The sequence below is a fragment of the Lissotriton helveticus genome, chromosome 10 (genome assembly GCF_964261635.1).
Source record: "Lissotriton helveticus chromosome 10, aLisHel1.1, whole genome shotgun sequence".
Lineage (NCBI taxonomy): Eukaryota > Metazoa > Chordata > Amphibia > Caudata > Salamandridae > Lissotriton > Lissotriton helveticus.
Genome location: NC_136071.1, coordinates 69789553 through 70077910, shown reverse-complemented (window position 1 = coordinate 70077910; position 288358 = coordinate 69789553). Strand labels below are relative to the sequence as shown.

The following is a 288358-nucleotide window of genomic DNA, read 5'->3' as shown; positions in this document are numbered from 1 at the left end:
TCCCTCCAACTTCAGAGAAAGGCTTTGGCCTCCGGGTTTCTCTCGGCCCTCTGAAAGAACGGGCGCGGTGAAAAACATGGGTGTCTGATTTGACCAAAACCTGCATTTTGTGACGCACGTGAAGAAGCTGGCTGGTACCTGCTTCGGCATACTGAAGAGCTTGAGGAAGATTCTTCCCCTCCTGCCGAGTGCGTCCAGAGAAACCGTGGTCCGTGCGTTGATTCTCTCCCGCCTGGACTACGCCAATGCGCACCTGGTAAGCTGCTCGGGGCCCTTGTCAAAAAGCTACAGGCCGTGCAGGTCGAAACAGTACCTGGACGTCACCGCAAATGAGGTTACCACAGGGCCACCATTGCACGGATGATGGCTATTGTATTTCAAAGTCGTGTTCCTAGCCGTAGGTTTTGTATAGAGGCTAACCGCTAAATTACCTCCATCATTCCAGATCGTTAAGTCTAAAAAACTTATAGTGCATTGATTGCTTTCCATAGTGAATTGTAAATTAGTGTACTGCTTATTGAGCCAAGAATGGAAATCCTGTCGTTCGACTTGAGTGCCTTCCCATATTAAGCATACATCGTCAATGTACCTTAAATAATTCTTTATATGGGAACTGAAGGGATTGGTATTATAGATTACGCTCTCTTCAAATGAGGCTACATACAAATGTGCTATGTCCAGTGCAAAAATAGCACCCATAGCCACACCTTTTATTTGGCCAAAGAAATCTCCATTAAACATAAAATAATTCTGTTCAAGGGCAATTTTAGCACATTCTACAATAAATTCACTTGGGACCTGATGTGGACAGCCTAGCACTAATCACTTTGAGAGCTTCTCCCTGGCGTTTGCTTGTATACAAGCTCTCTATGTCCATTGTGACGAGAATATTAATTAATATGTCATATGATTGACCTTCAAGTTTAGTGATAACATCAGTACTGTCCTTAGTATAAGATCTTGTCCTCTGAACAAAATATTTTATAAAACAATCAACATATTCAGCCAGGGGTTGCAAAATCGACTGGCAACCAGCAACAATGGGTCTGCTAGGAGGGTGCAAGCTGTCCTTATGAATCTTAGGTAGCGTATAAAACACCCGTATCATGAAATCTTTTTTGTTCAAATAATCAAATTCTTTCATGCTTAACCAGGGACCTTCAAGGCTTTGAATCGTGAGATGTAAAATTTCTTTCCTAATCCTATTAGTTGGATCTCTAAGCAGTTTTACATAATGCACTTGATTGTTCAGTTGTCTTAGTATTTCATCATCGTAATCCGTCTTATCCTGTAAAATGATACTCCGCCCCCTTATCAGCCGGTTTCACAATTATATCATCCCTGCTGGCAAGGGTTTTTAAAGTGAGTTGTTGATCTTTAGAAAAATTGTATTTAGTGTATTTCCTTTGCTGGAACATCTGCTCTAGCTCGGTCAATATGACATTCTCAAAAGTAATTAGCTCTTTCGGTATAAGATTAGCTGCCGGAAAAAATTTGAACTTACATTTTAACTCACTGACTTTGTTTTGCGTAGGTGATGGATTTCTGCTGAAAAATAGTTTTAACCTTAAAGTTCTAAAGAATCGGTACAATTCAACATGTGTCAAAAAAGCATCATTCCTATGTGTCGGAACAAAAGATAGACCATTACTTAGGAGCTCAATTTCCTTAGAGCTCAATGCTGAGATGAAAGGTTAAAAATTGGGACAATTTCCATGGTTGGATTGGAGTTACTAATTCACATCTCAGTATTATTCTCTGCAGGTGGTTTTACCATTCATAGTAGCTGTTCCGGATTTGACGGAACCCGGGAGTGTACTGGTTCCTGAATCAGCCTCTCCTCGTGTTCCGAGTCAGACCTCTCTGTGGCAATTGGCCTCTCAATAAAAAAGATGGATTGTGTCCCCTCCCAAATCTATAATTTGGTGTGCCCCCTCGACTATTGTTCTCGTCTGAACTAGAGGATGCTGTGTCAGAAAAAGTGGTGTGTTTTGGAGTCCAATTAGATTGGTTCGGATTTTGTTGGAAAAAATCTTTTTTAAGGTAAGGATAGGTACGTTCTCTACTGTAGTTTTTAATATCTTTCTGGAGTTTCTCGTTTTTTTTTTAGAATATTATTCCTTTGAAAGTCAGATATTACTGTCTCAAATTTTTTTAGAAATTCACCAGCATCAGTAGTAGTTGGATCCTCAAGAATTTGTTTTTCTAATTCAGTAATCTCTTTTTTCAGTTTGTCAATGTGTCATAATGCCGTTTCAATGCTGAGAACCATCCAGCTCCGTGAATATTTATGTGAAACGAAGCTAAACCCTACTTTAAAGTCCTCATCATCGACAAAAATAATCGGAATATTGCGTACTTGTAACCCTACTGGGATAATATTATTGTTTATACAATCAGTCAAAAATTTGGCTTGTAACTCAGTTCTTACACGTTTTTTATGTAACCTCTCTAAATTATTCCGTATAACACTCTGTTGACTGTTATGATTACCGGTGCTCATTTGGGTTCCTAGAAGAGAGGGTCCACCAGCTATTTTGGCTATATATTCGTCGGTATACGTCAAGGTTTCTTGTTCAGACATTTAGAAAACAGTTTAACACCATCAGTCAAAAAAAAATAATGAACAAAACTATACATAGATACACAAATATTTACAATGTGAATGCTGACAGATACATACAAAACCGACCAACCCCTTCTTTTGCAAAAGGGCCCTTGCAGACAGAGTCTGCGATTATAATCTAACACAAAAATAGGGCAACCCAATAATCCCCTCAGGACTAGTTATAATCAATAACACAATATACAATATCCCAAGAGGAGTCATTTAATCATTATTGTCTACTTCAAAATGTAACATATGTGATCCCAATTCATCAAGCAAAGGGAAAATTTCAAAGGATAATGTTGTATACAAAATTGTTTTAATCCAATTTTAGAAAGATGTAATCAAAACATCTGTACGGCAACAAAAAATACTACTGAATTTGTCCACATGTTTTTCAGTAGTAACAATACATCTTTTGCTTTTTATACATATGGGTGAACAATCCATCATATCGTGAAATTAAACAGATATATTTGCATTGCTTTTGCTATGCCTCACAGTGTATAAATCTAAACAAAAAGATGCACTAGCGTCAACGTTTCGGTCTCTGTAACGGTCTACCAGATCCCCGATACCATCTTCAGGACAGAAGTGTTGCACATAGAATCTAATACAATGCAAACATAAAACATACAGCAACATGTATAAAAAGAGACAACCCTGACTTCAAACAATGTACATATATGTATTGTCTGCTCAACACTCAAAGACACCAGAAAAGCCCAACTAAGATGCTTAACCTACCCAGTGATCACTCTGTGCCAAACAAAACATAAAATATAAAGTGCCACCAACCACCAATCAGCATCCTTCATAACCACAGGTGACTTTAAAAAGACCACAATGGCATTGACAGTACCAACTTAGCCTAAAGTGCCACGTATTTACTGAGGCGCAACAAAACCACAAAACATACAATCGCCTATTGTGTTACTGCAAGAACAACTGAGATACTCCCAAACCATGAAGTAGCTGTGTAAACCAATCTTCTTACCTCAAAACCAGTTGCCAAGTCTGAAACAAGATTATAGGAATAAATGCAGATACACTGCTTCCATAGGAAGACACCCTCGATCAACTGCTTTAACCACAAGAGTACTTACACATAAGCCGTACGTTAGTATCGTCTTACGATGCCCTACAAACAAAATGATAATAGCCCATTAGTCCTTTCGTACCCTCATGGAACTGACAAGCTTCAAAACCTTCGTATAAGAATATAACAATATAAAAGCAAACGCCGCTACTCCCACTTACTTGTATAAGAACCAGTAAAGCTTGGATTATTACCTGACTTAGAAGACCGACTAACGCAGCCCCCGCAGAAGCAACCTTTAACCTCATTCACGATGACGTCCACGTGCCGTTTCGTGGTAGCATCTTAGGTAGGTGTGAACCGGCTTCAAGGCATCAGCTAAGTCCGTTATACCGGCCTTTCACAGATAGACCGTGCAAACTTTCCAAAAAGCACTAGAATTGATTAAACCGAGTGAAAAAACAATCGTCAAAAGAATTTCAAGAGGTCAGAAGAGCACTGAACAAAACCGCTCAGAACCAATCAATCTTAATTGCGGTCACCTATACATTGCAAAAACCGTACACAGACCATAGAAAGAGCCTGAATACTCTATAAAGTCCTCCAAGGAAAGAAAAGGAAAAAAAATGGAAAATACAAGGAAAACACAATTAGAGACCTTCAATGTCATAGTATCCTCCTCAACAATCATGGTGTCTAGACCTACCTTCCTCCAGACCAAGTGGCTTGGTCTGGAAGTCAGCACTGTGAACTTGCACAGCACCCATTAGGTGAGAATGATTTTGGAAAATAATCTTTAAAAACGAAAATTATTATTTACTTTAAGATCACATTGGAAATCTCAGAAAATATTTAGCAACACTGTCATTGGGCTCAAAATGACCATGATGGACACCATGAGGTGGGCGATAGTAACAATTGCTATTAGAACTGCTACAAAATGGCAAACAACAGCATAACAAGTGCTTTATTGAAATCATACTATCATTATGAATAGACAATAAATGACTACACAGACAGCATGTCTTTAAATTACGATAAGACAATTTGACGCCCCATATGATTTGTCTTACAAGGAATCAAATGTGTTTGTTTTATTCAGGCATGTAATACCACCTCATCTGAAGCTGTAATTGCAGGACACATGAGTGTAGGTTAATACTCAAAGAACCCCACAGGCGCGGTCAGACTGGGGTATATAATAGGCCTTAGGCACCAAAATAAAAGTGTCCCTCATTAATGAATCAGATAGGTAAAAAAGTAGGTAAAAAAGTGGTCCACATTTGTAAATCGGTGCAGTTTATACTTGCTTAAACACGCTGTGTAGGTGTCTTGCAGGTTATGTGAGACTGCATACATTTGTGATTGCTGCAGACAGTGTTTGTGGTAATATGTGGGAAATCTACAATCAAAACTGTGTCACCAGAACATAAAACAGGCCCACAAACATTGCCAATGCCAATAGGTCATGCCTTTGTGAGATCTATTGGCTTTGTCAATGTTTTTAAGTCTGGCATTAACCAAGACATTTTAGGTTTGCTAAAATATGTACGATATACTTTCATATAGGGGCTTTCAGCCACCTACCTTCATCCATTGGTCAGTTGTTGTGTCATTCATATTTTGCGTGCGCCCACTACAGCTTATAGCTTGGGGCAGTATGTCAGCCTACTTAAGCCACTGTTTAACTTCACTTTGAGTAACTGCATTTTGCTTTCTCATGTCCACACACAGGCTAGTTCCCTTCAATGCCAGTGTTTTTCTAGGTCGGGCCTCGGCGGCGCAACTGCGCTGTCTCTCGACCATCTGTATCTACTTCTGTGGACTTTCACCACACACATCACACGCCCATCACTTTCATTCATTCCTTTGTCTGCCTTTCGAATTTCATTTGGTTTCTTTGGTAAATGCTTTATATTTGTCCCGGCTTTTGACTATTTTGTTTCCCCCCTGGAGAGTGACCCTGTTACATGGATCAGTTCACTTCTGGCCATTTAGTTACTTTCAGCATGCTACTTTTTCTTTTCAATCGGCTCACGGTGTAATCCTCCCACCATCTCCCACCTGTCGCTGCATCACTGCATTTCCTGTTCGTGTTGGCGCCATGTAATTCCGTTAATCTCCCTATGCGATGTCCCCGCACCACCATCACTTTCCACCCGTCATTCTATTTGGTATTTATATATTTGCTCAGTGGTTCATGTTTTTTTAAATATTTAATTTAACTGTTTTATGTGCTACTCTCACTCCCTGCTCTGGTCCTGTTATGTATTGAAGTGTGCTGCTCATATTTTGAGAAGAGTGAACTAATTTAAATCATTTTCTGGGACGCCGTGCACACAAATTCTGGTTCTTCTGACGGTATAGGGGCTTATTTAAAAGCCATTTGCGGCTCTGGTGCTTCACTTTGAAAATGGTAAAAAGTGACGTACTGGTGAAGCAAGGAGCTTGTAAATAAGTCCCATAGTGTTTATATTGTGAGTTCTGTCTAAAGAGTGTAGTTGATCCCGGTGGACAAGGCTACGTAAAAACTTTCCCCTCAAATGTGCATGCTTATCTCTAACGGGACCAGCGTTCTTCTAGGTTCAACAGAGGGTGCTTTAATCACAGCTCTTCCCACATTCCCTGATAGCTCAAATGAGATCATTGTGTGGATCTCAGGTTTCGAGTAATGTAAAGGGTGCCCTTGCTACCACCCAAACCTCCAGCCTCTTGCATGTGCAGCTGCTTCATTCTTATTGCTGTTAATCAACCCCTGCACATCCCTTTAGCTCAGTTAAAGAAGGTTCTGTAGTACAAATAAATTAAACAATCATCTCTGTATAATGTAACTGATGCTCATGTAAAGTGCTCCTATACCTTTGGGTCAGGTTTGTGCTTTATAAAACTGCAAAAAGAATGCTTTTGAAGCCCCTACCGCTGAGCTGGGATATCTAACCCACACCCGAACTTTCTATTTTGAAGTGGCCATGTCTTGGTTTGGCTGTGGCTATTTTTCTGTTTGCATGTTCTCGGAGTAGTGCTCACCAGGATCCTTGCCCTGTTGCAGGGATTCTGTGGATCACAGAACTATGCTTGGGATCATAGAACCTTAATAGGCAGGGTCTGAGTCATCCTACCACCTGAGTACTTATGAGCCCGGGACTGACCAGCTATAGTGTGTCACTTGCCCTCCTACTTACAGAGGAACAAGTGATTAGACACCCTAGAACACAACTCCCGACCCTCTCTAGGATAGCTGTTGCCGGACACACCCTTTCGCTCTCAAACTTGTACTAGTCCACAATAACATCTGACAGAGACACGAGAAAAAAGTTTAAAATGTTTATTTTAACTATCATGCTCTAGTATACAGGTTATGTGCCTCAATAAGGAAGAAGATGCCTAACACAAATATTGTCAGCATAGTAAGTAATCCATAAATCATGAAAGGAACTTTTATTATATGAGACTGGGAAGCCTAACCCACCTCCCCTTCTACAGAAGCAAAGTGATGATATATCAGAAGATCTCTGGGTGTTGGCAGCAGACCCCATACCTTAGCATGCACAGATGAAACGTATACATCTCAGGTGCTGTTACCATCTCTTTCCTGGAAAGATCCCTCTGCAAGTGTGTGTTACCTACTCTGTGCATAGCCATATGACAAAGTATTTGTTCCCAAACAACAGCTGCATTGGTGTGTTTTGTCTAGGTGCTAATGCCTGATCAGAACAAAATAACAAAGGGCATTGTTGTTTGACCTTGTCTACAGTGTGCAGACTAACTCCCAGAAAAGAACAGAATGCGAAAACAACAACAGGTTATGTGTGAAAGTACAATGTGGCACAAAGCAAAATAGATCTATAGAGCAGCGTGCACAAAGCAGATGATAATCTGCAATGTGCTCATGCTAACATAGGGAATACGACAATGGGCCTGCACAGGACATATGACACCCTCCTTTAGGCCAGGACGGTAGCACCACAATGAGAACACAAATCAGGTGAAAAGCAGAACAAATCGCTCAGATTAGTATGCAATCTGTGTCTCTTATAGGGACCATGGCCAAATTGGAAGAAAACATTTGTAGTGAGCAAAGCATCCAATTATAGCGTATCGCCGTGGCCCAGGATGTAGGATGTTAAAAAAAGTGACAAGGATTCCAATAAGAAATCAAAGGAACAAACGTGCTCCTGTGTTTACTTTGATGGAACTGAGATACAGAAGCCGCTGTGCAGTTGCACAGGGATCACCTTCAGCTACTGGCCACAACTCTGAGTTGTATACAAGCTGCATACCCAAGGAGCAGTCCTGGTTATGGGCCACTAAGGGACCCATGCATAAGTTGAAATCCAGGGCAGTGTGAGATGGGGTAGCCAGGCAGACGTCCAGGGCCCATTGAAAAGGACACAGATACAATGGAACACGAGGTGAAGTAATCATGGCATTCAAAGCATCTAAGGGCACTGTTCCAAAAAGTTATTGCATTTGCTCACAGTACAGTTGCAGCGATCCCTGTCCAGGAAGGACCAGAAATGGGATAGCCATTGCATGATAGCAGAAATAACAAGATGATACCACAAATAAATTCCTTGAAGTAGCCGCCTCCTTCGGCTGCACTCGCCTCCTGTCTCAGGCATTTGAACCACTTGTTTTTAAAGTCTCTGCTTGTCTGGTTTACTTTTGGCCAATCACTCTCCAAGACAGCATTTTGTCAGTCCACCCCCCCCCCGCTGCTCCCTCCCTCCTCCCTTGGTAGGTAAAATACATTGCCATTTACAATGCAATAGCTCTGTTAAAAAAAAAATGTGAGACCTATTGCAGTTCCAGTGCTTTTTTTAAATCCAAGTGTGATGGACACAATAATTTTAATAGGATCAGAACAAATCAATTACTTAGTGGTGCGCAAATGACAGAAAAATTGCTGAAACCCACATATTCCACACATTTTCATTTGTGCTCTATATAGTTCTTGCAGTAAAATGTCTGTACCAATAAGTGTCTGTTTCAGTGGAGAATATGCCGTCTATAAAAGGGATTATTTACAACAAGGGGTGGTGATGGACAGAGTCTCTGAATTAAGCAGAGTACTCTCACCCAGTCAAGAGATCAGGGCTAGATCCAACACCGTTTTTTAGCTCATTGCACCATCCCAGTTTCAGAACCTGGCTGTATGCAAATTAGTCTGTCTCTGGCCCAGTGCATCATGGGAACAGGGCAGACCAGACTACAAAAGCCAATTCTTACACTGGGATGGAAACAAGCTTCCGGGGACCGGTTTCTGGCATTACAGCCGTCTTCGGCCCGGCTTGCTTGAATCCTGATGGTGCAATGAGCAAGGGACTCACATCTGAGTATACCCTTCCACGCTTAGGGTGGACAAAATTATTTACAACAAGGGGTGGTGAGAGTATTCTGCTTAATTCAGAGACTCTGTCCCTCACCACCCTCACCACCCCTTGTTGTAAAGACTAACTTGCATACAGCCAGGTTCTGAAACTGGGATGGTGCAATGAGCTAAAAAACGGTGTTTGATCTAGCCCTGATCTCTTGACTGGGTGAGAGTATTCTGCTTAATTCAGAGACTCTGTCCCTCACCACCCCTTGTTGTAAATATTTTTGTCCACCCTAAGCGTGGAAGGGTATACTCAGACATGAGTCCCTTGCTCATTGCACCATCAGGATTCAAGCAAGCCGGGCCGAAGACGGCTGTAATGCCAGAAACCGGTCCCCGGAAGCTTGTTTCCTTCCCAGTGTAAGAATTGGCTTTTGTAGTCTGGTCTGCCCTGTTCCCATGATGCACTGGGCCAGGGACAGACTAATTTGCATACAGCCAGGTTCTGAAACTGGGATGGTGCAATGAGCTAAAAAACTGTGTTGGATCTAGCCCTGATCTCTTGACTGGGTGAGAGTATTCTGCTTAATTCAGAGACTCTGTCCCTCACCACCCCTTGTTGTCTATAAAAGGGAGGGATGTGGCGCAGCGGCCAGAGCGGCTGTCAAGCGCGGGGTTCACATTTCGATCCCTGGGATCGGTGGCTTGTGGCTCTGGGCAATAGCTCACCTCATCTCCCCGAGGGCCCCCAGCACCTTGAGACCCTTAAGGGTGATTAGTTTGCTCTGTAGAAATACCTGCTTGATTGATTGATAAATGACAGTGGGCTACTACATCATGCTGTGATAATATATTTGTGTCAGTGTAATCCTTACCACACCCCCGGCAGCATACCAAGTCCTTACTGCTCTCTAGCTGAATAGACGTGGCTCCGTTACTGCAATTGGACTTTGTGTCACGCTTGTATTTTTCACAATCCGTATGAGTTTAGTTATGTAACATTGATGGCAGCACTCCCACTCTGAACGTTGTTCCAGGACCACTGTTTGAAAGAAGTTGAGATGTATCTCTCCCCCTCCTCTCCTTTAACCCCTTGGCTGTGGCGGTAATTCCGCCGAAGCGCTAGGGGGGAGGGGGGCCACGCAGCGCCGCCATGCTCGTGATGGAACCACTCCGCCACGAGCCTCGGGTGGGCTGTGCTTGTGACGGAGTGGTTCTGTCACGGCCCCGCCCGCTCAATAGAACGCGCCGCGCAGGAGCGAAATCACTACAGCGCAGGCGAGGCGGCGGGGCCGTGACGGAATAACTCCGTGGTTCCGTCACCAGCATGGATGTGGTCAATGATGTGCATCAGATGGAGTGTTTTGTCCATGTGCTAAGATTAACCTACATGCTTCAAACCTCTTTCCTTTAAGCTGAATATATATTTCTGCTCTTTCTAAGCACTAAAAGTATCTTATGTATTTAATAATTTCAAAATGAGAATGGAGCCTGAGACAGAAAGCTTTTTTCACTACCAGGCTTTCAGGATTGCAGAAACTATACCACTCACTTTTTTAATCACACCAGAAATGGATATAGCTCACTGTAGAGAAAATGTTGGCGCTTCATTTGTACCTGTCAAGACTAATTTTTCATAGTTCATATTTATATTACTCTTCCCCCTTATGGAGTCAAAATACCAAACATGGCAATATTTTGCCTATCTGTCTTTTATTTATTCAACAGCATTGCTTTGTAGTACGAATCTGTAAACATGTGGCACAAATAGGGGGTACCGCACTGGCCAAAAGACATTTATTGTTATTTCCACTGTCCAGAAAGGAGGGGAGAGAGAGAGAGAAAAAGCAAAGCAGAAGGAGAGAGAAAAACATGTCCAAATGGAGGGGGTGATGGAGAGAAAGAGACAAATGGAAGAGGCGTTGCAGGTGAGAAGAGGAAGAGGAAAAATAGAATAGAAAGATGGATGAGAGAGGAGGAGAGAGAAAAATGTGTGACTGGAAGTGAGAGATTGGGGAAGGGCAGCAGGGGGAGATGAGAGAAGAAGGGATCGTAGTAAATAGGAAGGAGTCAGACAGGAGAGAGGTGAAAAGAAAGGGAGGGTGAGACAAAAGGAAGATGGAAGGGGTGTGAATGGAAGAAGGAAGAGGGAGACAAAAGGAGAAGGAAGACATGGCACGGGAAGGAGAGATGGAAAGGAGGAGGAAGGGAGTGAAAAGAGAAAAGATAGAAAATATAAATGCATAACCTTTTAGGGAGTTATTCTGGATGCGAGTCCAAGCGGCTGGGGGTTGAGGGGGGGGGGGGGAATTATCTTTTCTGGCTACTCCCTTGCAAAAACGTGATTGAAAGCGGAGCCTCTCGGATGTGTGCAGCCCTGTGGTATTCGCCTAGATGTCTCTTTTTGTTCTCACCCTTTTGCCTATTAAATATTTACTTTGACTTCTTGCCCAGCTCTCGCCCACGTCCTCTCTTCTTCTCTTTGTTGCTCACCTACTGTGTGACGAGTCCTTGTTTAATCAGGTGTGCATGGATGGCCCAGCCTCCGGTGAGGGCACAGGTACATCTGCCCGCCCAGCGGTGTTGACACGGGAGGGACAGAAGACGAAGGGACTCAGAAGCTGCTGCTGGTCGAGAGAAAGAGGAGTGTGCCAGGCAAACCTTACCAGAGCAGGTGGGTAATCTATCTATCTATCTATCTATCTATCTATCTATCTATCTATCTATCTATCTATCTATCTATCTATCTATCTATCTATCTATCTATCTATCTATTTATCTATCTATCTTTCCATCCATCCATCCATCCATCCATCCATCCCTCCCTCCCTCCCTCCCTCCGTCCGTCTGTCTGTCTATTTATCCATCAGTGTGCCTCTCTGTATGTATGTCTGTCTGTCTATCTATCTATCTATCTATCTATCTATCTATCTATCTATCTATCTATCTATCTATCTATCTATCTATCTATCTATCTATCTATCTATCTATCTATCTATCTATCTATCTATCTATCTATCTATCTATCTATCTATCTGCCTCTCTGTCTGTTTATGGATTCATTTTTATATTTTAATGTGGAAATGAGGACAACCAAACTCTTAAACAAAAGTCAAGGTGCGAGTAACAGAACAGTCCATTTAACCTGCAGTTGGGTGGAATGACAGAAGGTTTCATGAATCAACAGCACTGGTGCAGGGAGACAGGGATCAGCAATTTGAGCTTTGATTCCCTGATCCCAGATGCTGAGATCTGCGCACATATGAGGGTGAGGTCTAGCGGCTGAACATTTGTCTTTGGACTCTAGGCACCCGGCCTCCAGCACCAGGCTTTGGACTGGGCTAAACATCTTGCGATTGTAGGAGGATGATTCAGCATCGCTCTGCCTAGAATGTACAGTCGCTGCTTCCCAACTGAGTGTCCGCTAGATAAAATCAATACAATTTAAAATGCATTTTCTAATGTGTTGAGGCTTCTTTGCCAGTGTACTCTCCAGCCAGACCTCTAGTGCAGAAGGTTTTAGTGCATCTATACAGGAAGGTCCCAGAGACGTGTTAGGTACAGAGGGGAGAGATGTAACACACAGTCTGGTGATCACAAACCTAATTATGAAAGAAACACAAGCTTACTTGTGATGTACAGCGCCTTCAACGCATCGTCTGGGGTAGTAAGCGCTATATAAATACATACAATGTCAATTCTAGTCAATACAATATTTAACCGCAGAAGCACAGACCAGAGGGAGCTGCGCGGACTGTAACCTTATGCTAGACACACTCGAGTAGCACTAGTTATCCGTTCCAAGACATGGGTAGCAGCTCCTTCTCATTGGTTGCCACACAGCTAAGGGACATCCTGTAAGCTGCTAGAGACACCGAGGGTCACTGGAACTCAGCAGTGAACCTTCTCTGCTTTGCCCGACCCATCATGTCTCCTGGGAAGAATCAAGGTATTAGATGCGACCAGCAGACCAGACACTTTATATAGTATCGGATTTCATTAAAGGTATAGACTTTCTCTGAGTCTTGCAGGAAATTTGAAGTCGGTCACCAGATTTTACATTCCAAGAGACTGCAGTTTTTTCTCTGGCCGGGGATATTCTTGACACAGACTTCTCCAGGTAGGAACGTGTACTAACCATTGGTGTACGTGCACTATAACAAGAGGCAATAGCATAACATAGCTAAAGTAAAGTAAAATAAAGTAAAGTAAACTAACCTAAAAATACATTAAGCATTACTAAACTAATATGCATAAACAAAAGGAATCCTCCTTAGAATGACAGGGAAGTGTTCTCCTCAGTGGTATGGGAGCACTTAGTGTTTTGTAAAATACCCCTCACACACCAAAAGGCCCCTTGGTGTCATGCTTCATCATAGGGGTCTTCGCAACCCTCTAGCGGGTTGCGGCGTGCTGCGACCTACGACTACGCGGGAGCACTTTTAAGTTATGGATATATGTGGTGCGTGTGAGTGGGTAAGTGTTTATTTGAGTGGTGGGATTTAGTGAGAAAATAAAAAAGCACCTGGCTCGTGGGTATAGCAGAATTTTTTTTTATTCATGACCCCGGGCTAGTACTAGTAAAAGAAGTGAAGTGCGAGGCGTGTTTTGTCGTGATTATGGACAAAACCTCATGTGTGCATCGACATGTTTCGGAGGCAGGGCTCCTTCTTCAGGACGGGGGCACAACTTCCCCACCTTACTCACGTTTCACTAATAGTTAAAGATATGTTTAAGTCAATTTAACAAAAGTGAGAAAAAACTAAATATGTGTCTGTATATACAGGCTATTATGTACCTACAGCGGTAACTATTAGTGAAACGTGAGTAAGGTGGGGAAGTTGTACCGCCGTCCTGAAGAAGGAGCCCTGCCTCCGAAACATGTAGACGCACACATGAGGTTTTGTCCATAATCACGACAAAACACGCCTCGCACTTCACTTCTTTTACTAGTACCAGCCCGGGGTCATGAATAAAAAAAAATTCTGCTATACCCACGAGCCAGGTGCTTTTTAATTTTCTCACTAAATCCCACCACTCACATAAACGCTTACCCACTCACACGCACCACATATAGCAATAACTTAAAAGTGCTCCCGCGTAGTCGTAGGTCGCAGCACGCCGCAACCCGCTAGAGGGTTGCGAAGACCCCTATGATGAAGCATGACACCAAGGGGCCTTTTGGTGTGTGAGGGGTATTTTACAACACACTAAGTGCTCCCATACCACTGAGGAGAACACTTCCCTGTCATTCTAAGGAGGATTCCTTTTGTTTATGCATATTAGTTTGTGGAGTAAGAATCTTTCAATACTACTCTACCTCCCCTCTCCTGTTTATTTATGCATTACTAAACTAAACATTTCCAGCAACAATTGCCACACATTATTTTTGTTTACCTGCAGAATTTGGAAGAAACACTTAGAGGCTGACCCTCTTGAACTTCAACCACACATAAGTTGAAAACCTTGTCAAACCTAGATTCACCACTAAACATTGACAATTTAGGTTCTTATAGGTTGAACATGCTCAGGGTTATCAAAAATAAATAGAAGGACCATTGTAATGATTTTATACCCACCTTCAAGAAGCAACATAGGTTGAATTTGTGCGCTCACCAAAATCACAAGTTTCTTCAATGCAGCATCAGCATAGGCAGATCCTTGGTGGGAGGTCGCTTGTGGTGTTGACTTCCCAGAGAGAACAGGACTTGGAGAAGGCTTGTGACCAAGTCCCCATACAGGAATGGTCTTGCAAACCTCCAGAGCCACCCAAGTTGTTCAACGTGGTTCTGACTAGTAGAAGGTTGATAAGAGGTGGGTAGCTTTTCCACTAAGGAGGCTTCATTGCCACCCTTAGGGGCCCATTACGATGTCGGGCGGATTGCCTCCGCCAGGGTGGCGGTAGCCACCGCCGGCCTGGTGGAGGCAATCCGCCCGACATCCATTCCCGGATTCCCCCCCGCCATATTAGTATGGCGGGGGGACCGCGGCAGACGGAAAGACCGTCCACCGCTTTTCCGCCCCGGTCGCCTTGCGGCCGGGGCGGAGAATGTTTAACATGGTGGGGGTGTCCCCATGACACCGCCAGCCATATTAGTATGGGCTGTGAGTCATGCCTCATTGCTGCCACGGAAAGGCATGCGGTCTTCACTCTGGGGGCCCCCGGCGGGCCCCCAGAGTGAAGGAGGGGTGGGGGCCGCACCTGTGGTACCCCCCCACATTTGCATAAACAAAGAGGCAGGCACCGCGCGGTACCTGCCGCTTTGTTTATGCAAATGCTGAAATGCATTTCTAGCATTGTGTCGGGCGGTGCTGAGAGCATCGCCGCCACAATGCTAGAAATGCAGGAAGTGCCCGCCACTAAGGCGGGCACATCCTAATGCCCACCACGGGACCCCTGCCCTTATGGCGGGCGGTCCCAATCCCCGCTAGGATGACGGGCGGACAAAGTCCGCCTGTCATCCTAATGGACCCCTTAGTCTCCAAAGGCACCCAGAGTGGAAGCTTAAGGAGCAGGTGGTATGGGCAGATGCAGCAGTGCAGAAAAGATCTACTTATCCAAGAGGTAAGAGCCTCAGTAAGCTACTTGCCCAATTTAGTGAAAAGCAGTGAGGTGACTAATTATGGTGTCATTGTCATGATTTTAGTGCTTTGATAAGAGCACCTCATATTATTGCATGGATTGGGTTTTAGTAAAGCTACTATTATGCCTCCTCTCTGGATATACCAGGATATGAATATACCATTTGTGTCACTTTTTTCAATATTTGCATTCTCTGCTTATACAAGCACTGTTAATCTGTTGGTTTTGTCTAGACCAGCTTTCCCATCACTGAAGGGCTCAAATATGCCAGCATTTTCATTATGTAAACGCTCTGATGATATCAAATGTGGGAATGTACCAGTTCACTTGTTGATCCCTTGCTAACTTTCTTGCCTTAGTTTCAGAGGAAGCCCACTGGAAATGTCAATATCTGAATAATTGCATTTTGTAAGTTAGTTTGCACCTGAAAAATGTGTGTTTGCTCTTGTCAAGGAATGTATTGACTCCGATGAGTGAATATTCTTCAGGAATTGGGAGGTCGATGGCTAGGTTTTTATTTGAGTTTGTTCATACCCACAAATTTATACTTTTATGGCTTTTTATAGTGGGATTTAGTGAGAAAATAAAAAAGCACCTGGCTCGTGGGTATAGCAGAATTTTTTTTTATTCATGACCCCGGGCTGGTACTAGTAAAAGAAGTGAAGTGCGAGGCGTGTTTTGTCGTGATTATGGACAAAACCTCATGTGTGCATCGACATGTTTCGGAGGCAGGGCTCCTTCTTCAGGACGGGGGCACAACTTCCCCACCTTACTCACGTTTCACTAATAGTTAAAGATATGTTTAAGTCAATTTAACAAAAGTGAGAAAAAACTAAATATGTGTCTGTATATACAGGCTATTATGTACCTACAGCGGTAACTATTAGTGAAACGTGAGTAAGGTGGGGAAGTTGTACCGCCGTCCTGAAGAAGGAGCCCTGCCTCCGAAACATGTAGACGCACACATGAGGTTTTGTCCATAATCACGACAAAACACGCCTCGCACTTCACTTCTTTTACTAGTACCAGCCCGGGGTCATGAATAAAAAAAAATTCTGCTATACCCACGAGCCAGGTGCTTTTTAATTTTCTCACTAAATCCCACCACTCACATAAACGCTTACCCACTCACACGCACCACATATAGCAATAACTTAAAAGTGCTCCCGCGTAGTCGTAGGTCGCAGCACGCCGCAACCCGCTAGAGGGTTGCGAAGACCCCTATGATGAAGCATGACACCAAGGGGCCTTTTGGTGTGTGAGGGGTATTTTACAACACACTAAGTGCTCCCATACCACTGAGGAGAACACTTCCCTGTCATTCTAAGGAGGATTCCTTTTGTTTATGCATATTAGTTTGTGGAGTAAGAATCTTTCAATACTACTCTACCTCCCCTCTCCTGTTTATTTATGCATTACTAAACTAAACATTTCCAGCAACAATTGCCACACATTATTTTTGTTTACCTGCAGAATTTGGAAGAAACACTTAGAGGCTGACCCTCTTGAACTTCAACCACACATAAGTTGAAAACCTTGTCAAACCTAGATTCACCACTAAACATTGACAATTTAGGTTCTTATAGGTTGAACATGCTCAGGGTTATCAAAAATAAATAGAAGGACCATTGTAATGATTTTATACCCACCTTCAAGAAGCAACATAGGTTGAATTTGTGCGCTCACCAAAATCACAAGTTTCTTCAATGCAGCATCAGAGTCAGAGTCAGAGTCAAAATCACTTTATTCGATTAAATTAAAATCACACAAGTATGCTATACATTCATAGTTGATTATTGGAGTATAAAAAATTTATTTGTGTATATAACTTAAAAACAAAACACATTATATACAAAACCAAGTTTCATATTTACAAATTTCATATTTACAAGAGTTAAATAATTAAAATGTTAAAATATTTGTCCTCCTATTGCACTGTCTGTGGTTTACTACAGGATTTCATTACACTTATACGGTTTGTAATAGGGGTATATTCGATGATCTATTTACAATGATATTTACAAACCTATAATACAATCATTTACAGTGCTGCCCCAACAGGGCGTACAGTTTTTAACAAAGGCTAGGACAATTTACCAGTAGCTTCGCTCTATTTTGACGAGACCTGATGGACATAGTGAGAAAATTTGCTACCCCAAACATGATTAGGGGTGTTTCCATTAATTGTAAAAACAGAAAGGCAGGTTTCACTTGGGTAAACTTATGATCATTCAATATGGGCTTAATATATTTGTCTCTTGCAATACTATAAAAAGGACAAAGAAAAAGGAAATGAAGAGAGTCCTGGTCTGAAAAGTCGTCACACTTACAGGGGGCGTTCTCATGCGGTTTACACCATTTATTGTATTCACCCAACAGGAAGTGAGACTGATCAAAGCGGAATTTAGTGAGAAGCCACCGATGGAAGGGTTTATTTACTACCGCCAGATATGGTTCGATAGCTAAAGATGTTATTGTCAAAAAATGTGACCTCACGGTTGGCTTCATAATCTCGCGAGTTTCTCTATCAGCTTCTCTTTTCTTTATATATTCCAATTTTACCCAACTAATGTCTTCTTTTTGTAGGCCTTCAGGGTTGGTATATAAATCAGGGCGGCCCAGATATTGTGCTATTTTCTTAATATGTGAAAGCCACTCAATTTCAGCCACACGATCCCGCCTCATACAGTCTTTAATGATCGTGTGGTTCAATATTAAATTAGGGTTAAGCCAAGTTTTAATCCATGCCCCTAGAGGTGCAAGGGACAACATATCTTCAATGTAACCCATCCCTAGTTCCAAATGGACTGAGTGAGCAGGTGTGGATTTTGATAAGCCCAGAACAGTTCGCAGAAATATGTTCTCTGCCCTTTGGATTTGGGTTGTGTTCTTATATCCCCAAATAGAGGCTCCATATCTTGCTATTGCTATGGTTTTAGCTTTGTATATGGATAATATAGCCTCTGGTGGTTTGCCGCCAAGACGTTTGGCGAACCCCAATATAGCTGCAGATGATCTTTTTACTGCTGCGGTCTTGTTCTGGATTTGTGGTGCCCATGTCCCTTTTGCATCGAACACCACACCTAGATATGTAAAGGTTTTAACTTTACTAAGTGCGGCACCATTACAGGTCAGGGTTCTGATATTACGTTTGGAGTTGCCCACAGCCATGACATGCGACTTTCCTGCATTAATCACCAGGTCCAGGTCTTGCATAAATGCCCCAAAGGTGTTAAGTAGATGCTGAAGACCCCTCGGGGTCCTTGACATCAGCACCGTGTCGTCGGCATATAGAAGTACCGGCGTCACGGCTCCACCCATGCAGGGCACATCTGCAGAGGCAGTTTTTAGCGACTCACCAAGGGAGTTAATATACAGAGAGAAAAGCATAGGCGCCAAGATGCACCCTTGGCGCACTCCCCTTCCCGATTTAAAAAAAGAGGTGCAGTTCCCTTCTTGGGTCATACGGATGGTTGCCTTTAAGTCACTGTGGAGTCGCGCTAGAAAATCCACAAGTGCCCGATCCAGTCCCATTTCTAGGAGAATTGTCCACAGCTTTGATCTATTAACTAGATCAAAAGCTGTGGACAAGTCCATAAAGGCCAAGTACATCATTCCCCTTGAAGCTACGGTGTATTTGCTCAGTATAAGGTGCAAATTGAGGCATTGATCTTCTGTGCCTCTGGCAGATCTAAACCCATACTGTGCATCACACAAGATGTTTTTATCAGTAGTCCAAGCTGAGATTCTCTCTAGTATTATTTTACCCAGGATTTTAAATGAGGAATCTAGCAAGGATATAGGTCTGTAGCATCTAGGGTCCCCCCTTTGACCCTTCTTGAATATGGGGATGATGACAGCCTGTGACCAGGTAGTTGGAGGTCTTCTTTTATCTATACCAACTACATTAAAGACATTCGTAAGAACAACTGACCACATAGCTGAGTTTATTTTGTACATATCAGCGGGTACACCATCTGGCCCGGGGGCCTTTTGGGATGACATGCCCTCAATAGCACTCTGTACCTCTTTGATAGTAAAGCTTTGAAGGGGGGCTTGAGTGTCAATCGATGTTAGATTAGAAGGTCCAAAATCGATATTGCTGCCATAAATTTTTTGGAAATGGTCCAGCCAATCCTTCTCAGGGATATTTAGCTCCGATGGCGCATTTTCTTTCCCATTGAACAGGGGCGTGTTAACAATGGTCCAGAACTTTGCGCTGTCCCTCAGGGTAGCTTTTTCATATAGATTATCCCACGCCTGTTTCTTGATTTCCTTTTTCCTAGCTAGGATATCCTGATTGTATTGTTTTCTAAGCCTCGCCACCTCTGCTCTATCCCGGGGTACCCTTTTCAATGCTTTACGGAGTGCTCGATGTGATTTGGAGCATGCATTATTGAACCACCCCTCAGCCTTTCTCTCTCTATTAGTGGGTTTACACTTTAGGTCATCTGACACCTGACGACAGATGGTTTCAAAAGACCCAATGATATTCCCTTTGAATCTCGCCGGGTCTCTACAAACATTCATATCGCTGCCCACTTTCTCGTTAAGGGAGTATAGGAACTCTTCAGGTATAACTTTGCTCCATTTCACCCGTCTCCCTTGATCCTTTACTGCGATATCAACAGCGATAGCTACTTCTGGGTTTTTATTGAACATTGATAAAATATTATCCTCCATAATCAGCACAACCGGGTTATGATCACTATGTGCGGTATGTATAGCATTGTAAAAAGTAACACTCTGCAACATAACTGGTGAAATAAAAATATAATCAATGACACTGTTGCAATCCCTGGCTCTATAGGTTGAGACCCTTTCTTTACTGTCAAAAAACTCTGGTTCATAGAGTTCATTTTCAAGAAGCAAATCTTCTAGGCTCGACCCTTTGACAGAATGTTCAAAATGTGGGAGTTGGGACATATCTAGATTCACATTATCTAAGAAATGACAGTTTTGTTGACAGAGATGTACATTAAAATCACCTAACAAGATAAAATATAACGGCGCGGTTTGACTCTCTTTAAAATTACACAGAAAATTATTCAAAGAAATGAGGTTTTCGATATCACCAGTGCCTTGGATAGCGTTATAGAAATTAATGTAGATGCATTTGGAATGATTAGCAAGTGTAACTTCCAAGGCTAGAAAGTTTTGAGATCGAGTGTTTATTACTTTCACAGTTCCGTTCATTTTAACTGAGATTAAAAATTGTAAACCTCCTTTGTTTCGACCAGAATTTGATGGTTGTGCAGCAAGAAAGTAGGATATATAACCATCTATCCAAAAATCACAATCCATATCCCATGTCTCCTGCAACGCTATCACGTCATACTTTTTCAATATATTCAACCAGTTAATATCTTCCCTTTTAGAGCGGAGTCCTGCAATGTTCCAACTCATTATGTTAACTATAGAACCCCTTGCATTGCTATCCTTAGCTGTAGACAATGGGTCAGTAGCACAGTCAACGGGGGCTAGTCAGTCAATTTCCTCCAAATTTGATAATGCTGAAAACATATTTGATAGCTCCAAACCATTACTCAATTCACGGCCCTGGTTTGCATGGGATTTAGGTGACATACCAAATGTTTGTGTTGCCCAAGGGTTAATACGGTGAGTTTTGGTTAGAGGAGCAATAAGACTTGCCCTTTCAGGGAGCATTTTTGGGAGTACAGGTGGGGGGTAGAAAAAACCTAAGGGTACTGCTCTTATTCTACCCTCTCTAATCTCAGTTGCATCCCAAAATAGACGGGATGCCTCATGGGGTCGGTTAAAATTAACAATTAGGCAATCCCCAGAGAATTTCTTCTTAGTATATCCCACCCAATCCACACGTCTGCCTGTTTGGATGTATTCAGAAATATTGTTAGGGCCAGTACAGTTTGCATTGCACCATGTTTTTATATTGTCCAGTACTGAGTCGTTTGACTCAGTTTCCCCAAGTTTTAAGACTGGAATGTTCACCAAGATTGCGACAAAAGGTGTAGCTTCTGGTGGAAGGTGAACTGGTGGCCTCGGACGAGGTCTTCTAGACCCTGTTGTGATGAGTCCCTCTTGATTAGAGGGGAGGCCCAGTATCTGTGGTGGGCAGGGTTTGGGTGCAGTGTGCAACTTTGTGCTATCTTTACTGTCCATTTGCTCCATTCTATGAACAATTAACCCTTGTAATGGTGCAGGTGGAACCTGAGAGTTGACTGGTACGATATTTCCCTGTTCCATAGGGGATTGGGATTGCCTCTGTGGGTTAGTAAGGGAGTGTGGGATTATGTTGGGTGGTGGGCACCGATGATCTTTCTCGAAAGAGGTTACAAATTTATTAATCCTGTCACATTTATTTAAAATATCGGAAACACATTCCCTTAAGGTTTCAATAATATCTGTGGAGATTTGTATAAGTACCCCTTCAAGTTTGTCAACCAGGACCTTCTCCACCATCTCCTTGATTGATGATTCTAGGGCACTTAATGGGGTGTTTTGTTGCTTACATCGCTGTGCACCTTGTGTCCATTGTTTGTTAATAGGCTTGCTGCTTAGGAATTCAGGCTCAGGGTCCTGGGTGCAGTCAGGTGAAGGGTGTACAATTTGGCAATCGGTCACTTCATCCTCCGCACCTTCTTGTACCAGTATATTGTCTATGTTTGTGTCTGGTGACCTAGTAATGGGTGCTTTTTCAATCACAATTACCGGGTTCAGGGGAGTTGGGTGTCTAGACGAAATAGGCAAAATTTGACTACCCGATGGTATGGGATCCAAGCCAAGTTCGCGCTCTTTGTCTGCAATTTCCTGATTCAGCTTACCAACAGCTGTGGTCAGGAACGACATAATGTTAGATGATGCAGGGGTTTTTCGCGCCACTTTTGCCTTGATTGTACCCCCATTAACAGATGTTTGGAGTTTTCGCTTACCCATTATCCGGGATGCAGGTCACAGGGGGGATGCCCGTCCCGTCCCCTGTCGTCCCCGGACGGCCACAGACGGCCCGCCCTCTGCCCGGGCTCCGCCCGGCGCCGTCCGCGCGCGTCCGCGAGGCGGAGTAAGCCTCCCGCTCAAGTAGCGGCAAATCCGGAAGTCCCCCGCTAGGCTCCCTGGGAGCTGTAGTCTCTAGCCGCTGTCCGCCTGGTGGAGCAATGCGGCGCGGCGAGACTGCAGCGGTAGGGACCCAGGAGCCGGTGTCAGGTAGCGTGGAGCGTTGTGCGCGTTGTCCAGCGCCTCTGTAGACCAAGTGCCTCTCCCCCGCTCCGCCAAGTAAGCCTCCCGCTCAAGTAGCGGCAAATCCGGAAGTCCCCCGCTAGGCTCCCTGGGAGCTGTAGTCTCTAGCCGCTGTCCGCCTGGTGGAGCAATGCGGCGCGGCGAGACTGCAGCGGTAGGGACCCAGGAGCCGGTGTCAGGTAGCGTGGAGCGTTGTGCGCGTTGTCCAGCGCCTCTGTAGACCAAGTGCCTCTCCCCCGCTCCGCCAAGTAAGCCTCCCGCTCAAGTAGCGGCAAATCCGGAAGTCCCCCGCTAGGCTCCCTGGGAGCTGTAGTCTCTAGCCGCTGTCCGCCTGGTGGAGCAATGCGGCGCGGCGAGACTGCAGCGGTAGGGACCCAGGAGCCGGTGTCAGGTAGCGTGGAGCGTTGTGCGCGTTGTCCAGCGCCTCTGTAGACCAAGTGCCTCTCCCCCGCTCCGCCAAGTAAGCCTCCCGCTCAAGTAGCGGCAAATCCGGAAGTCCCCCGCTAGGCTCCCTGGGAGCTGTAGTCTCTAGCCGCTGTCCGCCTGGTGGAGCAATGCGGCGCGGCGAGACTGCAGCGGTAGGGACCCAGGAGCCGGTGTCAGGTAGCGTGGAGCGTTGTGCGCGTTGTCCAGCGCCTCTGTAGACCAAGTGCCTCTCCCCCGCTCCGCCAAGTAAGCCTCCCGCTCAAGTAGCGGCAAATCCGGAAGTCCCCCGCTAGGCTCCCTGGGAGCTGTAGTCTCTAGCCGCTGTCCGCCTGGTGGAGCAATGCGGCGCGGCGAGACTGCAGCGGTAGGGACCCAGGAGCCGGTGTCAGGTAGCGTGGAGCGTTGTGCGCGTTGTCCAGCGCCTCTGTAGACCAAGTGCCTCTCCCCCGCTCCGCCAAGTAAGCCTCCCGCTCAAGTAGCGGCAAATCCGGAAGTCCCCCGCTAGGCTCCCTGGGAGCTGTAGTCTCTAGCCGCTGTCCGCCTGGTGGAGCAATGCGGCGCGGCGAGACTGCAGCGGTAGGGACCCAGGAGCCGGTGTCAGGTAGCGTGGAGCGTTGTGCGCGTTGTCCAGCGCCTCTGTAGACCAAGTGCCTCTCCCCCCAGCATCAGCATAGGCAGATCCTTGGTGGGAGGTCGCTTGTGGTGTTGACTTCCCAGAGAGAACAGGACTTGGAGAAGGCTTGTGACCAAGTCCCCATACAGGAATGGTCTTGCAAACCTCCAGAGCCACCCAAGTTGTTCAACGTGGTTCTGACTAGTAGAAGGTTGATAAGAGGTGGGTAGCTTTTCCACTAAGGAGGCTTCATTGCCACCCTTAGGGGCCCATTACGATGTCGGGCGGATTGCCTCCGCCAGGGTGGCGGTAGCCACCGCCGGCCTGGTGGAGGCAATCCGCCCGACATCCATTCCCGGATTCCCCCCCGCCATATTAGTATGGCGGGGGGACCGCGGCAGACGGAAAGACCGTCCACCGCTTTTCCGCCCCGGTCGCCTTGCGGCCGGGGCGGAGAATGTTTAACATGGTGGGGGTGTCCCCATGACACCGCCAGCCATATTAGTATGGGCTGTGAGTCGTGCCTCATTGCTGCCACGGAAAGGCATGCGGTCTTCACTCTGGGGGCCCCCGGCGGGCCCCCAGAGTGAAGGAGGGGTGGGGGCCGCACCTGTGGTACCCCCCCACATTTGCATAAACAAAGAGGCAGGCACCGCGCGGTACCTGCCGCTTTGTTTATGCAAATGCTGAAATGCATTTCTAGCATTGTGTCGGGCGGTGCTGAGAGCATCGCCGCCACAATGCTAGAAATGCAGGAAGTGCCCGCCACTAAGGCGGGCACATCCTAATGCCCACCACGGGACCCCTGCCCTTATGGCGGGCGGTCCCAATCCCCGCTAGGATGACGGGCGGACAAAGTCCGCCCGTCATCCTAATGGACCCCTTAGTCTCCAAAGGCACCCAGAGTGGAAGCTTAAGGAGCAGGTGGTATGGGCAGATGCAGCAGTGCAGAAAAGATCTACTTATCCAAGAGGTAAGAGCCTCAGTAAGCTACTTGCCCAATTTAGTGAAAAGCAGTGAGGTGACTAATTATGGTGTCATTGTCATGATTTTAGTGCTTTGATAAGAGCACCTCATATTATTGCATGGATTGGGTTTTAGTAAAGCTACTATTATGCCTCCTCTCTGGATATACCAGGATATGAATATACCATTTGTGTCACTTTTTTCAATATTTGCATTCTCTGCTTATACAAGCACTGTTAATCTGTTGGTTTTGTCTAGACCAGCTTTCCCATCACTGAAGGGCTCAAATATGCCAGCATTTTCATTATGTAAACGCTCTGATGATATCAAATGTGGGAATGTACCAGTTCACTTGTTGATCCCTTGCTAACTTTCTTGCCTTAGTTTCAGAGGAAGCCCACTGGAAATGTCAATATCTGAATAATTGCATTTTGTAAGTTAGTTTGCACCTGAAAAATGTGTGTTTGCTCTTGTCAAGGAATGTATTGACTCCGATGAGTGAATATTCTTCAGGAATTGGGAGGTCGATGGCTAGGTTTTTATTTGAGTTTGTTCATACCCACAAATTTATACTTTTATGGCTTTTTATAACCCTCACTCCTGACCAGCAAATGTTAAACCTTTTCCATGGTGGGAGGAGAACACCCATGAAAAGGGTGAAGGTGCAGGGGCAGAGGTTTCTACACAGAAAATAAAGTTTCCCACAGAAACATTAAAGCTAACATCAGCAAGTGCCTTTGCTTGGTAGATTTTTGCATGACCAGATAGACACATGAATATTTGCTCATGCAAGAACTGAATACACCAACGTTTGCTAGATTACACCTGTAAAATGTGACTGCTGCTCGGTTTACGAGCTTACCTCGGGTAATCATTTTGAGCAGGGGCTACCTTATGGATGTGCAAGCTGTGCACCTGCACAGGGCCACCAAACCCCCGGGGCCACCACGCCAATATATATCCTTAATATAATAATCCTCTGAGGATGGATACATATTTGCGTGGCGGCACCTGGCAGGGATTTGGCGGCCTCCGGCTCTGTTCCGCTTCCAAACACCCTGACCCCCCCTCTTTACTGGCCTCCTCGCTCCGCCCCGCCTGGATCCCCTCTTCCGGGGCCCCCAACCTACGCTCCCTGCCCAGGGCCACTATGAGCCTAGAGCTGCCACTGTTTTGAGTACTTGAAAGTCAGAAATCTGCACCCATCTGAGTTCATAGACCTGCAGTGCCTCCTTTTTGCTCCTTGCTGCCCCAACCCACTGTAAAAGGTGATTGCGTTAAAACCACAGTGTTTGAAGGTTTAGGCTTCCCAGGTTGGCACTGGTGCACTGCTGTTTTTGCTGATGTTGAAGAGTCTCATTGTAGTTTCCAGGTGCCTTCAACATGACTACAGGGCTCCGTGGAACATGTAAAAGGGCAAAGGCCTCCTTTTAAGGCCTTCCAAGGAACCCATAACAAGCACAGCCCAAGAAAGCAAGACAAACAACTGAGCTGATCCCAGCCTAGAGACGCAATATTTACTACACTACTCCAAACCTTTCAGCCTCCAGATACTACAAGGAGACCTATTCAACAGCAGCAAATACAGCTACAGAACCAGCATCAAATACAGCTGAAGTCAACTGCAGAACTTTAATTGCCTTATATTTTAAAACAGCAATGCATCAGTTCAAATCTGCGAAACCTACATCTTCACACGATGATAGAGTTCGTGATCAATCAGCCAGATCAAGTAGACTTTGTTGCACCTGGCTCAAAATCAGTTTCATTTGCTCCTACCAGCAACTTACCAAATCAGGCCACCACAATCCAAGGAAAAGGCCCAACTCACCTTACAAGTTTAAGGTCCCTAACTTTGACCTGACAGGGTCAGCCAGCAATGCTCAGCCCACAGTAAGAAAAGCAACCAGCCAATGCAAGAAGACCACAACATCCAAGACTGCTAACCAAAAAAAAAAGAGAACAATAGAAGCTTGCTATGAACATGCACCCACGCCATCCATACCACCTACATCTCCAGAACAACAACACAAGCTGTCAGAACCCCCTTCAGACGAATCAGGGGCACATGGGAGCTACTGGTTCCAACCGTGGGATTTGAGACCTTTACTCCTTCGGTCTCGAGCGCCAGCTTACTATGGATCCTGAGCATGACTCTCAGTGGTAGAATGGGTCTGGCAGTCCAAGGCTTCTTGGGGGTGGGTATAGACTTAGAGGTAAACACAGGCTCGCAACTCACAATGCGTTCAATAGCAGAAATTATCCAGACAAATGCTCTCTTTTATGACCAAAGGAGTATTTATATTTGATCACAAAGTAAAATACAGAATACACAACTTATACATGCATCCCTCTAGTACTGGGCACTAGTGTTTAATGGCAGTTCACTGACTCCCACTTTCCTATCACTAGTGGCAGTTGTTATTCCCCATTTACTATAGGCAGCATTTAGGTTTGCCTCCTCTAGTAGTCTGAGTGTGCGGAGGCTCAATCCGACTGGAAAAGTCAAAGATGAGATAGCTCCGAAAGCTTAAAGCTCCATGTGGGAGACTAGAACCCTGGGACCCTTTGCTCAGTCCTACCCGCACCAGCAGGGATTGTCCGACCATAGTCTTGAAGAGACTCTCTTTTGCAGACGCAGCAGATACAGAGGTTGCCTCTGGTCAGTATGACACATGCAGCATTTCAGAGTCCCCGGCTGGGTGTCCTCGGTGCTCAGCCAACACAACAGTAAGTTTCTGGGTCATACTTAAAAACACCCAGAGAAGGAGTTAAGTGCTTTTACTCCCTCCGAGAGACAGTGACATGGCAATCGGGGTACTGACGCCCCTCCCCCATAGTATGGCAGTGTGGTTCTGTGGAGCACCACAGCCTGCATGCCAGGCTGAGTAAATTGCACAGACCGATCATACCTTGCTGCAGCCCTTTCCTGGCATGGTAGATATTGAGACACAAGGGCTGCAGCTGGCCGGTGCCACTGAGGAGTGTGGGAGGCCATTGTGCATGCTCTGACACTCTATTGACGGTACCCATCATGCTCCCAGGGTAGAAGTGGACCACGAGCAAAGAATGGACTGACGTATGGCCACAGCTGAGGAGTTTGCTATAATCATGGAGTAAGCGATGGAGTGGCTGTATTCTCTCCCCCAGCTTGACTGAAAGTAAGATCCCTGGTGAGGAGGCATCTAAGGGCACAACAATGGTTTCTGTTGGAACAGGGTGCAGTGAAATGGGTCTGGGGCATGAAACACACTAGTGGGTGCTTTACCTCTCGACTCCTATGCTGAGAGCTCTTAGAATTACCTAGCTCCAGTGTATGTTGTCAATGCCTTAACACACAGCCTGCCCACATGTTCAACCTGATATCATCCTGTCAACTATTTTTCATGGAGGCTCTGTTTGGGGGATTGACACAGTCTACTACCGAGCCCAATACGATGACTGGTACAATGTTGGTCACAATCCTGAAAGTATTACTGCCATGAGCTTGACAATCACCACATTTAACACAGCGATGATGGAGATGGCTGTGGACCGTATATCACTTTGGTCAGATTTTATGAACCAGTACCTTCAATTAGACATGATTGACCGGCACCTGGACCATTTGGACCACAAGATTAGCATGCAACGGGACTGGGGCACTGATATTCCCTGCCTGCAGAGGAAGGTCACAAACATGGAGGACAGGTCCAGATGGGACAATATTTGTCTATATGGGATACTTGAAGTTATGGAGGAGGATGACAATGCTTGGATTTCTGGGCCCCTTCCTACCAGCCCTGTTTCAAGTTATCTTCCCTGGTATATTGGAAATTTAGAGGGTGAATATGATGCATGCCAGACCCGCCAAATCATCCAATACTCCTAGATCCATAATAGCATGTCTTTTGTGCCACCAACATACCAGGCTTACACTTCAGACAGTGAAATGAATCAAGGACCCACATCAGAGAGATGGCTTAGTGATTCATGTGTGGCTGACTTCTCTCACAACATACTGATTAAACATAAAGCATGTGTGGCTCTTCATCCTCACCCACACAAAGACAGAATTGAGTTTGGGCTGCCATCCCACTACCCCACAGAACACAACCCCAGTCATGGGACCCAACATAGGCCCGGTACCAGAATAGTCCTAAATAAGGTGCTAGATGTGCTTTCCCAAGACCGAGAGAGGGATAAGTTGAGATCCCTTTTGAAGGAACTGTCGTCCAAAGCTGCAGATTCTTGAACCGTGGTTGCATGCCTAGTTTGACTTCTCTTCTTTTGATTATCTGCCAGGTTGTTTAGCCTGGGAAATTGGGTTAGGTTTTGAATGTCATTCTGACTGGTTTCTTCAGTATACCAGCACTTTAATGTTTTCTTCAGTTGGCATGCTGTTTCCTGATCGGGTTGGGGGATTTCTACTGAAAGTTCTGTGTTGCGGGGAGGACATGCCGTGTCTTTTGGATACTTGTGGAGTGACTGTAGCCTGTTCATGTGTGGGTCATGTGATGCTGGAGGAACTGGGATACCCCCATGGCATGGAAGTAACTACACATATATACTAACACCACTTCTCGTCCTGATTCATATAACTGTACTTCGTTCAACCCCGCTCTATTAGGTGCTTTGGGTAACTAGCTCAGTTAGGGATAGAACCCTGGGTTTCAGTAAGAGGGAGATCATTCTGACGGTTACAGCTTCCTTGGGCTTCTCCTCAGTCCATGAGCTTGGTGAGGCTATCCTGGCCACAGGGGTCTATGTCCCTTGATGTCCTCCTCGAGCTTTGCGGAAGTCAAGTCCACTGCACTACCAGTCACCCAGTACAGTGGTTTTCGAGGCTCACTTCTTTTGGCTGTAATTTACATTCTGGACAACCAAACTTTACTTCTTTGACTATCCTGGGTGCAGCAGACTTTGAACATTGAGTGATGGTCCTTAGTGCTGCATGGAGCGGAGGAGTGGCAATCCAAGGATCTGGGTCACCAACTCGCCCCAGCAGGCTTCTTCTGCTGTTGCGGCCCTGTGCTGCAAACAGGAGATCAGCTAACTGACCCTTGGAGTTTCTTCATGTGGCTGGACCCAGGAGTCATATTCTCCTTGAGTTTCCTTTCTTTTTCATTTTCCTTCTCCTTTCTTTGGCCAGCCACTGGTACAGCAGGTGCAGTCCACGTTGGTGCAGCCTCTTTTCGTTAGGTCCTTGGTGCATCAGGGAATTCCTTCTTCGGTCCTTTTCTCCAGTTCAACAACATCTAAGAAAATGCCCTCAGAGGAGGATGCAGTCACTAGCCAGTGGGCTTCTAGGTTTCCTCCCTCCTGATGACCACTTCCTATGAAGTGTGGCATCTACCTATCCCAGAAGTCTTTATTATGTGCACGTTGAACATGGCAGAACCCTTATCTCAGGTTGCAGAGCTCCCTAGCCTATCACAGAGTTGTGGATGCCAAGGGGGCTACATGCTCCTGAAAAAATGGGTTGACAACTGGATTCCCCTCTGTGACCCTAGTGCCTGTCTACCTAGAAAATACACCAGGCCCTCTCCCAAATGTTGGTAGTCATTTGGGCTTCAAAGGCGGCTTCACCTTTGAAGCTCACCCTTTGGGCAAACATCTGTGTGGCTTCCTGCCACAGAGAGATACCACATCTCCCCATGCAAGATTCTATTGTGTCCTGTCCTGGGGCTGTTTAGATATCTCCCCAGGAGGGCAGAAAGCTGTCTTGGGGACAGATCTAATGTGCAACCATGAACAGGAATAGGAGACTTTGGGGAACAAAGTGGCAACTTTGCAATAGTTGCACCCTGCAACAAGTACCTTTAATTTCGAGTTGAGCAACATGTCGGCCTTAATGTAATGAGTTGTTTGATAACTTACAATACCAACTTTAGTAGCCCCAGTCAGAAATTAGCAGGGCTGCTATGGCAGCCTGTAACTCTGCACTCTCCAATGGAGCTACTAGACTTTTCCACAGTAAAAATAACATTTTCTGTTTTTTACTGCTGAAACATGTAAAGAGTACATGTTCCACTTTCTAATATACTGCACCCCACCTTCAGGCTCGAAAAGCCTACCTTACAGCTGACTTCTATATATACTAAGAAGTGAAGATTGGACGTTGCCATTGCTTTAAATGGCAAAGTCGAGTTACCAGTTTAATACTGCCCTTCCAGTCTGCAGTGGCAGACTGGGAGCCATGTTTTGCCTTTGTTACACCCAGGGTGGCAGTGCTGCAATCTCTGGAGTGACCCTCTAACCTACAGGCCCTGGGTACCATATGTAGGGACTTACGTGTAAGTTAGCGCATGCTGATTGGGTGTAAGACAATCGAACAAACACATTTTAAGTTATGGGCACAAGCAGTGAGGTCTGGTTAACAGGAATCCGTGCACTCTCAGAGTCGAAAGACCTGTAGCACCTGTAGAAAACTTTGGGGTTGACCATAGAACAAGAGGCCTTTCCTTACACTGATGGTTTAATTGTAATGGATTTTTTTTAAAACAAACTAATTACACAGTTAAAAATGACTCCTACAGAAAGAAATGGCCAGATGAGTGAACCCTGTGCAGCCAAGAAGCAGACACTTACATCAAAGGAAAGAGACCCGTGAGGCAGGTATGTTCGAAAAAGAACATTGGAGCCCCACAGCTACCACAGCCTGGCAACATCCACATTGAGTGAGGCTTGAAGATATCATCACTCATACAGTACTAATCTCCTCCCCTGGGAGTGATGACAGCGCGAACCCAAAGATAGAGCTAAAGATTAAATAGATTAAAGTATTAGCTGCCAGTGTCCAATAAAAAAGAGCAAAGACTAAGCTTAAGAGTAAATAGGAGCTGTTGCGACACAAATGGTGACCTCAGATGTTACCAAGCACACACCATAAAACTCATGTTATAGCAGCACGAGACCAAGAAAGAACTGGGGACCAAATAGATTGTAGCTTATTTGCCAGCAGTGAACAGCCACCGATGGAGTACCTGGGGATCTCAGTTAGCACATCATATCAAACTCAGGGGCATATGTACAAGCCCCTATCACCACCAATAGGGCACTCTTTCACATTGTATTTAGCCTGAAAGGGGTGGGCAATGGGTGCTGTGGTGCGCATTCCACTGCAACTCCCATTGATTTGACGCTGCCTCATATTTACAAGGGCAGCGTAAATCGGGGGCAGCACCAAAATTAGGATCAGGGGAAACCTGGTCTTAAACAGGCAAAACTAGGAGAAATGCTTTTTTCCCCCTCGTATTCTGCTGTTACCATGTGTGTTGTGTTGTGCAGCACACATAGAAACAGCAAATTGACTATGATTGTGTATGTGCAGGAAGGTCCCCATTCATCCACATCAACAATAATTTTTTTAAAATACAGTTTTGCAACTTCTATGTGTGCTGCATTAAGCAGCACATATAGAAGTTACAAAACAGAATTTTAAGATAGTTTATGTGCCGGAAGGGGGACCTTTCTGCAGATAAACAATCTTCCCCTCAACACAGGCACCCTTGCACTAAGGTGCAAGGGTGACTGCCTTGGCGCTAGGCAGATGAAGTTATCACCAGCACAGGGGGAAAATGTTGAAAGTAAATATCTCACAGGAGTCCAGGTAGTTGTTCCAAGTGAGAATCTTTATTCAGGTTGAAGTACAAAGGTGGTAAGTAAGTAGGTCAGGGTAGTAAGTAGGCCAAGAAGATGATGGTATGAAGGCCCCACCAGGAGCTGTTTCCTTGAGCTCAGCCAGCTGACACACATGAGTCACATCAGATTCTATGACAACATTGAACAATCTAAGTGTCCCCAGACTGGACAAGGAAGGAAGACAGGGTGGAAAGGAGGAAGAGAAGGAAAGACCGTACAACAGAAACGCAGAGCTGCACCGTATTCTTTTGAATATGGTGCAGCCCTGCGTTTCTAAAGTGACGGAGTGTGTTCTAGGCCTTCTAGGCTTAATGACACACTGCAACACTTTCTTTGTAAATATGCCCCTCATTTTAAAGGATTTAGTCTAAGAGAACAAATACAGATCTGGAAAGTCAGAATCAAAGATCAGCTATTTCACTACATCAACATCTCTGCAATATATTGCATTGGTTCTGAAACGACACACAAGAAAACAGAAATGGGAATTTAAAGTCTAATGGCAAGTCAGAGCTTATTAACATGACATGTTTTCAGGCCATCAAGGGAATCACAGAATATACAATTTACCACAAGGAGAACAAAGAAAAATCTGGGAGCTAAGTTGCTGCAGGTCAGTTGACACATTTTAAGGCCTCACTCAAGCTGCAAAATGTGAAACATAAGACGCTCAAACAGCCAAACATGTGACAGAAGACACATTTTGCTATGAGAACAACCGAACTAAAAGTTGCATAGTCAGTGCTCTACCAAAGTTACACAAAGGGGTCTTGGGTTCCAACAAAGCACATTCCCGAAATATATTCATTATGGAAGAGCAGTCCATAATGGAAAGCAAAGACAGAGCTAGAGACCAAGAAGACGAGAAAGGCAGCCATGATAAATCAATATCCACCAAAAGTGCATCTGGGGATATGTAAGGATCCGACAGCAAGCATACTCATTGAAGAAGTTAATAATACTGTGAGCCAAAAGACAGCTCAAGACAAAATGTTGTCTTGATTCAGGCATAAATACCTAGCAATAACTACTCAACCAGGGAATCTCAGGGGATTGCGGAGAGCTGAGAATGTAGGAAGACAATCCTACTGTGGGAGCAAAGGCAGAGCAGAAATAGAGTCAGTAGTCAATATACCTCCACATAATAGTACCACATAAGGTAAAATAATATTGCATGGGGAGTAAATCGCATCAAAGTGATGGGGAGGAGGTGGATCCAAGAATGATCAGCCATGAAAGTTTGCAAACACACTCAAACATGTCATTCTGTGGACATTCACAAACCTCTCACGACCTTTTCAGTCCTAGATATGGTCAGAGATTTACGCCAGGCAACGGCTATTGTAAATCCCTTTTTCGAGTGGGAAGGGGAATGAAACACAGTGGGAAGGGGAATGGAACACATCCCAACTTTCGAGGTGTATAGAGGAAGAGATTTTACATAAGAAATAGCATTTTCACTGTCGAGAAAACAATTGTGGTGGGATTACTCTTGAAGCTCCACATGCACTTCAGGTATTTGAGTATAATCAAGGTCCTTTCTGGGACAATTGCAAAATACCTGTAAATTGTTTGCAATTACAACTGTGTACATATTTCCATTTGGGAAACCCTATTGTCAATGAAAGCTGAGTTTGCATCCTAACGTATTGCCTTACAGTACTCACCCTAACAGCAAAAGCTTTGCTTCTGATGTATAACTTGCAAAATGATGTATGTCTTGTAGTAACATCAGAGGAGTCTTAACTATTATGTGTCATTGTAAACTGGCAGTCCATGCATTTGTACAGCAGGTGTTTTGACTGACCCTACTTCTCTAGTAGACAAAATTGAAATAGCAACTTCTTGTCCTTGACCACAAACATATCCTGGGTGCTGGGCTGCAGGAATCTCATACCCCTCTGGAATGTGTGGGTAAAGTAACTCTTTACTCCTTAGCAAAGGTTCTCATGGAGTACCTGCTGAGTGAGTGAGTGAGTGCATGCACTGATTTGGGATGAACTAGTGGTTTGTAGATAGGTTACAGGTATTCACTAAAACTGAGAGTTTATTCTGCAAGGGCAGGCCCCAGGTGCCAATTTGCCTGATATCAATATGTGACTGGGCATGGAAGAGAAGCGGTAAGCCCTTCAGTTGTGACTCAAAAAGACTGTCCTCAAGCTCCTAGCCGTTAGTTGTACCCAGAGCCAAAATGTTACACAGACCAGGGTTTAGACAGCCCAGCAAGAGAAAGTACGCGGAGGAGGAGTTAATATTCTTTCGATAGCCTTCACTCCTTCTGCATGTTTTAGGCTGTGAGTGTTAAGGTGCCATGTGTCTGTGTCAAAGAATGGGTGGTCTGAGACCTTTAACATTGCTCAGAAGTTCTTCATGAACTGAAGTCTATCTAAGTGTTCCCTATGGGATTGCTGCCCTATGAAACCTTGATTAAGGAAGTGCTGGCACACTAAATATTTTAGAGAGGAGGAAATTTGGGTACCCCATTTCCATTAAGATATCAAATAATGTATTTACACACCCTAGTGGAAATAATGTTTCCGCCAGGTTCTTACAGTATCCATTAATGGGCAAAAACATGCAAAACAGTTTTGTTGCATTATTAACCCCTTTTACACAATGTTTGCCTACAAAATCGAATGCAAATATTGTTTATATTGGTTGAGCAAGAAACCTTTATAGTGTTAATCACACATTGCTGTAAAAACACGGTCTTACAGAATCATCAACTCGAGATACACAAATTTAAATTGAAAAATATATTTTGGAACTATGAACTGATCGCAACAATCCTTGCAATATTTCTAATAAATATTTCAAAACAATAATGATTTGCTTTCTTCATTCTTGGGAACAAAGCCCAATCAATGGCACATGATATCACCATTGATCTTCCTGTTAAAAAAATATAAGTCCCACTGTACTGTTTGTTGTCACCTAAGTCATAATAAAATACCAACATAGAGCATGGACTGCTACCTTTTTTTCATAACGAACAATACATTAATGCTACCCTATGGAGTGAGTTTGAGTACATTGTACACTCTAGAATCGGAAGACCCTTCCTTTACTCATTTTGTATTGTATTGGACTTATATTGGACTTACTACCACTGACGAGGCATTCAAGTGCTCTGTGGTGAGTAGCGTGCTACTCATAATCCAGAACTTGGGACAATGGGCCACATGTATGAAAGCGTTTTGCATTCACAAATGGTGCGATTCAGTAAAATCAGTTGTTTGCGAATGCAAAATAGCCTTTCATGATGTAAGGAAGGCTTTGTAGTCACAATTTTAGGTAATCGCAAACATTGAGTTTAACTAAAATTGCGACTACAAATAGGGAAGCACAAATTGTGATTCCCTTTGCACATGTATGATTCATTTCCCAACTGCAAACTGCATTTAGAAAAATGCAATTTCCATCGACTTCAAGTCGATGGTAACCATGAGCAAACTTTGTAAAATGAACAAAACTGCATTTTTCTAAGATCCATGTAGTGCCCTAATGCTCTGGGGCTTGTGTAGGCTTTACATGTGTACATTTTTTTTGGGGGGGGGGGGTGCTTCAGGTAGTGGCGGCTCCTCCACTAAGGTATAAGAGCGTCACCCCACTGTCTTCAAGCAGGAAAAGAAAGAAAAACATAAAATGGTAATAACGTAATGTTATTATCATTTAATTTTCATCTCCTCCTACTGCAGCTTGCGTGAGGGGTCAGGGCAGGGCTGTAGAGCAGGGGAGGAGGTTACAACCCACCTAAGTGCGCAATGACTGTTTAGTCAGCCGAAAACAGTCATACACACTTTTTCTGTTCTCAATGCAGGCTGCATTACAGCCTACATGGAAAACATGCCAACCACTACAGCTCCTGGCTGAGAGCAGTGTCATGGCGTTCAGACCAATTACAACGCTGCGTTGCAGTATTGTGATTGGTCAGGGGAGGGAGCCTGGCTGCCTGCTTCATGTTGCTGGAAGACGAGACCAGGAGCAGAGATGCATAAGACTCGGCGGGAAGGACGTGTTTTTTTTATTGTTGTGACCGCGCGCCCTCCAGTCTCCTGCCCTTCCACCCTCAAGCCATGCCAGCAGCCACTGGCTTCAGAGGGGCCTGAGTCCTCCAGGCACCCTTGGCTTTGTATTACCTAATTTGTGTATTGCCAATTAGGTCATCACAAATTAGCTAATGCATAATCATTCGCACCTATGGGTCTTTTGGCCCATAGATGCAAAAGGAGTTACATCAGCTAATACAGAATTGCTATTCACCGAATTGCTATTAGGTAATATTAAGGAATCGCGAAATCTTTGGCGATTCCTTAAATTCATAGCATTTTGCGATTACCAAAAAGTGATTTGGTGAAAATCACTGTTTGGTAATCGCAAAATGCTTATTTGATACATGTGGTCCAATGTATCTAACTGATTGATCCTGGTCATCTGTAAAATTATACTATACAATAAATGCAAACTTTCGGAAACATCAACAATACTTTAACTTTGTCAGAGTTCTGAATTTTTTGGCTGGGAGATCTGCTCTGTCTCCCACTTTAGGGTTAGGGTTTTCAAATGATAAGATTTCTTGTGACGTTAAGGTGCTGGTGACACTTGATCAAAGGTTTCACATCCAGAAAGGATAGATCTTGTTGATCAAGAAAGTCTGATGGGCTTCTGACCATAGTGGCAAATTGATCTGTGAACCCAGAAAGCACTCAGGAACCTCCCAAGAACTCCTTAAGAAAGTGCAGAACATTCAGACCGTCTCCAACAGACTCCTACTCAACATCCACTGCTGAAGCCGCATCACCGGCCACCTGAGAGACCCACAACGGCTCCCAGTCAACAAAAGAATCCCCTTCAAGCTCCTCACACATTCCTGCAAAGCTCTACACGGCGTGGGACCTGTGCACCTTAACCCCTGCCTCCCATTCTACCCACCCACCAGAGATCAAACGCTCTGCCCAACTGGCCCTGTCTACCATCCCACGTATCCCCAAGACCAGGGCCATAGGAAGATCCATCTCCAACCTCGTAGCAAAAACCTGGAACACCCTCCCTCTCCACCTCAGGCAATCACGGCCACTGCCTCAATTCAGGAAGGACCTTAAGACCTGGGTCTTAGACTGAACCCCGGCGCCTTTGGCATACCATCTGCTCCCCCTTAGCGCCTTGAGACCCTTATGGGTGAGTAGTCACACTTTACAACTAACCTGATTTATTGATTGATTGATTGACAGTCAATGAAAGCAGAACTCAGTCACTATTCAGCCTAATTGCACTTACAGCGATGCTTCTAGGGCACCCTCCTCCAGTCTATAGTGTGTGATAGTAAAAGTGTTGTGTTGCTCCGAGACAGTGGCTTTGGACTTCTTTGGATGGTTGGTGGCTTTTTTGCAGGAATGAGCAGTAGTAGCACACACAGGCAGACTTCAGTTTGTCATCAGGCTTAATCCCAGCCTAGTAGAAACATGCACCAGTCAGCACCATGTTGAGAGATGCTCAATGGCGGAGTGCATGCAGGTCAGGGTGACATGTGGCCATTTTCCTAACTCAATTGTCCCAGGGGGCACCAGTAGGGACTGAAGGTAACCAGATTTCAGTTTTGTTGGGGCTCCTTGAAGTAGGTGCACCTCAAAGTAAGTAGAAAAGCAAAAGATTTTGGAACACTCTGTTGCATATCTATGCTCTCCAGTAGGGCAAAGAACGAGCGCACGCTAGTACGGTCACTTTGTTTCAGAGTTTGCTTGCAAGGGGCCAATATTGCATTTTACCCGCTTCCTTGAACATAGACATCAATTCAAAATGGCAGCGGTATTGAAAGAGATACCGCACTCACTCAACCTTAGACCATTGGTGACGTCATAGGGGTGAGCACATGCTCCACCCTTAGTCCTTGTGCAACCTCTACTTGAGCGATGGGACTTGCAGAACAACTATGGAAGGTTCTCGCCACTTCTTCACCATCCATTAGACCAGGTAGCAAGCTAGGGCTGGGGGCAGTAAAGGGTTACCATGGTTACCCCTCACAACCTGTATGTTTCTGAAGTGGCTGTTTCCAAGAAGACTATTGAAAGGGCATTGTTTGGGGAAAGGTGGAACAGGTCAGGCAGCAGGTAATGTTTCGTTTTTACAGAGATCCGATTTGGCTAAATCCACACACAGGGCTCGAGGCAACCGAGAACATAGCAACACAAAACATACAGATTTAGAGAGATAAACATTGGCTGCTACCATCAACCAATAAGCTGCGAATCTCATGATGCAATCCCATTTGGTCTGACTCTGCCTTTCATCCTTCCCAAGGTAAAGCGACCACTTTGAAATTAGGGAATAGTTCCTTTAAAAAAAACAATAGCTCATTAGCACGTAGATGTTCTCAGGGTCTCCAAGAAAGTTGAGCCGTAGCTTAAGAGGATGTGGGGACATATCCCTATCCTGTAAGAGCAATGGATATTTAGCAGTTAGATTGTGACATTCAGGGTGCAGTTGTCTAGGGCGAAGCAAATATTTACTTTGAACACGCATCACTGTGGTGTTGCGCTCTAGTCTTTCAGAGCGCGGTCCCAGGCCATGGGAACGTTTGGGTGGCCATTTTGAGACGTCGCTCACAATCACAGTTATCGGCGTGTTCCCGGTGCTCAAAAGTAATAAACCCAGAGTTTATACCTAAGGCGGCGTATTGTCATCAATTATATAGCGCTACTCCTAAAAATTGGTGAGGAAGGTTGGTGAAGCGCCGCAGACATCAGTTTCACGGCGCACATCCAGAACCCACCAGACACCATCAAAATAACCCAAGCGCGGTAGAGGAGACGATCACACCACGCGGGGGAGTGCATTGCTGAGGTCTGAAGTATCGTGATTCAGCACTGAGCCACCCCTCCAGCAGAGAAAGTGTGCACAGCCTCTACAGGACCAGCAGGCTAATCCCAGGGCCAAGCTGCACGAGGGGCAGCAAGGAGGGCACCCTGTAGCCAGTGCACGAGGTATAGATCACCTACAAGCACCATGTAGGGACTGGAAACCCGTCAGCTGCGCACCAGCATGCTGTAAGGCAATCCAGATTGCGGGGAAGGAGCAGGAGACGCTACCTCCCACAAAACCGTGAGTGACCAGGATAGACGCAGTGGCGCCCATGCACAAAATTAACACAGCCCTGCATGCACCAATGTGATCCCACAAGCGCCAAGCACCACATCCCAAAGTAGCGGAGCGCTGGAGGTCCAAAGTCCTACCCGAGAAGGGGATAGCAACCCTTTACCCACGCAGGCAAGCGGGTCTGGGGAGAGGGAAGCCTCAGGAAGCCCGCCGGGAGTTGCAGCACAACCTTCCTCACAACTACGCAACGCAGGCAAGATGTGCGCACAGTCATCCTCCCTCACCAACATAGTCCCCTTTTTGCCCAAAATAGGTGATCCAGCAATGCCACGGAAAGACTGGAAGCACTATTTCCTGAATTACTTGTCCGCACTGGAAGAGGAAGGGGAAGGAGCCTTCTCCAACTCAAGGAGAAAGAAAATACTCCTGCACATCCTAGGCCCAGAAGGAATCAGAGTATATGACAATCTGGTAAAGAAGACCGGACTCCCAAATGACACGGACGAGTTCCAACACACTCTAGAGGATCTGTATTCCCATTATCGCCCAGTAGTATGCACCGCAATAGACAGATGCAATTTCTTCCAAAGGAAAGAAAGCAGCAGAGAATCGATAGACGAGTACGTAGCGGTGCTACAGAAGCTAGCGGTGACATGCAAGGTCGGCACACTGCACGATAAACTCATCAGAGATCAGATAATAATGCACACTGCAAACACAGCGATCCAAGAAAAATTATGGGTCAACGGAGATGCACCCCTCAAAGAAGTCGTGGCACTCGTGAAGAAGGCAGAACTGTCCAAGAGGTGCGCAGAAGCGGCAAGAAGAGAGAGCATCAACAGGACCCCGGTGTGCAAGGTATCAGATAAAAACAAATAAGAAGTGATGCAGCAAAAAACACCGTCTGGCACAAAGTATCAGAAGAAATATCCTCAGAGGTTCACAAAGCCCCAAAAACCGCAAGGAGAAGGCAGAAATACATGTTACAGATGTGGTAGCCAGACACATTCAAGCACCGACAAAGGATGTCCAGCCTTCAGAGCTAAGTGCTTCTACTGCGAAATAATGGGACACTACGAAAAGGTATGCCGGCGCAAACTCAGTAGATCAGAAGTGAAATACGTCACCCAGGAGTCGGACAGAGACGAAGAGGTCCCCGAAGGCGAGGAAGAAGATGAAGTCCTATGTGTAGATGACCTAGTTCTAGGAATGGACTGCACAAGATCCAGGAAGCGGGTATTACAGATGTCAATTGGAGAAGTACGAATGAACATAGTGGCAGATTCAGGCTCGCCATACACCATAATTCAACGAACAATATGGGAGCGAGACTTTGAACCCAGAGTGGGCTCAACCCTGGTTCCCACCGATATACACCCAGTCACGTTCACAGGTGAACATATACCCATGGTAGGTTATCGCCCACTAATGTTCGAGTTAAAGAGGCGAACAGCAGAAGGAAAATTGTACGTTGCAGAGAAAGTAACTTCAGTACTCGGGTGGATGGACCATGGAGCTCTCGGAATCTAACTGAACCCAGGGGTAGCGACCCCAGTGTTGATAACAGACACAGCCCTGACGTATGAAGAAAACATATGGAAGAAGGAATATCCTGAAGTCTTCAAAGGGACAATAGGTCGACTAGCTAAATTCACGCACACAATCTGTCTCAAGGCCGGAGCTAAACCAGTAAGCCACAAAGTTTGCAACATCCCCTTCAGGAGCAGAGATGCTGTGCAGGAAGTACTACAACGCCTGGAACAAAACGGTGCAATCGAAGCGATTGAAAGTGCAGAGTGGCTCGCACCCCTGGTTGTTGCACAGAAACCTAATGGAAAAGTACGCCTCTGCGTGGACTTGAGGGAACTCAACAAGAATATAGTGGTGGGCAAGTTCCCACTATCCCGGATAAACATGATGCTAGCAAAGATAAAAGGAGTCAAGTGGTTCTACACTGTGGACCTCACATCGGCATATCACCGAATCGCCCTGCGTCCTTCGTGCAATCACCTGACATCGTTCATCACACCGTTTGGATGCTACAAGTTCCTAAGGATGCCGTTCGGCCTGGCGTCCGCAGACGCAGTTTTCCAAAAGCTCATGCACCGGTTATTCCAGAAGGTAGAAGGAGTACAATACTTCCAGGATGACATCCTCATCATGGGAAGGTCAAAAGCAGATCACAATGCCAAACTGAATGCAGTCCTGACTGTACTGGCACAAAATGGACTCTCTGCAGAGTGGGAGAAATGCAAATGTGGGGTAGGATCAGTGACGTACCTGGGTCACGAGATTAGCGAAAGAGGGGTAGAGCCGAAAATAGCCAATGTAGCAGCCATCAAAGAAGCACTCACACCCAAACAGAAGGAAGATGTCCGTTCCTACCTAGGCATGGCGGAGTTTTACAGTAAATTCGTTCCTCACTTCGCATCCAAAACACACCACTTACGTCAACTACTGAAGGAGAAAACAACCTTCAAAGGGACAGAAGAAGAGCAAACAGAATTTGATCTGTTAAAACTGGACCTCTGTGCCACTGTTCCTCTCAACGGGTTCGATCAAGCAACCCTGTCCATACTAACCACGGACGCCAGCGACAAAGGACTTGGCGCTGTGCTTACGCAAAAGGCTCAGGCAGGAGAAGTCACCACGATCAGTTTAACCTCAAGGTGGCTAGCACTCAACGAGAAAAACTTCAGCGTAAACGATAAAGAAATGTTGGCAACAGTCTGGGCCATTGAGCGGTTCAGACAGTTCTTATGAGGCTCAAAACTCTTGCTCCGCACGGATCACAAACTGCTGGTGAAAGTTCTGACCTCTTGCAGACACGCACATGCTTACCCCGCATAGCGAAGATGACCCTGAGGCTGCTTGACTACGTATATGAGGTAGAATACCTTCCTGGTGCCACAACACGGTGGCTGATTTCTTAAGCAGGGCGGCAGCAAAAGAACCGGCATCGAGACAAGAGCCTTCGGAGTGGGAAGAGTATATGGTTGAACTCACACAAGACCACGAATGGGTGATAAGTGCACAAGAATGGGAAGAGGCGTACACAAGTGACGACACACTGAAGGCAGTAAAGAAGTGCATGATGCAGGGGTGGCCGGACAAGAAACATCTGGACAGCAATTTGAGGAAGTTCTGGGAAGTCCGGGAAGAATTATCCATAGGAGACAACCGTGTTCCTACTGAGAGAAGATAAAGTGGTCCCCCCCAGCATTTAATAAATCATCTTCTGACCATCCTACATGATGGACACTTAGAAATAATGAAAACCAAAGCAAGGACTAAACAAGCGTATTGGTGGCCGGCCATGGACAGTCAATTGGAAAGGCATGTCAGGATGTGTGAGCAATGCCACAAAGCAGATAAAGCACAAGTCCTGCTACGCCGGCCATTAGGAAAATTCACTTGTCCATCCAGTCCATGGGAAGTGCTGTCTGGGCCCCATTCTGGATACCAATGGTGTGCCCAAATACAAAATAGTACTAGTGGATAAGTACTCCAAATGGCTGGAAGTGAAAGTATGTGAAGCGCCCGACTCAGATGCGGTGCTATCTTTCCTCACCTCCACATTCTTAAGAGAAGGTATTCCGAAAATAATCACCTGCGACAATGGACCGCAGTTCACTTACACGAAATGGAACGCATTCATGGACCGAAATGGGATCAAAGTCAAACACACCCCAGTGTACCACCCGGCTGGAAATGGACTAGCAGAGAGGTTCAAACGGGTAATCATGGGTTCAGTACAGGCAGCAATAAGCGCAGGACAAGACTGGGAGAAAGAACTCAAAAGGATGATATGGGCCTATCGTATCACCCCAGCTGACACCAGGTACAGCCCATTCAAAATATTACGTGGGTGTGAACCTTTCACGAGAGACAATCTAGCAAGGAAACAACTCATCATCCAAAGCAAGTGGTCCCCTGCTGTGGTGCGTCGCAACATGGACAAGGCACAGGCCTTATACACACACTGAATATTACAACAAACGACACAATGTCAAGGAAGTAATACTAAAGAAGGGTGAGTGGGTAAGAGTGAAACAAGAAGTACTAAAGAAGAAAAGCGACAGCAAATTTAGCCCCCCATTACAAGTATTGGAGTTATACCCTCGTTCAGCCCTACCGAGTGATGGGAAAATATGGTCACAAGATAGGATGGCAAGATGCAACAGAATCATGAAGTGGGAAGATACGGAAGAAAGGAGACCGGTTGCACCGTAAGAAGGAAATCCACCAGAAACAATGCAGGCACAAGAGAGAGCGGCACAAAGCCCAACTACGCCCAGCCGAGAAAGTGAAGATCAATACACCTCGGGGGGAGTGACGGCAAGGGAGTAGTCGGACAATCAACACCCCTGAGCCCAAGTGCCTATGGAAGAGAGAAAGGGAGGCAGGCAAGCATGGCTGGTGAAAAAAGACTCCCAGTGTGGACGTTACCCTGACACACTCATGCACCAGACTGGGTAGACTGGTCAAGATGCCGAAGAGATTTGAGGACCATTTTGAGACGCCGCTCGCAATCACAGTTATCTGTCGTGTTCCCGGCGCTCGGGAGTAATAAACCCAGGGTTTATACCTAACTCGGCTTATTGTCATCAATTATATAGCGCTACTTCTACAATCACCTGCTGGCATTTTTCCAAGGTAAACTATGCCCAGTGTCAGCTGTGGTTACTGACAGCAGTAGGGCGTAACCGCTGCCCTGGATCTGTCTAGGGAAACAAGTATCTTACTTCCTGTAATTAGATTCTACTGTGGAGTTCTCCACCCAAGAAAGTAAAAACAACAAAAGAAGGCAAATGGTGCACTTTCCAAAAACCTTTTCACAAATTTTTGGTTAAAAACAAGCATATTAGTCTCGCCTTCGGAACCTCATATGTATTTAGCTATGCAGCACATTAGCCTGGGTGCTGAACCATCTACTGTTCTTTAACATGGAGGGAAAGTGTAGTAATTAGGTCCACGCTTGAAAGTAGTTTTCATATAGTTTTATTGGTCAGATAAGTTAAGTCAGGTACAAGCTCAATAGGAGACTTAAGGGACCTAGAGGAGACCCCACCAGGAGCATCTATCCAGGTGCTCAGCCCATCCAACTGTCACTATCTAGGCAGAGTACCAACATTCTGACTGCTGCATTTATGAACATTCTAAAGATGGTAGAAATGCATCACATTGGGAATAACAGGATATTACATATCCCCTTTTCTTATATAAAATTTAAAAGTTAGAAACATCATATTAGAAACAGAGAAATGAAAACAAGAAAAGTGAGGACAAGAAGGAAAGAACTAGCGAAAGAGGAACACCCGTCAGAAATAAAACATCAAGAAGAAAGCAACAAGAGAAATAAAGAAATACACAAGAAATAGGAATTAAATAAAGGAACTAAAGAGAGATTTAGAAATAGGAATGGAAGAATGGAACTAACCATACAAACTATCCTCTCTTTTTACACAGCAGAAAAGAAAAGAATAGAAGAAATATGAAAAATAACTCCAACGCACACCTATTGGCCAGAACAGGAATGAATGGAGAATGATAGAAAATTGAAATTACAGGACATAGAAAAGTAAAAAAATTATAGCAGAAAAGAAGATGAGGAACAAATAGGAAGAAACCTCATCAAAACACCATTGACCTTAAACAAAATACAAATCAGTAATGTAAAGGTAATAGTGTAAGAGAAATTTTTCAAAATACGTTAAAACGGAACATATTTAGCAATAAGTGCATGAGGGCACTTAAATAGAACTAAACTCAAGCTAAATATGATAATAACACCAAATCTCATTTGCACAGTGCATGAGAATATGAACAGAACTCACAAGCGTTGCAAGTATCAAGACACAAAACTGTGAAAACACACAGCAGAAATGAGTAGAATTTAAAACAAGAAAAGTAAAAAAAAATTTAAACTTTTCAATTAATTCTATCAAAATAAGCACCTACAAAATCTATATGAGGTCCATGTGTGGACTAATGTAGTGCTGTTAGAAACTGAAGGACTATAATCCTTAAGCAAAACACAGAGAAACAAAATGTTTGGAGTAATCTGTGTATTGACTTTAGATGTGCACAGTTATAAACTAAAGGGAGTATAACCCTATATAAACTACAGACAAACTAAAACCAGTGGTATCTGTGTATGGACTATTGATGTGCACAACAGAAAAAACTAAAGGGACTAAAACCCTACACAACACAGAAAGAGTCTGTATATCGAAAATTGTCAAGTAGCACTGAAAACTAAATGGGACTGAAACCCTAAGCAAATATAGCTAAAATTGTAAAGAAAACACACAGCTGTAATATTATAAGGTTGGAAACTGCTATAACAAAACAACTGCTTAGAAGAATAAAAGTCACATTGTGAAAAGCATAGACAATAAGGACTAGGCACATATAAAGAGGGACCAGTGAAAGAGTGTGCGCACCACCTAACACTGAAGATAAACTAGAGTAAGGAGACCAGCTCCCACACACCTCTAAATGTGTTCAAACAATTCTAAAATATGTCTTCTCACCTAAATACCACAAACATAGGTAGCTAATGGCAGTGTACTTTACAAAAGACATTTAACCAACCAGAATGTTAAAATATAAGAAATATTATGCTGTCAAAAGGCATGTTACTTTTGATAGGTACACATAATAAATGGCAAGGAATATTGATCTATCTAAAGAAAAGAGAATATGAACCTAGAAGATAATGAGCAACATTGTGCATACTAAAACTAAAACATGCCAGTATCATATTGTGTAACACAAATAAATAAATAAACAACATTAGCTCCGGTGAGCGATCTCTCACCCGGGTTTTGTGTACACTGTTCTCTGTCGACGTAGATTAGTTTCTGGAAGTTGTCGTGAATTTTGGTCAGTTGAGTATAAATTAATTGTTTCTATGAGTGAAGATTCTTTTATTCTATAGTTCTTCACATGTTTTAAACGAAACTTTATGGTTAGTGCTTATGAAGAAAATTCAGAGATTTAAATATACACTGGTGTGTATATCACCGAAGGAAAACAAACGCTCTAAGACTCATGTGTAGTCTGTAAATGTTACGAGTAGCTGTTGTTGCTATGACGACCCAAACTAACACAAGATGGCTGTCACGTCGTTTGTAGCGGCGTGAGAAGCGTGAAGGACGTCTTCAAGGGTCGGCGTCACAGGCGTCAGGACTCGAGAAGAATCTGGCTTCACTAATTCCCTGGAGCATTCTACAGACGTCATCAAATGGACGGTAGGAGGGAAGGAGGGAAGATTGCTTGTGACCAACCGTCGTTTAACGGACATCTAGGAAGGTGAGTAAATAAGTTCCAAGCGGTGTTGGAAATCGAGCCAGAATATCGCAGCGCTCCCTTGAATGTTCTAGTAGGTACCATAATGCTGAGAGCTGAGGTGCTTCAGACCGTAAATCTTGCCACATTAGTGCAGCGCTTCCTTTTCTCCCTTCTTCCTGTGCCATGGGCTACTCTCCCAAGGTGCAGTAGACTTTAGCACCCTTCACAATGGAAGAGCAGGAACTGCGTGTCTCTGAATGTACAACGGCAGTGTAATGAAAGTGTCGATTTCAAAATGTGCTCAACTGCACCACCTATACCAAACAGCAAAGAAATTGCACACCACTATAGCTTGCCGAGTACACCAAAACGAAACAGGAAAGTAGGCAGAGGCCGATGTAAAGTGTCGTTCAGTATACAAAACTCAGCTAGCAGACTGTTTGTAAGTAGAAAACTATGTCGAATATACAGTCAGTATACAAAATCCATAGGTGCACAGGAACACTTTAGAAAGGTGAAACACAAGCCCTCACGAGACGGTTGAATGATTAAGAGTTTAGGCTTGTAGAGAACAGTTACAGTCAGAAAATCGACTCACCAGACGCTTGTACAACTGGCAGGCTGCTGTGGGCGACCGATGGTAGGTCACTGGTGGGGTCTCTGTGCCAGTTGTGTGTCTTGAATGAAATTCAGATTAACTTGTTCCAGTAACTTGCTTGTAGTATTTGTAGAGGTGAATAAAGTAGGTTCTTTCAGGATCGTCGCCAAAATAATGTAGTAATTAGGTCCACGCTTGAAAGTAGTTTTCATGTAGTTTTATTGGGCAGATAAGTTAAGTCAGGTACAAGCTCAATAGGAGACTTAAGGGACCTAGAGGAGACTGTCACTATCTAGGTAGAGTACCAACATTCTGACTGCTGCATTTATGAACATTCTAAAGATGGTAGAAATGCATCACATTGGGAATAACAGGATATTACAGAAAGTAAGCACCAAACTGCGTGACATGCCAGGTATGGGAACACATGGAGAGAATTATTGCCTTTCAGCAGGAAATGCTATAGTCCAAAGCTCTGTTTTTAATATAAAAGCAGGGCCTTTGGATGTCATATCACTGAAAATATAAGATTAAAAAAAATTATTATTGTCTACAGGTGCTTGTGGAAGAAAATTTCTATGAACTGGAATCTATAGCATGCTAAAGTGATTCTGGTATTTTACTGACCTCTGCTGGACGTTTTCTATCAAGAAAGTTAAATAGAGGCAGCTGCCAGAAAACAAAAAAAAAGAAAGTCCCTTAGCAGAAAGCAATTCTGGTATTGTACTGCCCTCTGCTGGTCGTTTTCTATCAAGACAGTTAAATTGAGGCAGTTGAACAGTAAAAAAGTCCCTAAGCGGAAGCAGACTAGTCCTAGGGCTGATCTCCAGAGCCCACAAAGTACATACACATATAATTATATACTAGAGTATATATATTAAAGTATGTACTGAAGTATATAAAAGAGGTCTTGAATGCTCTACATAAAAAACAAGGATCTGAAAGGGTTCAATGATAGAATATTGACACCAAAATATCTCCATACACAAATATCGAGTTGTAAATATCAATGTAAAAAATATCGACATCCTATATTTATAATGGTAAGTATAAAAATATAGAGAAAACAAATATCGATGTAAAAAATATAGATGTACAAAATTTCGATTTTATATATATATATATATATATATATATATCAAATCCACAAAGTGCCTGCTGTGGAAGGACACGCCAAACAGGTAAGGTTTTGTGCTGAAAAATGCTTTACTGAAGGATGCTGAGCAAAAAGGAAAGCTGAGGCAAACACTCTGAATAGCAGTCTTGTTCCACGACGCGTTTCGTGCTGGCGCACTTAATCATGGTCTGAAGGCTGAGTGTTTGGAGAGACGGCATCACATGTTTTTGAAGCTCTTTACATAATTGAAGTCCCTCCCCAGTGGGCGTCGCCACAAACCGTGGCATTGTGGTCTTCGTAGTTCTTCGTTCTCCCATGTGGGTAGTGTGCCCTATCCCCAAGATTGTACACAGTTTTACCCGAGTGGGTCGTGCTGCATCACACTCCTCTCCGCACCAGCGTCTCACTCCTTCGGAAACAGCTACCCGTTCCCATCACCACAACGTCAGGTGACGCTGCGACTGGCCTGCCAAGACAGTGGGGTCCCTCCGCGGTCCAGGCTGAACCGCTAAAACATCAAATCCACAAAGTGCCTGCTGTGGAAGGACACGCCAAACAGGTAAGGTTTTGTGCTGAAAAATGCTTTACTGAAGGATGCTGAGCAAAAAGGAAAGCTGAGGCAAACACTCTGAATAGCAGTCTTGTTCCCCGACGCGTTTCGTGCTGGCGCACTTAATCATGGGCTGAAGGCTGAGTGTTTGGAGAGACGGCATCACATGTTTTTGAAGCTCTTTACATAATTGAAGTCCCGCCCCAGTGGGCGTCGCCACAAACCGTGGCATTGTGGTCTTCGTAGTTCTTCGTTCTCCCATGTGGGTAGTGTGCCCTATCCCCAAGATTGTACACAGTTTTACCCGAGTGGGTCGTGCTGCATCACACTCCTCTCCGCACCAGCGTCTCACTCCTTCGGAAACAGCTACCCGTTCCCATCACCACAACGTCAGGTGACGCTGCGGCTGGCCTGCCAAGACAGTGGGGTCCCTCCGCGGTCCAGGCTGAACCGCTAAAACATCAAATCCACAAAGTGCCTGCTGTGGAAGGACACGCCAAACAGGTAAGGTTTTGTGCTGAAAAATGCTTTACTGAAGGATGCTGAGCAAAAAGGAAAGCTGAGGCAAACACTCTGAATAGCAGTCTTGTTCCCCGACGCGTTTCGTGCTGGCGCACTTAATCATGGGCTGAAGGCTGAGTGTTTGGAGAGACGGCATCACATGTTTTTGAAGCTCTTTACATAATTGAATTCCCGCCCCAGTGGGCGTCGCCACAAACCGTGGCATTGTGGTCTTCGTAGTTCTTCGTTCTCCCATGTGGGTAGTGTGCCCTATCCCCAAGATTGTACACAGTTTTATACATATATATATTTATATATATAAAACGAAAACGCCATTCACCATATCTTTTCTCCTGAAGGAATAACGAGAGTAAGCCCAATTCTTCGTGCAATTTCTCCGGTGATTTATTTACTCAATTTACACCAGCCATCCGCCATAACGCGTTTCACCTCCCAAACGAGGCTTGATCACATGACGTGAATTGAAACAAAAAAGGGTCTTAAATATTCCCAAATGTGGGCGCGGCATATCGTACTTGTTTTTAAAGTGACCAATGCATATGTATCATGTTAAATCAAATCAGAATTGAGGGCCAGTGCCCAATAACTTAAAATATATATATATATATATATATATATATATATATATATATATATATATATATATATATATATATATATATATATATATATATATATATATATATATATCCTTTTACCACAAGGTCCTTCTGAAGTACTGGGACTCGTGAAAGTTGGCGCATATTCCGGCGGAGCAAGCCGGCAAAATTCAAAACAACAACAAAGTCCCACAATGTTCATGCGCTCTCAGAAAGAATAGGCAAAAACCACAGAGTTTGATTCCAGGTTTAGTCCACACAACGCGTTTCGGCAGAAAGCCTTGTTCACGTGTAGACGTGCACGACACATGTAAACATTGATAAAGTTTTCGATCTGTAGATACATAGGCATAGAAAACGGACCAATCGTACATCGATAATGGCGGCCATCTTGGAAGGTTAAACATGTCAATGAAAATAAAGTTAATACAATGGTTATGGCTAATAAAGGCTCCCTCGTCATTATAAGCCTGGTGCTTATCTGTCAATATTTCAGTTATATTGAAAACGGTCAAACGTAAATATTAATGGCATAGAAATTAGAAAATGTAATAGTAGTGGCAGCAGATAGGCGAAAAACAAGTGTAGGCACTTGGTCATTATAAGCATGGTGCTTTGCGTCAAAATTACACACATGTAAAATATATATATAACAAATTATATGTAGAAAATAGACATCCTGATCGGGCAGTCAGAATTGCCTAGCAGAATGCGGCAGTCTCATATTTTTTAAAATGCAGTAGCTGGGATCACCACTAACCGCGCCGTGCTATTCTGTACAAGTCTCTATTAAAAGGTGCTTCTAATAGAATACGTGGATTAATTGCAAGTGCAAAATCCCCATAACATACAAAACACAGTTCTGTAATGGACTATTCCGTGTGCCACTAGAGTCCACAGTAAAATGTCCAATACGGCGAGAGCCAATCCATCCCCGATGGCTAGTTGACAGAATGAAAACCTACCAGTAGATGTGTAACCACATGTGACAAAAGTGATATTGAACACGGAGTGCAAAGGTTAGGTACGCCCGTGAAGGTGAATGCTTGTGATAGGGCCCTTTCCTTTCCTCCTGTAAAAAACAGAAAACACAAAAACAATAGTTAAATGATAAAAATGTAAGATTAAAAAGTTGGTGTAACTAAGTGAACAGAATCTACTGCACGTCCCACTGGATAATTACTAGTTATGTGCATCTATGCAGTAAGAAACAGAAGACAAATCAGCAAGCAACTGGCTTAGGATCCCTCCCTCAGGTGGATTGCAAGCTCTTCGTCCATGTTCAATCCCACCGGGTGTTTGGTTTGAAACTCAATTATGTACCGGGATTCACGTTGTCTGAGAGTCAATACTCTGTCTCCCCCCCTCGGGTGTCTGGGAACATGTTCTAGGATGACATCGCTGAGATCAGCAGTATTCGAGAAATGGTTTTCCTCAAAGTGGCGTGCAACAGGATACTTGTGGTCATGTTTGGTAATGGCCCTTAGATGTTCCAGTATTCTTCTTTTGGCAGTACATGTAGTGCTGCCTATGTACCACAACTTGCACGTGCATTCTATGACATAGATGACAAAACTAGTGCCACAGGTAAGGAATTAAGTGAGTCTTTTGGTAGTTCCCATGTATTCAAGGACCCCTCTGTATTTGCTATATCTGCAAGCCTTGCAGTGGCCACAAGGATAAAATCCAATGAGGCCATGCTTGGTGTTCGTGGGGTACTCGGTAATGTCATTTCTGACCACCAAGTCTCGTCTGTTTCTATTCCATCAATATGTGATGTTGGGTCTGTCAGGTATCGTGGTACCTACTACACCATCAGTTTTCAAGATGTCCCAGTGTTTAATGAGTATGTGCTTCACCTTGTGTGACTCAGAGTTGTAAGTAAAGATCAAGCGTGTGGTTTCTTCACTATCTGTATGGTCCTCTTCAGACTTGTCCTGTAGGGTTTGTGTTCTTTCTACCCCCTCCGCCCGTTCTATAGCTTTTCTCATCACCCAATTATGATATCCTCTGCTGCGGAACCTCTCTATGATGTTCAAACTCTCTTCCGCATAAGCCATACTATTGTTACAGTTCCTTTTTGCCCTCAGCAGCTGGCCATGGGGGATACTCCATTTGAGTGCCTCTGGGTGACTGCTGAGGGCATGCAGGATGCTGTTGCCTGCTGTGGCTTTGCGATAGAGAGAGGTGCATATGGTGTTTTCTTTGATCTCAAGAGCAACATCCAGGTATTCGGTCTTACTCTCGCTAATGTTGCCTGACAAAAGAATGTTGTATTGATTGGTGTTGAGTTTGGTGATGAAACCTTCAGCATCATCCTTAGTTCCCTACCATATGATGAACAGATCATCTATGTAGCGATGCCACATGACGACCTTAAGGAAGTCCTCACCAGACTGGTATTGGCAAGGATTTCTTGCTCCCAGTAGCCCATAAATAAATTAGCAAAACTGGGAGCAAAGCAAGACCCCATTGCAGTACCATTGATCTGCCTATAGAGGGTGCCATTGAAAGAAAAAATGTTGTTTTTTAAACAAAATTCCATCATTTCGATGATCATTTTGGTATGTTCACGGTACCTCTGTAGTATACTCTCGAGAAAGTGCTTACAGGCATCTAGACCCTGTTGGTGATCTATTATAGATTGGGTTGGTGGTTGACAGGGTTGTGAACCCTGGTCAAGCTACAGCTACAATCCCTTGCAGGGTCAACCACAAAAAGTCATTAAATTGACCTGAGTTAACTCACGGGTAACTAGGCACAAAAGCAGCCACATTCTTTCATAAGTTGTCTGTCACGAAAAGTTAATACACATGCTCCTTGATGACAAGACTATTCCTGCGAAGAATGTTAATGTTGTTTGAAATGTCATGTCTTTTAAGAGGTACTGCTGATATCCTTTTAATATGGTTTTAACTTTGTTTATACTTTTACTAGGGAAACGCTGTGTTTGGTGCCTTCATGTATCGATTTCAAGTAATCGATCGTGAATAAAACTCATTCATTCATTCATCTTTCATCTCTATATTGCAAGAGGCTGTTTGATCACATGTGTGCGTATTTTGGCTATATTTATATTGGAATGTATAGTTTTGTAGAATAAGAAAATATAAGGGCAGGAGAAAGACCCAATCAGCTGGATCCAGCTTTTCTAATTCACAGTTTTGAGACCTATAACATCAGAGTTTTCTTTCATTGTGCCAGGTCAACAGACATCAAGAAGGTTCTGCCACTCTCCATTATCACCATGGATGCCAAGATCCGGTTGTGGCTTGTAATGGCTCTGATGTCAATTGAAGCTTATCCAAGCACAGACTGCTGCAGCTGTATGCCGAACCACCCTCAGAGGGCCTTCTGCGACTCAGGTCTTGGTAAGTATTGTTAAATCTGAATGTCTGATACTGGTTCAGTTTTCTCTGACTGTTCAAGGCTATTACCTGGACATCGGTTGAAAGGTTTTGCTCCAACTAGGTTATCTACACCTGGGGAATGCTATGGAAACAAACAACAGGCATATGTTATGGGGTCAAGCACAGGAAGGGGATCAGAAATTTTCTGCATCCCCAGAAACACTCTGTGCTGCTCTTGAAGATGTATTGTCTGGAGAGTGGCATCTTTAAAACGTGCCAGTCAGTCAGTCAAATACACTTTATTCGATTATATAAAATCATAAAAGGCATAAAAGATTTACATACATTCACAGAATTGAGCAATTCATATATTTACAAGCTCAGCGCAGGCCCCTTTAGAACAGATACACTACAATTAATCAAATTAAAATCAAAATAATTGTTAAAAATCTGTCAGGTTAAAACATTTGATGACAATTTTTTTGTTTTAATTCTAATTGCCACAACTAGAAAACTAGCCACATAAAAAATGTTGCGGGTGCTACTCAACATCTGAAGATGAGTGAGGGCAGGTCTGACTTGGATAAAGCCTGCCTCTCTCAGAATTGGTAACAGGTATTTTTTCCTTATTCCTGAATAAAACCCGCAGAACATAATAAAATGCATTGTATCCTTTTTTTTGTATGAATTTGTTTTATTAGTTTTCCAATATTCATTTTCGGTATACAATTATACATTATGTAATCTGCATAGCTCCATAACGACAATACAGTATAGTAATGATACATAATGGGTCATTGAACACATATCACGGTTCTTGCAGCAAAACTGATAGGATATATGAGAAGGGATGTGTAGTTCTGAGAATGTGATGTCGGACGGTGTTATTGGCAGTACAGCATGGTGTATGGGGATGAGATGTGGAGGGAGGCGGCATGTTTGTGCAGTTGCGCGCCTTCCCCAGGTCACTCCCGTAAGCCAACATATAGTGTATCCCCTATTGTATGGTCATATTTAGAATGTTGCGGATTAGTTGGGTATCAGTAACTAATATAATATTCACAACTGTGTAACTGGCATGTCACAGGTAACACTGCCTTGACATCCAAACGGAACCAGGAGGGGAAATTGAGGTCGGGACCAAATAAAAGGAAAGGACTCGCCAACATTGCGAGGTGTTGGAGGATGAAACTAAAGAGAAAGAAAATAACTTAAAATGGGGGGGGGCAAGGGTAAAGGGCTAATAGAACCAGAAGAATGTCAATGTGTATCAGTGGAGGTGTGCCTCCGAGTCCGGGTCAAGAGCGTGTGGCAGGTGGGGCCTTGTTGAGCGCGGGTCTTTCTCAGAGGAGGGGGGGAGAGCGGCTCAGTGATGTCCAACAGGTACCGGAATGCCGGTGTCAGAAGGGCGGGGGTCCTGAGCGTCTGTCTCGTTACAGCTCTGCAGCAGCACCTCTCAGTGTAAGCATCAGTTATTTCTTACACTTACCTAAAATGCATTGTATCCTGTTGCGAGAAATTGTCACAGTTACAGGGCGGGCAACCTTCTGGTTTGCCCCATGATTGATAGGTGCCCAGAGAGTAATGAATCAGGTTAAATCTAAATTTCATCAATAGGACTCTATGAAAAGGTTTAGTCACTATTTTTAGATATGGCTCGAGTGAGGGGGAAATTAGTAGCATATAATGTGATCTAACTGTAGGTTTTAATAATTCCTGCTCCTCACAAGCCAATCTTGTCCTTTCTGCAAAGTGCAACTTGATCCAATTAACATCCTCCTTCCTGATGCAAGATGGCATTAAATAAAGCTCCGGGCGTCCTAACTGTTTAAATGTTTTTCTCAAATCTTCCAACCAGGGAACCCTTTTAGCATAATCCAAAGCCACAACATCGCTCAAAATGGCATGGTTCAAAGTTATTTCTTGGTTGAGCCATGTCTGATATCTGCAAAGATCTTGTTCGCGCTATATAAAACTTTCAAAAAAAAAAAAAAAAATACCCAGAATATTAGGGGCAATTTTCAACTTATCTGTAACATATTCGAGGCCTACCACCGAATGAATCAAAAAAGTAGGGGTAGACTGGGGAACTGCCAGAAGGTATCTCAAAAACCTATTTTCCACTATTTGGGTCTTTTCATGAGATACGTAGCCCCATAGAGAAGAGGCATAAGTGGCAATTGGGATGCATTTTGTGTTGTATACTTTTAAAACGGCCTCCATGGGCCTGGCCCCCAAACGTTTAGAAAAGCCCATAATAGCTGCTGTAGATCTTGCCACAGATAAACTCTTGGCATTAACTTGAGGACCCCACGTACCTTTCTCATCAAAGAGAACCCCTAAATAAGAAAATAGGGGAACCCTGAATACCACCTCGCCCTTAAACATAAAAGTTTTAGCTTCATACTTGTTTCTATGATGACCAACCACCATTGAATGGGATTTTTTTGCGTTAATCTTCAAATCCAACCGGTCCATAAAAACCCCGAATAGGTCCAACAGTCTCTGTAGTCCCACCCCAGTACGGGCTAGGAAAACTGCGTCATCTGCGTATAGGAGAGCCGGTATTATTGCATCTCCCACACGCGGAGCGTCCACCCCTGGTGCATCTAAATGGTTTCCCAATCTGTTAATATAGATGGTAAAAAGGAGGGGGGCCAGGATGCAACCCTGTCTCACTCTCCGCTTGGATTTAAAGTAGCTCGTACATCTGCCCTCTTTGGTAAACCTAACTGTTGCAAACAACTCCTGGTGAAGGGACGCCATGAAGCTAACAAGTGAAGGGTCAATGCCGATCTCCCCAAAAATTGGCCACAATTTAGCCCTATTTACCATGTCAAAGGCCGAGGAGACGTCCTTAAAGGCCAGGAATAAAGACCCCCTCCTTGGCTACCGTATATTTGAGATTAAGAGATGCAGGTTCGAGCACTGGTCCAGGGTACCTCTCTTTTCTCTGAACCCATATTGTAAGTTAGACAAGACCCCACAGCTGTCTATGTTATCCCTTAGTTTAAACAATCAGACTCTGCCCAATATTTTAACAGCAGAGTCTAGCAGGGAGATGGGTCTATAGCAAGCGGGATCACCTCGCTGCCCCTTTTTAAAGATCGGTACAATGATTGAGGTGACCCAGGTGGCAGGGAAAAAATTACCATTAGCAGCATAAAAGACATTTGTTAAAACCTTAGCCCAAAGTTTGGGTGAATGTCTATAAAGGTCTGCTGGGACTCCATCTGGCCCCGGAGCCTTATTTTTTGATGTCTCTACAATTGCTCTCTCTACTTCATCATAATTAAAAAGTAAGGGCGCGGACTCGGGCACCAGCAGTGGGACACTTGGGGAGCCGGAATCTGAGTCGCCATAAACTTCTTTAAAATGACGAAGCCATTTGTCGTCAGGAATGACGCAGTGCATGATTGTGTTGTCAGAGTCAGAGAAGAAAGGCTGGTTTTCGTTGCCCCGAAGTGCCCACTATCGCGCAATACATCAATTGAGAGTAATTTTTCCCAAGCTGCCTTTTTTATGTCATTTTTTCATCTGGTGATCGTTTGTTTGTACGCCCTCCTTAGGTCAGCAACGAGTGCCTTGTCTCTCGGGGTATTCTTCAGTGCTTGTGCAAGGGCCCTATGGGCCCTCGACCAATTAAAGTCAAACCATCTAAGTTGGTTGTTACCCCCATGACATGGTTTGGTGGACAGGTCATTCGAGATATGTGCGCATATGGTCTTGAAGGCCCCCATAATTTCTTGATTGGTAGCATTGGAATCCTGGCAGATAGCCACATTACCCTCAATTTTAGGCAGCAATTCATCCCAAAAAGTTTTGGGAACTACCTTTGCCCACTTAAGCCTTCTCCCTTGGTCCTTAGGGAGTATAGCGGGCCCCACCTGGGAAGAGCTGTTCTTAATGCCCATGGGGTCTCCCCAGCACAACTCAAGCAACACTGGGTTGTGATCGCTATATATCGAAACAATTACTTTATAGGACACAACCCTATGTAAGATTCCCGGCGTCATAAAAATATAATCTATCACTGTGCCGGGGTCAGTACCCTTGTAGGTAACTACCCTTGCCTCCCCCTCGGTATGGCTTGGTTCAAATACATTAGAATTGGCCAGCAACTCTTCGAGAGCCTCTCCTGGCCTTGTGTGCTCAAAATGGGGAACCACTGGACCAATTGGACCCTCCTGCACTCCTGCGTAACATATGTCACCACAGGGATGAATGTTAAAATCGCCCATTAAAATAAGCTTGAATTTAGTGTTATGGGTTTTGACTGAAATTAAATAAAAAAAATTCCAGAGAGGCAATGTGTTGGGTATCAACATCCCTCTCCCAAGAGTTATAAAAGTTAATTAAGATAATTTTACGGGTAGAAGAGACTGCCCATTCTACTATCAAAAGATTTGGCGAACCTGCCTCTACCACGCTTAATGTCCCCATAAGTTTCAGAGAAAAAAGGGAGATGAGACCACCCTTTGCTCTTCCTGCAGTGCTTGGGATGGCCGGGGCGACAACACTAATAAAACCATCCAGCCAAAAGCTGGCGGAAGGGTCCCAAGATTCCTGTATAGCTATTATATCGTGACTAGCTATAAAGTATCTGCTCTCTTCTACATTCCAGCAAATGATTTTGTAGTCCACTGTCGCCTCAGGATTTGGGGCACTAAGCATGACGGGCAGAGTCGGAGCTATCTGTCAATCATTTTCATCTATGTCTGAAAAGGGGGCAAATCGATTGCTCAATACCAGCCCACTGCCCTCTAGAGAAGCATGGGTCGTCTGGAGGTGGGAGGCCACCGAGACACCCTGACCCCCATCAGAGGCTGAGGGCAACGTTTCACAGGTGGTCTTACACCTCCGAAATCTGTATTCCATGCTCTCTTTTTCATGGTAATATGACGTGCCCCATAGGGTATATCAGGGGATGGGTTAGAAAATCCCAAAGGGACCGGTCTCATTTGTCCTGTTTGTGAGATCTCAGAACCATCCTAGAACAGTCTATCTGCCAAATCTGGACTATTAAAATCAACTACAACACAGTCCCCCTCTGTTTTCTTTGAGCTTTTCCCAATCCAGCCATAAAGATCCTGTTTGAGATGTTCAACCCTCTGCTGCAGGTTTCAGCGCACCAAACTCTCGCTTTATTTATTAAACCAGTAACTGATTCTGACTCTCCCTCTTGGAGAGGATCAACTCCGATGAATGTAGCAACCAAGGGAGCAGCATCTGGGGGCAGATCCAGATTCGTTTGACAAATCCTTGCCTGTATACTGCTAACTGGACTTTGGGACGCTAAGAGGCTACCTGAGGGACCTAGCCTTGGGCGAGTGGTATTTACACTTGTGGTCCCTGTGTGGGAAACCCGGGCCCTGCCATTGTCAAGAACCACCTCATCTATAGGGGAAATAGGTGCTAAGTGTCTAGCATGCTCCTTATCTCTATTACATACGGGATCAATACCCGTCCTGGGAGGTTCCTGGGCTAAAATATGCTTGTTGACATATGTGTCAATTAAAGCGCATTTCTTTAGAAGTCCAGCAAGACAGGTATTTAAGGTTTCCACAATGTCTTTCGCTATACCCAAAAGCAGAGGCTCAATGCGGGCATTAAACAAGGCCTCTAGTTGCTCGCCAAGGTTATCATTAGTCACAATAACAGTGTTCGGTGTAGCCTCTAGTTTCTTCCTCCTTTTTGTATTATTCTTAGATTCTTGACCAATAATCCCAGTGCGCTGTACCGGTTGCAGGGATCGAGGTTTACCAGGCAAAGGGCAGACAGTGGGTGCAATGATGTTATTTGGGTTTATTACAACCACCTCCAGCTCTAAAGGTATACGGGGCGCTTGGTCAGTCTCAGTGACATGTGTACTATTTATAGAAGGCGAGGGGGCCAAACCAAGCTCCTGCTCCGCATTAGCAATTTCCTTTGTAAGCGCCCCCACTGCAGAAGATAGATAGGAGATGATGGACTCCGAGTGTCTAGGCACCTTGGCCTTCTTCCCTCCCTCGTCAGGATTAGTTACTTTCTTATGCTTACCCATTTAGAGAATGTCAGAGGGCTGGCCCAGCCCGGCCTCCTTCGTCCTCAGATGGCCACAGATGGCCCGCCCTTTGCCCGGGCTTAACCCGGCGCTGCCCGTGCGCGTCCTGCGACGCAGAGGGAGCGCCGTTGTTTTAAGCGCCTTCCGGGCGCGGATGTGGGCGTATTTGGGCGGGGCGATGTGCAGGGGCTTCTGGGGGCTGTAGTCCCCCCGCTCGGCGGCCGCTTGATGTTCCTTGGCGGCAGCGGGGGGGGACCGGCAGTCCGAGAAGGGCTCGAGCACTAAACAGCACTTGGAAAAAAAGAAGGCAGGTACTGTTTCCCCAGGTAGTGCCTGTGTCCCAGTTGCCGATGAATGCAAGAGGCTCCCGCTCCACCGAGGGAGCACCGTTGTTTTGAGCGCCTTCCGGGCGCGGATGTGGGCGTAGTTGAGCGGGGGGATGTGCAGGGGCTTCTGGGGGCTGTAGTCCCCCCGCTCGGCGGCCGCTTGATGTTCCTTGGTGGCAGCGGGGGGGGGGGACCGGCAGTCAGAGAAGGGCTCGAGCGCTAAACAGCGCGGGAAAAAAGAAGGCAGGTACTGTTTCCCCAGGTAGTGCCTGTGTCCCAGTTGCCGATGAATGCAAGAGGCTCCCGCTCCACAGCGGGAGCGCCGTTGTTTTGAGCGCCCTCCGGGCACGGATGTGGGCGTAGTTGGGCGGGGCGATGTGCAGGGGCTTCTGGGGGTTGTAGTCCCCCCCGCTCGGCGGCCGCTTGATGTTCCTTGGCGGCAGCGGGGTGGACCGGCAGTCAGAGAAGGGCTCGAGCGCTAAACAGCGCGGGAAAAAAAGAAGGCAGGTACTGTTTCCCCAGGTAGTGCCTGTGTCCCAGTTGCCGATGAATGCAAAACTTGCCACCTTAGGTTAATAGGTGTCTGTACCCATTATTGCAGAAAATATGTCATTTACTCTTCACAAAATCCTGGGTAGATTGGGATTTTCGAAATATACATCACACACTACAACTTGGTAATGATCCATGTGTACTGAAGGACATTAGGCTGGTGGGGAGATAGTATCCTGTGCCATTAGGGGCATTTATGAGTGGTCACATAATGCTGTAACAAAGAACACCAAAAGTACATCTAGATACTGGGCAGTTCAGAGTTTGTGATTAGTGTACACTGTCAGGAGATGGTAGGTGCATATGGTACAATGGGGACCCGATATACTTCTACCTTCGCCGCAGAACATTGCCGAAGGTGTCCAGGATACAAAAGAGTATTCTTTGGTATCTGTAACCGGGAAGTAAATTTGTAATAAGGTATACAGGTTTGTTTAATTTTCATCACTATCTCTGCAAGGAGAAAATTCTGTTCTCCATTTACTGGGGAGACACAAAGATGCATTTCCCATCATTCTCCACTCCAATATATGCCAGTTGATGGCGTCATTCTGTGATGCACAGATGAAGAGTCTAGTGAGACCAGTGCATCCTCACTGCAACAAGAGTTGCATCAGATGTTCAGCATGAACTCACAAACTGTTGTACTAAGATTTAACCCACAGTGCAAACACTTTCAGAGTAATAAAAAGTGTTGGTTATGTAGTTTTAAATATCAGATTGTCCACCAAAAAGTGTGTTTTACATTTTAAAAGTGGAATAGTTGAAGGTTTTCTCCTTTCTAGCTCTTTAGAGGAAAGGATGACTATCCTGGCAGCCTTTTTTGATTAGAAACTTGCAAACGGGGAGATATCTTCTGATTGTTGCAAGCAGACCAAAAGATATTTAAAAACTCCTTTGGCAAGATGTAAGTATATTTTTAGTAAGACAGAATAAAGATGTAGGAAGAATTTCATGCAGGCAAAGCGCTGGACTAGACCGAGAGCATGGCTAAACAAGACTGAGCAAAGTGTGAAAGCAGAATCTACCAGGGAAAGCCACAAAAGTAGGAAAAACACAAAAGACCACGAAGATCAGAATGCCCCAATACTTGGGGCATTCAGATCTTTGACACCAGTGTGAATGAAGTGTGTGTTGAATTTAAGTTACCATTAGTATAGTCTTTCCAAGGGTCTTTTTTCTTTTCCTGATTAATACATTCCAGTTGTGGGGTGCAAAGGTGGAAAAAGCCTGCTGCCCTGTGTTCCCTGTACCGTCTGCGCTTGGATGCCGGCTCAGACCTAGCCTTTGTGCTGTTCAGTTAGCCTGGAAGCACCCAGGCAGAGAAAAAGGAAAAAAGCAGACACTCTTTGAGGGGACAGCTATCAACCTTCCAAACCAAATGCTAATGCCCGCATGACGTTGTAATTTTATGGCAAGACCGGAGGCTCATATTATACTTCTCATGACAGGAGTCAAGAAGCAAAAGAAAACTACATTTCCCATAAGGCTTAAGGACTACAAGCCAATAGGAGAATAACAGTAGTTGATTAATAAAACCAATCAAAGACAATGATCCTCTATAACAGCAAGCCTGACTGCAATCGCCCTCTTTTCTGGCAATTCAGTCAAGATTTAATTCTTTCCTTAGCTCTAAATATTTTAAACTTAATACATGTAATATATTTTTTTTCTTACTGAATTTCACAACAAGTGAACTTTTGCTTATAAATATAATAGATTTTTACTCAATGTTATTGTGACACAGTTGTGTCATGTGACAATAGTTTTTTCCTTACAGTATACCGTTATTCATTCACTGACGCAGTGCTTAAGAGGCTCTTCCAGCCCAAGTCCTTTGATATCGAAGGGTTCTCTTTCTTTCTCAGAGGCTGACCGTCAAAGCATGTGACTTCACTTCAGGATATGACAGTAGTTTACACTTTCTCCGCTCCTAGCGGGCAGAGGTTCTCTTGTTAACCGGTTCCCTTCTTGATGACGCGGGCCCTTCTCTTGGGGGTCCATGGATGTTGCGGTTGACTCCTCTTCAGGGCACGGCCTATACCCAGTCTCCGCCTGCTTCTTCCTCCCCAATGTTGGTTAGCGTAATTATTTTAGAAGCAGCCTCATCACAGAGGGCACGCTTATCTCTGCTGACTGACCCTTTTAACAAATAACATTTAACCCTTTCAATACTAATTTAAGGAGTCTTCTACATATTATTTGTATATTCTTGGTTTTTTTCCTCCACATTTCTGAATTCTTATAAATATTTCACATTGCCAATTATTGATTTATTTCATGTTTATTTTTACATTAGAATATTTATCATGAATTAAGAATTTACCTCAGCTTTCCACGGTGATGATGAAGGTGAGGACTTTTGTAGTAATTTAAATTATTTTATTCAGTCATCAGTCGAACAAGCATTGTCCTCCTTTGTGAAAAAGATTACCAAAAACATAGAAAATACTATTAAAAGCTTAGTGATCAAAAATGTTTTGACCCATTCTGTGGGGGATGGCAAGGCACAGAACTTTTCTTTGAAAGTAAAAAAGAATAAATCTACTTCTAATAAGGATGATGTACTGAATAAACAATTATCTACTATTGATGAGAAATTAGTTGGGAGTGCTCTTAAGACATGCACGTGGACAGTGACCCTCCAGAGCCTCCTTTTGAAGGATGTGAATGCAGCATCAAACAAATAAAACTTTCCTCAAACAATAATACAAGATATTCTTGATTCAGATGATGACAATTATTTCCAGGACACTAATAAGGGCACTAACCAAGGTGATGACTGTGGTATCTATGTTACCTGTCTCTAGGTAACCAGATGCCACTGGGTTCTGGAATGTTACACTGGGAGTCAGTTGTATGCTGGCTGAGGTCTGAGGTGGTTGTACCTGCCTGTTCTTACAATAAATCTAATTACAACCTGATTTCCAGCATTCGTCTTATCTACAATTTGGCGACGTTTGGGATACAACTGCTCTACTGGATTTACCACCTTCCTCGTCCCAAGGCAGAGTTTAGAGGAATTTTTTTTTTATCTTCTCCACTTAATTGGCTGCATCCTGTGTACCTGCTTCAGAAACTACGTGAGTTTTTTTTCTTTCTTGGAATCGGACTACAACCTTAGTGGTCCTGGGAAGTCAAGTATTAAGGTACTTTATTTATTACTGACTGTTGACCTGGGGTGTCCGTTGGAAGCGTGTGATGACTGCGTGGAATTAATCTGTGCCCTCGTGAGTCCTTCGCGTGCAGTGGAACATTGCGTTCATTCCCGAGACTGCACTCCTGAGAGACCGCGTCACAGCGCAAATGTGCCACCCTCCTTCCGCTCCTACGTCAGCACGAAACACGCTCATACGCCAGCACGCGAAGCGTAACGTGCCACCATTTTGTCTGCCATTACCTTCTGGTCACAGATCTGCAGTGTTACACACACCTTGCCATTGCATATTAAGCGCTACAGATCTGCGGTGATACGCACACCTTGCCACCACGTATTACGCGCTATAGATCTGCGGTGATACGCACACCTTGCCACTGCATTTTACGTGCATCATCGCAACCAGATACTTTTTACTGAAGCAGTTCACAAGGGAGTGAGCAATCCTAACCTTGATATTTACTTTAAATATTATCCATCTACATCAGATTTCCGGCCTCGGATAGTGTGTATCTTTACTTGGTACATTTTCACCATTCAATTTTGTTGTTTTCTCATTGTTTTTTTTTTCCTTCTCTTCTTTGTGTTCTATTGTTACTGATCAGAAATGAGCACAGATAATTCTGGTATCACTGCTCCAATTCCATTTTTAGCACATCCAGGTGAGCCTATTCTAAAATGGCCGGAATGGAAAGACTATTTTTTTAATTATATTTCAGTCCTAGAAGAAGAGAGTGAAGACTCTTATTCTGCGGAAAGGAAAAAAAATTACTCTTACACAATCTGGGTCCTGAGGGTTTACGTGTTTACTATCAGATGGAGAAGAAAGTCAGAGCCAGCAGCAGCGATGTATTTCTTGAAGCATTGGAGGATCTTGATTTACATTATCACCCCACTGTTTGTGTGGGCATTGACAGGTTTACATTCTTCCAAAGAAAGCAAAATGCCAATGAAACTGTCGAGGACTATGTTGCTGCACTTAAAAAATTAGCGATTACTTGTAAATTTGGTAATTTGCCCGATGATTTTATCAGAGATCAGCTTGTTATGCATTCTGCTTATGATGGCACTCAAGAGAAACTTTGGGTAGTGGGTGAATTTCCATTAGCTGAAGTTACTGCCTTAATAAAAAAGGCGGAAATGTCAAAGAGGTGTGCTAAAGCAGCCTTAAAGAAAGAGGGTGAAGTTGTTGGCAAGGTATCTAGCAACCAGAGAGTAGAGAATAAGAAACCTAATTCGAAAGATTCCTTTAAACCTAGAAATATAACTCATGACAAAAATATAGGTGATAGAATACCTTCGTGCTTTAGATGTGGCAACAGGGTCATTATGCTAAAGACAAAAGTTGTCCAGCTTGGAAATCCAAATGCACGTTTTGTGGAGTTGCTGGTCACTTTGCAAAATTGTGCAGGAGGAGACTCAGTAAGACTGGACAGAAACAAGTCATGTGTGTTTGGGATAATGGGAATGATGACATGGATGATAACGTATCTTTGAATGAAGACGGTGTTTTGTGTGTTGATGGTGAAGAGATGTATGATAACATTGTTTTGGGTGTGGAGTCGCAATTTTCAAAGAAGCCTCATTGTAATAGAGCTGTCGATGGGGTATTTATGGAAATCATCGCAGACTCTGGTTCTCCGTATACAATAATTCAGAAAAATATATGGGAAGAAAGGTTTCAACGTGTTTCAAACAAAGAATTAGACCCTACTGACATCCATCCTGTCACATTTACTGGAGAAGAGATTCCCATGGTGGGCTTTACCATTGTCAATTTTGAATGCAAAGGGAGGTCAGCTTCAGGTAAACTGTACGTAGCTGAAAAGGTTCCCTCAGTTTTAGGCTGGAGTGATCAGTGTGCCTTAGGCATCATACTTGATCCGAATAGGAGGGATCAAGTCTTGTTACTTCAAGACCAGAAACAATCAGTTATTGATACACTAAAGAATACGTTTCCTTATGTGTTTTCTGGTAAGGTGGGGAGACTTAATGGTTTTGTGCACAAGATCATTATAAAGGATGGTGTAATACCCGTTTCACATAGAGCTATGAAAATCCCTTTAGCTGTAAGAGATGGAGACTTAGCCGAATTGGATGCCATGGAAGAGAAAGGTATAATTGAGCCCGTGGAATGCAGTGAATGGTTGGCTCCACTGGTCGTGGCCAGGAAATCCGATGGCCGGCTTTGTCTCTGCATCGATTTGAGGGACCTTAACAAAAGTATTGTAGTGGATAAGTTCCCACTCCCTAGGATTGAAGAACTGCTAGCTCAATCGCATGGAATTAAGTGGTTTTCCACTATCAACTTAACCTCGGCCTATCACCAGATTATATTACATGCTGGGAGTAAAAATGTAACTGCATTTATAACCCCCTTTGGGTGTTATATGTTTGTACGTATGCCCTTTGGGTTAGCGTAAGCCACGGCTGTCTTCCAAAGGTTGATGTACAAGATATTCAAGGGCATCAAAGGGGTGACGTACTTCCAGGATGATATTCTGGTGATGGGTCGAGACAGAGGTGAACACGACAAGAAACTGGACTTGGTTCTAGGGAAGCTTTCGGATTGTGGGCTAACAGCAGAGTTTAAAAAGTGTAGGTTTGCCATGAACTCTGTTACGTACCTTGGCCATGAGGTAGGAGGCATTGGGATTTTACCAAAGAATGATCTAATTAGAGCTATTAAGGAAGCACCTTCCCCAACTTGAAAAGAAGAACTAAGGTCCTTTTTAGGATTGATTGAGTTTTATTCCAAATTCATTAGGAATGTTTCTTCTAAAATTCACAACTTAAGGAATTTGTTGAAAATCAGACAAGAATTTATATGAACCCTAACCTTCAAAAAGAGTTTGTGTCTATTATAAATGAATTGTGTCATGTTGTTCCATTGAAAGGTTTTGATCCCGTGGCCCACTGCATTGTAACTACTGATGCCAGTGGGAAAGGATTGGGAGCTGTACTTGCTCAGGTTAATGACAAAGGCACTGAAGACATTGTGTCCTTCGCTTCTAGATCCCTTACTCCTTCAGAGTGTAAGTTTTCTGTTATTGAAAAAGAAATGCTGGCTACTGTATGGGCTACAGAGAAGTTCAAGCAATTCATTTGGGGCAGTCAGTTTCAGTTTCAGTTTCATCAACTTTTATTCGATTTGTCGAATTGCAAATCATAAAAAGTACATTTAATACAAAAAGAAAAAACAATAAGATCACAGAATGGTTAAATCACTATATAGTAAAACTTTTTTTTTTTTTAAAACAGTGGAAAAGTTTTTACAAGTTAGAAAAAACATTAATTTAGCTAAAGATGTTACGACGTGTTGATATTACTGCTTTGAGAAAAGTTGCTATAAGTTTGGCTTCGTAAGGGGATTTCGGGGATTGTAAATAGTAGAGTGCTGGATAAGAATGTCTGAGTCCACTGGATCGGAGAATAGGAGTGATCCATGTTTTCCTTGCAAGTTTGTAGTATTTGCAAAAAAGGACGACATGAATCGTTGATTGTAAAGCGACTCCATCACAGGGGCATCTCGTCAGTTTGCGGGACCAGTTCTTCATTTCTGGGACCGAAACCAGACGGTAAAAAAGATCGAAACGTAGTCTAGTAAGTAAAAACTTTTCATGATTCGATAAGAAATATGTCAAGTAGGGCTGGATAGTTTTTCCTGACTGCACTGAACAAATTTTTCCGTTTTGCGTTTTAATAATCTCTGTCTGATTTCGGAGTTCTCTCAAGTGGCCCATACACATTTGCTTTAGTTGTTTCTTTGAAATGTCTTCGACTGAGGGTGGTTCGTGAAAATAGTGCTCGCAGTCCAGGTCTTTAAAGAAATTATGTATGTAATTAAGCCACGGGGTTTTCCGCCAGTTTGTTAGACCGAGACAGTCAATAATGAGGGAGCGGGTTAGATGACTTTCGGTATTACACCATATTCGATGCCACAATAAAATGGTCTGGCATCGGATGGTGTCGGTGATGTATTCCATACCGAGCTCCCGGTGCGAGGCTAATATCGGGGAACTTTGGGGGAGGGCTAGGATGTATTTGATAAAGGCATTTTCGGTAACCTGGAGCTGATCAATACATCCGTATCCCCAGATTCCAGCTCCGTAGGTCAATTTACAATCAGTACAGATCATAAACCCCTTTTGAAAATTCTTACTTCTGAAGGTTTAAAAAATGCCATGTCTAGAATTGCAAGGATGACTTTGCGCATGTTAGATTATGTCTATAATGTAATTTATTTACCCGGCAAGGAGAATTTGGTGGCCAATTTTCTGAGTAGAGCACCCTTACCCATTTCAGATAAGGTTGAGAGTGAGTGGGATGATTTTAGTGTAGCATGCATTTCTTATTTTAATGGTGCGAATTGTGAAGACTCTGATGTGACTTTTATTCAAAACTTGGATACCAATGCCATTTCAAAGGAGGAATGGGTGGAAGCTTATAATAACGATTCCTTGCTTCAAATAGTCAATTTTTTTATACTTAATGGTTGGCCTTGTAAGAATGACGTTTTGGTGGCTTACAAAAGTTTTTGGGAAATCAGGGAAGAACTTTCTGTGAATGATGAGGTGATTATGAGAGGGGAGAGGTCTGTGGTTACGGAGTTGTTAAGGAAGAGAATTCTAGAGATATGTCACTGTGGGCATCTTGAAATTGTGAAATTGAAGAAGAGGGTCAAACTTTGGTATTGGTGGCCTAACATTGATAAAGATATAGAAGGGGTGGTTAAATCATGTGTAGTGTGCTCAAATTCTGACAAATCTCAAGTTTTACTTAGACCTTCTCTAGGAGAAAGGACTATCCCTCATGGTCCCTGGGAGCAGTTAAATCTTGATTTACTGATTTACTGGGTCCGGTGTCTGACTTAGATGGCAAGCTTTGGTTTCTTCTTGTCATTGTTGATAACTTCTCTAAATGGCCTGAAGTAATCTAAATAGACAACACGGAAAGTAACACCATTGTTGATTGTTTGGAGAATATATTTTTGAGGGAAGGTATTCCTAGAGTTATTCTAACTGACAATGGTACTCAATTTTGTGCAGTGAAGTTCAACAGTTTTTTAACCAGGAATGGTATTAAAGGAAGGAAGACCCCTATATATCATCCTGCTGGGAATAGTATAGTAAAACGTTTCAACAGGGTTGACATGGGCAGTATTCAAAGTGCCATTAGCATCAACAAAGACTACGGGAACTGGTTACAGCCCATTTAGAATACTGAGGGGCAGAGAACCCTTCACAAGGGACAATATCATTTGGAATCATAGGAAAATTTGTAGTGAATGGTCCTCTGCAGTAGTTAGAGCTAATCTTAAAAAACTTCAGGAAAATTATAAGACTTATTATGACCGTGCACATGGTTCTAAAGATGTTTCTTTGCAAAAAGGTGATGTAGTCAAAGTAAAATTTGCACAGAAAGCGAAAAAAGGTTGCAGCAAATTTTCAAAACCTCTTAAAGGTCTAGAAGTGTATACCAAATCTGCTAAGCTTAGTGATGAAAAGATTTGGCATTTTAGCAGAATGTCTAAGTGCAATGAGATCTTGAACTGGGGCAAACATGATGAGGTTTCAATTGGCTCTACAACCAATTGGGTATGGGATGAAGTTACGGATTCTAATACTGCAGAAGGTACCACATCTTTGAATGTTAGTAATGATTCAAATGTACAACAAATTTCTTCTTCAAGAAGGAGACAAGTAACACTTCCTAAGAAATTTAATGACTTTGTGATGTAATTTTAAATTTAATGTTCAAGGAGGAAGTGGTCTCATACAGATTGTAGTATTGCTGCCTTGTTTTCTTTATTTACTTTACTATGTATCTTACTACATATATGTTTATGACTTTGTTGAGATTGTTTTGATTTATTTGTTATTAAAGGAGGAGGATGTGGTATCTAGGTTACCTGCCTCTAGGTAACCAGATGCCACTGGGTTCTGGAATGTTACACTGAGAGTCAGTTGTATGCTGGCTGAGGTCTGATGTGGTTGTACCTGCCTGTTCTTACAATAAATCTACTTACAACCTGATTTCCAGCATTCGTCTTCTCTACAATGACTCAGATTTCTGTGTCAGATCTAAAAGGAAGAAACATAAATTGTCCTTTGTCTCCTCCATTAAAAATTTTTAATGTGAAGTTAGTGTTGGACTTGGAGTGGCATCCAATGTTTAAGCTCAAACTAATTCACCATATTCAATCTGCAGAATGGCTTCCTATGGAACATATGGGAGAATGTATTTAAAGTAGATCACTTTAAGGTCCTGACAAATAAACAAGAGCTAAACTGAAGTTGTGATGTCCTGAAGCTTCTTTGCATTCCAATATCACTACAACTCCTGCTGAAGATCGAAATATGTTAACTTTTTCCTCAAAATTCAAGTAAGATCAAACATCAGGGGTAGACGAAGCCTGGCCCAATTGTCACAACAAACTGCTGGATATAGTGGCTCCTTTAAGCTAGACTGCAGGATTCAGGCATAGATGTGTAAGAACTATCCATGTGGACCCAAAGGGCAATATTCCTCTTGAGAAATGATAATTCTGCCATAACTCATGAAAGAAGAAAGAGACTAAAACTAGTTCCTGAATTGCCCAGTTTAGCTCCAGTAGATGACGGAGTCAAGGCGGATGGACTGTTATGTGGAGATTCATTAATGAACTAAGCAAATACATCACTCTTTGTGCATCTTTGGGAAAAGCCCAGCAGTCTATTCACAGAGTGTCTGGACAACTGGTTTTTGCGAGGGTTGGCAGAGGAAGGAGCGGCTTTTCCAACCTTTTCAATAGAAACCAGAACTATAGAGCAAGTCCTGGTGGCTTAGTGGACCAATGCATTCAATGTAAGGGCCTGTGTTTGACCTCCTGGGCACAGGTTCAAATCCTGGTGGTTCCACTCAGCCTTTCATACTTCTGAGGTTGATAAACTGAGTACCATTGAGTTGGGTAATAATAAACATCTGTTATTCAGTGCCTATATACCCTTGGGTGAACGTGCGCTTTACAAATACACCTTTGCTGCCTGGAAGTGCTGTGCTTCATTTGTTCCCAAGGCCATTATCTGTGTTGCCCTCTTTTCCTTTTGTTGTATCTGTGCCTGTTAATTCTGTGTCAATCATTGCAGTTTATTTTGTGCCTTTTAGTTAACTTATCTCGGCTTGTTAGCATTGTGACCTGTGCTTTTGGTCAATTAGTCTCTGTGCCTGTATTTATTGTTATTTGTGAGCAGCTGCACTTCACCGCTTGCTTTCCAGCTGCTTTCGCCTCCCAAATCCCAGCGCCCCTCCCAGGACCTACATAATTGAGGCTGCATCACGACCCCATTGAGCAGGTCCCTGTGCCAGATTCCCCTCGCTGTCTCTAAACATTGTGCTTCAGTTTTTTCCACTGACCGTCTCTGTTTTGTTCTCTTTTCCTTTTGTTGTATCTGTGCCTGTTAATTCTGTGCAGATCATTGCTGTTTATTTTTTGCCTTTTGGTTAATTTATCTTGTGCTTTTTAGCAATGTGGCCTATCCTTTTGGTCAATTTGTCTCTATGCCTGTTTTTATTGTTATTTGTGAACAGCAGCGCCTCTCTCTTTCCTGCTCTCCTGCTTTCTCACCACTCCCTCCTCCCACCACCCCTCCCAGGATCTACTGAATGAAGGCTGCAGCGTGGCCACGCTTCTGGCATGCCAAAAGGAGGCCCTTCTGTGCCTATCTGCTCCTGGGCTGAGTCTAGCACAGGGAGCCCTGGATCTGCCATTAATCGCAGCTGCATTGGAGCAGAACTCAGAGCCCTGGACCCCAGACTTCACAACAACAACTGCTGCCACACTTCTCCACGTTCCATAGTAGGACCCTTCACATGCCGCCACTGTCTTTTCTCCTGCAAAACCAGAGCTGCTGCACACACTACCACCACCACCACACCAACCATAGCAGCACCTCAACAACTCCACTGCCTGCTGCTCAATGCCCGATCACTCTGAAATACGCCACAGAGATCTGGCACACCATCACCTCCCTCACCCCGATGTCATCTTCCTTACTGAGACCTGGCTCCACTTGGCATCAGCACATGACATCTTCACGGCCACACCCAATGGCTGCAAGATAGCACATCGGGACCACATCAACAAACAGGCAGGTGGTAACGCCATCATCCACAAAAAGAGCAACCATTGCACCACCGCCACAATGGACACCACCCGGATCATGGAACATCTCAACTTCCAACTCAAAGCAGATGGCAAAACTACTATCAGAGGCACCCTCGCCTACAAACCCTCAGGACATCGCCCCAGCATCTCTGATGCCATACCCGAATTCATTGCACCACAAGTCATCAACACCGAACACTACATCTTCATCAAGGAACTCAACTTCCACTGCAACAACCCATAAGCCAACACAGCCAACTTCCTCAAAAGCATGAACAACATTTGCCTCACCCAACTAGTCACCGACCCCACACACAACTCAACACACATGCTTTACCCTATTTTCACAGCTAACAACAGAGTCAAGTACAGCAAAAGAATCAAGCTTATCTGGTTAGACCAATCAATCATGCAGCGCACTATCAAAGTAGCCCCCAACACCACCACTACGCCTCCCAGAACTGTACCCAGCAGCTGGTACAAAGTATCCAAAAGCCAATGGACTGATGCCCTCAACTCCTCCCATTCTGACACCACTACCAAGCTGTCAGAACTTCCCCACCTGGATCACCAACTGCGCCAAAAGAGTCCCCCTTATCAAACCCACCAACCCTAGAAACCCGCCAAATATGCTAGTTGGCACGCCTCGGAACTGAGAACCATGAAACACAACTGCAAGCGACTAGAAAGGAGAAGAAGCTCCAACAAGAAGTCCACGGGCTCCACCTCCTTCAAGATACTTCTCAACCACTTCCACCAACTCCTGAAGAGACACAAAAGAGCACCCCAGTCGTCCTCATCGAAGCCAGCTCTAACCACAGCAAAGAACTTTTCAGCATTGTCAAGGAGTTCTCCAACCCCCCGCAACTAAAAAAACATCATCAGCCCTTCCTAAGATCTCTGCTACTCCCTGGCAGACGTCTTCAACTGCAAGATCGCCACTATCTATAAACACTTCGAACCCCAAACCACCACTGCTGACATCCTCAGCCTCCACGCCCCAACAAATGCAGACCCCGACAGGGTCACCACTTGGGACTAACTCACCACACAGAGCCCCACAGCCATCAGTGGCAGCTCGCAGAGGGAGTGCTGCGGGGCAGCGGGGCTGGGGAGGGGCAGGGTGGGGGGGGGTAGTGGAGTCGCACATACGATGGTCAAGAGTAAAATAAGTAAATAAATAAATAAAACTATTTACTTGCGCTTGCTGCATTGCTGAGGTGGAGATGCAGCGAACAGAAGGTAAATAGATGTATTAATTTATTTCCTTACTTTACTCCTGGCCATCATATGCCTGACTCCACTACCCCCCTACCCTGCCCCTCACCCGCCCCGCCCCCAGCACTCCCTCTGCGCGCAGCCACTGACAGCCATCATGCACTCTATCCACTCAGGAGCACCCACGGACCCCTGTCCCCACCACATGTTCAACCTGGGAAACAAGACTATCAGGAATGAGCTCACTGATGTCTTCAACACATTCATCACTTCGGCCACCTTCCCAGAAGAATGGAAACATGCTCAAGTCATACCTTCTGGCCCCATACCAATCTGGATCCTGCACAAACGACAGCACCAAAACTGCCCTGATCGCAGCCACAGACGACATCAGAACCAACCTAGACCGGGGAGAAATAGCCACCTTGATCCTCCTCAACCTCTCAGCAGCCTTTGACACTGTGTCCCACCACACCCTGACAACGAGGCTTCATCAAATCAGAATCCGAAGGGACGCCGTGAAATGGTTCGCATCCTGCCTCACTGGAAGAACCCAGAGAATTCACCTTCCAACTTTCACCTTCAAACTCAAGAACATCCTCTGCAGTGTGTTTCTCAGCTCAACTCTGTTCAACACCTACATGACCCCCATCGGCCATCATCATCAGAACCCATGGACTAAATATCATATCCAATATGAGAGAAAAACTTCCTAGGCAATTGATGGCAAATCAATACAAATGCAGATATATAATATAATGTAGGGAAAAGTAGACAAGACAATCGTAAACAAATTTGGTGTACTGAATCATAAAAACAAAACCACAAAATTAAAAACACCATCAATTATATATAACACATTTCACTGTCAATCAATAAAATATACAAATATGTATAGAGGTGGCAATATTTGTCAGTAATATCTATTCGACATGCGTTTCGGCGTAGTGAGAACGCCTTCTTCAGGAACAAGCCACTGATGTTTACTTTATATATGGATTTAAATCACTGTAGTCTGTTAGTCGCTTATATAAATTCGATGACCGACGTTAGGATAAGTCCATCTACTTCTTATGAAAGTTATGGATTTACTGATAATACGACACACTATAGCGAGTTATCTGTATAAAAACCAGGAAAGTTAAAAACTAGTAATGATCGGATCACCGCAATCTCTAGGTAAAGAGCCTCTTAAAATGAGTATGTTAGATGATGCTACATGTAGCTAGATGAACCTTAGACTGGATGGGGATTCCAGGTCTTCTCTTATGATTATAAAAGCACAATAGTGACGAGACAGACCAACTGATAGCAAAGCTCACAGGCAAGATGATATTCTGCTGTGGCGTTTCTTGAAAAACTTGGCGCCTCTGAGTAAATAATCTATACTACTGCGGGTTGGCCAAAAGATCGGGGCAAAATGGGCCTCCTTGATGTAATGTCCTTGGATCATATCCTACACAGATGACACCCAGCTTCTGCTCTCTCTAACTGAATATCCATCTACCACAAGAGCCAATTTTCACCAGCGCATGAACAGTGTTGCCAACTGGATGCAAAACAATTGCCTCAAACTCAACACATACACACCAGAAGTACTGATCTTTGGAAACAACACCTCTCAATAGAACGACTCCTGGTGGCTGGCTGAACTAGGACCTTCACCCACTCCTACAGACCACAGCCAGTATCTCTGCATCATTGGGGACAGCCAACTCAACATGAAACACCAGAACAACACAGTCTCCTCAGCCTGCTTCCTAACTCTTTACATGCTCTGAAACATCTTCAAATGGCTCCCAGTCTGCAACAGATGCACAGTCACTCAAGCCCTCATCACCAGCCACCTGGACTATGGCAAATCATTCTACACAGAAATTACCACACACCTCCTGAAGAGACTGCAGACCATACAGAACTCAGCAGCCAGAATCATCCTCGACCTCCCCAGATGGACCCACATCACCTCACACTTCACCAGATTCCAGACAAGGGATGTCAACTCAAGATGTTGACCCAAGCCCACAAAGCTCTTCACCATCAAGGACCAGCATGCATCAACCACCGCCTGAACTTCCACCAACCCTTCATATTCCTGCGCTCCCTCTCCTTCGCTCACAGCCTTACATCCACCAAAGCAACAGTGGAGGAAGCTCCATCTCTTACCTTGCCTCAAAGTCCTGGAGCAGTCTCCCCCTCCAACTGCAGACCTCCCCCTCCCTTCAGGAATGCAGAAAAGGACTTAACACCTGGCTGTTCAACTGATTCCACCCAAGCAATATGGCTCTCAGCCCGTGGATATCATTGCGGGTGAATAGTTGCATTTTAGAAATCCTGATTGATTGATTGATTGATAGAGGTGCCTAGTACTAATATTCACAAGATTTTCAATCTCATCTCTACCTTCAAAGGTGGAGAGGTCACCAAAATCGTAGAGCAATATTGCGCAGAGGTACAAATCCAACTGGTAGGTCCACATTCTTGCCTTCATATTGTAGGGGGATGTTTAAAGTATTTTCTCCAAAAATGGCAATCTATAACAGCAGATCGTTGGCTGTTGGCCTCTGTTCAGTGCTATTCTATAGAACTGTACGCAACTCCTTTCAGGATTGTCATCCTCTTCCTTTAAAGTTTTCACACACACAAGACTCTTTAGTGTCAGAGGTTCAGATTCTCCTCTGCAAACAAGCAATGTAAGAGACTTTCTTTAATCCTGCAGGTTTTCTATTTACTTTTTTCCTGGTAGAAAAATAAAAACAAACAAATGAGTTCAGTTATAGTGTTATGAACCCCAATGTACCCCAATATAGGCCTAGGTAGTTGTAGGACCTTTTACCTACATTTGCCCTACCATTGTTCTACATAACAGGTTTTGTGCTGACCTTTTACCTAGTTAAGTGCTGCATAAATGTCATACGGTTTTCTCTGGAAACTAGCCTATTTTATTATGCATGGGGATTCTCAGGGTCACAGCAGGATTACCATCTTCTGCAAAGTAACTCTGTGTAAGGGAAACCACTATTGTCATCCTTGTCCGGCATTCCCACAGTACCATGACACATCTAGGTAGAACCCCTGAGGGTAACCTTTGGGTATATAAGCACCACATCTCTGCTGGGCAGACCAGAGGAAAAAGACTTCCATGCTGACACGAGATGCAGAGGTCCCTGCATGCAGACACTCCAGCAAGCAGTGGTCTGACATCCCTCGCGGGGTGTCCAATTCGAGACCAATGTGGGGTACTTCATTCAGTCACATCAGGAAATGGAGTTGGCTCTTTCCTAGGGGGATTCTTGGCTATACACCTACATACATGCTAGGTACTCTTAGTTACATCATGTTAGGTTTTGCATGGTATGAGTACGCATTACTACTGTGATTAACCTATTTGCCTGCATATATTCGTTGTTTTAGCACTATGGTAGAACTCTACTTTTTGTTTACTCTGTTGGTGCTACTGATAGTATATATCTGTTTTTGTCTTATGGTTGTCGCAGCATACGTATTTTATACTAGAATGACGCTGGTTCAATAAATGCTTATTGAAAACGTCCCCTTAATTTATTCTGTATTTATCTCTCTGAGACAAAGTGAGCAAGAGTGACTGAGCCAAAAGTACTGTTCTGTTCCCTCGATCCCTGGGGGGGTCAGGGTTGTCATGTTCGATAGTTGCCAGAAACTATTCTCTCCTTGGTAAGGGGGTGGGGCTTATAGTGTCACTGTGAGTCTACAGACTAACATATCCTTTGGGGTTGTTTGGAATCAGTCTGGACGCCAATCCCTTGGTTTATGTTGGCTAAACGCACAGATCCTATATAAATTTATAGGAACTACATGACAATAGATATTAGAAACTTCAATCAATTAGTCAAATACCATGATTTTGAGATTAAATTCCTGGGAATTTTGCCTTATTTACAAACTCTCAGTAAGAGCAGAATATCTTCCTAGCACTCTCAACACAGTCCCAGATTGGTATCTTTGTTATCTTCAAGTAATTGGAGACTTCATCAATCCTTTTCAAGAAACTTCTGCAAATGGGGTCTCCTTGCAATGGACCGTTTTGCCTCTTGACTCAACTCTCATCTCCAGAACTTCTTTAGTAACAGATGCCTTCTCCTAGGATTGGTCTCAGGGAGTCAATTATGCCTTTCCTCCATTCTTTATTAACATGGGAGACAACAGAGGTCAACCCAAATTCTAATAGTTCCTCTTCGACAGTCACCAGTGTAGTAAATAGCTCTTTTCGAACAGCAAGTTGAGTTTCCAGTGATAATAGCATCTTTCCCTAGTCTTTTTATGAATTCCGAAGGCCATATACATACATTGATATTGGAGAACAATCCAATATTAATTACCTGGAAGATATCAGAGCAGCCCGGTCTACTCCAGGCTTTTCATCAGAAGCTGCAAATTATATCTCAAAATCCTGGGCTCCAGGAACCAACTAAGCATATAAATCAGCATGGACTGTTTGGTAACATGGTGTTTTGGAAAATCTATTGATCCCTTTACCAGCAATTATCACTTTGATAATATGTTTCCCTGCTTCTCAGCTAGCAAATTAAGACATACCATACAATTAATACTTATCTTTCTGTACTTTCTGCAACTCACCTTCCTATTACTCACTCCTGATTGCAGCCAAGATAGGTGTTATAGAGTTTCCATATCTTGGATTGGTTTTATTAATGCCCTAATGTTATTCTCCCATTGGTATCTTGTCATTAAGCCATATGGGAAATTTAGTTTTCTTGTGCTTATTGACTGCTCCTATTAATATAAAGCAAGGTAAGAGAAACATAATACTTGCCTCCATGTCATTATTAAAATTAAGAGTTTCATTCATTAATACTAAGAAAATCTACATGAACTTCACTAAAGAATAAACGCATTACTAAAGCGCTGCCTGTTGTATGACAACTTTCTGACTATCGCCTCTCATCCAAGCAAATGATGACCCCTGAAAAGTCTTGCTCACACCTTACATGCACAGTGCCTAGAGGACAATCCTGGCCAAGCCCCTCTGAATATGTGAACGCTGACATTACTTTGTTTACCTTCAAAGAGCAAAGTGGGACTTTGTCTTCTGAACTAATGCATTAGAATTCTTTACATATTGTGCTCAAATCTGAAATTGTGATATTTTTAAAAACTTATTTACTACAACTTTTAAAAACCGCAATGCTCTTCATGTTGCACAGTGTAAATTTCTCTTGTTGCAAAAGTATGTACATGTAAAATGTGTGGAATTTGCAGTGATCCTAAATTAAATGCATGAATTTTTGATATGTTGCTAATAAATTCTTGTGAATTATATGGGTGGAAAATATGTGGGGAAAGAATTTTGATACTGATTTCCACAGATACTGAACCTAATGATGAACTTTTTAAGCCGTTCATTGAAATGTAAGTAGGCACGTACTTATATTTTTAAGTTGGGGGTCACATTTGAAATGAAACCCTAATGATTTTTAAATAGGAATGTATTTAATAATTGAATATATTCTACTAGTCAAGCAATATTTTCTGTTAATGATTAGATATTCTTCAAGTTAATATGTAATTTTTTTAATTTTGTACTTTCAGTGAATGCATGTCCTATTGTTATAACACAACAGAGAAGTTGTGCACCTCCAGAACATAAAACACAATTAAAAACAGTAAACTTTTGGTTACACCAAGTTGAATTAACCAACTTCGCTTTCCTACAAGAAAAATACATTTACCACAGATACATTTCGCTCGTATTTTGTTTTCCTTTGCGGTGGGGGCTGAAACCAAAAGCTAACTTTTCTCTCTTTCCCTGGTCTTGTTAATTCCATATTGAATGGTGATTCCCTGTGATGTAGGCAGGGCTAGAAAGTATCTTTATTGTTTAAAAGGAGCTCTGACTTCCCCCGATGTGACACTACAGTTCCCACCCACAACCTGATTTTTTAGATCATCAGGCAGGATTCTTGAGTTTGTTTTCTGGCCATGCCCCATTTTGGGAGTTCTGTGATTTCCTCTAAGGGGCAGTTTTATTTTGTTTTCAAATGTCAAGGAGAAAAATATGCCACCCTCTACCATGCAAGCCAAGCTTCTAGTCATGCAAAGTTTTAGTCCAAATTGTAGAACTAGATTGTTGTTAGAAGAAGCAGAGGATATGCTTATGTTTTGCTAACTGTTTTTTTATATTCATGACGGCTGGGTATCTTCAGCCATTAACCAACTGTTTCTAGCTCCCACCAATACAATTCAGATGTGGTGGCTTACTCATCATGATCTTTCATAATGTAAACAAGCTTTACTCACTTTCCTGCATACAGTCTCAAAAGGAGCGTTCATAAACATAACATTGACAAACACAAGGGTAAATAATTTGAGGGAACATTGCTGTTACCTCTTTTTTTAAACTTTATAAAACTTTGCATTGAAGAGTAACCCTGTGTGCAGGTGACAGTTGATGACTTGTATTGAGCATGTGCCACACAATGTTTTAGCTCTGCAGAAAAAGTTTGCAACAGGGCAAAGATACTACATACTGCTAAGTATTGTAAGCAGCCTTGAGTTATTAAACAGAATCATCTCAACATGATGTTTTCTATGTAACATAGAAGACCGTGTGCATCAGGTATTAACCTATTTACATATGCTTCCTTTACTTTAGAGGATAGGCTATCTGTAAAGTTACCACACAGTGAGAAGGCTGCAGGTAGTATGATCTTAAGCACTTTCAAACCTTGTCTGTTTTGAAGTGTATAGTATCTTTTTTGTGAAGTGTCAAAATACCATGATGTGACACAACAAGAAAGCCAACTGGATCACCACGGATCTCCAAGAATCCAAGCACTCCTGCCGGTGGCTGGAGAAGATGTGGAGAAACAGCAAAGCCCCTGGAAGCATACTCTGCCTACAAAACAGCCATCACAGTACACCACCAACTCATCAAATCAGCAAAGAAAAATGTAACCCAAGACAGAATCCTGTCCAACACTCACAGCTCGAAGGAACTCTTTGCCATCATACAGAAATTTGCCAAACCCAACAGCAAAACATCTGACGTCCCTCCCTCCCTAGACCTCTGCAACAAACTCAGCTCCTTCTCCCATGTCAAGATCAAGAAGCTCTACTACAACTTCGACGACCAAGACCACTGCACCGCCCCAACCCCCACTTCCAACGACGCCACCCAACAGACCCTTCTTTTTTTTTTTTTTTTTTTTTTATCCTCATTTGCCTGACCCACTCTTATTTAGCCTCCAACTGCCAACCACTTAATCAAGGTGCAGGGTTTCCTCTGCACCTTATACTCCATTTGGTGGAACTCGGCAAGAGATGGCCTGAAGAGTATCGTGGGAAAAGACTCCAAACTTGACGTTTTATTCAATTGAACTAGCCATTTGGAGCCGACTGGGGGGGCCTAGTTCTTGGAGTTTCAAGGCATAATCATAGGACCGGGGAAAAAAAAAAAAAAAAAAAAACCCTGGTTATTGTCTCCAACGAACCAAAACGTCCCAAAAGATACGACTACGTTCACCACCTGATCTCCTCAAATCTGTTTTAGAGGTTGCGCAGAGAGACGACAGCCAGTTTGCGTGAGTTGGTGCTGAATTTTCAATCCAGACCTTGCATATCTCTCTTCTTGCAAGCAGTATGGCGAAGAACAGAAATGTCCTTGCGTGACCCTCTATATTGTTGTCCCATCCAAAAATAATCAAGGAAAGTGAGATGGAAATCGAAGTATTAAGAATGGAGTCCAGAGTTACTTTAACTTCATTCCAAAACTGTAATATGTTGGGGCATTCCTTGAACATATGGATATCTGAGGCTGCGATATGACCACATTTATTACATTTCTTCCCTGGGATGAATTTAGATAGTTTTAACGGTGTAAAATATGCACGGTGAATTGTGAAAAAAAATGATTACGCCTTAGCCATGCAGGTTTGACGCATTTATATAGGAGGGTGCAGGAATTCTGCCAGGTTTCGATGCTCTGGGCCCCCAGATCTGAGCCCCATAGTTGTTCCGGGAGGATGAAATCTCCGTCTGTCTCTTCTAGCAGGCACCAGTACCACTGCGAGACCTCTTTACCCCCTGCTGGCTGCGCTACCAATTTCTCTTCAGTGATGCTATGCTTCCCTAGTGATACCCCCAACAGACCCTTCTTGCCTGGACACCCCACACTACAGAAGACACTTTAAAGACAATAAAGAGCATCCACTCTGGAGAACCTTCTGACCCCTGACTGCAGAACATCTTCCACAGAGCCGCAACTGCCATCGCACCCGAGCAATGCCGAACTATCAACTGTTCACCCAAAACAGCCACATTCGCCGATAACTGGTAGCGCACCAAAGTCAACCCCTCCTAAAGAGGCCCTCCACAGACCATATGGACCCCAAGAACTTCAGGTCCATATCACTGCTTCCTTTTACTGCCAAAGACATTGAAAAGGCCATCAACACACAGCTAGCACACTTCATAGAAACCAACATCATCCTATACACCTCTCAATCTGAGTTCCACAGCAACCACAGCACTAAGACTGCCATTCTCGCCGTCACTGACATCATCTGCGCCCACCTCGACCAGGGCCATACGGCAGCCTTCATCCTCCTAGACCAATCAGCAGCCTTCCGCACTGTCCCCCGCACAAGCCACCACGCTCCATGACGCCTGCATCCAAGGAAAGGCCTTAGATTTTATACAATCTTTCCTCTCATCTAGAACACAGAGAATATGACTCCCACCCTTCCTCTCAGAACCAACAGAGATCAGATGTGGAGTATCCCAAGGATCCTACCTCAGCCCCACACTCTTCAAAGTCTACATGGCCCTCTCACAACCATTGGCAGAACTACGGGCTCAACATTGTCTCCAACGCCAAAGATACCCAGCTCATTCTTTCACTCATCAAGGTACTCAACATCACCAGGCACAACTTCCAGGAAGGGATAAATGCTGTCATGACCTGTATGAGGAACAGCTGTCTGAAGCTCAACTCTGTGAAAACAGAAGTGCTCATCCTCGGCTCCACCCCTCTGCATGGGATGACACCTGGGGCCCTCGGAAACCCAACCTGAGGGCATCATACTCGACCCATCGCTCACCATGACTTGCCAGATCAACGCAGTACCCTCCGCTTGCTTCAACACCCTCTGCAAGACGTTCAAGTGGATCCCCCTGACTCCAGGAAAACCGTCACTCAGGCACTCATCACCAGCAGACTGGACTACAGAAACACCCTCTATGCCTGAATCAACAAAAACTCCTTTGCAAACTCCAGACAGTCAAGAATGTTGCTGCCAGACCTATCCTCGATATCCCTCAACACAACCACATCACCCATTACGCTTAGAGACCTCGGGGTGATAATGCGCTATATAAATGGAAATAAATAAATAAATTACCTCTCGCCCTCCACTAGCTCCCTGTTGAAAGAAGAATAACCTTCAAGCTGCTCACACACGGTTACAAAGCCCTCCACAAAACTGGACCCAATACCTCAATGATCAAATCTCCTTCCACTCCCCCAAGAGAAACCTCCGCTCAGCCAACCTCACACTCGCCACCATTCCACGTTTTCACAGGACCAGAGCAGGTGGAAGACCCTTCTCCTACCTTGCAGCCAAGACCTGGAACAAACTCCTCCTTCACCTCTGATGAAGCCCGACACTGCACCAATTCAGGAAGGACCTCAAGACCTGGCTTTTCGAATGACCCCAACGGATCTGCTCACACCCTCCCCCAGGACCTTGAGACCCTCATGGGTCAATAGTGCATGTTACAAACCATGATTGATTGATTGAGTGTTGCATAGAGTCTACACTCTTCTAAGTAAATACTTTTTAATACTTCATAGTGTATTTCTCATGAGAGTTATACTGTCTGCCAACAGTGTGTTGCATAGTAAACTCTCTCCATAGAGTGAACACCATTTACAGTATCCACTTTTCTACTCATATCAACTTCATTTCTCAATGTAGGTTCAGTGGCTGTTAGTGGTATGATGTAGATAAAAGCTGTCTGTAGTAGGACATTAATATTGGAACAGGTGTTGAAACGTGGCTTCCTCTGGACAGTTGTATACATATTGACACCAAGTTTAATGAAGATTTCCCATATATCTGTGTTTTATTGTTAATGTGAACTCAACTTCCCATGAAGTGTATGGTATAGGGTCAATGTTGTGAATAACACATGCTTGCTACACCTAAGGGAGTTGTATTGTAATGGCATTAAGGATGCTTCATATTATTCTGTGCTATTTTGCTGTTTTTTGCATAGGTCTAATGCCATACAGAGCAATGTGTGCAAAAAAATTGGATGATGCATCAGTGATGTTATAGATGATGTCATTTAGGATGTCATCAGTGATGTTATAAATGATGTCATAGAAAATGTCATGAGTAATATAACATATGAGGTCATAAGCTGGTAATAGAGGGGGTGCAAGTTATAGTTATCTCTGCTAACTATAACTGCTGAAATTCTGTGTATTTTAGTTCAAAACTTTAATGTTTTCACTGACATATTCACATAATTATAATGTTACTTTAATCTTTGTTTTTTTCAGTGAATATATATATATATATATATATATAAATATATCTATATATCTGTATATATCTATATCTATATATATATATATATATATACACACTACGTAGAATGCTCCTATGCCTTTTGAGTCCAGCTTTTTTTGTGGGTTAGAGTCAGTTGATCACCGGCTACTTTATGGATAGCTGCACTGGGGAGCTTAGGGAATAAACTTTTACCTTCTACCTCAAGCTGTATTAGAGTTTTCCTCCTGTCAGCAGTGGAACGGAACATACCAAAGACACCATTTGCATGTCTCCTTACTTCTTATAGACTTACCTAGGCCCTCACTGTAGCACCACTTCTATTACTGCTCTTCTTATACAAATTGTACATACTGTGAACTTTAAACTTGTTGGTGAACACATTAAGGTTCTCTCTTTGACCTATTAAACACCAACCTCAGTTGTACTTTATTGTACATATGAAAAAAATGGTGCAATTGCCCAGAAGAAGTACCCTAAGAAGGATGAAATCCGTTGGCTGATTTGTTAAGTTCAATGTGACTGTAGTGCCAAAATAACAGTGGAAATATTAAACATTTGGCTCATTGGGAACCAAAAATAAATAATTTCACTTGACATCCTGAAGTCAAGAATCACTTTCTTCTTCTTGACCAAATTTACTTATGATAAATATTATAGGGAATATACCCCAATACCAAAAGTATGTCTGTAAACTCCATTCTAGTTTACAATAGGGGAACCTTGCAGTTGGATTCCTGGGAATTTCTCCACATTAACTATTGATGGTTAAAGCAAACAAATGAGGTGTGCAGTGATTTATGCCACAAATGCCTCTTTGTAAATTGATAATTTATGCCACAAATGCCTCTTTGTAAATTGATAATTACCTAATTTTGTGTACGGATCGTTCTAGAGTTTACCTAACATTTTTATATGTAAAACACACTAACACCCATTTTAGATCAGAATCAGAATCATGCTATATAAAATATTTCATAGACCCTTTGTTGAGATCTGTGTGTTTACTGGAAAACAAAGATTTTAATAGTGACAGGTATAGCCTTTCATCCTTTCAAGAGTAATAACATGAAAACTATTGAGTTGCTTAATAATTAACAACCTAGTTATTACCCCTCATTTTAGTAATCAGGGTTCGTCATTGGCTTTCTGAGCAAAAGCTCTCATGCTGTAAAGCTACCTCATTTTTTTTAATAAGTATTTTTATTAACATTTTTTTAATACATTACAAATACATTGATTAATAGCAGCACACAGTGGCACCTTCAGCGAGACTTCGGCATCATATAAGAATAACAGTGGCGGATAATCTAGTAACTGTTCTAGAGTCTTATACATTTGTTGGGAGCATCTTTTAGTTGCATAACCCACAAATCCATCGCAGGAGATCACTGTGAATCAGAGAGCAATGACCCATAATGTGTCAACCATGGCTTCCATATTTTCCAGAACTTTTTGGGGCACCCCATGCTTTACATGTCGTGTTTTCCCCCAATATATACATATCCATACTTTTTTCTCACTCTGTCAGGGACGGGACCACCACAGCCCCCCATAGCTTGGCCAAGTCACATTTCGCAACCACCAATCCTCAATGAAGTAAAGTTAACTTTGGTTTAGGGAGATTAATGTCAGTGGATATCCCCAGCAATACGAACTACGGACTGAATGATATCGTCTCCCCCAGGACCATACCCAACCTTCCATGCAGGCTGGCCCAATACTGTTGAATCCGTGGGTAGTCCCACACTGTGTGAAAAAATGTACCCCGCGACACTCCACATCGCAAACAGTCTGGTGTTACCGCCCTCCCTATATGATGTAGTCGCGCCCTATCATAATATGCTCTGTGCAGGTATTTAAATTGTATCAGTCAGAGCCTGTACTTAATAGCCCCCTCACGTGGGTGCATCAGTGCCATTTCCCAATCTTACCTAACTCTGCTTCCCTTTCCCCCACATCTTCTGTAGAGTGTCCGACTTGTTGTTAATTATCGTCCTATAGGTTCATGAAACAGCTATCTCCACATTTTCTCCCATTAGTTGTCGCCCCTTCCAGAGGCGCATATTCCGGAATGTCATTAGTGTCTGGGTGGTGTGCTTGCCAGGCATGGGTCAGCTGCCAGTACTTATAGATTTGAGTCTTGCTCATGTCATATTCAGCCTGTAGGTGTGGGAATGTCACCAGTTCTTTACGGTGTATGATATCTTTGAGTTCTGAAATGCCTAGTAGGTCCCATTGTAGGAAGCCACAGAGTTTTGTAATTTCCTGAGGCCGGGTGCCGATCCTGAGAGGAGTTTCCCTAGTGATCCGGCCATCCCACTTCATTTGTCGTTCTGCCTGTTTCCAGGCTGTTGTAACAATCCATATCGCAGTCAGGAGTCGAGCAGCCCCCTTCCCTCCATATAAGTAATGTGTGTGTGGGCGCTTGGCAAACTGTGTGTGTTCAAGTACATATGTGAGGTGATCCCTCTGCATGCTGCCACTCGTTCACAACAACTAGGTGGGCCACCCAGTAGTATGCCCGAAGGTCAGGCAACGAGATACCGCTGCTGCATTGGGTACGTTGCAGTGTCGCCAATGCTATCCTAGGCGGCTTCCCCTCCCACATAAATCTGCTCAACAGATCATCAATTTTATTGAACGCCTCTACTGGTACGAACTGGTAGGTATTTTGCAATATGTAAATAAAGTTGGGGAGCACTATCATTTTATAGAGTGCTGCCCTGCCCAACAACATTAGCGGCAGAGACCTCCACCTTTCAACGCCCGCTCGAAACTCCCTGAGCACCCTATAGAGATTGCGGTCCAGCGCCCTTGCTGCATTGGTGGTAACATAAATCCCTAAATACTTGAAACCCTCCCGGGCCAACTGAAGGTGACTGTGGACAAGAGCCTGGTCTTTACTCTTACCTACTGTATATATGTACGATTTCTCCCAATTAATTTTGTACCCAGCATGAATACCAATGTTCTCATGGCTATCCATAATTGAGGGGAGCGTCCTCTCTGGGTTTGTAACGTACATCAAGATGTCGTCCGCATATAAGGATATGAGTACATCCGTTTCTGCATCTCCTCTGCTCCTAAATCCTGTGATGTCAGGGTGCAGTCGGCTCACCCAGGCGAGTAGTTCCAGCACCATGGAGAAGAGCAGGGGTGACAAGTGGCAACCCTGTCGGGTGCCTCTACCTATTGGGAATTCCCGTGACACAGCTCCATTGACTCCAATCCTGGTCACTGGTCTCTCGTAAAGCACAGCGATCCAGCACCTGAATACCCGACCAATTCCAAATTCCTCCAATACAGACATGAGGAAAGGCCAGTGGACAGTATCGAATGCCTTTTCGGCATCAAGGGAGAGGACCAGGTGTGGATCCACTCTACCGTCAACCTCTACTAACCAATTGTGCAATCTCCTCAAATTAAGCCTTGTCGATTGTTTGGGCATAAAGCTGGAATGGTCCGTGTGAATGAGACTGGCAAAGACTACGGCTATCCTGTTTGCTAATATTCTAGCCAATATCATAGTCTCCATATTAATGAGAGAGATTGGGCGATATCAACTACACTCTTGCGGTGACCTGTCCTTTTTGGGGATTACTACAATTGTGGCCGTCCGCAAGTCTCTGGGGAGGCTGCCCGCCTCATGCGCCTCCAAGTATAGTTGGAGAAGATGCAGGCATAAAAGTGCTGCATGTTCCTTAAAGAACTCAGGAGGTAGCCCATTAGGTCCTAGCGCATTTCCTGCTTTCATTTGGCCAATCACTGATGCGAGTTCTTCAGCAGTGATTTTGTCATCCAACATCTTGGACTCAGCGTCCACTAATTTGGGGAGTTGTATAGTACGAAGATATGTTTGTATGTGGGACATTTGGGCCAGGTGACGCTGCGTGTGAAAGGCCTCATAATAATCTAAAGGCATTAGCTGTTGCTGTAAGGGTCGCATGAGTCCGACCATCCTCCGTTTGTATCTTTTCAACCCACCTACTGTCGAGCTCTTTCTTACTAAGCCATGCAAGTAACCTACCAGTCTTGTCTCCTACATCGTATATGCACCGGTACATGGCTTGTATCGCATTCTGTGCATCTTTTTTGGCCAATGAAAAGTATTCCTGTCTGAGGAGTTGTAGACTGCGTAGCATTGAGGAGTCACTACTTGCGCTTGCCTGTGACTCAAGCTGCAGCAACTGGGATTCCAGCCCTGTGATTTCCTCACGTTCTTTTTGCTTTTTATGTGCTATACTATTTGGTGCCCTGTCTCTTAGCACCGGTTTGTAGGCCTCCCACAGGGTGCTGGCCGAATCCACCTACCCCAGAGTTTCTTTAAAATACAACTCCGTATCAACCCTGAGCTCCTTAGTGACCTGAGGGTCTTTAAGTTCCCACGGGCTCAGTTTCCACTCTCCCCTCTGTCGGTGTGAACGGGCACCCACCGTGAGCCACAGGCGTGAGTGATCCGAGAGGCCCCTTGCCAGGTACTCCACTTTGTGGACCTCCCCAAGTTCCGCCACTGGAGCAAATATGTGATCAATCCGTGAAAAGGTCTTGTGTGCTCCTGAGTAAAATGAGTAGGCTCTAGACTGAGGATGCTGTCGACGCAAGCGCTAGGGAATCTGTAAACCGTTTAAGCGGTGTCTCCTTAGGGTTCCCAGTTGGGACAGTCGTGCAGAAAGCGACCTCATTTTTAAATCTTTATTCAAGCTGTGGACCTCTGGGATGCCACAGGGATTTTCCCTGATCTCCACCTTCTTTCCATTCATTATGTAATTCTTCTTAACTTGTTAACTTTTCATTTACTCTTTAGTACTGCTAACAAGTGCTAAAATGCTTGTGCTCCCACCTTAAAAATGCTAAAATTGTCTTACACCTGATTGGCCCAATTACTCTACTTGTAAGTGCCTGTTAAAGTGGTACAGCATGTACCCAGGCTTTGTAATTTAAATGCTACTAGTGGGCCTGCAGCACTTATTGTACCACCCTTAAGTGGCCCGTAAACATTTCTCAGGCTTGCCATTGCATCCTGTGAACAGTTTTAAACTGTCAATTTGCCGGGCCCAAAACAACCTTTTTAGTACACATAGGCCACCCCTAAGGTGGCCTCTAAACACGCTATAGAAGAGGCTGCACTGTATTTAAAAATTTGGATATGTACTTTAAAGTTTAATATGTCCTGGTAGTGAAAAGCTTCAAAATGTGTTTTTCATTACCATGAAGGCTGCCACTCCAATGGGATAGCATTCGGTAACATTATTGCATATAATAAATGCCTTGCTGCTTGAACCCATGACTACCAGAGTGAATCCAAGGACTGATCGGCCAGTCTTCCGTTCTGAGCTACAGGGAAAGACAAAGCTCCAACAACTTGAACCCTGTACCTGGACCTACCTGAGTGAGTCCTACCTTCCAAGTGATACCTACCCAGTCCTAAAGCTATACAAGTGAAACTAAAGGTACTCAAACAACCAAAAGTCAAAAAACATACCTTGGGAATGTTCACTAACAAGTTGTCTGAGAACCTACAGGAGACCAGGACCAATCTGCTGGCTGATCTGCCCATGGTGCATCACCCGTTGGCTTTACTTTGGACGCTCTTCTCCACAGCAGCAATTTCTATTCAGCTGCTCCTTTCTGGAATGGTATCCAGCCTCGTGGACCAGTCTGTGGCTAAAGCCTGCAGCTTTCTTCCCCTTGAGATTATCGACTTCTAAAAAAGTGAGGACGACACCTTCTCCTCTTTGAACATCTCTGGCTGCCGTGACCCCCTGATCTTTACCTCTGCAGGAATTCTTCCTCAAAAATTCTTCCAAGTCCAAAGATAAGCCGAAACAGGACCTAAACCACTTCTTGTTTCCGACCCATGCTTCATCGTTGTTGTCCGTATCATTCAAATTTGTCTCGGTCTTGCGCAACTAGATGTCTGTGGTTGTCGCTTTGATCCTGTAGGCTCTAGCTTTTACTAAAACAAAATCATTCCTACAGTTCTACTGATTGTATATTTGCTGTTTAGATCTCATATTGTTTAATAAATTGCACTCTATGTTTCTAATTTGGTGTGGGATTTTATTACTGTTAGTATACTGCTTAAAATACTTTACACATTTCCTCAAATTTGAGCCTGTCTGCTTTTGTGCCTAGCTACTAGAGGATAAAGTACAGGTTCATTTAGTGACTTTTGAGGTTCACCCTGACAAGGATTTGTCATTGTTGTTGAGAAGTGTTTTCACCCCCCATTAATTAAAAACCCAATGTCCATCAATACTCGGTTTTCTTTGCATCTGGCTGGAGATCATAAGACAATCCAATCCTTAGGAACTGCCTCTCGAAATTGGTTGGTAGATGGGACACAACTATCTAAAATTGAATTCAAACAAAACAAATGTTCTTGTCATGTGTACTGCCGATCAATCTGGCTTTTGGCTGATAGCCCTCTGCAACAGGTCAGTAGCATCCGCCATTGTCTTGGGATCAAAAGTTGGGGTTTCCTTTGGCTATGATTCATCTATGATTATCCAAATATCCAAACTGCGTCTTTAGTAAAAACATTCTAAAGATTTCCCTTCAATCAGGCAGATGTTGAAGTCTGACACAGTTACTGCCATTCGCTCTGTTTGGGGCTTTCCTGCCTGTGTGCTGCACACACTTCAAGTTGTACAGAATTCAGTTTAACATCTAAATCAACCTTTAATACATGCATGTTTGTAACTAGATTAAACGCAGGGTGGAGAGCATATATGGCTATATTTGCATTGTTACATGGTAGTTGCAAGATCACAAGAAAACATCAACCAATGGGTTTGAGGGCACTGCTAGATACAAAAAAGAGATATGACTGAGGCCATACAAGTTTCCAGTGCTAGGATGGCTTAATCCCCCAGTTTTCTAATGTTAGAACTGTCAGTCTTAGGGTGTGTAATGCCCAGGCCAAGGACACTAGGACCCTGGGCAAAGGGCAGAGGCCAGGGGACACCGGACACTGCTTCCGGTTTAGGGGAGGGGACAGGAAAGGACAAGGACATTCCAGCGAGGACCTCGAGGCGAGAGGTCAGGGACCATGCATGCTGTAACACTAAGCCAATAAAGAGTACCTGTACACAGCCATCGCGTCCTGTGCATTCCTGGGGCTGATAAACACGACACGGTGGTCTCCCCCAAACATTTTGCCTTCCTCCCCATATTTTTTCTGATCTCGTTTTTGCTGGTCTTAGGACTCTCTGTACGTTCTACTGGTAACCAGTGCTAAAGTGCATGGGCTCACTCCTTAAAACCTGGTAACATTGACTTATACCCATATGGCATATTTAATTTACTTGTAAGTCCTTTGTAAATTGGTACTACATCTACCCAGGGCCTGTACATTAAATGTTCATTGTGGACCTACAGCACTGATTGTGCAACCCACGAAGTAGCCATTTATAGCCATTTAAACGTGTCTCATGTCTGCCATTGCAGCATGTGTGTGCAATTTTCAACTGCCATTTTGACCTCGCAAAATAAACCTTTTGCCAAGCCCAAATCTTCCTTTTAAAAACATATAAGTCACCCTAGGGTAGGTCATGGACAGCCCTTAAGACAGGGTGCAGTTAAAGAGTTGGACATACACTTTTATGTTCCATCTTCGGATAGTGAAAAAACTCTTACATTTGTTTTTCACTACTGCAAGGCCTACTTCTCCTATAGGCTAATTTTGGAGTTACCTTATTACATTTAATAAGTAATAATATCCAAATGGGAACAGGTAACCAGCTCATGTTTGGTGTCTTTGGAATTGTAATGAAAAATCCTCTCTCATGTTAAAGCCGGATTTCAAATTACTGTTTTGAAAATGGCACTTTTAGAATGTTTACATTTTCCTACCTTAGCCATTTAGTGCCTGTAGCCTGTCTCTAGGCCACATGGCTGGGTATAGCTAGGCTTTGTGTAGTCCTCCTAGACAACCACACACAATAGGGGGCTTAGGTGTGTCTGGATGGGCTATCACTGGTATGATGGAATGGCGGAGCTGGAAATGGCCCTTCTTAGTCTTAAATAGGCTGTGTCCTGCCACCACATGAAGAACTGCATTTCCCCTGTGATTAGTCTGGAGTCACGATAGGGAAGGCAGGAAGCCTGTGCACTTCAAACTGAATTTCTAGAACCTTCTCCCACATTGTGGAGGAAGAGCACCAGGTATAAATATTGGACCTCACACACTACCTCTTCAGTTCACTTCTGGGCCTGTGGATACTTTTCCCCCAGGAAGCCCCAGGAAGAAGGACTGCTGTGCCATAGAAGCGACTGCCACTCTGCATGACTGCTGCTGGTAAGGAACCACTACCCTGCTGACCTAATGCCTGCTGCCCCCTTGTCTAGGTGAGAAGGACTGGACCCTCTGTTGAACCCATGACCCCAAAGTGACTCCTAGAGCTAGTTAGCTGGCCTCCTGACTAGATTCTCAAGGATAGAAGGCTCAAGCAACCGTGAACCCAACACTTGTACTCTTCCATCTGGAGTAAACAGCCAATTGATGCCACCCTAGTCCTGGACTCTTGGAAGTGTGCTTGAAGGTGCTCTGATAACCCATCAGTGTATCAAGTAGAGCTGATAGATCTCCTCCTCTCCATGGGCAACCCATTTCCTCTGCTTGAAGGGTGCTCTAGATGCAAGGACTTCGCATTGACCTTGCAGTGCAGCGGAACCACCGCCTGTGCCTGTTCGCATAGCAAATCCCTTGCCAATGGCAGCCTTGACGACAACACAGGTTCTCGCATCACAGAACTGATGCACTGCCTTAACTGCGGAGCGCATCCTCGATGCTAGACTTTTCATCACAAGCCCTCATCTATGGGATCTTCAAGAATAACGAAGGACCCGCATCTCAGCTCCGCCGCAACTTGGCTGTGTGACAAATCCTCTGCGGGAAACCTGGCAATGCTCCACAACCAAAACTTACAGTACTTTTGTTAAGGGGGCCTAATTGGATCCCTGTAGTTTGCTCACACTTCATCACATGCCTGAACTTGTGACTTTGTCCTGGTCTGACGTGACCAGATTTGGCTTGTACTTTTTGGTGCAATTTTTACTGAAAACTTCCAAACCTAAAAATCTCCTTTTCTATTGATTGGATGTTTGCCATTTTGGTCTTGTTTTATTTATTAACAATTACTCTATTTTTCTAAACTGGTGTTGAATCCTTTTATGGTGTGTTTTTGCTCTGCTACTTTACAAATTGTCTATAAGTTAAGCCTGCCTGCCTTTTGCTAAGATACCAGAGGGTAGAGCACAGGTTAATTTAGGGTTTGCCTGTAACGCCACCCTGACAAGGATTGTGATATCTGCTTGATTTCTGCTTGAGTAGGGTTTTACTCTCCTCATCTTATAACCCAATGTCTTACACCTGCCTAGTGTTGTGGACCCCTCCCTAATCATTGTGATAATGCTGTTCATTACCAATAGTTGATGTTGCTGAGTTTCAAATTGACCCATTTTTTTATATTTCCTGTGTTTCTTTCAGTTATTCGAGTCAAATTTCTTGGTGCTACCTCCACTGATATGGTTGATGAATATTATGGCAACTACAGGTTGATTCAGTATGACATTGAGACGCTTGAGGTAAGGGCAATAGTGTGTTTCTTGAAATGTGAGACTGGGGTGAATCAATCAACTTGTCAATAGGAGTGCACCACTACATCGTAGGATAGCAGGCTAGAATTCAGTTCACTGATCAGAATATGCCCCCATTCCTCTGGGACTAAGAGAATTGCAACAGAGGTTAGGTATCAGGTTGTGTCAGAAAACATTTAGGAACATTGCAATACACATGAAAAGTTTGCAATCACTGAAACACAGTTATTTGATTTACTTACTGTAGGTTGGTCACAGCGAGCAAAGAGATAGCATATCATCACAACTTCAAAGATTACTGTGTTGTCTTTGCTTTTTATGTTTTTGATGGTCAGATGGTTAATAATACACCTACAATTTTGTTGGAAAGTATTTGGGTAAATTAAAAAGATTAAAGCTAATCCAGTAAGGAGGGGGTTTGAATAAAGTATATCTCAGAGCTCTACAGTAAAAAAATAATGATGCTGAATATGAGGGTGATAAGAACCCCGACAAGGTAGTTGAAGGATACAGTTGTGTAATGTTGCCTAATGACCCAGAAGTTTTGATTCCTTCTAATATAGAAGTTAAAGACCTGATTAGAAAAGTAAAAGACTCATGGCCCCAAGGACCTGATGGATTATCTGCAAAAATATTAAAAACAAATCCTAAGCTGTGGGTCCAAGTTCTTCACTCAAAAAGTTCAAAAAGTACTTTATTCGGTTACAAGACAATAACCATAAAAGCAACAACATGAAATTACAGTTTACACAGGGGTCCAAGAGATCTCTGGAACAACTTTAGGATGATCACACCCAAGCAAAATGTATGTTGAACACCTGCTACAAGCCCTGAAAGACTTTGTTGATAATGAGAGAGCGCTACCTCTGACATAGCTTGGATTCAGAAAGGGCTAGTCTACAATAGATGAGTGCCTTGTATTAAAGCTATTAGTTGAGAAATATGCAATACAAAAAACACCACTATACATGGCGTAAATAAATGTAGTGTACGCATTCGATACTGTTAATAGATCTGTGGGAAAAAATGGAAACAACACTGTAGGTATCCAAGAACATACTGAATTTGATAGTACAACTACATGTGAAATCTTGGACCCAATTTGAGCCAGCAGCCACTGGGCACTTTCTAGGAATATTAGCTCCCCAAACGGGCTAAGGCAAGGGCTATGTTAAAGAGATCTGAGCCTAAATCCATTGTTTCTTTGCTACCCATGCCTTTCCAGTCATATGCAAATCAGTCTTTACCCTGTTCCGCATGGGAACAGTCCAGCCCAAACTGCCAGGCCAGGTTCTCCCTGGACCGGAAACAAGCATCCTGGGACGAGTTTCTGGGCATCACTCCTCATCAGCCAGGATAATTTGACTCCAGTGGCATGGAGAGCATGGACCCACATCTGGGCATACCCGTTCAACTCGAGGTGAGAAATACAAAAATAATAATTGATGGACAGAATGCTGCACAATGTCAAACACATCCCAGTACAGAGATCTGGGCCTAAATCCATCATTTTTTGCTCCTCATGCCTTTCCAATTTAGACCCAGCCATATGCAAATCAGTCTTGACCCTATTTCCCATGGAAACAGCGCAGCCCGAACTGCCAGGCCAGGTCCTCCCTGGACTGGAAACAAGCATCTTGGGACCAGTTGATTTATTACAGTTAATAATTCAGTGTTCTTTATTAGGATTTTAACTTATAAACTGCAAGTAACAAAAGGATGTCTCTTAGAAAAGCAGTAACCCAATGATCTGCTTACATTATATGCACCTTGTGATCTGCATGGTACACTGTCATTGCAGCAGGAATATTAACCCTCTGTGCTTTTTTTATGATCAGTAAAAACCTCAACTAGACAAAACTCTGATTTCTCTCTAGGAAGAACATTAATCACTGGAGTTATCTTCCTGTCTGGAAATTGCTGCAACCAATGCTTGTAAAACCAAAATAAACTTGCAAACTCAGCGCCCCCTGAAAGCACCACCCTAGAGTGGGCCCTGTTGTCACCCCGTCTTATTCTTTATACATTGCTGACGTGCCAACATCACCGAATTGTTTGTTCCTTCCCTCCTAATCAAGAAGAACCATCAATCTCCCATCTTTTGATGCTGACTACATGGTCTTAATAGATTTTACCCCAGGGGATCTTCAAAGGCAGCTAAATGAATTCTCTTAATGGTGAACGGCGAATTACCTGTTAATTAATAGGTCTAAAACTTTAGGCCTGATTATGATCTTTGCGGTTGGGATACTCCATCACAAACATGACGAATAACCCGTCTGCCATATTACAAGTTTCCTAGGAAAATTTTGGGGTTGGGATATTCGTCACATTTGTGACGGAGTTACCCTGTCCGCCAAGATCATAATCAGGCCCTATGTCCTCCCCCTAATAAAATTACAAAGATGCTAAGGTGGTGACTTTACGGCTAACAACCGGAGCCAGTGGCGGAGTGTAGGTAGTTAGGAGGCATTTTTAAAAGTAATCTAAATTTTGATAGCTACATCAAAAATGTGATGTATGTGGGAAAAGCAACAGCAGCAGCGCTAAAAAGTAATGGGCTTATTTACAAGTCCCTTGCGTCGCTGGTGCATCACTTTTAATATGGGGAATAGTGGTGTACAAGCAGCGCTGGGGACTTGGAAATAAGACCCTATGCATCTTCAACTATCGTTCAATTCAGCTGAGGTTTTGAAAATGACATATAACTAGAACAGTGTTATTCTGCTGATATATTGGAGCGAAGTATTGATGAGATAAAGCTATCCAATGGATATCTAGAAGGGCTGACTTGTCCTGCGCAGGGGAATAACAAACACTGCCAAAAGTCTGGAACTGGGTCTGATTAATATAATCTTTAAATATTATCAGTGACTATTAAATTACGGGCACAGCCAGCCATTGCAGGTGAGTGTAGGCTATCTGAAGTTTGTTATTAACCCCTTCCATGCTGATGACGAACTCCAGCCGTCACGCTCCACGGTGCTCGTGTGCTGATGACGGCTGGGGTTCATCACGGCCCCACCCTGTTCCTTTGTTTACCGCACAGCAGCGGAATCGGCCCAGCATGGAAGGGGTTATTTAATATCTTCAAATGGAAAATGCAGCCTCCTGCTGAGAGAACTGGAGTTCTATAAAGGAAAGGGCTGATGTAATGGTGCCGACTGAAACAGGCAGCCCATTCTTAATAATTAGAAAGAGCTTCTGAAATGGTTGAGGAAGGAGTCAACTTTTAAAAAGATCTTGAGTACTGCGGAATCAAGAGCACCAAGAGCATTTTTGAGATCTGAAAGTCAAGGGAGAACTTCAACCCTATTTAAAAAATGTAAAATCCCGTAATGCCTGGCGTGGCTGGACCTTTTGCTGCCCATAGCAGTTTGTGAGTTTGCTGCCCCGTAACGGCCAAAGGTAAGAGTGGGGTGTTGGCAGCGGGGAGACAACGACAAGGGTAACACCCAGCCCAACTTTCATATAATGTCTCCTCAATGTAAAGTACAGCAACGCAGCACTGGCTTGCCTTACTCCATATGTATGAGGCCATGCAAAGCCTCACAGGGTGGCTTTGGGTCACCTCATAGATATGATTGGGAGGTCCAGAGCATCTCAATCTCACCAGAGCATCAAAAAAGTGAAGCTCAGGCCTCTTGTAAATAAGCCCCTGTGTTTAATACTATGTGACATTTTAAAAGTGGTAATAGCAAGTATGGTGCAGTTACCTAAACACCATTTTGTTGTAAATATGTTGAGGACCCCACACACTTTCTGAGAACTTCTCTTGCTATCTCATGAAATTTAAAAGGTAGATACTTTGCAATGGAGCAATTCATAAGCACTTTAGACACTGAAGGAGGGATTTTTGTCCGATTCAGCTGTGAGACAATATTTATTAGACATTTGGCCAGCAGCCTCAATACTGAAGAGAAGAACATTTGTAGCTGGATTACAATTTATACATTTTAATATCTCTCTGCTCTGAGTTTTTTATGATCTGTGGGTGAGTTAGGAGTTTTTCTTTGGCTATGGTGGCAGCCTCAGTACTCAAGGAAATTTTCTGAGCTTCATCAAAGAGTCGTGCCTACTTAAAAAGGATGCTGCTAGGACCAAAGAAAAGATGAACAATTATCCTGTTTATTTCTAATGTAGGAGGTAAAATCTTCTAATGGTTACCTTCATTGTGATTTTTAAAAGTGTATATATATTTGTGTATCTGGATAAGTTGGTTTAATTTTTTTTCTGTTTAAAAAGCTTCATTTGAATAATAACAGAAAATACAAAAGGCTAGTAATACAGAGACTAGCATATTGGAATAAGTACCTAACAATAAAATGGCTAGCGGGAGAAGAAAAAGGAAAGCTGTTTAAGTTTTAAAAGCAAGTAATGGGGGACGGGGAGGGAAGAAAAAAGGGGGAGGTAAAGGGAGGATGGGGCAAATGTTACATATTGGTAAAATATGAAATTGCAGATCTACAAAGGAATGTGAACAATGATTATAATATAATTAATAAAAACAATAATCCAACAAGGGTTAGTAGAAAAGAACAGAGAAGATAAATGTTTAAGGAGGCTTAAAATTTTCCGCACTTAAACGAGAACTATCTGTTAACGCCAGTTTGTCTAAATAAGTGGTGAGTGGCAGCCAAAAGAGTTCCCTATTAACCATCGGCTTGCAAGAGGAGGCAAAAGCAATATCAAGTCAGGGAAAATGGCATAGACTATTCCACCAATGTTGGACAGAAAGCTTTGTAAGCGTTTTCCAATTAGTTATGTGGAGAAAAGCAAAAGCTAACATAAGGTCAAAAAGACCATGTTTATGAATGGGAAGGTGTAAGCAATCAAACAAATTTCCAGAGAAAAGAAGAGGAATAGAATAGGGAATGAGAATGTTAAACAAGTGAGAAATTTAGGACCATATCTTCCCCCAAAAGAGAGAAATGGAAGGGCAAAGAAAGAGAAGGGGCATTAAATCAGCATTAGGCGAGCCACAAGTCCAGCAATTTGCATCAGTAGAGTGGGTAAACCTAGCTATAGAAACAGGAGTGAAGTAAAGTCTATGATAAAGGAAAAACATAGATTGAGTAAGAGAAGCAGAATGAGAGATTTTGAGAGAGCGGTACCAGAGTTTGTCCTAAGAGTTAAGAGTCCATTCACATTTGAGGTCAGATTCCCATGTAAGTTCCAATTTAGTTTTAGTACGATCAGGATTAGGAGCTAAGGAGAGTTTATAGATGAGAGAAGCTTTGGGTAGAGACAGCAGAACTTTGAGAAATGGGTTTTGATCAGAAGGAGGAGGGAAAGAAGGAAGAGAATAGAAGGTATCAAGAATAACCGCAATTAGAATAGAGAATTTCTGGAGGAAGGATTCTCTCGAGACAAGTCTTGGTTGGGTCAAAGGCTTTAGCAGGGAACAAGTGTGTTTAAACGAGGGGAGAAGGGTATGAGGGGTTTTGACAGAAAAGGCTAGAGCTTCCCTTAAAGAGAAGGATAATAGCAGAGCACGTTCAATGAAAAACCACAGGGGAGTAAAAGGAGAAGGTTCGGACAGCTGCCACTTTGAGGCTTGATGGAGGCAAAAGGATTTATGATAAATACGAAAATCAGGGAAATTCACACCGCCATTAGATTTTGTCTTGCGAAGAAAGGATAAGAAAGGATAAGGAAATCCTGGCTTTTTTATTTTTCCAAAGAAATTTAAAAAGTCGCAAATCAATCTTCTTAATATAACAGGCAGGAATATGGACAGGAAGCATGGAAAGAGCATGAATCAATATAGGAGTAATCATCATCTTAATTGAGTCTACTTGGCCCCACCACGAAAGGAAGGGAGGATTCCAAGAGGAGAATACTTTATCAATCTGACTAAGGACCTCAGTCATATTTGATTTAACAGAAGAGGCGATGGAGTTCGAGAACCACATACCTAAATATTAGATTTTGGAATTATTCCATGCAAAACCGGTGGGAGAGAAGGAATGTGGAAGACAACATTTTGTAAGAGGGACATTTCTGTTTTGTCAGAATTGATTTTATAGCCGGAAATCAGAGATTATGAAGTGAATTCATGTATTAAAGGAGGAATAGAGGTTTCGGGATTGAAAATGAAAAGAAGGATGTCATCTGCATAAGCGGAACGTTTTAAATGTTGCTCACCATAGGAGAACCCGGAAATAGAAGCATTGTTGCGAATTGAGGATAAGAAGGGTTCAAGAGCTAAGATAACACGAAGGGGGGAGAGAGGACAGCCCTGGCGGACACCATGTTGAAGGGGAAAATAAGAAGAAACCCTACCATTGACTAGTACTGAGGGTCTAGGGGCAGAATATAATAAAGAAATAAGTGAAATCAACTCGGGACCAAAACCATGACACTTCAAATATGCAAATAAAAAGGACCAGTCAACCCTATCAAATGCCTTTTCAGCATCAACAGAAATGGCAGCAAAGGATGTGGAAAGGAAAGGGATTTTGTTCAGAACGTTCAGAAGGAGACAAGAGTTACCTGAAGTCAATCTGCCCTTGACGCCACACTGCTCCTTACCCACCAGATGAGGCATAACAGGGTCTAGTCACGAAGCAAGTATTTTGGCAAACAGTTTATAATCTACATTGACCAGGGAAATTGGGCGATAATTTTTACAAAACATATGCTCTCGGCCTTCTTTATGTATGAGGCAAATCATGGCCTACAGAAAAGTACCTTCTGTCTTACCAAAGAATTAATGAAAAAGATGTAAGAGTTTAGAAAGTAATAAGTTAGAGAAATGTAAATAAAATTGAACTGAAAAACCTACTAGATCGGGGATTTTCCCCTGTCTTTAAAACATTTAAAGCATTAGCTAATTCATTAAGTGATAAATCTGTTTCAAGATCAGAAAGTTTAAGGTGATTATTAGATGGGGTTGGAAGTTTATTGAGATAAGATTGAATAAGGGAGATGGAAGGGAGAGTTTCCGGGTTATATAGATCTTTGTAAAATAGCATGAATTCATTAAGAATGTCCTGATCCTTGTGAATGGGAGTACCCTCTGAGGAATAGATAGTATCGATTAGAGTACGATAATTCCCTAAAAGTTTACTCAATGTAGTATCGAGCACTGCTACGAAGAAGTATGGAAGACACATTATCAGTCATGGTTTTGATGAAGGCTAATTTGGCATGAATAAGAGCTGGTAAGACTGAGTCCTTGGATGAGGTATAGAATTTATGTTCTAGGGTTTTAATGTGTGCTAGGGTAGCTTTTTGTTGTTGGAGGAAATGTTTATTTTTTTTTAGACAAAATCAATAATAAAAACCCCTTGCTGTAGCCTTAAAGGAGTCCCACAGTATATGCGGGGGGGGAATTGGGATTACTGTTTAGGTAAAAAAAAAATCATTAGCATAAGTAATGAAAGAGGAAGAAAAAATGGGTCAAGGAGAATGGAATTATTAAAATGCCACTGGAGGGACCTGGGATGTGGAGGGAGCAGATCAAGATCTGCTACAATTGGGACATGGTCAGAAATAAAAATAGGTTCATTAGAGGAGGAAAATAGATTTTGAGATAAAGATTGAGAGAGAAAAATATAGTCTAGATGGTAGAGAGAGTTATGAGGAGGAGAGAAGAAAAAAAGTCAAGAGCATCAGGGTGGGAGAGTCTCCAAGCATCTACAAGGTATGCTTGGGAAATAGTGTCGAGAAAGTGTTTATGTGTTTCATGGGAAACAAAGTGTACCTGAGAATGGCGGTCAACAACTTGATTGCAGTCACCTCCTAGTATAAAGAAATCATCTCTAAACTGAATACATTTCTGTGTAACCATAGGCGAAAAGGAACAGTCAGGATGGGTAGGGCCATAAACATTGAATACAGTCAAAGAAATGTTATTAATTAACAGCTTTGATAACAACCATCGTCCTTCTGTATCAGTCTCTTTCGATATAACTTTACAATTCAGCTTCTTTTGACATAAAATAACACCACCATTTTTCTTATCAGAAGGAGGGGAAACTAAAACTGAACCCACCCAACCTTTTTACAATTTTAATGCTGTCGGTTCTGCAAAGTGAGTCTCTTGTAAGAAAACCAAATCAGTATTATAAGATGGGATAGTATTCTCTGTCTCTTAATTGGGCTAATGAATCCTTTCACATTCCAGGAAATAACTCTGAATGCAAAGCCATCAAGAATGCATAAAGAACAATATATGCAACAATAGTATTATAAAGTAAGAAAGAGAAAAGGGAGAGATAGTAAGAAATCACATGAGGAAAGAAACATACAGGAAGAAGAATGCAAGTCAGTCAAGAGAAAAGAGGGGAGAGAGACGAAAGAGAGGAAAGAAAGGAAGGGAAGAATGAATAAGAACAAGATGAGACAGTACATGTCAGGGTGACGACTGTTATATGTACCTTACGGGGAACAAAGGGAATGGATGAGAGGCGGCAACAGACAACGGAAACAGCACACCCAACAAAGGGCAACACACCACACCAGGACATCAAATAAACAAGAGCAGGAGCGGGAACATGGAGAGGAACACAGTACATTTCAATCAGCCTGTAAAAGGAAATAAAGAGTAAAGCAAATAAAATAAGAAGAATAGTGGAATCCAAATAGTATAAACTATAACATCAAATTTAATGCAGTAGTATGACAAAAGGAGCACTACAGACTAGATCAAGAAGGAGGAGAAGCGGTCTCCATTGAAGCAGTAGAGTGAGAATGAATAGATCTTCTGAGGTCAGCTGGATCCTCAAAGGTGGAAGTCTTGTTGAGGAAGGTGACCTTGAAGAGGCAAGGATGGAACAAACCATATCTTGCACCCAAGGAGCGAAGAGGTGGACGAAGATCCAGAAAATCTTTTCATTGTTTGGCAGTCATCGAAGAAACATCCTGGGAGATAAACACTTTTGTACCATGCCAGGATATCTGCTTTTTGTTTTTAGCGGCATTCAGTACCAGCAGAAGGTCAGTGAATTGTAGGAATAAAATAATTATTCCACGGGGTTTAGATGGAGCAGCTGGGGACGACAGACAAGTCTATGTGCTCATTGTAGATTCAGTTTGGTTGCGGGAGAGAGACCCAAAAACTGTGGCAAGAAAGAAGTAAAGTACGCAACAGGGTCGTCACCTTTGAGTCCCTCGGGAAGACCATCAATGCGTAAATTATTACGATGATTTCTATTTTCCAAGTTTTCAGTCGCTCTTTTCAGTTGTAAGACTTTCTTCTCCAAAGAGGAAATTCTAGCCGATGAATCCTGTACCTCGTTAAGGTGTTGTTCCACCACAGTGAGGTGGGACTCCATAGATGACCATTTATTGTCCAAGGTTTGTAGGCAAGAGTTGGTTTCCTCAATAAAGGGTCGGAGGGCACGTATCTCCTCCAAAACAATGTTCAAGGAAACTGGAGAGACAGACTTAGGAGGAGAGTGAGGATCTTGTTAAAGTCTCTTGCCGGTAGTCGAAAGTAACTGTGCTTTAGATGCCATGAGTGTGAGGTTCATTACGCTAGTAGGACAAAACCCTGTGCGGGAGAGAGACCCAAAAACTGTGGCAAGAAAGAAGTAAAGTACGCAACAGGGTCGTCACCTTTGAGTCCCTCGGGAAGACCATCAATGCGTAAATTATTACGATGATTTCTATTTTCCAAGTTTTCAGTCGCTCTTTTCAGTTGTAAGACTTTCTTCTCCAAAGAGGAAATTCTAGCCGATGAATCCTGTACCTCGTTAAGGTGTTGTTCCACCACAGTGAGGTGGGACTCCATAGATGACCATTTATTGTCCAAGGTTTGTAGGCAAGAGTTGGTTTCCTCAATAAAGGGTCGGAGGGCACGTATCTCCTCCAAAACAATGTTCAAGGAAACTGGAGAGACAGACTTAGGAGGAGAGTGAGGATCTTGTTAAAGTCTCTTGCCGGTAGTCGAAAGTAACTGTGCTTTAGATGCCATGAGTGTGAGGTTCATTACGCTAGTAGGACAGAACCCTGTGTTACAATATCGCAGATAGGTATGAGCATTTGTTAGGGGTATTGTCGTTGGAACCACAATTAGCAGGAGCGTTCGACTTCAGTCTTTTGTTGTGATGAAGTAAGTATTTGCTCCTACCCATGAAGTGTGGTATGAAAAGCACAGGAAAGTACTGGCATCATATACGAGAATCAGCAAAATTACCTCACAAAAAACCAGCATATTCAACAAAAAGTGGGGACCTCCAATGTTGAATAATAATCATTCAAAGAACATGCGTATAATATGCAGGAAATGTAAAAGAAATTGAGTTGCAGGTCGCGATGTGAGGAAACTTGAAGAAAAAACGTCAGGAAGAGAAACAAAATGGCAGGCGCTAGGCAGCAAACAAGAGTCACCTGCAGAATTTATTCTTTCTCCATGAAAATAAAGGAAAAAGAAAGTACCTTCCTAAAGAGCAAAAATTCCGATTTAGGAATATGGCAGAATAATGAGAAGAAGGGTGCCGGAACCGCTCCAAAAGAAAGCGCGAAGTCCGGCGTGGTGCGGAGCTCCATCATCAGGCAGCCATCTTGGGTCGCTGTGCGCGTGACTCAGTTTGTCTAATATTTGTTTTGCAAATTGTATACCATATTCAAACATAAAAATAAATAAATAACGTTTGTGATTTGTGCCATAATATCTAATGGCAACTTTTAAAACATCAGAACTGAAGACAATGATAGAATAAGATGGCTTCAATTGTAAGGTTGATGAACAGAGAAAAAAGACTGATCAGTAGGTTACGTTTGCCTGTGTTCTGTTTGGCTATGTTCTAACCATTCATTTGCATTTGAGAAAACTCTACCATCATCTTGCTGTAATAGACTCCTCTTTGTGGCTGAGGTGAAGGGGAGGAAAAGCATCAGAAGAAAGTTCACAATAATGCTGACAGATATGGGAAAGTACTGAAATGCTGAATCTTTTTCAACAACCTCTGTAGGTGTTCAAAGGGGGCTCTGAGATCCAGCACCTGAAATGTATCTACACCGCAACATTATACCACTGTGAATATTTCGTCAGTCCGAATAATTACAATAAGGACTACTTGATTACAGGTAAGACCTTTCTAATAATATTGCACGCACATTGGGGTTCAGGTATGTAGCACCCAAAACTAGTAAAAGATGGCTGTAGAACACATGGGACTGAATTGACAAAACAGACATACAAATCAGATTATAACACAAGATTAGTGCAGCAAATGGAGTGACCTTCAAATCAGATTTCTCTTACATCTTGGTATCTTAAAAACAACTGTGAAGGCCTCTCTCAACTCACTTACATTGGATTCTTTGATGGCTACTGGAGGACACATGCAGTTTAGTAGCAAGTTGCTTGACATTTATGATTATGGAAGGTGTTAATATATCCCCATATTTCTACTCCATACGTTATTGCTACAACTCTCTGAATTTTTCACGTACTTTATTGCTTACAGCAAATCGCTTCTATTTTGCTATTGCATATCACTACTACCCTCATGCACTTTCTCGGAGTACATACTGATTTTTCCTTCTGTTGTTTCCAGCCAATGGTCAATTATTAAACTCAGTTATGTAAAGCAGGAAACTCTTTCCCAAATAGCATCTTGGGCTTTTGTGGTATTAAAAACTGTAAGAAATTGGATTCTAATCTTGAGTCTGTGACTGCCCACCCCAAGGAACAATCACAACTCCAGTCAGGGAGAAGCCTCAAAGTTACATAATTAACCCCCTGATAGATAAGGCTCACAGCAGACAGGCTTAACTTACATCAATGTGTAAAGTATTTATGCAGTAACAAAAAGTAACAAAGTTAAAACACCAAGCAATAAAAAATCTAAAGTGGATTAGAAAAATAAAGCAAGATTTAATAAATATTTTGACTCCGGAGGAGTAAATATGACATATATGCGGAACTGGAGAAATTAATTTTTATATAGTTAAGCGATAATAGTGCCAAAAAGTGCTAAATGTCAATGGTAGTTAATGGGGGGACCTAGGTATAATTTGAGGCCGACTGCAACAGAATGTGAATCACATATTCCAACCATGTTCAGTCCACGTGGCGGTGTCACCTTGGGGCGTGGTCTCAAAAATGAAAGTCAAAATCCTTAATTGTGGCAAGCCAGCAGGCTGTATCACATTTGTATAGGTATTCAACGAGGAAGTAAAGTTCATAGAGGGTTTAGTAAAAAATGTGCTCCCAGGGAAGTCCTCTTGCTGGCCAGATACTTTACTAAACTGGGGTGGCATGGTAAGCAAAATAATGATGGATTTATGCCAGATCTCTTGACTGGGGGTGAATGTTTTGATTTGTTCTGCATTCCGTCCATCATTTGTGTGTCATTTGCTTTCCGGCCAGATACTTTAGGCAACTTTGCACGTCAAGATTTTTACCTCTGGAAGTAGGCTCTTCTTTGGCGCTTAGAACCCTCCAGCAGGGCAAGGCGGCATGTTGTATCCGACATTGAGTACCACAAGGCTGGATACCTCCTTGATAAGGGCCTGCTAAATTGGGTTTGCTGCTGCAGAGAATCTCTGAGCAGAAGAAACTTGTTTCTTAAGCCCAGTGAGGTTGCACCTCTGGCAGATTGAAAGTGGAGCTGTCTTCCAGTCTCCTGGAGGTCTGGAAGTCCAAAGAATTTCTAAATCCCATATTTTCAGTGGTGAAAGAAGTCCAGTTAGATACAGCTAAAGGTCCCAGGACCTCAAGACAACATTTGGGGATCAAGACTCACTCCATCCGAGGCCACCAGCAGTTTCCAGGTCAGGTCCAGTTGTTATTGGCACTTCTGGAAAAAGGCCTCTTGCAGCTTATTTTGGTTTTGTAGTTTACACTCAAGGTCAGCATTCTGACCACTGGAGCCAATTCTTTGTCCTTGGTACAAGAGGGGGCAGGTCCAGTCCTTCAGAGCTCCTCTCAGGTCACAGTGTTGCAAATATGCAGGGTTTGGGATCCTAACCACAGCTGCAAGTACTTCGTTCACGGCACCATCACTGAGAACGGATGTTCAGTTTAAAGGCAGTCCCACACAACCCACTGAGCATTCATGTGAGGGTGGTGTTGTTAGGAAAATAGATAATGTAGCTGTTGTTTTCTCTATAGATAGTACCCTGGGCCAGAAGAAAGTTTATAACTGGAAGATTTAACATGATGTACCAAGACTAAGGATAAGATCTATGGAAGAAAAGATTTTCCAAGATGGCAGCTGAGTCCTGCATTGGTAACCTGCAACCTGTGAAAACGGCATCTTGCGATACTTGTGAGTCATTTCTGTGATGCACAGGCTCATCACTGCAAACTTCAATTGATCACAACTTTGCTGGAGCAGTGCCTTGTGTACATGCTGGTTTACAAAACCATTCCTCATGAGTTGTAAGTTCCCATTTTATCTTCACTTCCCCTTCACCCCCTTTGACTCATTGCTGGTAGTTGTTTAGTTAGTGCCTATTCTCTAAAGAACTCCCGAGTTTTGTCAGTGCGCTTAGTCTATGCCTATAACCTTGAACTTCCTAGGAACAGTCCAGCCTAAAATACCAAACACATCCTCACTGAACCGGAACACAAGCAACCCAGGACCAGTTTTAGGCTAGTTATGGGCTCATCAGCCAGGTACAGCCTGGTTCCAGTGACACAGTGTGCAGTGTGCTCATTGTGCCACTGGAATCAAGCTATACCTGGCTGAGGCACCCATAAAAAAGGCAAAACAAGTCCTGAGTTGCTTGTGTTCCAGTTCAGGGAGGGCCTGACCTGGACTAGCTGTTCTGATTGGAGCAGGATCAAGGCTGATGTGTATATGGCTGGATACAAACTGAGGTGGCATGATGGGTGGCATACAATGGATTGGGGTGGGCCTGAGCAATCATCCGTAGCTGAAAATAATTCAGGCATTCCATCCATCACTTTCTATTTTGATGCCCTAAAAGTAACAGATATGCCTAGACATGTGTCCTGTGCTCACTGTGCCACTGGAATCAAGTTATATCTGGCTGATGAGCCCATACATAAGAGTGAAACAGGTCCTGGGTTGCTTGTGCTCTGGTTTAAGGAGAACCTGGCCTGGCAGTTCGGGATGGACTGTTCCTATTAGAGCAGGGTCAAGGCTGATTTGCATATCGTTGGGTCCAAAATGAGGTGGCATGGTGGGCCAAAAATTATGGATTGGGGTACGACCGCTGGTGGCTGGGAAGGATTCAAGCATCCATCTATCACTTTGTTTTTTGATGCCCTTGATACAACTATTCAGCATAATTCATTGAAAAAACCAAACACTGAGAACATGGATGCGACTGAGATAGGGCTATTTCATTGCTGTTCCTGGCTTAGTAACAGGTAAACTGAATCAGAAGAATAGTAAAATACAGGGCACTGCTCCATAGAACAGGTCTTGTGTTTTGGCACAACATGAACTAATGGCACCTCACCTGAACAGGAGAGCACCTGCAAATATATAAAAAAACAATTGTGGCCCACCAACCAGCAGGATCACTTGACCATAGATGCAGGAATACAACCCTTTGAGACATTGTGGCCCTAGTAACAGAAACAAGTAGGACATTGGCAGACTAGAAGCAAGATGCTATAGAAAATCACCAAATCATGATGTTCTCGAAAACATATTTCACCTACAAACACCATAAGGATGAAAGTGCACAGACAAATTTAGCATCGATGCAACAGAGGACCATACATCTTGAAATTGCACCAACCTCATGAACTGAACTACCATGCCCTAACTTCCTCAATATGCATATTGTGCAAAACCACAAAACATGGACTACCACATGTTCACCTTATAGATTATGCATGCAAATGCATAAGATTTACCACTACCACCCTTCATAGAAACAGAGGGGACACTAAGTAATTATGAGGTATCTAGTGATGCCATTATGGTCTTGTGGGATTTGTCAACACATACTCCCCTTAATAAAATGAGAGTACTTCCATCTGTAATGAATAACATTTTTCTCAAAGATATTAATATTTCTGATGTTTTCACCATGATTATAAAAAGGTCAAACAGGTTCTGAAGCATCTAATGGTCAAGGATAGACGCAATCCCTTTGGGCCCCAGAAATTGAAAAGGACTTCAAAGGCTAAATCTGGCTACAAGAAATGTATCTTGAACAAAAAACCATTAACATGTAAGGAAAGATGCTTTGTAATGCACTTGGTAATAGTGGAGATTGATAATGAGTTCTAGTCTATGGTAGTGAAAGGCTTTGGTAAAGATGGGGTTAATAAAATCTGTCAAGCCTCTACTGAAGATTTGACACATTTCCGTAGCTCTCCTTAATTTCTGCGTAGTACATTTGAAGGGACCAGGTCAGTGGTCCTGATTACATGATTAATGAAGTCATTGTGAACAATATCACTATATGGGTGAACATATTTTATGTTTTTTTAGGGGCAGATTCAGCATTGCACAGAGGTCCTAGAGTGCTCAAATGTTAAAGAGGGAGAGACAATTCAGTAAATTACTACTTTGTTACTCTCCGGAATTGTGGGGAGAATGTTTTGGTAAAATTATTCTTGATCACATTAAAGATAGGACTACAGTTCATTTCTGCCTAGTCGTATGGGGTTTTCCCGGCAAAAATCGACAATGGGTTGATTTCGCTGTCAGAGAAGGCATACTTAGAAAAAAAATGGGGGCCCAAAACGCGTTTTCTCCATGTTAATTTCCATAGGAATATTTTGCCACAGCTACAGCCCAAACTGCTGAACAGAATTACACCAAATTCGGTAGAGAGGTAGCTCTTGGTCCAGCGTGCACTCTTTGCTTTAAATGGCATAAATATTAGTATCAGGTGACAGCGGGGGATCCACGAACCCTCCTGATCACGAGCTTGACTCAGATGGCCTGCCAACACTTCAAACCAGGAAGTGTTGGCAGCCATCTTGTGACTCGGTTCAAGAAAAATGGTAAAAAATTAAGAAAAGGGGGCAGGGTAGAAACACCCTGACCCCCTAGGCCTGCTTTAGGGGTCCCAAAAAATAATATCTGCAGAATTCGCGTAGGGTCTGCGAATCATCCTGAAAATGTAAAAAAAAATGCAGTCTCCTGCTTCATTTCTTTTAAGCCTCCGGGGGCAATGGTTGATTATTATTTGGGGTCCACCCCCTCCCCAGAACTTTGTGAATGAAGAGGGGCTTTTTGTAGAAAAAGATAACATGGGGTGGCTCCTGTCTGCCCACACTGCCCCGGGGACCTCTACCTCCCGGGGGCCTTTTAAATAATGGGCATGGGGGCCTTGTGAGCCCCCAAGCCCCTGGAACCACCACCACCATCCCAGGGCTACTATTAAAAAATTAAATGTGGGGAGCTCAAGCTCCCCCACACTGCCCCAGCTACCACCACCTCCCTGGGGCATACATCAGTTAAGTGCGTGGCACAGTTGTGGACTCCCTCACTGTGGGGACCACCACCTCCCCAAAGTTGGGAGGGGGCCACGTGGCCCCCTCTATGAGCCCTCCATGGCCCTGGGGACTGCCACCCCCAAGGGCTGATTCCAGCAATGTCCCGGGATGCCCACCCCCGGGACATTGCAGTTTGCACCCACCCTGTCATTACAAGCTTTTGCTTTGCTTCATGGAAGCAAGCGCAGGAAAACTGCTCTTGCTTCCATGAAGCAAAGCAGAATTTATTTTGGGGAAAGGTAGCTGTATGTTAGTAGCTCCCTGTGCCCAAAAGCAGTGCCGGCTCCCGCAGGAGGCATGGAGCTGGCAGAGACCACGGGGCATTGGGGCACCCCACAGTTCCCAAAGTGAGGGCATGCCCCAATGGATGGGGTGCACCGAGGCCAACATTGAGTAATGGGACTGGATGCATTTTTTTTTCTTGTGTTTGGAGTTGTGACACCATTGCGGCTCTCAGTGCGGCCCCCCGTGTAACGTTGCAGTGGATTCGAAGATCCACCTCAAATAAATATTTTAATAGTATATAATTAAGAAGGTAGTGTTGCATTTGTGACTTTTTTTGTAAAGTTAGTGAGATTGAAGTTATTATCACATTAAATTTGATAATGTTATTAATAGTATAAAAAATGATAAATTAAACGTTAAAGTTGAAGAGTGTATTGTGTTGTAGTACACTGAATTTGTGCCTTTGTTTTGCGAATCTGCAACAGGTTCGCGACTCCCCCAAAAATATAAAAAGAGTATGTATGTTTTTTTTACTTTTCTTTAATTCCTTGTTGGATTATACAGTGGCTCTAAAAAGAGCCCTTGTTTTCATTATGACTTTGTTGGAGCTACATGTATGTGCGGATGCACAGCTTAAGGTTGTTGAGAAAAACTCCATCACTTCTGTAGATGTCAACCATATCAAAACGTAGATTAATATTATAGATGGAGACAATCCTATGGTCTCTGAGGTACGCAGAAACAGCTTTATTGACAATCTTCCTAGCTTTCTCAAACTTTGGACTGAATTGATTTGACCACATCCATTTCTGTCTTTGGCATATATTAGAGTATACAAAGACAGTTTGAGGCAAAAGCAACATCAATTGTGAAAAGGTATCCTTCATTAGCATTTCCAGACCTACCCCAGTCAATGTGCCTAGGTCATTGTCACCACAGTGCACAATCATGAGGTCAGGGGGTTAGAGATGCAAAAAGTTTTTTAACCAAAGGCAACAATTGGTGCCACTTTAATCCTCTCTGTGCAATCCATTTAACCCGTTTCATGCGTCGAACGTTCAGCGCCAGTGCTGAACGTTCTAAGAAACGGGTGGTGCCGCATTGGCCGTTGAATGTGCGCAGCACTACGGAGGTAGTGCTCGCAACGTCCAACGGCTGACGGCAGCACTAAAGGGGTTAATATCCACATTTTGCAAACCTAGGGTTTTGGCAATACCTCTGTGTTCAGCATACCTTTTGCACCAGAAAACATAGCTGTGCCCTACAATCCACACTGTAAGCCTCTTGAAGGGATGTCTGAAAGGAATGAAAAGATGTCTGTAGCTGAGGTAGCCAGTTTGTAGAATCACAGATATCTAAAATTGTGGAGAAGATGCTGTTTTTGAAAAAGCAAATAAGTGATTGGCTGTACATCAACATTGTGCACTCAAAAATAGGATGCATGCTACTTTGCTAAGTAATCATGCTTTTGATTGGTTATTACATTTTTTTTTGAATGGTACAGTAGATAGGATAAGGTAATATTTTTGAAAAAGTCAACCACACCTGCTATATGATGAACTTGTGACCTGCCAGTACAGTTGAATGTTGCAGTAACTGTTACTATGGAAACTGGGATTAAGCACAATGGGGGAAAGGTTGAAACTTAACTGTGGATTTAAAATGTGAAATGGAAACGTAAATTTAAGTGAGATGTTACTAAATACAGTTGTTCTAAGTCAGTAGTATGTGTTGAAGTAGTGTGTTGTTAAAACCAAATACTAGTATTATTAGAAATAGGTTTTTAAACTCTCATAAGGGTTTGCGGTTCCATCACAACGCTTTACTGTGGTACCGCTGTCGAGCCACGACTCCAGAAAATTACAGGACCAGTTTGGGCACTATTTGAAGACAGTTAGAAAGGGTTAACATGTCGTACTAATAAAAATGTGTTTCACAATTCGAAATAATGGAGGAGGAAATGTGATTTGGTACTTACGTTTATTTGTGTGCAGAAAGAGAGAGAATGTTTGCCATTAATGGTTTTACCTTGTAGAGCAGTGGTTCCCAAACCTTTGACTCCTGAGGACCCCCAGTAAGTCACTACTGGAAGCCGGGGACACCCAAGCAATTTGTACTATTTAAATTTCGAATCATTAACAAACAAGTGCATCCCAAACAAATACTCTAATTATTTTATATTGAAATAATTGGCAAAAACGTAAAGATTTTAATGGGAAGATTGGTGCTGCACCTCGGCGACTAACTTTTCAATGTTTGCTTTTATTTTGCGGTATGAGGCTCCTGCTTCCGTCAGGGCCATACTCCAAACCCAAGGCAGCCCTGGCAAATGTTGTCACAACATTCCCTCCACTGTGTGCACCAAGTGGCGCGAGTGAGCCTGACCACTACAAAGTGAGCTTCAGGGGGCTGTCCCCTCCAAGAAAATTTGGAAAAAACTGTGCATTTCACATACATTTGTCATCATGTCTACAATAACAGAATGTAGACGTGGCTCCGAGCCTCGAACAATGATTTCCAGCAACAGGTTCGATAGTATACCTGAATGACCACATACGTATTTATATTATCTGTCCTTCATTTGGCAAAAACTGCAACCCAAACCTTTCACAGCCCTGTATTACTACAACTACAACACTCAACTGAATGTAAAACAAACATTCGTATTCGCAGAAATGCGTCATGTCCACCATCTTTTATGTGCGCAACTATGGATGAATATAAGGTCAATGATTCACCGTACCTTCCATGTTAGCCATATTGTGACACATTTGCGTGTAAGACCTGGGTGACAGCAGAACTACAACACGAACACCCGAATCAGTTGATTTTTCATATAGCTCATGATGGAACCACGTCCATAGCTCCGGAGTCTTCGTTCACAGCCTCGCGCAGCACTGGCATACGTCAATCCAGCCCACTCAGCTTACGCTTCCAGGAAAACACAACAACGGTACATACATGGCCCAGATTTCCATAGTAGTGATTTCTTACTTCCAGTTCTAGTTGTCAGAACGGCACACACACACTCCCTCATGGCTGGTATACATCCACACCCCACCCATCCAGCACATACATCACTACACACGTGATCCTACCAATAAAAAAGACGGGGCGCATGTGTGCTACGCCATTTTAGAGTTGCTCCCATCGCAAGAGCTGTGATGGCCGGATACCATATCTTACTGCATTTGTATTTTTTTTCACTAGCAGGAAAATTTTTATAATCGGTCAAATATCCATCGCCTGTGATGATCGAAACCACGTGTATCACTGCGCACCACTTGGTTTCACAACCGGATAAAAAACATTACTACTATACTAATTTTACAAAAATTGAAGCCTATTAAACAAGTTGGAACTGTACAAATAGTTGTTTTATAAATGCGGGAGGGAAGGTGTGTGAAAGGGTGATGTAATTCTACTCCACATTAAGATAGTAACAATCACCAATCATAACATCTTTCTTTTACTATCTTATAGATATAGAGCTTCAGGGTGCATTATGTCCTGGCAAGTGATGGGAAACACACCAGTGACAGAAAGGTTGGCTGCGAATATTCTTTTCAGTCACTCGCTCACTTCCTCTCTCCTTTGATAAAGAAATGATGCACAATGTTAACTTCCTTTTTTATCTTACAGGTTGTGTTTCACAAATTGGCATCCCCCACCTCCCCCACCTCCAAAGCTCAAAGTTTGAGGATTCTGCGATGATCCGTGGCCATCGTAACAAAGGCTGCTTCGACACGTGATGCACCCTCTTTGAATCACGCCAATGGCACAAGGTGAGCAAAGAAGCTTGTACCCGAAGCAATACAAGTCACCTGTGGGTGGAAAGAGTGGGCAGTGTGCAGCAGCTTGACTGCATAGGAATGTACAATTACCTCTGGGCAGTGTGAATGGATAGGTTGCAACAGTCTGAGGGGCAGATTTACAAGCCCCTCGCGCCACTTTTGCGTCACTTTTAACATTGGAAAAGTAACGCAAAAGTCACTTTGCCACTGAATTCAAGCAAGCCGGGCTGAAGACGGCTGTAATGCCAGAAACCGGTCCTCGGACGCTTGTTTCTGGTCCAGGGAAGGCATGGCTTGGCAGTTCGGGCTGGACTGTTCCCATGAGGCACAGGGTCAGACTGATTTGCATACAGCCATGTCTGAACTGGGGTGGCAGAGTGGGCTAAAGAACGGTGATGGATTAAACCCAGGTCTTTTGACTGGGTGTGAGTGTTTGATTGGTTCAGATGCTCCGTCCATCACCACCCCCTTTTGTACCGCTTTTGGCCGCCATAAGTGTGGCAGGGTATGCTCAGACGTGAGTCCCTTGCTCACTTTGCCACTGGATTCAAGCAAGCCGGGTTGAAGACGGCTGTAATGCCAGAAACCGGTCCTCGGAAGCTGGTTTCCGGTCCAGTGAAGGCATGGCTTGGCAGTTCGGACTGGACTGTTCCCATGAGGCACAGGGTCAGACTGATTTGCATATAGTCATGTCTGAACTGGGGTGGCAGAGTGGGCTAAAGAACGGTGATGGATTAAACCCAGATCTTTTGACTGGGTGTGAGTGTTTGATTGGTTCAGATGCTCCGTCCATCACAACCCCCTTTTGTACCGCATTTGGCCGCCATAAGTGTGGCAGGGTATGCTCAGACGTGAGTCCCTTGCTCACTTTGCCACTGGATTCAAGCAAGCCGGACTGAAGACGGCTGGAATGCCAGAAACCAGTCCTCGGAAGCTTGTTTCCGGTCCAGGGAAGGCATGGCTTAGCAGTTCAGGCTGGACTCTTCCCATGAGGCACAGGGTCAGACTGATTTGCATATAGCCATGTCTGAACTGGGGTGGCAGAGTGGGCTAAAGAACGGTGATGGATTAAACCCAGATCTTTTGACTGGCTGTGAGTGTTTGATTGGTTCAGATGCTCCGTCCATCACCACCCCCTTTTGTACTGCTATAGCAAACAGCAGTGTTCCGGGGGTAAACACCGCAAGACACAGCAGGAGCTGCTCCTGGGGGGTGGTGTTCAATAAGGCTTTCAACTGCTCCAGAATGGAAACCACGCGGCCCCCCTCCCAAAACATAAAAAGCCCCGGAGGGTGGTAATCCCCGGGGCGTAGACAGATCTTTGAGCTCCCTCACCCATTTATTTTGCAGCATCGAGGAATGGCAGTCCCCGGGCTACAGGGCCCCTCTGGACCCCCATCAAATGTAATATAGATTTGGCCCTCCCAAGTAACAAATTTTAAACAAACACAGGAGCCCCCGCTTTGTTTTTATTTTTATTACGGCGGATCCATGCACGCAATGCACATTTCTCCATTTTTTCCCACCCCCAAAACATTTTTTGGGGCCCCTAGGGGTCCTTGTGGGTCCCCCTAAGCAGGTCTAGATAATCAAAATCTTTCTTACATGCCTCATTTATACGTGTTGAACACTTTCCCACTATTTTCTAGATCCTTGCTTCAACCGAGGCACAAAATGGCTGCCAATAATCACAAAAAGACCTAGTCCTAAGGGCAATTTGTCTTATGGATCTGTGAACATCTATGGATTGCCAAAAGATCATTCCAACCACACCTCTAAATCTAGAGATTATTACCATGTTCCAGTCTATTGCCAAGATAAAAGATAGCCCTTCTCTGATAAACATGTAACCGGACAGCACAGGACATACATCCACTAGAAGGACAACATTTGAAAAAATGTGTGAATAGCTAGATGACACCTCACGGGCGCACCACCAATGGGACCCCTGGTTGGTACTCACCAGGATGGCCCTGTTCTCATCATCGGTGTCACCTAGCTTAACGTAAACGTGTCCGAAACCCAAAGGAAAAAAGACAGTGAATGGTGCAGTGTACGCAAAACTTATATGTGACAAGGACTGACAACGTTCAACATATAACACAAATACTACTGTGCAAACAAGATACAGAAACCTTTTACTCGCATTCTCTTGTTGCAAACAGTAAACACATATACATAAAAAGGAGAGCTGCGAATACTACCTATCGATTCGCACTCTGCTCACAGCCGACATGTTTCATTGCCTTGGTCTTTATCAGGCAATTTCTTCAGGGCAAACAGTATTGAGCTGCCACTGCCAGAGGTACTGTGCTTTGCGTGCTAGTTGGCCAATTTTTCTTTCATACCGTTCACGAAAACCACTTTCTAAAATCAAGTTCCAACTCCCAATGGGTGAGTATGGTCTTGTCTCCCTTCAATACTTTTATCAGTGGAGAGTACTCGATCGGCGTCTTCTCGGCACCGGAACGAGAAGACGCCGATCGAGTACTCTCCACTGATAAAAGTATTGAAGGGAGACAAGACCATACTCACCCATTGGGAGTTGGAACTTGATTTTAGAAAGTGGTTTTCATGAACGGTATGAAAGAAAAATTGGCCAACTAGCACGCAAAGCACAGTACCTCTGGCAGTGGCAGCTCAATACTGTTTGCCCTGAAGAAATTGCCTGATAAAGACCAAGGCAATGAAACATGTCGGCTGTGAGCAGAGTGCGAATCGATAGGTAGTATTCGCAGCTCTCCTTTTTATGTATATGTGTTTACTGTTTGCAACAAGAGAATGCGAGTAAAAGGTTTCTGTATCTTGTTTGCACAGTAGTATTTGTGTTATATGTTGAACGTTGTCAGTCCTTGTCACATATAAGTTTTGCGTACACTGCACCATTCACTGTCTTTTTTCCTTTGGGTTTCGGACACGTTTACGTTAAGCTAGGTGACACTGATGATGAGAACAGGGCCATCCTGGTGAGTACCAACCAGGGGTCCCATTGGTGGTGCGCCCGTGAGGTGTCATCTAGCTATTCACAAATTTTTTCAAATGTTGTCCTTCTAGTGGATGTATGTCCTGTGCTGTCCGGTTACATGTTTATCAGAGAATGGCTATCTTTTATCTTGGCAATAGACTGGAACATGGTAATAAGCTCTAGATTTAGAGGTGTGGTTGGAATGATCTTTTGGCAATCCATAGATGTTCACAGATCCATAAGACAAATTGCCCTTAGGACTAGGTCTTTTTGTGATTATTGATTGACTGAGTGGAGGGCGACCTAGTCCTGTATTTCCCTCTTGACTCCTAGTATATGTACACAAAATGGCTGCCAACAATTCCTGGTTTCAAATATTAACAACCACTTGACAATCAATTAGCATTTAGCACGTGATTGGAACGGTGCGCTTAGAGTGCACGGAAGATGCGCGGATCCACCGAGGTCATAGATATACATGTATTTTTAATTGTAATTTTCTCCGGAACTACTGAACAGATTTACACCATTTAAGCAAAAGGCACAAGTCTGAAGCAAGGACTACCACTTTGCCAAATTTCGTGTAATTCAGTTCAGCTGTTCGGGCTGTAGCCGTAATGAACGATTCCTATGGGAATTTGCTTGGGGAAAACACATTTTGGATCCCCCTTTTTTCTCGGCCCCCGCTTCAGACGCAATATTTTAGACCCCGGGATTTCTCCTTCCCACATAGCTAATTTTTGAAGAGGCACAGGAGCCCGCGCTTCATTTGAATTTTTTTACTTTAGATCCATGCACCCAGCGCACATTTCTCTGTTTTTTTCAAATAAAAAAAATCTTTTTTGGGACCCCCTAAGCAGGTCTAGTGGGTCAAAATATTTCTTACCTGCCCCCTTTATACGTTTTAAACACTTTTCCCACTAATTTCTAGATCCTCGCTTCTACGGAGGCACAAAATGGCAGCCAACACTTCCTGGTTTAGAATGTTGACAATCATTTCACAGCCAATCAGCATTCTGCGCGCGATCGGGACGGTGCACTTATAATCCGCACAAGATGCGTGAATCCACCGAGGCCATAGATATATATGTGCTTTTAATTGTAATTTTCTCAGGAACTACTGAACAGATTTACACCATATAAGCAAAAGGCACAAGTCTGAACCAAGGATTACAACTTTGCCAAATTTGGTGTAATTCTGTTCAGCCGTTCGGGCTGCAGCCACGATGAACGGTACCTATGGAAAATTGCATGGGGAAAACACCTTTTGGGACCACCTTTTTTCTCAACCCTCGCTTCACGAATCACCCCAAGACTTTCAGGATAGGAGCGGACCAGAGCGCCCCACCAGTTTTGAAAATTTCACGAAGATTGGGCAACGAGCGGCAAAGTTATTCCAAATAGAATTTTGCAAATTTCCTATGGAAAATAGGTCCTAACTATAACTACCTACTGGCGACCGCCAGTATGTAATATATTTGTGTGTGTACATATATATATATATATAAAAAACACAACAGGTTGCCCCTGATGAAAACGCCACACACTTGGAGAGGTTTACTCCTTTTATTGCAGGTTGCAGAGACAGGCAGTCCCCCAATTCCAGGCACATCTATATCGCCAAACACGTTTCGGACAGCCCTCTGTCCTTGGTCACTGGCATTTAAACAAAGTCACGGCTGCCATTCGGGATTGATTCATATATACCGAGTCCCACCCCAGTGGGCGTGTGCCCCAAGGCTTGCTGGTTCTCGTAATCCCCAGTGCTGCCGTGAATTGCTGAATTTAATAAAAAATCTTTACCCATGTGGGTTCCTTCGAATTGAGGCTCACTGCATGCGCTGCCATATTTGGATCCCACAGATAATGGGCTCTCCAGTCCTTGTTGCGTGCTGAGTTTACAGCATCGCAGGCCCGCTAATAAGCAGCAGGGCGTTTTCGCGGCTAGGCGTACCGCTCAAAATTTAAACACAACAGGTTGCCCTGATGAAAACGCCACACACTTGGAGAGGTTTACTCCTTTTATTGCAGGTTGCAGAGACAGGCAGTCCCCCAATTCCAGGCACATCTATATCGCCAAACGCGTTTCGGACAACCCTCTGTCCTTGGTCACTGGCATTTAAACAAAGTCACGGCTGCCATTCGGGATTGATTCATATTTACCGAGTCACGCCCCAGTGGGCGTGTGCCCCAAGGCTTGCTGGTTCTCGTAGTCCCCTGTGCTGCCGTGAATTGCTGAATTCAATAAAAAATCTTTACCCATGTGGGTTCCTTCGAATTGAGGCTCACTGCATGCACTGCCATATTTCGATCCCACAGATAATGGGCTCTCCAGTCCTTGTTGCGTGCCGAGTTTACAGCATTGCAGGTCCGCTAATAAGCAGCACGGCGTTTTCGCGGCTAGGCGTACTGCTAAAAATTCAAACACAACCGGTTGCCCCTGATGAAAACTCCACACACTTGGAGAGGTTTACTCCTTTTATTGCAGGTTGCAGAGACAGGCAGTCCCCCAATTCCAGGCACATCTATATCGCCAAACGTGTTTCGGACAACCCTCTGTCCTTGGTCACTGGCATTTAAACAAAGTCACGGCTGCCATTGGGGATTGATTCTTATATACCGAGTCCCGCCCCAGTGAGTGTGTGCCCCAAGACTTGCTGGTTCTCGTAGTCCCCCGTGCTGCCGTGAATTGCTGAATTCAATACAAAATCTTTACCCATGTGGGTTCCTTCGAATCGAGGCTCACTGCATGCACTGCCATATTTGGATCCCACAGATAATGGGCTCTCCAGTCCTTGTTGCGTGCCGAGTTTACAGCATCGCAGGTCTGCTAATAAGCAGCAGGGCGTTTTCGCGGCTAGGCGTACTGCTAAAAATTCAAACACAACAGGTTGCCCCTGATGAAAACGCCACACACTTGGAGAGGTTTACTCCTTTTTACTGCAGGTTAATATGAAGTATACTCTTCACTGGGAGGCGTCTTCTTTGAGGGCAATCTCTTACGTTGGATATTTAGCGGCGAGTCCAGCCGCGAAGACGCCCCGCCGCTTGAAGGCGGCTCTGCTGGATTCCGAACCCGGATGCCGAAAGATGGAAGAGTTCTATGTTGCGGTTTGTAAGATTGGCAGTGCTTGCAGTTCCCTGCATCAAAATCAACCCACTGGGGATATAAACCATTTTATAATTATAATTTTGGCACAATAATGACAGTACCCACTGGGGTAACATTGCGTGGAAACCACAAGTTCCAGGATGCTTTGCAGCAAACGCCCACAGGGGCGGGACTAAGTATAAGTATATAATTGACTGTTTCCACAATGCTGTCGTTATTTGTGTTTGGCCAGTGAACAAGGACACGAGGCTGTCTGAAATGCGTATGGCTGCAAGAATGAACAGATGGATTTATTGGAGCTGCCACCTCTGCTTTCCGTAATAAATATGAAGTATACTCTTCACTGAGAGGCGTCATCTATGAGGGCAATCTCTTACATTGGATATTTAGCGGCGAGTCCAGCCACGAAGACGCCCCGCCGCTTGAAGGCGGCTCTGCGGGATTCTGAACCCGGATGCCGAAAGATTGAAGAGTTCTATATTGCGGTTTGTAAGAATGGCAGTGCTTGCAGTTCCCTGCATCGAAATCAACCCACTGGGGATATAAACTATTTTATAATTATAATTTTGGCACAATAATGACAGTACCCACTGGGGTAACATTGCGTGGAAACCACAAGTTCCAGGATGCTTTGCAGCAAACGCCCACAGGGGTGGGACTATGTATAAGTATATAATTGACTGTTTCCACAATGCTGCCGTTATTTGTGTTTGGCCAGTGAACAAGGACACGAGGTTGTCTGAAACGCTTATGGCTGCAAGAATGAACAGATGGATGTATTGGAGTTGCCACCTCTGCTTTCCGCAATAAATATGAAGTATACTCTTCACTGGAAGGCGTCTTCTTTGAGGGCAATCTCTTACGTTGGATATCTATATATATATATTACCTACTGGCGGTCGCCAGTAGGTATATATAGTTAGGATTTTTTCTCTATGGGTTTTTTGAAAATTCTATGTCTAATAACTTTGGCGTTTGTGGACGGAATTGGCTGAAATTTTCAGGAAAATGGCACATTTTGTTTCTGAGCAGCCCTTGAAAATTTGGGGGGGGTTCGTCCAGTGGGGGCCGAGAAAAAAGGGGGGTCCCAAAACGTGTTTTTAACATTGAGTTTTCCATAGGGCGGTTGGCCTCACTTTTAGCCCGAACGGCTGAATGGATTTGCACGAAACTTGGCAAAATTGTAGGGACTGGTAGCCCGATGTGCCTTTTGTAGGTCTCAATATATGTGCTCCAGTGGATTTTGAGAAATTAACGTTTAAAAAAAGATATATATCTGTAACAGCGGACCGGGCAGCGCTCTGGTTCGCGGACTTTTCGCGCAACGGAGCTTTGTGAAGCGAAGCTGATTGGTTCTCCGGCGTCTGTCAACATTCCAAACAGTCCGTAGCGGCCGCCATCTTGTCTCTCGGTAGGATCGAGAGACAAGAGGAGGTCAAAACAAAGGGGGAAATAACTATAAGGGGGCATAGTAGATCCTCGCTGACCCCCTAGGTTTGATGTGGAGGTTTTAAAAGGGCCCCGCGGGGCAAAAAAAAAAAATAATAATAATAATCGAACGGCTGAATGGATTTGCACGAAACTTGGCAAAATTGTAGGGACTGGTAGCCCGATGTGCCTTTGCTAGGTCTCAATATATGTGCTTCAGTGGATTTTGAGAAATTAACGTTCAAAAAAAGATATATATCTGTAACAGCGCACCGCTTCGCGTACTTTTCGCGTTACGGAGCTTTGCGAAGCGAAGCTGATTGGCTCTCCGGTGTCTGTAAACATTCCAAACAGTACGTAGCGGCCGCCATCTTGTCTCTCGGTAGGATCGAGAGACAAGAGGAGGCCAAAGCGAAGGGGCAAATGACCATAAGGGGGCATAGTAGATCCTCGCTGACCCCCTAGGTTTGATGTGGAGGTTTTAAAAGGGCCCCGCGGGGCAAAAAAAAAAAATAATAATAATAATCGAACGGCTGAATGGATTTGCACGAAACTTGGTAAAATATTAGGGACTGGTAGCCCGATGTGCCTTTGCTATGTCTCAATATATGTGCTTCAGTGCATTTTGAGAAATTAACGTTCAAAAACAAGATATATATCTGTAACAGCGCTCCGCTTCGCGGAGATAAAATTATATCTGTATTACCTAGCTGTTGCTAACACCAGTTAGCGACGGCTAGTAGGAGATAGCGACCATCTTGGGTCCCACTTTGCATGTGAGTGATATTTATCACTAATGACATGCAAAGTGGGCATGCCAAGATGTTAGCGACTGGAAACAGTCGCTAACATCGCTATCTCCTATTATCAACTTTTGGAAATATTCGAGATAAGCGCGAATATCTCCAAAAAGTAACAGATGCCCTGAGCAGTTCTTAGCCATGTTATCCAATGGGAGGTGGATAACATGGCTAAGAGCATTAGCTCGGTAATGCATGAATATCGCGGAGTTTTCAGCGATATTAATGCATTGCGCTCGTTTTTTATCGTATTTGCGATAAACCTTGATAATAGCAAGGTTTATCTGCGATAATTTCTGACGGTAAAAAAATCTTTGCAATGCATCGTTAGGGATAAATATCGCTTAACTTTGGTAATATGCCCCAACGTCTGTTAACGTTCGATTCGAAGGAAATCAGGAATTGTTGAAAAACATTGTGTGCGCCATCTTGTCTTTTTTCAAATGCCACACTTTTGTCGTGCACGGCAGCCATTTTAGATGCCTTGACCAGACCCACTCTGTGCACGCTGTCGATCCTTAGCATGGCTCCCCACCCTCGCAAGCATCTCACCCAGGCAGTGGTCACCCCCGCTCTCTGTCTTATGCATGGGTAATAAACCTCCCCCCATCTGCGCTGCTCTTCCCTGAGAATCACACCCTGTGCCCGCCCGACACCTCCCTTTCGCCCTATTCACTACCGCACCCTCTGACACTCCTTTTCCTCTGTGTCCGATTGTCCAGGCCGGTCCTAGGCTATCAGCTAGCCCTGCAGATGTAGTTTATGGCCACAGCTGTAAAGAATCACCCCTCTTCAAAGGAGTTATAGTAGATCAAGGCCCACACTCGATGAGATCCGTCACAGCAGAAGCGTTGCTATTATCTGAAAACCATCCTGTATTGTGATTGGGGAGGGGACCGAGCGTGAAGCGGAAGATTCCAGGGATGACTCTTTGTACATCAAAGTTTTTACAATTATGTGTCACATTAAAAATATATAGCACTCCGACAAAGTAGTAAGATTATAAAACTTTAATAATTTATAAATATATACAAGAAAACAAAAATAGTAATAACATATAAACATTTTTAGGGAAAAACAACGAAGTAGCGGTCGGCTGTGCGAATAGTCCCAACGCAGCACAACGTCCAGATTTCCGGCGTGGGGCGTCGCGGGGGGTGGGTCATCAGTAGCAAACTGTTGTGCGAATAGTTCCAAGGCAGCAGAACGCGCCGAAATCTAGATGACACGAAAGTGATGTCTAGTAAGTTGCCACCCAGCAAATAACGGCGTGGGGCGTCGCGGGGGGTGGGTCATCAGTAGCAAACTGCTGTGCGAATAGTTCCAAGGCAGCAGAACGATGGCACCAAGGTGATGTCCAGTAAGTTGCCGCACTGGTTTTGGTATCCTACAATGCTGCTCCGAATAACGGCGTGGAGCGCCCCGGGGGAGGCGGCGTGAACGGGCCTCTCCAGGTGGAGTCTCATCTGTTTTAGTGGGGCGCCCCTTTACCGTTTCAGTTGCCATTCCGTCCGCTTTTGGTCCACTGTGTCAAAATCCGCCATTCAGCTGAGTTGCGCCCACTCTTGCGGTGCAGCGATAGGCGGCTGCCACAGGACTCTCAAAATGGCGGCAGGCTCTTTCCTTTTTGGGCGTGGTCCACTGAAATGGCCCTGGGACACCTTGGAAATCGGACGCTTGTCTGCTAGGTCTTGGACCCCATTCTCGAAAGCGTCCCCTCCGCCTTGAGAATTCATCAAAAGTTTTGGGGGCCCCGACTCCTGCAGGCTTCTGGTGGGGAGCGGCTGCCATGATTGCTCGCGGAATGACCACGACGGAGCTACGAGATGGTGGTGCTCTCATGCTGACGCCAGTTTAGTCTGAAACATCCAGAAACAAGGTGGGGCTTTCATCGTTTGGGGGAAAAAAAAAGTTTTCATCCAATGAAAAGTGTTGTTTTTAGGTCATATGATCAAGCCTTCCATCATTCGGAAACCAAAAGTAAAATGAACCAATGAAAAGTTTTATAAACAAGTCACATGACCTGTTATGCGGCATAGGGTATAAAATGCGGAGAAAATACGTTGGCACGTGAGGCGGCGTCAGTAGCGGACCGATGTGCGAATAGGCCGAAGGCAATACAACGCGCCAAGATCCGGATGGCACCGAGGTGGTGTCCAGCAAGTTGCAGCACTGGTGTGGCCATCCTACAATGCTGAAAGTCAGCGTGGGGCGCCCCGTTGGCCTGTGAGTTTGCGTCAGTAGCGGACCGATGTGCGAATAGGCCGAAGGCAGCACAACGCGCCAAGATCCGGATGGCACCGAGGTGGTGTCTAGTAAGTTGTCGCACTTCTGTGGCCATCCTACAATGTTGAAAGTCGGCGTGGGGCGCCCCGTTGGCCTGTGAGATGGCGTCAGTAGCGGACCGATGTGCGAATGGGGCCAAAGGCAGCGCAACAATATTTTCTGACTGACACCACAAGGCGCTGAGATGCCAAGATCCGGATGGCACCGAGGTGATGTCTAAGTTGCGGACTGATGTGCGAATGGGGCCAAAGGCAGCGTAACAATATTTTTTGTATGGAAGATACCACTAGGCGTTGAGATGCCAAGATTCGGATGGCACTGAGGTGATGTCTAGCAAGTTGGTGTGGTCATTCTACAATGCTGAAACTCGGCGTGGGTCGCCCCATTAGCCTGTGAGATGGCGTCAGTAGCGGACCGATGTGCGAATAGGCCGAAGGCAGCACAACGCGCCAAGATCCGGATGTCACCGTGGTGGTTTCATAGTTGAGAGGCACTTCATCTGCAGTGGGGCGCCGAGATCCGGATGGCACCGAGGTGATGTCTAGCAAGTTGCTGTACTGGTGTGGTCATCCTACAATGCTGAAACTCGGCGTGGGTCGCCCCATTAGCCTGTGAGATGGCGTCAGTAGCGGACCGATGTGCGAATAGGCCGAAGGCAGCACAACGCGCCAAGATCCGGATGTCACCGTGGTGGTTTCATAGTTGAGAGGCACTTCATCTGCAGTGGGGCGCCGAGATCCGGATGGCACCGAGGTGATGTCTAGCAAGTTGCTGTACTTGTGTGGTCATCCTACAATGCTGAAACTCGGCGTGGGTCGCCCCATTAGCCTGTGAGATGGCTGTTCTTTGGATTTGGGCCTGGTCCACCAAAATGGCCCTGGGACAATTTAGAACTCGGACGCTCGATTTTTTTTTCCTTTCCTGTACATGCAAAAAAAGGTAAATGCCCGGTACGTTACACGCTTCATCTGCCACGATGAACTGTCCAGAGGAACCGAAAAAAAATATAGTTGTGGTAACTATACCATGCATCGTCATATGGAGAGGTGGCACCAATTAATTATAGTGCTGCATAAAAGAGAGATTTGGAGGAGAACCCCTGACCTGCTAGTACATTCATCAAAGACGTGGCACTGAGAGCTTCAGAGGCAAGGGAAACGGTCCCAAATATTTAGAAGAACTTTGGAAAGATTAAAATGACATGTTTAGATTGTGGCAAATTAATTTCATGTGGACAGATGAGTGTTACTCTAATAAATACAGCATATGAACATCATCATAGTCGATGGTTGGTAGAGACATTTTGACTATATCCTGGACCTGCCCGTCCTCGCCCAAAATGGCGCCGGAATAAATGGGACTCGTAACTCCTTGTTGTGTACTGGTTGCAGAACCTTGAAATCACGAGATACGTATGCAGTTTTGAAGCACATGGCGGGCGGGGAGGAGAATTGATTGAATATTTCGACATCCCTATTGATATTAAGTTCTGATGTGTTATTGATTACTGTACTGTTGAAAGTTCGAATTAACGTCACCCATGGTACTTGCCCGCAAATGTATATCTAGATAATTTTATTGTAACTGGCCCTGTCGTATTTTAATTATAAAATGTACGTCCACCGATTCCGTAACTGTTAGACACCTTAGTTCTTGCAACCTAATGGCCCGCCCGTTACGTTCCTCTACAGTGTAAATGTCTATTCATCATATACGATTACAGTTTGCTCTGTGGCAGGCCCACGTGGTTATAGGCTCGTATTTGTATAATGAAATTTTCACAATAAAGGTTTTTAAAAGAAAACATGGTAGTAGTATATACATTGGTAAAGTTTTTAATAATAGTGACTGTTTTAGAATCATTAAAAGGCAAGTGAAATAAAGCAGACCAATTACATGAAGGGTAAAAGGTATAATACGAAGGAACGCAGTAAAGATAAATGGTCAAGGGCTGTTGTGTTTTCTATTCCTGCAACATAAAGTGATCGATAAGAATCTCATATTCAGGCGTATCGGCGACTAAGACAGCAGGTCGACCCTCTTTTGCTCAACGGCTCCGTCATGGGACGAAGAAACGCTCTTTTTCTCGAAAAAAGAATATATTTTACTTGCAGGACAGTTGTAAAATTTCCGGGAAAGTACATTAGCCTGGAACATTATAACATATATTTAAGAAAAAATAATGTTCGGAAGTAATGAAAAGCGTAATTTTTAGGTCATATGACCAAGCCTTTCATCATTACAATAAGAAAAGTCTAACCCAGGGTGGTGTGGAGTGGAAAAACGATGGATTTGGGCCCAGATCTTTGGACTGGGGTGAATGTGTGACATTGATCCACATTCTGTCCATCATTGTTGTGTTTGCAGGTACCGCTCTAAGTGTACTGGGGATGCTCAGACGTGAGTCCCAGGCACTCCACACCACTGGAATCAAGCTAGCCGGGCTGATGAGAGGTGTTACCTCGAAACCGGGCCGGTCCTCGGATGCTTGTTTCCGTTCTGGGAAGGACATGGCTTTTGTAGTTCGGACTGGACTGTTCCCATGGGGCACAGGGTCAGCGCTGATTTGCATATCGCCATTGTCTAACCCAGGGTGGTGTGGAGTGGAAAAACGATGGATTTGGGCCCAGATCTTTGGACTGGGGTGAATGTGTGACATTGATCCACATTCTGTCCATCATTGTTGTGTTTGCAGGTACCGCTCTAAGTGTACTGGGGATGCTCAGACGTGAGTCCCAGGCACTCCACACCACTGGAATCAAGCTAGCCGGGCTGATGAGAGGTGTTACCTCGAAACCGGGCCGGTCCTCGGATGCTTGTTTCCGTTCTGGGAAGGACATGGCTTTTGTAGTTCGGACTGGACTGTTCCCATGGGGCACAGGGTCAGCGCTGATTTGCATATCGCCATTGTCTAACCCAGGGTGGTGTGGAGTGGAAAAACGATGGATTTGGGCCCAGATCTTTGGACTGGGGTGAATGTGTGACATTGATCCACATTCTGTCCATCATTGTTGTGTTTGCAGGTACCGCTCTAAGTGTACTGGGGATGCTCAGACGTGAGTCCCAGGCACTCCACACCACTGGAATCAAGCTAGCCGGGCTGATGAGAGGTGTTACCTCGAAACCGGGCCGGTCCTCGGATGCTTGTTTCCGTTCTGGGAAGGACATGGCTTTTGTAGTTCGGACTGGACTGTTCCCATGGGGCACAGGGTCAGCGCTGATTTGCATATCGCCATTGTCTAACCCAGGGTGGTGTGGAGTGGAAAAACGATGGATTTGGGCCCAGATCTTTGGACTGGGGTGAGTGTGTGACATTGATCCACATTCTGTCCATCATTGTTGTGTTTGCAGGTACCGCTCTAAGTGTACTGGGGATGCTCAGACGTGAGTCCCAGGCACTCCACACCACTGGAATCAAGCTAGCCGGGCTGATGAGAGGTGTTACCTCGAAACCGGGCCGGTCCTCGGATGCTTGTTTCCGTTCTGGGAAGGACATGGCTTTTGTAGTTCGGACTGGACTGTTCCCATGGGGCACAGGGTCAGCGCTGATTTGCATATCGCCATTGTCTAACCTTGGGTGGTGTGGAGTGGAAAAACGATGGATTTGGGCCCAGATCTTTGGACTGGGGTGAATGTGTGACATTGATCCACATTCTGTCCATCATTGTTGTGTTTGCAGGTACTGCTCTAAGTGTACTGGGGATGCTCAGACGTGAGTCCCAGGCACTCCACACCACTGGAATCAAGCTAGCCGGGCTGATGAGAGGTGTTACCTCGAAACCGGGCCGGTCCTCGGATGCTTGTTTCCGTTCTGGGAAGGACATGGCTTTTGTAGTTCGGACTGGACTGTTCCCATGGGGCACAGGGTCAGCGCTGATTTGCATATCGCCATTGTCTAACCCAGGGTGGTGTGGAGTGGAAAAACGATGGATTTGGGCCCAGATCTTTGGACTGGGGTGAATGTGTGACATTGATCCACATTCTGTCCATCATTGTTGTGTTTGCAGGTACCGCTCTAAGTGTACTGGGGATGCTCAGACGTGAGTCCCAGGCACTCCACACCACTGGAATCAAGCTAGCCGGGCTGATGAGAGGTGTTACCTCGAAACCGGGCCGGTCCTCGGATGCTTGTTTCCGTTCTGGGAAGGACATGGCTTTTGTAGTTCGGACTGGACTGTTCCCATGGGGCACAGGGTCAGCGCTGATTTGCATATCGCCATTGTCTAACCCAGGGTGGTGTGGAGTGGAAAAACGATGGATTTGGGCCCAGATCTTTGGACTGGGGTGAATGTGTGACATTGATCCACATTCTGTCCATCATTGTTGTGTTTGCAGGTACCGCTCTAAGTGTACTGGGGATGCTCAGACGTGAGTCCCAGGCACTCCACACCACTGGAATCAAGCTAGCCGGGCTGATGAGAGGTGTTACCTCGAAACCGGGCCGGTCCTCGGATGCTTGTTTCCGTTCTGGGAAGGACATGGCTTTTGTAGTTCGGACTGGACTGTTCCCATGGGGCACAGGGTCAGCGCTGATTTGCATATCGCCATTGTCTAACCCAGGGTGGTGTGGAGTGGAAAAACGATGGATTTGGGCCCAGATCTTTGGACTGGGGTGAATGTGTGACATTGATCCACATTCTGTCCATCATTGTTGTGTTTGCAGGTACCGCTCTAAGTGTACTGGGGATGCTCAGACGTGAGTCCCAGGCACTCCACACCACTGGAATCAAGCTAGCCGGGCTGATGAGAGGTGTTACCTCGAAACCGGGCCGGTCCTCGGATGCTTGTTTCCGTTCTGGGAAGGACATGGCTTTTGTAGTTCGGACTGGACTGTTCCCATGGGGCACAGGGTCAGCGCTGATTTGCATATCGCCATTGTCTAACCCAGGGTGGTGTGGAGTGGAAAAACGATGGATTTGGGCCCAGATCTTTGGACTGGGGTGAATGTGTGACATTGATCCACATTCTGTCCATCATTGTTGTGTTTGCAGGTACCGCTCTAAGTGTACTGGGGATGCTCAGACGTGAGTCCCAGGCACTCCACACCACTGGAATCAAGCTAGCCGGGCTGATGAGAGGTGTTACCTCGAAACCGGGCCGGTCCTCGGATGCTTGTTTCCGTTCTGGGAAGGACATGGCTTTTGTAGTTCGGACTGGACTGTTCCCATGGGGCACAGGGTCAGCGCTGATTTGCATATCGCCATTGTCTAACCCAGGGTGGTGTGGAGTGGAAAAACGATGGATTTGGGCCCAGATCTTTGGACTGGGGTGAATGTGTGACATTGATCCACATTCTGTCCATCATTGTTGTGTTTGCAGGTACCGCTCTAAGTGTACTGGGGATGCTCAGACGTGAGTCCCAGGCACTCCACACCACTGGAATCAAGCTAGCCGGGCTGATGAGAGGTGTTACCTCGAAACCGGGCCGGTCCTCGGATGCTTGTTTCCGTTCTGGGAAGGACATGGCTTTTGTAGTTCGGACTGGACTGTTCCCATGGGGCACAGGGTCAGCGCTGATTTGCATATCGCCATTGTCTAACCCAGGGTGGTGTGGAGTGGAAAAACGATGGATTTGGGCCCAGATCTTTGGACTGGGTGAATGTGTGACATTGATCCACATTCTGTCCATCATTGTTGTGTTTGCAGGTACCGCTCTAAGTGTACTGGGGATGCTCAGACGTGAGTCCCAGGCACTCCACACCACTGGAATCAAGCTAGCCGGGCTGATGAGAGGTGTTACCTCGAAACCGGGCCGGTCCTCGGATGCTTGTTTCCGTTCTGGGAAGGACATGGCTTTTGTAGTTCGGACTGGACTGTTCCCATGGGGCACAGGGTCAGCGCTGATTTGCATATCGCCATTGTCTAACCCAGGGTGGTGTGGAGTGGAAAAACGATGGATTTGGGCCCAGATCTTTGGACTGGGGTGAATGTGTGACATTGATCCACATTCTGTCCATCATTGTTGTGTTTGCACGGGGTTAGCATGAGAGCAGCACCATTTCGTAGCTCCGTCGTGGTCATTCCGCAACCAATCATGGCAGCCGTTCTTTATCGTTATTTTGGGCGGGGTGGGTGGCGGAGCCGAGCTGTTTTGCAGCCATCATTGTGTGGAGTTCAGTTCATCTCACTAGTTTTGTATTTGTCATGAGGGGTTGTTCCTAATGTTTCTATTTTAGCGAGGTCAAAAAGAGATCCCATTAGTGGCCTACTGATTTTGCTCGATTCCTTTTCTTTTTTTTTTACACGATTTTTCGTTATCTGCAAAGACTAAACAGAGTATTGCGACTCTGTGTTTGTTTGTAAATAGAGAATGAACCAAAGAGAACTAATTCTAAAACAGTAAATACTTGGATAACAATCAATCAAATGGAGAGAGAAGCAGGCACGACGGATTACAATGGGGGCAAAGACCTGCGTTAACTACCTTTCACTATCTGCAAAGAGAGAGTACTCCTAATAGAAATGAGGGGGGGGGGGCACCATTCAAAGCAGATCAGTGTGCATAAACACGAAAATGTTTTCACTTACCACGTACTTGACATTCGACAGCTTATGATATTTGCTATTAAAAAACCATTGAAATTCACTGAAAAAACCATAGGTTATAGACCATATATAGTTAGGAATTAGCATTTACAAAACCTTGAAAATTCACTGAAAAAACCATAGGTTATAGACCATATATAGTTAGGAATTAGCATTTAAAAAACCTTATTTTACTCACACAAAACCATTGAAATTCCATATATAGTTAGTTGCACTAACTATATATCGCGCACCTGCAATCCACTGCTGATCATGTCACATATTACATCATTCATGACATGGTCAGTGACATCACTGATGACATCACTGATGACATCTCAAATGACATCACTGATGACATCACTGATGACATCTCATTTGACATAATTCTTGTGCTAATACGATAAACCTCTTCAGACTCTAATATAACCTTAGATACACTCAGTGTATACAGACACTCACACACTGCCACTCATCCATGGAGTTACTCACACACCCAGTCAGTCATGCAAAGAAACAATCTCATCTCCATTTCTTCAACTATACAGTTAAACACACCTTACTTATTGAAACATATACTAACACATATTTACTCTCTTATACAATCCCTGATACAAGTTCACAATGATCGATACAACCACTCACTCATTCGGTGGCTCTCATGCACAGTTATTTATATATGCCAACTCTCACATGTACTGTGTTTTACATATGTACTTACTATGACATGTAGCATTGAGATATCCATTCACTCATCAATACACTCATGCACACAGTCAACTGCCCATGTAGCTGTTTCCACATGCACTCTTGAACTCATACACCTAGTGAATAAACTGTTCACACATCTATGCATAGAGTCACACACCTTCCAGCCACCCCCACACAAAGTCAATCTCCCATAGAAATACTTGGGCAACCAATTAATAACACATATAGCCTCTCGTATAGCTAATGATCAACACATGCAGCAGTTTACAGAACAACAGACATAATGATGCACAAATTAAGACAGTTTAGTCACTAACCCATGCATTCAGTGAGACACATTTAATCACTCACTCATACAGTCAGTCACGCACCTACTAAATCCTTCATCCAGACACTTATACATCCACTCATTCTTCAATATGTAAGACATATTTTAACTTTACAGAAACATACAGTCACTGGATGTTGTCATCAGTGATGTCATCAGTGATGTCATTTGAGATGTCATCAGTGATGTCATCAGTGATGTCACTGACCATGTCATGAATGATGTAATATGTGACATGATCAGCAGTGGATTGCAGGTGCGCGATATATAGTTAGTGCAACTAACTATATATGGAATTTCAATGGTTTTGTGTGAGTAAAATAAGGTTTTTTAAATGCTAATTCCTAACTATATATGGTCTATAACCTATGGTTTTTTCAGTGAATTTTCAAGGTTTTGTAAATGCTAATTCCTAACTATATATGGTCTATAACCTATGGTTTTTTCAGTGAATATATATATACCAAGCCTCCTCCTGACTTTCACTTACCTGCCACGAGTGCGGTTCAACTAGGAGCAACCCTTTTTCATATATATATATATTCACTGAAAAAACCATAGGTTATAGACCATATATAGTTAGGAATTAGCATTTACAAAACCTTGAAAATTCACTGAAAAAACCATAGGTTATAGACCATATATAGTTAGGAATTAGCATTTACAAAACCTTGAAAATTCACTGAAAAAACCATAGGTTATAGACCATATATCGTTAGGAATTAGCATTTAAAAAACCTTATTTTACTCACACAAAACCATTGAAATTCCATATATAGTTAGTTGCACTAACTATATATCGCGCACCCGCAATCCACTGCTGATGATGTCACATATTACATCATTCATGACATGGTCAGTGACATCACTGATGACATCACTGATGACATCTCAAATGACATCACTGATGACATCACTGATGACATCTCATTTGACATCAATGACCACATCACTGATGATATCATTCATGTGACAATACAATGCATCTCCTCACATTATAATATAACCTGTTTCACCCAGTGTTAAATACAGAATATAATTTTTCAAACCATTGACACACCAATACTAGTTACTACATACGCACTCACTGATTCCTACGTCTACACACACCTTCACTCATTCACCCATACAATCATTCATACATACAATCACTCATCTTTACAACACTATCATTTGCACTCATACACATATACAAACACTCACAGTCTCCCACTCATCCATGGAGTTACTCACACACCTAGTCAGTCCTGTAAAGAATCAATGACACTTCCATTTTCTTGTCTATACAGTTAAACATAGAGCACCTTACATTTTCAAACATATACTAACACATACTTACCTTGTTATACAATCATTGATACAAGTACACATTGATCTGCACAGAGTCACACACCTCCCAGCCAGCCACACACACACTCAGTCTCCCATACAAATACTTGGACAATCAATCAGTAACCCATATAGTTAATCATATAGCTACTGATCAACACATGCAGCAGTTTACAGAACAACAGACATAATGATGCACAAATTAAGACACTTTAGTCACTAACCCATGCACTCAGTGAGACACATTTAATCACTCACTCATACATTCAGTCATGCACCTACTAAATCCTTTGTCCAGACACTTATACTTCCACTCATTCTTCAATATGTAAGACACATTTTAACTTTACAGAAACATACAGTCACTGGATGTTGTCATCAGTGATGTCATCAGTGATGTCATTTGAGATGTCATCAGTGATGTCATCAGTGATGTCACTGACCATGTCATGAATGATGTAATATGTGACATCATCAGCAGTGGATTGCGGGTGCGCGATATATAGTTAGTGCAACTAACTATATATGGAATTTCAATTGTTTTGTGTGAGTAAAATAAGGTTTTTTAAATGCTAATTCCTAACGATATATGGTCTATAACCTATGGTTTTTTCAGTGAATTTTCAAGGTTTTGTAAATGCTAATTCCTAACTATATATGGTCTATAACCTATGGTTTTTTCAGTGAATTTTCAAGGTTTTGTAAATGCTAATTCCTAACTATATATGGTCTATAACCTATGGTTTTTTCAGTGAATTTCAATGGTTTTTTAATAGCAAATATCATAAGCTGTCGAATGTCAAGTACGTGGTAAGTAAAAACATTTTCGTGTTTATGCACACTGATCTGCTTTGAATGCTGCCCCCCACCCCTCATTTCAATTAGGAGTACTCTCTCTTTGCAGATAGTGAAGGGTAGTTAACGCAGGCATTTGCCCCCGTTGTAATCCGTCGTGCCTGCTTCTCTCTCCATTTGATTGATTGTTCTCTTTGGTTCATTCTCTATTTACAACCAAGCACAGAGTCGCAATACTCTGTTTAGTCTTTGCAGATAGCGAAAAATCGTGTAAAAAAACAAAAGGAATTGAGCAAAATCAGTAGGCCACTAATGGGATCTCTTTTTGACCTCGCTAAAATAGAAACATTAGGAACAACCTGTTGAAAATAGCAATGTGTATGTACATAAGCGGCGTTCATTTGTGTTCACAGTACCCCTTGTTGATTGTTTGAATCGAGCATTGAATTGTTCGAAGTTGGTTCTCTTAAGGATCTTCTCTGCCTGCAAACGAGGAAGAATAGGAATATTCTCTCTCCCTTTGCAGATAGTGAAGGGTAGGTAACGCAAGCCTTTAACACGTCGTACCTATTTCATTCCTCATTGATTGATTGATTGTCCGAACATTGACTGTTTGGGAATTAGTTCTTTTTTGAAGTATTCCCTGTTTGCAAATAAACGTAGGAAAATCTTTGCAAGTAGTGAAAGGGTACGTAATGCGGACCTTTCTCCCCCGTTGTAATCTGTCATGCCTATCTACTCCCCACTGATTGATGCACCTGTTTCACCCGGACCATTTACTAGAGATAGGTCATCTGGCCCGACCAGAGAGCACCCCTAGTGAAAAGGACATATGCAATAATAACGAAGTGATCACTGTATCCTGTTAACAGAAACTTTAGCATGAAACAACCTGGAAAGAAAAGAATAGGAAAACGAAAATCAGTAGGCCACTGATGAACTTTTTATTAAATAACAAACAAAGAAACGATAACAATACGTAATGATAAAACCTATTATTGTCCTAGAAACAAGAAACGTTAGAAGTAAGCCCGTAATAAGAAACCTGAAAACATCGCCCCTCACTGCCCCAAAACGTGTCTGTCCCACCGCCTGCCACGGCCAAATAACGGCAAACTGGGAAAGATAGAAGTCAGCAGACATCCGCCCCATTCTAGAAACTTCCAAAGGGCAACAGGTTTTCGGCTACGCCCAGCCGGAAGCAACACATATAAGGCGGGTCCTGCTGCCACGCCTCGGCCAGGAGATCATCACGTAGGGTGTAGCCGGAGGAGAGGCCGAGGCCAGCGGGACCCGGCCAGGGGGATTGACAACACTGGAGAGTTTCAGGGGGGGGAATGTCCGTGTCCTCGACCCTCCCCTCTCTCTCCCAGTCCGGCCGCGGTGGCCCTTGAGAGTTGCAGGTTGTCCCTCCACACTCTCTCCCGGTCCGGCCACCAACGGCCGGGGGCTGGGGCCGACGGGATCCGGCTGCAGCCGATGAGCCAAGGAACCCGTTCATGGGGCCAGAGCAAAGGGCGTCCGGCCGCCATCCACCGGAGGTCCGGCCCAAAGACGGACGGGACATTTCTTCTTTCTTGAATAATTGCTGCAACAACCCTGGGGGGGGATGTCTTGCACATGCCTCCGACCCACCCCCCTCTCGTCCTCATCGCCTGGTCCGGCCATAACAAATCTCAAGCGAGACGACGTGGGGTGCACTGGGAGGGAGAGATGGTGCGAACAGGCCTCTCCCGCCTCCCCAGGTGGAGGCTTCCCAGCTGCACCCTCAGCGCTCCAGGCGCCCGGAAAAGGGTTCTTCCACTGTGGCGATGCTGCAACGTCTCGCCCGGCAGGGTGGAGCCCGTCCGCTCATTTGACCCCGCGATCGCCAGTAGCTACCGAACTCTCAAAATGGCGGTCGACCTGGCAAGAGCGGGCCCAGCATAAAGAAATGGCCCGGTCACTGGTTGACTCCACCACCGTAGTCCTCCACGACCTTGAAGATTCTAGAGGAGCCGCGGGAGTCCCCGACCCCCGCAGACACCCCCGATGGGGAATGACTGCCATGATCGCCCGTGGAGTGACGAAACTGTAGCCGCGGGACGTCGGCGCTCCCATGCTGGCGCCAGCCTCAGTTTGAATGACTAGAATCCTGCAGACCTCAGTTCCGGTGAAAGCACAGTGTGACCCGGTAGGAAAAATTGTTGCACCCCCTCCCCTTTTTGACTGATGGTTCAAACCACCGATCCTTTCCTTTGCCCTTTTAACGGAACTTTGGACTGCCTCCCCCCCCCCGCGGCGCCCCACGCCGTTATTTGCTGGGCGGCAACTTACTAGACATCACCTTCGTGACATCCAGATTTCAGCGCGTTCTGCTGCCTTGGAACTATTCGCACAACAGACCGCTACTGACAACCCACCCCCGGGACGCCCCACGCCGGATACCCAAATCAGTGCGGCACCCAGGCAACATCTTCTGAATTTTCATAATTTGAAAGAACTAGTAACATGTCCTCATCAGGAATTTCCTCTTCAATCATCTCATCAGGAATTTCCTCATGAAAAGTCTGCAATGATGATTCTTGTAACTCTATGGTCTCCAAACATTCGATAAATTCGCCATCAAGACATTGATCAAAAAAATCATTCAAGTCATCTCCTCCTTGTGAGAATATTTCATTATTGGTGCTGTCAATTTCAATAAATGTAGTGGATAATTCAAAAGAAATTGCCACGGTCTCTTCGTTGTTTAAATGTTTTTACTGTTTTTGTTTTGTTGTATATATTTATAAGTTATTAAAGTTTTATATTCCTACTACTTTGTTGGAGTGCTATATATTTTTAATGTGACACATAATTGTAAAAACTTTGATGTACAAAGAGTCATCCCTGGAATCTTCCGCTTCAGGCTCGGTCCCCTCCCCAATCACAATACAGGATGGTTTTCAGATAGTATGAACACGTGTGGTGTGACGGATCTCATCGGGTGTGGGCCTTGATCTACTATAACTCCTTTGAAGAGGGGTGATTCTTTACAGCTGGGGCCATAAACTACATCTGCAGGGCTAGCTGATAGCCTAGGACCGGCCTGGACAATCGGACACAGAGGAAGAGGAGTGTTAGAGGGTGCGGTAGTGAATAGGGCGAAAGGGAGGTGTCGGGCGGGCACAGAGTGTGATTCTCAGGGAAGAGCAGCGCAGATGGGGGGAGGTTTATTGCCCATGCATAAGACAGAGAGCGGGGGTGAGCAGTGCCTGGGGAAGATGCTTGCGAGGGTGGGGAGCCATGCTACGAATCGACAGCGTGCAAAGAGTGGGTCTGGTCAAGGCATCTAAAATGGCTGCCGTGCACAACAAAAGTGTGGCATTTCAAAAAAGGCAAGATGGCGCAGACAATGTTTTTCAACACTTCCTCATTTCCTTCGAATCGAACGTTAACAGACGTTGGTGCATATTGCCAAAGTTAAGCGATATTTATCGCTAACGATGCTTAGCAATGAATTTTTTACCGCTAAGCATCGTCAGAAATTATCGAAGATAAACCTTGCTATTATCAAGGTTTATCGCAAATGCGATAAAAAACGGCCGCAATGCATGAATATCGCTAAAAAGTCAGCGATATTCATGCATTACCGAGCTAATGCTCTTAGCCATGTTATCCACCTCCCATTGGATAACATGGCTAAGAACTGCTCAGGGCAGGTGTTAGTTTTTGGAGATATTCGCGCTTAGCGCGAATATCTCCAAAAGTTGGTAATAGGAGATAGATATCTTGCATGTTGTAATGCAAGTTATTGTGGTATATAGAACTCATACCATAATCTCTCAGGAAAGCAGAAACTGATCCTTTTGGGACCGCCTGAGAAGGCCTAGGGGGTGAGGGGTACTCTACTTTGCCCCCTTTTCACGTTCCGAACTATTTTATTTTACTCTCTTCTGTAATTACACAAAATGGCAGCGATAAGATGCATCAGAGACAGACAGTGAGAGAAAGGAGGCCGGAGATGAAGAAGAGATGTCAAATACACATTGGAGATAATATAGTGGGAGAAGGGAAGTAAATATAAGTAAACTTACCATGTAACATAAAAATGTTCCACTCTATACTATAAGTCTCATTTTATACTACAATCACTTCGCTACAACCTCATAAATTAAAAATAAAAATGAATAATGTCTCAAACAATTTTTGTATTTCTAAATATAAATTTATTCTTCTGAATTTTCAAAATTTGAAAGAACTAGTAACATGTCCTCATCAGGAATTTCCTCTTCAATCATCTCATCTGGAATCTCCTCATGAAAAGTCTGCAATGATGATTCTTGTAACTCTATGGTCTCCAAACATTCGATAAATTCGCCATCAAGAGATTGATCCAAAAAATCATTCAAGTCATCTCCTCCTTGTGAGAATACTTCATTATTGGTGCTGTCAATTTCAATAAATGTAGTGGATAATTCAAAAGAAATTGCCACGGTCTCTTCATTGTGAGCCATTTTATTTTGAAATTGCTTGCTGTAAATTGCAGAAAAAAATAATCACTTTCATTTATCGTTTTTAGTATTTAGTATAACAGAAGGACTGTAAATAAATAACAGAAAACATTTTTCAAATTATCTTAAAGTGTACAACATAGTTCCCCTTACAAATTAACAACTCACCTTTTTAAAAGTAGGAGAAGTGTTAGTACTGTGTAAACCAAACACCAGAAATTGAGCACCAAAAATTCCTCACAAATGTACCTCAGACAGTAGTATCACAAAATGGCTGTGGTTTCCTCTCATTTTAGATATATACATATCCAATTAACTTTCATCACACACAAATACAAAACCAAAGTAACATTTTAATTGGTTCTAAATTTCAACACTTTCAAATGTGTTTTCCCCATGCAATTTTCCATAGGACATTTAGATACGTCTACAGCCTGAATGGCTGAACGGAATTACACCAAACTTGGCAAAATGGTACATCAAACCTAAGAGGTCAGGGAGGATCTACTATGCCCCCTTATGGTCATTTGCCCCTTCGCTTTGGCCTCCTCTTGTCTCTCGATCCTACCGAGAGACAAGATGGCGGCCGCTACGGACTGTTTGGAATGTTTACAGACGCCGGAGAACCAATCACCTTCGCAAAGCTCCGTAACGCGAAAAGTACGCGAAGCGGAGCGCTGTTATATATCTTTTTTTGAACGTTAATTTCTCAAAATCCACTGGAGCACATATATTGAAACCTAGCAAAGGCACATCGGGCTACCAGTCCCTAATATTTTGCCAAGTTTCGTACAAATCCATTCAGCCGTTCGATTATTATTATTATTTTTTTTTTTTGCCCCGCGGGGCCCTTTTAAAACCTCCACATCAAACCTAGGGGGTCAGCGAGGATCTACTATGCCCCCTTATGGTCATTTGCCCCTTCGCTTTGGCCTCCTCTTGTCTCTCGATCCTACCGAGAGACAAGATGGCGGCCGCTACGGACTGTTTGGAATGTTTACAGACGCCGGAGAACCAATCAGCTTCGCTTCACAAAGCTCCATAACGCGAAAAGTACGCGAACTGGAGCGCTGCCCGGTCCGCTGTTACAGATATATATCTTTTTTTGAACGTTAATTTCTCAAAATCCACTGGAGCACATATATTGAGACCTAGCAAAGGCACATCGGGCTACCAGTCCCTACAATTTTGCCAAGTTTCGTGCAAATCCATTCAGCCGTTCGGGCTAAAAGTGAGGCCAACCGCCCTATGGAAAACTCAATGTTAAAAACACGTTTTGGGACCCCCCTTTTTTCTCGGCCCCCCCTTGACGAAACCCCCCCAAATTTCCAGGGGCTGCTCAGAAACAAAATGTTCCATTTTCCTGAAAATTACAGCCAATTCCGTCCACAAACGCCAAAGTTATTAGACATAGAATTTTCTAAAATCCCATAGAGAAAAAATCCTAACTATATATACCTACTGGCGACCGCCAGTAGGTAATATATATATATATATATATATATATATATATATATATATATATATATATATATATATATATATATATATATATACATATACATATATATATATATATATATATATATATATATATTCAAAAATAACTGCTTCCGTAAAAGAGATGAGGGAACACAGCGGGGCTTGTGAGCAGCATTTATTCAGTATGGCATGACACGTTTCGGCGATTTGCCTCTTCAGATGCCTCAGGTACAGGAAGTCCGTGAGTTGTTCATATAATGGTTGGCCCAACCCCCTGAAGTAGTGTAGGCCACGCCCCACCCGCATCACTCTCAGAGACACTCGTGCTATTCAGTGTTCACCATTAGGGAGACTGCAACATCCAGCATGCAGTTTGTTCGTATATGCGGTGAGTGTCTCTGTCAGCTCTTGTGTTCAATGACTTCTAGTAAGTTGCTGACTGGCGATGCGATGGGGTTAAACTCCTGTACTGTGCTGGACCACAAATGCCGTCCAAAGCCCACACTTCCAACCACTTGGTCCCCATATGCAGCGCGTCTGGAGACGCCGGTATTCGTGACCACGTCTGTCCATATGTAATGGATTGTCAGTCGACAACAGAGACGCCGCTTCTGGGGATTCAGTGGCAATCCAGGCTTCTACCACTACACCTTGGAACGTGAAGGAAGGGTCCCCAGTGCGTGGTTGTGGCTCCACGCTAAACATTCAAAAATATCTGCTTCCGTAAAAGAGATGAGGGAACACAGCGGGGCTTGTGAGCAGCATTTATTCAGTATGGCATGACGCGTTTTGGTGATTTGCCTCTTCAGATGCCTCAGGTACAGGAAGTCCATGAGTTGTTCATATAATGGTTGGCCCAGCCCCCTGAAGTGGTGTAGGCCACGCCCCACCCGCATCACTCTCAGAGACACTCGTGCTATTCAGTGTTCACCATTAGAGAGACTGCAACATCCAGCATGCAGTTTGTTCGTATATGCGGTGAGTGTCTCTGTCAGCTCTTGTGTTCAATGACTTCTAGTAAGTTGCTGACTGGCGATGCGATGGGGTTAAACTCCTGTACTGTGCTGGACCACAAACGCCGTCCAAAGCCCACACTTCCAACCACTTGGTCCCCATATATATATATATATATATATATCCATCGAACAGGAAACCCAAAGTTTCCTGCCCTCCTTGTATCCACTCCACTGAAGGAGGGAAAATGAACTTCCTGAAACGCGTCTGGCGATAATTTTACTGATGTGACCTGCTGCCTTTTGCCTGCTTGCAAGCTGTCATTAAACTCCGTGAGCAAATTTCAACTTTCTGTGGCCTCTTCACTTTGGGTTTCCTGTTCGATGGATGTATTTCGGCCGGTCCCGGTCAAGAAGAAAGGCCCGCTGCCGGTGTGCAGACCCTGAGCTTGCACCACTGCGTGCAAGACGCATAGGGAAGAAAGAGATTTGGCACCGTGCAGGGTGGTGCCCGATCGCTCCTAAGGCAGCTATAAAGCGAGGCAGACAATCGGCGAAAAGCGCATGGGAATTATTCGGTGTAATTTTGGGGACATGAACAGCACGCCCACTGGGGATGAACTATTGCGCACTACAACACCCAGGAGGCCATGCACTTGGCCACGCCCACTATGGCAGGTGTTGACAATTGAGGTGTGTATTATAAACAGTGCTTCCTGCCCTCCTTGTATCCACGCCACTGAAGAAGGGAAAATGAACTTCCTGAAACGCGTCTGGCGATCATTTTACTGATGTGACCTGCTGCCTTTTGCCTGCTTGCAAGCTGTCATTAAACTCCGTGAGCAAATTTCAACTTTCTGTGGCCTCTTCACTTTGGGTTTCCTGTTCGATGGATATTTATATATATATATATATATATATATATATATATATATATATATATATATATATATATATATATATATATATATATATATATATATTACCTACTGGCGGTCGCCAGTAGGTATATATAGTTAGGACCTAGTTTCAATAGGAAATCTACAACATTCTGTTGGGAATAACTTTGGCGCCGGTTAATGAATGTACGTGATTTTCTCAAAGAAGATGGCCCGTTATGCTCCGCTCCTTCCCTTAAAGTTTCGGGGGGATTCGTCAAGCGGGGGCCGAGAAAAAAGGGGGGTCGCAAAACGTGTTTTTCCCATGTTAATTTCCATAGGACATTTAGACACGGCTACTGCCCGAACCGCTGAACGGAATTACACCAAACTTGGCAAAATGGTAGGGACTGGTACGCAGTAGGGCCTATTCCATATTTGGTGAAAATCGCTCCAGTGGTTTTTATGAAAATTGACTTAAAAATAATGTATATATCTATATGCGCGCTCCGAGCGCTTTGGGTACGCGTACCGATAAGCGCACCCGGCGTGCCACGGAAGTGCACGAGCGGAAAGCTTATTGGCTCTCGGGTGTCTGTGAACATTCTAAACGGTCCGGAGAGTCCGCCATCTTGTGTCTCGGTAGAACCGAGACAAAAGAGGTGAAAAACAAAAGGGGAAAACTTTAAAAGGGGGCAGGGTAGAGACCCCCTGACCCACTAGGTTTTCTCAGGGGGGCCTAGAAGGGCTCCGAAGGGCAACAAAGCAATTTTTTTTGTTGAGAATTTCGCGGAGTACGTTCAGGGCGCGTTTACATGTATGCGTACATGTGCGTTTACCCGCACGCGTACCCTGAGCGTACCACAGGGGAAAACAGTGAAAAAGGGTGTCCCAAAACATGTTTTTGCATATGCAATTTTCCATAGGACATATAGCCCTTCTCAGGGGGACCCAGAAGAACCCCAAGGGCCAGAAAAAAAAAGTTTTGAAAACGCGTGCCCCGCATTTTCCACTCTTGTTTTGGGCTCTCTTGTGCCTCAGTTCTCCTGAGAAACAAGATGGTGGCCAACACTTCTTGGTTTGAACAGTTTGGAACGTTGACAGACGACTGCCTGCCAATCAGGAAAGCGCGCAGACCTTTCCAACCATTGGCTGCATTGATTGGCTGTGAACACTCCAAACCAGGAAGTTTAGGCAGCCATCTTGTGCTCGGTAGACCGAGGCACAAAAGAAGCAGAAAAACAAATGTGTAGAATGCAAAAAGGGGGCAGGGTAGAAACACCCTCACCCCCTAGGGCTGCTCAGGTGGTCCCACAAGGATATTAACATATGTAAACATTATCCGCTAATAGAATTAGCATTTAGAAAACCTTTGAAATTTGTTGAAAAAAACCATAGGTTTCACGCCTGATATAGTTAGGAATTAGCATTTAAAAAACCTTGAAAATTCACTGAAAAAAACATAGGTTTCAGGCCTTATATAGTTAGGAATTAGCATTTAAAAAACCCTTGCAAATTCACTGAAAAAAACATATGTTTCAGGCCTTATATAGTTAGGAATTAGCATTTAAAAAACCTTGCAAGTTCACTGAAAAAAACATAGGTTTCAGGCCTTATATAGTTAGGAATTAGCATATAAAAAACCTTTGAAATTCACTGAAAAAAACATAGGTTTCAGGCCTTATATAGTTAGGAATTAGCATTTTTTAAAAACATTGAAATTGCTCCTATATAGTTAGTTGTACTAACTATATTTCGCGCACCCGCAATCCACTGATGATGATGTCACATATTTCATCATTCATGGCATGGTCAGTGACATCACTGATGACATCTCAAATGACATCAATGATGACATCACTGATGACAGAAATGACAAGTTTGAAATATTATTGTAACCGGATGCCTGTCTAGAACACCCATTTGAGGGTAATATAACTTTACACAAACAAAGTGGCATGCCAGAACCCACTGGAGGGAAAGATTGCGCGAGAGAACACTACAAGTCCCAAGAATCTTCGTGATGAAAGCACCAGAGCGAGCGCACCAGGGAGTGGCAGTTTGATATTTAAATGAGGGGATAGGAAGCTCTCTCGTGAAACTGCCAGAACCACATGTGCGAGCCTGTGAACAAGCGGCAAGAAGCTGTGAAACGCGTAGGGCATTAGCATTTTAATCTGGATGTGTATGCCGGTTTTTGAAATAAAGGACTCTATTGCAAATAATGGGGCCCTGCTTGTTCATTTGAGTGCGGCCCAAAGCACAGGATGTCAAGAGTTCAAATATATATATATATATATATATATATATTACCTACTGACGGTCGCCAGTAGGTAGTTATAGTTAGGATCTACTTTCCATAGGAAATCCGCAACATTCTATTGGGAATAACTTTGGCGCCGGTGGACGACTCTTCGCGAATTTCTCAAAGAAGATGGCCCGCTCCGCTCTGCTCCTTCCATGAAAGTTTGAGGGGGATTCGTTAAGCGGGGGCCGAGATAAAAGGGGGTCCCAAAACGTGTTTTCCCCATGTTAATTTCCATAGGGCGGTTGGACTCACTTTTAGCCCGAACGGCTGAATGGATTTCCACCAAACTTGGCAAAATTGTTGGGACTGGTAGCCCGATGTGCCTTTGCTATGTCTCAAGATATGTGCTCCAGTGGATTTTGAGTAATTTAGTTTCAAATAAATATATATATCTATAAGCGCGCCCCGGTACGCGCACCGGGGCGCGTACCAGCGAGCTACGCGATTTCGCGAGCGGAAAGCTGATTGGCTCTCGGGTGTCTGTCAACATTCCAAACAGTCCGGAGCGGCCGCCATCTTGTGTCTCGGTAGGATCGAGACACAAGAGGTGGCAAAAACAAAGGGGGAAATGACCAAAAGGGGGCAGGGTAGACCCCCCCTGACCCCCTAGGCTTGATGTGGGGGCCATAAAAGGCCCCGCGGGGCAAAAAAAAACAACATTTTTTTTTTTTTTTCGCAGGGGGAGCACCCGGTACGCGCACCGGGGAGCGTACCGGGGAGCGTAACATGGGCAAAACTCAGTGTAATAGTAAAATAATAATTGAAAGTGCTTAGAGGTAGGGTAGCTCTGAATAGAGTTGTTGTGTTGTGTGGGTGATTTAAGTATCAACATGTAGGTACCAATGCAGAGTTTTAAATTCAATGTAGACCGTCTCCTTTGTAGATAATTTGTATGTTGTTACATAAGTTATTGTGGTATATGGGATCCATAGGATAGTCTGTCAGGAAAGTAGAAACAGATCCTTTAAACACACCCTGAGAAGGTCTAGGGGATCATAGGTAGTCTATCCTGCTCCCTTATGATGTTTTCCAGTATTACATTTAATCTGTTCTAAGTCTACACAAAATTGGCGGTGATATCGTGCATTAGAGACAGACAGTGAGAGAAAGGAGGCAGGAGATGAAAAACAGATGTCAAATGCACTTTGGAGATAATATAGTGGGAGAAAGGAAGTAACTATGAGCAAACTTACTATGTAACTCCAAAAAATTGCACAGTATAGTATAAGTCTCACTTTATAATATAATCTTTTTGGTACGACTTCAAGAATTACATATAAAAATGAATAATGTCTGAAACAATTTTTAATTATTAAATAAAAATTTATTGTTGAGATTTTTCATACTCTATTAAAACTTCTAACATCAGATTATCTGGAATCTCCTCCACAATTTCATTGCATGATTCCATTGCTTCAAGACAGTTTATTAGTTCTTGATCCCCAGACTCATCCATGAAATCAAAGTCTTCGTTAAGAATGTTGTTATCCATAATTTCAAAAGAAATTGTATTGGTCTCCTCTTTACCTTCCATTTTTTGGCTGTAAATTGCATAAAAAATAACTATATTAGTAGAGTTAGGGCACTGTTGGGTTTAAGTTCAGACAGGTACTTCTGAGTTTTTACAAGTGAAGTTATCTTTGGGCAGTGTATGTTATCAGGCAGGAAGTAGAAATATAAAAAAAGTGCATGTGAAGAAGCCTAAGTAAATTCATAATTATACTAGAGAAGCCTAAATCAATCCATAACTACAACAGAGAAGCCTATCTGAATCTATAACTATAACAGAGGGACAGTAAAAAACTATCAGAAAACGTTTTTCCAATTTAACTTAAAGTGCAGAACATAGTTCCCCTTACAAAAATAACTAATTACCTTTCAGAAAGGAGTTGATGTTTTCAGAGGAAATCCTTTATAAATGTACCTCAGGAAGTAGTACTCAAAATGGCCGTGTTTCCCTCTCATTTTTCATATATATTCATGTCCATAACCAATGAAATGTCAGCACATAAAAATACAAAATGAAAGTAACATTTTCATTGGTTGCAAATGCTAACACTTTCATATGTGTTTTAGTCATGTAATTTACCTCAGGATATTTAGACAGGGCTACAGCCCAAATAGCTCAATGGAATTCCACCAAATTTGGGAGAATGGTAGGGACTGCTATGTAGTAGGGCCTAATCTATATATATTGAAAGTCTCTCCAGTGGTTTTTAAGTAAATTGACTTCCAAAAATTTTTAAGGGCGCTTACCGGTGCGCGCCCCGGTACGCGCACCGGTAAGCGCAACGGGAGTCCTCCATCTTGTGTTTCGGTAGAATTGAGACACAAGATGGAGGACAAACAACGTTGGGAATGGGTAAAAGGGGGCACTGAAGACACCCCCTGACCCCCTAGGTTTCCTGAGGGGGGCTTAAGAGGCCCATATAGGCCCCCCAAAAAATAATTTAATTTTCGCGGGGGGGGGTGCGCCCGGTATGCGCACCGGGGAGCGTACCGGGGAGCCTACATTGGTGAAAAACAGTGAAAAAAAGTTAGAGTAAAGTAATCGTTTTGAGTGATTAGAGGTAGGGTAGCCCTGAAAAGAGCTTTTGGGTTCTGTGGCTGATTTAGGTACCTACAAGTAGGTTCCGATGCACAGTCTTAAATTCAGGAGGAATATTCTATTCCCCTCATCTGAGAAGTGCACACCATCTTCTCTGTAGATATCTTGCATGTTGTAACGCAAGTTATTGTTGTATATTGAACCCATTCCATAGTTTCTTATGTAAGCAGAAACAGATTTATTCACATGTTTCCGTGCTGTCAGAACTTACTTGCTCAATTCGGCTTCCAAAATCTTGCATGGGAACAGAGATGCTTAACTCCCAAATCCCACCTGGCAATACCAATGGGTCTTGTTCAGAACCCTCTGACCATTACCTTGAGGGAAGGGGGAAATTGGATAAAATAATAAACAAAGAAGAGACTGGTCCGGAATGGTTCCTTAGTCAGCTATCCGCAGTCATCGTCTAGCCTCAAATGAACCTGTAAATTAATACAACATTAATATCACTCTATCTACACTTCCTATCTACTCGTTAATTCCTATTCTACAATATCTCACCCTTGATTTCCGGCACCTCGCTTCTCTCCTGCTAATAATGTAATTCTTTCTTCCTCAACAGTTAGTTGTCACTATTAAAAGAAACAAGAATTAGTTCTCTAATTTGTCTACCTATTCTATGGCCCTTATTGTAGATTTGAGATACACTTACTTCACTATCTGAAGAGTTGCCTTTTTAATTGGGGTTCTGTAATTCTTTTGGTTGGCCTTCTTCCTACGTATCTCCTAGGAAAGGTTTTTCTTTTATATATATATCTGCTTCTTTTCTTTTTGCAGAATTTTCAATATGTGGAGAATTTTTTAGGTATGAGTTCTTGCTTATTATTGAACTGGATTGAATGTCTCTCTCTAGTAGTAACTTCTTTATTCTTATCGACTTCCTGTTCTGGTTCAAAACTCTGTTGCCGGGTAATATTATATTTTCACATATATCACGTTTCACAATCGTTTTACTCTCTGGTTCATGAAGCGAATATTCAACTTAGTCTGACAGTCTCTTTCAAAATCTACTCGTGCTGCTATGTAAAAAAAAAAACTTTCACAATTCCTTGACAATGTTCTGTTTTTACTTATCTCTGTTGCCGCTATGAATTTCTGCTCATGGAACTCTTGGCCGTTACTCTCCTCGCTCTGAATATGGTGACGCAGCGCCTCAGACTCTTCAGCTGCTTCGAAAAACGTTCACCGTAATTGGCCTCAAAGACTGGAAAACTCGACGAAGACGTTAGAGAACACTCAAAATGACTCTCTGGATTCTTATCTAAGGAAATGCGGGAACAACAGTAGGGAATTAGAAAACTAAATTGACTGCACAGATTCTTCGACCTTACTGCTCACGGAACTCGGTGAAGTGCGTCGATGAAGAGGCGCTCGCGCCGCTCACCCACTTCTCCGCCGCAGTGGCCCTGCAGACTAGACCGCTAACCTCTGATTTCCTCTGAGCGGTCATATCAGATGCCATCTTGTGTCGTCTAGAACGGACCAACTCTGCCCATGTAATTGGGTTCGAGCACTCCTGTTCATTGGTTGAAAGGTACTGTCCACAAATTCGTGCTCCAGTTTTAGGGGTTCTGACAGTACCCCCTAACAAGGCAGCTCCTTTCCTTCTTGGCTTTGAAGGGTACCGCTGATGGAAAGATTTAACCAACCTTGGTGCATGTATATCTTTTTCTAGCTCCCATGAACGTTCTTCAGGACCATAACCTTTCCAGTCGATTAAATAATAAAGCTTCCCTTTGGACCTCTTGGAGTCTAGAATTTCTTTTACCTCGAACTCAGCTCCTGTCTCTAACTGAATTGGTTTCGGAGGGGTCTTCACTCTAAGGTCCTTAGAGGCCTTCTTCAGTAGGGATATGTGGAAAGCTGGATGAACCTTTAGCTTGGGTGGCAGTTCGATCGGTAGGTGACCTGATTGATCTTTTCTTTCACCTTATGGGGACCAATGAATCTAGGCTGAAACTTCCGATTCCCCTTTAATCTCAGATTTTTTGTACTTAACCAGACTGATTCCCCTTTATTCAAAATTGGACCTTCTTTCCTTCTTCTATCCGCATAGTTCTTATATTTCTCTTTGGCTCTTGTAAGATTGTCTACTGCCCTTAACTGAGTTTGGTGCAAATGTGTTACGGCTTCTCTAACTGCTGGTACTGAGGTATCAGTTTGTCTAATGGTTGCATGTGGGTGCCTGCCATAATTTAGAAAGAATGGGGAATAACCTGTTGAGCAGTTCTTTGCATTATTGTGAGCGAACTCTGCCGTCCACAAGTAATCTGACCAATCTCCTTCCTCTTTTATAAGGTATAATCGTAGATACTGTTCTAATTCCTGGTTGACCCTCTCAGTCTGCCCATCAGTCTCGGGGTGATAACTAGTGGAGAATCTAATCTCAGTCCCCAAACCTTCCATAAAGGCTCTCCAGAAGTGAGACACAAACTGAGGGCCCCTATCCGAAATCACTACCTTAGGTATTCCATGCATTTTCACAATCTGCGAGCTGAAATGGGCGGCTAGCTGTTTGGCAGAAGGTAACCCCTTTAGAGCAGTGAAACAGGCCATCTTGGTAAAGGCATCTACTACCACTAAGATTGTGTCAAAACCTTGACTCTTGGCCAAGTCAGTAATCAGATCTAACGTGACGGTGTGCCATGGATACGGAGAGGTGGGTAAAGGCTGTAATAGACCCCTTGGGGCCTGCCGTTCAGATTTTCCCTGAGCGCAGAACTCACATGACTTAACATACCTCTCAATGTCTGAAGTCATCCCGGGCCACCAATAGTGTCTCTTTACCAGCTCTTCGGTTTTGGCTTCTCCTTTGTGACCAGCCAATTTATCATCGTGGCATTCTCGTATAATTTGTTGTTGTAACTCGGCTGTGGGAATGTACAAGGCCTTTCGATAGTAGGGTAGTTGCCGGATAACTTCTCTTTCTGTATCCTCCTTCGCCCATTCCAGCATTGCCTCTGGACTCATGACCTTCGCGACATCTTCTTCTAGATTGATAGAAGTGATTGTTCCTAGGATTTTTTCCTTCGGAATAATTGGTTGATTCTCTGTAAGGGTTCTCTGTGTCTCTGTACCAATTCTTGACAAGGCGTCTGCTTTCCCATTCTGAGCTCCAGGACGATATGTGATCACAAAATCATAGTCAGCAAAATACAAAGACCACCTCAACTGTCTTGGGGTGAGTGTTCTGGCGGATTTTAAAAACTTTAGATTATGATGATCTGTGAACACTGTCACTTGGTGCTGAGCCCCCATCAAGTAATGCCGCCACTCTTTAAAGGCATCTTTAATGGCCAATAACCTCTTCTCTGTGATAGTATAGTTGATTTCAGCTGAAGTTAATTTCCTAGAGCGGTAAGCAACTGGGTGTAACTGCCCTGTGGATTTATGTCGTTGAGACAATACTCCACCCACTGCTTGATCTGACGCATCTGTCTCCACGTAGAAAGGTTCAGCTGGATCTGCGTGCAACAGGACTGGAGCGGTGGTGAAATCCGTCTTTAACGATCGAAAAGCTTCCTCAGCCTCCTGGTTCCATTCAAATTTGATTCCTTTTCTGAGTAATTTGGTAAGCGGAAGAATCTTCCTAGAGAATTCTCCGATAAATCTTCGGTAAAAATTAGCAAATCCAATAAAGCTTTGGACTTCTTTGACACTTGCAGGAGACTCCCAATTCTTCACCGCTTCCACCTTCTTTTGATCCATCAATATTCCTGAAGGCGAAAGGACAAACCCTAAACACTCAACTTGTGACACATCAAAGGTGCATTTTTCCAGTTTCACAAATAACTTATGTTCTTGTAATTTCCTCAAGACTCCTCTCACTTGCTCATGATGTCTTGACACGTCAGACGAGTAAATCAAAATGTCATCGATGTACACAATCGCACATTGGTCTATAAATTCCTTTAAGATGTCGTTGATGAAGTGCTGGAAGGCAGCCGGGGCATTGTACAATCCATAGGGCATCACTTGATATTCAAAAAGCCCAAATCTTGTCCGGAAAGCTGTTTTCCACTCATCCCCTTCGCGCATTCGGACCAAGTGATAGGCGCCCCTCAGATCTAATTTCGTGTAAATTCGGGCTCCTTTCACTTGATCCAAAAGTACGGAAATTAATGGCAAGGGATAGCGATTTTTCTTGGTAATTTTATTGATGGCCCTGTAATCGATACACGTTCTTAAGTCTCCCTCCTTCTTTGAAACGAAAAATAAGGGAGACGAAACTGGCGACTGGGAGGGTCGGATAAACCCATTTGCCAGGTACCTATCCAGATACTCCTTCAGATGATGGTTCTCCTTTTCCGTCAGTGCGTAGACACGACTGCATGGCAGGTTGGAACCCGGTTCTAGGTCTATCTTGCAGTCATAGACTCGATGTGGTGGTAACTGCTCTGCCTCCGTTTCGCTGAACACATCTTGGAAATCTATATTCTTCTGGAACCTCTGTAGAATTTATTACGCACATGGAATGCCCGATGGAACAGAGAGATAAAGCTGGGTTTCCCTCAAAAGGTTTTTCCTCGGCACCAAAACAATTTTCATGGCAATACTTCGACTTCATCTCAATTGTCCTTGAACTCCAATCGATTGTTGGGTTGTGTTCTGTAAGCCATGGAAGACCTAAAATCAATTGAAATTGTGGCGCATCTATCAAATTAAATTGAATTCTTTCCCGATGTCCGTCACCTGAAATCAACTGAATTGTCTCTGTATGACTCACAATTGGTCCTGACGAAAGATTGGTTCCATCCACTGCTCGCACCGGCTCACTTCTATCCTTCTTTATTGCTTGAATGCCCATCTCAAGTCGCAAAAGTTTCCTGTTGCTCCAGAGTCGATCATTACCGACACTTCTGTTAAAATGGTTTCTCGGAATCTGACTTCCATGGACTGGTTCAAATGTGGGGCCGCAGATTGTAGTGTATTGGCCACTCGATGTTCTTTTGGAGTTTTCTCTTGATTTGCATCCACCTGTTCAACTCCCCCCCACAGGTGGTGCTGCTAGTTTTCCTTCGGCTTGTAAAAACTCTTGGGCTTTTTGGGACAATTTCTAACGAAATGCCCCCCAGATCCACAGTACATACACAAATTTCCTAATCTTCTCTTGTCCTTCTCCTCATTGGTTAAGGGGCCTCGGATTGTTCCAATCTGCATTGGTTCCGCTCCTTGTTGGTTCTCGGCGCTTCTGGTGCCACTTGCTCGAGCTCTGTTGTACCTTGGGGGAATCGTTCTGAAATCTTTCTTCTTTTCTCCTCTCCTTTCTCCTTGACGAAAATCAATTTCTAAGACTAAGTCTATTAGTGCCGAAACCTCAGTGGGACGATTTGGAATTTGTGCCAGCGTATCTTTTAATTCATCTTTCAGACCTCGATAAAACACTGCGGCTCTCTTGCTCTCAGGCCAGTCCGTCTCGACCACCAGCTTATTGAATTGAGCTAGGTATGCAATCAGGTCTCGATTTCCTTGTCGTAAGTCGAGTAGTTCGTTATCCACTACCTGGGATATCCGTCGTCTGTCAAATATCCGAAGAAATTCTTTTTTGAATTCTTCAAAGTTCCTAAGCAGAGGGTCTTTCCGGGAGACCAAAGGCATTGACCACGAAGCTGCGTCTCCGCTCAGATATGAGAGTATGAAAGCTACTTTGGATTGCGCATCAGGGAATATCGAAATATCGAATTGCACAAAAAGTGCAAGGAGCACTGTGACAAAAATATTTGTGCCTTTTGGGGATCCCCATTAAATCTCTCAGGAGCCGCCAATGGAATGACTGGGGATAGGGAATGTATTACTTGGGTGGTTGACCTATTAGAGGCTTCTAATACTGGGTTCATGGCTTCCCTCTCCAAACTACTGGGTGACCTAAGCCTTTGTGCTAATTCCGCAGTTTCTCTCCTAGCACTGACTACTTCTTGCCTAAGATTTCGATTTTCTTTCCTCACCGCTCCTAGCTCTTTCTGTATTGCATCCAGGATTGTTCCTAAGGATTGTATATCTATTCCTTCCGCCATCTCTGTTCAGGTGCGAAGGCAACGTGGGCACTTCACTCTGTCAGAACTTACTTGCTCAATTCGGCTTCCAAAATCTTGCACGGGAACAGAGATGCTTAACTCCCAAATCCCACCTGGCAATACCAATGGGTCTTGTTCAGAACCCTCTGACCATTACCTTGAGGGAAGGGGGAAATTGGATAAAATAATAAACAAAGAAGAGACTGGTCCAGAATGGTTCCTTAGTCAGCTATCCGCAGTCATCGTCTAGCCTCAAATGAACCTGTAAATTAATACAACATTAATATCACTCTATCTACACTTCCTATCTACTCGTTAATTCCTATTCTACAATATCTCACCCTTGATTTCCGGCACCTCGCTTCTCTCCTGCTAATAATGTAATTCTTTCTTCCTCAACAGTTAGTTGTCACTATTAAAAGAAACAAGAATTAGTTCTCTAATTTGTCTACCTATTCTATGGCCCTTATTGTAGATTTGAGATACACTTACTTCACTATCTGAAGAGTTGCCTATTTAATTGGGGTTCTGTAATTCTTTTGGTTGGCCTTCTTCCTACGTATCTCCTAGGAAAGGTTTTTCTTTTATATATATATATCTTCTTCTTTTATTTTTGCAGAATTTTCAATATGTGGAGAATTTTTTAGGTATGAGTTCTTGCTTATTATTGAACTGGATTGACTGTCTCTCTCTAGTAGTAACTTCTTTATTCTTATCGACTTCCTGTTCTGGTTCAAAACTCTGTTGCCGGGTAATATTATATTTTCACATGTATATCGTTTCACAATCGTTTTACTCTCTGGTTCATGAAGCGAATATTCAACTTAGTCTCACAGTCTCTTTCAAAATCTACTCGTTCTGCTATGTCAAAAAAAATACTTTCACAATTCCTTGACAATGTTCTGTTTTTACTTATCTCTGTAGCCGCTATGAATTTCTGCTCATGGAACTCTTGGCCGTTACTCTCCTCGCTCTGAATATGGTGACGCAGCGCCTCAGACTCTTCAGCTGCTTCAAAAAACGTTCACCGTAATTGGCCTCAAAGACTGGAAAACTCGACGAAGACGTTAGAGAACACTTGAAAATGACTCTCTGGATTCTTATCTCAGGAAATGCGGGAACAACAGTAGGGAATTAGAAAACTAAATTGACTGCACAGATTCTTCGACCTTACTGCTCACGGAACTCGGTGAAGTGCGTCGATGAAGAGGCGCTCGCGCCGCTCACCCACTTCTCCGCCGCAGCGGCCCTGTAGACTAGACCGCTAACCTCTGATTTCCTCTGAGCGGTCATATCAGATGCCATCTTGTGTCGTCTAGAACGGACCAACTCTGCCCATGTAATTGGGTTCGAGCACTCCTGTTCATTGGTTGAAAGGTACAGTCCACAAATTCGTGCTCCAGTTTTAGGGGTTCTGACACGTGCTTTCTCAAATTGTGGACAACATTGGTTGTACCACTTCCATTTCTGTCTTTGGCATATATTGGAATATACCAAGGCAGTTTGTGGAAAAAGTGTCATCAATTGCCCAAAGGTGTCCTTTAAAACCATTTCCAGACCTACCCCAGACAAAGCGCCTAGGTCATTTCCACCACAGTGCAAAATTATAAGGTCAGGGTGTGGCAGATGGTGAAAGGTTTTCACCAATCGTATCAATTGATGACATCTCAATCCTCTTTGGCCAATCCATTTGATGTGCACATTTGGTAAATCAAGGTTGTGAAAATTTCTGAGAGCTGCATACCTTTGAGCCCAGTGGATGTAGCTATGTCCAATAATCCAGACAGAATACATGGTGAGCGGAGGTTCTGGTGCAGTCAGATGAAGTGTTGGAATAAAATGGCAGTTGGAACAGTAGGAGTTTGCAAAAAAAACTGTGGAGTTTCATTGCTCTTGAATCACAAGCAAAGATTGGTGGATTCAGATAGTTGAAAACTGAAAGTTAGGGTGCATGGTTCTGTTCTGTGAAAGAAGTAATTTGAATGGTTAGGAAAAAGTCATTTAAAGAAACATTGCACCTGATAAGCTGGTGTATTGAGAGGTCAAACATCCTTGCTAAGTTCATTTGCAACATTGTAGAATAAACTTTTAACCCTGAGAGCTCAGTGAGGAGGGAGTTGCTATGGTAACAGGTAGAAAGGGCTGAGGGGGGGAAGGGTGTTGGTTTGAAAATAGAGAGGGAAGAGTTTTGATTGGTTAACATGAGGGATATGTGTGTAGAATTAGAGATTTTCTGTGCCATTCATGGTTGCAGTGCCTGGAGTACATACCTTTTGCTCTGCTAAAGAAATATTGGTGTGTGTATCTGACACTGTTCTCAATCTCCCAAAGCATTTGTAAAGGTGAGTTATGATTCATTCAATATAGATAGAGAGTTCAGATTAGAAAGCACATTGAGCTTCTTTGCTATTGGTTTGTGTGATGCTTTTTGAAAATGCATGGTATCAATATTTGCAAGATAGAGGATTTGTATTTTGTGAAATAGTGAGGTTTTAGTAGTGAAATTGAATGCTTGTACATAGGACCTGCGCTATGTTTCTAAAATGTTATTTAAAAAATGATTTTAAGGCAAATCAATGGGTTTCAGTAGTGAAATTGAATGTTTGTACATAGGACATGTGCTCTGTTCCTAAAATGTTATCGCCTCCAGGATTGGGCGTCGGGGAATAACATTCTAACTGATCTCCGGTATGGATTCCAGAGGGACTTGGCACTGTTGAACAGGCATTGAATCTAACCCTCCTAATAGGCAAGTACGTAGGGGCAAAAGGAGGTAATCTGTACTTAGTTTACGTCGATCTCAGCGCAGCATTTGACTGCGTGATACACTCTAGGCTGTGGTCCATTCTCAGAGAATTGGGGGTAGACCCTCCTCTTATAAAATTTCTCCGCAAGCTCTACTCCGACGCTACTGCGTGCATGAGATATGGGATCGGCGGCAAACTATCTCCTTCATTCCCAGTAAACAAAGAAGTTAGACAGGGCTGTGTCCTGGCCCCTTTCTTATTTAATCTTTATACCAACGGGCTGGAATCGGCCATGTTAGCAAGGAGCCAGGACCTTCCATCTATTAATCATCGCCCTATTCCCGCTCTACTATACGCAGATGACTCAGTTATCTTAGCAAGAACACTAATTCAGCTACAAAGACAATTAGACAAATACTGTCAGTTCATGCTTTCCTTGGGGTTGAAAGTAAATAAAAGCAAAACCTTTGTCATGCACATCGGCCCCAAGGCGAATAACCCTAAACCTGTTTTTATAGAACAAGTTAGATTGGAACGTGCCTGGGAATGTCCCTATATAGGTATCCTAATGGAAGACCAATTATCCTGGAAACAAGCAGTGGCAAGTAAAAAGTTACTCTATCAGAGAGCAACTTCAGCTCTGGTTTCCTTTTCGAGAAAATTGGGCAAACCAGCCCCAGCCGAGTAGCTCAAAATTTATCACGCCAAATGCCATAGCGTAGCAACTTACGGCGCAGGTGTTTGGGGCTATGCTCCTGTAGATGATTTACAAAAGGTCCAAAACGGGTTCTTAAAATACATTTTGGCACTTCCTCAAAGCGCCCCAATATACGGTTGCCACATCGAGCTGGGCATCGACTACCTAACAGATAACATCAGATGTCAGCCGATCCTCCTATGGCACCGTATTTGGAATAAACCACAATGCCATTTAACCCGCTCATTAATAACTGACTGCTTATCCTTGGCAAGCTGGAGCAAAATTCCTTGGCTATTATATGTCTCCAATTTTCCAAAGGATTTGAACTGCACATCTTACTTCTCTGAGCCTATTTCAACATCAGACATCACCAGGAGTGCCCTCAAAAATCTCTGTTTAAACCACCTCAGAGATTTGCGTCTTTCTCAAGAAGTAACTAAGCCAACAAATGTGCAGATCCTAATGGTTCAGACCTCCCCTGGTAGTCAGCCATATTTAACTTTTTTCTTATCTAATTATGAAAAATTTGTTTTAACCAGGTTTCGATTGAATTCTTTCTTTCGCCTTGTTACTTTCCCCATTGAGTTAAACTGGTCCCATGATCTGATTAAATGTCCTTGTGATGGAATATCATCCCAGTCCACAATACATGTAACTTTGTTCTGCCGATATTACGAGCAACCCCGCAAGCGCTGGATTATCCCCCTTCTTCGTGCAATGGGTTTGAGAACCTGCCAGCCAGCCTACGTGGCCCTGCAGTCACTAGACTCACAAAATGCCGCTAAATGTGTAGCTTGCTTCTTAAAATCATGTTTGAAAATCCGCTGTAAAGTTTGAGCTACTGTTTTCATGATTCCATGCCTTCTTGTATACAATTCGCAATAATTGTTTTTACTAAAAGTTTTTAATGTCAATCAGTTTTTACTTGTATCATAATACTGTGTTTTAACTATGTACCGTAATTTTATGATGTACTTTTTATGATTCTGCTAAGTGCCAATCGAATAAAAGTTTTAATACGATTCATTCAATATAGCTAGAGTTCAGATTAGGAAGCACAGTGAGCTTCTTTGCTGTTGGTTTGTGTCATGCTTTTTGAAAATGCATGGTATCAATATTTGCAAGATAGAGGATTTGTATGTTTTGAAATAGTGAGGTTTCAGTAGTGAAATTGAATGCTTGTACATAGGACCTGCGCTCTGTTTCTAAAATGTTATTTAAAAAACGATTTTAGGGCAAATCAATGGGTTTCAGTAGTGAAATTGAATGCTTGTACATAGGACCTACGCTCTGTTTCTAAAATGTTATTTAAAAAACGATTTTAGGGCAAATCAATGGGTTTCAGTACTGAAATTGAATGCTTGTACATAGGACCTGCGCTCTGTTTCTAAAATGTTATTGAAAAAACGATTTGGGGGCAAATCAATGGCTTTTACATTTTTGAGAAGGAATAAATAGTGTGTGCATGATTACATAAAAATATTTCAACCTTTCACAATCATGTCACCTGTGTTACCTCAGATTAGGAAGCACACTGAGCTTCTTTGCTGTTGGTTTGTGTCATTTTTTTGGTAATGCTTGGTAGGAATGTTTGCAAGAGAGAGGAAATGTATTTTGTAAAATAATGAGGTTTCAGTAGTGAAATTGAATGCTTGTACATAGGACCTGCGCTCTGTTTCTAAAATGTTATTCAAAAAACGATTTTGGGGCAAATCAATGGCTTTTACATTTTTTAGAAGGAATAAATAGTGTGTGCAAGATTACATAAAAATATTTAAACTTTTCACAATCATGTCACCTGTGTTACCTCAGATTAGGAAGCAGACTGAGCTTCTTTGCTGTTGGTTTGTGTCATTTTTTTGGTAATGCTTGATAGGAATGTTTGCAAGAGAGAGGAAATGTATTTAGTAAAATAGTGAGTTTTCAGTACTGAAATGGAATGATTGTACATAGGACCTGTGCTCTGTTTCTAAAATGTTATTCAAAAAACGATTTTGGGGCAAATCAATGGCTTTTACATTTTTGAGAAGGAATAAATAGTGTGTGCATGATTACATAAAAATATTTAAACCTTTCACAATCATGTCACCTGTGTTACCTCAGATTAGGAAGCAGACTCAATTCAATTCAATTCAGTTAATTTATATAGCGCGCTACATACCCATAGGGTCTCAAGGCGCTTGGAGAAGGGTGGGGAATTACTTGTCGAATATCCAGGTTTTAAGTTGCTTTCTGAATGTTAGGTGGTTCTGAGTGAGGCGAAGGTGAATGGGAAGTGAGTTCCAGGTTTTTGCCGCCAGGTAGGAGAAGGATCTTCCTCCCATGGTGGTTTTGTTGATGCAAGGTACAGCAGCAAGGGCTTGGTGGGAGGAGCGTAGCAGGCGGGATGGGGTGTAGAAGGAAAGTCGTGTGTTGAGGCATTCGGGTCCAAGTTCGTAAAGTGCTTTGTGTGCGTGGGTTAGAAGGCGGAATGTTATCCTCTTATTGACGGGGAGCCAGTGGAGGTTTTTCAGGTGACCAGAAATGTGGTCTTTACGCGGGATGTCTAGTATGAGTCTGGCTGATGCGTTCTGGATGCGTTGGAGTTTTTTCTGAAGTTTTGCGGTGGTACTGGCATATAGGGTGTTTCCGTAGTCCAGGCGGCTTGTCACCAGTGCGTGGGTGACCGTTTGTTTTGTGTCATTTTGGGGCAAATCAATGGCTTTTACATTTTTGAGAAGGAATAAATAGTGTGTGCATGATTACATAAAAATATTTGAACCTTTCACAATCATGTCACCTGTGTTACCTCAGATTAGGAAGCACACTGAGCTTCTTTGCTGTTAGTTTGTGTCATTTTTTGGTAATGCTTGGTAGGAATGTTTGCAAGAGAGAGGAAATGTATTTTGTAAAATAGTGAAGTTTCAGTAGTGAAATTCAATGCTTGTAGATAGGACCTGCGCTCTGTTTCTAAAATGTTATTGAAAAAACGATTTTGGGGCAAGTCAATGGCTTTTACATTTTTGAGAAGGAATAAATAGTGTGTGCATGATTACATACAAATATTTGAACCTTTCACAATCATGTCACCTGTGTTGCCTCAGATTAGGAAGCACACTGAGCTTCTTTGCTGTTGGTTTGTGTCATGTTTTTTGATAATGCTTGGTATCTACATTTGCAAGATAGAGGATTTTTATTTTGTGAAATAGTGAGGTTTCAGTAGTGAAGTTGAATGCTTGTACATAGGACCTGCGCTCTGTTTCTAAAATGTTATTAAAAAAACGATTTTTAGGCAAATCAATGGCTTTTACATTTTTGAGAAGGAATAAATAGTGTGTGCATGAATACATAAAAATATTTGAACCTTTCACAATCATGTCACCTGTGTTTCCTCAAATTAGGAAGTGGATTGTGCAGATGAGGTGAGGCATGTCCAGGGGTGCAAAGGAGTTGAGGCCTGTGTCCATGAGTGCAATGGAGAGGACTTACCTCCTCTGACCCTTAGACAAGCATTATCTGATCTGTGCCCCTTGGACAGACCTCAATACATTGAGTATAATTGATGGTAACAGGGTGCAGATGAGATGAGGCGTGTCCAGGGGTGTAGATGAACTGAGGCCTGTTTAATGGTGCAGATGAGTTGAGGTCTATTCAGGGTTGCAGATGAGGTGATGATTGTCCAGGGGTGCATAGGAAGTGATGCCTGTGTTGAAGAGTGTAGTGAAAGAGAGGTCTGTCCAGGGGTGGAAAGAAGGTGAGGGCTGTGTCTAAGAGTGTAGTGGGGGCTAGGCTTCATGAAGTCCAGTCCAGTGCACTCTTAGACACCGGTCTCACCACCTATGCTCCCCAGGACAGGCCTTACCTCATGTGTACAATCTGCTTACTAATCTGAGGAAACACAGGTGATATGATTGTGAAATGTGCAAATATATTTTTTTAATCATGCAGATACTATCTAATCCTTGTCAATAATGTAAAACCAATTCATGTGCCCGAAATATTTTTTTAGAATTACATTTAAAAAACAGAGATAAGGTCATATGTATAAGCATTAGAGTGTTTATATCGTTTGCTTATTGTCATTGCTTTGTTGTTTGGTAATAGTGGTCTATAATGAGTTTTTTTTTTGGTTTACCACAGATTGAAATCAAGATTTCAATAGTAAGGAAATATGCCCTCAAGGCAGAGGAGAAGGAAAGATGCTAAGCAGAAAAAATCAAAAACAGGAACGGAATTAAAGCAGTCTCCTACAACAAATACTTCAAAAAACGCGAAAAAAGCTCCTGGTAAGACAACTAAGTCTTTTTTTCTGAACATATGTAGATCCAAAAAAAATGATAATATACCTGTGAATGTACAGAAGGAGAGAGCAAATTTGAAGAGGAAGGAGAGATCCCCCCAAAATGTTACTACTGCAGCAGGAGACAATAACATGTATAGGAATAGAAGGCAAAATCAATTTAGGGACATTCGTAAACAAATGTTTCGCAATAGGGTAGTTTTAAATTTGTTGAAAAATGTTAAGAAAGGTAAACAGAGAGCTGCTTTTTACAAGAAAAAGAAAAATGTAGAGAAGATTGTTGATCAAGCTTTTGAAGTTAAGAAAAAATTATTTATTTTAGTAATTAATAGAATTAGGACACTTAACAAGACAGTTGATGATTTCAAATCCAACAGTAGATGCAAAAGAGTAATTAATCGAACTAATTTTTGTAAAGTTTTTTCTGGAGAATGGATGCATAGTTCAAGTTGTGAGCCATTTTTTAATGAGGAGAGTTACTTCCAGGAGAATGATTTGGTGCATGCAGTTGACACCAGTGGTCGAGCATATGAGGTGAAAGATGGTTGTTCGATTGAAAAAGAGAAACTTGTGTCTAGAGATGCAGAAGAGGTGTTAGGTGATGAAGTTTTAAGGAGACGTACTAAGGGTCCAGTGTACACTTGGAAGTGTAGTATTATTTGTAATGTGCGACAGGATTCAATCGATGTGCTTCATAATTTCTTACGTACATATAGTAAGAAAAGTCTAAAACAGAAAATGAAGATGTTGCAAGACTTAGATCCTTGTAGAGTGAGAGAAAACACAGGTTTGCATGGACATTCACTGGCTTGTCTTTCAAGAAAAGTATGTCAGAGTGTTTTTCATCATTTTAGGATGTTAGCAGTGCATCATAACAAAATGAGGAAATTAGTGAGAAGGTTGTATTATGCAAAAAGTCCAGCACTTAAGCTTAAACAGTTAAATAGAGCTCTTTTGCATGGAACTGAATTAGATGTGAAGAAGATTTGTGAAGAAATTGAGATTTGTTATTTTTGTGAAAAAGAGGACAGTGTAGAAATTGACACATTAATGCAAGGTAATGTGGAAGATAATGTACAGATTTCAAGTACAGAAAAGTTTGACCAGTAAATTACCAAGTTTAAGGTAAAATAAAGTGAAAGGCCTAATTTTACTTGTGTGTGTTGTCGACGGACTCATTACAAGATTCAGACTAGGTTAGTTGATTTATATGCAAAAAGTGAAATGGAAAATAATAGTGAATGGAAGAATTTTGCAACTTATTTGTTGGTGGAGAATTCTTTTGATTTGAGTTCTGATCAGCGTATTTGTAAATATTGTTATAATAAATTAAATGAAAACAGAATGCCTGCTAGAACTGTTCATAATAATCTTGAGTTGGTTGCCTCCTTCAGATTTACAGAGAGGATTAAAGGGAAGAGTTGTTTATTTGCCTCTAGATTTCAAGAAAATTATTGATACAATTGGTGTAGAAAAACTGGGAGAGGAACCTTTAGTTATTCTAGTTAATGGGGTTCCGACAAAGAGTAAGAAAATCTGGCAAGATTTAGTGGATATTAGGAAAGTCAAAAAGGCAACGTTGTATTTAGTCAAAAACAATGAGTACTACAAACATGTATGTGTTGGAGCAGAGGAAATAGCTGCAGAAGAAGACAGTGATTGTTCAGCCGGCCAAATTGAAAAAGTTGATGTGTGTAGAAGTGAAGAAATATATGAACATTATACTGTTCATCCTTTGCATTCCAAAGAAGTAACGGGGAATGCAATTGAATTGTTTCAAATGAAAGCAGCAAAAGGAAGTCCCATTAGTGTATGGGAAGAAAGTTTGGAAGCTCGTTCTTTTCCACAGCTATTTCCAACAGGTCGAGGTGGACGATATGACAATCGACCACTTCAAATTCCTGCATCTGAATACCGGACTTTAAGAATATATGCTGAAGATCCAAGGTTTCGTCAATGTATTCCATATTTGTTTCATCTACTGTATGAAAGTGACTTGTCTGGGCTTTCTTATGCAGTAAATCATTTACTGAAAAGTGGAGCACATCTGCAAAATGTTTCGGCGAGGGACTTTATGGAGAAAGTCAATCTGCAAGATAATATTTTGGAATCTCATCTAATCAATCTCATGGCATGTCAGCGTGGTACAAACGAGTATTGGTACCGTCGTCATGGGGAATTGAAATGTATGCTAAGAAACTTAGGAACTCCTACATGGTTCCTCACTCTTAGCTGTGCCGAGTATGCATGGGACTACTTACTTCAATTTATACAAAATATAGAATTCAAAACACCTGGAGAACTGTGTTCTTTGGATCCAGTGAATGTATTTAGATATTTTAATCATAGATTTGAAGCTATGATGTCTTTTATTACCAACAAAAAAAAACATCCCCTTGGAGAGGTTTTGGATTTCTTTTGGAGAAAGGAGTATCAAGCGAGAGGTGCTCCTCACATACATATGTTGTTGTGGATTAAAGATGCACCCAAATTTTAAACAGATTCGGATGAAACAGTGATGAGTTTCATTGAAGAGTATTCAACATGTGCTGTTCCGAAAACTACCGAGGAAAACAGTTTAAGGCAACAAGTTTTACGCTTTCAATCCCATCGTTGTGGGAAGTATTGTCGTTGAAAATTCAAAAACAAGGAAAAGTTCTACACAAAATGTTGTTTCGGCTTTCCACAACCAGTGATTTCTGAAGGAAGAGTAAATAATTTGATGTCTTCTCTACGACATACTGTGACGAGGAAATCACCCAAAAATACATACAATTTAAAAAGAAACGAAGAATCCAAGTACATCAACAACTACAACCCAGTGATTTTGTCCATGTGGAATGCTAACATGGATATTCAATTCGTTGCTGACAACTCTATTGCTGTGGCTCGATATGTGACGTCTTACATCACAAAAAAAAGAAAGACAGAACTGAAGGAAATGTGGGAGGATATTTCACATGAAAAGAGTCTAAGCAAGAAATTATACAGTTACAGTCTGAAGATGTTGTCACATCGAGAAATTGGAGCATATGAATGTTCTGATCGATTGTCATCAGCAAGTCTATATGCCAAATCTAGAACCATCATTTGGGTGAGTCTAGGTCTTGCTGCAACACGAAACAGATTTCAAAACTCGGTTTCGTGTTGCAGCAAGACCTAGACTCACCAAATGATGAGTATTTGGCGGAGAAAGAACCAGAAAGTACAGATATTTTGAAGACAAACATGTTGGATACATACTATCCAAATAGAAGTCCTCACCTTGAGAACTCTTGTCTCTATGAAGTTCTGCAAAGCTATATTTATAAGACGAACATCAGAGAAGATATCAATAATGGAATATATGCTGTCATTGGATGTGAAGGATGTCTAGTGAAACAGAGAAAAGGTCATTTGATTAATCATCGAAAATTGAGTTGCGAAAATCCAGACAAAAGGGAATTTTACTATTTGGCTCTTTTGCAACTCTTTAAACCATGGCGTACAGAAGAGGAACTACTTGGAGATTTTCTCTGTTACGAAGACTCTTTTAATGCAACCAAGGATACCATAGAATGTCCTGTTTTTCCAAATTATCTGCAAATGTTGAACGAAGAAATAGAGCAAGAAGCAACAATTGCTGCAGAGATTGCGAGAGACAGTTCTCAAGACAGTCAGAGTTCTACTTCATTGAGTCAGGATCCACTAGGAGGACCAATTATTCAAAATGAGGCTGCCACTGCCATGGATGAGGTGGAAAGAGCTATGGAACAAGCAGAAGAGGATGTAATTAACTTAGAAGATTTGGTGAAACAACTAAACATTGAGCAGAAACAGATATATGACAAAGTCACAGAACAGATTGAACATGGATTCAGTCATGAAAAAAAAGAGTGCTCATGTACATCATTTAAGCCTGTCCGACTGTACGTGAGTGGAGAAGCGGGAACTGGAAAAAGTTTTCTGATTAAAGCAATTGCAACTTATTTGCAGAAAAGGACTGAATCACCGCTGTCTTGTGTTGTAACCGCTCCAACTGGGCTGGCAGCACATAACATTAAAGGGATTACTTTACATCGTTTACTGATGCTACCAGTTGAGCATGATAATAAATTGCAATACCACAAGTTATCTGGAGATGCGTGTTCTGAAGTTTCGAGAATCCTGAAGAAAATGAAACTTCTTATCATTGATGAAGTAAGCATGGTCTCAAATCTAATGCTTGCTTTTGTCCATTTGAGAATGCAAGAAATTCTTAGAACAGAATATGATGTCTTATTCGGAGGAAAACACATTATTGTTTTTGGAGATCTACTGCAGTTGACTCCAGTGAAAGGGCAACCTGTGTTTAAAATGCTCACGCATGAAGATACCAGGAAGTGCCTAGGAAGCATTGGAAATGTTAATATATGGTTAAACTTCAAATATGCAGAACTGCTTCAAAATATGCGACAGGCAAAGGATGAAGTTTATAAAAATATTCTACAAGATGTAAGAATCGGAAAACTAAGTGAACATGGGAAGGAAGCTTTACATGCACGATTAATTTCAAACTTGTATCCAGATGAAAACATTCTTCCAGAGAATATTTTTAAGAAAATTATTGAGAACAAATCTGGGATATGTTTGATGCCAACTGTGAAAAAATGTTCCATCTTCAACAACAAAATGTTAAAGTTAGAAAATGAAGAGATTGTGAAACTGGAAGCTATAGATAAAATAGAGCATATGGGAGCAACAATTATTTTGTCTGAAAATTTGAAATCAAAATTGGATTCATTAGAGAAGACTATATGTAAAACTGCTGGTTTTGAAAAGACTCTGAATGTGTGTTTAAATTGTCGTATCATTTTGAGAAGGAATTTACACGTTGAAAGAGGTCTGGTAAATGGAGCAATGGGTCATGTTGTTGATTTTGTGAATTACAAAAATAGAAATGGAATTGAATTTTTAAAAATTTAATTTGATGGCATTGATGAAATACAACAAATCAGTCGTTGTTCAGCTTGATTTTTGCTTGTGAAAGACTTATATGTTCGCCGAAAACAGTTCCCTATTTGTCTGGCATATGCAGTCACAATTCATAAATCTCAAGGTTTAAGTGTAGATAGTGCTCTGGTGAACATTGGAACTTCTGTGTTTAAAGAAGGTATGGCATATGTGGCATTATCACGAGTCAGAACTTTATCAGGATTCTACTTGGTTGAGTGTGATGAGAAAAAGATTTGTGCAGATCTAGATTGTGTTAAAGAATACAATAGGTTAAGAAGAGAGTATGCTCCACATTTGCCTCAATATCCTCTGTTTGAAAAACGTGTGGTAGGCCGAAAAAGAAGAAATGAGTATAATTGCAGTGAGGTACTAGCAAAAAGACAAAAAGTAGATGAAACTGTAATTGTAAGCAGAAAGAAAAAGGATTCTGTTGAAGATGTTGTTGGATTTCAATTTGAAAACAGTTCTGGTGTCAACTGCTAAGCTAATGTAGTGGTTAATGTTGTTTTTTTCTTCAAAATCTACAAGAACAGATTGCTGAAAATCGAGATCAAACATTTTGCTGTTTATTGAATTCTGTGTTTGAGAAATGTAACAGTGATAGAGCAAAAATAGAAAGTGTTTCAGAAATTCGAAATCTTTTAGACATATGTTCTGGTCAAAAACAATTTTCACAGAATATTCAGCAGGATTGTCAGGAATTTTTAATGTATATGTTTGATGTATTGGAAGATGAAGGAGTAGATATAAAAAATCTTTTTACTCTCTCTTATCAATGGCAGCATGACTGCGACAATTGTAGTTTATCAAGAAGTACTAGAATAGACACTGAAAGATTTATATATTTGACTTTACCAGACTGCAAATCAGTGTCTTTTAATAATCTAGTTAAAGCAGCTGATCACAATATGATATGTACCCAATGTAAGTCTGCAATGCTGTCCACATTATTTATACAAACTTATGGTCAGTATGTCATTTTAATGTTCCAATGATGTAGACCTGATGGAAGTATATTGACAACTTCTATTAAAAATTTCGTGGCTTCTCAGTTATCAATTTCAGAAAGAACTTTTACAACTGTAGCTATTATTTATCATGGCGGTCCTTCAAAACATCAGGGCATTATACAATTTATTTAAAATGTCGAAAAGGTTGGACTAACTGTAATGATACTCATTTAACTTTCAAACAACGTTTGCCTTTTGACTTAAAAAATTCTTACCTAGTGCTTTTAGAACCAAAATTTAAGTAAAGGTAATTGGCCTATGAAGACGGGAGCAGTTAATAAAAGTTAGTTTACTGTTTAAAATTATATTCTGAGTAAAAGTGATCAAGATAATATAAAAAATTGAGTTGTCATATAGGTACTGTAAGTGGATCTCATAGTAAGTGATATCAGTATCATACAAAATGATGAACATGAGTGAGTCAGAGATGGAATTATGAATATTTAAATATTGTGAAAATGTTGTATGAGCCTTTTTTTCAGAACGTCGGGAAAACGGTAATTTCAGAGTTTCTTTTAAGTAATTTGAAAATATACTGATACATCTGACACTATTTGGCCTTAAGGAAAAGTGAAGGAATGAGCAAAGAGTCATGACTGAAAAAAAGGAGTATATGAAAATATTGAAACATATTTCAGATGTTCTTGGAGCTTTTCTTCTAGAAAGTCGATGAAATGGATTTTTTAGTGAACAGCAGAGTACTTTCCAACAAAAAGGACCTTCAAGATGTACTATTTGGCCTAAAGGAAAAGTAAGTGAATCAAAGATTAGTGTACATTTGTGATTTTTAAGTTTATATGATTTTTTTTAAAACACAATCTTTTAGATTGTGTTTTTTCCCCGCTGTCATATGATGAGTAATTTGAACTCACTGTTATAAGTGAAATTCAATATATTCTTAGAACAGCAAAAATAAACTATGTAACATGTTGTACAAGTTATTCTATAGTTTTGTGTAATTCAAATTGTATTCCCATTGTCTCACACTCACTTTCCTTTTTCCACCCTCTTTCTGCTCTTTTTACTCACTTACAATGTCTTTCTCTCACTCTGTTTCACCCCCGTTCCTTTACTCCACTTCTTTCACAATCCCTTATTCCCATTTCAACTGTTTGCATCCCCTCTCTCCCTTGCATCAGTTTTCAACTTTCAGTCTCTCTGTTTTATTTCCCTTTTCTGTGTTTTCCTTCTTTCCTGTTTTAGTAATTCCTCTTTACTCATTCAGCTCTTTTGTCGTAGTCTGTCACTATAACTCACCCACCCTCCCTGATTTATCTTTCTATGCTCTTTTCTTTTGTCCTCTTCTCTTTGTTTTTCCTTCACTACCTCTATATTCTCAGTCCCTGACTCTCCTTGTCTTATGGTCACTTATGTTTATCTACCTTCTATCATTTCCCTTAAAACAAATTCACTGCTCCTCACTCATAGTTCTTCATCTCTTTTTTTTTTTACTCCGGTTTCATTACTACTTCTCATTTCCTATTATTCAGTGTCCTTCTCTTTACTTTCATCAACGAATCACATTCTCTCTGTTCCACTGCTTTACTCCTCTTCCCCTCTCTTTCCTTCTTTTCCTCCCTTACTCATTTTACTTTCCTCACTCATTGTATTCCACTTCACTCAGTCCATCCCTTAGTCCCTCTGTCTACTAACTTCCTCACTCCTTTTCCCTAAATCCTTCTATATTATCCTCTCTCCCTTCATCCCTTCACTCTGTGACTCCCCTTCACTCACTCTCACTCATCTTCCATTCCTCATTCTTGTAAGTGCATCCTCAATCAGACTCCTTTCCCTCTCAGTCATTCCCTTTTTACTTACTCCTGTTTTCTGATTTAGTTTCGCTAACTCACATTCTTTTAGTATCTTTCTTACCGTCAGTTCATTTTTCTCTTCTTCTCTTCCTCTCTGTCACTGAACGTATCTGCCTTACTCTTAGTAATTTGCTCTCCTTCTATTTCTTTTTCCCTCTTTGTGTCCTTCTACATTACTTTATTTCCCTTTCTGTGTCCTTCACTCTTACTTTATTTCTTAGTACACTTTTATGATTTTTAACCTCTTGACTTGTATCTTCTGTTTTAAAATATATATTTTACTAATTATAACTTATTTTTGTCTCTCTTTCACAGATACAAAGTGTAGTTAAAACAGGTAATTACATTTACATTAATTATATGCTAAGTATGACAAAAAAATTTAATTTATCATCACCCTTTGCTTTAACCTCATTACTATTCTCTCACCCTACCTCACTCCTGTTTCCTTACTCTGCTTCCTTCACTTATTCTTATCCTCCATGTTTACTCCTCTTTCCCTACTGTCCTACCACATTCAACTTCTTTCAGTCTCCCTGCTTTACTTCCCTTACTCTCTCTTCCCTTCCTTTGCTCCCTCACTCATTCGCTTACTCATTTACTTCACTCCTCTCACTCGCTCTCTCAGTCCGTCTGTCCTCACAGTTCCTCACTTTCGTTCCCTCACTCTGTCTCTGTTACCGTCGCTGTCTCTGTCCCCTCACTCTGTCACTACTCTTTTATCATACTCACTCCCTATAAGTCACCCACACTGCCTTACTTACCTTTCCTTGCTGTTTCACTCAGACCCTTTAAGTCACTCTTTCCTTTACTCTCTCTGTCCTATCTCTCTGTCACGCCCCATGTCTTACCCTAATTCAGTTTTATCCACCCTCTTTCACCCCTCTTTACTTACACTCACTGCTATTTTCTCACCCTCACTCACCGTTGTTCATTTATTCCGGTTCCGTCACTACCCCTCATTCCCCATCCTTTACTGTCCTTCCTTTTGCTTTCAACACCCACTCACATTCTCCCATTACCTCTACTTTAGTCTTCTTCCTCTCTCTTCCCTTCTTTCGCTCCCTTATTCATTTTTCTTTTCTCACTTACACCCTATTACACCTTCTCTCTTTTTTACTATGTAATAAACAATCCCTCTGTGTTGCTCCCTCTAGCTCTCTTTCTCTTAACATTACTCTCTCTGTGTTCTTCCCTCATGCTCACTCCTTCATTAATTTTTTTTTCTTTTTTTTTACGCCCCGGTGCACGTACCGGTACGTGTACCCTGCAGAAAAAAGAATGACAGATTTTTTTAAATGTAGTTTTTTTTTTTATAAATTGGAGGTAGTTCTAAAAAGAACGTTTTTTTAAATTCTTTTTTTTGTTTTATATTTTTTTATTGTTTTTTTGAACATTGTTTACTTTTTTGGCTTTTCTGAACAGTTTAAATTTTTTTTTTTTATGGGGAGAAACAAAAAACAGGGAATTGTAAACGGCTCAACTGGAGCAACAAAAAAATCAGAAACAAATTAAGGTTTCTTCGGGCATTTGTGGTTATCACCAGCAACGTTGATGAGCGTAATGCTTTGCTCACCATAACAAATTGTTTTGCCACAATATTTACAAACAATTTTGTATCCCCCAAACTTTGCTTGTATATTTGGAATCATCTGAGTTGCCTCTGGACCCGATGGAGTGGGTTCTTTGGTTGATGAGGTTCTGGCAGATGATTGGGGTAGGTTTTTGCAGAGTTCTCTCACCTCTGCTGCAGAATAGTTGTTGGGGTGCAAACGCTGCATGTGCCGAATCATCGTATGATTCCCAAAGGAATATTTTTTGTAGGGTTCCCCCTGGATAGCACAGCACCACAGATCAAACAGGTTACCTTCACAGCGTTCACTTTTTTGGAACCCCTTGGGATTTTGTAAAACTCCCATATGAAGTGCTCCCTAGGTTTGTATGGGGGATTGTCTTCAGGCAGGAACTGCCTTGTCTCTTCCTCCTCTTCCTCCTCCTCTTCCTCTTGTTCTTGACCATGAATGTAATGTTCTGGTGGTCCTTGTGGTGGTGGTGGTGGTGGTGGTGGGGCAGATGCTCCAGCTGCTGATAGTACTGTAGCCATATCTGTAAGAAAAAAGCAGGTCTTCCTCGCTCAAAGAACAAAGTGAGAATGAGGAAAAAAGGTGGGGGCTTCCATCATTTGGAAAACAAAACTGTTGTGAACCAATGAAAAGTGTTATTTTCAAGTCACATGATCTGGGCTTTCATCATTTGGAAACCAAAACTGATGTGAACCAACGAAAAGTGTTATTGTCACATGACCCGACGCGCTTACGCTACACGCCCCGGGGCGCGCCCGGCGGCGCTTACGTTGCGCGATCGTATGCGCTCGGGTGCTTTCGGGTGCGCTTACGCAGTGCGTCATATGACGCATCACACGGCTACGCGATACATCATGATATTGTTTTCGTTCGGGGGAATAGCGCTAACGGGATGCTCACAGGTACGCGCCCCGGGGCGCGCCGTAACATGCCGCTTACCGGTGAGCGCTCCGGGGAAAAAAAAAATAAACATAAAAAAATACTATTACATAATTATACAATTTAAAATTCGTTATAAAAAATATTACTTTTCATACCTATAGAGATTTGCTATTAAAAAACCTTTGAAATTCACTGAAACAACCATAGGTTTCACACCAGTTAAAATTAAGGAATTAGCATTTAAAAACCTATTAAATTCACTGAAAAAACCATAGGTTTCACACCAGTTATAGTTAGCTGGAAATTTTACTTGCATAAAACCATTGAAATTTCCACGTTATAGTTAGTTGGACTCACTATAACTTACGCGTGTAATGCACTGCTGATGACGTCACATATTACATCACTCATGACATGGTCAGTGACATCACTCATGACATCACTGATGACACCATCCTTGTGACAGAGTGACAGACCTCCTTTCACTGTAATGTAACCCTTGAACACATATTCAAAAATAAAAAAATAAAATTTTCAAAAAAATGAAGATACCCATATCAGTTACAACAACCAATTCAGTAATTCCACCATCTATATACACATCTACTCATTCACCAACAGTTCTATGTAGTCACTCATACATATACTCACTCATCATATGTAGTGATACACCTATACATCCTGTTACACACCGACAGTCATCCAAGTTACTCACACACATACTCACACATGCAAATAAACTATTGAACATCCATTTATTTGCATATACAGCTATACACACACTACCACCTTACTTCTAAGAAAACATACACATATTTTCTCTCTTAAACAATCACTTATAGAAACACATACTTATTTAAACAGGAACTCTTACAATCTCTTACTCTCACATATACTCAATTATATACATCAACATTCACATATACTAGATTAAAACATAAGTAGTTACTAATAAAGACACTAGTGAGACAGTCATTCACTCACTAACACACACATATACACACTCATTCACCCATTCACTCCTGCACATAGAAACAGAGAGTCAGTCATTCATGCATGTATGTGCTAAGTAATACTCCCACTAAACCAGACAAACACTCATACTGATACTAAGAAAAACATCTAATAACCCATATACATACACATGTAGCTACTCACCAAACCATGCAGCCACTTATACACAAAGTGAATACATATATTTAAATATTTAAAAATTACTCTCTAATATATGTATTCACTAAGATACACTTAATAAACCAGTTAACCAATCAATTTTAAAACATCCATGTAAACACTTATTTAAACATTTATTCTTCCATCAACTTTTACATATACATATATAACACATATTTATTCTTAAGAAAGACACACATTCACTGGATGGTGTCATCAGTAATGTCATGAGTGATGTCACTGACCATGTCATGAGTGATGTAATATGTGACGTCATCAGCAGTGCATTACACGCATAAGTTATAGTGAGTCCAACTAACTATAACGTGGGAATTTCAATGGTTTTATGCGAGTAAAATTTCCAGCTAACTATAACTGGTGTGAAACCTATGTTTTTTTCAGTGAATATATGTATATATATATATATATATATAACCTACTGGCGACCGCCAGTAGGTTGTTATAATTAGGACCTAGTTTCCATAGGAAATCCGCAACTTTCTATTTGGAATAACTTTGGCGCTGGTTGACGAATCTTCCCGAAATTCTCAAACAAGATGGGGTGCTCCGCTCCGCTCATTCCCTGAAAGTTTCTGGGTGATTCGCAAAGCGGTGGCCGAGAAAAAAGGGGGTCCCAAAACATGTTTTCCCCATGCAATTTTCCATAGGGTCCTTTAAGTGAGGCTACAGCCCGAACTGCTGAACGGAATTACACCAAATTTGGCAAAAAGATAGAGTTTGGTTCCCAGATTATGCTTTTTGTTAAATGGTGTAAATCCGTTCAGTAGTTCCTTATAAAATCAAAAGTAAAATCATAGATAGATTTGCGAAGTTGAACGTACACTTACCATCCGAGGACACTACCCGTACCATTACGAGCACGAGCTGCATGCTAATTGGCTAAAAAGTGTCTGTCAACATTCCCATCCAGGAAGTGTTGGCAGCCATCTTGTGCCTCGGTAGAACCGAGGCACAAGAAAACAGAAAAAGAAACGCAAAAAAAGCGAAAAGGGGGCAGGGTAGAAACACCCTGACCCCGTAGGCCTCAGAACACCTCTCTGCAACGCAGCCCCTGGCGCATACTGGAGGTTCCTGGTGGGCTAGTTGGCCCCCAGGGACCCCCAGTATGCAAGGGGAATTAGTTCCTCCTCTGCAAACGCGCTAGGGGGCTGCGTTGCAGAGAGGTATAAAAAAGGGGTGTGGCCTCATTACACCTCTCTGCAATGCAGTCCCCTGGTGCATACTGGAGGTTCCTGGTGGGCTAGTGGGCCCCCAGGGACCCCCAGTATGCAAGGGAAATTAGTTTCCCCTCTGCAAACGCGCCAGGGGGCTGCATTGCAGAGATGTGTAATGAGGCCATGCCCCTTTTTACACCTCTCTGCAACACAGCCCCCCCGTGCATACTGGAGGTTCCTGGTGGGCTATTTGGCCCCCAGGGACCCCCAGTATGCAAGGGGACTTAATCCCCCAACTTAGAACACGCTACAGGGTGCGTTTGCACAGTGGTGAAGGTAGGGGGCGGGGTTTGAGGTGATATGTGTGCAAACATGCCCTGTGGCGCGTTTTAAGTTGGGGAATTAATTACTCTTCAATCCAGAGGTCCCCTAGGGGCCAACTAGTCCAACAGGTACCTCCAGTAAGCGCCATGAAGAGTGTTGCAAAAAGGGGGCGTGTCCTCTGAACACCTCTCTGCAACGCAGCTCCCTGGCGCATACTGGATGTACCTGGTGTGCTAGTTGGCTCACAGGGACCTCAGGATTGAAGAGAAATTAATTACCCAACCTAAAACACGCCACAGGGCGTGTTTGAACACATGTCACCTCAGGCCCCGTCCCCTTCACTATTGAGCGCAATATTCCTCTAAAATCAGCGGAACTAAAAATTCCGATGTACTCACCTTTTATCACGAGAGACGTCAGTGCTGCATCTTTGAGCCCAGTATGGACCCTGAAAAGTAAATCTAAGCATACTTACCAGTAACTTGTATTTCCTTCCATAGGAATCTATTGTGTGGTTTTTACCGGAAAAGTTTCTAAGTGTCTATTTTTGAAACGTACAAATATTCCTCTAAAATCAGCCGAACTACTAATTCTTATTTACTCACCTGTTATCAGGAGAATTTCCTTCCATAGGCTAACATTGACTGGTTTCACTTGGAAATTCTTCTAAGTGTGGAGTTTTGGAACTTTAAAAAATTCCTCTAAAATCAGCCAAACTACGAATTCCGATTCACTCACCTGTTATCAGGAGAGACCTCAGTGCTGCATCTTTCAGCTCACTACTGATCCTGAAAATTAATTTTAACCATACTTACCATTAACTTGAATTTCCTTCCATGGGATATCATTTGCTTGCTATATTAAATATATATATAAAGTAAAAAAATATAAAATTTTAATATTTTTAAAAACATTTTTTTCAATTTATATTAACAATATGTAATGGAATTTTAAAAATAAAATATCAAAAATTAAATACTTTAAAACAATGTAGTAAATCAGTATAAAAACTATAACAATTAATACATTTAAAAATTATCATTTACAAAACCTTTGAAATTCACTGAAAAAACCATAGGTTTCAGCCCCTTTATAGTTAGGTATTAGCATTTAAAAAACCATAAAAATTCACTGGAAAAACCATAGGTTACAGCCACGTTATAGTTAGGAATTAGCATTTAAAAAACCTTAGAAATTCACTGAAAAAAACATAGGTTTCACACATGTTATAGTTTACTGGACATTTCACTCATACAAAGCCATTGAAATTTTGCGTTAGAGTTAGTTTAGCTAACTATAACTCGCGTGCCCGCAATGCACTGCTGATGATGTCACATATTACATCACTCATGAAATGGTCAGTGACATCACTCATGACATCACTCATGACATCACTGATAATATCATTGTTGTGAAAGAGTGGCAGACCTGCTCTCAGCGCAATATAACCTTTGATAAACACATTCAAAAATAGAAACTAAAATTTTCAAAACAACGGAGATACCAATACCAATTAAAACAACCTATTCAGTAATTCCAAAATCTACATACACATCCAGTCATTCACCAACAGTTCTATATAGTCACTCATACATGTACTCACTCATCATATGTACTCATACACTTATACAACCTGTTACACACCAATACTCATCCATAGAGTTACTCACACACATACTCACACATGCAAAAAAAATATCAAACATCCATTTACTGGCATATACAGCTATACACACACCACTACTCTTACTTCTACAGAAACGTACACATACTTACTCTCTTAAACAATCACTTTTAGAAATACATACTTATTTATACAGGAACTCTTCCAATCTCTCACTCTCACATATACTCACTTATATACATCAATATTCACATATACTAGTTTAAAACATATGCACTTACTCATAAAGATACAATTGAGACAGTCATTCACTCACTAACACACATACACACACTCATCCACCCATACAGTCCTGCACACATGCTGTCTTCAAAACACATACAGTGAGTCACTCATTAATGCATCCATACGCTAAGTAATATCCACCACACAACCATACAGACATTCATACTGATATTCAAAACACAAACTAATAACCCATATACACACTCATGTAGCTACTCACCAACCCATGCAGCCACTTATACACAAAGTAAGACACTGATACAGATATTTAAATATTTAAACATTACTCATTAATACATGTATTCACTAAGATACACTTAATAAATCAGTTATACAATCAATTTTACAAAAGAAACATCGAGTTAGACACTTATTTAGCCATTTATTCGTCCATCGACCTTTAGATATACATATATAAAAATATTTATTTTTCAGAAAGACACACATTCACTGGATGATGTCATCAGTGATGTCATCAGTGATGTCATTTGAGATGTCATCAGTGATGTCATGAGTGATGTCACTGACCATGTCATGAGTGATGTAATATGTGACATTATCAGCAGTGCATTACGAGCGGGCGAGTTATGGTTAGTTGAACTAACTATAACTGGGGAATTTCAACTATAACATGTGTGAAACCAATGGGTTTTTTTCCGTGAATATATATATATGTATTTGTATGTTTCTAATATGTGTGATGGCACCGGCAAAAGGTAGAGATGCAGGTTTGCTTGTTTTCTATAATATGGCGAGACTTATAACAGTAACATTGCAAAGATTGCTGTTTTGCATTTCTGGAGTTCTCTTGGTTCTTTCTGGAATTCTCTTTGCTGTTTCTGCATCTATTTTGCTTCTTTCTTCATTTATTTTGTCTCTTTCTGCACCTATCTTATCTCTTTGTGTACTTCAGATGATTTGTTTTTTGTTCTACCCTCTAATTTCTATCCACAGCGTTCTTTCCTCTTTCTCTTCCTCTCTTATCTGTTTGTTCAGCTTTCAATCAATCAATTTGAGCAGTTCTCTTGCTTCTTTCTGTATCTGTTTTGTTTCTGCACTTCTGTTACTATTTTCTGTACCTCTTTGTCTCTATGTCCACCTGTTTTGCCTTTTTCTTCACATCTGTGCTTCTTTTAGCATTCCTCTTGTCTCATTCACTATTGTTCTTTTCTCTATGTGCACCTCTGTTTCTTGTTTGTGCACCTCTCCTGCCTCTTTCTCCTCGTTTTGCCACATTTTTGCACCTGTTTACTCAGTTTGTGCACCTCTTCTGTCTTTTTTAATTGTCATGTCCTGTGTTTTTTAATTGTTCTTTTCTGGCAATTATTATTATTTGTTATAAATGCAATTTGAATTTTTTGCTTACTAGTTATTTTCAATGTTGAGGTGTTATTAATTTAAAATTGCTAATTGATGGAACAGACTATTCAAACTATTATTTGTTTTTTAGAAAATTATTTTCTTTGTATCATAAATTGAAGGTGGCAATAAAATATGAAAGAGAAGAGAACAAAGAAAACAGAAGCACTTAATTCTTTTTTAAAAGAGTTCACTAGAAAAAGATCAAAATGTTACTGAGGATATAGTCTGTTATAGTAAGAGTACTAAACAATTTATTAAAACAGTTGTAGAGAGATTAAAGAAAGACAATAGCAATGAAAGAAAAAAGGACATTTTTACATCAAAGCCCAAGCAAATAAAGAGATATGATGGAAAAAAAAACTTTCATTTTAGTAAAAGAACACGTCACAAAAATATAAAACTATTTAAAGAGATACGTGTACGAATGTTTCAAAGTACAGTAATGCAAAATGTATAAAAATATTGTAAAAAGTATAAAAGAAGATCAGCAGCATATAAAAAGCAACACATTGAAAATGTAGTAGATACTGCTTTTGAATTGAAAAGAAAATTATTTATATCAGTATTATAGCGAATTAAAACATTGAATAAAACAATGCTGTTTATGAAGGACAAAAGTAAAAGGAAAAGACTGATTGATTGGAGTGACTTTTGTAAAACTTTCACTGGTGAATGAAAGCACACTTCTGGTACTGAGCCTTTCTTTAATGAAGATAGCTATTTTCAACAGAACACATTAGTTCAAGCAGTTGATACTAGTGGTCGATGCTATGAGATGAAAGATGGTTGTCCCATTCCAAAAGAAAAGATGGTTCCTAGGAATTTGGGAGAAGTAATAGCTGAAGAAGTTCAAGGGAGGCATACACAAGCTCCAGTATACAAGTGGGATTGTAGTAGCATTTGCAGTATTTGATAGGAATCTATTGACATATTACAAATTCTTTCACACGCATGAGCCAAAAAAGTCTTAAAAAGAAGATTACGATGTTACAAGGACTAGATCCATGTAAAGTAAGAAAATATACTAACTGGCAGGGTCATTCTTTGGCTTGTCTTTGAAGAAAAGTGTGTCAAAGTACTTTCCATCATTTAAGAATGTTAGCAGTGCACCACTCAGAAATGTGGAAGTTAGAAAGGAGACTCTACAATGTAAAAAGTCCTGCATTATGTTTAAGTGAAATGAAAACAGCAGTTTTGCACGTTCAGTATCAGATGTAAAAAAAGTGTGTGATGATATACAGTCTCTTTCTTTTGGTTCACAAGAGGAGTGTAGAGAAAGTGAGAGCTTCATAAGTGAAGGTGTTGAAGAAGAGGTGGAATATATTGGTATTGATGAGTTTTCAGAAGCAATTACAAACTTTAAGACAGTTTCATATGTTTGTATTTGTTGTCGACCTACTCACCAGTAAGTCAAACTATGGATGTTGATTTATATTTCAAAAGTGAAAAGGAAAACAATGATAAGTGGCAGTAATTTGGTGCCTATATGTTGGTAGAAGGTCTGTTTGAGTTGGCTACTGATCAAAGTATTTGTAAATATTGTTACAATAAATTAGAAGATAACAAAATGCCAGCTAGATCCGCATATAACAACTTCGAGTTGGTAGCTATTCCTCCGGATCTGGCAGATCTGAATGCATATGAGTCCATTCTTATTCAATCTGTGCACCCATTTCAGGCTATAGTCCATATGGAGCCTAAAACAGGTAAGCTGCCTCCAACAGATTTACAAAGAGGTCTGAAAGAAAGAGTTGTGCACTTACCTTTAGATTTTAAGAGAAATATTGAAAATGTTGGTATAGACAGGGAGGAAAATCAGCCAGTAGTTATTCTAGTTAATGGTGTGCCAATAAAGAGTCGAAAATATGGCAAAAGTTTGTAGATGGTAATAAACTTCAAAAGGCTACATTATATCCGGTACAGAATAATATTTATTATAAGGCTGTAAATGTTGATGAACAGGAAATATGCTTAGAAGATGAAACAGAAATTTCAAGTGGCCAACTAGAAAATGTGGACAAGTCTAGTACTGAAGAGATCTATGTACATTACACTATACATCCTCTAAATTCAAAAGAAGTGATAGGAAACAGTATTGAATTATTTCAAATGAAGGAAGCAAAGGGAACCATGAGTGTATGGGAACAAAGTTTAGAAGCTTGTTGTGTTCCACAGCTGTTCTCCACTGGAAAAGGTGGACGATTTGATGAGTGAAATGTACAGATTCCAGCTTTAGAATACCGCTTGACAAAATTATACTCTGAAGGTCCAAGATTTTGGCAATGCATTCCATATATATCTCATCTTTTGTTTGAAAGTGTTTATGTATTTGTTTATTTCAGGCACAGGCTACAAAACACATCAAGTTAAAACAACAGAAACACTCTTCAATATATTAGCAAATTGTGCAATATGGGGTACACAATGGTTCAGTTACCATATTATAAAAAAAATATGCTAAAAATAGATCTATAGATGTTTAAAATGAGAATGAAAACATCTGGTTAGAATTTTTAATCAAGCATAACAAGCAATTTAATGGTTACTATGAAATGATAAGGTGCTAAGGCGGTATTCCAGCTGCTGCCCTTGGTAACTGACTTGCTTGCTAATGGCTGCTGGCCTTAAATCCAGCAGTTCCAACCAGTCTCTGTGATAAGAACGTATCCTCTGTCGCACCCAACGGTCAGGGGAACGTTCATATGATTACACAGAAGGACATGTGCAAAATTGTGGTCTAAAAAGATCATACAAAAATATATACAATAATTTCATGATCTTTTGTTGAATTAATAGATAAATTGGAGGAAAGTAAAGAGGAGAACCAAGGAGGGCACTAAATCCTGCCGGCCTTGCTCTTTTCAATTTATCCATCATGTTTCGCGATTATGGAGGACCTTCTTCCTTTGTATCCAGGCACTATGGAAATACTGGGAGACAGCGTAGGCTGAGAGGTCCTTGTATTGCTCTTAAAGAATCTTGCGGCTTCCCACTAGTGCCTCACTCCCATAAGATTGCATGCATCTAACAACCATTTATTTCACACATTCCTATGTAAAGGACAAAAAAGCATAAACTGGATCTCTGTTTCATCTACATTTGGGCAGTTTGGGCAGGAATCGACCTGAGGAGGTAGGTGTGTTCTCAGGGGAAGTAGCCCGCATCTATATTGCACATATGAGCATTTAAACTGATATGGGTGCATCCTATCCATGTATGATTCGAATCTTGGTGTGCACTTGTTGTCCAAAAACTTGCCTGTAAGGCTGTTGGTCTGATGCACTTCCCACGTTTGCAATAGGACTGCCTCCCAATATAACTGTTACTCCTAATACATATCCTTTAACAATTAAATCAAGGGAGGTCCATAGCTTACTCATACCTTTTCTATAGGATTTAAAACAATATTTTTCAGCCATGGAGTTCTCTGGTCTCTATCGAGAGCTAGTGGATCTTTTACATAGTCTCTGTATGCTGCCAGTTTGTGAGTGGACTATAATCTAATCCAATATAACATAGGTTTTAGTAAAACAGTTAGGTGAATAGGGTTAAGGGCTAGATCTAGGCACAATGGTGTGGGAAGTGACCTTGAGGGAAGTTCAAAAAGTGCTTTGATAAACTTATTTTCTACTTTTGTTAGAATTTCAGCTGTAGGGTAGCCCCAAATCTATGCTCCATATATTGCTGAACGAACGGCTGAAGCTCTGTATATGGTTATAGCCAGAGAGGCGGTTCCTCCCGATGCAGCTTTGTATCTCCTCACTATGGCAGAGGCTTTCTGATGAAGAATAATTTTGCTTTTTTCCATCTGGGGTCCGCATGATTGGGTATCACTGAGCCTCACCCCGAGATAGTCAAAGTGTGAGACTTTTTCTAGAGGAAGCCCCCCTACCGTCACATTGCCTCTAAATTTTTTGTGGGGATTTATCGTCATGAATTTTTCCTCACAAAAAGTGACAAAGGCGTTCAATTCAGATTGCAGGCCCATTGTTTGAAAGTGGTTTGCTTGCACTTTTACATGCAGTGAACCACAAATTAAAAACAGGAGTACATCTTCAACATGTTTCTGCAAAAGAATTCATGGACAAAGTTCAGCAAAGAAATGAAAATTTAGAATCACAGTTAATTAATTTGATGGTATGTCAACGTGATACCAATAAATATTGGTTTCGTCATCACGGTGAACTTAAATGTATGTTAAGAAACGTCGGTACCCTACATGGTTTGTAACACTTAGCTGTTCTGAATATGCATGGGACAATTTACTTGAATTTCTATGGGAAACAAATTCAAGTAAAAAATATTGAATTGAAGACACCTGGAATCTCTGTTCCTTGGATTCTGTAAATGTCTGCAGGTATTTTAACCATAGGTTTCAAAGTATTATGTAATTTATCTGCAATGAAATGAGTCCTCCTCTTGGAGAAGTTACTGATTTCTTTTGGCTAAAAGAGTTCCAAGTCAGAGGTGCTCCCCATATACACATGCTATTATGGATCAAGAATGCTCCAAAATTTGGAACTGATACTGATGAAAGTGTTTTGTCTTTCATCAAACAGTATGTTACCTGTGCCATTCCAAGAGAAGGACGAGAAAATTAGAATTCTTCTATTTAGCACTTCAGCAGCTGTTATAGCCTTGGCGTAGTGAAACGGAATTACTTGGACATTTTGACTGCTATGTAGATTCTTTTAATGCATGTAAAGATAGCATTCAATGCACAATTATTCCTACATATCTACAAATATTAAATGATGAGATTGAACAAGAAGGCAAACATCCTTTACAATGCAACTTTTACCACGCAGTGCCTTTACGACGCAACTTTTACAATGCAAACCATTACAACGCATTGCACTGGGGGGCTCTCTAGGATAGGGAATAGGTTTAATGTACTATCCAATACCTTCCCTACTATCCACGGGGACTGGAGTTGGAATAGTAAATTAAACTATTCACTATCCAGCGCCCAAAAGCACTATGCGTTGTAATGGTATGCGTTGTAAAACTTGCGATGTAAAGGTAGGCATTGTAAAAGTATGCGTTGTAACATCATACATCCGAACAAGAAAATACCTTTGCAACTGAATTAGCTAGAGACAGTTCTCAAGATAGTCACAGTTCTGTTCCACTAAGTCAAGATCCACTGGGACAAACAATTTTTGAAAATCAAGCAGCAATAGCCATGAATGAGCTAGAAACTGCAATGCAACAAGTACAACAGGATATTATTCTATTGGAAAAGTTAGAAGAACAATTAAATATTGAACAGAAAGAAATATATGTTCAAGTGAAAGAACAGATACAACATGGTTTGCTGCATGAAAAAAGAATGCCAATGTTCATAATTTAATCCTATTCTAATGTACATCAGCGGTAAAGCTGGAACAGGAAAGCGTTTCTTAATTAAAGTTTTTACAAGTTATTTACACAAAACTACCGAATCACATTTTTCTTATGTGGTAACAGCTCCAACTGAATTAGTAGCACACAACATTAAAGGGATTACTTTACATAGATTACTTATGCTACCAGTTGAACATGATAATAAATTGGAATATCAGAAGCTATCTGGAGAAGCTTGTTATGAAGTGTCAAGAGTACTGAAGAAAATAAAACGTTTAATCATTGAAGAGGTAAGCATGGTCTCAAACTTAATGCTTACCTTTGCACATTTAAGAAAGCAACAGATTTAAAAAACAGAATAAGATGTTTTGTTTTGGAGGAAAACATTTAATTGTATTTGGAGATCTACTGCAACTAACTCCTGTAAAAGGACAACCTGTTTTTGAAACACGTGTCCATGGACACACTAAGACATCTTTGGGATTCATTGGGATTCATTGGAAATGTGAAAACTTTGTTACATTTTTAATACAAAGATCTTATAAAGAAGATGCCACAAGCAAGTGATGAAGATTATGGAAATATTCTTCAAGACATAACAATTGGTGTCTTGAAAAAACATGATAAACAAGCTTTAGAAAGTCGGCTACTAAGGAGCTTGTTTACAACTGGAAAGACAGCGGCTGAAATAATGTACAATAAGCTTGGAGAAAAGAAGTCTGTAGTTTGCCTAATGCCTGCCCTGCAAGAGTGTTTTACATTTAATCAAGTAATTTTGAAACTGGAAAAACCACAAATAGTGGAACATTGAAGCTATTGATACAATTGAACACCAGGGAGTGACTGTTCTTCTCCCAGAGAAACTACAGGCTAAATGGTATTCTTTGAAAACGTTTGTATCTACAATTGCAGGCTTGGAGAAGAATTAACACGTGTGTATAAACTGTCTGTTAATGTTATGGTGTTATTTGAATGTAGAAGATGGTTTAGGTAAATGGAGCAATGGAAAAAGTTGTTGATTTTGTAAGATTTCAAAACAGAGATGGAATAGAATTTTTGATTATAAAATTTGATCAGATTATAGAGGTAAGACAAATTTGGCATTGTGTTGTATGGTTTTTGCTTGTAAATGATTTGTATGTTAGCAGAAAACAGTTTCCACTGTCTTTAGCATATGCAGGAACTAGTCATAAATCTCAAGGTTTAAGTATAGACAATGCTTTCGTAAATACTGGAAGTACAGTGTTCAAAGATGGTATGACACACGTTCCATTACCTCAAATAAGAATATTGTCTGGATTGTATTTGACAGATTTTTATGAGAAAAAGGTTAGTGCTGATGCAAATTGTGTAAGAGAGTATAATCGTTTAAGAAGACTTTATACACCTGATTTAATAATTATGTCAAACTTTCAACTGAGGTTAAAAAAAGAAACAATTGAAGAGAAACATGAAGGTGTAAAGAAAAAAAATGGCAACTGTTGCTGACATTGTAGGATACCAGTTGGAAAATTATGCTAATGTGATTCTGAATGTTGTGTTTTACCTACAAGATCTTCATCATGAAATCATGAAAAAAAACAGTTATTTACTATATCATGTATTTCAACAGTTGGTAACTGACAGAAGTAAATCCATACTGCTTCTGGCATTCAGCATCTTTTGGATATGTGTACTGCTTCTTTGACGTTTACTCTTATTATACAACAAGATGCACAAGAACTTCTAATCCTTATGCTTGGAGTTTTAGAACACGAAGGAATACAGATTGAAAATGTATTTGGACTAAGTTACAGATGGGATCATAAATGTGAAGAGTGTTTATTTACTATCACCACTGAAATACAAACAGAACGATTCCTATACTTGATGATACCAGACTGCAAATCAGTACCCTTTAAGAAATTGATAAAAATAGCCAATCAGGGTATTAGATGTTCGCATTGTAGATCAGAGATGTTGTCTACAATACATATAGAAAGATTTTGAAAATATCTAATTGTTTTGCTACTACGCTGTAGAGCAAATGGAAACAAAAATGGCCATTTTTAATGCAAGTCAAATATCAATTTCAGAGAGAACCTTTATAGCAATGGCTATTTTTTGCCATGATGGACCTACTACAACATCTGGACACTATACTGTGTATTTGAAGTGTATTAAAGGATCAACACATTACAATGATGCCCAATTGGAATTCAAACCTATATAGCCTTATGAATTACCAAATTCATATTTGTTATTTTTGAAGCCAAAGTTTTGAGTACATAATTCGACCAATTGGGAAGATGTGAACAGAAAGTAGACAGGAATGCAAACTATGTTTATTTATAATTAGTGTTTGGATTATTATTTGCGGTAATTGATATTGCATTTGGAAAATTCTGTTTAAAAGGAAATGGTTTAAATATTTGCTGTCTATTTTGTACCAGATGTAAATGAGAGTCTATATTTTGGCAAATGTATTTGAGATAAATAATAGTGTTTATGTAGATGAAGGAAGTAATTTAAAAAGTGTAGATAGAAAAGCAAATAGCTATACATATTGAAAATGATGCTTTATGCTGATTTGTTTATTTTCTACGATCAATTTAATTGTTTTTTCCCCGCTGTTCAATGATGATACGACATTGAAATCACTGTGTCTGGTGAAGTGGAATCTGAGAACAGCAAAAAATGGAATATGAAAATGTTATGTAATTGTAAAGTTATGTTGAGTTGCTAAAAATATGATATTATAATTTCAGTAATATATTATCATTAAAAAACTGTTTTTCTTCTTCTTCCTTATAGCAGGTACTGTTGAAGTTTCAGAAGAGTTTTAATGCTGTTTTGTACAATACTACTCTAAAATACTTCTACTGAGTAACGTATCTACATTTTTTAAACGGTAAGAATACATGATAATGTGAATTAAAAAAGTTTAATTAATTGTTTCTAATATAAATAATGCTGATCCTTTAGACTACTTGAAATTTCTCATTATGTTGCTTGTGTAATCAGGCAGGCAATTATCCTTTCACGTAGAAATTACCCATGCACTGATCCATTCTCTGAAGCACAAGTTTTGCAATATAGCAAAACAAAGCCATACTCTTGCATTCTTTCTTCTACACAGGCACTACCCATGCAGTCATCCAATAACCCAGGCAATACCGCTGCACTTATGCAATCACCCATGTACTACCCATGCACTCATGCTATCGCCCAAGCACTACTCTTCCACTCAACCATTCACTCAAGCACTACCTACCCATGCACTCATCCATTCACTCACACTACTTGTGCACTCATCCAATGACCCAGACATTAACCCTGCACTCATATTTTCACTCAGGTACTTTTTATAGACTGATCCAATCATCCAGACACTATCCCTGCACTCATGCAATCACCCAGGGACTATCCATGCACTCATGCAATCACTCAGGCACTTCTGTTGCACTCACCCATTCCCTTAAACACTACCCATGCACTCATCCATTCACTCAGGCACTCCCGCCCCTCAACATACACCACATTTTCTTTTTGTCCAAGGTACTGTTGTGGTCAATCCGATTTAGAGCAGGCCCTGAGCGTACATTTGGGAACTAACTACAAAAGGAGAAGTCACCTTACTTTGTGACTTGAATAAATGGTAGGCGAAGGGGGTGTCATCACCCAGAATGGACAGTAGAATGTTGTTTTCTGTGAATGTTTCCTTTATTAGCTTGAGTTTGTACTACCTACAGAAAGCGAATATGCAGGTATTATCACAGTAGAGAAAATAGGAAAAGCAGATTTGCTGAAGCGGACAAAGCCGAATATTGAGGTTGTCCAGGAAAAACAGAAAGAAAAATATAAAAAGAGAGTTTCCAAGAAATATAAGTCATGCACCTTCAGGGAAGGAGACTTAGTGCTTCTGAAAAATTGCAGGCGAACAATGAGAAAAGGAGGTATTTTGGAGCATAACTTTACTGGAACGTACAGTATTGCCGGAATGCCAGGAAACCGTGTAAATTTACTCAATGCTAGCAACCTCCTATTAGGTGGAACTTATAAGCTCGACATGTTGACGCCTTATAACTCGAGCATGAAAGGTAATCTATTGAAGGGTACTATTCTTTGTTCGACAAATACTAGCGTTCATTGGATACTTTTGGTAAGTGAAAGTTTTTTTAATATGAATCAGTCAGTTTTGAAAATTATTGTTGAAAAGTATGACTGATTGTAAGACTTATAATAAAAAATCAAATGCAGCCTTTGTATCCCTTCGGAGGAGAGACTCTCCTCAATGCAGCATAAATTTAAAGCTCTGCTTCAGAGAGATTGCCCAGAAGTCCGGCAGGTGACATCTGAGCTGGGGTCAATGGCCTCCTACATATTTCTCATCCCCAACGCTAGGCTAAGGATGAGCCCATTGCAACAAGATCTATAGGACAAATAGGACCAAGCGAGGGGTCTCTGGGAGGATCAGCTTGTGCTATCCCAAGCAGCAAAGTGTGGTGGACTCGACGGTAAAACTGTTAGTGGGAGTCCCTTTCCATCAACCTGTCCCAGTGTAATTGTTGATAACGGATGCATCTCTACAAGGACGAGCAAAAGAGCAGTCCTACCACATAAACATGTTGGAGTTGCGGGCAGTCCATCTTGTTCTGAAAGCTTTTTGTCTGTCGATCACATCCGACTCAATCTGGATCCAGACAACAGGGCCACAATGTATCATCTGATTCTGAAGTTGGTGTCCAAGCTCATCAGATACAATATGAAGATGATTCTGGTAGCTCCAGACTGGCCATATCAATGGTGGTACCCGGACCTTCTGTAGTTGTCAGTACTCCCCTACAGGAGTCCACCTTCCAGGGCAGACCTAGTGACCAAGATGGGCGGGAAGATTCTCCATCCCAACCTTCTCTCACTGAACTTGGCAGCATGGTTCTTAAGGTTCTACAATACAGACACTTAAATCTGCCGCAGGACTGCATGCATATTCTGAAAGAGGCCAAGAGGCCTTTCACAGGAGCATCATACGCGTTTAAGTGGAAGAGATTCTACCTATGGTGTGCTGCAAATTACTTTGACCCTACAAAGGGGGCAGGAGGAAGTGATTATTCCTTGCCTCCTTTATTTAGCTAGGGCAGGTCTTAAATATGCTTCAATCAGAGTCAATTTTTCGGCTATTACTGCATATAGAAAAACACCCAACAAACTTTTTTTCCAGTTGCAGGTTAAGGATTTCCTACGGGGTTGAAGAAAGTATTTCCCCTGTTCCAGGTCATTACACAGATGTCTCAACCATGGGATGTACTGGTCACCACAAACTATTTAGATCGTTTTAAATGTACTAGGAAGAATAATTAAAGTATCCTCTCTTGTATGTATGTATGTAATGTCATTTGTAAGTTAAACAAAGTAAGACTTGGTAATGAGTAAATAAATGTGACAGTGTGTGTTATTATTATTTTATTTTATTTTAGAGTTTTATAGAGTGCAAACTTGACCCGTAGGGTATCAGAGCACTTTACATAGTCCGGGGGTCATACAATAGGCAGGATATCACAAGAGTATTGAACATCAGAGCGCTTTACAGAGTCAAGGAGTCATACAATAGGCAGGGTATCACAAGAGTGCTGTACATTAGGGGGAGGGGGTGCTGGGTAAAGAGGGATGGGAGAATACTGCACATCAGAGCACTTTACAGAGTCAGAGAGTCATACAATAGGCAGGATATCACAAGAGTACTGTTTATTAGGGGGAGGGAGTGGTGGGTACCAGAGGGATGGGAGAATATAAGGAAAGCATTACAATTACAGTTACTGAAGACAGACCCCAGGTTTCTTGATGGGGCAAGGTCGTAGGATGAGGGCAGTAGTCTCTGAGGAGGTTGTGGAATGTGTTTAGCCAGTAGTCTCTGAGGTGGTTGTGGAACGGGATTAGCCAAGGAATTTACCCATGAGGAAGGATTTAGCCTCCTTTTTGAAGCGTGCAAGGGAGGGGATTCTTCTGATGTCGGGTGGGAAGGAGTTCCATATTCTTGGTGCAGCCCCAGCGAACGCCCGATTGTAGTTTTTTTCCCCTAAAGCGTGCAGGCTGGAGTAGGAGGGCATTGGCCGATCGTGAATTTCTGCTTCCTCCAGATATCACAAGTTTATGTGCAAAATACGTAGGGAGTTTAAGTGTAGGGCCTTGTGCGTGATGCATGACAGCTTGAGTTGAATTCTAGCCTCGAGAGGAAGCCAGTTCAACGCTTTCAGATGAGGAGTGATGTGATCAAATTTCCTTGTGCCAGTAAGTAATCTGGCGGCTGCATTGAGGCAGGCTTTTAAGGGTGCTAGGGAGATCTTGGGTAAACCAGAGAGGATGAAGCAACCATATTCCAGCCTTGAAATAACTAATGATTGGACTGCGAGTTTTAGGTTGGGAGCGTCCAGAAAGGGTTTCAGTTTGCAAAGGTAGCCTAGGTGGAATCTGGCAGATTTGACCATTGAGTTGATGTGGTCTTGCAAATTTAGGTTATAATCCAAGTTAATTCCCAGAGATTTGGCCGACTCCACAATGGTCGGTGGACAGTTTAAGGCTGTGATAGCTTTAATCCATGTCTGGATCTCAGAGTTGCTTTTGGGCGAGGAGATTAGGAGGAACTCAGTTTCCTTAGAATTGAGTTTCAGTTGGTTGGAGGTGAGCCATTGGACTGTTAGCTTCAAGTCCTCATTCAAAGTTAGGATCTCCTCAAGAGATGAGATTTTTATGTACATCTGAGTGTCGTCGGCATACATATGGTAGGAGATATACAGTGTGAAGGACTTCGGCAAGAGGTTCTAAATAGAGGTTGAAAAAGGTGGGGGGCAACGTTGATCCTTGCGGGACTCCCACCGTGACCACGGAGGGAGCGGACAGATTGCCGTTGATTAGGAATCCCTGAGATTGGTTTTGGAGGTAGGAACCTAACCAGTCGAGGACTGTGCCATTTAATGCCATCCTAAGTTTGAGGTGTTTGAATAGCATCTCGTGGTTGACCGTGTCGAAGGCCGAGGATAGATCTAGAAGAATTAGGAGACATGTTTTGTCTTCGTCAAGGGCTTGTAGAGCATCATCGACGATGTGGAGCATGATGGTTTCAGTGCTGTGTCCAGGTCGGAAGCCGGATTGGCAGTCATCGAGTAGATGGAAGTTGTAGATGTGGTGACTTAGCTGTAGTTGTACACACTTTTCCAGCACTTTAGCCAAGAGAGAAATGTTGGAAATCGGTCTAAAATTTTCTGGGGAGGCTAGTTCCAGCAACGGCTTTTTCAAAATGGGAAGGACTTAGCCCGCTTTCAGAAAGGCCGGGCTTGATCCCTGCCAGAGAGAGGCGTTGATTATCGCAGTCCAGCAAGGAATAATGGATTGGGCAGCGGTCGCAAGACAGTTTGAAGGGAGGGGGTCGTTGTAATGGTTGTTCGGGTTTAAGGTGGAAAGGATTTTGGCGACAGACTCTTCATCGAAGGGTGAGATTTCGGTCCAGTGTGCTAGATTCTTAGGTGAGGACTGCGGAGGCGGGGGGGAGGAGGCGGAAGGTCAAGGTTCGGTAGAGGGAGTGAGGCAGCACTAAGTTTGTTACCTACGGTTTTGATTTTGTTTGCGAGAAACGAGGAGAATTCCTCGGAAGAGATGAGACTTGGGGTTTTCTTTCGCTGTTTTGAACCGTTTGTTCGGTTGGTGTTTGACCATCTCAAAGAGTTTCCATGGTCTGTTCTGGGCCTTTCCTAGTTCCGCTCTGAAAAGCTCTTTTTTTGAGTTGAGGATGTTCTTGTTGTATGCATTTCTGGCCTGGCGAAGAAGTTTTAGGTGTTGTGTTATGGACAGGTCAGTACTTGTGAGCTAAAAAAGGTAAAAAGGAAATGTGAACTGTGCTGCTTTTTTAATAATGTTAGATAATTTTAAATGTACTAGGAAGAAGAATTAAAGTATCCTCTCCTGTATGTATGTATGTATATATGTATGTACGTATTTATATATGAGACTGTATTGAGACTCAACATTGTCTCTGGCATTTACTCATCCTGAAATGTGATTTGTAACTTGAACAAACCAGGACTTGTTAATGACTGAATAAATGTGACAGTGTGTGTTGTGGACAGGTCAGTACTTGTCAGGGAAAAAAGGTAAAAAGGAAATGTAAACTGTGCTGCCTTTTTTAATAATGTTAGATCGTCTTTAATGTACTAGGAAGAAGAATTAAAGAATCCTCTCCTGTATGTATGTATGTATGTATGTATGTATGTATGTATGTATGTATTTATGTATGAGACTGTAATGATATACAACTTTGTCTCTGGCATTTACTCTTCTTGAAATGTTATTTGTAACTTAAACAAACCAGGACTTGGTAAGGACTGAATGAATTTGACAGTGTGTGTTATGGACAGGTCAGTACTTGTCAGGTAAAAAATGTAAAAAGGAAATGTAAAATGTGCCTCAGAGACCTCCCACCCAATTTTCCTAAGCCCCGGGGTTGGCTGTCCCCAGAGCTGGATGGGGGCCTGAGAGCTTCCCCACCAATTTGTTTGAAACCCCGGGGGGTGGCGGTCCTCGGGTTTATGGGAGATCCCCATGAGCACCCCGCATACATTAAAATTTAGTCCCGGGGAGTGGCGGTCCCCGGGGCTAGGGAGGCCTCAAAGCCCCCCCCAGTTAACATTTTAAAGCTCCGGGGGTGGCGGTCCCTGTGGCTTGGGGGGCCTGAGAGCCCCCCACCCATTTAGAAGAAGCCCCGGGGGGTGGTGATCCCCGGGGCTGCGAGGGGCCCTATGAGCCCCCCACATATATTAATTTAGAACCCCGGGGGTGGCGGTCACCCACCCATTTTGAAGAAGCCCCAGGGGGTGGCGGTCCCTCTCCTGTATGTATGTATGCAGCCCTTCCTTATAATTCTGCACTTATTCATTCACCATACATCAGAAATGTATTTTTACTGTCAATTATGTACTACACATACATTAATCTCAACTTTCACACACTAGCATACTAGTTTAGATCTTTCTTTAACCAAAGTAGTTAGTTTTGAAAACAACTTTTTTTCTTTTTGTTGTTTTGTTGTCTTAGATTCTGCTGTCTGATGTCTACCTTAGTGAGTGTAATTACCTCTACTTCTTACAATGCCATTGCAGAATAACGTATAGATAAGCGGTATTGGTTGTTGCCCTTGAAAGAGGTGAAGGAATTAAATTTAGGTTTCAAAACCTTAGCCAAATACTTGTTTGATTTCAAACAACAAATTAAGTATGAAGGTTAGAGGAAGTATGGCCCACCTCTAAATGGCTTGTGCAAGGCGTGACAGCTGAAGGGAGTGCGTCCCAACATTTTTTCATTAGCATTGTTTGTAGAATGGAGTGATTAAAAGAAAGTCATTTTTAATGTAAAATCCTACCAAAATGTATAACTTCTTAAAATGTCTGGTTCTGGCTGTTGACTTATGTCAGATTCTGCAAACAGGGTCAATATCTAGGGCATTATCAGTGTCAGCATCGATTCTCGGAATGGTAAATATTGATTCACATGTGCCCTCCTGCCTACCCCACCAACACCTGTGGTTGTTTCATGTTATTATTTATTTTATATACGCATTGACAACTCTATATTACACTTACTTACTCCATTATCAACCTCATGTGTGAATAGAATGTAACAGTGGAGTCGATGCCCAAGCGCAGTAATTAAAAAAAGAGAAGTGATCCTACTCCCAACTTGAAAGACTTCTTCAAAGAAATACTACTTATGATAATCCGGACACAACACTAGATGGCCGGGGTATGCAGAGCGTGTAAATCTACAGCTGGCATGCAAACACATCTTTACCAAGGAAAGAAACTTTCATTAATACATACATTTGGTAGATTTGTAACTTGAATAAGGTAACCAGGATGTTGCATCTGTGTCTATGCATTCAATGGGGACCCATTGGCAGTATTCTTGACATAGTGCCTGCTGGGAAGAAAATGAAAATTGATTTGTTATTCTGTTCCGATTGTATACAGGCCAATAGTATTTTGTTTTGCTAACTTACATTTATTTACATGCTAAACATAGTGCACTGTCCCCAGTCAGTGGCAAAGTGGTAATGAGTCCATTACTAGGAAGGGTGCATAGCCAGTGAACCAACTTGGTGGATGCAACTCAGAAAAGACCCTTCCAAATCCATTAGTTATACTGAGATCCACCTTGCATCAGACCCATCCACACAAGTGTGAATTCAAGATTATCTGCCACCAAAAACCCCTCAAGTACTTATATCCGTTATTTCTAACTTCGTCGACTAGTCATATTGAGGGTATTTATCCTAACGTTATCCGTAAAAAATTGTGAGTATTTTTGGTTGCATACAGCACAGAAAGTTTCAACAGACTCTAAATGTAAAAAGTATGTACATTAGAGCATCATAACAGAAATGGTAAAACTTGTAAACTTAATTTGCAATATTTTGTACATGTTTCCAGGGGTTTACCGATCGAGTACATAGGACAATCACAACTATTCAAAACAATTTGTAATGGCAGGACAACAAACATAATTTTAAATTCACAAACATAATGGAAATATCTTACTATACTTTGTTCTAAATTTAAGCAGTGCCTTTTTATAAAAAAAATTCAAAGACAAAACAAATTACCAAGTAATCCAAAGTTTGTGACACCACTAGGGTATTATATATTTTCTATCATGAAATGTTAAAGTCAAACCTGATGACTCCATTAGGTCCATTGCAATTTTCATTCTATACTTCTCCAGAAATCTTTCATTTATTAAAATCTCGGTAACTGGCTGCTGACTTATGTAACATTCTACAAACTGAAAACAGACTTAAAAATGTATATGTTGTACAAATGTCCAAGCTTAATTTTAATGTACATACAAATAATTGTTCTCAATAGGATTGGGATTGAAAAGCAATTATCAGAGGTTTCAGACCAACTGCGTTAGGACCATACTAGTGGTCAGAGAAAATCATAAGCGAATACAAATATACTTTCGACGGGCACTATGGACGCGTTTGGTAGGTGTTCACAATTGTCATCCCTAAAAGCCCTCTTTCCTACTAACAACTATTCTAACGAAAAAATCTATTAACATAAAGTAATATAAAGTAATGTATCTTCAACACATTAGGGTTGAAAAAATAATGGAAGTATAATTACCAGCATGCAAAAAACACCACAATTGTATCTGTCCTTTTGCTTTTGGTTAGATTCTATCACTAACTGCCATTGGTCATATTCGGGACGCTTCAATATCTGTAGGAAACACTTTAGAGACATATGAATGGTTATGATAAATATTTCGCTTTGATTCATTTCATAAAGAGAAATCATACTGACATTTTTATATTTTTGCTATATAAGAAATAATAAAGAGATATTGGAAAGTTTCATAGGGAAAGGTTACCTCCAATTTAGTAAAAAGTCTTGGTAGGTTCAAATTTTGCTACTCAGTGAATCATAAACTATTATTGTCTTTGTTGAAGGTATCAAAATCTGGAAAAACATATTAAAGAAATACGTTTAATATGGATAGTTTACATTTTATAGTAGAGGTGTCTGCACTTGATACATTTCAAAACAAAATTATTTTAAAAAATGCCTTTTCTCAACCAGCCTTAAAACATTGCAATGAAAAAACATGAGTTAAAAAATTATAGTACGGTCAATGGTGAATTCTTTAGACAGTCTACGCAATCCATGCTTCTGGACTTTAGTGAAACCTTCAGGAAATACATTATATGTCACATAATCAAAAGGCTCTTGGTGCTTAGTGGCATCCATTTCAATTTAAAATTAGAATAAACATAAAAACAAGGTTAAGAGAATATCATCACATGCTCACAGTATATTACAATGCAATAAATAACTAAATGTGTGAGTAAATACACCAATAATATAACAACTGCCCCCCCACCCCTGACCCCTCACTCTACTCACAAACTTTCAGCAAGGGACGGCCACGTGGTGCAGCACTTCACAATCATATTGCCTCACATTCAGGGCTAGGGAGAATAAGTAATTGCTGTAAAGGCCCAGAAACAGAGGCCACATGGAAGCCCCGAAGGGAAGGCCACCTTAATGAAGATGCCAAGTTGTAACTTAGTGAAAACAGGCTGCATCTGCAACATGCCGATACAAAAGGGGATGACGGACGGAGCGTTTGAACAAATCAAACACTCACCCCCAGTCAACTGATCTGGGTTTAATCCATCACCATTCTTTAGTTCACTCAGCCACCCCAGTTCAGACATGGCTATATGCAAATCAGTCTGACCCTGTGCCTTATGGGAACAGTCCAGCCCGAACTGCCAAGCCATGTCTTCCCTGGACCGGAAACAAGCATCCTGGGACCGGTTTCGGATTCATAATCCTCATCAGCCAGGCTATCTTGAATCCAGTGGCCAAGTGAACAAGGGACTCACGTCTGAGTATACCCTGCCACACTTAGGGCAAACAAAGCGATACAAAAGGGGATGACGGACGGAGCGTTTGAACAAATCAAACACTCACCCCCAGTCAACTGATCTGGGTTTAATCCATCACCATTCTTTAGTTCACTCAGCCACCCCAGTTCAGACATGGCTATATGCAAATCAGTCTGACCCTGTGCCTTATGGGAACAGTCCAGCCCGAACTGCCAAGCCATGTCTTCCCTGGACCGGAAACAAGCATCCTGGGACCGGTTTCGGATTCATAATCCTCATCAGCCAGGCTATCTTGAATCCAGTGGCCAAGTGAACAAGGGACTCACGTCTGAGTATACCCTGCCACACTTAGGGCAAACAAAGCGATACAAAAGGGGATGACGGACGGAGCGTTTGAACAAATCAAACACTCACCCCCAGTCAACTGATCTGGGTTTAATCCATCACCATTCTTTAGTTCACTCAGCCACCCCAGTTCAGACATGGCTATATGCAAATCAGTCTGACCCTGTGCCTTATGGGAACAGTCCAGCCCGAACTGCCAAGCCATGTCTTCCCTGGACCGGAAACAAGCATCCTGGGACCGGTTTCGGATTCATAATCCTCATCAGCCAGGCTATCTTGAATCCAGTGGCCAAGTGAACAAGGGACTCACATCTGAGTATACCCTGCCACACTTAGGGCAAACAAAGCGATACAAAAGGGGATGACGGACGGAGCGTTTGAACAAATCAAACACTCACCCCCAGTCAACTGATCTGGGTTTAATCCATCACCATTCTTTAGTTCACTCAGCCACCCCAGTTCAGACATGGCTATATGCAAATCAGTCTGACCCTGTGCCTTATGGGAACAGTCCAGCCCGAACTGCCAAGCCATGTCTTCCCTGGACCGGAAACAAGCATCCTGGGACCGGTTTCGGATTCATAATCCTCATCAGCCAGGCTATCTTGAATCCAGTGGCCAAGTGAACAAGGGACTCACGTCTGAGTATACCCTGCCACACTTAGGGCAAACAAAGCGATACAAAAGGGGATGACGGACGGAGCGTTTGAACAAATCAAACACTCACCCCCAGTCAACTGATCTGGGTTTAATCCATCACCATTCTTTAGTTCACTCAGCCACCCCAGTTCAGACATGGCTATATGCAAATCAGTCTGACCCTGTGCCTTATGGGAACAGTCCAGCCCGAACTGCCAAGCCATGTCTTCCCTGGACCGGAAACAAGCATCCTGGGACCGGTTTCGGATTCATAATCCTCATCAGCCAGGCTATCTTGAATCCAGTGGCCAAGTGAACAAGGGACTCACGTCTGAGTATACCCTGCCACACTTAGGGCAAACAAAGCGATACAAAAGGGGATGACGGACGGAGCGTTTGAACAAATCAAACACTCACCCCCAGTCAACTGATCTGGGTTTAATCCATCACCATTCTTTAGTTCACTCAGCCACCCCAGTTCAGACATGGCTATATGCAAATCAGTCTGACCCTGTGCCTTATGGGAACAGTCCAGCCCGAACTGCCAAGCCATGTCTTCCCTGGACCGGAAACAAGCATCCTGGGACCGGTTTCGGATTCATAATCCTCATCAGCCAGGCTATCTTGAATCCAGTGGCCAAGTGAACAAGGGACTCACGTCTGAGTATACCCTGCCACACTTAGGGCAAACAAAGCGATACAAAAGGGGATGACGGACGGAGCGTTTGAACAAATCAAACACTCACCCCCAGTCAACTGATCTGGGTTTAATCCATCACCATTCTTTAGTTCACTCAGCCACCCCAGTTCAGACATGGCTATATGCAAATCAGTCTGACCCTGTGCCTTATGGGAACAGTCCAGCCCGAACTGCCAAGCCATGTCTTCCCTGGACCGGAAACAAGCATCCTGGGACCGGTTTCGGATTCATAATCCTCATCAGCCAGGCTATCTTGAATCCAGTGGCCAAGTGAACAAGGGACTCACGTCTGAGTATACCCTGCCACACTTAGGGCAAACAAAGCGATACAAAAGGGGATGACGGACGGAGCGTTTGAACAAATCAAACACTCACCCCCAGTCAACTGATCTGGGTTTAATCCATCACCATTCTTTAGTTCACTCAGCCACCCCAGTTCAGACATGGCTATATGCAAATCTGATATGCAGCCGAAGAGGCTGAAATGCCAGAAACCGGTCCCCGGTAGCTTGTCTCCTTTCTGGTGAAGAATTGGCTTGGTAGTTTGGTCTGCCCTGTTCCCATGATGCACTGGGCCAGGGACAGACTAATTTGCATATAGCCAGGTTCTGAGCTGGGATGGGGCAGTGAGATAAATAACGGTGATGGATCAAGCCCTGATCTTTGGACTGGGTAAGAGTGGTCTGCTTAATTCAGACACTCTGTTCATCACCACCCCCTTTTCTGTATCGTTTTTGGCCACTATAGGTGTGGCAGGGTATACTCAGACATGAGTCCCTTTCTCACTGCTCCATCAGGATTCAAGCAAGCCGGGCCGAAGAGGCTGAAATGCCAGAAACCGGTCCCCGGTAGCTTGTCTCCTTTCTGGTGAAGAATTGGCTTGGTAGTTTGGTCTGCCCTGTTCCCATGATGCACTGGGCCAGGGACAGACTAATTTGCATATAGCCAGGTTCTGAGCTGGGATGGGGCAGTGAGATAAATAACGGTGATGGATCAAGCCCTGATCTTTGGACTGGGTAAGAGTGGTCTGCTTAATTCAGACACTCTGTTCATCACCACCCCCTTTTCTGTATCGTTTTTGGCCACTATAGGTGTGGCAGGGTATACTCAGACATGAGTCCCTTTCTCACTGCTCCATCAGGATTCAAGCAAGCCGGGCCGAAGAGGCTGAAATGCCAGAAACCGGTCCCCGGTAGCTTGTCTCCTTTCTGGTGAAGAATTGGCTTGGTAGTTTGGTCTGCCCTGTTCCCATGATGCACTGGGCCAGGGACAGACTAATTTGCATATAGCCAGGTTCTGAGCTGGGATGGGGCAGTGAGATAAATAACGGTGATGGATCAAGCCCTGATCTTTGGACTGGGTAAGAGTGGTCTGCTTAATTCAGACACTCTGTTCATCACCACCCCCTTTTCTGTATCGTTTTTGGCCACTATAGGTGTGGCAGGGTATACTCAGACATGAGTCCCTTTCTCACTGCTCCATCAGGATTCAAGCAAGCCGGGCCGAAGAGGCTGAAATGCCAGAAACCGGTCCCCGGTAGCTTGTCTCCTTTCTGGTGAAGAATTGGCTTGGTAGTTTGGTCTGCCCTGTTCCCATGATGCACTGGGCCAGGGACAGACTAATTTGCATATAGCCAGGTTCTGAGCTGGGATGGGGCAGTGAGATAAATAACGGTGATGGATCAAGCCCTGATCTTTGGACTGGGTAAGAGTGGTCTGCTTAATTCAGACACTCTGTTCATCACCACCCCCTTTTCTGTATCGTTTTTGGCCACTATAGGTGTGGCAGGGTATACTCAGACATGAGTCCCTTTCTCACTGCTCCATCAGGATTCAAGCAAGCCGGGCCGAAGAGGCTGAAATGCCAGAAACCGGTCCCCGGTAGCTTGTCTCCTTTCTGGTGAAGAATTGGCTTGGTAGTTTGGTCTGCCCTGTTCCCATGATGCACTGGGCCAGGGACAGACTAATTTGCATATAGCCAGGTTCTGAGCTGGGATGGGGCAGTGAGATAAATAACGGTGATGGATCAAGCCCTGATCTTTGGACTGGGTAAGAGTGGTCTGCTTAATTCAGACACTCTGTTCATCACCACCCCCTTTTCTGTATCGTTTTTGGCCACTATAGGTGTGGCAGGGTATACTCAGACATGAGTCCCTTTCTCACTGCTCCATCAGGATTCAAGCAAGCCGGGCCGAAGAGGCTGAAATGCCAGAAACCGGTCCCCGGTAGCTTGTCTCCTTTCTGGTGAAGAATTGGCTTGGTAGTTTGGTCTGCCCTGTTCCCATGATGCACTGGGCCAGGGACAGACTAATTTGCATATAGCCAGGTTCTGAGCTGGGATGGGGCAGTGAGATAAATAACGGTGATGGATCAAGCCCTGATCTTTGGACTGGGTAAGAGTGGTCTGCTTAATTCAGACACTCTGTTCATCACCACCCCCTTTTCTGTATCGTTTTTGGCCACTATAGGTGTGGCAGGGTATACTCAGACATGAGTCCCTTTCTCACTGCTCCATCAGGATTCAAGCAAGCCGGGCCGAAGAGGCTGAAATGCCAGAAACCGGTCCCCGGTAGCTTGTCTCCTTTCTGGTGAAGAATTGGCTTGGTAGTTTGGTCTGCCCTGTTCCCATGATGCACTGGGCCAGGGACAGACTAATTTGCATATAGCCAGGTTCTGAGCTGGGATGGGGCAGTGAGATAAATAACGGTGATGGATCAAGCCCTGATCTTTGGACTGGGTAAGAGTGGTCTGCTTAATTCAGACACTCTGTTCATCACCACCCCCTTTTCTGTATCGTTTTTGGCCACTATAGGTGTGGCAGGGTATACTCAGACATGAGTCCCTTTCTCACTGCTCCATCAGGATTCAAGCAAGCCGGGCCGAAGAGGCTGAAATGCCAGAAACCGGTCCCCGGTAGCTTGTCTCCTTTCTGGTGAAGAATTGGCTTGGTAGTTTGGTCTGCCCTGTTCCCATGATGCACTGGGCCAGGGACAGACTAATTTGCATATAGCCAGGTTCTGAGCTGGGATGGGGCAGTGAGATAAATAACGGTGATGGATCAAGCCCTGATCTTTGGACTGGGTAAGAGTGGTCTGCTTAATTCAGACACTCTGTTCATCACCACCCCCTTTTCTGTATCGTTTTTGGCCACTATAGGTGTGGCAGGGTATACTCAGACATGAGTCCCTTTCTCACTGCTCCATCAGGATTCAAGCAAGCCGGGCCGAAGAGGCTGAAATGCCAGAAACCGGTCCCCGGTAGCTTGTCTCCTTTCTGGTGAAGAATTGGCTTGGTAGTTTGGTCTGCCCTGTTCCCATGATGCACTGGGCCAGGGACAGACTAATTTGCATATAGCCAGGTTCTGAGCTGGGATGGGGCAGTGAGATAAATAACGGTGATGGATCAAGCCCTGATCTTTGGACTGGGTAAGAGTGGTCTGCTTAATTCAGACACTCTGTTCATCACCACCCCCTTTTCTGTATCGTTTTTGGCCACTATAGGTGTGGCAGGGTATACTCAGACATGAGTCCCTTTCTCACTGCTCCATCAGGATTCAAGCAAGCCGGGCCGAAGAGGCTGAAATGCCAGAAACCGGTCCCCGGTAGCTTGTCTCCTTTCTGGTGAAGAATTGGCTTGGTAGTTTGGTCTGCCCTGTTCCCATGATGCACTGGGCCAGGGACAGACTAATTTGCATATAGCCAGGTTCTGAGCTGGGATGGGGCAGTGAGATAAATAACGGTGATGGATCAAGCCCTGATCTTTGGACTGGGTAAGAGTGGTCTGCTTAATTCAGACACTCTGTTCATCACCACCCCCTTTTCTGTATCGTTTTTGGCCACTATAGGTGTGGCAGGGTATACTCAGACATGAGTCCCTTTCTCACTGCTCCATCAGGATTCAAGCAAGCCGGGCCGAAGAGGCTGAAATGCCAGAAACCGGTCCCCGGTAGCTTGTCTCCTTTCTGGTGAAGAATTGGCTTGGTAGTTTGGTCTGCCCTGTTCCCATGATGCACTGGGCCAGGGACAGACTAATTTGCATATAGCCAGGTTCTGAGCTGGGATGGGGCAGTGAGATAAATAACGGTGATGGATCAAGCCCTGATCTTTGGACTGGGTAAGAGTGGTCTGCTTAATTCAGACACTCTGTTCATCACCACCCCCTTTTCTGTATCGTTTTTGGCCACTATAGGTGTGGCAGGGTATACTCAGACATGAGTCCCTTTCTCACTGCTCCATCAGGATTCAAGCAAGCCGGGCCGAAGAGGCTGAAATGCCAGAAACCGGTCCCCGGTAGCTTGTCTCCTTTCTGGTGAAGAATTGGCTTGGTAGTTTGGTCTGCCCTGTTCCCATGATGCACTGGGCCAGGGACAGACTAATTTGCATATAGCCAGGTTCTGAGCTGGGATGGGGCAGTGAGATAAATAACGGTGATGGATCAAGCCCTGATCTTTGGACTGGGTAAGAGTGGTCTGCTTAATTCAGACACTCTGTTCATCACCACCCCCTTTTCTGTATCGTTTTTGGCCACTATAGGTGTGGCAGGGTATACTCAGACATGAGTCCCTTTCTCACTGCTCCATCAGGATTCAAGCAAGCCGGGCCGAAGAGGCTGAAATGCCAGAAACCGGTCCCCGGTAGCTTGTCTCCTTTCTGGTGAAGAATTGGCTTGGTAGTTTGGTCTGCCCTGTTCCCATGATGCACTGGGCCAGGGACAGACTAATTTGCATATAGCCAGGTTCTGAGCTGGGATGGGGCAGTGAGATAAATAACGGTGATGGATCAAGCCCTGATCTTTGGACTGGGTAAGAGTGGTCTGCTTAATTCAGACACTCTGTTCATCACCACCCCCTTTTCTGTATCGTTTTTGGCCACTATAGGTGTGGCAGGGTATACTCAGACATGAGTCCCTTTCTCACTGCTCCATCAGGATTCAAGCAAGCCGGGCCGAAGAGGCTGAAATGCCAGAAACCGGTCCCCGGTAGCTTGTCTCCTTTCTGGTGAAGAATTGGCTTGGTAGTTTGGTCTGCCCTGTTCCCATGATGCACTGGGCCAGGGACAGACTAATTTGCATATAGCCAGGTTCTGAGCTGGGATGGGGCAGTGAGATAAATAACGGTGATGGATCAAGCCCTGATCTTTGGACTGGGTAAGAGTGGTCTGCTTAATTCAGACACTCTGTTCATCACCACCCCCTTTTCTGTATCGTTTTTGGCCACTATAGGTGTGGCAGGGTATACTCAGACATGAGTCCCTTTCTCACTGCTCCATCAGGATTCAAGCAAGCCGGGCCGAAGAGGCTGAAATGCCAGAAACCGGTCCCCGGTAGCTTGTCTCCTTTCTGGTGAAGAATTGGCTTGGTAGTTTGGTCTGCCCTGTTCCCATGATGCACTGGGCCAGGGACAGACTAATTTGCATATAGCCAGGTTCTGAGCTGGGATGGGGCAGTGAGATAAATAACGGTGATGGATCAAGCCCTGATCTTTGGACTGGGTAAGAGTGGTCTGCTTAATTCAGACACTCTGTTCATCACCACCCCCTTTTCTGTATCGCATCTGCAACATGGCCTGTGATTGGGATGGTCACGTGGTGCAGTGCTTCACAATCAGACTGGGAGAGATTAAGTGCCACAGGCAGATTAAGTGATTTGCAAACACACAGAGGGTGGACTCTGTTTATAAAAGGGTCAGCCCTAGGCACTGTGGTTACCTCAAGTTGGTGGTACCAGAAAGTACTGATTAGCTTCTCAATTGTATGTCAGTACTTACCACGAGTACTCTCCGCATTGGATAAAACCTGTCCTACAAATGGGAAGCACAAAACCTTGTTGACTCTGGGGGAGCACTTCCCAATAAGTCACAGGGAACAGGAGAAGCACCTCTTACCCCTCTCGTTGAAGGTTCGAATATTCAACTGGTTACCGAGCTTTAATTCCTAGGAAAGATGTCTCCTCAAAAACACTAGACCACCTTTCCAACTTTAAAATATGAAACACCTTTCAAGCTACCTTTCTTAACAAATGCAGCACAGAACATAACCCCTTCAAGTATTCAATGATGTTCTATATATTTAAGATGAAGGCAGCACCGGTTATCTTCAAATTCTAAATCAAGTCAAGTTAAAGAAGCAGGAAACCATGCTAAAATACCCTGCTTCGAGAATGGCCACGTGGTGCTTGGCAAATTAAAGAAACGCGGCAGGATTAAGTGATTTTCACAGGAACAAAGGATAGCAAATAAAGTTTAACTTTATTAACAAACATGGAGAGCTTGGTAAAATACAACATTGGCCAATCGATTACATTTGCAGTGCATGAGGAGGAAGCAGCACGCGGCGCACTACTTAAATAATGAAAAGCGGCAGAATTAACTGATTTGTCCAGAAACAGCGGCTACCAAGGCAAGTTATTCGACATACAAAAGCTGGAAACCGTGCTAAAATACAGCATTACCCTAAACATTACTTTTGCAATGCATACGGCATGTGTCGCAGTACTTACATGAGAAAAAGTACATCGCATTACCTTAAACACGTGGCACACTGCTGCGGAAATGGGCAAGTTTAATGTTACTAAAAAACATGGATAACGTGCTAAAATACAACGTTAGGCAATCGATTACATTTGCAGTGCATGGGGAGGAAGCAGCACGTGACGCACTACTTAAATAATGAAAGAAGTGGATACGAACACTGTCAATGGCTGTGACTGCTGAATAGGAAAAGTTCGAGAAGGTTGGAAGGTTACAAATGCTTTGCAGAACGATGATTGGTGGAGCAAGATGTCACTGGGTGTGAGAGCTGTGATTGGGCATGTTGTCATTGAGCATGCGCAAATGCAATGAAATACATCACAAGTACACGACTAGATGGTGGGGCGTATTGTGCACATGCACAACATTAACATGCATGCGCTACCACAGACACGCATGCTCAAAGTGATGGCAATGCCTAGGGGGTACACACACATGAGGTTTGGATATCGGGTGCCCACCTGTTCTATCTATCTGTGGACCCCTATCTATCTGTGTACCCTCCTACGTCACGAAGGAGCTGATATAGACAGGTTCTGTCTGTCTGCTGCTGATCCCCTATCTGTTTCTGCTCTCCTTACACATGCCTGCGCTGTCTCAGTGCACCTTACAGTGAAGTAATGTGGCATGCGTGAAGAGTCACAAATAGTTTATCAAGGTTACTGGATGTACTATAAATTCAGATTTACTCACCTCTTATCAGGAGAGACTTCAGTGCAGCATGTTTTAACCCAGTACTGATCCTGGGAAGTAATTCTAACCATACTTACTAGTACTTAAATGTCCTTCCATAGGCTAACATTGACTGGTTTAACTTGGAAACTCTTCAAAGTGTGGAGTTTTGTAACTTTAAAATATTCACCTAAAATCAACGGAACAATGAATTCCGATCACCTGTTATCAGGAAAGACCGCAGTGCTGCATCTTTGAGCCCAGTACTAATCCTGAAAAGTAATTCTAACCATACTTACCAGTAACTTGTATTTCCTTCCATAGGAATCCATTGTCTAGTTGTCACCAGAAAAGTTTCTACGTATCTATTTTCACGAACTACAAATATTCCTAAAAAAGTCGCCTGTATGACTTAAACGCATTCTTTCAACTGTTTATAGGAGATGCACCAGTACTTGATCCAGGATCTACCACTGAGTAAGAAAAAGTAACGATAACACTACTTACTTGCTAAGTAAATTTCCTCCCATAGAATAAATTGGTGATTCTGTGTGAAAAGGTTTCTAAGTGTCAACTTTTAAAATACAATAATATTCCTTAAAAATTACTACTGTAACCAAAACGCGTTTACTCAATTGTTTACAGGAGATGTCCCAGGCCTGAATCTAGGATCCAGTCCTGTGGCTACAAAAGTAATCCATAAAGTATCTAATTGCATTTACCTAGAAATTTCCATTCGGCCCAATGTTGCATTGTGTTTGAAATTGTGTTGTACATTGCAACAACTGTAACTACTGTACTTAAAACTCTATTGCCTATTTGCAAAGTATTTAAACTAAAGTAATTCATTTTGAGAAAGTATTTCCAAAAGCCGTGAGGTGAACGGCCAGCTAGGACAGCAGACAGCTTGCCATTTCAGCGCTCCAGCACCTTAACTACGCCGTGAGGGAAACGGCCAGCGCTAGCAGCGCTCACATCCATAGCGCTCCAGCGCCCATCTATCCTACAACACCCAGGTGCCCCGGCGGCGGAAGTGACGCCGCACGAGCGCCCGGAGGCGCTTGAAAGAACGGAGCGCCCGGAGCTCCTGTGGGACACTTCCAAAAGCCGTGAGGTGAACGGCCAGCTAGGACAGCAGACAGCTTGCCATTTCAGCGCTCCAGCACCTTAACTACGCCGTGAGGGAAACGGCCAGCGCTAGCAGCGCTCACATCCATAGCGCTCCAGCGCCCATCTATCCTACAACACCCAGGTGCCCCGGCGGCGGAAGTGACGCCGCACGAGCGCCCGGAGGCGCTTGAAAGAACGGAGCGCCCGGAGCTCCTGTGGGACACTTCCAAAAGCCGTGAGGTGAACGGCCAGCTAGGACAGCAGACAGCTTGCCATTTCAGCGCTCCAGCACCTTAACTACGCCGTGAGGGAAACGGCCAGCGCTAGCAGCGCTCACATCCATAGCGCTCCAGCGCCCATCTATCCTGCAACACCCAGGTGCCCCGGCGGCGGAAGTGACGCCGCACGAGCGCCCGGAGGCGCTTGAAAGAACGGAGCGCCCGGAGCTCCTGTGGGACACTTCCAAAAGCCGTGAGGTGAACGGCCAGCTAGGACAGCAGACAGCTTGCCATTTCAGCGCTCCAGCACCTTAACTACGCCGTGAGGGAAACGGCCAGCGCTAGCAGCGCTCACATCCATAGCGCTCCAGCGCCCATCTATCCTACAACACCCAGGTGCCCCGGCGGCGGAAGTGACGCCGCACGAGCGCCCGGAGGCGCTTGAAAGAACGGAACGCCCTTCGCCCCCGCGAGTCGCGCGCGGGAGCGCCCGGGGCTAAGCCCGGGCAAAGGGCGGGCCCTCTACGGCCCTCATCGGCACGAAGAGGCAGGAGCAGGGCCAAGAACGCTGTTCAAGTATAACTATGTAAGTGCTGCCACCCTATTACTTCTGTATCTAGCGGGATCTTCATATTGTTTGTCACCCCACGGACTGCCTTTGCTGACACTAATATGACCAAACCTAAAGCATCCTCCGCTCCAATTAACACAATTGAAAACTATATGGTACAGAAAGTTGCCAAAATCAACCAGAATAGGAGGTCTTCATTGGGTCTTAGCTATTCTCCGGACATGCTTATTGGCAATACACCTCCACCAGTCTCAATTCTTGACATCAGCAATGAGGTCTTTCAAATACCCGATACCAACTCATTGACCCAACTACTAGTTGAAATTAATGAAACAACCCCCGATTGCACTATAGACGTTGAAAGTAATACCCTAGAGGAGGAAGCCCCTACACCGGTGCCAGCCCCCAGAATAACGAAAAACAAGGGTAAAAATATACCTAAAAGGGGACTTAGATCGGAAAAAAAATGTCTTGAGGTTCCCTCAGAGGATAAACAAGGTGACGACATTGAGAATAAAGGGGGAGGTGGAATCCATCTAGACGAAGATCAATTCAAAAAGCTATTGAATGCTATAGACAACAAAATCAAAGTGATCACCAAACCACTTCTAAGTAAAATTGATTCGCTCACAGCAGAGGTCACTAGATTGGGATCGCTTCTGCAAAAAACTATAACAGAAACACCTAGGCCAGCCCATACAAATCTGACAATGGTAGACCCAAAAAATACTAAAGCCATAATCTGCCTAGATAGTGCCGCAAGCACTTCTCAAAACACCACGCACCAATCTGGCCAAGGGGGAGAAGGGATAGGAACTATAAATCCAGCTCCGAGGGTTGAGGACCCAGCAGGGCCTGCTACCAGAAATACCAACGAGATAGAGAACTTGGATAGGGGTCCTGTAGAACTAATAGTAGAAGCTTCCCCACTAATTCTGGTTCTAGCAAATGTTCCTCAATTAGAACCAGGACAAGAGGAGAATATCCCTTCATTGATAAATAAATCACTCCATTGGCTATCCAAGAATATGGCTTTTAAACCAGGAGGCAGGGACCAACTGGCACAAGAAATAGTAAAAGCTAGAAGGGTCGAATGGATCGGAGGTGGCTGTAAAAAGTTTAGGGGGGATTGCGTGGTGTTGCACCTCTTAGATCCCGAAGCCTTACCAAACATTCTAGCTAATATATACCCCCCCCAGCGAAGATCAACAGAAATTGTGCCACTAACGCTGGACTTTTTTTATACAAAAAGGGGAAATGCCATAAACCCAACGTTGCTAAAAACTAAGTGGAACACCATTACTAGAAAATCCAAATACCCACCAAACAAAAGTAACTGGGGAATTACGTTAGAAAACAGGTTCTCTGCCATATCAGGATTAAGCCAATGTGATTGACTGGATAGCCAGAAGAGCGCAGGGCATCTAAAGATTATAGAGGTTCACCACGGGAATCCTAGTCTTACTATGGTAGAAGAAACAGGCCGTAGGACACCCGACCCTAGAGGTTGTACCACCGAATCAGTGGAGAACAGCTTATCAGCTGCCCAACCAGGTATTACATTGATTGAAGTAAGGTCCCTATCGGATGAACCTTCCCCTAACCTGACTACTCCCTTAAATAAGAGGAGTATGGAAAGAGGAAGCTCCATCAAGATTATCTCTTGGAACATTGCAGGTATCCAACATAAAACTGAGACCCCGGAATGGTGCGACTTTATAGATTCTTATGACATTGTACTGTTACAAGAGACATGGTCAGTCTCACCAGTATTCCGCCTGGGATTCTTGAACTTTTATGTGCCCGCGAAGAAGAATCTAAGGGGACGCCCTTCAGGGGGTTTAACCATTTGGTTACGGCAAACTTTGCAATGTACTACTAAGCAAAATCTTATTCCCAACAGTGACCTACTTTCTATCCTGCTCACTTGCAACGATGGTTGCAAGTTGGCGATATACAATATTTATGCCAGGGGGACTCTAGGGGGTATACCCTCAGATATAATAGCAGATCTAGATGCGGACCTAGAGAAGTTATCTACTCAGTATAACATATTAGTAGGAGGAGACCTAAATACAACGTTTGAACCTCTAGGCTGTGAGGACAACGATCTGACCTACGAAGAAGACACTAAATGGGGAATTCCTCAGTTGGACATTCCAGTGGTTAAAAAATGGTCACAAGTAGCTATTCAGGTGAAAAGTTTATGCCTATCCAGGGGATTGAGGGCAGTAAATGGCCGTACTCCTTCTGATCCTCAGGGCAGACATACCTTTGACAACCTAAGATCAAGCAGCAGAATTGATTATATTCTGATAGATATTAGAGTCTGGTACAAAGTGATCGATATGCAGGTCATATCCAGGTTGGAGAGTGATCACAACCCTCTGTCCTTAACATTTAATTTCGAACAAAAAATCATGACAGAAAATTTAGCTAGGAACCTTATGACCTCAGACGTTGTCTTAACAAACGACGTTCGTCATGTTAGATGGGCAACTTTAGTGGCCAATGCAGATGATAGGCAGGTCCTCGAGGGCCTAGTTATTGATGAAGTTGCCAGATTGCAGGATTTAATGAATGACGGAAATTTTAAAATGATAATTGAAGAATCACAGCCAAAGTTTTTTGCCAACCTCCAGAAATTATTCTTGAAAGCTGGCAAGAAGAAGAAGGGAAATGGACAACCTATAAAAAAGGGTTGGTATGACCAATCATGCAGAGTAGCAAGGCATAACCTTAGCAATGCTCTTAGGTCTAAAATGGGGGTTTTGAAAGCCAGAGATGAATATAGAAAAACCCAGGTAAAGGCAAAAAAGCAATGGGATGAGAATCTTTGGTTAGAACTGAAGAAGGCTTGTGCTGACAAACATCTGAAAGAGTTTTGGGCCATACTAAAATGGGGTTCAGGGGGTGTAGCGGAATGCCCAAAAAATCACGTCCCGAAAGAGTCTTGGGTTGACTTCTTCAAACCCCAATATGCTGACAATATAGGACAACAGGTAGTTCTTCCCCTAGAAAGGGTCTTTTATGCCAATGGACCATTCACACTAAAAGATGCACATGAGGCAATGGATGGAGTGACCAGAGGCAGGGCACCAGGCATTGATGGTATACCGGCTGACGTTTTCTTATTAGACAGAGATAGCTGGTGTAAATATTTCGTATGGCTTGGGAATGCTATCGCACAGGGGGCGAAGATTCCCCCAACGTGGAAAGGAGCAGAAATTATTCCAGTTTACAAAAAAGGAGATAAGGCTCTAGCAAGTAACTACAGGCCAATCAGCCTTATCGACTGCGCCCAAAAATTGATGGGTAGGCTGGTTCAAAAGAAGTTACAAGCCTGGATAGTCGACAAGGACATTCTTTCGCCTTATCAAGCTGGATTTCGCCCTTTAACCAGCTCTGTTGACCAAGTGTTTCACTTTTTAACCATATATTGGAAGAACGTCACCCTGCTAAATGGTCCCCTGTTCGCTGTTTTTGTTGACCTAAAGGCCGCATTTGATCTAGTTCCCCGTCAAAAACTTTGGGATGTCCTAAGGGATCTAGGAATAAGCCCGGAACTACTAACTTTGCTTGTAAGACTCCACGAGAACAACTACGCCCGGATTAGGTGGGGAATACAGGGGGAGGTCACGGAAACCTTTCCTGTGGAGAGAGGAGTAAGGCAGGGCTGTGTCCTGGCTCCCACGCTATTCTCCCTCTATATAAATGGCATTGTGGATTTTCTGAAGCAAACTCCGACGGACGCTCCATTACTGGATGGGAAGCGAGTTCCAGTACTTATGTTCGCGGATGATACCTTGCTGGTCTCGCGGACCCCTAGCGGTTTACAAAAGACACTAAACGCTTTTGGAGAATTCTGCCGGATCCGTGGCTTAGAAATAAATACATCAAAAACAAAATTTATGAACCTGAATCCCACTAAGAAATACAAGGGGAAAATGGTCTACAATGGGGCTTTCTTAGAAGAAGTCTACGCCTTTACCTATCTAGGCATTTCTATGAATGCTTGCATGAATTGGAGATCTCATATGGACCTTGTAATGTTAAAATATAATCAGTTGGCAGGGGCAATAACAAAGAAGCATAAAACCTCATTTTCAAAACCGATACAGCCAACATTGGAAATCTACGGCATGAAAGTGCTGGGTGCATGTCTTTACGGGTCAGAACTTTGGGGCTTCACCAATTTGAATGCTTTATCAGCGGCAGAAAATAAATTCCTGCGAAGCTTAATCGGAGTCCCACAGAGTACCCCCACCATTCCTCTCCTTTATGATCTGGGGAGGAAAAGGATTGAGGACATGATTAGACTTCGCCCCCTCCTATATTGGAGGCGTATAAAAACTACCCCGGAACTGAGCCACTATGCTGCTGCCTTATTGGATGTTGACAATTCTGACACCTTTCACAAAGTAGTTTGGTTAAAAGAGGTGAGGAAACTACTTCAAAAATTGCACCTTGAACACTTGTGGTCTGAAACCGACCCAGATGACTTTCCTTCCAAGAATGCATTAAAAAAGCTATATTGGGAAATGATAAATAATGCCGTATTGGTCTATAGCCAATCCCCTGCCTTGACATCCCAGTTTTTAGAGATAAAAACACTCCCTATGTTTGAATTGTACTGGGATCTGATCTCCAAGCCTTTAGATAGGAAATTGTTTTTCAGTTCAGAGTCGGCACCCTACCCCTAAATGCTTTTACTGTTAAATGGTCCCCTGGTAACGTTAGCACATGCTTTTATTGTAAATCCCATGTAGAAGATATTTTGCACTTTTTATTTGTATGTCCATTATACGCTGCCCCAAGGAGCAGATGGCTGAAACCTGCATGCAAAAACCTGGGTACAAGGAGATGTCTCGAGGCTTACAGGGTCCTGAAATCAAATTGTGCCCCTCAACTTGTAATTGCAGTCGCCAAGTTCCTGGGATGGGCTTGGATAATACGCACGCGCACTTTAAAACCCCCATGAACTATATGAACTTCCTTTGGACTGTGATGATACTTTCAATGTGTAAATTTTAAAGATTTTTATTCGCCAACAATGCAATATTGCATGCCATTTAATATGTTTATTTTACTATTAGATTAGTATTTATTATGCTTAGATAGGGACGAAAGCTTTTATGACAATGTTGTCGAATAAAGTATTTAAACTTGACTTGAAAGTATTTTTTGTAATGTAATGTATAATGTAATTATAATGTAATAAAAAAAATTAAATTTTTAAAATAAAATAGTTTAAAAAGTTTAGTAAATCAGTATCAACGAAACGAATACATTTAAAAATTGTCATTTACAAAACCTTTGAAATTCACTGAAAAAACCATAGTTTTCAGAGACGTTATAGTTAGGAATTAGCATTTAAAAAACCTTAGAAATTCAAAGAAAAAAACATAGGTTTTAGGGGTGTTATAGAAAGTTGGACATTTCACTCATACAAAACCATTGAAATTCCCCCGTTATAGTTAGTTGTACTAACTATAACTTGTGCACCCGCAATCCACTGCTGATGATGTCACGTATTAAATCATTCAAGACATGGTCAAAGTAAAACAGCACATTGCTCAAAATGCGAAATTATCTTGTTTAAATGCTCCGTGACTCACTTAGAGGAAAAATGAACTAATAATTGGAAACACCCGCATGAACTTACTCAAAGGAAACTACTTACATGCATTAAGGACTCCAAGCCCCAGAGTTCACTGAGGGAGAGTGCAATGACAACATGCCCACGGGAGGCAGGCTTGTGATGAAATAAAACCGGAAAGATGAATGCAGGCATTGTGTGTGTGTTTTTGCCCAGGAAGAAGGGGCCTCATGCCCTGAAACGTGTTGGCCACATTAACCAGATTACAGGGCAGACGCACAGACTGCATAACACTGCTGGATGGCGGAGCAATGTGAGTGCTCTTCCGAATGCTTCAGGGCAATTTGTATAACTCATATATATATATAAATATATATATATATATATATATATATATATCCACTCAAGCACAAACAGGATCACAGACACAAGTTTAACTGTTGCCAGATTTTATTTGCTTTGATGGACAACGTGCATGCCTCAGATGCGTTTCAGACACTAGACTGTGTCCTTGTTCACTTTAACAAACGGGAAGCAAAGTGTACAATTTAAAAGTCCACGTTTGGCGCCAACACAGTTACGTCACTGAACGTGATAGACATAGAGGAAATACTTTGGTTAAAAATACGGTGCCTCTCTCCCAGACATTTTTTATATAATACATTAAATTTGCATCTGTATTTAAATACAAATCCTAAAATAATTTTCTATTTACACATTTGTCTATGCATCAATAAGTATACATAAAACATATTACACGCTGCATTATAGGTAAGTATCTTCGGGTGTTTGTACATTACAACGATACTGCCACAGTTATAATATTAAAGTGCTACGTGCAGACAATTTACATTGTGTGTTATAATGATTCATTAGGGGGAAAATGCTGCGCATTTAAAATGCTAAAAATGCCTCTAAGCCACATGGACCGCCACTCCGGGGCTTTCCTTAATTACATTTGTGGGGGCACACTGCCCCCCCGCAGCCTTGGGGACCGCCACCCCCCGGGGCTTCTTGTTGAAAAAATGGTTACCTGTGTGGGCGGGGCTCAATCCCCCCCACAAGCCCCGGGACCGCCCCCTCCCCGTAGCACTAATATACACATTCGGGGGTCCATAACGGACCTCAGAGCCATGCCGACCACCACCTCCCCAGGGCTGTACCATAGGTGGGAGGGTGGCCGCGCCGCCCCCCTCCAGGAGCTAGTGATGGCCCTGGGTACCGCCACCCCCCAGGGTTGGCTCCTGCAGTGTCCTGGGGTGCCCACCCCGGGACACTGCTGTTTGCAATGATAGGACAAGAGCCTCGTGGCTCCCTCCCTGTCATTGCAAACTCTGGTTTGGTTTTTGGAAGAGAGAGAGGGAACTTGCTATCTCTTCCAAAAACCAAACCAGATTGCTTTTCCACACAGGGAGCTGTATGTCAGCAGCTCCCCATGTGGAAAAGCAATGCCGGCTCTGCACTAGCCGTCCCCAACGAGAGGCCAGGCCCCGGGGGATGGGAGCCTGAGGAGGGGGACCACGCAGCCCCCTCCAATTATGTATGATGGGGTCCCCGGAGCCGAATATGGCCTTGGGAAGGGGCCATGCAGCCCCCTTCTATTAAAAAAAAATAGGGGTCAGGCTCTGGGGGATGGGGTCCCTCAGACCAATAAAATAGAAAAGAAAGGGGGCCACACAACCCCCTTCTTAAAAAGATACATTTTAAAAAAAGACCGGCATCGCGCCGGAGGCCCCGCCCCCTCCATGCAGCACTCTGCAAACTTGCCCCTTGGTGCATTGCAAGATGAGGAACTAATTCCCCTTGAATACTTGGGGTCCCCCGGGGCCAACTAGCCCACCAGGAACCTCCAGTATGTGCCAGGGAGCTGCGTTGCAGAGAGGTGTTCAGAGGCCACGCCGCTTTTTATACCTCTCTACAACGCAGCTCTGTGGCGCTTACCAGAGGTACCTGGTGGGATAGTTGGACTCCAGTGACCCTCAGGATTCAAGGAGACTTTATCCCCCAACTTAAAATGCGCCACTCGGTGCGTTTGCACAGTGGTGAAGGGAAGGGGCGGGGCCTGAGGTGACGTGTGCAAACACGCCCTGTGGCGCGTTTTCAGTTGGGGAATTAAATCCTCTTCAATCCTGAGGGTCCCTGGGGTCCAACTAGCCCACCACGTACCTCCAGTAAGTGTCTTTTAGCATAGCACTGGCTCTAGGCCTGGTTAGTCAGAGCCAGTTACCAGCAGTACCCGTCTGAATAAGTTGTGGGCACAGGATGATTTTGGAACAAGGCCTCTTTCTGCTCCTCTGTTGGTCCTTTCTTCACATGTCTTGCTTCTTCCTGTACTTTTCTTCATTTTTGTGGACTTCTGTTGCTCTTTTCTGCATTCCTTTTGCTTCTTTCTGTGCATTTTTTCTTCTTTCTTCACATGTCCTACCTCTTTAGGCATAGTTAGAAATCAGCATTTGAAAAACCTTTGAAATTCACTGAAAAAAACATAGGTTTCAGGCATGTTATAGTTAGAAATTAGCATTTAAAACACCTTAGAAATGTACTGAAAAAAACATAGGATTCAGGGGTGTTATAGGTAGTTGGACATTTCACTCGTACAAAATGATAGAAATTCCTCTTTTTATAGTTAGTTCTGCTAACTATAACTCACAACCCGCAATGCACTGTTGATGACGGCACATATTACATCACTCATGACATGGTCAGTGACATCACTGATGACATCTCTGATGACATCTCAAATGACATCATTGATGACATCACTGATGACATCATGCATGTGATATATTGATGCATCTTCTCACACCCTAATATAACCTTTGATGCACCCACTCTACATTACAGACTGCCATTCTCAAAACCTTAGACACATCCACTCACTCACCCGTACAGTCACTCATACTTATGGTCACTCAGTACAGGACTATCATAGGCACTCATACATCTATATAAACACTCACACACCACCACTCATCCATAGAGGTACTCACACACCTAGTCAGTCATGCAAATAATTATTCACACTGCTATATACTCACCTATACTATTATACACACACCAGCTCAATCACTCATACAAATTCTAGCATATTCTTATGCTCTTATACAATCACTGATACAAGCACACACTTATCCATAAGATACGTTTAATCACTCACTTATAGAGTCATTCACGCACCTACTAAATTATCCATTCAGACACTTATACACCCACTCATTCTTCAATACGTCTATCCCTATACATATTAAACATATTTTAACTTTACAGAAGCACACAGTCACTGTATGATGTCGTTGTGATGTCATCAGTGGTGTCATTTGATATGTCATCAGTGATGTCACTGACCATGTCATGAGTGATATGTGACGTCACCAGCAGTGCATTGCGGGGGCGCAAGTTATAGTTAGCATAGCTAACTATAACGGAGGAGTTTCTATGGTTTTGTACGAGTGAAATTTCCAACTAACTAGAACACCCCAGAAACCTATGTTTTTTTTCCAGTGAATTTCTAAGGTTTTTTAAATGCTTATTTCCAACTATAATGTGCCTGAAACCTATGTTTTTTCAGTAAATGTCTATATATGTATATAAATTAAATTTTGCCATTCCTCCCCTATGCGTCATGTGACCAAGGCCTCTGGGTAGGCCGAAACGTTATGCTGAGGTGGGCCTTCCATGTAACTGAATAAAACACTGCTCACCTGCACTCTGGGTCTTCCTCGCTTCTTCTGCGCCGATGGTATCCGTCACAAGGGCTCCTGGTGAGAGAATGCTGAGATCGTTTTCATCTCTATAACCGGTTACGAGCTTCTCCGGTTTTGGTTGACCCCTTCCTTCTCAAGAGGCGGAGCAGCAGGAAGCCAAGACCTCTGTTCACCCGGAAGTCGATTGTTGCCTCCCGTTGGGGAGAAACTGCTCCAGCCCCCGGACACTTTGTACAGCGGCGGTGGTAACCTGAGCCAGGCGAGGAGCGCTGAGGCGGCTGTCTCTGTTTGCACCTGAAGTCTGACTTCGTGAAGCCGTCACGCATCAAGATTAAGCCGGTGAGGAAGTGTGTGCCAAGTTTAATTAGCGTGAAGCATTTGACAACACCGCTATTATAACTGTGAGTGCGCATTGCGCGTTTTGAAACATTTGGGAAGCGCCATGTCAGCAGACGCTATACGTGGGAGGGAGTTGGCAGCCCTTAATGCATTCAATGATCCCCGGCCGGGGATGCAGCTGTGTCCACATTGAAGGAAAAGCCGGATAGCGATCGAGTTAACATCCGTGACAAATTTAACAAGCTTGAAAAATTGATGAGGCGTGAACTGTCGAAATGGTGGGAGCACCGCTCCCTGAGCCGCTATCTGGAGGTCAACAGAATACCGAGGGGGCTGCGACCTATGCTGGCCCCCAGTTACGAAGATCCTGACCCCGATATGCTCAGGGAGTGGGCAGAATGTAACCTTGACAATTCCCGCCGGCTTGTGCAAATTCTAGTACGCTATGCGGACAGTGACCGAGTGAAGACTCAAACTAAGATTGAGGAAATGCATTTAGAGATTGAAACTATGTGCATGGATGAAATTGAGCAGTGTACTAAATTAAGGAGTGAAATGATGGTAAGATTACAGAAGGAGGAGGACACAATCAGAAAGACGAAAACGTATAAGTTTCAACGCGATAAGGCTGACTATGCTGAGGGGCGTATTTTCACGTTCGTGAAAAAAATATGATGCTATAAAAGCCAGCAAAGTGTTTTAGCCTGCTCTTCCCTCCCAACCATCTTCCTCCAAGGATCTGTCCGAGATAGTGCAATTAGAGGAATCCTCTGAATCTAATCTCAGCTCTAGTGTGAATAGTGACACGGACTCTAACACTTCACAAACGGGACCCCGGCTGGGGTTTACCCGGTTTTCACTGGCGCAAGAGGTGGAGTGTCTATGCAAGGACAGACGCGAGACACTTCGCCCCAGGAAACCAGAGCAACTAAAATCAAAAACCGCAATGCCAAACGCTACCAGCGCCAAAAAGCCAACTCAAGGAAAAAATCAACAAAAGAAGAAAAACTTCAACAGGCGGTGGAACAAGAAGTAAATAATTCAGGTACTGTGCTTTCTGTGATAAATCTAACCAATACCAAATTTTCAGCATCTGAATTGCGTATTCTGTCGATGGGACTGTCCTACTGTCCTCCCAGTGACTTTAATTATGTTAATATCAGGATAGATTTATTTAAATTTGTCCGCAAATTAAAGCTTCAAAAACATTTAGCTGGGAATAAAATACGGACAATTGGGGCGAGAGCAGAGACGAGTAACCAAGGGCTCTTGGTGCGTGATGCCCCTCTGCTTCATGATATGGAGTCCCTTAAACGTGAACAATCAACTTCGCAGAGTACTCCGGAACAGCCACTTACCAACGTAGGGAGTCTAACTAACTTCAAACCACGCTCCACCTGTACACCTGTTACGATATATGATAACATAGATATATTCCATGAGTCAACTACTAAAGAAATTAAGGCGCTATATTCCAAAGTGCTTGAGACTAAGCAACACAAATACCAAAGAATGACCAATACTTGAACCTGGTTAAAAAGATTCAACAGGATGACAATATCACTGTGAGGCAGTCAGACAAAGGAGGCAATATAGTGTTTTGGCCAAGGCAACTCTATGTGGAAGAAGTCCTCCTACAATTGAACAACACTGACTGCTACAGACATTGTGATGTAGGGGTGGTAAGAAAAGCTCAGACAGACTTCTATTCCCTATTAGTGGGGTGGCGGTCCTATGGGTTGATAAGTATGGATGAACTGAAGTTCCTAAAAAATGACCACCCCATCACACCTGTCTAATATCTAATCTCAAAAATCCACAAGGATTCAGCTAAACCTCCTGCTAGACCAATCATTGCAGCCTGTGGGGGTTTATTGGAAAATACAACGATTTATGTGGACTCGTTCTTGCAAGAACATGTGCAAAACTTACCATCATTTGTCCAAGATTCCAATGACTTCCTATGCAAAGTTAGTGATATACAATGGGATCCAAACTGGTGGCTAATAACTTTGGATGTAACATCTTTATACACCAGTATTGTGCATCGGGATGGTATTAGAGCAATTGAATTTTATTTGGGATTTAGACCTATTATCATGTCTGAACACAATAGGAAGATTTTGTCCATGATAACCTTTTGTTTGAATCATAATTTCTTTATGTTCAATAACCAGTACTTCCAGCAGATCAGGGGGGTAGCCATGGGGGCCTGTTTTTCTCCCAGTTATGCCTGTTTGCATATGGGCTACTGGGATAGGCAGGTCCTCTATGGTGAGCACGCTGAAATTGCTGCAAGGTCTATTGTTCGGTGGTATCGTTATATAGACGATGTGTTCTTGATCTGGCGTGGCACACTAATGGAAGCTGAACAATTTGTCGCTACTCTTAATCTAAATGATTACAACTTGGCTTTCACTTCAGACATTAGTCAGTCTCATGTACACTTTTTGGATATGACTATTGAAATTAATGAAGGTGAGTTACAGACCAAGCTGTATAGAAAGCCAACGGCAGGGAACACGGTGCTTCATGCCAGTAGCCATCACCCCGCCCATCTGATTCGGAGCATCCCATATGGAGAGATGCTCTGAATCAGGCGATTGTGCAGTACCAACGCACAATGTAACCAGGCTCAGGAAGATAGCAAAACTAGATTTTTGGCTAGGGGTTACAAGGAGGGGGAGATTGATAAAGCTATGTGCAAGGCAAATGCACTTTCTCGTGATCTTGCCCTTGAGCACAAACAAAAGCCGAAACCCACTCAGGCTTATAATAAACAACCTGTCAGACTAATTTGGGCCTATAACAAGCAACATGGCGCTTTGAGAAAAACTGTTGCCAAACATTGGGATCTGATTAGATGTGACCCCATTATAGGAGGTAAAATGCCGGGCAAACCTTTGATTACCTTTAGGAAAGCTTATTCTATGCAGGATGCCCTGGTTAGACCTAGTCCTGAGGTGGCTACCCGTAAGAACTGGTTGGATAAAAGCAGAGGCTTCAGGAAATGCTCCAGCTGTAAGGCTTGCCTCCATGGGGTCAACAAATCAGAATATACCATTCCCTTCTCGGCTACCCCGCGCAAGATCAATAAACAATTGACTTGCAAGAGCCAATACGTGGTGTATGTGCTGGAGTGTCCTTGTGGCCTGCGATATGTTGGTAGTACCAAGCTGCAGGTCCACAAGAGAATACTCCAGCACATACAAGCCATAAACACCAACGACTCCGCGTATCCGGTAGCACGCCATTTTCAAGAGTGTCATAACAATAACAGTGCACTCTTAAAATATTATGCCATTGACTCAGTAAGCCCATTAAGAAGAGGAGGGGACAGAGAGGGTACTCTGAGGATGTTAGAGACCAGGTACATCCTAGAGATGGACAGCAAGACACCAGGGGTTCTTAACTCCACAGAGGATTTCTATACTTGTCTCTGAACCCCATGTTACAACTATAAATTTAGTGCTGATGGGAATTAGCAAGAGTGGTTTTGGTACACAGCAGGTCTTAACTCGGCATACATGGGGAAATCAATCTGTGACAACATCATAGGCCCCATGACTGCTTGGCAATGTGGACACAGCAGCATACTATCTTAGCCTAGGATTAGGCTGAGTCAAATGCAGAAAGAATTCAAACACGAAAGAAAACAAAGTTATTTGATTCACACATTTCATTTATTTCTTTTTGGGTTAATTATTATGCACTATCACTTTGGTTGGATTATCTCGATTGCTCTGTGTATAGACTAATAAGGCTATGAACATCTATATGAACTAATATTGTAATAAAATGGGAGGCTGCGATAATGTATTGAAACTGGTATTATCTCCTCCATGGTTTAGTCACAGTATTGTGCGCCAAATATTACAATATGCAAAATGCAGCAATATTAATATTATTGATTTTTTTACCGGATTAGCTGTGAAATTTCATTCTAATTCATGTACAGTTTTTTATTGGTTTTATATTGATGAAATTTATTTTTGAGATATGAATATATATAAGATCATAATGTGTATGTGGTTTTAAATGTATTTTACATTTTATGTATATGCCCATCATGTGAATTTTAATTCTGAATGTTTACATTGAATTTTCTAAATTCTAATTCAGGATATAAACTGTTTACATCATTGCTGTATTTGCACATGTCGAATTGGATAACAGGGATTAGCCCGTAATTCAAGCAGCCTGATAGTCTGTTTTCCATGTCTTTAAACCTAGAGCATGAACATATGATCACTGCAACCAATCACGGTTAAAATTTGTTTGGCACTTGCACTTTAAATTTTGCCTTTCCTCCCCTATGCGACATGTGACCAAGGCCTCTGGGTAGGCCGAAACATTATGCTGAGGTGGGCCTTCCATGTAACTGAATAAAACACTGCTCACCGGCACTCTGGGTCTTCCTCTCTTCTTCTGCGCCGATGGTATCCGTCACAAGGGCTCCTGGTGAGAGAATGCTGAGATCGTTTCCATATATATATATATATATATATATATATATATATATATATGTATTCCAAAAAAAGTTGCTCGCAACGTTGGAGACACCCACACAGCGTATATTTTCACCTTCTTTATTATGGCCTGCAGCAACAACCAAAGTACAGCTCGCACAGCGATGTATTCTGCCAATCTGCCATACGCGTTTCGGGGAATCATCCCCTTGATCACTGGCCTGGTTTGAGGAAGGGAACAGCTTGGGATAATGCGCAGGTGTTATAAAGTTCTCTCTAGACCGCCCACTTGGGCGTGTCAGCCTCTTGGCATTATGGTTATTGTAGTCCGTTTAAAGCCGTAGTGGAACGCTGTGCCTTTTCCTCCTCATATCAATTCCGTCGGGCCGCTGTGAAACCCTGGACCAGCTTGTTGCTCTTCTTGCGCTTGCCAAAACAGGTACGTTGTTCCGCTGTGTGTCTCGAAAGTATGAGACACACGGACCCGCATCACAAGTAGGGGGGTGTCAACCATGGCCAGAGTGGGCCACCATATATTCCCAAAAAAGTTGCTTGCAATGTTGGAGACACCCACACAGCGTATATTTTCACCTTCTTTATTCTGCCCTGCAGCAACAACCAAAGTACAGCTCGCACAGCGATGTATTCTGCCAATCTGCCATACACGTTTCGGGGAACCATCCCCATGATCACTGGCCTGGCTTGAGGAAGGGAACAGCTTGGGATAATGCGCAGGTGTTTCAAAGTTCTCTCTAGATCGCCCACATGGGCGTGTCAGCCTCTTGGCATTATGGTTATTGTAGTCCGTTTAAAGCCTTAGTGGAACGCTGTGCCTTTTCCTCCTCATATCAATTCTGTCGGGCCGCTGTGAAACCCTGGACCAGCTTGTTGCTCTTCTTGCGCTTGCCAAAACAGGTACGTTGTTTCGCTGTGTGTCTCGAAAGTATACTATTACCAGAATGCCAAGCAACCACGCCTACTTAAGGCAGGACTTATAAAACACCACTGCAAGTGTGGTGGAAATTTCATCAGCTGTTTTTACCCAAGAGAAAAGCCAGTGAACAAGGGCTATGGAAGCCCGAAATGCGTTTGGCGCACAGAAACTGCTGGAAGGTGACGCCCTGTGCCCTGCATCCCTCCTGAATTAAAGGTTAATAAATGCGCTGTGAGTGATACCTCAAGCTTTGAGCCTCTTTTGTTTGGATATATAGCGGCCCGCTCCGGTCGCAAGGTACCCCACTGTGGACGGTGCAGCTCCTCTGCCGATGATGACAAGTGCGGAAAAGGAACAATGCGGACCATTCATCAGTGAGTGAAATAGGAGTGGAGTCCCAGCTTCACCTCTATACAGCGACCCAATTTGGTGATTCTGATTGTTTGGGGGCACCATGACAGTGAAAGAACTACTATTACCAGAATGCCCAGCAACCACACCTTCTTAAGGCAGGACTTATAGACCACCACTGCAAGTGCGGTGGAAATTTCATCAGCTGTTTTTACCCCAGAGAAAAGCCAGTGAACAAGGGCTATGGAAGCCCGAAACGCATTTGGCGCACAGAAACTGCTGGAAGGTGATGCCCTGTGCCCTGCATCCCTCCCGAATTAAAGGTTAATAAACGCGGTGGGCCCTCTTGGAAACACCCCAGTGGCAGCAGGTGAGCATTTAGTTCTGGGTACGCAGGGTTGGGCAGTCACGCCTACTTAAGGCAGGACTTATAAACCACCACTGCAAGTGCAGTGGAAATTTCATCAGCTGTTTTTACCCCAGATAAAAGCCAGTGAACAAGGGCTATGGAAGCCCGAAACGCATTTGGCGCACAGAAAATGCTGGAAGGTGACGCCCTGTGCCCTGCATCCCTCCTGAATTAAAGGTTAATAAACGCGCTGTGAGTGGTACCTCAAGCTTTGAGCCTCTTTTGTTTGGATATATATATATATTTTTTTTTTTCAAAGAAAAAAACATAGGTTTCTGGGATGTTATAGTTAGTTGGGCATTTCTCTCGTACAAAACCAGAGAAATTTGGCGGTTATAGTTAGTAGAGCTAACTATAACTCGCGCTCCCGCAATGCACTGCTGATGACATAACATATTACATCACTCATGACATGGTCAGTGACATCACTCATGACACCACTCATGACATCTCAAATGACATCACTGATGACATCATCCATGTGATAATTGTATGCACCTCCTCACACCCTAATATAAGCACAGGCATCACAGGACATGTCACCCTGCCAATAAAAAGGGCTGGGCGCATGTGCTTGTGGCCATTTCCATTGTCTCCCATGACTTGAGTTCCACTAAGTTAGTGCCACCAGACCTGAGCAGGTGTGCAGCCTGCGATGATGCTTAGGCCTCGATACACCATCCTGGCAATCAAGACCTGATTTGCATTGTGAGCTCAGCTGGATCACACAGATATGACTCCTCGGCATGGTGAAACAGGATGAGCTGGGGGCCTGTGCCTCAGAATCCAGCGACGGCTAAGGAGGTTGCTCCAGCACTTGGTAGGCCTTCTTGGAAACACCCCAGTGGCAGCAGGTGAGCATTGAGGTCTGGGTACGCAGGGTTGGGCAGTCATTGCTGCCAGCGGACTGGTCTGGGTACAAGGGCTAGGATGCTTGCAAAAGATGTAGGAGTCATGCACACTGCCTGAGAAATTTGTGAAGACATTAGAGTTCAGGCCCCGGTGGTCCAGTTTTGCCTGCACATAGTTAGAATGCGTGTGGGTTCTGTTGCTTTGATTGTGTACAGTGTCAACAGCGGGTACAAGTACTGCATGTGTGCAGTCAATTGCCCCCAACACATGCAGGAAGCCTGCTAAGGCATGGTTACCTTGCTTGGTCTCCAGCTGTTCATGCGCAGTGTGCGTAAAATGAAGATGCGGTTGTATCAAGCTGATACTTACAGGTATGTTAAATCCTGCATAATGAGACCGTAAAAGAAGTTCATGTGGTTGTAACGTTCCTTTTCTTTCCAACAAAGGTTACAACCACACAGATGTCTGTTACTGTCATTTTGTGCAGGATTGATCATACCTGTAAGCATTCTGGTTTGTCCAAGTGCAATACATTGTACTATATGATGTTTGTGACCATACTAATGCTTGACCATTCTCACCATGTGTTCCAACAGGTTTCTGGATGTGGAGCATGGGGATTTCCAGGACGATCTGCAGGGTTTTGGATCCACAAGTTGCCCTTTTGATATTCCCCTTTGGGAATGTCACACGTTGTTTGATGTTTTTGTTAATTTATGGTTTTGTAATAAAGTTCTGTTTTTCCACTACTGTTGACTACTGGACTTTATGACCTGGTGCACCCCCATTTCAGTGACTACAATCTTGGATCTGGAGCACAGAGGTGTCAAGCAACAGCTGGAGTTAGGGTTAGTTGTGCTGAAATACTACGAATTGGGACGAGCGGGTGGTGCGGATACAGGGGCTCTACGTTGCTTTTGTGAAAATGCATCCATGACGTGTGAGGAAGTTTAATAGGGCTGGCTGGGAGACTCCTCCGACTCTGGCAGTTGTTAGTTAGAAGGTACCAGAGGGCAACAGGTGCAGCACAGCCAGCATCATTGTCTGGGGAAGTATGTTGATTGCGCCGCTGTGTTAGTACCATCAGCCTCTGGGCAATGTGGCTGTGTGCACCAACTTGAGAATGGGGTGATAATTTTTTCGCCACTTTTGCTGCGCTAAAGGGCTGATAACTCGGCGATAAGTCCCCACTGTTGGGTTATAGGGTTACTCTAAAATGAGCCCTAGTGTTTAATAAGACTTTGTTGTAGCTACATGCGAATCACAAGAGAAAAGATGAAAAAACAAGAAAAGTGGGCAGGGTACAAACACCCTGACCCCCTAGGCCGGCTCAAGGGATCCCACAAAAACCCACAAGGCCAAACAATTAATATATTTTTCTTTTCTTTTTTAAAGCGGCTGGGTGCGTGAATCCAGATAAAAAAAATAGAAAAGACGATGGGCGTATTTTCAAGGATTTTTCGTTGAGTTATCGGCATTTTAGCGCTGCAAAAGTGGCGACCGAATTGTCATCCCATTCTCAACATGGTACAAACTGCTGATAGCTTCATCAAAAAGATATTGCCACGGATGAGAGCGACAACTAAAGCTAATGATATGCAGAGTAAGCGTTCCTGTACAAACAAAAACCACGAAAACACCACTTCCCAATATTTTCAACAAACAAGCCAAATCTGCGATGCGATCCAAAAACAGGCAATAGCCACCTTAGCAGTAGGAATTTAAGATCTGCCTTTTACTGGTGTAAAGCACAGCGACTACCTACAGTATGAAAGGGAGCCCAACCCAGAGCCACATCAGAAAACCAACACATGTCATAGAACTACTGATCATGCAGCTCCGACACCCAAGAAGGCCACAACACACCCCACCCCCAGGACCCCCCCCCCACTACCACCGAGGCACCGCAGAACAGGACAACGGACATTCCGAAACGGCATGGCCCCTCAGCCACACAATAGCTGAATTTTGGGAGAGGTGGGAACCATGGGCCATATTATCAAGCAAGGGCGATACATTATTGCCGCTTTTATTGGCAGGAAACTGCTGCTAAAGCGGCGATAATGGGCTTGATAATATGCTCTTGTGAATTCCCATAGAAGCCCAGGTTAACACCAGAACCTGGGCTTCTGTGGGAATTCACAAGGGCAAATTATCAAGCCCGTTATCTCTGCTTTTGTCCTGCCGATTAAAAAAGTGGTGATAATGTATCGCCTTTGCTTGATAATATGGCGTCAAGTGTGTGTGAAGCAGACAAGTCACCCATGAATAAGAATGCACACAATGCCAAGTGTGGTGGTGATGTGCTGGATAGGCCTCTCTATGCAGACTACAGACCTCTCCATGTGGACATATACTGTGGTGCTTGTAGTGTTGTGGACAGTCGATGCAACCATGTTATCTCAGGCAGTGGGAAAGACCTCAGTCATGTAACTGTGTCACCCCCCCATAAGAATAAGTGGAGTGGGCTGGTCCGACGTACGCCACTCCAGTGTAGCAGTATGAATAAATAGGCTGGGGCTCTGGGCGTGGTTCGATTCTATGAAGGTCAACGCATCTGCCAGGGTGGCGGCCCTCACCCTGCCACAAGGCCGCCGCCGTGACCGCCGACCTCCTCAACACAGGCCCCCTGAGAACCCAGCAGCACAGCACCACGGAGTTAAGTCTATGCTGACCACTGCCTTTGATCTACACTGTGGACAGTAGGGCTCACATTTCAGATCGAGTAGCGATTGCAGATGACACAGTCTAGGAGGCAACAAACATTGCTACCAGTGCAACCCACGTGGACCATGTATCATCACTGGCTGCACACACGCTGAATTGCCAGCTCAACTCAATGCCACATGGCTGTGGGCCCTTGCTGACCGCTACCTCCAGCCTACACTGTGGACAGCAGGGATCACAATTCAGATCGAGTCACAGTTGCAGATGATGCAGTCCAGTAGGCAACAGACATTGCTACCAGTGCAGCCAGCCCAGACCACGTATCATCGCTGGCTGTGTACATGCTGAGTGCTCCAGGTACCACTAACTGTGCAGTTCAAGCCAATGCCATGTGGCTGTGGGCCCTTCCTGACTGCTGCCTCCGGCCTACACTGTGTTCAGCAGGGCTCACAATTCAAATTCAATCTTGATTAATTAATTTCACAGTCCAGTAGGCAACTAACTATAACGTAATCAATGCACAAAAGGGTAAATATGGGTGAATTTTGCTGATCAGCGGTCTGCGAATTTGCGGGAAATCGGAAACAAGTCTGCGAATTCGTGGATTTTCCCGCGAAAACGCTGATTTTTTTGCGATTTCCATCTACTCAACTGGAGTACTTTCTACTGGCTAATCAGTAAGTGCTACCTCATTGGGTAAATGTATAGTGCTTTTCCTACACTGCAGCTGCGTAAAGGGCCTGAAGATTTGTCTCCACTGACCATGTGTGCCTGTAACGTGCCACCGCGCTAAAATACGCCGAGGTCCCTTGAGTGAGCTGTCCATCATAGTTGGGATTGGGAAAGGGCGGGAAGACGTTTGATATCGCTAGTGTGTGGTGCGGGCCTTCTATGCGTGTTCACATGCCTCTTGTGTATAAAGGGTCAGAGAGCGGGCAGGGCAGCAGATGAGGAGAAAGCAGCCTCCTGGTCACAGGAACGGGGATTGCGCTCGAGAAACTCAGGGATGCAAAGACCTCCCTTGGGTATTACAGCTAATTTTCGACGGCAGATATGGGGTTAAAGCACACTTGCCCAGCCTCGACCGTGCTCACTAATGCTTTTGGGCAGATTAAAACGTTACGGAATTTGAGCTTCAACTCGGGCACCTGCTTTATTTATATCTGTAAGTGCTTCCTGTTGAGGTTTAATTTTTGTGACAGGAGCCTCGTTCCACAATGAATCCTGCCCTGCATCGTTATCCACGAAGATGCCACCGTTTTGTGCAATACCTCTACTCAACTGGAGTATTACTGGCTAATCCAGTAAGTGCTACCTCGTTGGGTAAATGATAGTGCTTTTCCTACACAGCAGCTGCGTAGGGCCAGAAGATTTGTCTCCACTGACCATGTGTGCATGTAACTTTGCCACAGTGCCAAAAGGCGCTGAGGTTCCTTGAGTGAGCTGTCCATCATAGTTGGGAAAGGGCGGAAAGACGTTTGATACCGCTAGTGTGTGGTGCAGGGCTTCTATGCGTGTTCACATGCCTCTTGTGTATAAAAGGTCAGAGAGCGAGCAGGGCAGCAGGTGAGGAGAAAGCAGCCACCTGGTCACAGGAACGGGGATTGCGCTCGAGAAACTCAGGGATGCAAAGACCTCCCTCGGGTATTACAGCAAATTTTCGACAGCAGAAATGGGGTTAAAGCACACTTGCCCAGCCTCGACCGTGCTCACTAATGTTTTGGGCAGATTAAAACGCTACTGAATTTGAGCTTCAACTCGGGCACCTGCTATATCTGTAAGTCCTTCCTGTTGAGGTTTAATTTTTGGCCCACAGGAAGCACTTACAGAGTTAAGTCAGGTGCCCAAGTTGAAGCTAACTTTGTAACCATTTTAGAATGGCGCCAGCAAGCACTCTGGCAGCTTGCCTGTGCCATTCTAAAATGGTTACAGTTAGCTTCAACTCGAGCACCTGCCTTAACTGTTCACGAATTTGTGAATTTTTTGGCAATTTCACGAGATCCGCAGAAATTTCGCGAGCGGAGCGGATTTTGTGCCCATACTTACAAAAGGGAAGGTACACCAAAATCAAAATCAATGTCCTCCAAGTGTATCCAAACAATATCTTTTTAGTATCCTTGCTTCAAAAACTGGTTTTATATCAGTTATAGCTTTAGTACTATGACAAAATTCATCTTGCATGTCCAAAGGCACACTGAATGGCAGTCTGCACTGCGGGCAGCAGAGCTCACATTTCAAATACAGTTTTGATGTATTAATTGCAGAGTGAACTGTCCTCTATGTCCCTGGATTTTGTCAGGACGAAGTGACAAAAAACATTACTCAATGTCTGTGCTGACTACTGCCTTCGATCTACACGAGGGATGGGCGTAAGTTGTGTAAGGGACTTACGGCGGAGAGGCACGGAGATTGAACCAATCTCCGCACTCTCCGCATAGTTCCATTATGAGACGCCAGCCTCCCACCCGCAGTATTAAATAACATTAAAAAGACTTAAAATACCATTTAAAATAAAACTTACCTTATCGGCAGCTCATCCGTGTCCATCGCGCCTTATTCTGGGAACTGCGCATGCGCGGGAGCCCGCGCATGTGCATTCCCCATCAGGAATGCAACAGAGCTCTGGAGTCATTGTTCACAGTCTCACGCAGGACCAGCTTACGCCAGGCCAGCCCACTCAGCTTACGCTTACAGGGAAGGACGACAACTCTACATGGCCCAGGTTTTCATTGTAGTGATTTGCTGGTCACAGGTCTAGTTGTCAGTATGCCACAGCCACTCCCTCACAGCTGGTTTACACCCAAACCACACCCCTCAAGCACAGGCATCACAGGACATGTGACCCTGCCAATAAAAAGGCCCGGGCACACGTGTAGGACACCATTCCAACCCTCTGTCTGGGTGTGTCCCTGTGCATCACATATATGCATTTGGGCCTAGGGCACTAACACCTCACAGTCCTCAGAGCCGCACCATGATAGACAATCATAGAGGCACCATGATTGGTGGGTGAAAGCCTTGCGGCACCGGGCACACTGCGTCTGGCACAGGCACACCGTCACGGGTCGGCTGGTGGGCAGCCTGCGATGATGCTCCGTCCTGGCGGTCCGGACTGGTAAGGCTTTGTGTGAGCCCTGCTGGACCACTGTGTGGCGGGCATCATAGCTCTACCACCATGTGCCGTTGGCTCCTGGATCACAGGGTTAGCGACACCTTAAGGGCTGAGCTGGTGTGCAGCCTGCGATGATGCCCTGTGCATTGATATGTTCTCAGCCATTGCGATATCAAGACCCAGAATCAAATGTGTGACCTTCTGGCTGCTAAAAACTCCGGCCCCGGCCTTGGAGCTCACTTTAGCATGTGGTGGGCCCTCGTGGACACACGCCGGTGGCGGAAGGTGAGCAGTGAGGCTTGTTTGCACAGCAGCGGGCAGTTACCTCTGGGCGGTGGGAGTGGATTGCGTGCAGCAGCCTGGGTGCGCAGGGGCAGGCAGACACCTCTGGGCAGTGGGAGTGGATGGGGTGCAGCAGTCTGGGTGTGCAGGGGGGGCAGACACCTCTGGGCGGTAGGAGTGGATAGTGTGCAGCAGCCTGGGTGTGCAGGGGCGGGACAGCGATGAAGGCATGTGCAGTTGTATGTACTCTGTCATTACTGATTCTATACTATGTTTCAGATGAGTGAGCTTGAGGGATGCAGTATGTCCCGGCAGGTGGTTGGAGACACACCACTGGCGGAAAGGTGAGCTGTGAGGGTTTTGTCCGCAGTGTCGCCACTCACTCTCCCTCTCCTTTTCTTCCTTTCTCTCTCTCACACTCTTTCTCTCTTCCTCTCTCTCTCACTCTTTCTCTCTCTGCATCTCTCTCTCACTCTCACTCTTTCTCTTTTTCTCTCTCTCTTCCTCTCACTCTCAATCTTGCTCTCTTTCTTGCTCTCTTCCTCTCGCTCACTCTTTCTCTATTTCTCTCTCTCTCTCTCTCCTTTGATGGGCGCATGCCGCACAATCTTATCTTGCTTTTTGTCTTGCAGGCTGTGATTTGCAGATTGTCAAGGGATGACACACCAGGGCTGTACCTACTTTTATTTTGTTGTTTTGTTTAAATAAAATGTTTTATAAGTAAATTTGTCCAACCTCATATGCATCTTGATTGTTATAATTGTGCGACATCAGCCGATTTGTTACGTTTGAGATTTCGGAAGGTTGCTGTCACATTTGTTTGTCGGGTGGTCAGGGGGAAGGCGGACAAGGGGGTGGTGTTGGGGCACTCTTGTGTGTCCGAGCTGCATGATCGTTGGCTCCATGGCATCTGTTGTCGTTGACGTGTGGCTGGGCTCCCTTTCATGGTGCAGGTTGTAGTCTGACTTTACACCAGGTCAGAGCAGGTGTAAACTTCCTAGTGCACCTTATCGTCTGTTTTGTGTTCTCTTCACCGATCTTGCTGGTTGTTGAGAATGTTGTGAAGTGGTGTGTTTTCTGCTTTTTGCATGGAAATGCCTACTCTGCATCTCATTAGCGATATTTGCCGGGGTCATCCGTGACAATGTTTTTGAGGCTGGTATTGCTGGTAAACTGGTGATATGGGCTGTTTGCACCAGCTTGTGAATGGTGTGTAAAATTTATCACAATTTTGGCTTTGATAAAGTGCCGTTAACTCAGCGATGTGTCCTTGAGAATATGCCCCTCTGTGTTTTAAAGACCTGAGAAGTACTCATGTGCTGCGCTGAGAGCCGCCCACCCAATGCGTTCACACAAAGGGGCCACGCTGAGAGCTGCGCACCCTTCGCATTCACACTAGGGGGCCGCGCTGAGAGCCACTCACCCTTCTTGTTCACACTTGGGGGCCATCCTGAAACCCGTGTTAGGGTCGCCCTCCCAGGCCACTTCCCATCTACTGGGACCTGGCTTCTCTGTTAAGGACCTTGGGGCAAGCCCCAATGCCCCCACGGTCCCGATTGCTTCCTGCCTCCTGCAGGAGCAGGCATTGCTTTTGGGTAACTGGAGCTGGTAACATGCAGCTTCCCTTGCCCAAAAGCAATCCTCCTTTCCTTTATTGAAGCGAGAGGAGGTTTTCCTCTTCTCCCTTCAACAAAGCAAACCAGGCCTTGCTATCACAATTCAAAGCTGTAATATTGTGCCTGGAGTGGTAATTGGCTTTGGTCATTTTACAGCTCGGCAAGGACAGCACTGTGCTAGTCCTATGCTTAAAAACTTTGCTGTGGAAATGGCAAAAGACTTTGTCCATTTCTATCTTGGCGTGGATAGCACTGTGCTAATCCTGTGCTTAAAAACTTTGATAGAAAAGCATACATTTGAGATGAGCAGATCTAGATTGTCCCTGGTGTTGAGAGTGCTCTATACAGGAGCTGCTTTCCACCTAAACTTGAGAACTACCCAGAGTTCTCTGCTACTTTTTTGCATAATTTATTCATCACTTTATGCCTGAAAGGGTATTTTTTTTACTTATACTGGGTGCTCCCTTGTGTCTGGACAAAGCTATATCTCTCTGAAGAGCTCTAATCAGAGCGAAACACTGTGTCAGGGGTTGCTTTTACTCATTTCAGATTGGCTTGGTTGGTATTTTACCAATTTAAAGCTGTAATATTGTGCCTGCAGTGGTAATTGGCTTTTGTCATTTTACAGCTTGGCAAGGACAGCACTGTACTAGTCCTATGCTTAAAAACTTTGCTGTAGAAATGGCAAAAGACTTTGTCCATTTCTATCTCAGCATGCATAGCACTGTGCTAATTCTATGCTTAAAAACTTTGAAAGAAAAGCAGACATTTGAGGTGAGCAGATCAGGAGTGTCACTGGTGTTGAGAGTGTTCTATACAGGAGCTGCTTTCCACCTAAACTTGAGAACTACCCAGAGTTCTCCGCTTCTTTTTTGCCTAATGTATTCATCACTCACTCTATAACTGAAAGTTTTTTTTTTTACTTATACTGGGTGCTCCCTTGTGTCTGGACAGGGCTATAACTCTCTGCAGAGATCTCATTAGATAGAAACACTGTGTCAGGGGTTGCTTTTACTCATTTCAGGTTGGCTTGGTTGGTAATTTACCAATTCAAAGCTGTAATATTGTGCCTGGAGTGGTAATTGGCTTTTGTCATTTTACAGCTCGCAAGGACAGCACTGTGCTCATCCTATGCTTAAAAACGTTGCTGTAGAATCGGCAAAAGACTTTGTCATTTTCTATCTCGGCGTGGATAGCACTGTGCTAATCCTATGCTTAAAAACTTTGATAGAAAAGCAGACATTTGAGGTGAGCAGATCTAGAGTGTCGCTGGTGTTGAGAGTGCTCAATACATGAGCTGCTTTCCACCTAAACTTGAGAACTACCTAGTGTTCTCTGCTTTTTTTTGCATATATATATATATATATATATATATATATATATTGGGCAGACCCGGAATAGAGTCCGTATCATATTGTGAATATTAACTAGTTGCACAACATGTCCACTACAGCATTAAGGCATCGGAAACCGCTGCAGAGGAAATGTTCTCTGAAACTGCTTCGGTGTGGGTGGACACCAATGGGAGCATTAGTGAGGAAGCAAATGTGGGATTGAAGAGCCTAAAAGAGAAATTTTGGGCATTGGAAAAGTTGATGCGACAAGAAATGTCAAAATGGTGGGAAGCAGAATCTCTACAAAAATATTTGGATGTGGGGAGAATTCCCAGGGGCCTAAGAATCATGATCGCCCCAAGCTATGAGACACCCAATCTAGCAATGCTAGTGGAATGGGCCCAATGCAACCTGGAGTCATTGCGTAGACTCGTGGTCATATTAGTTAAATATGACAAAAGCGACAGGAGTGATATCTAAGTGAAAATTGATAAGCTAAATGAGGAAATTCAGTCACAACGATCCACAGCAAAAACAAAAATTCTATGATGGAATGTCCAGCAGACTTAAAAAAGAGGAAGACAAAATAAAACAAATAAAAGTGTATACATTCCAGCGTGATAAAGATGATTATGCCAATGGGCAGATTTTCACCGTTGCCCGAAAGTTTGATACATTTAGAAAGGCAAAGGAGGATGGGAGAACGCAGGGGGCAAAAGCAAATAATATGGGGCAGTCGGTGGCAGAGGCTGCCTCCCTATCAGATTGGAGCTCCGCAGCTGAGAGCGAGTCTGACACAGATGGGCAAAGAGAAAGAAATCGGGCAGCCCAAAACATTTTAAACCAACCCTGGGAGAGGAGCCTGAGTATGCCAGACAAAGCCACAGGGAAACCCTATGCCCCAGGAATACATCGGCAAAAAACGCAGGACCAAAAGCAGAAGGGAAAGGAGAAAGGCTTGAAGTAGGCGCGAGGCCCAAATGTCTGGCAAGGGGACGGGGAGCATGGAAACGCAAGTGAATAGTATAACAGCTCCCAATCAACCCCTAAACACACCAATACTATCATCAATTTATCGTATTGTGTGTTAAATACAGCAGAACAATTACTTTCCCTAGGCTTTTCATTTTGCCCAAAAACAAATTTTAATTATACACAAACGCAAGTAGACATAAAGATTTATTCGGAAGCTGACACTGAGAAAATTTCACCAGCTACAAACTGCCAATAAAGATAAAAGAACCAACACAACTGTATTGGACACAACAAGTATTCCTGGCCTCACAGTGGCAGATGCAAATGCGCTGAGGGACTTGCAAAGCATGGAAAAAGAAAATGCAATCATAAGAAAGGATATTTTTAACGATCAGATTGTGGCCCAAATTAAAAAAATGAAATATGGAAATTAACAAAAACAAAAGGAACATCTCTGATCACGAAAGGAAGTATGGCCAATTGATGGAGAGGCTACACAAAGACAAAGAGGTAGTCATAAGAAATTCGGACAAAGGAGGCAATATTGTCCTCTGGTCCCTAAAGGAGTACATGATTGAGGTTATGGGGCAATTGGGCAACACAGACTGCAACAGAAAAAGCTCCTTCCAAAAGTACAAAACAACCCTGGACTGCTTTATGACGAAACTATTAGCATGGAAAAATCTAGGTATGTTGGGTCCAGATGAATACAAATATCTTAGGAAAGAACATCCGGTGATACCAAAAATCTATTTCATCCCCTACATCCATAAGGATAGACACAACCGGGGAGGCCAATTATCTCGGCCTGTGATGGGCCTTTTGAGAATATGTCATGTCATTGATTATTTTTTACAGGAGCATGTCCAGGGTCTATAATCATATGTACAAGACACAAGCGATTTCTTGAGAAAGATTAACAACATACAATGGAAGCAAGGATATCGCATGATAGCATTGGATGTGTCATCATTGTACACCTGTATCAACAATGGGGATGGAATCAGGTCCAAGGAACACTTTCTATCACGGAGACCAATTCAATTTGTACAGCATAATAGAATGATCATTGATTTGCTGACATTTTGTTTGAATAATAATCTTTTCCTTTTTAAGAATCAGGTATATCAACCGGTGCAGAGTGTGGCCATGGGGGCCAGCTTCTCCCCCAGTTATGCATGTTTATTCATGGGCTGGTGGGAGGAGCTGGTCCTCAGGAAACAATATGTTCATGTCTGCCATGACAATATAATTTGTTGGCTCAGGTTCGTAGACGACCTATTCATAATTTGGCAGGGAAAAGAGGAGAGCGCAGAACAATTCAAATCTGAATTGAATGTAAATGATGTCAACCTTAAATTCACTTCAAATATCAGTGAGGAAAGTGTAACATTTTTGAATGTCGAAATCAAGATGCAGAATAATGCTATATGTACTACCATGTATCGCAAAGACACAGCAGGCAATACATTATCACACGCATCCAGCGCACATCCCCGCCATTTAATAGATAGCATCCCCTACAGGGAAATAAGAATAAGAAGGATATGTAGCAGTGAATCAGAATGTCAAAAGAAACAAAAAGAAAGTAAAGCTAGATTCCTGGAAAGAGGATACAAGATGAAGGTAGTGGACAGAGCCATAACAAAATCAAAAGAGAAGCCCAGAGAAGAACTATTAACCTGTAAATACAAATCAAAGGAATCAGTGGGATCACTGAATGAACCTATACGACTCAATATGTCATTCTCAAGGCAAGAAAAACAGATTAGAGAGATAATGAGACATAGCTGGCCTATAATTATGGATGATCCAGTTATAGGACATAGTCTAACTAAAAAAACTGTTATTACGTATAGGAAAACTGCTTCTATGGGCAATGCTCTGGTCTGTAACAATCCAGGAGGACCAGAACATTGGCTCTTGGTTCTCTGCTAGAAAAGGGTTTTTTAAATGCAGTAGCTGCAAAGCATGCAAGTTTGGTACCAATAAGACAGAGCATTATACAGCTTTTAGTAATGTCCCTCGACCTATTGCTCAGGATTTGACCTGCAAGACAGAATATGTGGTCTATGTTTTAGAATGTAGCTGCAGGTTAAAATATATCGGGAGTACCAAACTTGCGGTACATAAGGGAATCCTACAGCACACAGGGGCAACTACAAATAATGACCCGAGCTACCCTATTGCTTTTAAAGAACATCACGACAGTAGCCGCTCACATTTGCAGTACTAGGTGATAGACACCATCCCATTAGATAAGAGAGGGGGCAACAGGGAAGCAAAATTAAGGAGACTGGAAACCCAATTCATATTGTAGTTAGACACCAAGCAGCTGGGGGGTCTTAATACCACTAAGGATCTCTATACTTTTTTATGAAAACCATGTATATTTTATGGGATAATATTTTTGGGGAGTATGCTTCAGGAATATTTCTTTTGGAATATTTATTCTGTAGATGTAAACGGTCATCATAAACAATTAATGATAACCCTTTTCAAGTGTAAAATCAAATCTTGTCTCCAAAACAATGCCAGCTATATCATAATCATTATAATCAGTATAAACTATAAGCTTTACTACATAACTGAAAATCAGCTCAGATGGACTAAACTGTGATTAAATCCTCTATCATTAAGGTGAGAATAGGACTGAAAATACTGGAAAACTTTCATAGAATCTTAGAGCCATCGATATTTTATCGAATATACAGGTAATGTTTACATAGCAATTTTATGGAGCATTTTTGATTGATGAATTTTATGATTGAGTTGTATTTTAAGATGTTATATGTATTTATATATTTATATATTTATATGATTAGTTAAATTACATAATTTTGTCTATGTTTACAACCATGGCAATCAATCGCACAATGAATCTATCAATCCCTCAACATTAAATTGCTTATTTGCACATGTCAATATTTGCACCCAATAGCCATACCTATATAACTAAAATGTATGTCAAAATGCAATGTTTTATAACAAAAAGGCTGTTCAAGGAATTTGAAAATATGAATTCAAACATACAATAACAAATCGATTGAGATAATGTTATGCAGGTACAAATTACTGAAGTATCTCTTTTATGTCCATTGGTAAACGTTACAGCACTAGCACTTTAAATTCAGCAAAGTGAATCCCTAACACTGTCATGTGATCAAGGCAGGTGACTGCCGAAACGCGTTATGGTGAGATCTCTTGATGCGGTGAATAAATTATAATAATTGAACTTACTCGTGGATCCGCTATTGTCAGGCGACATCCTAAGAAGGGCGAGCAGTGAAAATATATATATATATATATATACACATATCGCGAAGGTTGCCCCACCGCTACCCATGCGGGTCCTGCATAGGAAGTCTCATGGCGCACCAGGAACGTCGTGTCCAATTTGCGTGGACTTAAAGAGGCAGAGCCGTGACCTGACATGTTGTCAGCAACCCACCATGGGCAATATTGTTTTTAATACGGAGAACCTTGCGGCATCCACTATGGAGTAATTCAAACTACAAATACCAAGATGCAAAAGGTGAGCACGCCCACATGGGCGGGACTACATAACCATCTCGAGTGCCATGTGAACTCTTGCTGCCTCATCTCCTTTAAAGCCATAATCATTGACAAAGGGTGCCAGGTCACCTGAAACGCGTTTGGAACTGCTGGCTTAATCACAAGCTGAAACCTGTGATGTTACGTGCCCTGCGAATGCTGCAATAAAAAGGACTGTTAAACGACTGTGTGTGGCACCTTCATTGTTGCGAGCAAAATTGTTTGGATGTATTAGCGGCCTGCTCTGGTCGCTAAGGTTGCCCCACCGCTACCCATGCGGGTCCTGCGTCGGAAGTCTCATGGCGCACCAGGAACGTCATGTCCAATTTGCATGGGCTTAAAGAGGCAGAGCCGTGACCTGACATGTTGTCAGCAACCCACCATGAGCAATATTGTTTTTAATACGGAGAACCTTGCGGCTTCCACTATGGAGTAATTCAAACTACAAATACCAAGATGCAAAAGCACACCCACATGGGTGGGACTACAAAACCATCGCGAGTGCGATGTGAACTCTTGCTGCCTCATCTCCTTTGAAGCCACAATCATTGACAAAGGGTGCCAGGTCACCCGAAACACGTTTGGAACTGCTGGCTTAATCATGAGCTGAAACCTGTGATGTTACGTGCCGTGCGAGTGCTTCAATAAAAAGGACTGTTAAACGACTGTGTGTGGCACCTTCATTGTTGGGAGCAACTTTGTTTGGATGTATTAGCGGCCTGCTCTGGTCGCAAAGGTTGCCCCTCCGCTACCCATGCGGGTCCTGCGTCGGAAGTCTCATGGCACACCAGGAACGTCATGTCCAATTTGCATGGACTTAAAGAGGCAGAGCCATGACCTGACATGTTGTCAGCAGTCCACCATGGGCAATATTGTTTTTAATATGGAGTACCTTGCGGCATCCACTATGGAGTAATTCAAACTACAAATACCAAGATGCAAAAGGTGAGCATGCCTATATGGTCGGGACTACAAACCATCGCGAGTGCGATGTGAACTCTTGCTGCCTCATCTCCTTTGAAGCCACAATCATTTGACAAAGGGTGCCAGGTCACCCGAAACGTGTTTGGAACTGCTGGCTTAATCACGAGCTGAAACCTGTGATTTTACGTGCCCTGCGAGTGCTGCAATAAAAAGGACTGTGTGTGGCACCTTCATTGTTGGGAGCAACTTTGTTTGGATATATATATATATATATATATATATATATATATATATATATATATATATATATATATATATATATATATATATATACACATATATTTATATATATATATATATTATCTACTGGCGGACTCCAGTAGGTAGTTATGGTTAGGACCTAGCTTCCATAGGAAAATCGCAACATTCTATTCCCAATAACTTTGGCGCCAATTGATGAATCTTCGTGAAATTTTTGAAACTTGTGGGGCGCTCTGGTCTGCTCGTATCGAGGTGATTCGTCAAAGGGGGGGGGCCGAGAAAAAAGAGAAACTTTAGACATGGCTACAGCCCAAACTGCTAAACGGAATTACACCAAATTTGGCAAAAAGGTAGCCCTTGGTTCAGAAAGATTCCTTTTTAGTAAATGGTGTAAATCCGTTCAGTAGTTGCTGAGAAAATCAAAATTAAAAAAGTTTCGAAATCTATGTCTGCAGAGGATCCGCGCACCCTCCCGATCATGAGCTGCATGCTAATTGGCTGTCAACACTCCACACCAGAAACTGTTGGCACCCATCTTGTGCCTTGGTAGAACCTCACATAATAATAATAATGATCCAAATTTGCTCATATACTCACTTACATACACCAATACTCACTTATTAGTTTGAAACATATGTAGTTACTCATTAAGACACTATTGAGACAGTCATTCACTCACTAACACACCCATACACACACTCATCCACCCATACAGCCCTGCACACATGATTTCTTCAACACATACAAACAGTGAGTCACTCATTCATGCATCTATGCACTACGTAATACCCTCATCGAACCATACAGACACTCAGACACTCATACTGATACTCAAAAACCCAACTAATAACCTATACAGACATTCATGTAGCTACTCACCAACCCATGCAACCACTTATACACAAAGTGAGAGACTGATACAGATATTTATATAGTTAAACATTACTCACTAACGCCTCTGAAAACCTATGATTTTTTTCAGTGAATTTTAAGTTTTTTTAATGCTAATTTCTAACTATAATGTGTCTGAAACCTATAGTTTTTCAGTGAATATATATATATATATATTTATTACCTACTGGCGGTCGCCAGTAGGTATATATAGTTAGGATTTTTTTCCTATGGGATTTTTGAAAATTCTATGTCGAATAACTTTGGCGTTTGAGGACGGAATTGGCTGAAATTTTCAGGAAAATGGAACATTTTGTTTCTGAGCAGCCCCCAAGGGGGGGCCGAGAAAAAAGGGGGGTCCCAAAACGCATTTTTCCAATGCAATTTTCCATAGGGCGGTTGGACTCACTTTTAGCCCGAACGGCTGAATGGATTTCCACGAAACTTGGCAAAATTGTAGGGACTGTTAGCCTGATGTGCCTTTGCTAGGTCTCAATATATGTGCTCCAGTGCATTTTGATAAATTAACGTTAAAAAAAATATATATATCTGTAACAGCGCTTCGGGTAGCGCCCCGGTTCGCGTACCTGACGCATAACGGAACTTCGCGAAGCGAAGCTGATTGGCTCTCCGGTGTCTGTCAACATTCTAAACAGTCCGGGGCGGCCGCCATCTTGTCTCTCGGTAGGATCGAGAGACAAGAGGAGGCCAAAACAAAGGGGGAAATGACTATAAGGGGGCATAGTAGATCCTCCCTGACCCCCTAGGTTTGATGTGGAGGCTTTAAAAGGGCCCCGCGGGGCAAAAAAAATGTTTTTTTGCGTGGGGAGCGCCCGGTACGCGCACCAGGAAGCGGTCCGGGGAGCGTACTATGAGGAAAAAAGAATGATAGACTTTTCAAATATTGTATGTTTATTGATTGTTCGTTTTGTTGTTGTTTTTTTTTATTATTTAAGTAGCAATATTTATGATTATTAAATATAAATTTATTTTTGTGATTGTTTTTCAAAATTTAATAGAACGTCTAACATTTGAGTGTCCGAAATGTCGTCATTTTCAGTGTCCGAAATGTCATTATTTTGAGTGACCATAACTTGCAACATTTGAGTGTCTGAAATGTCCTCATTTTGAAGGAGGAAATCTACAGATTGTACACATTGTAGTAGTTCATGGTCCCGTGATTCATCCATGAATTCAATGTCATTTGGTTCAATGTTTTCTTGATAGGTCTCTGCAAGGACAATTTCAAATGACACTTTTTGTTCTCCTTCCATTTTGCCTGAAATTTACATAAAAAAATATATATATCAGTAGAGATAGGGCACTGTTGGGATTAATTTTGGAGAAGTGTGGCTCAATGGTTAGAGCGGCAGACCCTGATGCAGAGGTCTAGCCCGGGACCAGGGTTCAATTCCCGCCTCGGCGGGTCTTGAGCTAAAAATTCCACGGACCTGATAATTCTCGCCTCTGTGCCTATTTCAATCATGGGTCCCACTTTGCAACTCTGGGCAATAGCTTGCTTAATCTCCACAATGGCCCCCACAACGCTAAGGATGCCTGGCCTCCACCTTGGGGGTGCCCAGGAATGGACACCTCACAGGGAAAGCCAGGATGGGTTCCACAGCGGTATTCGTACAAGCGCCTTGAGACCCTTGCGGGTGAGTAGTGCGCTATACAAGTATCAATTTACATTTTTTTTAGATAGGTAGTTTTTAACAGTGAATTTATCTTTGGGCAGTGTATGGTATCAGACTGGAAGTAGAAATATAAAAAAATGTATGTGATGAAACCTAAGTAAATTCATAATTATACAAGACAAGCCTAAATCCATCCATAACTATAACAGAGAAGTCTATCTAAATTTATAACTATTACTGAGGGATAGTATATAACTATCAGAAAAAGTTTTCCATATTAACTTAAAGTGCACAATATACTTCAGTTTTCAAAATAACATCTTACCTTTTAAAAACAAGTTTAAGTTGTCAGTGAAAATGCTCTTGCAATGTACTTCAGGAAGTAGTAGTCAAAATGGCTGTGTTTCTCTCTCTTTCTTTATATATATTCAGGTACATAACCAATCTAATGTCAGGTAAAAAAAGTAGAAAATGAAAGTAACATTTTCATTGGTTGTCAATTCCAACACTTCAGATGTGTTTTGTGAAGTAATTTACCTCAGGGTATTTAGAGAGGTCTACAGGCTAAATGGCTAAATGGAATTCCAACCAAATTTGTGAAAATGGTAGGGATTGGTATGTAGTATGAGCTAATCTATATTTGGTGAAAGTGTCTCCAGTGGTTTTTCTGTAAATTACTTTCCCACCTTTTTTAAGCGAGCGCTTCCCGGTGCGCGCCCCGGTATGCGAACCGGCAGCGTTACGGGAGTCCTCCATTTTGTGTTTCGGTAGAATTGAGATGCAAGATGGAGGGCAAATAATGTTCAGAATGGGTAGAAGGGGGCACGGTAGACGTATCCTGACCCTCTAGGTTTTCTGAGGGTGGCTGAGGAGGCCTATATGTGCGAAAAAAAGCCATTTTTTTCAAATTTTCGCGCGGTTAGCGTGCCGGTGCGCGTACCGGGTAGCGCTCCGGAAAGCGTAAATTGTGAAAATTAGTAAAAAAAAGTTACATTTAAAATGTGTTTATAGTGATCATAGTTAAGGTAGCTCTGAGAAGAGCTTTTGGGTCTGTGGTAGATTTAGGTACTTATAAGTAGGTACCAATACATAGTCTTAAATTCAGGATGAAAATTCTGTTCCCCTCATCTGAGAAGTGAACTCCATCTCCTCTGTAGATATCTTGCATGTAGTAACGCAAGTTATTGTTGTACATGGAGCCCATTCCATGGTCTCTCATGTAAGCTGAAACAGACTTATTTACATGCTTCCTCGATTTTTCAATTTGTGGACAAAATTGGTTCGACCACCTCCATTTCTGTCTTTGGCATATATTTGAATATACCAAGGCAGTTTGAGGAAAAAGTGCCATCAATTGGTCAAAGGTGTCCTTTAAAAGCATTTCCAGACCTACCCCAGTCAAAGTGCCCAAGTCATTTCCTCCACAGTGCACAATTAACAGGTCAGGTTTTGGCAAATGCAAAAAGGTTTTCACCAATGGTATCAATTGGTGACATCTTAATCCTCTGTGGCCAATCCAGTTGATTTCCACATTTTGTAAATTGAGGTTGTGTAAATTTCTGTTATCAGCATACCTTTGAGCCCAGTGGATATAACTATGTCCAACAATCCAGACAGAAAACATGGTGAGAGGAGGTTCTGCTGCAGTCAGATGAAGTGTGGGTATGAAATGGCAGTTGAAACAGTAGGAGTTTGTAATGAAAAAAACTGTGGAGTTTGTGTGCTAATGATTCAGTAGCAGTGATTGGTGGATTTTGATTGCTGAAAACAGAAAGTTAGGGTGCATGGATGAGTTCTTTGAAAGATGTAATTTGAATGGTCAAGAAAAAATGATTTTATGAAAGATTGCACTGGATACGCAGGTGTACTGAGAGTTCAGAGTTCAATTGAAACATTGTTGTGTGAACTTGTAAACATGAGAGGTCTTTCAGGAGGTGGTTGCTATGGAAAAAAGGCAGAAAGGGCAGAGGGGGGAAGGGTGTTGATTTGAAAAAAGTGAGGGAAGAGTTTTGATTGGGTGACATGAGAGATATGTGTGATGAATTACAGCATTTCTGTGCCATTGTTGGTTGCAGCCTCTGGAGTGCATACCTTTTGCTCTGCTAGAGAAAAATTGGTGTGTGTCTGAGACTGTTTTGAAACTCAAAAAGTATTTGCTAAGGTGAGAAAAGATTCATTTAATTTAGATAGAGAATAGTATGCTTTAGGGAGAAAATTATGAAGAAAGTTGTGTATTTAAAATGTTGCTTTGTGTCAAGTGTTTTACAAATAGATTTTGTTTCTTTGAGTTACATAGCCATGTTAAAAGTGACGCAAAAATGGTGCAAGGGCCTTAAAAATACGCTTTCATGTGTGTTAGGGCATTTTAAGTCACTTCCCCATGAATTTAGATAAATAATTGCTTTACTTGATGTGTTTAAAAACGTTTTTTGAAATCAATTAGGTTTCTTGATATGTACTGCTAGAGTTTCATAGGTTGCTTGGGGCATATTTACAAGGCCTTTGAGTCACTTTGATGTTATTTTCCCCATTTTAATTTAGGTCATTTCCCCATGGTGCAAGGTCCTTGTAAATACGCCCCCATGTGTGCTTGGCAAATTTAGATTTTGTTTCTTTGAGTAACATAGCCATGTTAAAAGTGACGCAAAAATGGTGCAAGGGCCTTACAAATACGCTTTCATGTGTGTTAGGGCATTTTAAGTCACTTCCCCATGAATGTGGTTGAATAATTGCTTTACTTGATGTGTTTAAAAACGTTTTTTGAAGTCAATTAGGTTTCTTGATATGTACTGCTAGGGTTTCATAGGCTGCTTGGGGCATATTTAGAAGGACTTTGAGTCACTTTGATGTTATTTTTCCCATTTTAATTTAAGACATTTCCCCGTGGTGCAAGGTCCTTGTAAATACGCCCCCATGTGTGCTTGGCAAATTTAGATTTTGTTTCTTTGAGTTACATAGCCATGTTAAAAGTGATGCAAAAATGGTGCAAGGGCCTTAAAAATACGCTTTCATTTGTGTTAGGGCATTTTAAGTCACTTCCCCATGAATGTGGTTGAATAATTGCTTTACTTGATGTGTTTAAAAACGTTTCTTGAAGTCATTTACGTTTCTTGATATGTACTGCTAGAGTTTCATAGGCTGCTTGGGGCATATTTACAAGGCCTTTGAGTCCCTTTGATGTTATTTTCCCCATTTTAATTTAAGTCATTTCCCTGTGGTGCAAGGTCCTTGTAAATACGCCCCCATCTGTGCTTGGCTAATTTAAGTACTGACAGGGTGTGCTTCTACATAGGACCTGTGTTGTGTTTTCAAATTATGACCAGAAAATCTTTTTTTTTTTTTTTTTAAACGCTTTTCACATTTATGAGAAGGTCATATTGGTGTCTGCTTCTTTAAATCAATATTTCACTTTCCACCATGAATATGTGAGAATAATTTTCCTTGTTTGCCGGTTTAAAAACACGTTTTTTGAAGTCATTAAGGTTTCACAATATGTTCTGCAAGAGTTTCATAGTCACTATGATGATAATGATATACATTTAGAACTGTGTAGGAGGCATGGAGAAACTGAGTCTTCTGTAAGTGTCAAGGGAGGTGAGTAATGTACATTGCTCTGTTGCATACAGTCCTCATCTTCTGCGTACTTTTGGATATGCTAGACTACATCTGCACAATGAGATAACTAAGCTGAGGAAAGACAGGTGATGTGATTGCGAATTGAGCATACATATTTGCACGTTTTTCAATTACAGTACCTGTGTTTCCTAACATTACGAATCACATTGTGCAGATGAGGTTTAGGCCTGTCCAGGGAGATAGAGGAGGTCTGGCCTTTGTTCAAGAGTGCAGTGGATATGACTCACTTCATTGGTAGGCCTGCAGATGTATTATCTCCTCTGTACTCTTCAATAGGCCTAAATTTCATTTGCAACCCTGAGTAGGCCTCACCTCAAACAAACCTCTGGATAGGCCACACCTTATCGTCATCTTGAATCAATCATTTAAAATGTTAGGGGCAGATTTATGATGGCCGTGCGCCTCTTTTGTGCCGCTGTTGCGTCACTTTTGTGACGCAGCAGTGATGCAAAAGATGCACCATGTTGCAAGATAGGCCTCACTTCATCTGCAACAAGATACCGTCAGTTTAAACTGTAAACATTTAGGACTGTGTAGGGGGCATGGAGAAGCTGAATCTTCTGTAAGTGTCAAAATTGTTGCATACAGTGCTCACCTTCTGCGTACTATTTGATATGCTAGACTACATCTGCACAATGAGATACCTAAGCAAAGGAAACACAAGTGATGTGACTGTGAAATGAGCAAAAGAAATTGCACATTTTTCAATTACATCACCTGTGTTTCCTAACATTACGAATCACATTGTGCAGATGAGGTTTAGGCCTGTCCAGGGACACAGAGGAGGTCTGGCCTTTGTTCAAGAGTGCAGTGGACATGACTCACTTCATTGGTAGGCCTGAACACGTATTATCTCCTCTGGACTCTTCAATAAGCCTAAATTTGATCTGCAACCCTGAGTAGGCCTCACCTCAAACAAACCTCTGGATAGGCCACACCTTATCGTCATCTTGAATCAATCATTTAAAATGTTAGGGGCAGATTTATGATGGCCGTGCGCCTCTTTTGTGCCGCTGTTGCGTCACTTTTGTGACGCAGCAGTGATGCAAAAGATGCACCATGTTGCAAGATAGGCCTCACTTCATCTGCAACAAGATACCATCAGTTTAAACTGTAAACATTTAGGACTGTGTAGGGGGCATGGAGAAGCTGAATCTTCTGTAAGTGTCAAAATTGTTGCATACAGTGCTCACCTTCTGCGTACTCTTTGATATGCTAGACTACATCTGCACAATGAGATACCTAAGCAAAGGAAACACAAGTGATGTGATTGTGAAATGAGCAAAAGAAATTCCACATTTTTCAATTACATCACCTGTGTTTGCTAACATTACGAATCACATTGTGCAGATGAGGTTTAGGCCTGTCCAGGGACACAGAGGAGGTCTGGCCTTTGTTCAAGAGTGCAGTGGACATGACTCACTTAATTGGTAGGCCTGCACATGTACTATCTCCTCTGTACTCTTCAACAAGCCTAAATTTCATCTGTAACCCTGAGTAGGCCTCACCTCAAACAAACCTCTGGATAGGCCACACCTTATTGGCATCCTGAATCAGTCATTTAAAATGTTAGGGGCAGGTTTATGATGGCCGTGCATCTCTTTTGCGCCGCTGTTGCGTCACTTTTGTGATGCAGCAGTGGTGCAAAAGATGAACCATGTTGCAAGATAGGCCTCACTTCATCTGCAACAAGATACCGTCAGTTTAAACTGTATACATTTAGGACTGTGTAGGGGGCATGGAGAAGATGAGGTTTCTGTAAGTGTCAAAATTGTTGCATACAGTGCTCACCTTCTACGTACTCTTTCATATGCTAGACTACATCTGCATAATGAGATACTTAAGCAAAGGAAACACAGGTGATGTGATTGTGAAATGAGCAAAAATATTTGCACGTTTTTCAATTATATCACATGTGTTTCCTAACATTACGAATCACATTGTGCAGATGAGGTTTAGGCCTGTCCAGGGAGACAGAGGGAGTCTGGCCTTTGTTCAAGAGTGCAGTGAACATGACTCACTTCATTGGTAGGCCTGCACATGTATTATCTCCTCTGTACTCTTCAACAAGCCTAAATTTCATGTGCAACCCTGAGTAGGCCTCACCTCAAACTAACCTCTGGATAGGCCACACCTTATCGTCATCCTGAATCAATCATTTAAAATGTTAGGGGCAGATTTATGATGGCCGTGCGCCTCTTTTGCGCCGCTGTGCGTCACTTTTGTGACGCAGCGGCGGCGCAAAAGATACGCTATGTTGCGACATATTTACAACTTGATGCATCTAGGCAGATGTGTCATGCTGTAAAGTCCTGTGCCACATGAAACCTGCGTCAGGTTTCATGTGGGCGTTTTGTTGCAGGGTGGGCAGTCATTTGCATGAAAGCCCTGTAAAACTAACACAGTAAAATTAAGAAGATTTCACTGAGTCAGCTTTATGGCATTGCTGAATCAAATCCTTACGCCTGTTTGAAACAGGCATAAGGAGTGATGCACCATGCAATGTGTGGCTTGCCCCTGTGCATTGCAGTAGATATGTCGCGCTTACGACGTGATTACTGCAAGGCGCCGCTTTTGTGGAACAGATGCGTGACGCATCTGTGCTGTTTTTGCTCAATGGTGCTCCGCATTGTAAATGTGGCACATCATGGGTGGCAGAGCAGTGGCGCACGTTAACTGGTGCATCCCTGGGGATGCGCCAGTTTACATAAATCTGCCCCTTTACATTTAAGTATGAGCAGGGGACACAGAGTTGGTGAGGCTTATCCAAGGTTAAGAAGAGATGAGTCCTGTTCACTGAAAACTTGGACATAGGCCTCACCTTCTCAGCATCGCTGGACATGGTTAAATAATATCTGCAAAATGTTACTCTTGTTAAACAATTTTACTATTATAGTCTCTGAGATTTGTCTCTTACTCTGCAACATCTCATTGTTGTTCTATTTCTTTAAAGATAACAACAACATCAAGCATGAGTGATAATGAGCAATCTGTTGATCTCGATCTTATCATTGAACTTGTTATTGAAACGTCAGTGGAAGTAGATCCCTTGGATGATTTATTTCCTGTGGATGATGAAGAATATGATGAGGATGCTGATTTGTCAGAATTGTATGACATAGGGTGGGCAGCTGACATGCTCGAGCCTATTAACCTATAAAGACTTTTAAAAATAAATATAAGTTACTCGAAATGAAAAGTAACCATGTAAACCGTTTCATTTAAAATTAAATACAACTTCAAAAACAGCTTGTGTGAAGTGTCGTTAATAAAATAGTGAAATATGCTAATAAAATTAGTTCAGATTCACATATAAAAGAGCACAGGTCAAATGTAGAAGCATTCCATTTCTTTGCTACTATTTGTGAGTTTTAAATTTGCCAATGCACTAAAAATTATTGTATGTAGAATTGACAACTAGTATGTTCATTTTTTGACGACTGTTATTGATTTACTGTTTGGTAATAGTGGTTAATAACATGTTTTATTATATCTTACCACAGATTCAACTGCAGATCATTTCAAAACTACACTATGCCATCGAAGGAAAGAAGCCGAAAGGCTACAAAATGTCAAAGACAGCAGCTTACTAAATGCTTGCAGCAGTCCTCTACAATAAAAACTCGTCAAGTCACCAAGAAAGCTCCGGGTAAGACAACGAAATCATTCCTAAGAAACATTTACAGAAAAAAAGTATTACTACAGAACATGCTTTAGTCCAGAAAAAGAGAGCCAATTTAAACGGAAAGGAAAGGCCAATCAAAAATGTTACTGCTAGAGCAGGAGATAACTCTGTGCATGGTAGTAGAAGGAAAAATCAGTTTAGGGACATTCGTAGACGAATGTTCCGCAACAGGATAATTGGCAATTTGTTAAAAAAAATTAAGAAAGGTCCACAGAAAGTGTTTTTTATAAAAGAAAGAAAAATATTGAGAAAATTATTGATCAGGCATTCGAAATTAAGCGAAAGTTATTTATTTTGATAATCAATAGAATTAGGAAACTAAACAAGGTAATTTATGATTTCAAAACAAATAGTAGATGGAAGAGAACAGTTAATCGTAGTAATTTTTGTGAAGTTTTTTCAGGAGAATGGATGCATAGTTCAAGTTGTGAGGCATTTTTTAATGAGGAGAGTTATTTCCAGGATAATGATTTGGTGCATGCAGTTGACACCAGTGGTCGAGCATATGAGGTGAACGATGGATGTGTGGTTGAAAAAGAAAAACTTGTGACAACAGAGGCAGAAGAGGTGTTAGGTAATGAGGTTTTAGGAAAACGTCCTAAGGGAACAGTGTACACCTGGAAGTGTAGTAGTATTTGCAGTGTGCGACAGGATTCCATCAATTTGCTTTGTGATTTTGTACGGACATTTAATAAGAAAAGTTTAAAACAGAAAATGAAGTTGTTGCAAGAATTAGATCCTTGCAGAGTGAGAGAACTGACAGGTTTGCATGGTCATTCATTGGCTTGTCTTTCCAGGAGAGTATGCCAGAGTGTTTTTCATCATTTCAGGATGCTAGCAGTGCATCATAATTAAGTGAGGAAATTAGTTAGAATGTTGTATTATGCTAAGAGTCCAGCAATTATGCTTAAATAATTATGCACTGCTCTTTTGCATGGTTCAGAACTAGATGTGAAGAATATTTGTGCAGAATTTGAGTTTTGTTACTTTGCAAGTGAAGAGAAGAATGTTGAAATTGACCCAGAAGAAGAAGGTAATGTGGAAGAGAGTGTACAGATTTCCAGTACAGATAATTTTCAGAAGGAAATTGCCACGTTTCAGGTGAAATCAAGTGAGAGGCCTAATTTCACTTGTGTGTGTTGTCGACGCACTTATTATAAGAATCAGACTAAGCTAGTGGATTTATATGCAAAAAGTGAAAGGGAAAATAATAGTGAATGGAAGGATTTCGCAACATACTTGATGGTAGAAAATTGTTTTGATTTGGGATCGGATCAACGTGTGTGTACTTATTGTTGTAACAAATTAAATCAAAACCGGATGCCTGCTAGAGCAGTTCATAATAATCTGGAATTGGTTGAGATTCCTTCTGAATTGAAGGATTTAAATACTTATGAATCTATTTTGATTCAAAGTGTCCATCCCTTTCAGGCTATTGTACGCATGGAGCCAAAGACAGGGAAATTGCCTCCATCAGATTTACAGAGAGGATTAAAGGGAAGAGTTGTTTATTTGCCTCTAGATTCGAAGAAAAACATTAATACAATTGGAGTAGAGAAAGTGGAAGAGGAACCTCTGGTTATCTTAGTTAATGGGGTTCCGACAAAGAGTAAGAAAATCTGGCAAGATTTAGTGAATGTTAGGAAAGTCAAAAAGGCAACATTGTATTTGAAGAAAAACAATAAGTACTACAAGAATGTATATGTTGCAGAAGAGGAAGTAAGTGAAGAAGAGGATAGCGATTTGTGTGCTGGTCAAATTGAGAAAGTAGAAGCCTCTAAAAATTAAGAAATATATGAACATTATAGTGTTCATCCTTTGTATTCCAAGGAAGTCATGGGGAATGCTATTGAGTTGTTTCAAATGAAACAAGCCAAAGGGAGTCCCATTAGTGTTTGGGAGGAAAGTTTGGAAGCTCGGTGTTTCCCACAACTATTTCCAACAGGTCAAGGAGGAAGATATGATGAGCGACCTGATCAAATTCCTGCTTCTGAATACCGGACTTTACGATTGTATGCAGAAGATCCTATGTTTCTTCAATGCATTCCCTATTTGTTTCATCTACTGTTTGAAAGCGATCTGTCTGGACTGTCATATGCAGTGAACCACATCTTGAAAAGTGGTGTACAGATGCAAAATATCTCGGCATGGGACTTTATGGATAAAGTCAATGTGCAAGACAGTATTTTGGATTCTCTCCTGATTAATCTCATGGCGTGTCAGCGTGGTACTAATGAGTACTGGTACCGTCGTCATGGTGATTTAAAATGTATGCTGAGGAACTTAGGAACTCCCACATGGTTCCTCACTCTCAGCTGTGCCGAGTATGGCTGGGAAGACTTACTTGAATTTCTACGAGAGGCAAATGGAAACATTGAAAATATCGAATTCAAGACACCCGGAGAACTGTGCTCTTTGGATCCAGTGAATGTATGCAGGTACTTCAATCATAGATTTGAAGCTATGGTGTCTTTCATCATGAACAAGAAAAATCCACCTCTTGGAGAGGTGTTGGATTTCTTCTGGAGAAAGGAGTACCAAGCAAGAGGTGCTCCTCATATCCATATGCTGCTATGGATCAAAGATGCACCCAAATTTGGAACAGATCCGGATGACTTAGTGATGAGTTTCATAGAACAGTATTCTACATGTGCTGTTCCAAAGACAAAGGAAGACAAAAGCCTAAGAGAACAAGTTTTACGCTTCCAAAGCCATCGTTGTGGAAAGTACTGTCGTCGTAAATTCAGAAACAAGGACAAGTTCTACACAAAATGTCGTTTCGCCTTTCCACGACCGGTGATTTCTAAAGGAAGAGTGAACAGTTTGATGTCTTCGCTGCGACATAATGTGACGAGGAAATCACCCAAAAATACATACAATTTGAAAAGGAACGAAGAGTCCAAGTACATCAATGACTACAACCCAGTGATTTTGTCCATGTGGAATGCTAACATGGATATACAGTTTGTGGCTGATAACTGTATGGCTGTGGCTCGGTATGTGACATCTTACATCACCAAAAAAGAAAAGACAGAATTGAAGGATATGTGGGAGGACATTTCCCATGAAAAGAGCCTCAGTAAGAAGTTGTACAGTTTCAGTCTGAAGATGTTGTCGCATCCAGAAATCGGAGCTTACGAATGTTCTGACCGGTTATCTTCAGCAAGTCTCTATGCCAAATCTAGGAGTATAATGTGGTTTTGAGAAATACAGAAATAGAGATGGAATTGAATTTTTAAAAATTTCATTTGATGGCATTGAGGAAGTACAGCTAATTGGTTGTTGCTCTGCTAGGTTTTTGCTTGTAAAAGACTTATATGTTCGCCGTAAGCAGTTTCCTGTTTGCTTGGCATATGCGGTGACAATCTATAAATCGCAAGGTTTAAGTGTAGACAGTGCATTGGTGAATATTGGCAGTTCTGTGTTCAAGGAGGGTATGGCATATGTAGCATTGTCACGAGTCAGAACTTTATCGGGATTGTACTTGATTGAGTGTGATGTCACAAACATTTGTGCGGATTTATATATATTCAGGTACATAACCAATCAAATGTCAGGTAAAAAAAGTAGAAAATGAAAGTAACATTTTCATTGGTTGTCAATTCCAACACTTCAGATGTGTTTTGTGAAGTAATTTACCTCAGGGTATTTAGAGAGGTCTACAGGCTAAATGGCTAAATGGAATTCCAACCAAATTTGTGAAAATGGTAGGGATTGGTATGTAGTATGAGCTAATCTATATTTGGTGAAAGTGTCTCCAGTGGTTTTTCTGTAAATTACTTTCCCACCTTTTTTAAGCGAGCGCTTCCCGGTGCGCGCCCCGGTATGCGAACCGGCAGCGTTACGGGAGTCCTCCATTTTGTGTTTCGGTAGAATTGAGATGCAAGATGGAGGGCAAATAATGTTCAGAATGGGTAGAAGGGGGCACGGTAGACGTATCCTGACCCTCTAGGTTTTCTGAGGGTGGCTGAGGAGGCCTATATGTGCGAAAAAAAGCAATTTTTTTCAAATTTTCGCGCCGTTAGCGTGCCGGTGCGCGTACCGGGTAGCGCTCCGGAAAGTGTAAATTGTGAAAATTAGTAAAAAAAAGTTACATTTAAAATTTGTTTATAGTGATCATAGTTAGGGTAGCTCTGAGAAGAGCTTTTGGGTCTGTGGTAGATTTAGGTACTTATAAGTAGGTACCAATACATAGTCTTAAATTCAGGATGAAAATTCTGTTCCCCTCATCTGAGAAGTGAACTCCATCTCCTCTGTAGATATCTTGCATGTAGTAACGCAAGTTATTGTTGTACATGGAGCCCATTCCATGGTCTCTCATGTAAGCTGAAACAGACTTATTTACATGCTTCCTCGATTTTTCAATTTGTGGACAAAATTGGTTCGACCACCTCCATTTCTGTCTTTGGCATATATTTGAATATACCAAGGCAGTTTGAGGAAAAAGTGCCATCAATTGGTCAAAGGTGTCCTTTAAAAGCATTTCCAGACCTACCCCAGTCAAAGTGCCCAAGTCATTTCCTCCACAGTGCACATTTAACAGGTCAGGTTTTGGCAAATGCAAAAAGGTTTTCACCAATGGTATCAATTGGTGACATCTTAATCCTCTGTGGCCAATCCAGTTGATTTCCACATTTTGTAAATTGAGGTTGTGTAAATTTCTGTTATCAGCATACCTTTGAGCCCAGTGGATATAACTATGTCCAACAATCCAGACAGAAAACATGGTGAGAGGAGGTTCTGCTGCAGTCAGATGAAGTGTGGGTATGAAATGGCAGTTGAAACAGTAGGAGTTTGTAATGAAAAAAACTGTGGAGTTTGTGTGCTAATGATTCAGTAGCAGTGATTGGTGGATTTTGATTGCTGAAAACAGAAAGTTAGGGTGCATGGATGAGTTCTTTGAAAGATGTAATTTGAATGGTCAAGAAAAAATGATTTTATGAAAGATTGCACTGGATACGCAGGTGTACTGAGAGTTCAGAGTTCAATTGAAACATTGTTGTGTGAACTTGTAAACATGAGAGGTCTTTCAGGAGGTGGTTGCTATGGAAAAAAGGCAGAAAGGGCAGAGGGGGGAAGGGTGTTGATTTGAAAAAAGTGAGGGAAGAGTTTTGATTGGGTGACATGAGAGATATGTGTGATGAATTACAGCATTTCTGTGCCATTGTTGGTTGCAGCCTCTGGAGTGCATACCTTTTGCTCTGCTAAAGAAAAATTGGTGTGTGTCTGAGACTGTTTTGAAACTCAAAAAGTATTTGCTAAGGTGAGAAAAGATTAATTTAATTTAGATAGAGAATAGTATGCTTTAGGGAGAAAATTATGAAGAAAGTTGTGTATTTAAAATGTTGCTTTGTGTCAAGTGTTTTACAAATAGATTTTGTTTCTTTGAGTTACATAGCCATGTTAAAAGTGACGCAAAAATGGTGCAAGGGCCTTAAAAATACGCTTTCATGTGTGTTAGGGCATTTTAAGTCACTTCCCCATGAATTTAGATAAATAATTGCTTTACTTGATGTGTTTAAAAACGTTTTTTGAAATCAATTAGGTTTCTTGATATGTACTGCTAGAGTTTCATAGGTTGCTTGGGGCATATTTACAAGGCCTTTGAGTCACTTTGATGTTATTTTCCCCATTTTAATTTAGGTCATTTCCCCATGGTGCAAGGTCCTTGTAAATACGCCCCCATGTGTGCTTGGCAAATTTAGATTTTGTTTCTTTGAGTTACATAGCCATGTTAAAAGTGACGCAAAAATGGTGCAAGGGCCTTACAAATACGCTTTCATGTGTGTTAGGGCATTTTAAGTCACTTCCCCATGAATGTGGTTGAATAATTGCTTTACTTGATGTGTTTAAAAACGTTTTTTGAAGTCAATTAGGTTTCTTGATATGTACTGCTAGGGTTTCATAGGCTGCTTGGGGCATATTTAGAAGGACTTTGAGTCACTTTGATGGTATTTTTCCCATTTTAATTTAAGACATTTCCCCGTGGTGCAAGGTCCTTGTAAATACGCCCCCATGGGTGCTTGGCAAATTTAGATTTTGTTTCTTTGAGTTACATAGCCATGTTAAAAGTGATGCAAAAATGGTGCAAGGGCCTTAAAAATACGCTTTCATTTGTGTTAGGGCATTTTAAGTCACTTCCCCATGAATGTGGTTGAATAATTGCTTTACTTGATGTGTTTAAAAACGTTTCTTGAAGTCATTTACGTTTCTTGATATGTACTGCTAGAGTTTCATAGGCTGCTTGGGGCATATTTACAAGGCCTTTGAGTCCCTTTGATGTTATTTTCCCCATTTTAATTTAAGTCATTTCCCCGTGGTGCAAGGTCCTTGTAAATACGCCCCCATCTGTGCTTGGCTAATTTAAGTACTGACAGGGTGTGCTTCTACATAGGACCTGTGTTGTGTTTTCAAATTATGACCAGAAAATCTTTTTTTTTTTTTTAAACGCTTTTCACATTTATGAGAAGGTCATATTGGTGTCTGCTTCTTTAAATAAATATTTCACTTTCCACCATGAATATGTGAGAATAATTTTCCTTGTTTGCCGGTTTAAAAACACGTTTTTTGAAGTCATTAAGGTTTCACAATATGTTCTGCAAGAGTTTCATAGTCACTATGATGATAATGATATACATTTAGAACTGTGTAGGAGGCATGGAGAAACTGAGTCTTCTGTAAGTGTCAAGGGAGGTGAGTAATGTACATTGCTCTGTTGCATACAGTCCTCATCTTCTGCGTACTTTTGGATATGCTAGACTACATCTGCACAATGAGATAACTAAGCTGAGGAAAGACAGGTGATGTGATTGTGAATTGAGCATACATATTTGCACGTTTTTCAATTACAGTACCTGTGTTTCCTAACATTACGAATCGTATTGTGCAGATGAGGTTTAGGCCTGTCCAGGGAGATAGAGGAGGTCTGGCCTTTGTTCAAGAGTGCAGTGGATATGACTCACTTCATTGGTAGGCCTGCAGATGTATTATCTCCTCTGTACTCTTCAATAGGCCTAAATTTCATTTGCAACCCTGAGTAGGCCTCACCTCAAACAAACCTCTGGATAGGCCACACCTTATCGTCATCTTGAATCAATCATTTAAAATGTTAGGGGCAGATTTATGATGGCCGTGCGCCTCTTTTGTGCCGCTGTTGCGTCACTTTTGTGACGCAGCAGTGATGCAAAAGATGCACCATGTTGCAAGATAGGCCTCACTTCATCTGCAACAAGATACCGTCAGTTTAAACTGTAAACATTTAGGACTGTGTAGGGGGCATGGAGAAGCTGAATCTTCTGTAAGTGTCAAAATTGTTGCATACAGTGCTCACCTTCTGCGTACTATTTGATATGCTAGACTACATCTGCACAATGAGATACCTAAGCAAAGGAAACACAAGTGATGTGATTGTGAAATGAGCAAAAGAAATTCCAAATTTTTCAATTACATCACCTGTGTTTGCTAACATTACGAATCACATTGTGCAGATGAGGTTTAGGCCTGTCCAGGGACACAGAGGAGGTCTGGCCTTTGTTCAAGAGTGCAGTGGACATGACTCACTTCATTGGTAGGCCTGCACATGTACTATCTCCTCTGTACTCTTCAACAAGCCTAAATTTCATCTGTAACCCTGAGTAGGCCTCACCTCAAACAAACCTCTGGATAGGCCACACCTTATTGGCATCCTGAATCAGTCATTAAAAATGTTAGGGGCAGGTTTATGATGGCCGTGCATCTCTTTTGCGCCGCTGTTGCGTCACTTTTGTGATGCAGCAGTGGTGCAAAAGATGAACCATGTTGCAAGATAGGCCTCACTTCATCTGCAACAAGATACCGTCAGTTTAAACTGTATACATTTAGGACTGTGTAGGGGGCATGGAGAAGATGAGGTTTCTGTAAGTGTCAAAATTGTTGCATACAGTGCTCACCTTCTACGTACTCTTTCATATGCTAGACTACATCTGCATAATGAGATACTTAAGCAAAGGAAACACAGGTGATGTGATTGTGAAATGAGCAAAAATATTTGCACGTTTTTCAATTATATCACCTGTGTTTCCTAACATTACGAATCACATTGTGCAGATGAGGTTTAGGCCTGTCCAGGGAGACAGAGGGGGTCTGGCCTTTGTTCAAGAGTGCAGTGAACATGACTCACTTCATTGGTAGGCCTGCACATGTATTATCTCCTCTGTACTCTTCAACAAGCCTAAATTTCATGTGCAACCCTGAGTAGGCCTCACCTCAAACTAACCTCTGGATAGGCCACACCTTATCGTCATCCTGAATCAATCATTTAAAATGTTAGGGGCAGATTTATGATGGCCGTGCGCCTCTTTTGCGCCGCTGTGCGTCACTTTTGTGACGCAGCGGCGGCGCAAAAGATACGCTATGTTGCGACATATTTACAACTTGATGCATCTAGGCAGATGTGTCATGCTGTAAAGTCCTGTGCCACATGAAACCTGCGTCAGGTTTCATGTGGGCGTTTTGTTGCAGGGTGAGCAGTCATTTGCATGAAAGCCCTGTAAAACTAACACAGTAAAATTAAGAAGATTTCACTGAGTCAGCTTTATGGCATTGCTGAATCAAATCCTTACGCCTGTTTGAAACAGGCATAAGGAGTGATGCACCATGCAATGTGTGGCTTGCCCCTGTGCATTGCAGTAGATATGTCGCGCTTACGACGTGATTACTGCAAGGCGCCGCTTTTGTGGAACAGATGCGTGACGCATCTGTGCTGTTTTTGCTCAATGGTGCTCCGCATTGTAAATGTGGCACATCATGGGTGGCAGAGCAGTGGCGCACGTTAACTGGTGCATCCCTGGGGATGCGCCAGTTTACATAAATCTGCCCCTTTACATTTAAGTATGAGCAGGGGACACAGAGTTGGTGAGGCTTATCCAAGGTTAAGAAGAGATGAGTCCTGTTCACTGAAAACTTGGACATAGGCCTCACCTTCTCAGCATCGCTGGACATGGTTAAATAATATCTGCAAAATGTTACTCTTGTTAAACAATTTTACTATTATAGTCTCTGAGATTTGTCTCTTACTCTGCAACATCTCATTGTTGTTCTATTTCTTTAAAGATAACGACAACATCAAGCATGAGTGATAATGAGCAATCTGTTGATCTCGATCTTATCATTGAACTTGTTATTGAAACGTCAGTGGAAGTAGATCCCTTGGATGATTTATTTCCTGTGGATGATGAAGAATATGATGAGGATGCTGATTTGTCAGAATTGTATGACTTAGGGTGGGCAGCTGACATGCTCGAGCCTATTAACCTATAAAGACTTTTAAAAATAAATATAAGTTACTCGAAATGAAAAGTAACCATGTAAACCGTTTCATTTAAAATTAAATACAACTTCAAAAACAGCTTGTGTGAAGTGTCGTTAATAAAATAGTGAAATATGCTAATAAAATTAGTTCAGATTCACATATAAAAGAGCACAGGTCAAATGTAGAAGCATTCCATTTCTTTGCTACTATTTGTGAGTTTTAAATTTGCCAATGCACTAAAAATTATTGTATGTAGAATTGACAACTAGTATGTTAATTTTTTGACGACTGTTATTGATTTACTGTTTGGTAATAGTGGTTAATAACATGTTTTATTATATCTTACCACAGATTCAACTGCAGATCATTTCAAAACTACACTATGCCATCGAAGGAAAGAAGGCGAAAGGCTACAAAACGTCAAAGACAGCAGCTTACTAAATGCTTGCAGCAGTCCTCTACAATAAAAACTTGTCAAGTCACCAAGAAAGCTCCGGGTAAGACAACGAAATCATTCCTAAGAAACATTTACAGAAAAAAAGTATTACTACAGAACATGCTTTAGTCCAGAAAAAGAGAGCCAATTTAAACGGAAAGGAAAGGCCAATCAAAAATGTTACTGCTAGAGCAGGAGATAACTCTGTGCATGGTAGTAGAAGGAAAAATCAGTTTAGGGACATTCGTAGACGAATGTTCCGCAACAGGATAATTGGCAATTTGTTAAAAAAAATTAAGAAAGGTCCACAGAAAGTGGTTTTTTATAAAAGAAAGAAAAATATTGAGAAAATTATTGATCAGGCATTCGAAATTAAGCGAAAGTTATTTATTTTGATAATCAATAGAATTAGGAAACTAAACAAGGTAATTTATGATTTCAAAACAAATAGTAGATGGAAGAGAACAGTTAATCGTAGTAATTTTTGTGAAGTTTTTTCAGGAGAATGGATGCATAGTTCAAGTTGTGAGGCATTTTTTAATGAGGAGAGTTATTTCCAGGATAATGATTTGGTGCATGCAGTTGACACCAGTGGTCGAGCATATGAGGTGAACGATGGATGTGTGGTTGAAAAAGAAAAACTTGTGACAACAGAGGCAGAAGAGGTGTTAGGTAATGAGGTTTTAGGAAAACGTCCTAAGGGACCAGTGTACAACTGGAAGTGTAGTAGTATTTGCAGTGTGCGACAGGATTCCATCAATTTGCTTTGTGATTTTGTACGGACATTTAATAAGAAAAGTTTAAAACAGAAAATGAAGTTGTTGCAAGAATTAGATCCTTGCAGAGTGAGAGAACTGACAGGTTTGCATGGTCATTCATTGGCTTGTCTTTCCAGGAGAGTATGCCAGAGTGTTTTTCATCATTTCAGGATGCTAGCAGTGCATCATAATTAAGTGAGGAAATTAGTTAGAATGTTGTATTATGCTAAGAGTCCAGCAATTATGCTTAAACAATTATGCACTGCTCTTTTGCATGGTTCAGAACTAGATGTGAAGAATATTTGTGCAGAAATTGAGTTTTGTTACTTTGCAAGTGAAGAGAAGAATGTTGAAATTGACCCAGAAGAAGAAGGTAATGTGGAAGAGAGTGTACAGATTTCCAGTACAGATAATTTTCAGAAGGAAATTGCCACGTTTCAGGTGAAATCAAGTGAGAGGCCTAATTTCACTTGTGTGTGTTGTCGACGCACTTATTATAAGAATCAGACTAAGCTAGTGGATTTATATGCAAAAAGTGAAAGGGAAAATAATAGTGAATGGAAGGATTTCGCAACATACTTGATGGTAGAAAATTGTTTTGATTTGGGATCGGATCAACGTGTGTGTACTTATTGTTGTAACAAATTAAATCAAAACCGGATGCCTGCTAGAGCAGTTCATAATAATCTGGAATTGGTTGAGATTCCTTCTGAATTGAAGGATTTAAATACTTATGAATCTATTTTGATTCAAAGTGTCCATCCCTTTCAGGCTATTGTACGCATGGAGCCAAAGACAGGGAAATTGCCTCCATCAGATTTACAGAGAGGATTAAAGGGAAGAGTTGTTTATTTGCCTCTAGATTCGAAGAAAAACATTAATACAATTGGAGTAGAGAAAGTGGAAGAGGAACCTCTGGTTATCTTAGTTAATGGGGTTCCGACAAAGAGTAAGAAAATCTGGCAAGATTTAGTGGATGTTAGGAAAGTCAAAAAGGCAACATTGTATTTGAAGAAAAACAATAAGTACTACAAGAATGTATATGTTGCAGAAGAGGAAGTAAGTGAAGAAGAGGATAGCGATTTGTGTGCTGGTCAAATTGAGAAAGTAGAAGCCTCTAAAAATGAAGAAATATATGAACATTATAGTGTTCATCCTTTGTATTCCAAGGAAGTCATGGGGAATGCTATTGAGTTGTTTCAAATGAAACAAGCCAAAGGGAGTCCCATTAGTGTTTGGGAGGAAAGTTTGGAAGCTCGGTGTTTCCCACAACTATTTCCAACAGGTCAAGGAGGAAGATATGATGAGCGACCTGATCAAATTCCTGCTTCTGAATACCGGACTTTACGATTGTATGCAGAAGATCCTATGTTTCTTCAATGCATTCCCTATTTGTTTCATCTACTGTTTGAAAGCGATCTGTCTGGACTGTCATATGCAGTGAACCACATCTTGAAAAGTGGTGTACAGATGCAAAATATCTCGGCATGGGACTTTATGGATAAAGTCAATGTGCAAGACAGTATTTTGGATTCTCTCCTGATTAATCTCATGGCGTGTCAGCGTGGTACTAATGAGTACTGGTACCGTCGTCATGGTGATTTAAAATGTATGCTGAGGAACTTAGGAACTCCCACATGGTTCCTCACTCTCAGCTGTGCCGAGTATGGCTGGGAAGACTTACTTGAATTTCTACGAGAGGCAAATGGAAACATTGAAAATATCGAATTCAAGACACCCGGAGAACTGTGCTCTTTGGATCCAGTGAATGTATGCAGGTACTTCAATCATAGATTTGAAGCTATGGTGTCTTTCATCATGAACAAGAAAAATCCACCTCTTGGAGAGGTGTTGGATTTCTTCTGGAGAAAGGAGTACCAAGCAAGAGGTGCTCCTCATATCCATATGCTGCTATGGATCAAAGATGCACCCAAATTTGGAACAGATCCGGATGACTTAGTGATGAGTTTCATAGAACAGTATTCTACATGTGCTGTTCCAAAGACAAAGGAAGACAAAAGCCTAAGAGAACAAGTTTTACGCTTCCAAAGCCATTGTTGTGGAAAGTACTGTCGTCGTAAATTCAGAAACAAGGACAAGTTCTACACAAAATGTCGTTTCGCCTTTCCACGACCGGTGATTTCTAAAGGAAGAGTGAACAGTTTGATGTCTTCGCTGCGACATAATGTGACGAGGAAATCACCCAAAAATACATACAATTTGAAAAGGAACGAAGAGTCCAAGTACATCAACGACTACAACCCAGTGATTTTGTCCATGTGGAATGCTAAAATGGATATACAGTTTGTGGCTGATAACTGTATGGCTGTGGCTCGGTATGTGACATCTTACATCACCAAAAAAGAAAAGACAGAATTGAAGGATATGTGGGAGGACATTTCCCATGAAAAGAGCCTCAGTAAGAAGTTGTACAGTTTCCGTCTGAAGATGTTGTCGCATCCAGAAATCGGAGCTTACGAATGTTCTGACCGGTTATCTTCAGCAAGTCTCTATGCCAAATCTAGGAGTATAATGTGGTTTTGAGAAATGCAGAAATAGAGATGGAATTGAATTTTTAAAAATTTCATTTGATGGCATTGAGAAAGTACAGCTAATTGGTTGTTGCTCTGCTAGGTTTTTGCTTGTAAAAGACTTATATGTTCGCCGTAAGCAGTTTCCTGTTTGCTTGGCATATGCGGTGACAATCTATAAATCGCAAGGTTTAAGTGTAGACAGTGCATTGGTGAATATTGGCAGTTCTGTGTTCAAGGAGGGTATGGCATATGTAGCATTGTCACGAGTCAGAACTTTATCGGGATTGTACTTGATTGAGTGTGATGTCACAAACATTTGTGCGGATCTAGATTGTGTTAAGGAATACAATAGGTTAAGAAGAGAGTATGCGCCACATTTGCCTCAATATCCTTTGTTTGAGAAACGTGTGGTAGGCCGGAAACGAAGAAATGTGACCAATAGTAGGGAGGTTGTAGCAAAAAGACGAAAAGTCGATGATTCTGTTGAAGATGTTGTTGGTTTTCAATTTGAAAATAGTTCTGGTGTCAACTGCTATGCTAATGTAGTGGTTAATGTTGTCTTTTCTCTAGAAACTTTAAAAGAAGAGATTGTGGTCAATTCGGATCAAAGATTTTGCAGTTTGTTGAATTCTGTGTTAGAGAAATGTAGCACTGATAGAACAAAAATAGAAAGTGTGTCTGAAATTCGAAATCTGTTAGACAAATATTCAGGTCAAACGCAATTCTCTCAAAATATTCAGCAAGATTGTCAGGAGTTTTTAATGTATATGCTTGATGTATTGCAAGATGAAGGTGTAGATGTAGATCATCTGTTTGGCCTTTCTTATCAATGGCAGCATGACTGCGAGAACTGTAGGGTATCAAGTACTACTAGTGTAGACTCAGAAATATTTATATATTTAACTTCGCCAGACAGTAAATCAGTGTCCTTTAATAAGCTAGTAAAAGCAGCCGATCACAACATGGAGTGTAGCCAATGTAAGTCTGCAATGCTGTTCACATTATTTATACGAACATATGGACAGTATGTCATTTTAATGTTCCAACGATGTAGGCCTGATGGAACAAAATTGACAACTTTAATTAAAAATTTTGTGGCTTTGCAGTTGTCAATATCAGGAAGGACTTGTGTAACTGCAGCAATTATATATCATGACGGTCCTTCAACAACATCAGGACATTACACAGCTTCTTTGAAGTCTAGAAACGGCTGGTCATTCTGCAATGATTCTGTTTTAACTTAAAAAAAAATTGCCTTTTGACCTTAAAAATTCTTACCTGGTGTTTTTACAACCAAAATTTTAGGGAAAGAATCTCGGGATTTGCTCTGAGGAATTTCAAGAGGTTCTAATGGCTCCTACACTATTTGGCATTGAGGATAAGTGTAGTACAGAGTGAAAAGTTATTTTTGAGTTTTAAGTAGTTCATGAAAAAAAAGAAGGTTTTCTTACAGAAAGTGGTGGGCACGGATTAGTTAAAGGACAACAGAGTATTCCCCAAAGCAAACGGTGTTCTTACCATAACACTTGACGTCATGGAAAAATAACTGCACTTTGAATGAGTTCAGAAAAACTGTTTCTTTTAATAAGCTAATTCAAGCAGCCAATCAAAACATGGAGTAGAGGTAATGTAAGTCTGCAATGCTGTCCACATTTTTTGTACAAACTTTTGGTTATAATGTCATTTTAAAATTCCAACTATATAAACCTGATGAAAGTAAGTCTTCAACTTTAATTACAAATGTTGTGGCTACACAGTCGTTGATTTTAGGAAGAACATTTGTAACTGCATCTATTATATGACATGATGGTCCTTTGACAACATCCGCTTGTTACACAGCTTATTTAAAATGTAAAAAAAGCTGGTGTTTCGGAAATGATTCACATTTGACTATGAAAAATGTTGCCTTTTGACTTAAAAATATTCTTACTTTCTGTTTTCAGAAGAGAGAATTTAGGGTAGGTAACTGGCCTTTAATGATTCTAGGAGTTGATATAATTTTATGTACTGTTTTAAATTGCTTTGTAATTAAAAGTGATGTAGAGAATTAAATAATTGTAGTAGTCATAGAGGTAGTGTTAGTGTGCCTCATAGTAAGCAGTATCAATGTCATAGGAAATGGGGAACATGAGTGAGCAAGAAGGGTGAGATATTACTAGTACAGGATTGTGAAAGTGATCTTGAACGTTTTCTTTCTGAAAGTTGCGGAAAAAGAAAATGACGGGATTTGCTTAGAAGAATTCCAAGAGTTATAAATGGCTCTTACTCGATTTGGCCTTGAGGAAATCTGCGGTAGAGAGCGAGAAGTCATTTATTGAATGTAACATATTTGTCAAAACGATGGAGCTTTTCTTTCAGAAAGTGGCGGGCTGAAAATAATAACAGCACAACAGAGTATAAGCTGTTCATAGGACATCCTTCGACGTCATGGAAAGTAAGTTGATTTTAAGGAGTTCTGATTTCTGATTGGTTATGTTATATGGGTTTTTTAAACACAATCCTTTTGATTGTGTTTTTTTTTCCCCGCTGTTATATGATGAATACCTTCAACTCACTGTTTTTAGTGAAATTTGATATATTCTGAGAACAGCAAAAATAAACCATTTAACATGTATAATTATGTACTTTTTGTATTTATGATATACATTTAGAACTGTGTAGGAGGCATGGAGAAACAAAGGCTTCTGTAAGTGTCAAGGGAGGTGAGTAATGTACATTGCTCTGTTGCATACAGTCCTCACCTTCTGCGTACTCTTGGATATGCTAGACTACATCTGTACAATGAGATACCTAAGCTGACGAAATACAGGTGATGTGATTGTTAAATGAGCAAAAATATTTGCACGTTTTTCAAATATATCACCTGTGTTTCCTAACATTACGAATCACATTGTGCAGATGAGGTTTAGGCCTGTCCAGGGAGACAGAGGAGGTCTGGCCTTTGTTCAAGAGTGCAGTGAACATGACTCACTTCGTTGGTAGGCCTGCACATGTATTATCTCCTCTGTACTCTTCAACAAGCCTAAATTTAATCTGTAACTCTGAGTAGGCCTCACCTCAAACAAATCTCTGGATAGGCCACACCTTATCGGCATCCTGAAACAATCATTTAAAATGTTAGGGGCAGTTTTATGATGGCCGTGCGCCTCTTTTGCGCCGCTGTTGCGTCACTTTTGTGATGCAGCAGTGGTGCAAAAGATGCACCATGTTGCAAGATAGGCCTCACTTCATCTGCAATAAGATACCGTCAGTTTAAACTGTATACATTTAGGACTGTGTAGGGGGCATGGAGAAGCTGAGGTTTCTGTAAGTGTCAAAATTGTTGCATACAGTGCTCACCTTCTACGTACTCTTTCATATGCTAGACTACATCTGCATAATGAGATACTTAAGCAAAGGAAACACAGGTGATGTGATTGGGAAATGAGCAAAAAAAATTGCACCTTTTTCAATTACATCACCTGTGTTTCCTAACATTACGAATCACATTGTGCAGATGAGGTTTAGGCCTGTCCAGGGAGACAGAGGAGGTCTGGCCTTTGTTCAAGAGTGCAGTGAACATGACTCACTTCATTGGTAGGCCTGCACATGTATTATCTCCTCTGTACTCTTCAATAAGTCTAAATTTCATCTGCAACCCTGAGTAGGCCTCACCTCAAACAAACCTCTGGATAGGCCACACCTTATCGTCATCTTGAATCAATCATTTAAAATGTTAGGGGCAGATTTATGATGGCCGTGCGCCTCTTTTGTGCCGCTGTTGCATCACTTTTGTGACGCAGCAGTGATGCAAAAGATGCACCATGTTGCAAGATAGGCCTCACTTCATCTGCAACAAGATACCGTCAGTTTAAACTGTAAACATTTAGGACTGTGTAGGGGGCATGGAGAAGCTGAGGTTTCTGTAAGTGTCAAAATTGTTGCATACAGTGCTCACCTTCTGCGTACTCTTTCATATGCTAGACTACATCTGCATAATGAGATACTTAAGCAAAGGAAACACAGGTGATGTGATTGTGAAATGAGCAACAAAAATTGCACGTTTTTCAATTACATCACCTGTGTTTCCTAACATTACGAATCACATTGTGCAGATGAGGTTTAGGCCTGTCCATGGAGACAGAGGAGGTCTGGCCTTTGTTCAAGAGTGCAGTGAACATGACTCACTTCATTGGTAGGCCTGCACATGTATTATCTCCTCTGTACTCTTCAACAAGCCTAAATTTCATCTGCAACCCTGAGTAGGCCTCACCTCAAACAAACCTCTGGATAGGCCACACCTTATCGGCATCCTGAATCAATCATTTAAAATGTTAGGGGCAGATTTATGATGGCGGTGCGCCTCTTTTGTGCCACTGTTGCGTCACTTTTGTGACGCAGAAGTGATGCAAAAGATGCACCATGTTGCAAGATAGGCCTCACTTCATCTGCAACAAGATACCGTCAGTTTAAACTGTAAATATTTAGGACTGTGTAGGGGGCATGGAAAAGCTGAATCTTCTGTAAGTGTCAAAATTGTTGCATACAGTGCTCACCTTCTGCATACTCTTTGATATGCTAGACTACATCTGCACAATGAGATACCTAAGCAAAGGAAACACAAGTGATGTGATTGAGAAATGAGCAAAAGAAATTGCACATTTTTCAATTACATCACCTGTGTTTCCTAACATTACGAATCACATTGTGCAGATGAGGTTTAGGCCTGTCCAGGGACACAGATGAGGTCTGGCCTTTGTTCAAGAGTGCAGTGGATATGACTCACTTCATTGGTAGGCCTGCACATGTATTATCTCCTCTGTACTCTTCAATAAGCCTAAATTTCATCTGCAACCCTGAGTAGGCCTCACCTCAAACAAACCTCTGGATAGGCCACACCTTATCGTCATCTTGAATCAATCATTTAAAACGTTAGGGGCAGATTTATGATGGCCGTGCGCCTCTTTTGTGCCGCTGTTGCGTCACTTTTGTGACGCAGCAGTGATGCAAAAGATGCACCATGTTGCAAGATAGGCCTCACTTCATCTGCAACAAGATACCGTCAGTTTAAACTGTAAACATTTAGGACTGTGTAGGGGGCATGGAGAAGCTGATTCTTCTGTAAGTGTCAAAATTGTTGCATACAGTGCTCCCCTTCTGCGTACTCTTTGATATGCTACACTACATCTGCACAATGAGATACCTAAGCATGTTTATCTCTAACTTTATTTCTTTGTAAAATTGGATGATTGTCAATCTTTTCCCTTGTCTTTTCTAATTTTTAAATACATGTTTTAATATTTTTCAAATTTTTGTTCTTTCTTTCACAGATTGAAAGTATAAAAATAACAAGTGACTAAGTTAACGACAATTATAAGGTAAGTGTTTTGTACTGTTTTCGTTACATTTCTATCACATTTAACTTCTATTAGTTCCACTGCTTCATTTCTTTAACCGTCAGTTTCCTGCCTTTCCTACTTCACTCATTCCTTTTTCTATTACTTACTTACTCTACTCCTTCCACTCCTTTTCTCAGTCCCTCTGTTCTCATAGTTCCTCACTCCTGTTCACTCACTCCGTCTCTATTACTCTCACTATCTCTGACTCATCACTCTTTCACTACTTGTTCATTATGCTTTCTCCCTGTAGTTCAAACACACTAAGGGGCATATTATCAACACAGGCGATAAAATTATCGCTGCTTTTATCAGCAGAAAACTGCTGCAAAAGCGGCTTTAGCGGCAGTTTTCTGCCGCAAAAGCAGCTTTAGCGGCAGTTTTCTGCCGATAAAAGCAGCGATAATTTTATTGCCTGTGTTGATAATATGCCCCTATGTTATTTACATTTCTTTGCTGTTTCAATCATTGCTTTTCTGTCACTTCTTCTTTTCTGCTTTCTGTTTTTTCTCTCTGTTATTCCACATGTTTTAACCTTAGTCACTATCATACATCTTGTTTTATTCCTATTTACTTTTGCTCACTGTTTTCTTAACACTTTCCCTCAGGATTGTTCTTTTAGTCCGGTTCTATCCCTACCTCTCATTCCACATCCTTTACTGTTTTTCTTCTTATTTTGAACATTCACTCACATTCTCTAAGAAACTCTTGTTTATTATTCTTCTACTCTCCTTTTTTTTCACTTCCTTATCTATTTTGTTTTTCACAATTATACCCTCTTCCATCTTTTCTTTGGTAAATAGATCTATTAAACAGTATCTCTGTGTTACTCCCTCTAGCTGTCTTTCTTTTAACATTACTCTCTGTTTCCTTCCCTTATACTTACTCTTCTTTTTTTTTTTACATTTTTTTTTCTGGTTCGCTTCCGGTTCGCGTACCGGCGCGCGAACCGGGAAGCGAATCAAAAGAAATAGAGGTCACCAGAGTGCTAAACATTCTAGCAATTTTTTATAAAGGGGAGGTAGTTCTGAAAAGAACTTTTTTTTAAATTATTTTTGTTGTTTTATATTTTTTTTATTATTTTTCTGATTTTTTTTTTACTTTTTGTATTTTTTGAACGGTTTTATATTTGTTTTGTTTTTTTGGGGGGGGGGGGAGAAATGAAAATGATTCATTATAAAGGGCTCAACAGGAGAAACAAAAAAAAAGATAATTTATTTTCTGGGGTGTTTTGGACAATTATGATTGTCAATAGCTACATTGATTACATTTATGCTACTTTCCCTGTAGCAAATCAATTGGCCGCAATAAACACACACTTGTTTCACACTCCCAAACTTCATCTGTATATTTGGGACCGTCTCCCTCGCCTCTGGTCCTGTCACTGCCTCTACATTTGATGTTCTGGCCACAGGAGGGGGGTTATCCTGCAGGTCACGTACCTGCGCAGCACTATAATTATTAGGGTGCCACCTCTCCATATGGCGATGCATGGTGTAATTGCCATAGCTATATTTCTTATCTGTCCCTCTGGACAGATCTTTTTTGCAGATAAGGCAAGTAACATAGCGGGCATTTTCTTTTTTTTGGCCCTGGGGATATTTGAAAATTGCCAAATGAAATTTTCCTTGACATGGGACCTCCTAGGCCCTTCAGGCAAAAACTGCCTCTCTTGCTCCTCTTCCTCTTCTTCCTCTTCTTTCTCCTCTTGCTGAACGATAACCTGAGGAGGTGGTCCTCTCTTCCTAGGAGGTGGTGGTGGTGGTGGTGGGGGTGCACCAGCTGCAGCTACAAGACTTGCCATTTCTAAGTAATCAAAAAAGGTCTTCCTCTCACAAAGTTGAAAGTCAGAGTGAGGAAACAAGGAGGGGTTTTCATCATTTGGGAAAAAAAATAGTTCTAAACCAATGAAAAAGTGTTATTTTTAGGTCACATGACCTAGCCTTACATCATTAGGAAACCAAAAGTGAAATGAACCAATGAAAAGTTTTATTAACAAGTCACGTGACCTGTTATGCTTACGTTACGCGCTCCGCGCCGCGCCCCGGATCGCTTCCGGGAAGCTGCGCTTCGCGCCTCGCTTCGCGCACCGGAGCGCTTCCGGGTGCGCTAACGCGGCGCGTCATATGACGCATTACGCGACAACGCGATACGTCATGGTTACGCGACGCATCACGATGTTGTTTTCTAACGCGGCAGTTGCGCAAACGGAACGTTTACCGGTACGCGGACCGGGTCGCGGCAGCAAATTGAGCTAACGGGAAGCTACCCGGTTCGCGGACCGGGAGCGAAACAAAAAAAAATAATAAAAAAATATATAAAAAAATTGTATTAAAAACATATAAAATATATTTTTCGATTTAAAGAAGAATACATTTTAAAGCTTTTGATATTTGCTATTATAAAACCATTGAAAATCACTGAAAAAACCATAGGTTATAGACCATATATAGTTAGGAATTAGCATTTACAAAACCTTGAAAATTCACTGAAAAAACCATAGGTTATACACCATATATAGTTAGGAATTAGCATTTACAAAACCTTATTTTACTCACACAAAACCATTGAAATTCCATATATAGTTAGTTGCACTAACTATATATCGCGCACCCGCAATCCACTGCTGATGATGTCACATATTACATCATTCATGACATGGTCAGTGACATCACTGATGACATCACTGATGACATCTCAAATGACATCACTGATGACATCACTGATGACATCTCATTTGACATCAATGATCACATCACTGATGATATCATTCATGTGACAATACAATGCATCTCCTCACACTCTAATATAACCTCTGTTACACCCAGTGTTAAATACAGAGTATAATTTTGGAAACCATTGACACACCAATACTAGTTACTACATACGCACTCACTGATTCCTACGTGTACACACACATTCACTCATTCACCCATACAATCATTCATACATACAATCACTCATCTTTACAACACTATCATATGCACTCATACACCTATACAGACATTCACACTCTGGCACTCATCCATGGAGTTACTCACACACCTAGTCAGTCCTGTAAAGAATCAATCACACTTCCATTTTCTCATCTATACAGCTAAACATAGAGCACCTTACATTTTCAAACATATACTAACACATACTTACTCTCTTATACAATCACTGATACAAGTATACATTGATCTGCACAGAGTCACACACCTCCCAGCCAGCCACACACACACTCAGTCTCCCATACAAATACTTGGGCAACCAATCAATAACCCATATAGCCAATCATATAGCTACTGATCAACACATGCAGCAGCTTGCACAACAACAGACATACTGATGCACACTTTCAGACAGTTTAGTCACTAACCCATGCATTCAGTAAGACGCATTTAATCACTCACTCATACAGTCAATCACACACCTACTAAAACCTTCATTCAGACACTTATACATCCACTCATTCTTCAATATGTAAAACATATTTAAACTTTACAGAAACACACAGTCACTGGATGATGTCATCAGTGATGTCATCAGTGATGTCATTTGAGATGTCATCAGTGATGTCATCAGTGATGTCACTGACCATGTCATGAATGATGTAATATGTGACATGATCAGCAGTGGATTGCGGGTGCGCGATATATAGTTAGTGCAACTAACTATATATGCGAATTTCAATGGTTTTGTGTGAGTAAAATAAGGTTTTGTAAATGCTAATTCCTAACTATATATGGTCTATAACCTATGGTTTTTTCAGTGAATATATATATATATATATATATATATATATATATATATATATATATTGTCCACAGCTCCCTCACAGGAAACAAATGGGTCGCACTCCACGGGTATTCTTTTTGCATTTTTTTATTTTTTTTATTTTATCGTTTTAAGTTACATTTCCACAGGCAGATGTTCCGATCTACGCGTTTCGGTATTACAAATACCTTGCTCACGATCAACCGTTCTCTGGGCTACCCCTTCAAGATATACCACAATACAATGTGTTTCATACATCACTTCCTGTTCGGGGTGTGTCAGAGCCTCTAAGCTTTATGGGACATGTAGTTTTTTTACTAAAGTGTCGATATTGCTTCATATCGCCCAATTTTTACATTTTATATTTCATTAGATGCAAATAAAGATGTTGTGACATGCTGGTGATATTAAGTTCCCTCTAGTGGGATTAGGAAACAGTATGGTAACAATTTTGACTCCGTTTGTTTCTAAGCAGCTGCATTATTTTGTTTCTAATATTTTCCCTCTGGTGGGATGACATTATATATGTAGGAATCATATAATTAAACTCAGCATTATCGGTATCACTGATTTATAAGTACAATTTGATTCTCACATAGTGTGAGGCTTTCTTAATATCCCAGATTCCCCATAGTGCTCAATTCCACCTTCATTATTCTAACAACCGCTTGAGTGATTTCACTATTATAATATCACATTTTCGTCATTACTTATTTCTTTTGCACCTATTAACCGCAGTCAACATGGAGTAAATATATATTGGGCGTCACAAAAGTTTAAGAAAAGAGAAGTTTTCATAAATGTATATACAATTCTTCAGATTGATTCAGCCCATAGGGCGTTAAAGTTCGTAGGTTTAGGATATGGCGGGATTCCTTTTGTCGTAAGAGTCTTTCTCTGTCTCCTCCTCGATCTTTCTTGGGGACACTTTCCAGACCAAAGAATTTCAGTTGGCTCCAGTCACTCTGATGATACAGTTCCATGTGCTTGGCTATTGCATTAGCCTTGTCTTTGTGGATAGTGGCACGCACATGTTCCAGTATGCGTTTTTTAAGTTCACATATTGTGCTGCCCACATACCTCATGGGGCATGGGCATTCCACGACATAGACCACATGGGTTGTTTTGCATGTGATCAGCTCCTTTATCTCCCAGGTCTTTTTGTTGGACATTTGTACCTGTTTAATGGGTTTGGCGATCTGACACACCTTGCAGGCGTAGCACTTCACGAACCCCGTTGTTTTTAGCCACTCATCCTTTTTTGTTTTTTTAAGATGGCTATGGATCAGATGATCCTTGAGGTTCTTTGCCCTTCTGTAGGTGATCGTTGGATGTGGTCCCACCATGTCTTTCACAGTTTCGTCCAGTTGAAGTATTTTCCAATTACGCTTGAGGATATCAGCAATTCTTTTGCTCTCGTTAGAGTAATCCATTATCATGCGTATGGGTTCCGCTTCCTCTGCTGATTTTTTAGGTTTTCTCTGGAGACATTCCTCTCTTGTTTTTTTATCTGTTCTTTCCCAGCATTTGTTCACAATGCCTTTGTTGTATTTGCGTTTTTCGAATCTTTTCGAGGTTGCAGTGCTGTGTTTTTCCCATTCTTCATTTTCGCTGCAGATCCTCCGGATTCTCAAGAATTCCCCATATGGGATACTACTGATCAGGGAATGTTGGTGGAAGCTGGTTGCTTCTAGTGTGGAGTTGGTGGCAGTGACTTTACGATGCAATGTTGTTTGAATCTGGTTCCCTCGAATATAGATCTCAGTGTCCAGAAATACAATCCTCTCATTGCTTATAACATAGCTAAATTTGAGATTTGGTATGCTGTTATTCATGATGTCGAAGTATCTCTGGAAATCCTCTTTGCTGCCATCCCAGATGATGAGTAAATCATCTATATAGCGGGTCCAGCTTATTACTTTATTCAGTGCTGTTTCGTTGCTGTTGCTCCACGCTATTTCCTTCTCCCACCATCCCATCGCCAGACAGGCATAGCTGGGACTGAAGGAAAATCCCATCGCCGTCCCGCTGTTTTGGGAGTATAGTTCATCCCCAAACATGAATATGTTTCTGGTTAGACAGATCTGGATCATATCCAATATCATCTGGTTGTGATGTGAAAATTCCATTTTTCGTTCTTTCAAGAAATAGTTACACGCTGTAAGGCCCATGTCATTCCCTATGTTGGTATAAAGGGAGATGACATCCATGGATACCAATTGGTACGTGTCCTGCCATGGAGTATTTTCAAGTTTCCTGAGCAGATCACTCGTGTCTTGTACATAGGAGTCCAGGTCTAGTACAAACGGATTCAGGAAGTGATCGATATAGTTGGCAATGGGTTCCAGGAGTGAGCCTTTGGCAGAAAGGATCGGGCGTCCCGGGGGCATCTTTGCGTGCTTGTGCAGTTTAGGTAGAAAATATATGGTTGCGGAAATAAGATTGATCTCTTTCAGGAGGCTGTAACCCAAGACTTATATAAACTGAAAAACATCAAGTACAAAGACAATTTAACAGAATTGGAGAGAAAGGCGCTCGAGGAACTTGTGGCAGACCAACAAATTGAAATAAAAATGGCCGATAAAGGCGGAAATGTGGTAATACTGGAAAAGACGGCATATATCACGGAAGCGCACCGTCAATTAAGAGACACAAAGTATTATGACAAACTGAGAAAAAATCCCACCATGGAAATAAAGGAAATGGTGGATGCAAGACTGTTTGAGTGGTCAGAAAAAGGTCTAATTGACGAAGAGGAAAGGAAATATCTAACGGTAGCGCACCCAGTTACCGCAACCATATATTTTCTACCTAAACTGCACAAGCACGCAAAGATGCCCCCGGGACGCCCGATCCTTTCTGCCAAAGGCTCACTCCTGGAACCCATTGCCAACTATATCGATCACTTCCTGAATCCGTTTGTACTAGACCTGGACTCCTATGTACAAGACACGAGTGATCTGCTCAGGAAACTTGAAAATACTCCATGGCAGGACACGTACCAATTGGTATCCATGGATGTCATCTCCCTTTATACCAACATAGGGAATGACATGGGCCTTACAGCGTGTAACTATTTCTTGAAAGAACGAAAAATGGAATTTTCACATCACAACCAGATGATATTGGATATGATCCAGATCTGTCTAACCAGAAACATATTCATGTTTGGGGATGAACTATACTCCCAAAACAGCGGGACGGCGATGGGATTTTCCTTCAGTCCCAGCTATGCCTGTCTGGCGATGGGATGGTGGGAGAAGGAAATAGCGTGGAGCAACAGCAACGAAACAGCACTGAATAAAGTAATAAGCTGGACCCGCTATATAGATGATTTACTCATCATCTGGGATGGCAGCAAAGAGGATTTCCAGAGATACTTCGACATCATGAATAACAGCATACCAAATCTCAAATTTAGCTATGTTATAAGCAATGAGAGGATTGTATTTCTGGACACTGAGATCTATATTCGAGGGAACCAGATTCAAACAACATTGCATCGTAAAGTCACTGCCACCAACTCCACACTAGAAGCAACCAGCTTCCACCAACATTCCCTGATCAGTAGTATCCCATATGGGGAATTCTTGAGAATCCGGAGGATCTGCAGCGAAAATGAAGAATGGGAAAAACACAGCACTGCAACCTCGAAAAGATTCGAAAAACGCAAATACAACAAAGGCATTGTGAACAAATGCTGGGAAAGAACAGATAAAAAAACAAGAGAGGAATGTCTCCAGAGAAAACCTAAAAAATCAGCAGAGGAAGCGGAACCCATACGCATGATAATGGATTACTCTAACGAGAGCAAAAGAATTGCTGATATCCTCAAGCGTAATTGGAAAATACTTCAACTGGACGAAACTGTGAAAGACATGGTGGGACCACATCCAACGATCACCTACAGAAGGGCAAAGAACCTCAAGGATCATCTGATCCATAGCCATCTTAAAAAAACAAAAAAGGATGAGTGGCTAAAAACAACGGGGTTCGTGAAGTGCTACGCCTGCAAGGTGTGTCAGATCGCCAAACCCATTAAACAGGTACAAATGTCCAACAAAAAGACCTGGGAGATAAAGGAGCTGATCACATGCAAAACAACCCATGTGGTCTATGTCGTGGAATGCCCATGCCCCATGAGGTATGTGGGCAGCACAATATGTGAACTTAAAAAACGCATACTGGAACATGTGCGTGCCACTATCCACAAAGACAAGGCTAATGCAATAGCCAAGCACATGGAACTGTATCATCAGAGTGACTGGAGCCAACTGAAATTCTTTGGTCTGGAAAGTGTCCCCAAGAAAGATCGAGGAGGAGACAGAGAAAGACTCTTACGACAAAAGGAATCCCGCCATATCCTAAACCTACGAACTTTAACGCCCTATGGGCTGAATCAATCTGAAGAATTGTATATACATTTATGAAAACTTCTCTTTTCTTAAACTTTTGTGACGCCCAATATATATTTACTCCATGTTGACTGCGGTTAATAGGTGCAAAAGAAATAAGTAATGACGAAAATGTGATATTATAATAGTGAAATCACTCAAGCGGTTGTTAGAATAATGAAGGTGGAATTGAGCACTATGGGGAATCTGGGATATTAAGAAAGCCTCACACTATGTGAGAATCAAATTGTACTTATAAATCAGTGATACCGATAATGCTGAGTTTAATTATATGATTCCTACATATATAATGTCATCCCACCAGAGGGAAAATATTAGAAACAAAATAATGCAGCTGCTTAGAAACAAACGGAGTCAAAATTGTTACCATACTGTTTCCTAATCCCACTAGAGGGAACTTAATATCACCAGCATGTCACAACATCTTTATTTGCATCTAATGAAATATAAAATGTAAAAATTGGGCGATATGAAGCAATATCGACACTTTAGTAAAAAAACTACATGTCCCATAAAGCTTAGAGGCTCTGACACACCCCGAACAGGAAGTGATGTATGAAACACATTGTATTGTGGTATATCTTGAAGGGGTAGCCCAGAGAACGGTTGATCGTGAGCAAGGTATTTGTAATACCGAAACGCGTAGATCGGAACATCTGCCTGTGGAAATGTAACTTAAAACAATAAAATAAAAAAAAAAATAAAAACTGCAAAAAGAATACCCGTGGAGTGCGACCCATTTGTTTCCTGTGAGGGAGCTGTGGACAAGATATCAGCAGCGTGGTTCAGCTGCAGGGCGCCGCACCCGTACTGAGCGCTGTTGGAGTGGCGAAAGGAACCAACCATGGAGAATATATATATATATATATATATATGTATATATATATATATGTTATACAATGTGCCAGGAGCACTGAGAAGGCACTCCCAGCGCTCTCACCATCTGGCTTTGAAGTGCTGCTCGCCTTGATATTTCAACAGCTCACCATTATTTTTCAGTATTATTTATTCAATTTCCGGCCCACAGTGGGTGTTTACTGAGTTCGCCAGTTATATTCCAAAAACCTACTGAGGACTTTTTACAAGCCTAAATAAGAAATGCGCTTCAAACCTACCAAGGGAAAGTAACGCTTTGCTCACCATAGGAACTAGATGTCCCGCAATTCATCTATGGATTCCTGCACTATGCAAACGCCCACTGTGGGCCGGAAATTGAATAAAAAATGCTGAAAGTGAATGGTGACCTTTGCTGCATCACATTACCAGCCTATGAAGAAGGGGACTTGAGCCCTGAAACGCTTCGGCAACATATGCACATTTTAAAATATCAAGGCGAGTAGCATATCAAAGCCAGATAGTGAGAGCGCTGGTAGTATATACACACATATATCAATACTAATATAATAAAGAGAGAGCCCAAACCTTTGAGGCGGGTAATCTCAGGAACCACAGCACCAATCACAACACCCAATACAGCATTCGACAGTTGCAGCAGATGGTCATAGGCTATACAGCTGGCCACCATATACATTATAAGGGCGAAAGAACGTTAGGGGAAAAGTAGTCCATTGTTGGCATGGGCGTTCTGCTGGAAAGCCATGGGCGTGTGCATGGGCGTGTGCATAGAGCAATGGGCGTGGCCTGCTGGGACCAAGAGGGGGCGTTGCATTTACCATTGTTGTGGCCGTTGGCCGTTGACACGATGTGGGGCGTGTAATTTCCGTCGGATGGAGCCGAGCCGCGCCAATATGAGTGGGCGTCGTCCCAAAACAAGTGGGCGTTGCATTTACCATTTTTGTGGGCGTTGCAAGTTTACGCGATGTGGGACGTCTAATTGCTGTCGGCTTCACAGTGGACGCATTCTTCGGCAGGGGCTGAGCCGGGTGATGAGGCGATTCTGAGTCGCGGGGCCTGAGCCGGGTGATGAGGCGATTTAGAGTACGTTTTAAAAAAAACACGGGGCCTGAGCCGGGTGATGGGGCAATCCAGAGTAAGTTTTAAAAAAAACGCTGGGCTGAGCAGGGTGATGGGGCGATTCAGAGTAAGTTTTTAAAAAAAACACGGGGCCTGAGCCGGGTAATGGGGCGATCCAGAGTAAGGTATAAAAAAACGTGGAACATCCTTTTCGACGCAACTTTTACCATGCAGAGCCTTTACGACAAAACTATTACAATGCATGTCATTACAAGGCATAGCGCTGGGGGCGCTCTAGGATAGGGAATAGATTTAATTTACTATCCAACACCTTCCCTACTATCCACGGGGACTGGAGTTGGAATAGTAAATTAAACTACTCACTATCCAGCACCCCTTAATGCTATGCGTTGTAACAGCATGCGTTGTAAAAACTGCGATGTAAAGGCATGCGTGGTAAAAGCATGCGTTGTAATGTCATACATCCCAAAAAAACACGGGGCCTGAGCCGGGTGATGGGGCGATTCAGAGTAAGGTTTAAAAAAAACGCGGGGCCTGAACCCGGTGATGGGGCGATTCAGTGTAAGTTTTAAAAATAAATTGCCTTGCAAATTGACAGCATTGCAGACAACGTCAGGGGACGGGCTGCTAGTATATATATATCTATATATATATATATATATATATATATATTGCATTCCAAAGTGCCCTGAAGCTTTTAGGAGGTCACTCGACAGAGCCTCCCCATACGGCTTTCAAATGCAACCTGCTTAACCCCTTCCATGCTCATGACGGAACGGTTCCGTCATCAGCGTCGGTGCTCCGGTGCTGATGACGGAACATTTCCGTCATGAGTCAATATGATTTATGACCCTTCAGCACTGCAGCGAAATTCGCGCAGCACTGAAGAGGTTAAGTGCTCCTTTTCATTTTTAAAAGCCAACGCGTTTCAGGATTACAAATCCCTTCTTCTAGGGCTGCCACAAACCAAACACCTGAGCCTCGCATTGCGTTTGAATTTCAGCTTTATTTATCACCATTACTACCCTCTGGTGGGCGTATGCTCATTGCAGTTAGTTAGTGCATGCTGGGGAACAGAGTTCCTAATGCGAGCGTTTGTTCATCACTTCTGGTAAGTTCAAGTGTTTATTTGCAATATTTAGGCTTACTTTCATTCCTTAGTAGGTTCCGGATCATTAGGCAGGTTAAATCAGCATATGAGGCTCTGTGCTGAAAAACGTTTTTGTTAGTGCATGACGACAGCCTCACTTGTTGGAAACTGTGTTTCTCCTTCAGTCAGTGATGGTGCCACTCCTCACGGCCGGGCTGCCGTGCTGATATTTTGCATTCCAAAGTGCCCTGAAGCTTTTAGGAGGTCACTCGACAGAGCCTCCCCATACGGCTTTCAAATGCAACCTGCTTAAGTGCTCCTTTTCATTTTTAAAAGCCAACGCGTTTCAGGATTACAAATCCCTTCTTCTAGGGCTGCCACAAACCAAACACCTGAGACTCACATTGCGTTGAATTTCAGCTTTATTTATCACCATTACTACCCTCTGGTGGGCGTATGCTCATTGCAGTTAGTTAGTGCATGCTGGGGAACAGAGTTACTAATGTGAGCGTTTGTTCATCACTTCTGGTAAGTTCAAGTGTTTATTTGCAATATTTAGGCTTACTTTCATTCCTTAGTAGGTTCCGGATCATTAGGCAGGTTAAATCAGCATATGAGGCTCTGTGCTGAAAAACTTCTTGATTAGTGCATGACGACAGCCTCACTTGTTGGAAACTGTGTTTCTCCTTCAGTCAGTGATGGTGCCACTCCTCACGGCCGGGCTGCCGTGCTGATATTTTGCATTCCAAAGTGCCCTGAAGCTTTTAGGAGGTCACTCGACAGAGCCTCCCCATACGGCTTTCAAATGCAACCTGCTTAAGTGCTCCTTTTCATTTTTAAAAGCCAACGCGTTTCAGGATTACAAATCCCTTCTTCTAGGGCTGCCACAAACCAAACACCTGAGCCTCGCATTGCGTTTGAATTTCAGCTTTATTTATCACCATTACTACCCTCTGGTGGGCGTATGCTCATTGCAGTTAGTTAGTGCATGCTGGGGAACAGCGTTCCTAATGCGAGCGTTTGTTCATCACTTCTGGTAAGTTCAAGTGTTTAGTTGCAATATTTAGGCTTACTTTCATTCCTTAGTAGGTTCCGGATCATTAGGCAGGTTAAATCAGCATATTCCAACAAGTGAGGCTGTCGTCATGCACTAATCAAGACGTTTTTGTGCACAGAGCCTCATATGCTGATTTAACCTGCCTAATGATCCGGAACCAACCAATTCATTAATTCCACCATCTATATACACATCCACTCATTCACCAACAGTTCTATGTAGTCACTCATACATATACTCACTCATCATATATAGTGATACACCTATATATCCTGTTACACAGCGATAGTGTTCCAAAAGTTACTCACACACATACTCACACATGCAAATAAACAATTGAACATCCATTTATTTGCATATACAGCTATACACACACTACCACCTTACTTCTAAGAAAACATACACATGTTTACTCTGTTAAACAATCACTTATAGAAAAACATAGTTATTTAAACAGGATCTCTTACAATCCCTCACTCTCACATATACTTAAATACATCAATATTCACATATGCTAGATTAAAACATATGTAGTTACTGATAAAGACACTAGTGAGACAGTCATTCACTCACTAACACACACATATACACACTCATCCACCCATACAGTCCTGCACATATGCTGTCTTCAAAACACATACAAACAGAGAGTCAGTCATTCATGCATCTATGTGCTAAGTAATACCCTCGCTAAACCATATAGACACTCATACTGATATTAAAAAAAACATCTAATAACCCATATACATACACATGTAGCTACTCACCAACCCATGCAGCCACTTATACACAAAGTGAAACACTAATCCTTATATTTAAATATTTAAACATTACTCACTAATACATGTATTGCCTAAGATACACTTAATAAGCCAGTTAACCAATCATTTTTTTTTTTTTAAACATCCATGTAAACACTTATTTAAACATTTATTCTTCCATCAACTTTTACATATACATATATAACACATATTTATTTTTCGGAAAGACACACATTCACTGGATGGTGTCATCAGTGATGTCATGAGTGATGTCAATGACCATGTCATGAGTGATGTAATATGTGATGTCATCAGCAGTGCATTGCACGCGCAAGTTATAGTGAGTCCAACTAACATTTATTCTTCCATCAACTTTTACATATACATATATAACACATATTTATTTTTCGGAAAGACACACATTCACTGGATGGTGTCATCAGTGATGTCATGAGTGATGTCAATGACCATGTCATGAGTGATGTAATATGTGATGTCATCAGCAGTGCATTGCACGCGCAAGTTATAGTGAGTCCAACTAACTATAACGTGGGAATTTCAATGGTTTTATGCGAGTAAAACTTTCAGCTAACTATAACTGGTTTGAAACCTATGGTTTTTTCAGTGAATTTAATAGGTTTTTTAAATGCTAATTCCTAACTATAACTGGTGTGAAACCTATGGTTTTTTCAGTGAATTTAATAGGTTTTTTTTAATGCTAATTCCTAACTATAACTGGTGTGAAACCTATGTGTTTTTCAGTGAATTTCAATGGTTTTTTAATAGCAAATCTCTATAGGTATGAAAAGTAATATTTTTTTTATAACGAAATTTATATTGTATAAATATGTAATTTTTAAATTTTTTAATTTTTTGCCCCGGGGCGCGTTCCGGTGAACGTACCGGTGAGCGCAATGTTACGGCGCGCCCCGGGGCGCGTACCGGTGAGCGTCCCGTTAGCGCTATTCCCGCGAACGAAAACAACATCGTGACGTTTCGCGTAACCGCGTGATGCGTCATATGACGCACTGCCTAAACGCACCCGGAAGCACGCGAGCGCATACGATCGAGCATCGTCCTGACGCGCTTACGCTACGTGCCCCCAAGCGCGCCCTGGGGCGCGTCGCGTAAGCGCGTCGGGTCATAGGACCTGAAAATAAAAGTTTTTATTGGTTCATTTCACTTTTGGTTTCCTAATGATGTAAGGCCAGGTCATGTGACCTAAAAATAACACTTTTCATTGGTTCAGAACAGTTTTCTTTTCCAAATGATAAAAGACCCCACTTTTTTCCTCATTCTACCTTTGTGCTTTGAGAGAGGAAGACCTGCAATTATTTCATTCGAAAATGGCTACGTTAGCTGCAGCTGCTGGAGCTTCTGGTCCACCACCACCACCACCACCACAAGGACCACCACAACTTCACAGTGGTGGAGATCAAGAAGAGGAGGAGGATGAGGAGGAGGAGGAGAGGAGATTCGTCTGAGAGGACAATATTACCTACAAACCTAAAGAGCACACCATCTGGCAGTTTTTTTCAATCCCCAATTACAAGAAAAAAGTAAATGCGCCTAAGGCAACCTGCTTAATATGTCATCAGGAGCTGTCAAGGGGGAATCCCAACAAAAAGTACTCCTTTGGCAACCACACCATGATCAGGCATATGCTACGCAGGCATCCAAATAACTATGCTAGGGCAGAGGTCAGGGAACTGGCCAGAAACCCTGTCCAATCTTTTGCCAGCACCTCCCAAACTAATGATCCCACTCCATCGGGACCGGAAGTTAGGGAAATGTGCTCCACCATACAAAGAAAGTTTCACAATTTAAAAATGGTTTGTATTTTTTGTGGCAAAACAATATGCTATGGACAGCAAAGCATCACACTTATTAACCTTGCTTGGGATAACCACAAGTGCCCAAAGAAACATTGATTTTTTCCGCCTTTCTTTTGCTCCTGTTGAGCCCTTTAGAATTCCCTATTTTTTGTTTCTCCCCTTAAAAAAAAAAAATAAATAAAACCTCAGAAAAGCCAAAAAAATAAAAAATGTTCCAAAAAACAATAAAAAAAATATAAAACAACAAAAAGAATAAAAAACTGTTCTTTTTAGAACTACCTTTAATTTATAAAAATAAACCTATAGTTTTGAAGTATCTCTGTCAATCTTTTTTCTGCAGGGTACGCGTACCGGTACGCACCCCGGGGCACGTACCGGGCGCTCCCCCCATGAAAATCGAAAAAAAAATAAAAAAATGTTTGTCCCGCGGGACACATTTATGGCCCCCACATCAAACCTAGGGGGTCAGGGGGGGTGTACCCTGCCCCCTTTTGTTCATTTCCCCGTTTGTTTTTAGCCACCTCTTATGTCTTGATCCTACCGAGACACAAGATGGCGGCCGCTGCGGACTGTTTCGAATGTTTACAGACACCCGAGAGCCAATCAGCTTTCCGTGCGCAATTCGTGTAGGGCGCCCGGTGCGCTCCCCGGTGCGCGTACTGGGGCGCGGCTATAGATATATATATTTTTTTGAACCCAAATTACTCAAAATCCTCTGGAGCACATATCTTGAGACATAGCAAAGGCACATCGGGCTACCAGTCCCTACAATTTTGCCAAATTTGGTGAAAATCCATTCAGCCGTTCGAGCTAAAAGTGAGATCGACCGCCCTATGGGAATTAACATGGGGAAAACACGTTTTGGGACCCCCATTTATCTCGGCCCCCGCTTCACGGATCCCCCCCAAATTTTTAGAGAAGGACCGGAGCACCGCGAGGCAAAGTTGCTGAAAAATTCAGGCAGATTCCTCAACCGGCGCCAAAGTTATTCCCAATAGAATGTTGCGATTTCCCTATGGAAATCAATCCTAACTATAACTACCTACTGGCGACCGCCAGTAGGTAACATATATATATCTATATATATATATGTTCACCGAGAAAGTTGAGCTGCTAGCTTATTTTTCAATTTAAAGGGAGCCTTTGGGCAGGTACAATTTTTTCAGCAATATGTAATGCATGTCACATCTGTGAATACGACCTGGGTGCCAGGATGGACCTAAAGCATGTCTTTATAAAGACTTTTGGATGTCAACATCCTGCTGATATTAAATCAGTTCTTATATTTCCATAAATCAAGTTGGCTTCATTTATGGACAGTTCACAAATGCTAAAACATATCCAATTTGTACTCTCCAATAACTATTTACCATTTAATGGTAAATATATATATTTTTAATGCCGAACTACAAAGGATGCGAATTGCACTCTAGTGCCTCGGTATGAATATGGATTGGTGTAAACAAGAATCTGCATGGCACCCTACTACTGGTTTTCTCCACAAAATCTTCTGACTGAGATTTAACGATGGCATTTTCAAAATTTGGAAAGACACTGATATACTGAGAAAATATGTAATAATATAACGATAATCAAAACAGCTTTAAATTACCAGTAAATCTAAGTGAAGGAATAGTATTTTCGCATATGTTGTGAAAGTTAGTAATTAGGACTGAAATCTACTCGTCTTTGACACTCTACTTCAGTAAACAACGTTTTGTATGCAGGCTCATGTAACAAAATCTAATTTTTTAAAAAATATAGCATTTGGGGAATATCTTCCAAGTGAAGATAAATGTAACACTAATGAATAATAACTTTAATATTTGTAGAACAAGGTTAGAAGCAAGGGTTTTGTAACAGTTGCAGTCAACAGCTACAAGTACAAATTCCATTTGTTTTGGCAATTGTTTGAAATATGACAAACAAATCTGCTAAACATAAACTACTCAATATTGAAGACACAATGTAGTACTACTCTCTGGGTAATATTAACAAGACACTGAGCCTTTTAAGACAAGATCAGGACTTAGATGCACCTACAGCACCTTTGATGTCTTAAGGAAATTTGCCAAGCCTTGGAGATATGTTGAAAAGATCAGATTGGAAAACTAGGGGTGACCACATTTCCAAATGGAGTTTGTTTACACGTGGACACTGCAAATTTACTAAATGTGGTTTCAAAGATCTAAAATGGTTTCATGATGATTGCCATTTTAAGGATAATATTTTATCAATCATTTGTAGAAACCTGTTTCAAATCACTAATTATGGAGCTCAAGAAGGCATATTTATTGCTTTAGCATCAGGACGTGTATTATAAGTCCAGGATAAACCACATAGAGGTCTATTTTGAGAGCCTTGCACTGCCACAGTGTCAATTTGTTTCACTCTTGTGGAGCGAGCCACCCTGCGTGACTTTGCATGGCCTCATAGATATGGAGTAAGGCAAAGTAGCACAAGTAGCTGTGTTGCCTTACTCTGCATCAATTCCATGGGTGTTGCAGTGGGTTTTTCCATGCAACTCTCACAGATTTTGACACTGCTCCAAACGAATTTAATTAACCTGGGTCAACATCAAATTCTTATGCCTCCCTAGAGCTCAGGATGTTTTTTTGTAAGAAGGTACCTCACAAAAACAGTCCTGCCTCCAACAAAGGCATCCTTTCACCATTTTGCAAGGTACCCTACATTGGACCTAGGAAGCAAACTGCTCCCCAGCATAGGGGGAAAGGAGAGGAGTACACTGTATTTCATAAATACAGGACATTCCTGCCCTTTCACATTGGCGTAGGGTAGTGCAGCAAGATGACTGGTGACAGTGTCCTATGCCAATTCCTCATAAATGAGGGTCATAGTGTGGCTATGTCCCATAAAGTTAATATTGCTCTACAAGAACTGAGGCAATGATAGATTTTCTGGACTACCACAGTCTGTATAAATGATCCACATCTTTACTCACTGTATATCAATATCCAAAATTTCTCACATGGACCATGCCCTGATGGATCAATTGTAGCCTTCGAGGCATACAAAAAGCAGCGGGGGCAACCCGCTGCAGCATAATAGCAGCTTGCTGATTTGTGGCACACCTAGAGGGAGGGAATGGTAGGGGGTAAGAGGGGTGGGATAAATTAGAGTACTGAGAACTAATTGGAACAAGCTATGATTGTCTAGTACAGTATAATATTGTTAGATTGTAGGAATATGTGAGTAGACTGTCAACATTTACCAGGACACGTTTCCGATATATGATGTGCATTGGAAATGGAAATGATGAGCTGTATCTACTGTTTTAATGGCACTTGTGTTGGAATGTTGCAACAGTACACGCATGTAAAACTCAATAAAGTTTGTTTTAAAAAAATGGATCAATTGTAGTTACCTCTGTGGAAAATGTAAGATAAATTAAGCTTGTGGGCAAAATAAAAAAAGAGTCTGGACGATGGTAAGAGAAGCTACAGGGAAAATCAGAAATGCATAAATGATGGAGTTCAAGATGTGCCTAGTAATTAGTTGTTCAAAAGTCATGAACATAATATATTGTGATGTAAAAAGAGTTAATCAGTGCCTATTCTTTATCACTTCACCGCCAGGTGAAATGCAGAATGGTCGTTTGGACGTGATCGACTGTAACTACATTGTGCCTTGGAGTAAGTTATCTGAGACCGAAAAAAAGGGGATGGAAGGTGCCTACAGTTGTGACTGCAAAGTGAGTAACCTTGGAGCTTTGATGACACTAATGAAATAAGAAGTTGGGAATTAAAAGAACTAAGGCCATACTTCCTCTGCTTAAACAAGTCTACCAATTATGTCCTCATATTTTAGAATAAGTGCCCTTTTATTTTAATTGGGTTTAATGGCCTGGTGGCCAAATAGAGAAAGACAATTTTATTTTACTTGATGCTGCCTGTCATGTCAATATTAGTATTATCATTCATTCAAACGTTTTTATTTTTCATATGTACTTTATATGCTTGACATCCAAATCTTAATATGCTTGGATTACTTCATGTGCAGTGTGACCTTTACTCTACTACATCAAGCAAATCATCCTAAAGAAAGAAACTCTCTGTGAGATGAGGAGCAGTTGTTTTGGGTATTGTGTTAAAAACTGAAAGATCTAAAAACTTTTGCACTTTGGAGCACTGACTTTAGAATAATCTTCTGGTTTGAAGAGAACAATATGGTCTGTTTGAATTGATTTCATCTTGCTAATGAAATTTCAATATGGTGCTCCACTAGAACCGAGCTGGGGGCAGTATTACACTTGTCCCATTGTTCAAGAGCCTGGGAAATACTTGTTTTTTACTGAGTGTGGAACAGTACCTATTCAGTCAGTCAGTCAAAACAGGCTTTATTCGATTGTTAAAATCATAAAAGCAGGATCAATACAATAACAATGTCACATTTCATCAGTTTAAAAAACATACAACAAAAGTACATACAATAGTTATTAAAACCAAAGTGGTCCACAGAGTACGAGGGTGAAGATAAATGCTGTAGGACCCATGTCCATTCACATTCTATGGCATGGAGAGCTTGGAATGGTCCCTTGTCTACCAATGGCCTCTCCTCAAAGCAGATGGTAAATGGAGCAGAAAAAGATAGAGACCGTTATTTGTCCCCGAAAATTGATTCTCATGTAAAGTTTGATCCATTAAAACTGGGTGAGCATGTTATTATCCTTTTGAGGTAAAATAACTCGTGATAGTAATGTTATGGCCCGCCACTCTGTATCTCTTCTCCTAGGGCAGGTTGACTTGTAATTGGTTTCTAATGTTGATGTAGAAGGAGAATGACACAATGCAGGCCCTGGACTTTATACTCTGATTCATATCTGAGGACCACAATAAAAATGTTAAGATGGAAATAATAAATAAATAATTTGACTTGATAATGGGACAAAACGTCCCATCACAAATTGTCTTTTTGTGTAAATCCTTGGATTTGCAAAATGTCAGTGTGCAATTTGCAACCACTTTTTGCAAATCCAATGTTAGTACATCTGGCCCCAGATTCTTTGAGTCTTATAAAAAGAAAAACCTGAGGACCATTGTTTTAAAATACATTTAATCAGAAGTCTTATTTTTCTATGTTTATCTGTAAAGTGTACATATAGTGTTCATGTTAACTCAGTTTCTTATTGACTGTGGTTTCTCTTTTCATTAATTTAGATCTGCCATTCATCAGAGTGCAGCGAGGATACAATTTATCACTGCAAATATAATGGATATTACCCATGGTGGATCAACAGTGACCAAGAAATCAACGATCAAATATGTACACTAAATGAGAATGGTGAATGCGCCTGGCGGCCAGTAGAAACCTTGCTCTCAACCGTATCCTCTTCATAGCTGAAGAAAACAGAATAGCATAGATCTTAGAATGTCTTTGCAGATAACACCCTAATCAAAAAAATCTGGAATGAGGTAGAAGAGCTCCAAGCTACTTCAATCACATACAACTAAAGCCACCTCAAACATGTGAATCTAATTTTTATTTGACCTATCAGTTCTCAAGAGGTGTAATGGTTTAGAAACAGTTTATGAAAAGAAAAAGCTGAGCTTCTGGGCATTTATATTGTTGTGAATTGCAGAGGATTTGTTAGTGGAAAACTCAAGTCCAACTCATTATAGTAATGTTCAGTGCTTGAAATGGAAATACTGAACCATCAGTGCTCCCTATCCCTGAGTATCTGTTAGTTACTGAGAAGTGTTGGTACTCTCCACTTAACAGTATTGCACCCCTACTGAGAAGTGTCAGTGCCATCCCTTTAAAATTATAGACATTCAGGTACTCAAAGAGTGATATGCCTGTCCATTTAAAGCACTGGCAACGCCACTAAGAGGATTGATGCTGCATTCCACCAAAAAGAAGTTTGAACAAATACTTTAGACTAGTGGAGATGTAGCCTGGTCAAATATTGTGAAATACCTTTATTAAGATATCAAATGATGTGGACTGACATTGTCATTAATACTGAAGCAGTGATGAACTGGCTAAAAATATATTAATTTGTTTCTGGTAAAAACCAACCGAAACATGCAAAGTACGTATTAGATGAAATAAGAAAAAAGGTGACAATAGAGCGCTATAGAATTGATGAAAACATCTGAAAACTGATTAGAAGGAGATAATTAGATCAAAAGTTGTGAGCTATGCAAGTCATCAACGACTGGTACACATTGGATTGATCCCTATTATCTTGATAGCAGAACTTTATTCTCAGTGGTGAGATTAGTCTCCAGCAGCAGCTTTTTTCTATCTTTTGTTATATGTGTATTCATTCACATTCATTGAATATGTTTAACTTTAATCATCTATATTCATACAATTTCTCATATGTCCCCTTCGTTTCCACTGGTTGAACAGAGATTTATCACAAGTCTTTCAACTTTCCTTGTTATCCAACTACCGCCTTGTTACCCGCCGTGGTTCTTCATACATAGCTACTCACAGGAAAGCAGGTAGGCACATGTTGGCCTCTTCTCAATAGAATATACGCTCCAGAATTCCTATTGAAGATGACGGTCTGGCAATAACAAGGATATCACAATGACAAAGACCTCCCACCTTGTAGTAAATCACAAATACATGATATACCATATATTCTTGTTCACTACTTTACCACTTCTTTTAACTTTTTCCTTAGCCTTTTTGTTCGACCACTGAAATGTACACATTTTTTGTTTAAGACGGGCTGTGGGTTTGACTTTACTTGAAAGACTTGGGCCGGCCATCTACGCAACCTCAGTCTACACTGATTAATGAGCTTACACTGCACACTGGGTGACCTGAGCTCTGGAATCAGAGTATTTACTCCTTTACAAGGCTGAACATATTCATATGATATAGCTCTACATATTTGAAAGACTCTGGTGCCTAGAGATACCTGCAAAAATGTTATCTAATAGCAATGTTTTAATTCTGGTGTGGTATGATAACAGTTTGAGCAAGGAACACTGGGGTTCAATACGATGGCGGACGGACTTGAGTCCGTCTGCTATCATCACGGGAATTGGTCCCGCCCATGGAATTACAATGCGACCGCCACAGTGGCAGTTGCATTGGGCATGCTTACCATTGCGGCAGTATCCGCCGCAAAGGCAAACATGAAGGTTTTGCATTTCCCACCATGCGGTGCCTGCCACATGGTGCAGGGAAATGAATGGTGCCCCCCAAGTGCAGAAGGAAAGTGCCCCTGCTGAAGGGGGGGCCGCAACAGGCCCCCAAAGTTAATCTCCGCCATCCTTTGAATGGCGGGTGAGCCACCAATCCAGGGCTGGGGGAAATTAAGCATCCTAATATGGCGGACGGTGCCTGCTAGGCACCGTCACCATTCTAGGTATGCATTCTGGGTCTGCAAGGCAATCGGAACTATTGCCTGTGGCGGACCCATCGCGGACGGACTTCCCGTCTGCCAGCAAACCACCCGACATCCTAATTTGGCAGGCGGAGAATGGCCGCAAGTTGGCGGTGAATCAGCACCACTGTTCTTGTTTTTAGGAAGAGTACTCCACAAGTCTTGGCTATGGCCAAGGCATCGGAGGCCTGAGCAGAATCTTAACTAATTTGTTCAAAAAGGTTTCCATTGTGACTTTACCCTACCTGACTTATAGGAATCTAAAAAACATGTATGCCTGACCTTTTAGAATGAGTATCAAAGATCTTAATTTTTGATTTAACTTGCAGATCAGTGTTCATCCCTGCTGAGCATTAGATAATTCTTCTAAAGTCCCACCTGTGATTTTTACTCTCAAGTTTTGCATTATTTCTCCTATATACTTTCAAGTACTCTCTTTTCTCATTTCAATCTCTAAGCTTCAGACAGAATATGACCCACTGATCTAAGAAAACTGTTTGTTGATATAGGGGACCACGTTAATGCTTCTGAGCCACTCCCATCTGTGCCCCCCATCAGGATAAAGACACATTTCTTTACTTTGGATCTGACTGCTGAGTGCAGTGCTGGTCACAGTCAGAGTCTTAGGCTTATGGAGAAACGATTCATCTCTTTGTACTTCCTCTGTTGGATAAGATTGGGCTTAAATATTCTCTCCCTATGGCATTTAGTCTGCAGGAATTGACAGCTTAACTGCTGGAGCTAGAATAACGGAAGACTTCAATGTTGATGCGTCAGCCTGGTTACCTTTTGTTAGATCTCATTTCTTTAAATCCTGTTGCTTTTTATTACTATCACTTTAAATCTTTATTTCAGTTAAAAACAACCATAAAATACATACATGCGATAGTTAAACAATGCTAATTTATCCACACCGGCTATTATCCTTGAGTTCATTGTAGACTAATTAGAATTTGTTCTAAAAAGATAACTGCGATTTTAAAACCATAAATACATTTACGAAATAGGATTTAAAAACATAATGCAATTCATCATTGGTAATAATAAAATATTTACACTCTCAAGGTAGAAATAGTATATCATTAAAACTTCACATATATACAAATTATTGCTACCTTATACAATTAATACATGATAGAAAGTGCACATTTTTGTCACAATTGCATATTATAAAACTTATCGCTGGCATTACAATTTAAGGCCCAGTTTCTTCCGAGCTAGTGCCACTGAAAAAAGAAATCTGCTCGCACTGAAAACTGTTTATTGGTTTGTTTCTGATCTTAAGATTCTCTCCGCCTCACAGTAGTGCCTGAACCCTTGGAGGCGGCAGATTGGTTTTATCCACTTTCTCCTCTGTTAAATATAGACGCGACAGAAGAATAATAAGTGTGCTTCATCCTCTCTAGCATTAGTATTACATAGTTCACATATTGCCGGGTCATCCTTCTCTGTATTGCCCTCATGGTATGCCCACCTCACAGTGTTAGATTTGATTTGCAGTATGCCG

The 288358-nt window shown here is 42.5% G+C and overlaps 1 pseudogene across 1 annotated transcript; it reads left to right on the top strand.

Annotated features, from left to right (window-relative positions):
• The first annotated feature begins 53371 nt into the window (after positions 1–53371).
• LOC144783940 (metalloproteinase inhibitor 1-like) lies at positions 53372–284860 on the top strand (annotated as a pseudogene). Its single transcript, XR_013601609.1, has 5 exons — positions 53372–53535; positions 93021–93118; positions 104053–104167; positions 283082–283197; positions 284663–284860. The product of XR_013601609.1 is annotated as a metalloproteinase inhibitor 1-like (transcript).
• Positions 284861–288358: the final 3498 nt, after the last annotated feature.